This window comes from Hyperolius riggenbachi, chromosome 3, assembly GCF_040937935.1.
Source record: "Hyperolius riggenbachi isolate aHypRig1 chromosome 3, aHypRig1.pri, whole genome shotgun sequence".
NCBI lineage: Eukaryota > Metazoa > Chordata > Amphibia > Anura > Hyperoliidae > Hyperolius > Hyperolius riggenbachi.
In genome coordinates this window covers 135,353,745-135,642,102 of record NC_090648.1, presented here as the reverse complement: position 1 = coordinate 135,642,102, position 288,358 = coordinate 135,353,745, and the positions used below count along the sequence as shown (strand labels likewise).

Sequence of the window (288,358 nt, the reverse complement as noted above, 5' to 3'; positions counted from 1 at the left end):
GGTGCATCAATATCATCTCAGCACAAATCTACAGACAAAACAAGCTGATATGTAAGCAAAACTGACATTTCATCTTCTGAATGATAACGTAGCCTGCAACAATGCATAACAACCATTCAGTAATGGGCTGTGGCAATATGATGGCAGGCTATTTCCTATTTAATAAAACATGGGACTAAACTGATTATTAAACCATCATTTTGTTAAGCTGGGGTGTATAATGGTGATGCAGGCTCCTTTTAGGTTGTGCCCTAACATTTCTTCTCCTGGAGTCCAACAATCAACCAGAGATTATACCTAAAATAAAATAAAAAAAAATCTTAAGCTAAACCCAAGATGGCTGCGTGTATTACTTTATTTCATTTTTTTTTATTGGGGGGGGGGAGATTTATGCTCCTTGTGGCCATAAAAACCTCTTTAGCTACCAGTTCATAGGCTGCTTCTGTTTACACAGTGATCACATAATCAAGTATTTAAAAAAAATCATTAGACATGATTTTGTTTCAATTTTTAAGTCAGAACTTTTTGGTACGACTATGCTCGAGGTTTGTTTTTGTTTCAACATACATTTAAAGATACTAATATTCGTAACCGTCTTGTGCGATAATTTCACTCACAATTTAAATATTTATTATATTTTTACTAACAGAGGTGGACAAAATTAATATAGAATTTAGTTGCCGATTTAGTACAACCCAGGAGCCATTCAGATTTTTTTTCTTAGGTGCCAGGTCCATTGACAACAGTCAACCTTATGTGCCAGCTGTGATTTTTATGAAAAGCTGGCTACACGGTTTTCCTTTTCTCTTGGTCTAAATCTACAAATGGATATTGACAGCTTTACGTTAAACCAGGACCATCCATTTCTAGCTAACTCCGTACTAAACCTTAAGTCCTGATTTAAATGGTTTACACCATCTAAATATATTACTGCACCCATTAGGATCCACTGTACTCTCTCTCTATTTAACAGAAATTAACCGTAAACGACCATAAACAAAAATATACTTTCAACTACAAATATTTTTTAACTACATTTAAAAAAACATACTTTTTTTTTCAATCAGCTCTTCAGTTGCCTTTACCCACAGTCCAAAATTCTAAATATAAATTTTGTTCTTCAGCCTGTAACTGACCCCATGTGAACAGACGACCCAGTCTTCGCTGCCAAGAACTTTGATTGGTAGTTGTGACGTATTAATCCTCGAGGAGTGGCTCTGAGTGACTGCGACAGTTTGTGCAATAATAAATGATGGATCTTCCTTTTCACCCATGTGCTGCAGCAACTAGCCCAAATGTTATTTTCATGACACCTAAATAACTGTTAACGCCTGTTCTCTATCACTGCCTGCTAAGCACATCCTGGACTAGATGTTCCCAGTTTTACAAATTAGCACGTTCATATGGGCAATGTCTAATAAAGATAAATTAACATGGAAAAGTGATAACTGTAAAGATAATACCTATATTCTGCAGTAGAAAACATCTATATTAACCTTGTTATGGCAAAAAAAAAAAAATCTGCCCAAGGCCGATATTTAAAAAGGCATAATTTACAAAAGCTGTTCCGTTACTATAGTTCTAAAAATAAGTTCATTATATCATAAAATATTATTTATCTTGTTGCCTTAAATTTTAGCTGTCAAAATACGTAATGGTTCATTGACTCTGCACTCAAAAACAGTCAATTAATGAACAAAAATGTGCTTAATAATTAAAGCCCGCTCAGCATGAAAGACATACTGTTTTTTTTATTTTTTCCTATTTCATCAAAAACTAAAAATAACAATTGAAGGTACACAAAGAGCATACATTGCTGCAAGTATAGAGTAAATGTGTGACTTTGCAACGGATGACTGTTCAATATAAAATGTATAGTCGATGTTGAGAAGACAAGAGCAAAATCAGTGGTGCATTGCCAACAATTGTAAATAAATATTATAAAATGGATGAAGAGGGAAACTAAGGGGAGAATTATAAAAGGAATCAGAAATGTAAGCAAAATAGTTAAGCTAATGTAGATAATGGGTGGAAATATCTATCTGTATTTTGATAAAAGCCTCCAATTATTTTGTACCTTGCCACTTAATATGTTGGCGCTTTATGAATGTAATAATAGCAGATATAGACAATAATAAAAAAACAATCCATGGAAGTCACCAATTCACTAGTTTAATTTTGCCCCTTTATTTTAAAACAGCCACTCAAATTCAGGGGAATTTTCAAAATGGAAATTTACATTTATTCAGCTGGCAAACGCGGAAAATTAAAAAAAAAAATAGATTTAAGATTTGTATCGTAAAATGTATAGAGTGATATTCATTTAAATTGAATTGACTTTAAAACTTAGCCTTGGAGTTGGCAGGTGTCCTTCATTTGTCATCAGAAAGTTTTGACCTCCAACACCGATTACCTTGACAATAAATGTATTAAATGAAATTAGATAAATTAATCTGCTAACTTTAGTTGTTTTTTTTTTGTTCTACTTACAGAACAAGAAGTTATACTTAAAATGTTTCCAATAAATACGCCATGATGACACTGCAGGAAAATGCAGACCTGTGTAAGGAAGCATTCATGGGTGTTGCTTTGGTGGACTCATCAGCCTTACAGATTGTCCAATCAGAATGATCTTTGAGCAACCATGCAGCTTAGTAACAAGGGGTTATGTACCTACATGTGGTTTATAATGAATAAAAATAAACGTAGTTTCTATTACAGTCTAGAAACGATGACCACTGAAGTATTTTCAGATCGTTTTCTGTATAGGTCACACATAATATTTAAGGTTATGGGTAGTATAGGTTATGGATCCTATGAGAGGTTCACCTTCTAGTCCTGAGATGTTAACACTTACAAAACGTAAACAAAAATGTTTCATGTCTTTTTTTTTCACTGTAAAAACTTTGGTTTAGGGCAGCATGATGGGTAGCGCTCTACTCCTGCAGCACTAGACTCACGGGTTCAGATCTCAGCTAGGACACTATTTGCAAGGAGACTGCATACTCTCCCCATGTTTGCAAGGGTTTCCTCCAGGCACTCTTGTTACCCTTCACAGCCCAAACATGTGAGGTTCACTGACTCTCCCTAGACTGCGGTAGGGACATTAGATTCCAAGATACTCTAAGGGACAGTCAGTGACGTTAACTATTACTTAGTGTTCTCTGTAAAGCTCTGCAGAAAATGTCAACGCTATATAAATGCATAATATTCATTTAGTACTTTTGGCATTTTTCTCTTAGCTTCATAGAAGAAAGTGTACCTCAAATGCAGGCAGTTTTATAGTGATTCTAACTTTCAGCATTGCACTCTCACAACATAAAGTATTTATAGATATTCAATTTGCACACAACTCCAAAACACAGGGGATTTATTTCTCATTCAAAGATAATGAGTTGAGCCCTGCTATCACCTCGTTGTGCCTTTATCAGACAACGGTGCATGTAGGACGTATTGCTGTATAACCACATGTACAGCCTTGAATTTTACAGAGCCATTTACTTCAACTCACATACAACAGTATCAAGCTATAGTCACCATTATCAAAATAATAGCATAAAGTGGTTTATGTAATGGGTGTATATAAATCTGGGTTTTAAACAGCTATGGAAACATCTAGTTAATCCTTGTCACATTAACAGCAACTGAAAGATGAGAGTCTTAAGTCATGTGTGTACTAGTTCTGTCCTGCTCAGTGCAGGTGAAGGATGCAATACCACTGAAATACCAGCAGATGGTGCCAGTTCTCCAATTTGCAACAGTCGTGCATAGTTCGAATATTAAAATCATAAACAATCTTTAAATGTTTTAATAACAAAAACAGTTTATTGTAATCAATACATTCCAGATATTGTAGTAGTGAATGCTTTGGCATTGAGTTCTCTTGAAGTGTAATCAGGTTGAATGAACCCAAGAGAGGATCCTTCAGAAGAGGGAAATAAAAAGCCAGATGGAATTTAAAAGAACACAAAGTGAATATTTAAGTTGTAATTTATTAAACAAAAATAAGATTTGCCAATTTTGGATAGCCACCAACGCGTATGTCTTCTCTCTCCTCCCACCCACTCCCTCCATGCCAAGAACACATTACAAAAAATACACTTCTTTAGAACTGTACAAAATAAAAAGGGGGGAAGGGGGCATTTTTTTTGTTAACCCCCTAAAAGGGAAATCAAAGAAAAGGGTTTGAATAAGCGATGAATATCATGCAAAACTGCACAAAGAAAAATAATAAAATAAAAACAAACATAGAAAAAAAAAAAAAGAACAGACTAAATGGAAGACAAACTGATAATGCAAAAGAATTGTTTTGGGGCACAGAATGTTTGCATACCATTGGATTGTTGTTGTAAATAATGCACTTAATATTCCCAGCTTGAAGCTAACATACAGTAAATAAATATACAGTCTATGAGTGGGGAAATTCTATTTACTGGTATCCTAGCGCTGAAGCTGATGTTAACCTCTGTCCATATAGAGCATACGGAGAGTAGTAAGATCCTGCTGGTAATGAGGGTACTGGGAGACCAGTGGGCGTTGTTAGGGGACTCTTTCCATAAGGATGGTACCTGCTTAGTCCAAAAGTATGTGGATTCCTTAAAGACAGAGATCCTGGCAATGTGTTAGGACTTCCAGGCCCTGTTGGAGGAAGATGGAGATGGCAGGAAGCAGCAGACCCCAAACCAGATGTAGGGTAACCAGCCAAAAGTTTGTCAGCCCCAGGCAAGGCTGTGTGAGTCCGTAAGTGGGCAAGGAGTTCTTCTGACGTGGCAAATCTTTTGTCACAAGGTCCACTGGCAGACACCCAGTTGCATATGTGGGGGACTGGGTCATTTAGCATAAAGCCATAGGTATAGAGAGGATGGCCAGACAAGGAAGGGGTGACACTGGAAGACAACGTGGTGTGCACTGAATGGAGAGGGTGGCTGGGGTAGACTAGCGGATATCCAGACTTCAGGGCAGAGGGATCATGCACACAGGTGGAGCAGCTGCTGGAGCCAAGGTGTGAGGGGTTGTGGTAGCTCAGGCAATAGGGGTCCCTGCATAATCCTTGCATGAATGATGGGGGAGAGGCACCAGTTAGAGGACTGGAGCTTGGTGGTTTCCCCGGCAAACCTAAAGTCCCAGGAAGCTGATTTCCAACCAAGCCTGTTTTGGTGTGATCCAATCCAGGAACAAACTGTGAGGGGTACCCAGCATAGGCACCCACTATGGATCCATGATATCCAATGCCAGATGGGGGAAGTGGGAAGACTGAGTGTCCGGGTTTGTACGGAGATACTGGGGCCACATGGCCAGATCCAAGGGACGGTGGCTCAGATTTGCTGCAGGGAGTAACATCCCCGCTTTGGCTGGACTCTGCACTGGAGTTGCTAGTACTGGCTCTGGTATGGGTGGGGTTGCCTTGGGACACCTCTGAACTCATTTTGATGGCTTCTGGCTCTTTTTTGTCTTGTCCATCCACACTTTTAGATTCACAGTGCTGTCCAGGGGAGCTCACTCTTGAGGACGGAGATGCCGCATGAGGTGGAAAAGATTGACAAGAACCACTAGGCACTCTAAATCCTGCCTTGTCTGCAGTACCACCATTTGAAGATCCACTTTCCTTCCTGCTCTCTCCACCCTTAGAGTAGGGCTTAAAGCTTGACTTGTCCTCCAGTGGAGACTCTCCCAGCTTCAGTGAAGAGCTGCGACTACTCTCCTTTTCACTGTGGCTGCTGGAAGTCACAGAATTCAGCTTAGATGATGGAGGTGGGTCAGGCTTTCCGATCTGAGAGCAAGTCTGAGCCAGCAGGGCCAGTGGACTCTTTTTAGCATCCAACTAAAAGAGAATAAAAAGACAAGAGATGTAAAACAGTGCATATCTTAGACACACATCTAAATAGCACTTTATTCTCACAAAGTAGGTAAAACACTTAGAACAAAAGAAATTGTAATCCTAGAGCAGATACCTATCCTTTCAGTTCCCTAGCCAATACACAGATGCTTTCGAAGTGCAAGCTCTTTAGTTTTATATATCGTCATCTTCCATTGCGCCGTACAAAATAGGGGACAAACACGGGTTCATAATACAGACACTGTAACATAATACAAACATGCTAATAGGTTTCCTTACTGAACGATACAACACCAACTGCAGCAATAATCATCATCATTATCTGACATAAAATAAACTATACTCCTGACTTTTCAGCAAACACAGAAGTGCGTAGGAAGCTCACAACGGCCGCCTCTGCCGCCCTTTCACAAAATGCCCGAGGCGGTGAAAGGGTTAATCGTATACCGAACATCTCAGTTTTTTCTCCAGCACTCCACGGAATTTAATTGAGATTTGGGGTGACAAAAATCAAAGTCTGGCGCCTGATAAAATGAAAAGCCCACTGATTAAACCAGTCCTCTATTTTTTCCCTTCGCTGCTATTCAAGAGCCTCGGCTATTATTTCCAGGCTATAAATCTCGTGAAACTTTATCATTAGGGACTGCCATGGGATGATTAATGACAGGGGCTCTGAACTGACTAGGAGGGAGGAGGAGGGGGGCTAGTGCTGGGATGAGGGACAGGAGGGGGGAGGGGGGGAGAGAGAGGGAGAAGGAACCCAGATCAAGATGAAAAAAATAAAATTATATATATATATATATATATATATATATATATATATATATATATATATATATATATATACACACACACACACATTTTATTAGAAAGTGGGTGGAAATCAAATATCACAGACTCAACTCGGGGGACCATTACTATTAAAAATAATAATTGGCAAACACTCTCATAAATTAAATCAAAATCAATGTAGCCAACTAAGGTAGCCAAAATTAAATAGGAATGATTAAAAACTGCATGGAAAAAATTAAAAATAAACTTTTCCCTTTTTTATCCTCTATGAACCCAGATGCCCCATAAAGAGCAGATTGTTAACGATCCTGCCGGAACAAGGGACGTATTGATCGCCAGCCTATAACGTGACATGCCATAGAGCGTAGCGCACCGACAGCAGATCGCGGAGGATGAGCTAGGGACAGGATCGCAACACGATGTGTCGATGTCTTATGCCTGGTACACACCATGCAATTTCCCATCAGATCGACGATTCAAATCAATCATTTCCGATGTTCAGGTTTCCGATCGCTTCTGTACAAAATCGATCAGACCCGTCAGAAATGATCTATTCAACCCAAGAATCATAGGAGTGTAGAGGCAGAAAAGGGGTACATTACAAAGTCACACACACACACAAAGACGGAGAGAGAAAAAGCAAACAGAGCACTCCTTGTAATGAAAGGCTGTCTACAGCATTAACCAAACATCGCTGGGTGGGGAGGCTGGAGACTTCTTATCTGATTACAACACACAGCAAACCGCCACTGAACCTCCTAACCCCATCACTGATGATAGCGGGGTGCCCCCTTATCCCGCACCCTATAGGAGCATCCCTACTACAACTTGCTGAGCTACAATGGAAGAAGATGCGAGTAGCCAGCTCTTCCGATCAGTGCCATCCGCAGCAGCAGCAGCACACACTCTCATTATAGATCCATCAGTCCTAGGACGATCCATGCCATAGACAGAGCTCTCCTTACCTCTATAGGGCTGACAGGGGTGGAGGAGAGAGGCTGCAAGTACTCCGGGTGCAGCAAGTGTCCTGTATGTGCAGTCAGCATTCTGAGCACCCTGATGGGCAGTCTGTTGGCCTGGCGCAGAGGGTGGCTGGGCGCAAGAGAGGGCAGTGGTGAGGGGCAGCTCTGCTGGTCTGTCTCGGTGCTATATCCAAGGGGAGAACAGTTCATTTGGAGGAGGGATGTCCAGGGTGTAGAGGTTCCCCTTGTGCTCCCTTCCCTCCAGCTGGCTGCAAGGCTCTGCCTGCTAAACCCAGCCCAGCTCTCTCAACACCACTTCAAAGGCTTGCACGGGACGGCCAATGGGAGGCCAGGGCGGGGATCCGGGCGTGGCCTGCACTTCAAGGAAGACAGGATGGATGTTAACCATGTGCATGCTGCTGAGTGGGGTGAATTTCCTGTGAACTTTCACAGTAGATGTGTATCCAGGGCAAAAGCCTTTCTGAAAAACTGTACTGTACTTATGTTTCTTCATATAAAGCTAATATTTTCCACAGCTCTTCTTCACATGCCACTAAATGAGATCTTCTGCAGGGCTTTACAGGGAATGTAGACAAGTCACTGAATGTCTTTCAGAGGAGCTCACAATATAATGTACCTTCTCCACTCATTGCTTATATTATTATTATTATTTATTAATTTATATACTGCTGACTTCTTCTGCAACACTTTACAGAGTACATAGTCCTGACACTGTCTGACATAGGAGCTTTACAGGAGTAGAGCCTGAAGAAGTCTCATTAGCCGAGAGCTTACTCCTGGGATCATCCTAAAATCAAAACGTCCTGCTTATACTGATAGGTAACATGCTACAATACTGCTACTACTGACATAGGAGCTTACAGTGTAATCCCTACAGTTATAGCTTATTGTCCTAAGAGGAGCCTAAAGCTTTTTTATCAGTATACTTTTGTGATGTAGGAGGAAACTGGAGTACACAGAGAACACATGCAAATATTAAGAGAACATACAACTTGAGGCATATGGTGTCTTGGCCTGAATTCAAACCTGTGACTTTAGTGTAGCTATCCACTATGCCATTGTGTTGTTGTGTTCCAATGTTCCTATTAAAGTGTGAGGTATGTATACGCTATGCGGTGTACTGCAGATCAGACAAATGATTAATACCTCCCAAGTATGGATTTTTCTCTGGTCTATCACCTTTCTCCAATTAATATCAAATCCGATCTCAACTTGCTTGCTGCCCTTTTAGTTTTACTGTATTCCTCTACCATGTGACTACCTGCCACTTGTGTACAAGTCAAGTTGTGAAACTCAGGATGGGTTGTGTTGGGTGTATGCAGAGTGGGGACTGGGGTAACCATTGGGTACTCACAAATGCAGACCCTGTGGAGGGACGAGATAGGGGGCATGTAGGACACACAATATACAGTATCTCAGAGTCCATGCCCTGTGCATACTCTATCTTCTAGGTGAGTGTATGATGACATGTCCACTCATATCTACTCATATCCGAGTTGGAGGGGATTTCAGAGAGTGTCATTACTCAGCTGTGACAATTTTGCTGTGGGGTCACATGATTTCCAGCTATGCCACTGATCCAGATAATAATAATAATATGAAATGATAAACTATCATATACAATGGAAGGATACTGGTAGTGTTAGCAGTACACAACAATTGTCTTCTGCGAAACAACAGTATTTGCACGACGATCTGCAGGGACGTAACTAGACTTAATAGGGCCCCGCTGCAAAAATGATAGCATGGGGCCCCTCGGTCGCCGAACCCTGGGATTGGGAGCTGGGCGAATGGCAGCGATAGTGTTCTGATAGGAAGAAGCGTCTGGAAGCAGGAAACATTACACACGCTCCTGCACATGGTTTTCGTGAGTAAATCAGGATGTTTCTTTGCTAACTGGCTGCACTTGTTTTTGGGGAGAGGGAGGTAGAGGGACCCCCAAAGCCTTGGTCCCCCTGCGATGGCAGGGGTCACAGGGGTGATTGCGACACCCATGACGATCTGCATACACATGATAAGCCAGGGATCATTAGGTAGCTGCAGACACCAGAGGGCATGGGAGAGGCATTTAGCACATCTCAGTTGTTCCACCTTCTTGGTCACTCACAGTTCCTGCTAGAGATGGTGTCCCTTCTGGCATGTAGTCACCGTTGTTTTTCAAGACTATAGTGACCACACGCTATTCTAACCTGTCCTAATTTCATAAAAACACACAGAATGGATACTCATGTTTGTAGGTTCATTTTTGGATAAGTTTTAAATCAGGAAATACAGAGAGAGAATATGTAAATATGCTGATTCCATAAATACACCTGATTTCAGCCCAGTCATTGGCTGTTGGGCCACATGAACCTTAGTTATGCTTCTGGTGGCTGCAGGGAATGAAAACTACATGCTGCTTGTAATTAGGCCAATGAAATTCACTTCCTGCTGAATCTGATAGGCCCAGTCTAAAGCTCAGAGCCGGATCATCCACAAGGCAGTTGCCTAGGGCCTGGAGAGAGTCTAGGGGCTTGGTGGATGCTAGCCCCTAGTGATGGGAATTCCGGCTCTTCTCAGAGAATCGGCTCTTCTGAATCGACTCCCATTAAAGAGCCGGCTCTTACGGCTCTGAATCGGCTCTTCATTAAATATCACTAGACACCACTCAGAATCGGAGTAAAAGCCCCACCCCATCTCCATGACAACTCCAGACTGCTTCTCTGACTGGGGCAATCCCTCCTGCTACTGCTCTGCTCCGCCCCATACACTCCTACAAGCTGCAAGAGGAGGGCTACATCTCCCAGCATGCCTCAGCGCCCTTTATTACAGAGCAAAGCAGAGCTGTGTGGGGTGACTGAGGCACCGGCTCTCCTCAAAGTGGGCGCCGGATCTTGTCGTTCGCAGCAAAGAGCCGGCTCTTAGAGCCGGCTCGTTCGCAAACGGCCCATCACTACTAGCCCCACCAAATTTTACTAAAAAAGCCAGGGGTACGATTTCTAAGAAATTTGCTTGCAGGCCAATTTCTTTGCATCTCATTGACCTTCTCTACTTCCTGTTAGCAGATCCTATGGACTATTCCCCACCTGAATGGCACCTGAGACTATGGCTTCAGAGACATGGAAAGGCATATGATCATTATATCACGGTGGTGTGTGATGATTCCTTCTGGTGTATGATAAGGGCCTGGCAGTCCACCTACAGTAAATGTATGTTGGCTTAGTTCCCACACTTCTGCACTGTCATGCCTGGATGCACTGCATACGTGTAGGAAAGCATCTGCGCTGCTCTGGATTATGCAATTCCGCAGAATCTGCTGGCTTGCACATAAATCTTAATCATTATTCTGTGACCGGGAGGTATGCACTATAACAATGTGATTTAATGCACTTCTCACATTCTTGAACAAACTGATCCGGACATTATATCATCTTATTCTCCTTGTCTCTTGTCTGTCTGTTTCTTGTTACATATTCACACAGGCTTGAGCAGGCCACGGCTCTTTACCCCGCTGCTGTACAACTACAAGTCAACAAACTACAAGTCAACAAAGAAACAAGTTAGTTTCTTATTTGCAACTTTCTGAATGTTTATTAAGTGATAAATGACCTTGGTGCACAAATTCCACAGTGTCAAATGATTCATAGAAATGTATGTACATCTATCAATGACACTTGCTGGAAAATTAATTTTAGTGATAGTTTCTGGCGACAGTTTTGGAAGGATTGCAGTACAGACATACTGCTTGGCAAATTACTGAGCAGCCTCTTTTGTTGTATGGGGAGAGGAGTAGGAAGGATGAGTGGTAGATGCCCTGCTGTAGGGTGTACAAGCAAATAATATCATCTTTATTCATCTATCGCAACAAATCCCACAATTAAATTGGGGCATACCTGTTCACACACTAGATTTTTTCCTTAAAGAGAATCTGTACTCTAAAATTCTTACAATAAAAATCATACCATTCTATTCATTATGTTCTCCTGGCCCCCTCTGTGCTGTTTCTGCCACTCCCTGCTGCAATCGTGGCTTGTAATTGCCAGTTTTAGGCAGTGTTTACAAACAAAAGACATGGCTGCTAACCAGAGTGTGATAGGCTGAGAGGAGAGCTTGGGGAGGGTGTGTAAAGCTTCTGCCTATCACAAGCAGTGCTGCACATTCCACACATTCCAGCCTGAGCCCGACAGAGCTGACAGGAAAGAAGATAAGATTTATTACAGAGACAGTGCAACTAGAAAAGGCTGCAGTATGCCAGAGCACATTAGAACAGGTATAGGAACTTATAGGATAGAAGAAATAAGGCTCAACATTTTGTTACAGAGTCTCTTTAAGCCTGGTAAACACCTTAAATTTTGATTTGCCAATATTACCACCTCCGTGTAGTATGAGGGTCATCAGAGTTTGGTTACTATGAACAGATTGTGTAGGTAAACTCTCATACTACATGGAGGTGGTAACATTGGTCAGTGATTGGCCAATTAAAATTGAAGGTGTGTACTAGGCTTTAGACAACTGCAAATTATATATTTTTCTCTCCTGAAAATCCAGTGTGTGTACATAGCTGCAACTGATTTGCAGAAAGTTTTCAGGACGCTACCTGTTATTGTCTAAAGGCGGCCATACACCGATTGATTTTGATGTTGTAATGACTAATACGGTATATTTCATTCTTTTATTGAATAGATTATAAATTGATTATTATTATTATTGATTTATAAAGCACCAACATATTCCGTGGCGTTATACAAAGTAAGAAACAACATGGGAAATGTCCTTTATACCATTATACTTAGTTATATTGTATTTAAATCAGTGTTTCTGAACATGTGTATCATCAGCTGGGTGGAGGGGAAAAAAAGGGTTGGCATAGTGTAATTTTTTGTTTGATTGACAGCGCAAATCTATCCAATATCAATTCCAAGTAAACAAGTGATCAAGTAATGCTGGGTACACACTATGGGCCTGATTCACAAAGCGGTGCAAAGTGTTTGCACGCCTGTGAAAAGCCCTTTATCACGCCTAAACTCAGTTTAGGCGTGATAAAATGAAACTCGCGCGAAATTCCCGCGCGCAAAGTTTTGCGCGGCTCACGGTGCAGTGCGCGCGATGCGCCCATTAAACCCTATGGGCGCTGCGTGCGGAGTGGCGCGATTGCGCGCTCAAAACTTTGCGCGTGGGACTTTGCGCGCGATAAATAGCACAAAACGGTGCTAACTTAGCAGTGCAAAGGTTATCACGCCTAAAGTCTTTTAGGCGTGATAACTGAGTTATCACCGCTTTGTGAATCAGGCCCTATGAGATTTTCTGGCTGATTTACTGTCAGATCGATTATTTCCAACATGTTCGATTTGCAAAAAGAGAGAGTAGCTGACACTAGATCTGAGTAGGCGGTGGACTGGCCCTGCACCGGATTCTGACCCAGCAGTTACGTGCACTTCATATTAAACATCTTGCATGAACAAACAAAAGAGAACGGAAGACACTGTATACTGCAGAAAAGGGTACCTTTAATCAACGGTGCACAGTCATCGGGTATGCAGTGGGGGTGACAAAGGCCTGACAGCCGTTTTGCTTAAAAATAAGCTTCCTCAGAGGCCACCACTTCCTCAGAGGCCACCACACTTAAAAATAAGCTTCCTCAGAGGCCACCACTTAGGTGGCCTCTGAGGAAGCTTATTTTTAAGCGAAATGGCTGTCAGACCTTTGTCACCCCCACTGCATACCCGATGTCTGTGCACCATTGATTAAAGGTACACTTTTCTGCAGTATACAGTGCCTTCTGTCCTCTTTTGTCTGTTCATGTTTGATTTGCTTTCCGATCGATTTCCGAGCATTTTCCAATCGATTTCCGTTAACTTTAATAGGAAATCGATCGGAAAATGCCCGGGAATCGATCGGAAAGCAAATCGAACATGTTTCGAAATAATCGATCTGACAGTAAATCGGCCAAAAAATCTCATAGTGTGTAGCCAGCATTACTCTCCATCAACAAACCATTTTCTGATTGAAAACAAATGATCGGAATGTTGGTCAGACATGGTTCAATTATTGCATGGCCAGCGCATACACAAGACAGCACACAACGGGCGCGAACGAGAGTTCAAGCGATTACGGCACTTTGTTCAGGAGTCGTTCGGGATCTTAAAGATCCGATCCGTTGTGATGGTTGTTGTCGCCTCGTGTCGCCAAATGTCGTTCGTGTAATCACGCACCTGTACCCACTTCATGAGATTGCGGAAACGATTGATAAACGCTCAAATAAAAAAAATCACCATTCATTGGAAAAATCGTCTGAAAAATTGCGTAGTTCATAAAGTGGTATACCTAGTATAGGATCCTCTACTGCTTCTAAAACGTATCAGTTAGTTGAAGGTGTATTGAATAATATATAATAAAAAGTTGCACATCCATGTTTTTGTTTGCTTTTAGAGGAACTGTTAACCATACACAAGAAGCCACACAGTTTGTTTTGCTGCATAACGTAAAAGAAGCCAATGTCAGCTGAGAGCACTAGAGGGCGCTGCTAATGTTTATCTAACCCTGAGGTGCAGTGCTGCTGAGAAGCTGAGCAAGACAGGTTTGCCAGGTCACATCTTGATGAGCTCACTGGAAGATAAAAAGTAATAAAGTACCATTGTTTGAATTATTTAAAGGTCTTTTGGCAGTACAGAGGTCAGATTCTTTATCAGTAATTACATGTGATAAATGGCTGTAGGCCCCTGTTATCAGGAGAGGTGGATGTTGTTTTGTTGTCTCATTCATCTTGAAAATATTGCTGGGGTTAGGTACCACACTGTCTTTTGTAAAGAGCTGTACCAGAATCCTTTGCTGCCCCAGATACCACAGTGGTGTTGCCAGATGTGACGGTGCTGCTTGCTATTTGAGAATTTAAAGGTGCTATAATATGACATGAAGAAATATACATCTTGATTTATGGGGTCATCCTAGTAGATGCAAATAACCTGCTGATCTATCATAACAGTTTAGACAGAATATTGAACCATTCACATAAGTCTTTAATGTAACTGGAATATATTTATAAATGGGCGGCAAAATTTATGTGTGCAAACAGCGGGTACGTTACATAGTTTTCGCAACGCATGTTACGCACACAGTGGATACGCTGCTTGCGAACCGCTTTCTACATAAATTGTGTGGCTCTTAACGCAGCACACGTTTTGTGTATAGATCACAGAGTTTGTGCATGCGTAAAATCTACCGGTCATTAGTGAATACTAGCAAATTACCCAGAATACTTTGCTGGTTCCTTTTTCCTACTTCGTATAAAGCATGGCAAAGATGTCTGCAGATTGGCTTCAGACAGAGGCCCATTTGCAATTCACTTTTTCTCCTGAGTTTTATCCTGGGAGATAATGTTTCATCTTCTTTTTAAAATAACTCTCAGCATGTTGCAATTGAAAAAGTACCAAAAATAGTTGAAAAAGTACTGTCTGAGCATTTTCTTGCTTGCTGGTAGCTTAAAAAGTATTTTTAGAAAATATCACCTAGGAGAAAACTCAGGAGAAAAAGTGAATTGCATATGGGCCCGAGGATCTTAATAAACAAGTGGAAAAACACCCTGGCCCATATGCAATTAACTTTTTCACCTGAGTTATCTCCTAGGAGATCATTTTCATCTTCTCTATAAAATAACTTGTAAGCATTTTACAATTGAAAAAGTACCCAAAAGTTGGTGAAAAAGTACTATCAAATTTCTGTTGAGTATTTTCTTACTTGGTAGCTTAAAAGGTATTTTATGCCACGTTATGAAATTATGACACGTTATGAAAATATCACCTAGGAGAAAACTCTGGAGAAAAAGAAAATTGCATATGGGCCCTTGAGTTTAACAAAGACCACCCTGTATGACCGGGTCGGGGAGAAATCGGCTCCCCGACCGGACTGAGGAAGTAAAGGAGTGATCACAGAGACAAGGTAATGTATGCCTATGCACGTATCCTCCCTCCACCTAATCCTACTCCCTCCACCTCGCTGCCTAACACTCTCCAACTCCGACCCCCGCTGCCTAACACTCTCCCCCTTCGTCCCCTGCTGTCTAACACTCTCCCCCTTCGACCCCTGCTGCCTATCACTCTCCCCCTCCGACCCCTGCTGCCTAACACTCTCCCCCTCCGACCCCCGCTGCCTAACACTCTCCCTCTGACCCCGCTGCCTAACACTCTTCCCCTCCGACCCCCGCTGCCTAACACTCTCCCCCTCCGACCTCCGCTGCCTACCGCTCTCCCCCTCTGACCCCCGCTGCCTAACACTCTCCCCCTCTGACCCCCGCTGCCTAACACTCTCCCCCTCCGACCCCCGCTGCCTAACACTCTCCCCCTCCGACCCCTGCTGCCTAACACTCTCCCCCTCCGACCCCCGCTGCCTAATACTCTCCCCCTCCGTCCCCTGCTACCTAACACTCTCCCCCTCCGACCCCCGCTGCCTAACACTCTGCCCCTCCGACCCCTGCTGCCTAACACTCTCCCCCTCCAACCTCCGCTGCATATCACTCTCCCCCTCCGACCCCTGCTGCCTAACACTCTCCCCCTCCGACCCCCGCTGCCTAATACTCTCCCCCTCCGTCCCCTGCTACCTAACACTCTCCCCCTCCGACCCCCGCTGCCTAACACTCTGCCCCTCCGACCCCCGCTGCCTAACACTCTCCCCCTCCAACCTCCGCTGCATATCACTCTCCCCCCCCGACCCCTGCTGCCTAACACTCTCCCCCTCCGACCCCTGCTGCCTAACACTCTCCCCCTCCGACCCCCGCTGCCTAACACTCTCCCCCTCCGACCCCCGCTGCCTAACACTCTCCCCCTCCGACCCCCGCTGCCTAACACTCTCCCCCTCCGACCCCCGCTGCCTAACACTCTCCCCCTCCGACCCCCGCTGCCTAACACTCTCCCCCTCCGACCCCCGCTGCCTAACACTCTGCCCCTCCGACCCCCGCTGCCTAACACTCTCCCCCTCCAACCTCCGCTGCCTAACACTCTCCCCCTCCGACCCCCGCTGCCTAACACTCTCCCCCTCCGACCCCCGCTGCCTAACACTCTCCCCCTCCGACCCCTGCTACCTAACACTCTCCCCCTCCGACCACCGCTGCCTAACACTCTCCCCCTCCGACCCCCGCTGCCTAACACTCTCCCCCTCCGACCCCTGCTGCCTAACACTCTCCCCTTCCGACCCCCGCTGCCTAACACTCTCCCCCTCCGACCCCCGCTGCCTAACACTCTCCCCCTCCGACCTCCGCTGCCTATCACTCTCCCCCTCCGACCCCTGCTGCCTAATACTCTCCCCCTCCGACCCCTGCTACCTAACACTCTCCCCCTCCGACCGCCGCTGCCTAACACTCTCCCCCTCCAACCCCCGCTGCCTAACACTCTCCTCCTCCGACCTCCGCTGCCTATCACTCTCCCCCTCCGACCCCTGCTCCCTAACACTCTCCCCTTCCGACCCCCGCTGCCTAATACTCTCTCCCTCCGCCCCCCACTGCTTAACACTCTCCCCCTCTGACCCCCGCTGCCTAACACTCTTCCCCTCTGACCCCTGCTGCCTATCATAACCCCCCCCCCCCTACATTTTTTAACACTTATAACAGTATTTAGCGTGATAAGTGTAAGTCACCCTGCATGCTCCATTTTTAACACTTATAACGCTAAATAGCGTTATATAATGTAAGTCAATGTGGCGCCATTTTTATACCCTCGGCGCTGTTTTATCTGTCCCGCCAGAAAGCCCCGCCGCCGAAATGACATGTACGCACTTTCGCTCTCCATAGGTACTGCAATATACAATGGTAAACCACTGAGAAAACGTCACATTTTTTTTCATTTTGCACATGTATAGGTATATGTGCAGGTTTTGTATACTTGCTATGGGAAGTTTGTTGCCTTTCTACTGTGACTGCAGCATATTTGTGCCGTGAGCAGTCTCACAGCTGGTGATATTTGGAGTTGAAAATTGTAAAATCTGCTGGGCCAGAAAAGTGTAATTGACTCTCACTGCTCCTTGTTGTGACTGGTGACACAAACACAGGTAAATCTGACTCTGCATTCACAATATTGCCATAACTAGAGTGCGAGCATGACTAGGCCTAAGCTGGCCATGATCCAAGGAGTGCTCTTTCAAGTAATGTTTTCTAATCACTGGATGAGTTCTAGGCCAAGTTCACACCATGTAGTTTGCGTAACACCTGTGCTATTAGCCTGTGCGTAACGCAATGCTTACTCATTTGCATGTTATCTCTGGTAAGGGTAGTGGGCTGGTTAGGCTCTACTTGGATATTCTGATTTTCCTTGCCTCATAGATGGATCATGTTGATTGTCACTGGATCAGAAACAAATGGTGATCCAAGGAAACAGCCAAACACTTATAAAAGCTGCAATCCTTTTACTTTAATAACTATGGCAAATTGGCAATCAGCAGATGGCTGCTGTTACATATATACTCCATTCTCTTTTACTAGATTCTGTATGAGATCAGTATAAATATAACTATCTTCTTAAAAACATGTCAAGTTATATTTATCATGGAAGAAAGATCTCCCATGATTCATCACTGCTAAGTGTACAAACCATCCCTTTATATTCCTTAGTGGGCTTTTTGGTCTCTTTAAGCCCCTTAAAGAGACTCTGTATTAAAAAAAAAAGTCCCCTGGGGGTTATTTACCTCGGGAGGGGGAAGCTTCAGGGTCCCAATCAGGCTTCCCCCATCGCTGTAGCTGCAGGCAATACAGCGCTGGCTCCCCCAAAGCCTCCCCAGATCTCCCCCGACAGGCCTGATAAGGCTTGATATATTTACCTCTCCGGGATCCAGCGCAGGGGCAATAGCGGCTCTTTGGGCTAGCCGGAAATAGCCGGGCCTGATCGTCTCCGCTCTACTGCACAGGCGCAAAAGGACTCGCACCTGCGCAGTAGAGTGGATCGATCGGGTTTTGGACATTCCGCCTTAACCTGAACAGAGATCTGCTACTGCGCCTGCGCTGGATCCTGGAAGGTAAATATTTACATCGCCGCACTTCGGGGGGCTGCAGCTGGACAACGGAGGGACGGAGAAGAACGGGGGAAGCCTCATTAGGATCCACAGGCTTCCCCCTCCCGAGGTAAGTACCCCCAAGGGGACTTTTTTTTAATTACAGGATTTCTTTGAAATATCCTAGGGCCTTTGGATCACTATGAGTTATCTGAGTACTGCAAATGAGATCAGATGATCATTGCTTTATAAATCAATAATAATAATAATTGAAGTAAACTCAAGGTGAAAAAAGTTTTCAATAAATACTTACCTCGGTGTTTGAGAGAATCTTCAGACCCCTCAAGACTACTTCTTTCATCCAGCCATGCCTCCAACTTGCTACTGAATGCTCTTTTTTGGAACTCCGGCCGCACACCCTCTTTGTAATTGAAACATGGCTGAGCTTTGCGGCCGTAACAGTGATTCTTTTAGAACGGTACGTGCCCAGGACGCTCTCGGTCACGGTGCTGTGCACAGCCATGAGGAAGCACGATACACGGGGCACACAGAGTGCATACAGCGGCTAGACAGGCAGATGGCTGGATGAATGAAGTAGCCTGGAGGTGTCTGAAGAATCTCTAGGACACTGAGGTAAGTATATATTATAAAATTTCTCGGGTACACTTTAAATTCCAACCATACTGTTGTTTTGGGGAGAAAATGTTTTTTATTGCTCTGTTTTCTTTTTCATCTGAATTTCCCTCTGTTCCCTTCCATCCTGATGGAATATATTACATCTATGGTGGCCCAAGGACAGGAAATAAAGAAAAAAATGATCAAACTGGGCACAAAGAAATCAATAAAACCTAAAAGAGATTCTAAACTTTTCCACACTATCCAAAACTAAATATATTTGTCCTTTCTTGGGGCTGACCTGTAAGATAAGACAAAATAAGCATCAGGACTCAATTGGGAAACAGGCCCTCTCATGCAGGCAGTGCGATCGGCCAGCCGTACACTCCGTGTCCTATTGATCAATATGTAGCAGTATGCCTTTAGGTCACATTGGCGGTCCGACCTGAAGAGCACAACTCGACTACTCTTTCTTTTCTCAGCCACACAATGGATAATAGCCACAATTTGCAAACACTGCAGAACATGGACAGAGTAAATAAGGCTTGAATACCCTTGTGCTACTTAATTTCCTGACTGATGTGGTACAACAGCTTTTAACTCTTTCCCTGAGGTCTGTAGCAGATTGTAAACTTATAAATTTTCCTGTCACCTCAGATTAGTGAATGGGATTGGACTTTTGGTTTATTGCACCTCAATTATAAACAATTCCTTTTATTGTTACATGTCAAGACAGAGCAGCTCCGTGTGGTAAAACCCCAGCGCATTTTGTTAGCAAAGGACATAATTCACCGGAATTTTAGCCAGAAGCTTCTGTAACAGCGCAGCGTTAATAATATACAGGTTGTAAATTCTCAGTGAGTGCTGGCTCAGTCCTGTGACATGTATATATTAATTGTATACAGCGTGTCCTCTCCTGCGTAAACACTGCAGGCATGCTGATTTAAGGCCCAGATCTGGACACACTTAGGAAAGGGAGAGACAGCTGCACAGTCCTGGTCACTGCAAGCTGACAGAAGGCTTTTTACTCCTTGTTAAAGTCACTTACAGAAAAAAAGGAAACGTGGCTATATTCTGTAACTGGAAAAAGCGGCCTATGTCTTCCTGTTACTGGATATATTGGACTCCTACTGAGCTGGTAGACTGTTAGTAGGGTCTGCTTATATATATCTTGCAACTTCCCTTCCATGTGTAGCAACCCCCCTCCAATTCCATGTGCGGCCTCCTCTTCCATGTCTAACATTCATGTACAGCAGCCTCCTTCAGTTCTGTACAGGGCCCTTGGGCAGCAGCTCCCTATCTCCATCTGTTGCTCCTTATTTGCAACCTCTGTATGCCATTTGCAGCCTCTTCGTATATATGCAGTTATATCTCCCCCTCCTCCTGCCCAGACTGAGCTCCTATGAGCCCTTGCTACTGTCTTAAAATGCCAAGGCTCTCTGAAAAGCTGTGGGCGGGGTTTGTTTAGTTTATAGGGAATTAGAGTATTAAAACAATAACAAAAAAGTATTTGGCTTGAGGAATGCCCTATAAACAATAGGAAAGGAACACAATTATGCAATGAGTAAAAGTTCATCTTGGGTCCACTTTGAGGAATTCCCCTAATTATACGGTACCTGTATGTGCATGGATGGGGTAATAATACAAATAACTATGCTGTGTTCTTTTTCTTCTTTTTCTACCTGAAAGAGTTAATATTCAGTTATTTGAGTGACAGTTTCTCTCCAGTAGGACTATAGCATCCCTCACTGATAAGGAATTACAGCCGTAAAACCCAATAAAGTTTCCTGGCAGAGAACAGAGTTCCTGGGAGCAGTGGATAGATAAATAGGTAAATAATTCATATTGTTTAGCTCTCTGAGACACAGAAACACTGTGTCATTGAACAAAACAATACATTTATTTTTTAATTTTTTTAAACATAACATAAAACTGGGATATCTAAACAAAAGTAGTTTTAAGGAGTAGGAGCATATATACCATTGTTTATCTCATTAGTTTCTTTTCACTTAAGGTTCACTTTAAAAATGTCACCATTCACATCAGATTGTCCTGCTGAGTTTTTTTTGGCCTAGCTAGCATTATTAAAGCATTTAGATAACATTTATTGGGCCAAAATACTGCCAACAAACACCCATGTGAACTAACTACAATGTTACCATGGATTTCTAATCAACTGGAAAGTTGATATTCAGGCGCTGCTTCCAGAATCTTATCCAATGGGTACATAAACAGAAATGCTTGGTTCAGCCAATTGTTACTGTTTAGGACAAATAAAGGGGGCAAGTGGAACCCCCTAGACACCATTATTGATTGCTTGACAAGTGGCTAGCGATCAAACATTTCTTGTAATCCATCTGTTCCTTCTGCAAGTGGTAGTGTCTGTGAGGTATGTTAACTAGTGGTAACATTTCGGTGTGAACACATCCCACATACATTTTACTGGGAGTTAGGAAAGCTATGTACACTTGCATAAAGGTGCCCATACACTCGTCAGATTGGCAGCAGATAGATAAGAAATGCATCTGATGGTCTATCTGATGCGTTTTTAGAACATTTTTTACCAGGATAGAATTCCAACAGATTTCAGTTTGAAATCTATTGAAATTCGATCTGATGGCATTTTTTTGCCATCAGATTTCCATTAAGGCCAATGCAAACTGATAAGCAATCTCTTCAGATCGACCTAAATTTTCCACCCTGCAAGTTCGATGGAAATCCATCGAAATCGATCGAAATCGGCCATCGATCGGTCGATTGGCCAACCGATTTGCAATCGATCAATCGATCGATCGATCGGGATCGATCGGTCGGCCAGAAAATCGGCTGAGTGTATGGGCTGCTTAAGGAGCATTGCTCTATATGCTTGTTACACAAACAACATACTATATGTATTTAGCGCATGATGCAAATTAAGCAAACTATATAATTTGCCTGGCAAAATGTTATATGCACTCGGTGCGCAAGTACATTTTACCTCTATTTAGTGAATGTATACCATAGACTACATATATATATATATATATATATATATATATATGTACCGTATATATATAGAGAGAGAAAGAGAGAGAGAGAGAGCGCACACAAGGGAAAGAGTCAGGTCTACAATTGTTTGGTGCCAATACTCAGCATGCCATCTGCTCAGGATCTACTGGCACTAAGCTATTGCTCCAGGCTTGTTTATTTTTGGCTGGAACACCCATAAATGTTTATATTTGGCCTGGTTTATGCCTATGGAGAATGAGGGGAAGGGCAAATCTCTTGGCTTGGCATGTTCTGGGGAATTAAAAAGCAACTGGACAAGCATGTCAGTTTCGCCCAGTAAAAAAGGCCATACATGCATCGATTTTCCATAATCCATAGCATACCTTGTCACATAGATCCTAACTGATCAACTTTTGCTGAAAAATGTATTGATCTGACCTGGTGGAAATTCTTGATCTATAGAGGGCAGGGGGGGAGCAGCGGTAGGTTGACGGCCACTAACATTCCAATCCTGATCGTACCAGAGATCTGATCTAATGTCAATGGGGCAATTTGCCAAGTTGTTACATGATCATTATTAGTTTACAGCATCTAGTTAGTGTATACTTAGCTTTACTATTGGTGATTAATGATTTGGGTAGAGTCGAGAAAGTAATAGATTTTGGAGAGTGATGATCAGACTTGACACGTAGATGACAGATCATAAGTTATGTTGATAATCCTGTTACACACAATGAAAGGCACTAGTGAGTTTATGGCTTCTGGGAAGCAGGGAGAGGCAGAAGCAGCAGCCAAACCAGTAGGAAGACCCACAGCAGTGCTGATGTACAATGGTGTGGATGTGTAGGTTACCCTTAATGGGATAGTGATTGTAAATAGTAGGCAGCCAGAGTGTTTAGGCACCTGAGGCACCCATTATTATTTTTTTATTATTTGAAGTATTTTATATAGCGCCAACATATTACGCAGTGCTGTACAGAGTATATTGTCTTGTCACTAACTGTCCCTCAGGGGCTCACAATCTAGTCCCTACGATAGTCATAAGCCAATCAACTTATCTGTATGTTTTTGGGATGTGGGAGGAAACTGGAGTGCCCAGAGGAAACCCACTCAGACACGGGGAGAACATACAAACTTCTTGCAGATGTTGACCATGCTGCCCATGTTAAATGGGTGCCACCATAGGCGCTTATGTGAATAGCCAAGATGAGCTGCTACTATGGGTAATTTGGGCACCAGAGGTGCTGCTGATAAAGTAGTGTCAGACCACCTGCTATTTTATCAGTCGCCTCTGCTGTCCAAAGTACTTGTATTGGCCACTATTAATGTCTATTAACATATGAATTGTGAAGGGGGTCTTAGGGCTAGGCAGCGGTAGGCGGTTTTAGGTTTAGGCATCGCCGGCAGGGAGAATCTTAGGGTAAGGCAGGCCAGGGGGTGTTCTTAGGGTTAGGCGTGGGGGGATCGGTTAGGGTTAGGCATCAAGAGAAGGGCTGAAATGAGATTAAGGTTAGACTGGGCCATACTAAAATATTGGTAAAGTAAATATCGGTAATCTTACTGATATTACGCTAGCAACTTTTTCTGATGCCCGAATTACCCCAGTGCCCTTTTTGAATGTACAGGATGTGTTCTCAGACCTCTTAAACAGGGGAAATCAGTAATGGGTGTTATTAAAAAGGGGCAGGGTTGGGGCTGACTTACAAAAAAAACAAACAAGAAAACATTTTTAAAGCGCTTTTCGCACTAAGGACCCAAAGCAGATAAGCTTGTCCAAAGTCAGTGCATAGTGGTGTGTATACCAATAGCAAATAGATATACTGCGCTCCAATGGATAAATACTCCTTCCAATACTCAGGGGTTCGCAGAAAAAACAGCAGGTCACTTTACCACACTTTAGCAACAATCCAATCGATTAACTGCGCTTCTCAAACCCTGTAAAATCAATTAAAAAGCGCACATAGTGCAAAGTATTGTCTAAAAAAGGCTACAACTTGCACCCCGTACTCGCACTCCTGGGGGTAGTGCCTCCACCAAATAAGGGAAAAGACTGCGTCACTCTCCCCCTCGTGAGTGCACTTACCAGAAGCGCGTCTTGAATGTCAGCATATCACAATCATCCAGTAGTCAGCCAAGAAGGACCAGATTGTAAAGAAACATCCAGCTTTAATAACGTACTTAGGCGGAATAACAGCGGGTACATACGCTCCTTACCATGGATACAATGGAGCCGCACGCCACCACACTGCCTTTCCTGCTCGTATCCTCGTGACGTCAGCGCGCACACCTCCGACTCCGCCCTACGCGTTTCGTCACAATACGTGACTCATTCAGGGGCCCCTGAATGAGTCACGTATTGTGACGAAACGCGTAGGGCGGAGTCGGAGGTGTGCGCGCTGACGTCACGAGGATACGAGCAGGAAAGGCAGTGTGGTGGCGTGCGGCTCCATTGTATCCATGGTAAGGAGCGTATGTACCCGCTGTTATTCCGCCTAAGTACGTTATTAAAGCTGGATGTTTCTTTACAATCTGGTCCTTCTTGGCTGACTACTGGATGATTGTGATATGCTGACATTCAAGACGCGCTTCTGGTAAGTGCACTCACGAGGGGGAGAGTGACGCAGTCTTTTCCCTTATTTGGTGGAGGCACTACCCCCAGGAGTGCGAGCACGGGGTGCAAGTTGTAGCCTTTTTTAGACAATACTTTGCACTATGTGCGCTTTTTAATTGATTTTACAGGGTTTGAGAAGCGCAGTTAATCGATTGGATTGTTGCTATAGTGGTGTGTATAGGGAAAAAGTAATGTGATCATAAATGAACTTTTAGTGGCTTTTCAGTTCTGATTTAAATGTGTCTAAGGTTGGAGCCGTCTTGATTAAGTTTGTCAAGGCATTCCAAAAGATAGGGGCAGCATGACAGAAGGCTCTAACTCCAAAGGTTTTTAGTTGGACTCTGGGGACATAGGGCCTGATTCACAAAGTGGTTCTAACAGTTAGCACGCTAGTGAAAAGCCCTTTATCACGCCTAAACTCTGTTTAGGCATGATAAGTTTAGGTGTGATAAGTTTAGGTGTGATAAGTTTAGGCATGATAAGTTTAGGTGTGATAAGTTTTTAGGCGTGATAAGTTTAAGCACCAACTGGGTTAGCACCGCAGTGCACAGCTGATCAAAAGTTTTGCACTACCAAAGTCTGGTGCACTTCGCATAGAGTTTAATGGCGCTGCTTTGCGTGCGGGACTTTGCGCGCGATCTAAACGTATCTAAACTTATCATGCCTAAACTTATCACACCTAAACTTATCATGCCTAAACTTATCATGCCTAAGCTGAGTTTAGGCATGATAAAAATGGTTATCACGCCTAAAGTCTTTAACTGGGTTATCACCGCTTTGTGAATCGAGCCCATAGTATATTTAGGCTCAATTGACACCGTGAATACTGCGCTACCTTACAAAAGTGCATTAATGCATTCCATGTTGTTCATAGGCTAGTTCATGTGTGTCAATGAGGATTGTGTCTTTCACTATAATGGATGTGTATATATAACACATTATAAATCACATTAAATAACGATCACGGTGTGAACATAGCCTTATAAGTACAGCACTTTTAAAGTGTTCCTTGTAGTTGCCTAGCACATGAGCACACTAAATGAGCGCAGACATAAATCATTTTACTCACAGTACAACAAAAGAAGAGGCCCTGAGTTTTACTACTGTCCTGAAGCTCCCCATTAATCTAGCAGTCGGTCTGCTGAGTGACTTGTTATTGGCTGTCAGTGACGTGAGAGCAGCTGTGACAGGCCTGACCTTGTAAAGTATAAACTGTAAAATACTGATTGCTTCTTTTCACAGAAATGTGTTTGTTAGTTGGGGCCCCAGTGCTAAAGTTTACATGAGCTTCTTTTTAGTTGTACCCCCCTCCTGCTTTCAGGAGCACTGCCCAGCACTAGGCAGATCACGAGGAGCTGTTTCAGACCAGATGCAGTCTCTGAAGGTGTATTAGTTGCTTAGGTCTCTTTGAATATTCCCGACACGTGGTATTTTGCACAGAGTTGTCGGGGATCTTAAAGATTCGATCCGCTGTGACGGTCGCTATCACCACACGTTGCTAAACGTCATTTATGTTTTCGCGTACCTTTACCCACGTTGTGGAAATGATCCCTCATCGCTCAAAAAAATAGCCGCCCATCAGAAAAATTATCGAAAAATCACATAGTGGGTACGGGCTTTTAGACTTAAAGGGATACTTAAGTCTGGCCAAAAAAAATGAGTTTAACTCACCTGGGGCTTCCCTCAGCCCCCTGCAGCTGATCGGTGCCCTCGCAGCTCCGTTCCAATGCTCCTGGACCCGCCGGCGACGACTTCCGGTTTCGCCATCACCGGCCGACAGGCATGGGAACGCGAGTGATTGTTCGCATTCCCAGCCACAATAGCACCCCCTATACTACTATTGCGGCCTTCTTGCCGAAATAGTAGCCTAGGGGGTGCTATTGTGGCTGGGAACGCAAACCATCACTCGCGTTCCCAGCCTGTCGGCCGGTGACGGCGAAACCGGAAGTCGTCGCCGGCGGGTCCAGGAGCATCGGAGCGGAGCTGCGAGGGCACCGATCAGCTGCAGGGGGCTGAGGGAAGCCCCAGGTGAGTTAAACTCATTTTTTTGGCCAGACTTAAGTATCCCTTTAAGGTCACCAATATTTTACATAGCTAAACCTAACCCTATTCTTACACAGAGCCCTCCCTCTACGAATGCCTAACCCTACCCTACCCCCCTGCCAATGCCTAACCCTAACAACCCCCTGTGCTGTTACGAAACCCTAACCGCCACCACTGCTGATGTCAAACCCTAACAAACCCCCTACCGATGCTTAACCCTGACAAGCCCCCTCCCCTGCCCCTCCACTGATGCCTAACTCTAGCCAACCCTCTACTGATGCTTAACCCTAAAAACCCCCTCTCCGATACCTAACTCTAACTGACCCCCAGCAATGCCTAACCTGAAAAGACCCCTCACTGATGCCTAACCTTAACTGCCCCCAGCCCTCCGCAAACCCATCAATATACATGCCGTATTCACTGCACAAATAAAAAATATATATATTGGGCACCATAGAATTTTGGGTGCAGCCATAGGTGCCCATAAAGATTGTGGATGCGGTTACAAATTGCAGGCTCAGTGCCTGATTCCTTAGTGACCACATAGCTGGACTGTGACAACTATGTCAGCATTATCATATCATATAAAATTCTCGATATCCAGCCCGCACCCCCCACCCCTAAAGTGTCACGTACCTGCGGTATGGGGTACTGCTGCCATTTCTCTTTAATTTGTTGTAATTTTGTATGTGCAATATTAATGCCATATTTTAGAAATTTATTTTACATGAATTAGTTGCTTGAATGAGCTTATACCTGTTTTAACAGTTTAGTGCTAACAATGAAACGACTGAATTTTCATGTTAAAAATCAGAATTATGAATTTGCTTTGACAGGGGTTTTTTTTGTCTATATTTAACAGATGAATGAGGACAATCTGTTCATCATAACAAGAGTCATTCAGTGCGGTGGAAAAAATGCTCCGTTGAAACCTAGAGGCAAATGTTTGCGTAAAGTTCAGTTATTGGATTGTGCAAACTGGTGTTAAAAATATCCATTAAAAAAAACTTGAGAAAAAAATGTTTTTGGTTTGTAGGGAGTAGGGAGAGAATGAGGAATGAAGTGATTATATGCTGTATTTTTGGGATAGCTTGAGACATAGGCATATTTACCATTAGGCATGGGCCTAAAGGCAGCTACTTCTGCTGGAGCAGCAACATTTGGACGTGTCGCCCATATCTGATGCTGTCTACTTTGGCCTTGACAATGCAAAATTTGAAGTAACTTTCGTAGTCATCTTAAAGAGACTCAAAATGTTGAGCCTTATTTCTTCTATCCTATAAGTTCCTATGCCTGTTCTAATGTGGTCTGTCTTACTGCAGCCTTTTCTAGTTGCACTGTCTCTGTAATAAATCTTATCTTCTTTCCTCTGCCGGCTCTGTCGGGCTCAGGCTGGAATGTGTGGAATGTGCAGCACTGCTTGTCATTGGCAGAAGCTTTACACACCCTCTCCAAGCCCTGCATGAGTCACACAGTAAGCTGTTCTCAGCCTATCATACTCTGGTTAGAAGCCATGTCTTTTGTTTGTAAACACTGCCTAAAACTGTTCATTACAAGCCAGGATTGCAGCAGGGAGTGGCAGAAACAGCACAGAGGGGCCAAGGACAACATAATGAAGAGAATGGTATGCTTTTTATTGTAAGAATATTAGAGTACAGATTCTCTTTAATGTTAGTGCCTACCTCAAATTTTGAGAACCCCTCCATGGCCCAGTCCTTAATTTGTACAACTCGTGAAAGCAAGGATATCTGAACAATACCTCCAAAACACTCCTCCCTAACTAAGGAGAATTAAAAGGCTTGTTGCACACCCAGTGGACCCTCAGTTCTCTTGAATGGATGAACAAGAGATCTATTATTCCTACCAAACTGTATCAGCTGCCTCTCTGCCTTTTTGTCTCATGACTCCTGTCTTGTCAGTATCTCCGCACTCATCTCATGCAAAAATACCCATCAGACTATCCTATATTCCCCCTATCTACCCCCAAAACATGCAAATATGTTAATTGGCTTCCCCCTAAAAAATGGCCATAGACTGTTATGGGAATTCGACTATATTGTAGGGATTAGATTGTGAGCCCCCTCTAATGCTGGGAATACACGGTACGTTTCTGAGCCATTAAAATGGCTTGATTGATAATTTCCGACATGTCTGATCTCCCGCCCGATCGATTCCGCGCTCGATTTCGCATAGGGAACAATGGGAAAAGATAAGGAAAACGAATGGGAGATGAGAGAATCAGGCGCGAATCAAGCGCGGAAAGCGATCGGGCGTGAAATCGAGCGGCAAAAACGTACTGTGTATTCCCAGCATTAGGGACAGTTAGAGCCAAAGACAATATACTCTGTACAGCACTGCGGAAGATGTCAGTGCTATATAAATACTGAATAATATATGCTGCTAGTGATTTACATCATCCTCTGTCATAACTATGTCCCACTTGAGGTTACAGAATTTCTATTGGATTGCTTCCATTCAGCTGAACTCACGTCTTTCTCTTTTAAAACTTTTCCCACCTATCCTCAAAATCTCCTACCTGTCCTGTCTGCTCTATCCATTCACTAACACTGTACAGTGCTGCGGAAGATGTTGGCGCCATATAATTACTAAATAATAACAATAACATCTAAAACGGATTTTCTCCTGACACTTGTAGTAGTACCAGTCATACATGCTGTATGCTGTAACACACACACATCTCCAATTTGAAGCCTGATAGTGTATGGTCCTATTTCTGTCCTGTGTCACGTTCTTTGTATTTGCCTTATATTTGTAATCTATACTCCTTACCAATTTATTGTACAATGTGGCATAATGTGCTTGTGCTTTATAAATAGTAATAATAACAACAATAATTTAGAGATATCTATAGGGTCAATGTATTGCTACAGCAAGTGACTGATGGTGGCCAGTGACCTGTAAAATGACTTGTACAGTATGAAAGGACAGGGCCTGGGCTGGTGTCAGTAACCTTTGCACTGATAATCCTGTTCAGTTTGTTTCTGGTTGTCTGGTATGAGGGGTTAAATCTAGGCCAGAGCCTTCTGGAGTTTAGGAGGTAGGGGTGGGAAGTGGGGGGGAGATGGCACATTACTGCAGGCTGTTAAACCTGCAGCTTTGAAGAGGAGACATCACTCAGAACAAATTGCTGCTCTGTTTGAATACCTTTGCTCCTTTGCATGGACATCAGCTTCACGGCCCCATTTATCACCTCCTGGCCTGACAGTTTTATGCTTCCTTTCATTAACTGCTTTGTGAGGGCCTGTAATAATCTCCACAGAACCTTCCAGAAGGAGCAGTTTTGCTCTCTTTTCCCTTTTCTGTAGCTGTGGGAGAGAAGGCAAAATGTACCTAGTAATCAAAAGCCTTGCTTATCATCAAGGCCTCAGAGCAGAGAAATCATTCAGATATGTATCACCTGTCAAGCAATGTGCTCTTCAAAGACATATCATACAAGTATACGGCGCTGTCTGATCTTTACATAATGAAATTGTAAAATCACGCAAAAGATCTGAAATGCAAAAAGGTTAGAAAATAAAGCTTAAATAGAGTTTGATTTTTCTTTTTTGTGTGTATTTTTTTCAAGGTGTTTTAAATGTAGGCCTTTTCTGTAAATGTTAAAGTGGAAAAATTATTTCAGTCACATTACACTTCAGTAGGACACTGGATGGGAAAAATCATGTTTGGCAAAGTATGTGAGGGCTTGTGTTGTGGTTTAGGTGGCCACAAACAGGTTGATTTTGCTGATAGTTTTTTTTAGTCAGATTGGACTAAACTGCAATGGATCTACTAACCTTAACCTTTTCAAATTATGAACTTCAGTTTGGTTTCAGACAGTTTCTCAATCCAAAGGGTGATTGGGTGTGGCAGTAAATTTTTGTTGAGTGTGCGGAAGCGGAAGTGTGGAAGATTAATAGCTGCATATCAATTCACAAGTGTGACAGTATGACTGATTCTCCTAGAATCTGGCCAAGATCAGGTTGGGCAAAGTGGTACATGTATTACTGCTACCCATTCCATCTCCAACTGGGGAGTGATTGATCGCTCGGCAAATCACAGGTTCAGACTGGAACAGATGGATAACTGATCCGTGTAAAAACTGATCCGTGGAATGGATCAGTTTTTAAAGGCATCAGTTTTCTATCCGTTCTGTTCGATGCGACGCATCCGTCGATCTGGAAAAAACGATGCAAACCCAAACTTGCGGTCCATTCAGCCGAGTGGATCGAATTGATCCATTGGAATGGAGCCTATTGATTAACATAGGCTTCACCTCCCTTAGGGTCTGCTCTGTTAAGGTCCACTAATGGACTGTTTTTTTGTCCATTGTGAACTGGGCTTTAGCCTATGTATGAGGTGGTGCTGATAAATTCCTGGCTTTTCCCCCTTCAAGATGAAATACAAAAAACAAACAAATATGGGGGCATATGACTGCCTAATATCTTAGCATGTAACTGTGCAAATATTAGGTGTTTGCAATTCTTAACTGTTTTTTTTAGTGAGAAGCTGTGATGGCAGAGGCACAAACAAGTTTCCAATCCTTGGAGTTATGGGCCATCATTAAGTTTTTCTTTCTCCAGGGAAAGTCAGCAAAGGACATTCACACTGAGATGTCACAAACACTGGGGAAGAAGTGTCCTTCCTAAAGCACAGTCAAAATCTGAATATCTCATTTCAAGCCTGGACATTTCACCCTTGAAGGTGAGCCCCGCAGTGGGTGCCCCCCCCCCCTCCCAACCTCAACTGACCTTGCAATCTTTCCATCCCTTGTTTCCTGCTACTGCTGGGACTACCAGTTTTTATATTAAAGCAACTAAACTCTATTGAGGTCCTGGGGTCAGCAAATTAGGAAAATTATCTCCAATGTGGACACAAACAATACGAAAAAGATTTTTTTTTAAAGTTTCCCAGTGCTTCCCTTTTGAACTACATTTTTTTTTAAAAATCCTTGTATTGGACTTTAAGGGACCATCAAATAGTTGAGGAGGGAAGGCTGCCAGCTTTTCATCCGGTTCATTTGTTACCCAAAAGCAGACAAACAATATAAATGCATTCCTGTTCATTTTTCTTTTTCTTCACTCATGCTCTAAGGAAGTGCTCTTTAGGTTTGTTAAGATGCTTTTAGCATAAAGTCACCTTAGAGATGTATGTTGTCTTTTCAGTAACCACATCACAATATTACAACAATGCCTCTGTTGAGTATAATAGTTACAGCCAGCATTAAGGACAGAACCGAATTCTCCAGGGCCCTAGCCATATTTGTTTTATGTGATGGACTCTTTTTCTTACTCCTGCAGTTTGATATAAGGTTCGTTTTAAGTGGGTGTCCTTTTTTGCCTTCTTGCCTTCTAAGTGTAATGAACGTGGCTTCGTTTTTGAGTTCTGTAGGAGGTGAGAACTATCACCCGGTTTCAGCTACTCCCAGACCTCAGTCTGAGCCAAGCCAGCAAGTCTGCACTGAACAATAAATGCATATATTGTGTAATAATAAGGACGGCTGTATTTTTCTTTCTAGAGAAGTTGAGGCCCTCCCTATAATCAATCTTCCTAGCTTGTCATGGAGCTGTCACTGCGGACACACTCACAGAACCCACTAAATAACAGAGCTGGAACAAGATTGATTTAATTGCCTCTAAATGAACAGAAGCAGGTCAGCAAGGCCTACAAAAGGCCAAGGAACAGTTCAGAGGGCCCCAGGATGGAAATCCCACTCCCAGCAAGCTTTGGGTGACAAACTAGGACACCTCTGTTTCAGAAAAAAATTGGGAATTTAATTAATTTGACATATGTTTTATATATATCATCTACTCAATAAACCAATGCCGTTTCATCTTAAATATAGCTTACTGACTCCAATACCTCTTGTGTCCAGCCCTCTTCCCCTTGGACTGTAAGTTTCAGATGTGCTATGTGCTGTAACTGTATTCTCTATATTGCCGTTTCGATTTTCTTCCTAAAATATTTATGTGCTTTTTGGCAGCTATAACATTTAGCATACATTGCATTTCATCTGTGCATTTAAATCCTGAAGTTCCGTCTTCTTGATGCATCTGTTGTTTTGATGTGATGTGGGCTGTGGGCTGCTGGGGGGGTGAGGACAGACCACGGGAGGGGTGGGTTGGGGGGATTGGGGTAGGGGAGGGGTAGATGGCACTGTATGTTCTGCATATCTGTGTTGTCTATATGAAAAATTAGCAAACAGAATCTGTAAAGAAAAAAAAAAATCTGAAGTTGAAACCCCAAAATGTATTTTTTTTTTTTACTGTTAATTAAGGTTACTACAGACACATCTAGTGTCTTAGAAGTTTGGTTTAAAATAGCAGAGCTTAGGGGTGTATAGGTGGCATCAAAAAGTCTATAGGTGTGTACACATATCTTCAAATTCTGTCACCCACCAGGATTCAGACTGAATCCCTTGGGTGAGTTCGGGGCTCAATGCTGTACAGAAGATCTGCTAGCCTGTGAGCTAGCAAAGTGTTCTGTTGCTATGGAGGGGGTGGAGGGTAGTGCATGATAGAGCAGGCAGGGTGAATAGAGAACGATCAATAGTATATTAGAGGCGCCTCATGTAATATCAGCTGGTATTCGTTACTTAACAGAGTCCCACACTGCAGCGACTGTAGAGGCGAATCCTTATCCTCAGATGTAACGGATATAAAACAGAAAGCAGCAGCGCTGTGTGGTCAGCCTTAAAGCAATACAGTTCCACCTCCAGAGATCCCAATGATCTGTTCTTCCACTCCTAAAACATGCCACTCAGTGCACCATGAAAAAAGGAGATAGGGATTCTCTCAGTGGAATAATATAAAGCAAGTTTATTTGAATATACAATCTTTCATAAAAATAGGCAAGGTAAACTCACATGCATTGCAGAGGGTCCTACTCCAGTAGGAACACTCCTGGCAACAACCGCTTCCCACTCCGTGTGGTACTACAAATAGTAATAGCGATCAGTGTAACATTGCCCGCTCTCGTCCCGACTAGTTTCGGCCTTCCGCCGTCATCAGGGGACACTGATCGCTGTTACTATTTGTAGTACCACACGGAGTGGGAAGTTGTTGTTGCCAGGAGGGTTCCTACTGGAGTAGGACCCTCTGCAATGCATGTGAGTTTACCTTGCCTATTTTTATGAAAGATTGTATATTCAAATAAACTTGCTTTATATTATTCCACTGAGAGAATCCATATCTCCTTTTTTCATGGTGCACTGAGTGGCACGTTTTAGGAGTGGAAGAACAGATCATTGGAACAGAGAACGATGCCCTCGGCTTGTGCTCACCTGAGTTGATCCATAAAGTGTATAACTTGTTGATTCATCAAGGGGATCGTAGGCCGCTATACGGACTCAGCATATCAGCCCTGACAAGCCAAATGTACAAGGCTTATATCACTCTTATTTCTCTGGGAATACTGATATAGTAAACTTCTGATATAGTAAACTACTTGGCAAGGGCCCTTGGAGTTTACTATAAAGGGATTCTACTCTATACTTTACCCTGCAGTTATGTATAAATAGAAGATATTTAGTAACTGAAGACCATAGTGCCATCTGGATTATGTTGGAACACACACGCCATCAAAGGACTGCTAAAAAAATAAACGTTTAAATAAATAACAAGAAGCTGGGCGTCCCAACCCAACAACTGCAGAGAAACTACATGAACCAGCATACGTCCACTTAGAGAGGTCTCTGGTGACCTGCAAGTCCTCAAAGATTGAATAGCCACAGGTTGCCAGTAGCACGTCCGATTAAAGTAAGCAAAACAGCGCAATTTATTTTTCTTCAACAATTTATTTTTCTTTTCCAATTCCAGGATGAATGTTTTTTTCCTACCATAATGATGTTGATACTGCTGATCGGCCACATGCAGATGAGTCACTGCACACATACCAAACATGAAATGCTACATGGCCAAATCATCATTATTTACACTTTATCACATGTCACAAGCTGTCTCTCTTCTGTCTGGGCGAGTTGTCATTTCATTTTCTACTTGTCATCTGATTTCACAGCTTGTTGGCTTCCACTTTCAAACCCAAATTACTAAACGATCATATTACACCTGAGACTCCAATCATTTTTCTGTGACGTGACATTGACACTTTCCAGGTTATCTTAGATATGATCAGTTTATGTACTAATAAGTCACAGCAGGCAATCTCTGGCTGGTCACCTATTTCAGATATCTATTTCGAGGAGAAAATTGCCCTGTTCCTAAGGCGGCCAACAAACACTCACAACTAGCAATGAAACCAATTCAAGATCCACTTTATGAGCGTCAGGTCACGGCCATGGTGAACCGCTGAGTAAAAATGAGGCCCTCGTCTCTGTTGTGAGAAACAAACATTTTCCAGAGAAAATCTCTGTGAACCACCATTATTCACAGAAAACAGTAATGTTTCTTCAGTGCATGGGATTCAATAGATTTTGATCCAGGACCAAAAGCAGGGATTTCCATGCTCTGTGGGTGTGGCTGCTGCAGCTGTTTTAACTGCAGAGGTAGAAGGCACAGTCTGAATCTGTCTGAAAAGATTGCAGCCTGTACAGACAATTAGCAGTGCAGAAGGTAGGTGGCTAGTGTCTAAGCTCCTAACAAGGTATTTCACAGTAAATTTGTTTAACATTAGCTAAGCTAAGTGGCTATAGATAGATAAGCTCTATACGTACACAAATGTAGGAAAACATTTGTGTTTGGAATGGAGTATTATAAAAAATGTAGAGATCCATTCACTGACCATGGGAAAGGTGAGGAGCTCACATGCGACTCTTTGCACACATAGCAGTGCACGTTACCTGAGGAAGTGAAAAACACATTTTTATATTGTTATCCTGCTCACCCCACCCATCTGAAGTTTCTTCGGTGTAAGCTAGTACAGAACTCTAGCCTAAGCTGTCACCCAAGCTATCGAGTCCCAATCCCTGTGGACAATCATGTGTGTGAGCTTAAGGTGCCCATACGCTTACTCGATTTCCTGCCGATAGACAGCAGATTCGATCACTGTGATCGAATCTGCTTTCAAATCGATGCGCAAATGCTGACCGATCTACAGATTTCCAATTGAAATCGATCGATCTCGTTGATCTGTCCAAGTGGAAAATTTTGCTTGATCGCCGGCGGGTCGGGAGTGTGTCGATAGTGGCATAAGAATGTCTGACAACCGACGCTAGCGGCAATACATTACCTGTTCCACCGGCGCGTATCCCCGCTGTCCCATCACCGCGCTGGGCTCCGGCTGGCTTCACTTACTTCCTGTCGGGGGAAGTTTAAACAGTAGAGGGCCCTCTACTGTTTAAATTTCCCCGACAGGAAGTAAAGTGAAGCTGAAGCCCAGAGCAGAGAAGAGACAGTGGAAACGGGGGGACTCGCACTGGCTGGATAGGTAATGTATGCAGGGGGCGGCAGCAGTGGCAGCTCCACAGATTGTGAATCGATTTCATAGTGAAATCGAATCAAAATCTGTTTGCAGGGTAGGCAGCCAATAAATCCCTCTTTGATCAGATTAGATCACAGAGGGATCTATCTGCTGGTCGATCTGGTGGCAATCGCCCAGTGTATGGTTGCCTTTAAGTGGCTCCTGGTCTTATCTTCTTTGAGGCCTCATCATCCCTACTATCACAAGAGCTTTACTGACCAGACATACTGTCTACTGCTGTTCTGCTAGACACATTTTATTGACCTAAAGAAGTGATAAAGCACCTATGCTGTTTACTGCTCTAATGTGAGCACATTCTATTGATCTGAAGAAGAGGAAAAGGTGCTCATGCTCTCTGCAGTTCTTCTGGTAGGCACATTCTCTTGACCTGAAGAAGGTACCACGAAATGCACTGTATGTCTTTTTGTGCTTATATCCATTACAATTGTTGAAATTCTACAAGCAGTCGTCTAGAAGGCAGGGCCGGATTTGTACTCTTTACCACCCAAGGCCACTGTCAGCAGCTGCCCCACTCTAGTATAGGTAGCCAGATGACCCTTCCCCCCACCTCCAGTTTAGATGGCCTGATAATCCCCCCTTCCTTCCCCCAGTATAAGTAGTCTGATGACCCCGCTCCCTTCCCTCTAGTATAAGAAGCCAGATGACCTCCCCCCCTTCTGTATAGATAGCCTGATGACCTGCCTCCCTCCAGTATAGGTGGCTAGGTGACCATTCCCACCCCCCACCCCACTATAGCCTGCTGCCCACCCACCCTTGATCTTGTGGTGCCCTAGGCCATGGCCTATGTGGACTTGCCTTAAATCCGGTCCTGCTAGAAGGTAAGACCAACGCTTACTTTTTTTAAACAGGTTTTACATGTTATCAATTTTTGGGTTACTGTTCTACAGATTATCCCAGTTGGAGGGTTGGTTTTTCATGTTCTTACATAAATCATGTTTTTTGGAGAGTGACCATCGCCTGTATTCAAGGCCGAGTGGGAACAATCCTTCCCCACATGCTCATATAGTGGATGCTAGTAGGGTTACCCATTACGAGTAGCTACGTCCTCATAGACACTCGTAATCGAAATTGAAATAAGATTGGGCTGCCTGCGGCCGAGGGGGGTTAACTTACCTATGCGCCGATGCGCTCTATTTCCATCCTGCGTCGTGGTCCATGTGCCTCCAATGCTTCCTTCTTACGAGTTTAAAAAGGTAGCATTGGAGTGACATGGAAGGGACACATCGGCGCATGGGTAAGTTAACCCCCCTCCCCCTGGTCTAATTTAAATTTCGATTGTGAGTGGCTATGAGGACATAGCTACTCGTAATGATCAACCTTAGTTGCTAGTTCATGCAACCCTGGTTTGTGAGTATTCATCCGGCAGTCTTTATATTGTTCATTTAATTGACACAAACATACCAAACCAGACGGGGTTCCCATTTGTCTCTGTGTTCTTATACAGTTATTACAGTAATCCTATTTCGATTTCTAGTGAATTGTTTCTGTATCTTTAGATGACAGTCATCCTGTTTGGAGGTTTTTTTTTATTATTATTATTATTATTATTATTATTATTATTATTATTATTATTATTGTTGTTGTATTTTGCTGCTGAATGTCTCAGTTTGCTAGAGCCACAGACAGCAACTACCAGGTAAAATCTAAACTTTAGATAAGATATATAGACAAGTTACTAGTTATAGTTAGTTTTTCATCTCGGATCCACTTTAAGAACATATAATAATTTGGTCAAGTTAGGAAATCTGTCTGGATCAATGTTGTTTCTCCCAAAGAAAGCAGTGTCACCAGCTTACCCCTGCCCTCCTCGTTCCACAGATATTGCTATTATTATTATTTTGCAAATAAGTGAACTCCCTCTGACCCTGTCCACTTATCTGGGTGCTGAAGTGTGGTGATGGGTGACTTCGAGTTTTCAAATTTAAATAACCTGAATTTGAACACTACAAGTGAGTCTGCTGCCATTTTGCCCTGCTTGCAAAGAGAGAAGTATTATCTTCAGAATGAGGTTTATTTCTCCAAGTACAGAGGTTAGTACATTGAATTATTTTTGGCACAGACAAGCAAAGCAGTGCAGTACAGTACAGTACAGTACAGTACAGTACAAGATACAGACAAAAACATACATTTGTAATGCAAAAGCAGGCAGTTGTAGTCCAAGGCGCAAGACAGAGTATACAAAGAAAGTGGCGTACCAGATGCCAATGTGGATGGGGGCGCTAGATCAAGGGAGGTATTGATTAAGGATGTGAACAGCTTATGTCTAGTGGTCTTGGTGGGTAAGCACCTTTATAGGCGGCCCGACGGCAGAGGTTTAAGTAGCAGTTGCTGGGGTGAGAGGGGTCTTTTGCTATTCTGGCAGCCTTGTAACGCAGTCTAGTGGACTAAAGAAGATAGAGTGGTGGGAGGGGCGGAGTTATTACATTGCATGGATTCATTGATTCATTGATTCTTTTTTTGGTGAAAGCTCAGCTTCATGATTGATCGACAGTAGACACCTGTGCTTCTTCATCTTCACCAAGGTGAGTCTTTCAAAAGCAAAGCAACGGGCACTACAATAAATGCAAGGATGGTTGTCCAGCTTCCCTCCTGTCCTCACAGACTTAGGATCTCCCCCTGCATCCATGCTTGTCATATTATAGGGGTATGGGATGCACAAATATTTCATGCACATTAAAATTGATGGCGGGTCTCGTGGATGTCAGGCCTTACCATTTGAAAAATGCTTTTCCCTGGACAGGTGAGTACTGATATCTGGAACATGCAGGAAACATCAGACCTTTGCTAGATAAACAGTTCTCTGGGAATATCAAAGTCAGGTCCCCTAGACATTATACACCAAGGTTATAGAGATAATGAAACGTCACAGAGATTCTGGGAAGAATGATAGGACAGTTTGCAGCCGGGGACACGGATCCATTCCCAATGTGCTGAGCTTGGAAGATCACAGGGTTATAACTCTTCCGAAATTAACCTGTCCCCTGAAAGAGAGAGAACGCAGGCCCCGGCACAGCATTAACACAAATAGATATCGCCGCCACCGCCAAGAGAGACTTATCAGTAAATTGGAAATCAAATTGCCAGATAACTTTTTATACAACAACCTTCTGGGATGCGAGGGGGCAAATATTTCACTCCCTTAATGGGATGCTAATTAAAGAGTTCTAAAGGGATCATCACAATTATAATTAATTACAGGTTGTATCGCGAGTAAACAGAAATTAAGGTTATAACTCCATTATTTATGGTAATCTATTAACACTGCTATTATCTTCCCCTGCACAGTATCCAGACAATTCGAATTGAGTTGGTTACCTAAATGTGCCCTAAACTATAACCTAAATACTGCAGCTGATTAGGAATGTTGGGAGCTTATGTGTGAAAATCATCTTGGTGAATGGAGAAAGAATCTGCGTATCCAGCTTGTTGGTTGGGCACGACCTTTTGTTCTTTTGTATTTCGGTACTGCTGCTGTACCTGCCAAGCCGTTTCTGCTATTTACCTTCTATTGGATTAAGGGCCCTTTTCCACTAGCGCGTTTGCGCTAGCTGAATCGCAAAACCGCAAACCGCTAGCGATTTTACAATCGCTACGGTTTGCTTTTTAACATAGGAATCGCGGTAGGTCATTTCCACTACCGCGATTCGTTTTTTACTTAATCGCGATCGCGCCGCGGAGCGACTTTTGCCGCGATTTTGCTATGCAGTGCATAGCATAGCAAAATCGCGGCCGCAAACGTCGGGAAAACGGCGGAATTGCGATTCAGCAATCGCTAGCGTTCAGCGCGAACGCTAGCGACTGCTAGTGGAAAAGGGCCCTTAGGGTCTTTTTACACTGAATCTGTTGCTTTCAGTCGCAATGGACAATATCGTTTCAAACCAACACAATGCAATGATACATTCTGATACTGTAAAACTTCATGTATAGTAAACTAAATGTCCAGGTCCCGGTCAAGCCCCATTATAAGTATATGGGAGTATCACCTGGTATAGTTAAACAAAATATAGCAGAACCTCTGTTATAGTGCATTTTTTTTGCCCCTGGCGGTATTCTGTATCCAGCTATAGTGGAAAGTGGGCAGGCGCATGTCACGTCAGTTGGAGATCTAATGCTGGATACACACCATGCATTTCCACGTTCGATGCGTCCGTCGATACGCATCGATTCGATTATTTCCGACATGTCAGATTCAAGCTTCGATGGATGGTTAGGTCGATTTGCCATACTTTACATGGCAATCGACCTAAAAATCATCGAAATGCGCTCGGAAATGCTCGGAAATAATCGAATCGACGCATGTCGACGGACACATTCGACGCGTAAACGCATGGTGTGTATCCAGCATGAGAGCCGTGTGCTGGGCTGGCAGCCTGCTTGCTATCTTCCAACTACTCTGGGCCTGCACGGATTATCTCAAAAGCACCAGTTGGTGAGGTCTATGCTTTCCGTTTAAGCTGCTGCCTGATTGCTGAGAAGTGCCTATCATCTGTGACTTGCTTGTGCATGGCTGCAACGCTACAGTATCATCCAGGCTGCACAGAAATGTGGATAGAAGAGCACACTTATTACTACCAATGCTTCCTATGCAAGCTGTTGCGTGATTATTGCATACAGATCCCTGTACATCAAGCACTGTGAATTTTAAACATTGCCTGTGCTCACTTACTGAAGCATTGTAAAGGAAACATGACTCCCAATTGTTGACTGCAGTAAGATACAATACTATAATATACTGTATGTGACTATTTCTGATATAGTAAACTTCTGATATAGTAAACTACTTTGCCTGGTCCCTTGGGAGTTTACTATAAAGGGGTTCTACTGTATGAATATTTGTGCTGATATCAGCACGCATTTGGGCTTAATTTTTCTGCTAGTTAATGTACAGTCTGCCAGACTCACAAACTGATTCATGAGATTCTTACAGACTGACCCGGAAGTTTGGCGAATTTGCCAGCAATGATTTCCCTAGCAGCCAGACTTGCGAGCCACATGTACATGCTATGCTTCCTGCACAGTGATAAAACACAGTAACTTGCTTTGCTATTTCTCTTTAAGTGGAACTTTTTCAGGCTTATCATGTTGACTGGAAAGAATAAAATCTTAGTGGCTTATCCTGTAATTGGTTTTATGTCAGCTGCTCAAATGGCATTCGTATGACAACAGGATTAGTGGGGTGTGTAATGGAATTGTGTAAACAAAATGTGAATGCCACCAAAAAATATATTTTTCAATAGTCAAAGATGTATCTACTGAGAAAATATAACATCCTATTTATAAACGGGAGGATTAGCGGATCGCTCCAGAAGTGCTAGTATTTCTGCAGGAATAATGACACATTTCTGCATGTTAGGCAATCGTCGCATTTATAAAAGAGCTTGCTGGAGTACGTATTATGCTAGGTACATAAGATAGTCATGTCATTTTCTTTTCAATCGTTTTTATGATCGATTTCTCATAGAAGTGAATGGAAATTGATAAGAAAATTGATAGGAAAATCGATCAGAAAATCCAGATTGGCTGAAAAAATCTCATCTAGCATTGCAGTGCCACCATATGAGTTGGGTGCTAGGCTAGTAGTAAAATATCGGTAATTTCGATTACTGATATTTTACTGTGTAGTACCCAGCACCCATTCTCACTTAAAGTGGATCCGAGGTGAACTTTTACACATTGCATAATTGTGTTCCTTTCCTATTGTTTATAGGGCATTACTCAAGCCAAATACTTTTTTGTTTTTGTTTTAATACTCTAATTCCCTATAAACTAAAAAAGCCACACCCACAGATTTTCAGAGAGCCTTGGCAGTAGCAAGGGCTCATAGGAGCTCAGTCTGGGCAGGAGGAGGGGAAGGTGTTACTAGCCATTGATTTCAGAGGCAGAGGGGAGAAGGGAAGAGGAGAGAGGATTTGGCTGATGGCTCAAGATAGAGATAAGCCTGCCTCTGTGTAATGCTGGATACACACGCACTCGATTTTCCCGTCGATTGCCGTCGATTCGTTTATTTCCAACATGTCCGATTTGGATTTCGATGGATCGTTAGGTCGATTCGGCATACTTTGCATGCGAATCGACCTAACGATCCATCGAAATCCAAATTGGACATGTTGGAAATAAACGAATTGACGGGAATCGACGGGAATCGATGGGAAAATCGAGTGCGCGAACGCACCGTGTGTATCCAGCATAATGTTTACAAACAACATGGCTGCTGTCATTGTATCACAGGAATAAATAATTATATTCTATTAAAACTGTTTGCAGCTATATTTTCTGTGTAAACCATCTAAACTTTAGATAAGATATATAGACAAGTTACTTGTTATAGTTAGTTTTTCATCTCGGATCCGCTTTAAAGTAAACCTGAAAGTTAAAAACAAAACAAAAACAGATACTAACCTCAGGAAGAGGAAGCCTCTGGATCCAAATGAGGCTTCCCAGTCCTCAACAACATTCGCTGCTGTACGAAGATAGCCAAGCCCAGTCAGGTCCGCTCTACTGCACCGTTGTGCAGACCCGATTGGGCTTAGCTATTTCTGCATTTACGCAGCGGTGACAAAGGCGCCCATTGAAATACCGTGAGGAAGGGTAATTTTCAGGATATAGCTAAATCAATACATGAGATTTCAAGCATATTAAAAAATTGTAGTGTATTCCAGAATGTAGAGTTCATGTAGGTTTATACAGTTAAAATGAAGGGAGTCAGATATTGCGAAACTAATATTTTTATCGTACATTTCTACAAAAACGATACATGTTATCGGGGGCCCACATTTTCATTTTGGCCCCCACTTGCCGTTACTTTATATTGGTGCCGACTTGCCGCTACTATACATTGTCAATGGCGGCGCCCATTTTGTCCACTAGCGGCTTGCACCCAAATTGTCTGCTTCCAGATAAGACCCTAGAGAAACATGATCTCTGGTAAAAGGACCACCACTGAACACCTTTGAACAGGAGGTAATGAGTAACAGTAGGTGAAGACAGAGAATCTGGCCTACTTGACAACTACTGTCACTTGTTTACAGACTCAGCAGGCCATAATTACACCTGGCTAAATTATCTTGTTAAACACAGGGATTAAGATGTGTGTCACTCCTCAAGACATCTGATAATTTCAGGCCTTCCTTTAGCAGCTTGTACAGATCAGGGAGACTTGAGTGAACGTGTGCTGTGTATATAGAAGGAGGGGAGAGATGAAAGGACAGGCTGAAGAAATGTATGCCATAAACATGAGGGATTTATTGAACAGAAGAGTGAGACAGGAGCGCAGACATTTATGACAGTTACGGATTCAGCCTTTTAATCTGTGATGAGAACTACAACAAAGCTGGTATTGTGTTATGTGTCTGTTTTTTCCTACATTTATGATGCAAAGGAAGTCAGAAGATTTAGGTGCTAGGCTATGAAGTGGTTAGGAGATTCTTGGGACTTCACGGAATTTCACACTCAGCAAGCCTGGTATAAAAGAGCTTGTGTGGGAAGAGAACACAATGCTGCAAATGAAGCATTTACACCTCAGACTTTTATGATCATTACCATTGTTTACGAGCGGATTAAAAGCTGTCACTGGCCTTGGGCAGTACTCAAGCCCTGGGCTTCTACCACTCTGCTGTCTGCTATTTGCAGTGCAGTACTTTTAATACTAATAATAGGACTGCCTAGCTTCTTTCAGAAGTCCTGGAGTGGTGATGCTCATGTCTAGGAGAACTCATGGAAAAGCATGTGATTTGTTTGATCAGCTGATAGATGTGCAAAGCTCTGAGTTATAGTGATGGGTCGTTCGCGAACGAGCCGGCTCTTAGAGCCAGCTCTTTGCTGCGAACGACGAGAGCCGATGCCCACTTTAAGGAGAGCCGGTGCCTCAGCCGCCCCACACAGCTCTGCTTTGCTCTGTAATAAAGGGGCGCTGAGGCATGCTGGGAGATGTAGTCCACCTCTTGCAGCTTGTAGGAGTGTATGGGGCGGAGCAGAGCAGTAGCAGGATGGATTGCCCCAGTCAGAGAAGCAGTCTGGAGTTGTCATGGAGACTGGGGGCTTTCACTCCGATTCTGAGTGGTGTCTAGTGATTCAGAGCCGTAAGAGCCGGCTCTTTAATGGGAGCCGATTCAGAAGAGCCGATTTTCTGAGAAGAGCCGGAATTCCCATCACTACTGAGTTACTGTGATCACATCTTGTTTCAGCACATGATCATGACTAACAAATCAGAGACTTACATACCTATCACCTGACCAAACTGATCACATGCTTCTCCATGAGTTCTCCTAGACATGGCCATCACTAACCTGGAGTGTCAGGTGAGTTTGGTTGGCAGCCTTGTTAGAAGATAACTGCCTCTTCTTTGGCTGCTAGAAGTTGCCCTTGGTAGAGAGGTTATTTGTTATTCTGATTAAAGCGGAAACTCAAAACTTCCACTCTGCTCTAAAAGATATACAACAGCATAATAACCTTTCAAGAAAAACATTTCTTTGTTACAGCTGATACAAATCCTGTATACAATAAATCTGCAGTGTTTCTACTTCCTGACTTCATGGAAGCAGACGTATTGTTAAAGGGAACCAGAGAGGAACGAGGGGTGAAAAAAGGCAAAGATTTTATACATACCTGGGGCTTCTTCCAGCCCCATAAGCCTGAATCGCTCCCACGCCGCCGTCCTCAGCTTCCTGGATCCGCCGGTACTGGGCCCGTCACTTCCAACGGACGTGGCCAATTGTCTGCATCACAGGGGCTCCCTCCACACATGTACGCATGCGGCTGCACAGTAAGCAGCCACATGCGTATCTGTATGGGGAGAGCACCCTGTGATGCGGAGAATTGGCCGCGTCCGCCGGCCGACTTGCCGACTCGCGGCAATGACGGGACCCGGTGGCGGCGGATCCAGGCAGCGGAGGATGGCGGCGTGGGAGCGATCCGTGCGTATGGGGCTGGAGGAAGCCCCAGGTATGTATAGTTCATCCTCTCTGGTTCCCTTTAACATGCTGTGTTTACTAATTAGCTGCACAGTCATGGCAGGGAGCTGACACAGCTGAGGTATCAAATTACAACGTGTGCTAATTCACAGACAAATGGGAATAATGCTGGGTACACACGATGCGTTTTTTCGGACGATTTTCCGTCCGATCAATTTCAGATCCAATTCCGTTACCTTTTCTTATGGATTTCTATTCACTTCTATGATAAATCAATCAGAAAAAAGATCGGACATGTCGGAAATTATCTATTGAACCATCTATCTAACACAAAATTGTATGATGTGAACCTAGCATTAGACAGGCTAAACTCTCTAAATACATACAGGGTGCATTTCTATAGGGTTTCCTTCTGTCCTGTGCAAGAGTTCTGGTCCACTTTAAGCATTAAAGCTGCCAATACATTGGTCGGTGAATCAAAATTAAAACTTTGATCAGTATTTAGATTGATGTAGAGATTGAAGAACCAACTGTGGAAATGATTGTGTGAAGACCACACCAAGTATTGATGTGTGATTGATATTTCAGTGGATTAGTTATCAACTCACGGATTCGATATAAATATTGATATTTCCAATGTTTGATCTACTGTTGACTGTATTTTATTGATCAAATTAGCTAAAAACTAAATTAAAAACAAACACATTTATTCAATTTTCAGTCACCTAGAAATTTCGTCTAGGTGACTGTCTTGTCAATCAAAAAAAAAAGAGCAGCTTTTGGGCAAGTTAAAACGTCGTACACGTATAATTTAAGTTGCTTGGCAGAGATTGGGACTCGATCCCTTTGGGAACAGTGCAGTGCCCACACTGTGCGGAGGTGTCACTAAAAGAACAATACTCCTGCCTAGCACTCGCCCTCAAGACGATCCACCAGGCTGATCACTTAAGGAGGCGTCGGGAGCCTCCTTACTCATGCTAGATTCAAAGCAGAGGCGGTCGTGTATAAATAATAATAATATATACAGGGGCAAACCCAGGATTTTCAAGGAGCGGATTCCTGAAAGGTCTCCCTCAGCCACGCACAATACAGTATAATAATATGGTAGGACAGCATGCTGGGTACACATATAGCCAATGATGTAGTCATTTGGCCACCCCACTCCATTACTTTGACTCAGTCCTCTTGCTTACTCCTTGCATCTAGAACAGGGTTTCTCAACTCAGTCTGCAAGTACCACCAACAGTGCATGTTTTGCAGAAAACCACAAACATTCACAGGTGAGCTAGTTAGTGTCTCAGCAGGGATCATTAACTACCGCTTTGGATTTTTTTCACAAAACATTCGCTGTTGGGGGTACTTGCGGACTAAGGGCCTTTTTCCACTAGCCTGCGATTTGCGATTTGCTTCTGATCGCAAATCGCAAGGTACATTAAACTAATGGAAACTGCAGCAGCAATTTCCATTAGTGCGATCCGATTGCGATGCGATTTTGGTCAAATCGCAATCGTCGTTCTGCCGCGTTTTGTATGCGATTGAGCTGGACTAGAATGAGTATAGTAGCTCAATCGCAATCGCAATCGCATGGTGGAAATTGAAACGCGATTGCGATCGCGATCGGAATCGCGATCGCAATCGCGATCGCATTTCATAGTGGAAAAGAGCCCTAAGTTGAGAAATCCTGACCTAGAATACTGCTGTGTCCTGTCATTTGCACCATTAAAAATTCAGTCTTTCCTGTCTCAAGAGACCACCACAGTTGCAGTTCACTCTCTCCATATTGCCTCTTGACTACAACAATATCCTCTTATCTGGTATTCTGTTAACACACTCACTTAAAAAGAATCTATCAAGGATGACACAGCTGGATTCATATATATTGCTATCGCCTCTCCTCAGCTGTCGCTTTACTGGCTCGTAGTACACCTCCAAATCAATTTCAAATTATGCTTTACTTTTAAATCACTTCACAACTCCTATTACATCTATATTGTGGATCTTATACAAAAAAAAATCATCCCTATGTGCACTCTAATTCTTCAATAACCTACTAATGTTCACCTCACTCCTACACTCTCCCTACATATCCAAGACTTTTGTAGATTGCTCCCATTTTCTGGAATTCTTTCTAATATACTCACCTCTAAGTTTAACACACTCAGATGGAACCAAGCACCATTTTTTTTTCTGCAATTCATCCTGGTTTCTAATAGACAAGACAAGACAAATAACAGTTATATCACACTTTTCTCCTGGCAGACTCAAAGCGCCACCGTGGCGTTTTTGCTGGCTGAGATTCTATTAATAGTTACTCCTGTTATAGCCTGATGAAGCGGACATGGGCCCTTGAAACGTGTTGCAAATTTTGGAGTTATTGCTAATAATTTACTGTATTTAGTCTTTTTGGGGAGGTAAGTACACCACTACCTCCCTTCTTAAACTGATTTTAAATATTTTACTATAATTCTGGCACCTCTGTTCAAATACCAATTCAACATTTTAAATCCACTCTTGGTGAAGGAGTGTTACCCTGATCCTTTTCCTTCTACAGAGAGTAATGTTTAAAGGGAACCTGAGGTGAGAGAGATATGGAGGCTGCCATATTTATTTACTTTTAAAGAGAACCCGAGGTGTGTTTAAAGAATGTTATCTGCATACAGAGGCTGGATCTGCCTATACAGCCCAGCCTCTGTTGCTATCCCAAACCCTGCTAAGGTCCCCCTGCACTCTGCAATCCCTCATAAATCACAGCCATGTTGTGAGGCTGTGTTTACATCTGTAGTGTCAGTCTCAGCTGCTCCCCCGCCTCCTGCATAGCTCCGGTCCCTGCCCCTGTCCCTTCCCTCCAATCAGCAGGGAGGGAAGGGATGCAGGCGGGGACTGGAGTTCTGCAGGAGGCGGGGAGAGCAGCAGACTGACACTATAGAGATAAACACAGCCAGCTCTGACAAGCTGTTTGTCAGCAGCATGGCTGTGATTCATGAGGGATTGCAGAGTGCAGGGGGACCTTAGGGGGGTTTGGGATAGCAACAGAGGCTGGGCTGTATAGGCAGATCCAGCCTCTGTATGCAGATAATATTCTTCAAACCCACCTCGGGTTCTCTTTAAATAATACCAGTTGCCTGGCAGTCCTCCTGATCCTTTGTCTCTAATACTTATAGCCATAGACCCTGAACAAGCATGCAGCAGATCAGGTACTCTGATTCAGGTTATATTGGATTAGCCATTTGCATGTTCCAGGGTATTGACTCAGAGACTACTTATGCCAGAAGATCAACAGGACTGCCAGACAACTTGCATTGTTTACAAGGAAATAAATATGGCAGCCTCCATACCCCTCTCACCTTGGGTTCATCTTGATTCAAAAACGTATTGCAGTTCCACTTTAAGAGCCTTTTTTCCCCATGTAGCTGGGAGTGAGACCGTGTCTATATCAAAGCCAGAATAGCATAGAGAACATGCTGCTCCCTCTTCTGTATAGTACAGCAGGCTGTCTAGTAATGGGCCCAGATAACACATGAAGGTGGATGAAAAGGCTAAATTGGAGCTGAAGGGTCATAAACATGTTATCCAGTTTCTGCTTGTGTTATGCAATTCTACCCTGAACATGTTTGAGCTATGAATCAAGTGCAAGTGGCAGACTTCAAACGTTGTTGCATCTCTTTGCAGACATATTAAAAGTAGAAAATCAGTCCATAAAACCATGAAATATTGAAGCATCTACAAGTTAGTACAAAGCTGTTTATCAGTCATGCAATTTATGTAATTGAGCGGTGCGCAATAAAGCCTTCAAATGACAGCGATGAAAAGGAAAACAGCACAAAGTGAATTTTTATGCACTTGAAAAATAATTTATGTTTATGTTGTGATATTAAATCACCAATGATGGTTCTGTAGACTCTGGTCACATTTTATCTTTAGAGTGGGTTTTACGGAGATTAGCAGATGTAGGCACTTTTCAGCTGGCAGGAAAAATCACCCATGTGACAAGTGACTTATTGAAAGGGAATTTAAGAGTTTTTAGGTACATACGTGAATCTGACAGACTTGATGTAAATCATCTGCTAGATATAAATGCATATGTCAAAATGTAAATTTTTAGACAATTTACAATACAGACCATTGTAGGGAATAGCGTATGAGCTCTTTTCTGGGACAGTTAATGACATGACCATATACTCTGAAAAGCGCTGTGGAGTATGTCAGTGTTATATAAATAAATTATGATAACAGTAATAGCAATAAGCACAAATTTCGCATAATCGCAATTTAGCCTTGTGATTCGCAATTATCAGTCATTATTCTGAGTTTTAAAACCATTTTTCCTTAACATTTTTAAAATGGATTTTCTCAAAAACTACAAGGTCTTTTTGAAAAATTATTATTTTTTGCTTTGTTCCCTCTCTTCTTCTTAAAGGAATCATCAGGCATTTAAAAAAAAACTTACTCACCTGGGGCTTTCTCCAGCCCCTTGCAGTTGACTGTCCCATGCCGACCACTCCGCTCTCCAGGGGAGGACTGGGACCTTTTGGCCTGGGGGGACAACACAAACTAGAGGCCCGTTTCACGCCATCCCCAGCCCAAAGCCATATCTTTCTTGTGTGCAAATCTTCAAATTGTGATGACTAACAGCCCCAGACACACACACGCACGCACCGCACGCACACACACACACACACACACACACACACACACACTCTGATGCCTAACCCCATTTCTCCGCACAATCTAACTGTCTGTGTCTGATGCCTAACCTTAAAGGAGTTATCAGGCTTTTTTTTTTTAATGAAAATAAGTGCTACTTACTCAGGGCTCGTCCAGCCCCAAGCTCCCAGCATGTCCCTCGCCGCAGCTCTGCAGTCAGCTGTTCACTGCCGCTGCCTCCCAGCCCCCGGCAATGACGTCAGGCTGACTGCGCCTGTGCGAGCGGCGCTGTCAATCACCACCACATGGACCAGAGCGTACTGTGCAGATGCAGAACTACTGCGCCTGCGCAGTACACTCCGGTCCACGTGGCGGTGATTGACAGTGCTGCTCGCACAGGCGCAGTACAGGCCGACATCCAGGTCGGACTGGTGCCATCGCCGGGGACTGGGAGGCAACGGCAGCGAATGGCTGACTGCAGAGCTGTGGCGAGGGACATGCTGGGAGCGTGGGGCTGGAGGAAGCCCCGAGTAAGTAGCACTTATTTCATTAAAAATGCCTGATAACTCCTTTAAACAACCCCCCCCCCCCCCCACACACACACACACACACACACAAACCTACCTACCTGGTGATGCCTAACCCCACTCCTGCCCACCCACCATACAAACTACTTGTCTGACACCTACCCCCCCCCCCCCCTCTAACTACCTGTTTGACAGTGCCTAATTGCCTGCCTCCCCTCTCCCCTGCCGCCAATCACACCACAAGAAGAAAAAACGTTTCCCCTTAGGCCAGGGTCAGAATGGGGATGATTATCACACACAAAAAAACTCAGAGGGCACTGGCCGGGCAGAGAATTGAATTTGACAGCAGTAGCAGGCAGGCAGCAAAGTGTGAGTAACTCAGTGACAAGAAGGGAGAAGAAGTACAGAAACAAAATTTATAAAAACCACCTTCTCCTCTGGCGACCTAGACCCGACCTTCTCTATCCTCCTGTCTCCTCAGTCCTACACCTCCTCCTCCTCCACAGCAGCAAGCAGCTATAGGTGGCATCTCCGACTCCCAGCCCCCCCGAGTGTCCGACTCCTCCAGCCAGGACAGCCAGCCACTCGTAGCCGCAGCTCCAGGCCCCCAGCCCCCCCAGCACAGAAAGCTGAAGAGTAAGACAGCTCACTCTGACGACACCACAGGCACAGCAGCACAGGGGAGGACTGTGTCCGACTCCTCCAAGCAGGCCAGCCTGCCACTCGTAGCCACAGCTCCAGGCCCCCAGCCCCCCCAGCACAGAAAGCTGAAGAGTGAGACAGCTCACTCCGATGACACCGCAGGCACAGCAGCACGTTGCGGGTGGCAATGGCTCCAGGCGGGGGGTGGAGTCAAGCAAGGTCAACCCACCGGGCCGGAGAGGACCTACGCTATTTGTGTCCTTGTGTCGCTCACATCCACCGCAGGCGCAGCCACGCACAAGGGCACACCACGGCCGGCCGCCTCAGCCCCTTCTCTGATTGGATACTTCAACTTGCCGGGAAATATCGCGCGAGGTTGCGATCCCCACTTCGAACCTGTCACCTGTGGTATGTCTGCGGCCGCTGCGTATAGCAGCGGCTGGCCCTAATTACTTAAGATTCGGGCGGCCCGGGGGGCAATTGCCCCCCGTCCCCCTGGGCCAGTCCTCCCCTGCCGCTCTCCGCCACCGTCCGTGTCTCCATGCACCGTGCAGAGGCCGACCCCGAGGTCATCCTTACTGCGCCTGCGCGAACCGCCGCTGTCAATCAAGCCTACGTTGTACGTGGCTTACTGCGCAGGCGCAGTACAACGTGGGCTTGATTGACAGCGGCGGTTCGCGCAGGCGCAGTAAGGACGACCTCGGGGTCGGCCTCTGCACCGTGCGTGGAGACTATGACGACGACGGAGAGCGGAGTGGTCAGCGTGGGACAGTCGGCTGCAAGGGGCTGGAGAAAGCCCCAGGTGAGTAAACTTTTTTTTTTTTTAAATGCCTGATGATTCCTTTAAGAAGAAGAGAGGAAACAAAGCAAAAAATAATAATTTTTCAAAAAGACCTTGTAGTTTTTGAGAAAATCCATTTTAAAAATGTTAAGGAAAAATGACTGATAATTGCGAATTACAAGGCTAAATTGCGATTAATAATAACAGCTATATTTTTTGTGTAAAAAAGCCACGGTTTTAAAGTAGTCCAGCACCAAAATTCACATCTGTTTTGGAAAAAATTTTGTCTTGTTCATCTGTTCTTCTATTATATTGTAATTTGACAGGAAAAAAAAACCTTGTAGGTACTTATGGCAATAAAAAACAACGGGGACAAAAATCAATCATTTATCAGGTGATCATGACACCTCAATAAAGAGGAACAGTAGTGAAAATAACATAATAAATAAAATGTTTTATTGTTTACAATATTAATTTATAGATTACTAGCTGGTCACCCGGGGTTGCCCTGGGTATGTAATTGGCTAGTGTTAGCTCTGTCCACTTTTTCTAATCCTAACACACAATTACTCAATGATGACCTAGTTTGTGAGCTTTGCGGTCTTTGGCATCAATAATTGGCATTGAAATGAAATAAATCTAATTGGCTGTGGCTCCACTCCTTTGAAAATCAATAGGTGAATTTTGATTAGCTTTTGTAGGCTCCACCCACTTTTCTGAATATTAATCCCAGTCACCCAGTGACCAACTGTGCAAAGTTTAAGAACCCTGCCATTGACAGACAGGTAAGAATGGCTGCAGTTTACATTCTGGCAGTTAAATTTGTATTTCTCTCCACCCACTGATGTCCTAATGTTTCCCAGGTATGTATTTGGCTGCTGTTGGCTGTGGCCACTTCTTCTAACCCTAATGGCCCGTACTCACGGGCAGCAAATGTTGCCTGTCGCCAGCACACGTGAGCGTGTGGGCGACAGGCCGGCGACAGCTCCTCGCCAGGTCCCTCCGCGTACACACGCGGAAGAGGGACCAGCGGCGAGGCGGAAGCTGTCGCCGACGTTCCTCCTCCCTCTGCCGGAAGCTCCATATACTTTAATGGAGGTTGCTGTCGCTAGTCCGCGTACTCACGCGGACTAGCGACAGGTGCGGCGGCGACTGTCGCCATGCGATTGAAACTTTCAATCGCATGGCGACATGAGCGACGGGCGACAGTTCGGGGTGCGCGCGCGTGCAACGGCCCATACTCACGGGTGACCTGTCGACGCAACACGCGCGCGCCGCGTGTTGAGGCGACAAAAGTCCCTCGTGAATATGGGCCATAACACAAAATTACTTAATGACCAAGTTTGTGAGCTTTGCGGTCTTTGGCATCAATAATTTGCATTGAAATAAAATAAATCTTATTGGCTGTGGCTCCACCCCTTTTCTGAATTTGAACCCCAATCACCCAATGGCCAACTGTACCAGGTACAGGTGATTAACAGTGCAAGAATGGCATCAATTAAATATTCCCCTTAAAGATTAATAGGTGGATTTTGATTGGCTTTTGTAGGCTCCACCCACTTTTCTGAATATTAATCTCAGTCACCCAGTGACCAACTGTGCAAAGTTTGAGAACCCTACCATTAATAGTGTAAGAATTGCTGCAGTTTACATTTTCTCAGTGAAATTTGTATTTGTCTCCGCCTACTGATGACCCAGCATTGCCCAATTATGTATTTGGCTGGTGTTGGCTGCACACACTTTTCCTAACCCTAACACACAATTACTCAATTACTCAATGACCAAGTTTGTGAGCTTTGCGGTCTTTGTCATCAATAACCTGCATTAAAATGAAACAAATCAGATTGGCTGTTTGGGGCTCCACCCCCTTATATAAATTTAAACCCCAGTCACGCAATGATCAACTGTACCAGGTTTGAGGCTTGTGCCATTAACAGTGCAAGAATGGCAGCAATTAAATATTCCCCTGAAAAATCAATAGGTAATTTTTGATTGTTTTTTGTAGGCTCCACCCACTTTTCTGAATATTAACCCCAGTCACCCAGTAACCAACTGTGCAAAGTTTGAGAACCCTACCATTAACAGTATAAGAATGGCTGCTGTTTACATTTTCCCAGTAAAATTTGTATTTGTCTCCGCCCACTTATGACCCAGCGTTGCGCGCTTATGTATTTGGCTGGTGTTGGCTGTGCCCACTTTCCTAACCCTAACACACAATTAATCAATTACTCAATTACCAAGTTTGTGAGCTTTGCGGTGTTTGGCAACAATAATTTTCATTGGAATGAAACAAATCTGATTGGCTATTTGTGGCTCCACCCCCTTTCTGAAATTGAACCCCAGTCATCCAATGATCAACTATACCAGGTTTGAGGCTTGTGCCATTAACAGTGCAAGAATGGCAGAAATGTAAATATTCCCTTGAAAATCAATATGAATAGGCTCCAACCACTTTTCTGAATAATAATCCTAGTCACCCAACGACCAACTGTGCAAAGTTTGAGAACCCTACCATTAACAGTGTAATAAAAACAAAAGTTTGCTTTCTTAAAACAGAAAGAATTTGTGATAATTCAGGTTGGAGTGAGCTTGAGATGTCTCCCAGTGCATCACTGCTGAATATATGCAAATTAACCATTGTACCCTTAAAAGCTAAACACACCTCAAGAACCGCTGGAATGCAATGATGTGTCATCTTGTTAATTTGTACAGAGCCATAATAATCCAACATGCATACAGACTGTTTTGGATTGTTTGATCCTCATCAGTGCATGGCATAGATTAATTTGACTCTATGCAGTAGGGCTTGTAACACCGAGAGGTACAGACTAACCAGCAAGCTCATGGTGACCCAGAACTCACTGGAGTGTGTAACGGACTACAATGGTCCTAAAGGCCCCCTTACTAAGATGTTAAGAAAAACAAAAGTTTGCTTTCTTAAAACAGAAGGAATTTGCGATAATTCAGGCTGGAGCGAGCTTGAGATGTCTCCCAGTGCTTTCTTAAAACAGAACGAATTTGCAGTGCATCACTGCTGAATATATGCAAATTAACCATTCTACCCTTAGAAGCTAAACACATCTCCAGTGTAACAGTGTAAGAATGGCTGCAGTTTACATTTTCCAGTGAAATTTGTATGTGTCTCTTTTTGGTTATGGGAATAAAAAGTATCCTATACTTTATTCCAGGTAGTGTACTATGTGTGTACTATGTGTGTGCCAAATTTCATTCAAATCCGTTCAGCCGTTTTTGCGTGATCGAGTAACAAACATCCAAACATCCAAACTTTCCCATTTATTATATTAGTAGGATTTAGTCAGTAGTGTTTGCCCATTGTAAAATCTTTCTTCTCCCTGATTTACTTTATATAATTTATTCCTGGTGGTGATATCTTTAGTTCTGCCAGGTAATCTGTGGAATGTCCTGTACCGAGAGTTCTATGCACAGAGGGAGATACTGCTTGGTTGGCAGTTCGAAAAAAACATGATTTCCCACAATGCAATGAGGTTCACAGACAGCAAACTGTCAGTACCACGGTTGTGACATCACACTGTGGGAGGGGTTTCACCACAATATCAGATCCCCCTGATGATCTACTCAAGAAAAGATAAAGATTTCGCATGGGAAAGTGAGAATCAGCTACCGATTGGAATAAAGTTCAATCCTTGGCTAAAGTTCCTCTTTAAAGGGAATCTGAGCAGTGCACTAACTATAGAAAGCTGCATATCGTTTCGAAGCTCTCGTTCTCCTCTTTCCATTGATATATAAATCACCACCCTAGGCCTTTCAGTTTCCGAAAATCGCGGCCGCCATCTTTGATTTTTAAACAGCAGTGTATTACTTCCGGGTCACTGCTGGCAGCTCTCTCTCTCCCTGTGAGGAAGGAAAGTGCAAAGAACAGGATATATATATATAAATAAATAAATATATATATATATATATATATATATATATATATATATATATGTGTGTGTATATAAATACATATATATATATATATACACACATACACACACATATTCATATATATATATATATATACACACACACACACACACACACACATATATATGTATATATATATATATATATATATGGGTCTGAATGCAGGGCCAATTCATTTAAAAACGTGTCAATTACCTAATGTGGGTAATGATTTGTTTTGGTCACTGTGTGACAGAGAGACAGCGGCTGCTTCTCCTGCTATCAGCCCCTCGGTCTGCTCTGTCTGATTCAGCTGCTGCCGGGAGCGATAGAGCGATAGTGCGCACCTGCGTCCCTCGCACTGTTTGGTGACGACCAGCTGCTAAGAATCATGGGAGTGGCGGTGCGCCGTGCAACACGTGCGTCCCTCGCAGTGCCTGGTGACATGTCTGCAAAGGATTGTGGGAGCCGCGGAGGATGCTGGATCTAAAGCAGACACGTGATCCGGCATCCATATCCGTGTCACAAGGCGACTTTCTGAAGAGTGTCGGCTGCTCAATGCAGCTCAATGGAATCGTGTACTGGGAACCCAGGGGGAAATATTGACACACAACATGCCGGTAGGTGAGAGGACATCATTTATTACTTGTGGGTATGCTTAAAAGCATACATATGGGCACTGCTCGGAGTCCCTTTAAGTCTCAAATTATTTTTATACTCTGATAAACTCAGTATGCAAAAAATATATATATTTTTTCTTAAATTAAAACAAACACAAAATGCCAGCAGTGCATGCTGCAACGGTACCAGTCTGTTTTGTGCTTCGCCAAGTCCTTTATCAAGCAGTCAAAGTGCCGTATAGAGAATGGAATTAAACCAAAAACGTATTTGCCCAGCTAAAGGGGTGACTATGGCAAAAAGCGCTGGAAATTCAAACACACGGGAACTTCTGGGAAACTGCGATGATTATGGACAACTGGTGACCCATCAAACAAGGAGAAGAAGTAAAAGAACAGAAAAGAAGGGAATATATTGAAATTAAACACAAATTACTGCACTATTTTTTACTGACATTTTATTTACTAGGCGTGCCATATTTTATACAATTCTTTTTTTTGTCATGGTGTGGCTGTTTTTTTTTTTTTTACTTTTTTAGGGCTGGTGCACACCGAGCGGCTTTTTGGGCGTTTTCAGATCCGCTTGCGGCTGCGGATCTGCTTGGTCAATGTATCTCAATGGGGTGGTGCACACCAGAGCGGCAGGCGTTTTGCAGAAACGAAAAATGCCTGGGTGAGGCATTTTTTGGATTGCGGATGCGTTTCTGCCTCAATGTTAAGTATAGGAAAAACGCAAACCGCTCTGAAAAACGCCTGTTCAGAGCGGTTTTGCAGGCGTTTTTGTTACAGAAGCTGTTCAGTAACAGCTTTACTGTAACAATATATGAAATCTACTATACTGAAAACCGCAGCAGCAATCCGCAAAACGCTAGCAAAACGCCTCATAAAAATAAAAAAAAGCGTTTAAAAATCTGCTAGCATTTTGCGGATCTGCTAGCGGGTTTTGGTGTGCACCAGCCCTCAATCTGTGTGATAAATAAGTAAATGGTCAGTTTTCCTATTGCTTAAGTGGAGCAAGCTATTTGTTTGCTACCTTTAGAGAGTTAACCAAATAGCACCATAATAAACAACACCAAATGAGTATTTTAGCTCTCTGAGGCCTGGTGCACACCACAGGAGTTTTTCTGAGCGTTTTGAGTTTTTAAATCTGCTGCTAATGTTATCCTATGTGTCTGTGCACACTGGAGCAATGAGGTTTTGTAAAAAACCCCATAGCATTACATTGGTAAGAGCTTTTAGAGGTTTCAAAAGCTCTTCCCAATGTAATGCTATGGTTTTTTTTTACAAAACCTCATTGCTCCAGTGTGCACAGACACATAGGATAACCTTAGCAGAAGATTTAAAAACTCAAAACGCTCAGAAAAACTCCTCTGGTGTGCACCAGGCCTGAAAGCAATGCTCAGAAGCTGTTTAGAAAAAATAACTGTGTACTACTATTAAAAAGAACCTGAACTGAAAACAAAAAGTCAAAAAAAAAAAAAAAAACATACACAGTTCATGCTTACCTCCTGTGTACCACCTACTCCTCAATCTCTTTCCCCTCTCCTGCGTCCCATTTGTTCACTGTGATCAATGGAATTCTCCATCCTCCATTTTAAAAATGGCCATTACCCCATAACAGCTTCCTGGTCAGCACACTGTTAAACTGTAATATCACCCACTTGAGCCATAGGGAAACATGGACATTACCTTGCACATTCAGTTGTAACTGACAGCTGCTGATTTATAACTGACAGCAACTGGAATATTTCAGTTCTGATAAAATATTGTCAGAACCGGAAGGGATCACTGTAAGAAGAAAATGGTGAGCTGGTGAGAGGAACTGACGGTGAGATTAGTATGTAATATTCATTTGCAGCTACGTCATGTGTTTATTTTCAATAATTTTACTTGCTTCAGGTTCCCTTTAAATAAATCTGTGTGCTTGCTTAGATAATCTTTGCCAGTCCAAGGGAGGACTTTGCGAGCATTCAAAAGTGGTACATACTGAAATAATGTAGACAAACACTGTTCTAGGAGACTTTTTATAGCTGTTTGTAGATCAGTCAAAAGCATGGAGCTCTCAGTGCCCTCACGATTGTGTCAGGTGGGCCTGTTTTGCAATGTACCGGGTGTGTCTCGATATTGGTAGTTTTCCAAGTGTCTGGCTAACATCACCTCTGAGACAATGCCAGGAACTTACTTTACCAAAAAGGACAGGCACCAGTCAAGGAGAGCCAAAGCTACTGTCTTGCCTATAGCCTCATTTTGCCTAAATCTTTATTTGCACATCCCTAACCTCTGACACTTATGAGCCTTGTGTAACCTTTGTGTGACATTTCAGCATTGTTCTGAGACCATCAAGCCCCACCCAATACCAGTGTTTGTAATGTAATTGTACTGTATCTCTTGTGACAATGTTTTACTCAGGGACACTAGAGATGGAGATCAGTGAATTCAGGCAAACCAGGAACTAAGCTTTTCTCCCATCTCTCCCATGTTGTATTTACCTGAATAACATGGTGTGCTGGTGCAGAGTTCCATCTCACCTTGCTCTCTAGAGCTGCAGAACCTACTGCTGCGGTGTCATTAGGTGTCTGCCATCTTGCTTTTTCCCAACACAGACAGGAATTATGTGGGGAGAGTATTGCTGTGGACATTTGAGAGTAATATTTCTCTGCACAACTCTCTGGACAAAGAAGGATTAAACTCAGCAGTAATGTGGACACTTAAAGTGGATCCGAGATGAACTTTTATACATTGCATAATTGTGTTCCTTACATATAGGTTATAGGGCATTCCTCAAGCCAAATACTTTTTTTATTTTGTTTTAATTCTCTATAAACTACACAAGCCTCGCCCACAGCCTTTCAGAGAGCATTGGCACTGTAGCAAGGGCTCATGGGAGCTCAGTCTGGGCAGGAGGAGGAGGAGGTTACTAGCCAGAGATTTCAGAGGCAGAGGGGAGGAGAGAGGAGGGAGGAGGAGAGGGGAGTGAGCTGATGGGTGGAGATGCATTTGCAGATTACCTGTGTAATGATGACAAACAGAACACGGCCGCTCTCATTGTATCACAGGAATGAATCATCTTAAACTGTTGAAGCTGTATGCAGCTAGATTTGCTGTGTAAACTATCTAAACTTTAGATAAGATATATAGACAACTTACTTGTTATAGTTAGTTTTTCATCTCAGATCCGCTTAAAGGGACTCTCATCCCTATGAAGTGCCCCATGTTCACATGGAGAGCCTGTACAGTGCTGCACCAGTGCATTTTCATTTTTCCAGCGCTGTTGTTCATGTGCACACACCGCATTTAATGCATAGCAGCATTTTGCCAGGAGTCCAATGTAAAAATCGGTATCTGACCAGACTGCAGAGCAGCTGGTGTAGTGGATGATAGGACCTAAAGTAAACCTGAGATTGAGGCAAAGCAAAAATGTATACATTCCAAAGGCTTTCTCCAGCCCCCTTCGACCTAATTTGTCCCTCGCTGCCGTCCTCCGCCTCCTGCATCTTCCGGAGTCAGGGCTTAGTGCGCATGCGTGGCCCGAGCGCAAGTGCTCCCCATTGCGCTCCTGTCGCTGGGGGCATTCTTCCGGCTGAAGGAGCACAACGGAGGAGCGCGAGTGGCCGCACTGCGTCTGTGCCAACTGGCCAAAGCTACCGGGAGGATTGCGGATGAGGCAGCAGAGGATAGCGAGGGAGCAATCAGGCTGAAGGGGGCTGGAGGAAGTCCCAGGTATGTATACATTTTTGCTTTACATTCATCTCAGGTACACTTTAAGGTCAAAGGTAACTTAGAGATTAACAATTTATTCTACATAAATTCTATTTTAGGAGAATTAATGGACAATTATGTGGTTCATTTGATGAGGTGACCGATTTGTAAGTCTCTGATTGCTTGGTTGATATCATGTGATCATGTTTTATTTCTGATTCCTGTATAAGTAAAAAAAAAAAGGAACTTGACCTGAAATAGAATCACTTGATTGTGATCAAACAATCAGATTACATATCAGTCACCTGATCATATCAATCCCAGGCTTCTCTATGACATTTCCCCATAAAAATGAATTAGAATAACTGATTGTCTATATTGTCACACACAAAAGGACTACATTTAAAGCCCAATTCCAGGAAAATGTAAATTGTTCTATAGAAAGACGCTTTTGCAGGGTTTTTTCTTGGCATTCGGTTTTAAGGTTTTTTTTTATTTGCCCGGAGTGGTTCTTTAGGCATGTTAATATGAAGAAGACATTTTTATATGTTAGACAATAAGAATTAGTTACCTTCTGAAGACAGTTTTATTGACTTGAACTCAGACATGAGAAGGTCTCAGACATAAAATCATAGTTGTTTGAAAGCACGTAAAGACCATTTGGCCCTTCTTGTCTAACCATAACAAGAGCAGGCCTGAAGCTGTATTTTATAAGCAAACAGAAAGTGAATTTGTTTTCCAGCTGTTTGTACAGCGATCTTACTAATCTGAACAGGCCAGCACTCGGCAATCAGTCATTATTTTGCAACAGGGAAAATCAGGTTCTAACTAGACAGAACATTTATAGGTTTACTGCTTAGCTATTTTCTGTGAATCACGCTCATGACCTGGGTTCTGCCACTCGGTTAACATATGTTTATGGATGGATGTGTGCATGTTTGTAAATCTGTTGTTTGGAATGCTGAAAATTTGGGTTTTTCCAGATACGGTTTAACTTTAGGAGAGTTGCTTAGCTGTCCTTGTGATGTAAAGCCAGAAGGAGAGGTGGAGCAGGGCTGAGATATGTGATCTGGAGCTTGGAGCTGAAAGGAGGCTCAGGTCAGGTTGGCAAGGCACCCCCTGAAGTCTTCTAAAAGGGCTCTTCAGGTATGGCAGGGGGATATGTCCATGAAGATGAAAGGGAACCTTTAGGAGTACTTTGGTCTCTAAAGCCTCATACACACCAGGCACAAAAGGAGGCAAGCGACACAAAAAAAAAAAAGCAGCGACAGCTAATCGCCAGGCCCCTCTGTGCTGCAGCCGTACACACGCCGCACAGAGGGACAGAGATGCAGCGGAAGTTGTCGCCGAAGGTCCCTCCCCCCCCGCCGGAAGCTCCGCTCACTGTGTGTGGGTTGCTGTCGCTAGTCCACATACACGCGGCGGACTAGCGACAGTTGCGGCGACAGCTGTTGCAAGCGATTGGCTGTGCCAATCGCCTGGCGACAGGTCTGACGGGCGACGGTTTGGGGCGCGCGCGTCATACACACAGGCGACCTGTCGCCGCAACACACGCGTGCCACGTGGTTGCGGCGACAGCCGTAGCCCCTGTGTATGAGCCATAACTCCCTAATGCTAGGAATACATGGTGCATTTTTGCGGCTCGATTCTGTCACCCAATCGATTCCCCGCTCGATTTCACGCCCGATTCTCTTATCTTAAATTTGTTTTCCTTATCTTTTCCCATTGTTCCCTATGCAAAATCGAGCGCGGAACCGATCGGGCGAGAGATCAGACGTGTAGGAAATTATCAATTGAGCCATCTTAATGGCTCGAAAAATTACCATGTATTCCCAGCATAAGGGCAAGCAGCCACGAGAAATACTGGAGCTTTTTATGCTCTTGTGCTGCAGGCCAAATGACACTTCCCGACACTTAGCACGGGTTCCATATGCCTTCAACTTCTTACAAAATTGTCACTCCTAACACTAACCTACCTTCTCTGCACTCCAAACAATTACCTTCCCCCTTGCTTCTGTCCATCTCAGCCCTGCAATGTCACTTGAGGAAGGGAGTCCAGATCCCTGCCGAGCCACTTATCGTTATACTTGTGCACGAGGCTTTATGGAGTCTTGCCCAAGGTCTCCTTACTTCTTAAATACTTAGATACTTGCTCTAGCAAGGATTTAAATCCTGGTCTCCTATCAAATGTGATACTATTTGCCAGAACACTGTCCAGCTGGTTCTAGTATCAGCCAGAAATTTCCACCTAGGTAGATCACAGGAAGGTAGACCACTTATCTTGTGATACACCTGTACAAACGCTACATTTTCACTCAAAATGATTAAGAATACTCATTTTGGGCAGGTATGTGTGCAGCTCTATACTGAATGTCAATGGCTTAATGGAAACCATTGTGAGATCCCTCATAAGATTTCAACCAGCTGCATTCATGACAAGACTGACCTCCTGAGCAAACGTGCTAGGCCTTATACCTGAGTGATGTAATGTGCCTGTGCATGCTGTAGCCCAGTACACAATATAATCCATGATGATGGAATTATAGATTGTTAGATGTAGTGACTGGAAGAGGGATTACTGCCATTCCCAGCTGTGCAGACGATACACTTCACCTGACATTCCTCAGATTTACGTATGACCAGGACATCTATTTCCAGCTGATGGGATTCACAGTAGGGTACCATTTTCTTCCACATTATGGCAGTCTGGTCATGAATAAATTGCAGTGAAAGCCATTTTATTCTTCCACAGAATTGGAAAGGCTGGATTAAAGCTCCACTCCAGAAAATATATTTTATTATAGATTTTGTAGCGTGGAAATAGGTTTATATTGAGAGAACATCTCTTACCTTCTGTTCTGACAGGAAATGGGTAAATATATCCAACTAATGCTGGGTATACACGTTGCGATTTCCCGCTCGATCCGCGGGATCGATCCCGGTCAATCGATTATTTCCGACATGTTCGATCGGGTTTCAATGGATACAGCCGTCGATTTTGCGTACTTAACATGAGTAAATCGATGGCTGTATCGATCAAGACCCGATCAAACATGTCGGAAATAATCGATCGACCGGGATCGAGCAGGAAATCACAACGTGTGTACCCAGAATAAGACCTCATCCTCTTAGATTTCTCTTCCGATTTTCAAAACCGTGGACCATGCTCTCCTTCTCCACACTATATCCTCTTATCCATGGGCATCCCGGTTTTCCTCTTATCTTAGGACCTTCAAAATCGCTCACTCTGGCACCACCTCCTCTCCCCTAACTGTTGGAGTTCCCAAAGGCTCAGTCCTCGGACGTCTCCTCCTCTCTATCCACACATATGGTCTTGGTGAGCTCATCAGTTCCTTTCGCTTCCAATATTACATATATGCTGACGACACTCAAATCTACCTTTCAGCTCTTGACTTGGCTACTCTAGCATCTGATGTTCCTGACTGTCTCTGGGCCAGTGCACACCAAAAATCTCTAGCAGATACGCAAAACGCTAGAGGGTTTTGAAGCAGATTTTCAGAGCAATTTTAGGCATGTTTACAGAGGTTTTCTAAACATGCCTAGCATTTTTTGGAGCGTTTTTGTGTAGCAGATTCCATATATTGTTACAGTAAAGCAGTTACTGAACAGCTACTGCAACAAAAACGCCTGGAAAACCGCTCTGATCTAGCGCTTTTCAGAGCGGTTTTCCACTTTCCTATACTTTAACATTAAGGCAAAAATGCCTCAGAAATCCCCAAAAATGCTGCAGCCCCCGAGTTTGCATTTGTGAAAAAAACGAACCGCTCTGGTTTGCACCAGCCCATTGAAATACAATACCCAACCCATTTTCAAACAGCTAGCATTTTTAAAAACGCTCCAGAACCACTCTGGTGTGCACCAGCCCTCAATGCTATCTCCAATTTTCTAAAACTCAACATGGACTAAACCAAAATAGTTATTTTCCACCCCGCAATCCTATGCCCCTGCCTGACATCACAGTCTCTGTTGATGGCACGTCGATCACCTCTGTCCGCCAGGGGCACTGCCAAGGTGTAATACTGGACTCTACTCTCTCATTCAATCCACACATTGACACACTATCCTCCTCTTGTCACCCCCACCTAAAAAACATCTCCCGCATCTGCCCTTTTCTCACACAGGACACTACCAAACCTCTTGTGCATATCCTGATTATTTCATGACTACTGCAACTCTCTGCTCTGTGGCCTACCAGCTAACCGTTTGTCTCTGCTACAGTCCATCATGATCTCTGCTGCACAACTCATTCACCTCTCCTTCTGCTTCTCTAGCTCTATCCCCCTTTGTCAGTCTCTTCATTGGCTGCCAGTTACACAAAGGTTACAATTCAAAATCCTGACACTCGCCTACAAGGGTTCTACTGTAAAAGGAATACAAAAAGGAAAAAATGTAAACATGCATATGTCACTGGTGGTTTGTGTTTATACTGTACTTATTTTACTGCAATTTAAGGTCTAGTAGTCAAGACTATTGCATTCATATTTTTTACTCATGTATCCTGAATGTTGAAGGTGCATCCCCAGTCACTGTTACTAGGGGCTGTACAGCTTTCAGTATAGTCAAGCTAGAAATCTGTTAACCTATTATTTAATGTAGTGGGCAGCATGGAGGTGTAGTGGTTAGCGCTCTTGCCTTGCAGCAGTGGGTCCCTGATTGGAATCCCAGCCAAGAGTTTTTATGTTCTCCCATTGCCTGTGTTGGTTTCCTCCGGGCACTCCAGTTTCTTCCCACATCCCAAAAACATGCAGATAAGTTAATTGGCTTCCCCCTAAAACTGGCCCTAGATACATACACTACACAATGCATGCATGATAGAGGACACATGACTATGGTAGGGATTAGATTGCCCCTCTGAGGGACAGCTACGTGACAAGACATTATACTCTGTACAGCACTGCGGAAGATGTCGGCGCTATATAAATACTAAATAATAATAATGTCGTTGTCTTAATTAGATCTTGCGTTTACCCACGTTGTGAGATTGCAGAAACGTTCACTCGTCGCTCAAAAAAATTGCCAGTCGTCGGAGACAGCATCATGAAAATCACATAGTGGGTACAGGCATTTAGGGATCATTCACATGGAGGTTGCGGTTCAGCTTCCATGTGCACATTTGACCAGTCTGACAGTGGCCACATTTTCTGGTGAGTCTGTATGCTATCGGGTGTCTATGGTGGAGGATCACAGTATATGAAATTGGAGAGAAGGAAGTTTATGCATGGACCTTGCAAAAGATCTAATATGGATGTGCGCTAAAACATTACTTATGGACTGTAATGGGTGTACCAAACCTGGTGGCAGCGCACTCCTGGAACTGCTAGTTTATAGCGCTTTGATACATTTTAACATTTAGACATCATTCACATGGAGGTTGCAGTTCAGCTTCCAATCTCCTGGCCACTGAGCGACTTACGGCTGCGATTTCTTACAACTGAACGGCAGCATTTGTAACCTCACGTGTGTCAGCGTTTGACACGCAGTGCGGTTACCCGGCAGCAGGAAACTGGTTATGTGACCGTAAGCCGCCAATATCAAATCCTAATTATGAAGAACATAGATAAACAATGAAAAAATGTAAAAAGGGAGTTTCCTTATTAATGTTGGCAACTGTCCATATCACTTTGTCATTAACTTACACATGGTGCTTTGTAAAGTACTGTACAAACTGTAATACTGTGTACAAACTGTAATAGAAATGAAAATTACAGATCATTTAAGTCTTGTTATTACTTTCAGGACACACATTCCCCATTTCAATCAAGCTGGTTCGAATAAGTTGCTTGAAAAGACATTATCACTATAGACTGCCTCACAGTCGCACAATATCAATCTGTTACTTACAGTCAAATATGGCTACACTGTCTCATCACCCTCTCACTATATATCACTGGCTTGCTGATGATGTAGTGGCTTCTTTTACAACATAGCATCGGACAGAACAGTCAGTCCTCCTCCTCTCTCTCTGGCAGCTTGATAAGGTACTGAGCCGCAGTAACAATGGGTCAGGCAGGGTGCCAGGAACCCATCACCGAACACACCAGGCTGACTGTTAAAATGAATTCTACGACAGTACCTCTAAAAGTACAGCACGTGTGGGCAGCACGGTGGCGTAGTGGTTAGCTCTCTCGCCTTGCAGCGCTGGGTCCCTGGTTTGAATCCCAGCCAGGGCACTATCTGCAAAGAGTTTGTATGTTCTCTCCGTGTCTGTGTGGGTTTCCTCCGGGCACTCCGGTTTCCTCCCACATTCCAAAAACATACAGATAAGTTAATTGGCTCCCCCTAAAATTGGCCCTAGACTACAGTCCTTACACTACATAATATAGATATATGGCAATGGTAGGGATTAGATTGTGAGCTCCTTTGAGGGACAGTTAGTGACAAGATATATATATACACTGTACAGCGCTGCGTAATATGTCGGCGCTATATAAATACTAAATAATAATAATAATAATAATAATAAAGTATAAGAAAACAAAGCTTAATTTAGACATATTTTGTAATAATTAACAGTTTTTATATAAAGCTGTCTATGTGAGTCTGTATCTACAGTTTCTTTTATTTTGTTCTTATACAAGTGGGGTCACACAAAAATAAGTAAGTACAAGAGAGGCTGCCCATTCACAGTTCAACAAAAACACTTATAAAGCAGCCAAAGTTATCAATATCAATCCACTGACACCTTTTTTGTATTCTAGAAGCTATTTCATTACTCTTAAGGTGGCTATACGCTAATAGATGGATTGACCATCAGAGGGGGAATGCTATTCTAGTTTTTTTTTTTTTCCCCCAGTGTTGTGTTTCTTATTTTCTTTCACCACACTGGTATCCATCTGGTGTTTATCCACTCTGGTTGATCCAACCCTGGACCTCACCTTCTGAATCATTGCGGAGAAAGGCTATAGATAACTACGGCCTATTTTGCTGGTACCCCCCTACTTAAAGTTAGGGGTCAATCGAAACCCCATCACGGGGCGAAGGAATAACTAGAGGGAAGAGGGATGTCAGGAACAGTGGAGGAGGGCTAGACTAGGGGAGCGGAGGGTGGACTGGTAGGGTGGTGGGAAATGTAAGGTGATTAAGGGATCAAAAGCCCTGATTTGACTCCCAAGTAAGCTTTTTACATTTTTGCGTGGATACCAAGTATGCCTGGTTTTTACGCTTTTGCTGTAAGTCCCATGTATGTCTAAATATGGATATTTGTTCTCTTTTCTTCTTTTTTTGTACATCAAGAAAAATGTAAATAAATAAAGAATATTTAAAAGAATTGACTATCAGATAGATCCCTCTCAAATCCTTTCAAACACAAGGCACAGATTTTCAATAGATTTCAACATGAAACTATTGAATATCTGTGGAGCACACAGTGTGCCATCTATGTGTATTCCTCCTCCTCCACCCCAGCCTAAGCAGGCTGTAGAACTTTTTTTTTTCTTCTCACTTTTGAGTACTGTTTGTATGATGTTACTGTGCGTTACTGTATGTTTCTTGGAGTGCACCTATTTTTCTATACTATCATCTACTTTGAGCTTTGTATTTTGCCAAACCCAATTATGGGCAGGACCCAGTCATGCTTGGTGAAATAAATGATTCTGATTCTGATTCTGATTACACTGAAGGCAAGTTTACTTCACATAATCTACACTTACCTTTCAACTTCTTTTTTTTTTCATCTTTTAGGCTCCATCTCCTCAGTTGCCTCTGCCATAGAAATACTTAATGCCTCCCCTCCAACAGCCCTGTTCCTGTCACTCTTCATTCCTGACTGATGTGCACCCCATACATGATTACCTCCCTGCTGTGCACTGGTGCTAAATGTGGGGTGGAAGTAACAGAACAGCCTGGAAGTTCCAGCTGTTTCCCAGCAGGATTTATGTGAAGTCCTCATTGCATTGGAAGGAAGACACCCTGGGAATGGAGGTGGCCAAGAAATGACCCCATAACAAGTAAGAAGGCCCTTTCACTCTGGCCTAGCCCCCCTTCCCCGCCCCTTACTGGTGCTCTAAATCTGCAGCTGAACTCTGGTCCCCTACCTTTCATGTCCCTACCTGTCCCTCTAGATTGTAAGCCTTCGGCAGGGTCCTCCTCCTTTTGGCTCCTACCTGTTCACACACCTCCATTACTGTAGATCTGAGTGAACTCTTGAGTGAACTTGACTTGCCTAATCTCCATGTTCCCATGCGGTGACTCACTAAGCATAACCTTGTACTCATACTTTGCTGCCTTATCTGGTTTGCATGTATTCCTGTGTTATCTTATTGCTGTATGTCACCCCTAAATATTGTCTGTAACCCTAACTAATGTCCAGCACTGCGTAACATGTTTATGCTTTATAAATACAATAAATTATCCGATGCAGTCTTATTATTGACGTGTGTGTGTTGGGTGGAATTTATTATTTTAGCAAAAACATCTGAAATACCTGTTCCCTTAAAGTGAACCGAGCACCTTTTTAGCACTCAGGACATTTCTATAGCACATGAAAAATGCATGCCAACAATCTGTTTCATTATTAAAATAAACTTTCATTTACCTTTGTATTTTACAATCAAAGTAGTATTTTTAGCCTGTTTCAGCAGACCTGACCATCCGCAGAGCTCTCAGGACACTAATTCTTTTATTGAGCTAATAACCCAGAAGGACTGTTTCTTCAAAGACCTAGTGTGTGTCAAACAGTCCTAATTACCCACCCCTTTGTTGAGAGAAAAGCTATTGTTTACTTATGGGTAATTAGCTCAATAAAAGAATTAGCGTCCTGAGAGCTCTGCGGACGGTCAGGTTAATACTGCTACTTTGATTGTAAAATACAAAGGTAAATGAAAGTTTATTTTAATATTGAAACAGATTGTTGGCATGCATTTTTCATGTGCTATAGAAATGTCCTGAGTGCTAAAAAGGTGCTCGGTTCACTTTAAATTCCAGGAATGTGTCTACCTTCTGACACTAGTGACAAGTGCCATGGCAGATCGATGACAAAAATAACAGAGGTGCAATGGATGTAGACTTTTCCAAACAAAAGTATCCACCAAAAGTAATACTCATAGTAAGCATCACAAGGCCTTTATACCTGTTCAACTGAATTCAAACAGATTAAAGTTAGTGCTCTGTATAATTGGCACGCCTTTGAATTTGTAACATTTTTGTACTGGAAGTTAAAATTCAATTTACAGCGGCTAAAGAAGAATGGCTTCCTGTCACCCAGAAACAAAAAAGCATAATGGTCCACATTTTTAGAAAGAGAGCCAATGATGTAGGCATGTCACTCATTAGGTCCTCTATATCAGTGTTTCTCAGCATTTTAGTGGTATGTACCGCTTTTGAAAGCCTGTGCTCACCAAGTACCACCTGATATGGTAAAGATTATCTCCTTAATAGTAGTACATGGTACTTGTTCCTAAACAATTTACAAGTGTCCACTAATGCTTTTAATTAACTAAAATGCTTATTTGGCCCAGTTGTTTATAAAGTATAGGATTTATCATTTTCGAAAACTCTAAATTTGTTATAATTGATAAACTATATCAAGCCCAAGTACCCCCTGGATCAATCAGAAGTAGACCCTGGTGTATGTGAACCACATGCTGAAAACCTAGGGTGTATATAGCTCAGTTGCAGTTTTCGGTAAAGCATCTGTTCTATATTCTCGTCCTGACCTAGATTTTAGCTTTTATAACCACACACACTATCCACTGTGCATTATGTGTGTTGTTACTGAAATATAACAGCAAGAACATTTCCTTCAGGTGTCAAATAATGGCAGATGTATTGGGTGGACTACACCACAGTCTCTAGGCAGACAGGAGATTGATTTACAACCTTTATTCTGGGCATACACGGATATATTCTTCTTATCAATCGAGCCGCTGATGGCTCGATTGATAATTTCCGACAGGTCCGATTGCCCACCAGATCGATTCCCCGCTCGATACCCGCGGGCGGACAATAGCGGAAAACGAGCGGAAGATAAGGAAGCACCTGCAGGGACGAGCGGGAATCGATCCAGGCGCGCGCGGGGACACGGCAGGAGTCAAGCCGCAGAATCTATCCGTGTATGCCCAGTATTAGTGCTTGCTCGGAAGGAGCTTCGGTGTCTTTATCACATACAGTGTATTTCCATACACCGGGAGGCTCTTGGTGATCACTGCTAGTCTAGATTATGCTCTGTAATGATACAGGGAGTTAGGATAACTGTATTTACACATTTAAGTATAGTTATTTGTTTGTCTTCCAAAGTGCTTTAAAAATGTAAATTGAACCTCCTTTCCAGAAGCCTCTGCAACGTTGTACCCCCACTCTGTGGTCATTTGTAGACCATAAGTGATGTCATCTAATGTGTAAAGAAAGAAGCTGGTAGGTAGACTGGAAGTGTAGCTTCAGCAGCCTGGGCAGCATTTCCAGTTTCATAGTTGACTACAGCACTGCTCTTTGAAGCCCCAGCTCTGGCCAGCTGAAGCCACCCCTAATGCAAAAAATTCCATCACCTGGTTGATAGGAGTCTCTCTCCTATCTGTCAGAAGATCCACTTCCTGTCTACTTAGCATCTCATCCATAATCAGTGGATAACATCACTTATCATTTACCAGCATCCAAGGTAGGAGGTCCAAAGTATTTTTTTGACGGAAACAGATCACTGTACTTACATTTGCATCTACTGGTGGTTATGCTTTTATGTGGTTTAAAACACTTCTGATATATATGAGCAAGGCTGTAGCCCCTTCAAAACAACGCACAGTTTGCTAGGCTTATTTTGTCACATAGTATTACTTCATATATTTTTTTTTTGTACATCTTCGCCTGAAATATTTTCTGCTGGACATAACACAGTCATGCTGGTAACTTGCTAAACTTCACTTTTATCCTTAACAGGAAACTGATGACCCTGTAATTGTCATTCCTTCAAGTTCTTCATAAAACTAGAAAATGAGCCGAGAAATGCTTAAGGCAAAAGTAGACCTTTAAACCATCACTAAAATAGCCCGTCAATAATCCGGTCATAATTGTTTTCCTTTCAAGTACAACTTTGTAAGCATTTTTGTCTCCATGCGGTGTCCGCAGGATGTGGGTGTCATGTGATTACCGAGACAAAGAACGTGCGAAAACAAAAAGGCGCATTGATCAGAGAAATAGCTTCTTTATACTCCCATCCTGTTTATTGATAGGTAACACGGTTAGGGCTGTTTCACACTGGCAATCACTAAACGCAATCGCTTAGCAATTTTGTGATTTTTTTTCTAGCATATTTGGGGAGATTTTGTTTCCAGTAAAAAAGCGATCTTTGAGTGATTTCAGAGTGAAGTGATCAGCCAGTGATTGGTGGGTGGTAGTTTTTATTTGAAAAATGATGGGAAAAGCACTAAAAAATCTCTGCACTAAAAAAATAAAAAGCTATTATATACTTATAATGGAAGCACTATCACTTAAAAAACGCTGCATGCACCGTGTTTGCGATTTCTAAAATCGCTTAAATGAGAACAGCTCCATTGAAATACATTGCTGTAGCGCTTTTCCTGCGATTTGCCTGATCGTCTGTGATCCAAAACGCTGCCAAAATCGCTAGAAAAGCGCCCAGTGTGAACTAGCCCTAAAGTACTCTTCTATTGATTGTATATTGGAGAAGGTTATTTATTTATTTATTCAAGTATTTATATAGCACCGACCTATTACGCAGCGCAGGTTATCCTACCACAGCACAGCATTTTAATTTGACAATTATATATTGTTAAATATTTTTAGGTTCTTAAATTGAGTTAATAATGAGCTTGTTTCCAGCGTGACCAGATTCAAAAACATAATTTTATTGTACCATAAAAAACCCACTTTCCTTAGGATAAGGGTGTACCTTTATGGGGATAATTAACCGTAATGTACGAATTCAGTTCTGTACCTGTATATAGCTAGTAGCTGTCCCAGCTGGAGGAAAACAGTTGTTAGATGTAGTCGGTGCCTCTGCCCTTCTCTGCCTACATTGTGACAACACTCTTCACCCACCTTACATCAGGGACGGATCTAGGGAGGGGCAAGTGGGTATCTTGCCCCAGGCGCAGTTTGTTGAATTCTTAAAAAGGCGACAAAATGAATGGCAGTTTAGGCACCAAAACCTGACCTTTAGGCGCCAATACCTGACCTTGCCCCAGGCGCAACTTGGTCTTGATCCGTCCCTGCCTTACATTCCAATCACAATGGCAAGTGGCTGTTGCGTGGGCTGCAGTGAGACAGCGTAGGTGGACAGTGGCATAGGCAACCACTTCAGCCAGGTCAATCTCAATTATCTGTACTGATAACCACCTTTCAAAGAGCTTGACACCAGGGAATATGCCACCATGTTAACGAGGATCAGAACAAAGAGCACGTATAGTAAGAAAGTAATAGTGCTGAATGGAGCTGTGCTAAGTTAGTACCTTTTATTAGATGATTGATTTAAGCACATCTATATACATTTACCAAATAAATAATATAGGTGTGTACACGTGTACATCAAAAAAGGGCGTCGGGGAAAAAAGGGCGCGGGGTGTAAACGATAAGCACTAACACCATTTATAAAAATATTGTGTTGTATTTCGTTTACAGATAATGTTTTACACATTTATAAATCATTAAATAATGTGTATGAAATCAGCAATTGTGAAAATGTTAATCTTCCCTGTTTCAAAAGTGAAACTTATAATTATGTTTGTTAAAAAAACGATATGTTTAATTGTTATAATTGCATATTATTGTGAATAACCTTCATTTATCATTTCTTCTTATAATAAAATCCAAAAATATTGTTTATAACGATGATATAAATATAACTACGTTCGTAATAAGTGTTGTAAAACATTAGTAAGTATTACTAAAATTTTACTAAAACTATACCTAACCCTACTCTCACACAGAACCCTCCCTGTACCTATCCCTAACCCCTAGACCCCCCTGGTGTTGCCTAACCCTAAGACCCCCCCTGTTGGTGCCTAACCCTAAGACCCCCCTGGTGGTGCCTAACCCTAAGACCCCCCTGGTGGTGCCTAACCCTAACCACCCATTGGTGGTGCCTAACCATAACCACCCCTGGTGGTGTATATTGTACTGTAACTATACCTAACCCTACTCTCACACAGAACCCTCCCTGTACCTATCCCTAACCCCTAGATCCCCCTGGTGGTGCCTAACCCTAAGACCCCCCTGGTGGTGCCTAACCCTAACCACCCCCCTTACTGATTGCTTTATTATGTGGATAATAATGTTTTACAAATAGTGACTGTAAAAAATATATTGCAATTTACGTTACATACTAATCACTTTATTTTGTGAATAATAATGTTTTACAAACATTAAGGAATACAAATTTTAAATAATTTTATTGTGTGGATAATAATGTTTTACAAATAGTGACTGTAAAAAATATATTGTAATTTATGTTACGTACTGATCGCTTTATTTAGTGAATAATAATGTTTTATAAACAGTAAGGGATAACATTTTAAATAATGTTCTAGTTAAATACAATAAATATGTTTAGTATGTTTATAAACGTTATTCGTCACTGGCGCATTTTCTAAACTTAAATCATCACAAGCACAGTTATAAAACATTAAAAATCTTCGGGCGCCGTTTGTAAAAGGTTAATAATCTCCGACGCCCTTTTTTCCTGTTCGGTGACCATTAAACGATATTTATTATGGGAGTGAATGGCGGCGCCCTTTTTGTCCACTAGCTGACGGCGCCCTTTTTTCCTGTTACTGTGTACACATCTTCAATGTCTGTCACCTGCACCGGTCCAGACTCAATCCCTCAGGGCAGGACAGCTCAGGAACTAAAGCTGTACTGTGGTATTGCTAGTCTCCAGGATAGCAACATGGTCTTGGCCTGTGCTCGGTCAAGACTATCTGGCAGGCTGATCGCTCACTACGCATTAAGCGGGATTGGGCATCTGTGTACACAGGATAGAACCGAGAACCATCTAGCTTGTGTACAAGACTCAAGTCCTTATCCCTTGTCCAGTAAACTATTGCATTGAGTTTTATTGCACAAGACGTCGTCTCCTTTTATCAAAGGTAAGACATTAGTTATGGTGAGGACATTATATTATATATTGCATCCGTCATCTGAGGGATAGATGGTAACATAAAGTTTCACGTATTCTATTAAGCCTTGTACAGACCAAAAATGGACATAAGCGCAAAGAAAAAATGCATATATTTTGTATTCTTTTTTTCAGTGCATTTCTGAGTTTTTACAGTTTCCTTTGCAGTCACACAGTTATTTGTATTAAACCTCATGTGTTTGTTCACTAAAATGCAAGCAGCAGTGCATTTGATAAACACAAAGCATCCAAATGCATTGGTGGGTAAGCTATAGTGAAAAAGAAAGCACTTTCCTATTGCAAAACACATGCGTTTGCAAAAATGTATGCAAACCTATTCAGTGTGTACAAGGCCCAAAGTTCTGTAAAACATGTCAACGCTTCACAAATACATAATGATAAATAGTTATGCAAACCAAGGCAGATGGCGAATGCTCCAATCCTTCAGTTTAAGTGCCCTCCCTCTTTCCAGCTGTTGCTGAACTTCGACCCCCCGGAATTTTGCAGCATTCAGTTGAACTGTGGCATGCTGGGAGTTCTATTTTGGTCACAGCTAGTGAGCACATGTTGCCTTTTTTTCCTTGAAAAAGAAAAAAAAATGCTAATCACAGAATGTTCTGTGGTATTAGTAGTTTAATTGAGGTTTTTGGGTCAGGATTTCTGAAGCAGCAGCGAATTCTGTACGTACTGTACAGCACAGTGAGGAAAATTTATGACAGGCAAACATACAGTAGGACAGGTTCTACACCTCCTGGAGAGGATATAAAAAAGTATAAGCAGTACATCTGTCAGTCAGAGCTTTAGATGTTTCAGAGCTGTGTAAAGAGGAGGGGGTGTGGGGGCAAGAGCAGCTTTCTTTGAACCGGTGCCATGAGGTGCACAATTAAATACCTATCTGCTTGTGACATAAATCAGCCGCTATCCGACTTGTCACATCAAACAAACCATTATGAGTCCCCTACACGCCCACATCATTAATCTTATTGTAGGCCTGCTAACACTGACAGCCCCAAACTAAAGGCCTGCTCCTGTAACAACAAACCCTATAAGCAGAATTACAGGCGCCAGGGAGCTGGGCATGCCTTACTGTGGTTTGAGGAGATTCTGGCGCTAAGTGGGTTAAACGTCGGTTTAAAAATACCTTTCAGCAGCAGGTGAGGCAGGGTTAATTGATAGCGCACACCTATTATGCACATAACACGCACTGAGAGGGTAATGGAAGTCCTTAACAATGTAACCTGTTCTACTATTCATAACCGCTGATTTATAGCTTGGAGTGTCTATTCACTTATGAATGTAGCCTGCCATTTAGCTGAATATATTATGGCTTGACAAGTTAGGCAGATTTATGAAGAGGCCCTAGGCTAAGTGCATTGTGATGTCAGGGTCGGTACTTCATGCTGTCCCTGAGAATGGGTCCATAGGTTTCTGTACTGTTGTCACAGCTCTTTAATTACACAGCATCTAAAAGAAATGCAAACATGAGCTTTATTACTAAAATGAGCATGATTACCTTAGTAAGGAAACATTGAAGAAAGCAACACATTCTATTTTTTGCAAATCCCTTTGTAATTAAAATCTGTACGTATTTGTATGCTTACAATAAAGAAAGTAATGGGATAATCATACAAACTGTATCTGAGGCCCTTTTTACACTTACCGCGTTGCATCACCTCCTCCTACTGCATTTCCTGCAATGGCCATTGAAGTCAATGGGACAAGTTACACTTCCTGTGATGCGGCAGAAGTGATCTAGCTGGCGCAGAAGCAGCAGTGCGTTGTCGTGCACTGCGTGCATTACCCGGAGGGACTGCAAGTCAATGGTAATGTGAACATTGTGAATTTTCCGCTGCAGCTTACATGCACAGTTGGTAATTTTCAGGTGGCGTATTTCCGGTCCGGCAGTGTGCATGTGATGGAGGGGTGCGGTACTTTGGGGGTGGGATGCCTCCTGTTTCCCTGTTGGCGCAGTCTGCTGCATGTAACAAAGTGAGTCTAATGATACGGTGCATTGAGTTGCGGTAGCCATTTTGCCATGTGCAAATTGCACCGCACCAAGTGTAAAAGGATACTTAAGGTGCATACACAAGCACAATTTACCCTAAAATTGTGTTTCCCACCATGGTGTCAAACTCGATGACACGGATGGGTCCAGTGCTGTAAAGATGCATTGCAAGGCAGCAGTCCAGTGACATGTTCTGTATCTATGAAGAAGGGAGAATTGACGATAACCCCAGGAACCATGGAATGGCTTCCACAGGCAGGGTATGGAGGTGGGGCTATAGACTCAGGCACGGAGTGTTTCTTAAAGTGGACCTAAACTTGTACAGGACAGAAGGAAAACAGAGAGACATGCACCCTGTATGTATTTAGAGAGTTTAGCCTGTCTAATTCCCCCTCATCTGTGACTGACCACAAGTGCAATTTGATCTCTCAGTCATGTTAGTTGGCTGCCTTGGCAGAGCAACTAATTTGTAAACACATGATGTTAACCATATGTCTTCTTCCATGAAAGCAGGAAGTAGACACTCTGCAGATTCATTGCATAATTTTTTCAGCTGTAGCAAAGAAATGCTTTTCTTTAAAGGTTATTATGCTGTTGCTTACCTTTTAGAGCAGAGAGGAAGTTCTGCGTTCAGGTCAGCTTTAAGCATGCGGCACATATGCAACCTCAGCATAAGTTGGTTTCTTGACCTAGACGGCCCCGCCCACCCGCCACAGCCGAGAACAGTTTAGCGTGTGTACAAAGCTTCAGTTTGTATATTAATCTGTCATCTATCATTAATTTAAGAGCAAATCTCACTTAAGGGCTGCTGTAAAAAAGTCAGAATATGACAGCCCTGATATTTACTTATTTAGATAAGATTGGAGGTAATTGCACCAAGAGAAACAGCAGCTGTGAATGAAAACTGTACAGATCAGGCTGTCTGGACATAGGAGGACCAGGCCCATATGCAATTCACTTTTTACTCCTGAGTTTTCTCCTACCTGTGTTTCCCCGAAAGTAAAACACTGTCTTATATTCTTTTTTCCTTCAAAAGATGTGCTAGGGAAGGTCTTACATATTTCACTCTTGCGCATAGCCAGATTCCCCCTGATTCCCCCACCTCAACTTTACCTCCTGCCGACCCCCTCCTCCAGAAAGTCGCATCCCCTTTCTCCACTGCCCACCGACAAACCAGTTATTCAAACTGCAGATCAGCGGCAAACTGGTGATTCCCCCACCGCCGCTTCTGGCCCCGTTCTCCACTGTCCCCCGGCATAATTCAAACCGCAGATCAGCGGTAAAGGCAGCTAGAATTTCACTGTAACAGCGCTTCCGTATACAGGAAGTAAACAGAAATGTCACTTCCTGTGCACGGAAGCACTGTTACAATGTAACTAGCTGCCTTCACCACAGTTTACCTCTGATCTGCGGTTCGAATTCTGCTGGCAGGCAGTGGAAAACAGGGCCAGAAGTGGCAGTGGGGGAATCAGCAGTTTACCACGCTGATCTGCGGTTGAGGTATGTCGGCGGGCAGTGGAGGAAGGGGAGGTGACTTTCTGGAGGAGAAGGAAAAAGTTGGCAGGAGGTAGAGTGGTAGCGGGGAAAAGGGGAGGGGCAGACGGATGGTACTTCCACAGCCACTAGGGCTTATTTTAAGGGTAGGGCTTATATTTCTAGCATGCTCTAAATAAATACTAGGTATTACTTTAAGGGGATGTCCTACTTTCGGGGAAACACGGTGGGTGATATTAAAAAAAAAAAATACTCCTTTCGCTACAGGATTGACCTTTTATCATTATAACTCTGTTCTCTCGGCACATAAGATGCACCTAAAAGTATCCCTCCCCTGTCTTCACTGGAATTCAGGTCTCATTAGTGTTGCTGTTGTACAGTATGGAGTGCGCCCTTGCCCAGCCAATTTTGGTCTAATGAATGAGCAGTGATACTTCTGGTCTTTTGCACCTTCATTTGTCTTTCAAGATAATACAATATCATAAATGATACAAAACTTATGCTCTACTTAACAGAAATAGCTGCTATGTTATGAAATTTGGTTCTTCCTATTGAGTTTCTTTTTTTGTGAATCCTGTTCATTAGTGATTCATTGTAACCTTTGTTTCTGGTTCGTTATGATTGTATAACTCTTTCCTTATACAAAATTCAATACAAATTTTTATTGAAATAAAAAAAAAAATACTCAATACAATTTTGATAGTACCTTTTCACCCACGTTTTGGTACTTTTGAAAAGTGCTAAAAAATTATTTATAAGAAAAAATTAAAAATTATCTCCTAAGGAAAAACTCAGGAGAAAAAAGTGAATTGAATAAGGGCCATGACTTCAGATATGGTCATACACACCTAAAGCCAAATATGAACAGTTATGTTGCTCAGTACCCAAGTCAGACTTCCCTAGTGATGATCGAGTGATGTATGCTGCCATGTAGGGGCAGAGGGACGACGAGCATGTGCGATAGAGTGGTTTCCGGCAGGCACGGGAGCGGTGAGAATAATGGGTGTGGTGCTCAGGCATTGGACATTACTAAAGATCCAACATGATGGTCATACCCACCTAATGATATCAGTCGTGTATCGTTAGTTACCGGAGATTTCCTCATTCCATGCATATGGGCCGTAATAAATATCTACTTCACAGTTTACCAACCAGTGCTACATAGACCTGCTCGATTATTTTTGATAGGTTGAAGGTTATATCTATGTGTTATTGTCAATGCATGGCCTCTAACCCAAGTGCATCTTCTTCACAGCCGCCATTTGCTTGCTGTAAATGCTGGCAAATGACCTGAGAGAAATCTTCCACCAATCAGGAGTATTCCTTGACCTGTGATTCATGGGGAGCCACGAGATGTAAGGATGTGACGATGTACCCTCCATTTTGTTAGCTTTTTCCCCCTCTTGCATCCAAGACTTCTCTCAAGTTTCATATCTCTGTTGGAACGCTCTTCCATATCTATATTCCACCTAAATTTTGCCTGTGAAAGAGTGGATTGAACTAAATACATAATAGTAGTTCAGCAGAATGGCTTAGTATCTGGGGGTTGCAGAGGTTGACACCGCATCGGGGGCCTTGGGCCAGAGGGGCCCCGAAGGGCCCTCCCTCAACTGCAGTATTAGCTCTATATTGGTCCTGTGCTTATAATCAATTCTATGTATACTTTGAATAGTGGTAATCATTAACAAACTGTTCCCCATCCCCTTCTTGCACCTCTGACACTAGTTGCCATTGGCAGGTTTTGGTGCGGCGTATCAATTGTTATGTATAGAGTGCCTGGGGGGCCCCATTGTAAAACCTGCATCGGGGCCCACAGCTCCTTAGCTACGCTACGCCACTGCTTAGTATATACTTACATGTTCTGCAGACATGAGCCTGGCTTTGTTAGTCAGTGCTTGTAGTATGCAGCGCACGGACTTGATCTTTCCAGCAGTGGAACATAGAGCAGTAAAACATGAGCTCAATGCTACAAGTGTAGTACAGCCTTTGGAGTCTTTCCCACATTCAACACTTGTGTGAACATAGCCTTGGGGTGGACTGGTATTGAATGAAAGATGGTACTTGAGAAGAGCTGAAATCTACTTTACTTAATAAAGGGGCACTTTGCTTTATAAAGTTGAAAAACTTGTTTGAAGGGAGCCAGTGAGACAACAGCTAGACTGGTATGTGGTGTGTAGACTGAGTAGATGTTTTATCAGGGAGAGTAGAGCAATTGTGTTTTAGGCCCTGGAACTTGGCATGTCACCACAGCCTCATTGAGTCTTGTTTAACTAGCCTGCTGCAGATTGTTTCACAATGGTCTTTCCTACTAAAGGCTGCCATAATCACCACAATCATGTGTGTTCTCACTGAAAATTGTAGAGTAGCGAGAAGCACCAGACTTGGGAGGCACCTGAGTCTTAACAGATCTCGTGCTACTGATTGTGTTCTTTTATTATATGGGGAAAATGACTGAGCTTGCTTCCCAGGTAGCACTGACTTGTATTAGCAAAAAGAAGTGTTAAGGATGCCATACATCTCTTGACTTGGCGGCCAATTGATCATCCGATTCGATACTTATTATCAAATCAGATGAAAATCGGTGCTACCAAGAGCATGCCCGATCAATGATGTGACCAAATTTGGGCTAAAATTGGTTGCATGTATGGATCAGACATGCTGCAATATGTCACGCCGCCGTGGTCATGGCAAGTGATATCGGGACGAGCGATGAAACCCAAGGAACTGTACCCTGAGTGTATAAATGTGCCCCCCCCCCGTGTGTCCTATATTGCTCAACGCATGGTGTAATTTGTCTTCGGAATCCTGCTCCTCCTTTAGTGCGATAGACACCACCAGTGTAGAGCACAATGGGGTTGTTGTCAATAAGGCTGGCAGTGGTGCGGTGTGGTGAACACAGCTTGGCACCACTGATAGCTGCAGTAAAATATGGAATGGCATGACCCCATTAATGTAAGAGAATGGGACTGCCTGACCAAGCCGAGTCAAAATGAACGTAGACTAATTTTTTTCCTGTGCTGCACCATATGTGGTGGGAATGGCTCCATACAACATGAAGGGAGACTGGGCAGTAAGGGGAGGGAGAGGCAGTGTGCATCAGGGTCAGCGAGAACAGACCTTTACTGTTGGTTCAGTCTTTGTACCTGCTTTCAGGTACGCGTTGAAGTACTTTCAGATGAAAGAGGCAAAATTCTAATATCTACAGATCATGAAGCAGATAACCACTTAGGTGGAACAATTTTCTGATAAGTTTAAAAACCTGTCCTGTTTGTTGTATGAAATTACAATTAGTGGCCCTTATTCACTTTTTCTCCCAAATTTTCACCTTGTTCATTTTACTTCTTCTGCTTAATATAACTTTTTAGCTCTCTGCAATTAAAAAAGTACCAAAAAGTAGGTGAAAAAATACTGTCAAAATTATTCTGAGTATATTCTTGCTTGCCGATGGCTTAAAGGGCATTTTATAGATAAGGGCCCATATGGAAATTACCTTTACTCCTAAAATGTAATATTTCATCTTCTGTTTAAAATAACTTTTCAGCACTTTGCAATTGAAAAAGTACCAAAATGTAGGTGAAAAAGTACGGTTAAAATTATTATTTGCATTGCTTGCTAGTGGATTAAAATGCATTTTATAGAAAAGAGTCTATGGCCCATATGCAATTCACTTTTTTCACCTGAGTTTTCTCGTATGAGATCATTTTTCAACTTCTTTTTTAAAATAACATTTCAGCATTTTATAATCAAGAAAGTACCAAAAAGTAAGCAAAAAAGTACTATTCTGAGTATTTTCTTTCTTGCTGGTAAGAAAAAGTGAATTGCATATGCGCCCATGGGCCATATACAATTCACTTTTCACCTGAGTTTTCTTCTAGGTGATATTTTTACAACTTGTAAATAAAATGTCCTTTAAACCACCGGCAAGCAAACAAATACTCAAAATAATTTTGACAGTACTTTTTCACCAACCTTTTGGTACTTTCTCTATTGCAAAGTGCTAAAAAGTTCTTTTAAATTGAAGATTAAAAAATAACTCTTAGGAGAAAACTCAGGAGAAAAAGTGAATTGCATATGGGCCATGGCCTCATATGCAAGTCACTTTTTCTCCTGACTTATCTCCAGGAGATAATTTTTCATCTCCACTTTAAAATACATTTTCAGCACTTTGTAATTGACCAGTAAGTACCAAAAAGTAGGCGAAAACGTGCTGCCAAAATTATTCTAAGGCCCATATGTAATTCACTTTTTCTCCTGAGTTTTCTCCTAGGAGATAATATTTCATCTTCTATTTAAAATAACTTTCTAGCACTTTACAATGGAGAAAGTACCAAAAGTAGGTGGAAAAGTACTGTCAAAACTATTTTGAGCATTTGTTTGTTTGCTGGTGGTTTAACCACTTCACCACTGAGGGGTTTTACCCCCTGACCACCAGAGCAATTTTCACTTTTCAGCGCTCCTTCTATTCATTCGTCTATAACTTTATCATTACTTATCGCAATGACATTAACTATATCTTGTTTTTTCCTCTACCAATTAGGCTTTCTTTAGGTGGGACATTATGCCAAGAATTATTTTATTCTAAATGTGTTTTAATGGGAAAATAGGAAAAAATGTGGGAACAAATTATTATTTTTCAGTTTTCAGCCATTATAGTTTTTAAATAATGCATGCTACTGTAATTAAAACCCATGAAATGTATTTGCCCTTTTGTCCCGGTTATAAAACCGTTTAAATTATGTCCCTATCACAATGTTTGGCACCAATATTTTATTTGGAAATAAAGGTGCATTTTTTTCAGTTTTGCGTCCATCCCTAATTACAAGCCCATAGTTTATAAAGTAACAGTGTTGTACCCTCCTGACATAAATATTTAAAAAGTTCAGTCCCTAAGGTAACTATTTATGTATATTTTTTTTATTGTACATTTTTTATTTTTTTTTATTTACAAAAAAAAAAAAATTGGGAGTGTGGGAGGTAATGAGTTAATTTTTTGGTGTAAAAGTAATTTATTTGTATGTGAAAAATGTTTAGGGTGTAGTTTTACTATTTGGCCACAAGATGGCCACAGTAACTTTTTGTTTTAATGCGACCTCCAAGCGTCCTTCCGGACTCTTGGAGGAAGTACTAGGAGGCTGGGTAAGTGTGTTTTTTTTCACAATGATCGCGCTGCTCATCGGAGAGCAGCGGATCATTGCGGGGCTTAGATCAACGAACGGGAATGGATTTTCCCATTCATTGATCTCCGGGCGAGCGGCGGGCGGCGTGTTTACGAGCGGCCAGCGGCGTGTTTACGAGCGGGAGCGCGGGCAGCGGCGGGAGTGCGCAAAGTACGGATTTCTCCATCCCTGGGGGTTAAAGGATGGAAAAAGGGACGGAGAAATCCGTACGGGCGGGGGTAAAGTGGTTAAAAGGCATTTTATTCACAACTTGTCAAAATATAATCTAGGAGAAAACTCAGGTGAAAAAGTAAATTGCATATGGGCCAAGGTCCCATATGCCATTCACTTTTTCTCCTGACTTATCTCCTAGGAAATACAATTTTATCTTCTCTCTAAAATAACTTTCCAGCACTTTACATTTGAAAAAGTACCAAAAAGTTGGTGAAAAAGTACTATCAACATTATTCAGAGTATTTTCTTGCTTGCTGGTGGCTTAAATGGCATTTTATTGGCAAGTTGTGAAAATATCACCTAGGAGAAAACATAGGATAAAAATTTAATTGAATAGTACCTCTAAGTACCTCCCTTATACAGTGTTGGGTCGCTAAGCGAAAGCCACAGCAGCTAAACTTGTTGCAATGAGTAGCTGCTAGTATTATTGACTATTTGTTGCGACCCGTTCACCCATGTGACGTGGCTTAAGACATAATAATCGGCAGTAACACAATTAAGAAACTTCATGCAGAGCTGCTGGACATTTTCCTTTTCAGTGTTTTTACTCTCTTTGTGCCTTGCAATGTGTGTGTATGTGTTGCTTTTACAGTGTGTAAACGCTAGCGTGTGTGCTGGTGTCCTTTTATTGTCTTGGTGATGAACACACACGCACAGCAATGCAGAGTATCCATCATCCGCACATTTAATGGGCAGCCTTTCTAAAGCCATAACTCACAACTTTAAAATAGAAAATGGTGAAATATGGGGCCGTATATATTCCAGGCTGACATATTTATGGGCCCGTCCCTTCTTATAAATACACTGATTGCTATTTCCAAAGCACCCTGTCAGGTAGGAGCTGAGCGAAAACAGCTGGTGTGGTTGAGAAATGATAGCTGTGTTGGACATGTTTTCTGAACCAGTTTCTAGCGGCAGTAAATTTACATTGTTTGAACTAACTGTTATTAAAACCAAATCCCATACCCTTAGCAACAGCAGCGGGTGGAGGGAGCCCGGGGGGAGGGGGCACACAAGATGTGCACTGTGTGCGCCTGTATATGTGCAGCACAAGTCATTTCATTTATTTTAATTATTTCATGGCCAAGCGATGGAGTCATAGCGCTAATGTAAGCATGCTGCTTAGTTAACAAACTAGATTTTATGATATCCTTTTAAAATTTTTACAAGTCTGCTTTATTAGATTAGTTACCAATAATATACTTTAGAATGTTACTCTAGTCAGAATTTCTCTTTTAGTATTTAAAGGAAAACAGAGGGGTTAGGGCAGTGGTTATTAACATTTTTGGGGTGAGAGCACCCTTGTTGGCTTTCAAATTTTTTTCAAGGCATCCCTCAGAAAAAACAACAACCGAAATGCTGTTGTTAGGCAGCACCCCTCGGCAGCAACCCCACCCCCCCTCAATTGATCAGTGACCCCCATCTTAGGCAGCATGACCCCCTTAAAATAGACTCCCCATCAGGCAGCACCCCCCCCCCCTGCAAATTATCAGTGACCCCTTATTAGGCAGCATCCCCCCTGAATGACTATTACAAGGCTAAAGAGTCAATCTTGTAGAGCACATAGACATTTCCCCACATGGGTACTGCAGTTAGTAACACTCCCTTTAATTATGCAGCATCACCCAAGCACCCATTCCAGATTGTAAGGGCCGGTTCACACGGACGCCTGCCGTCTGTATTTTTGGTTGTTTAAACGTCGCGTTTTAACCGCTCGTAATAGGTTTCTATGAGAGCGTTTATGTTAGTATCATCTGTCAGCGGTCGTGCAAGTTTTTTTCAGCCTCAAGGTAGATGGCGTTCTTTCGGACGCCTCATGCGACTTCTATTGACGGCTGCGTTTGACAAACCTCAGCGGTAAAATCTTACAATCGCAGTCGTAAGCACGCGAAAGACGTCCTGGAGGTATGTGGTTGACAGGAAATGGACCAGAATTCATAGGGAAGCTATCAAACGCTTTTGAACGCGAACTCTCTCTCGAACGCTGACAACCGCAGGCAAACACTTTGATCAGCCGCTGTTCAGACAACATGACGATTTATGTCATTCGGCGTTCAGCGGTTGAACGCTTATAAACGCGGACACAGCACAGACGTCCATGAGAAACCGGCCCTAAGTGGCGCCCTTTAGATATAAAGCTGTAAACGATCATGGTACTTTGTGTAGGAGTCATCAGGGATCTTAAAGATCCAATCCGTTGTAGTGGTCGTAATCACCCCGCAACACTAAACGCTGCGAGATTGCTGAAACAATCACTTGTTGCTCAAAAAATCAACAGTCATCGGAAGACTCATGCAAGAAATCGCAAAGTGGGTACGAGCCTTTAGATACCGCCATTCTGTTTTGGGGCAATATATGAGTACTTGTATTTGGGACAGTCGTCCCAGTCCTATTGCAAGATGGAGAAAGTCTGAAATTACATGTCTATGTGTATCAAATGACATTATCAGTCTACTCTTTGCTCCAACTGAGAAAGAGAGAGGATGGAGTTTCATGCAATAAAAAGCAATGACCCAAATCTCCACCAAAATAAAGACATTAGTGTACAAAAGGCTTGTAGCACATCCTTATTCGGGGAAACATTTTATTGAAACAAAATGCATCTTGTACTAAAGTGATTTCAGTACAGTGAAGGCTAGTTTGTAGCTGTGTTTGCCACAGTTTTCACTTTATGTCTGTACAATAAGGATGCAATGCTAGGTACACACGATACAATTTTCTGGCAGATTTACCTGCCAGATTGATTTTTTCCAACATATCCGATCTGAATTTTGATCGATTTTCCAATAGATTTTCCGATCAATTTCAATAGAAGTGAGTTAAAATCGATTGGAAAATTGATCGGAAAATCAACTGAAATTTCAGATCGGACATGTTGGAAAAAATCGACCTGGCAGGTGAATCTGTCAGAAAATTGTATCGTGTGTACCTAGCATAGAGAGGCGCCTTATTTGTGGCTACAAGCACTATTAGGCACTGCTATTTGGCCTGAGGAAGTTAGTATGCACCCACGAAACGCGTTGCCAGTGCAACAAAATTCTATTAATTCGTGAATTTGTCTTCATTGAGGTAAGCCACCTCACTTTTTTTCATTTTATTTGTTTTTAACGTATTTTATCTGCTCTGGGCGCCTCTTCCCCCTTTACCTTGTACCTAGCATAAAGCCTTGTGCACATGCTAGATTGTAGAGGCAATCATTCAACACTCTCTCGGAGTGCACACCTTATGTGTGCACACCTTCCCCTGTCGTTTTGTGATCTACCTCCTAGGCAATACAATACAATACAATTTGTAAGGTGCTTTTCTTCCAATAGGACTAAAAGCGCTTAGATATGTCTCAGGTCAACAGAGGGTTGCAGGCTGGACTGTATTACAGAGAAAATAGTCAGGTGTTCATAAATGCCAGACTAAACAGGTGGCTTTTCAGTTTGGACATAAATGCTTCCAGGGATGGCGATGTCCTGATTGGGTATGGCAGGGAGTTCCATATTGTAGGGGCAGTGAGCAAACCCACTGTGCCTCACTGGGTGCCAGTCACTTGTGCTCCGCCCAATTGCTCCTCCTCCCATCTCTGTTTCATGTACACAGTTAAAGGGACTCTTCTGGGCAATCTTTTTATACCCATGCTTTAGCTGCCTACAGGTGAAATTAGAATATTGTGCAAATGTCCAAGTATTTCAGTAATTCAACTTAAAAGGTGAAACTAATATATGAAATACACTTACTACATGCAAAGCGAGATATTTCAAGCCTTTATTTATTGTAGTTTTGATAATTATGGTTTACAGCTAATGAGAGCCCCAAAATAAAAAAATCTCAGACCTGTAGAATATTGTGAAAATGTTCCATATTCTAGGCTTAAAGGATACCACAACTGAAATGTGACATAATGAGATAGACATGTGTATGTACAGTGCCTAGCACACAGATAACTATGCTGTGTTCCTTTTTTTCTTTCTCTGCCTGAAAGAGTTAAATATCAGGTATGTAAGTGGCTGACTCAGTCCTGACTCAGACAGGAAGTGACTACAGTGTGACCCTCACTGATAAGAAATTCCCCTTTTTTACCTCTTTCTTGCTCTCAGAAGCCATTTTCTGCTAGGAAAGTGTTTTATATTTGGAATTTCTTATCAGTGAGGGTCACACTGTAGTCACTTCCTGTCTGAGTCAGGACTGAGTCAGCCACTTACATACCTGATATTTAACTCTTTCAGGCAGAGAAAGAAAAAAAGGAACACAGCATAGTTATCTGTGTGCTAGGCACTGTACATACACATGTCTATCTCATTATGTCACATTTTTCATGTGGTATCCTTTAAAGTGTCAAACTCTCATCAGCTGATTTATCCAAAACACCTGCAAAGAGTTCCAGTTTCATAAATTCATTTCACCTTTTAAGTTGAATTACTGAAACAAATGGACTTTTGCACAATATTCTAATTTTTCGAGTTCCACGTGTATGTGCCCCAAATATGGTGAAAATGGTGCAGGCTTACTTTGCCTTAACTTCACTGAGCACTTTATGCCTTTCACACTTCTTTGTGATGGACTTGAGTTATTGCTCTAAAGACACCTCCATTCTATGTGCTTTATTTATTGCCTCTGACAAAACTAGCCAGAAAGAGACTAGGGCTGGAGAAGACACGGCTGTTGTCATCATTCTCGTCATAAAAACTTCAAAGCAATGTGGCACTATGTAAAAAATGCATGATAAACAGCCCTAAGACAAAAGTACTTAACACAGCACAGTAGGTTATGCTCTGAGTGCCACAAATGCCATTCCTTTTGGGAACAATGATTGACAGCATATTCAACATGCATTCAGTAAGACAGCCACATGCAGTCAAACTAAATTTTCAGCATTTTACAACTGAACAAGTACCAAAAAGTTGGTGAAGAGGTACTATAAAAAATATTTTAAGCATTTTATTGCTTGCCGGTGGTTTAAATAGCATTTTATGACAGTATATGAAAATATCACCAGGGAGAAAACTCTGGAGAAAAAGTTAATTGCATATGGGCCATTGGCCCCTATTCAATTCACTTGTTCTCCCAAGTTTTCTCCTGGGAGAAATTCTTACACCTTGGGCCTTATGCAATTCACTTTTTCTTCTAAGGTTTTCCTAGGTGATATTTTCACACTTAAGTAATAAAATGCCTTTTGCAAGCAAGAAAATACTCAGAATTTTAACAGTACTTTTTCACCTGCTTTTGGTAGTTTTCAATTGCTGAGTGCTAAAATGTTGCTTTAAACAGAAGATGAAAAATGATCTCCTAGGAGAAAAATGTAATTGCTTATGGTCCTTATGAATAATACGCCTTTTAAGCCACCAGCAAGCAAGAAAATACTCAAAATAATTTTAAAAGTACTTTTCCAGCTAGTGAATTGCCTATGGACCATTTTATTGATAAGGACCCATATGCAATTAACTTTTTCTCCTTAGTTTTTTTCCTGGGTAATATTTTCACAACTTGTCAATAAAATGCCTTTTAAACCACCAGCAAACATGAAAATACTCAAAATAATTTTGACAGTGGCCTCAATTCACTAAGATCATGCTGGAGATAATAAGGCAAGAGAAAACTTACCTCCACATAAGAGAGAGTTATCTTATCTCTTCATTCCTTAAGTTACCTCCTCTGTAGTTAAGTTACCTCCTCTGTAGTTATTTTACCTCCTCTGTAGTTAATTTACCTCCTCTGTAGTTATTTTCACATGCAGTTAATAAACAGCCTGGCCCATATGCAATTCACTTTTTCACCTGAGTTTTCTCCTAGGAGATAATTTTTCATCTTCAAATTAAAATAACTTTCCAGCACTTTTCAACTAAAAAAGTACCAAAAAGTAAATGAAAAAAGATTATTAAAATTATTTGGAGCATTTTCTTGCTTTCTGATGGCTTAAAATTCATTTTATTGACAAATTTAAAAATACCACCCAAGAGAAAACTCACGTGAAAAAGAGAATTGCATATGGGCCCCTGTCCCATATGCAATTCACTTTCTCCCCTGTGTTTTCTCCTAGGTGATATGTTCACAATTTGTCATAAAACGCTTTTTAAGCCACCAGCAAACAAGAAAATACTCAAAATAAATTTGATAGTACTTATTGACCATCTTTTGTTTACATTTTCAATTGTAAAATGCTGAAAATGTAGTTTACAGAGAAGACGAAAATTATCTCCTAGGAGATAACTCTGGTGAAAAAATGAATTGCATATGGGCCCCTGTCTTTAACTCTGGAGTTATTTTAAGGATTGAAGAGTTAACTTAAAGACAGAAGAGTTAACTTTAGGTTTGCCTGAGGTAAAATGTTTCCTGAATACTACATGCCTTATCACCATGGTAACAACTCTAGAAGAGTTATTAAAGACAGGAGATAAGCTTAGTGAATTGAGGTCATAGTATTGACAAGTTTAGAAATATCACCTAGGGGAAAATTCAGGAGAAACAATTTATTGCATATAGGCCTTTTTCTCATAAATTTTCTCTGGTGATTGCCTTTTAAGCAACCAGCAAGCCAGAAAACACGCTGAATAATTTTCACAGTACTTTTTCATCTACATTTTGGTACTTTTTCAGTTGCAGAGTGCTGAAATGTTATTTTAAACAGGAGATGAAAAATGATCTCCTAGGAGAAAACTTTAGTAGAAAAGGTGAATTGAATTAGGGCTTTTGTATTTCTGCTGTTGGTGTCTGCTAAGGTCCACAGTGCAGCCCCCGTATCTCATTAGATGCTGGCATCCTATAGTGCAATGAGTGGGAAGACATGCAGTAAGACAGAGAGACAGTAAAGTGTTTAATATAAAATAGCACTGAGCATGTCATATAATGTAAAGAAGCTTTATAGGCTTTCAGTGTAATATTTGGGAATATTGTTTCGGGGGTCCCTGTACTTTTTCTATTGTGAACAAGGTAATTCGGAAGTCTTCTCTATCCCTTGTACTGCATGTCAGGCAGAAGAAACTCTGAAAGGAACAAGTTATCCATCACATCACCTCTCCCTTCACTGGAAAAAGCACAGAGAGAAAATCCCTTGAGTTATTTTAATTACATGGATGACTGGTGAGAAGTTTAGCAGCCAAGCAGAGAGCCAGCAGCACTTGATTGAAGTTTGTCTCACCCAGCACTATTTAAACTGCCACTATTGACCTTCAAAAGAGGAGACACTAATGCAGGTGTTAACCTTAATGCCACTCACTCAAGCCTGTCATTAGCACTTCACTTTCTGACAGGTGTTTTGTTCACCTAAAACAAGCAGCCACTGTTTGCTCATACTCCTCAACCAAGTTTTCCATGTCCCAGACTTAACCCTGGAGTCCTCCGAACTCTCATCCTGTCTTCTACAAACCAGGGTGGACATACAGTGGGTGCTGTTTTGAAGTGTGCATACATTCTCTTATATAAGATTTTCTTATATGGCCCATGTCTTGGTCCTGAGCTGTGTATAGTCATGGGGACTGGTTTAGTGTTTTATTAAATACTTCTGAGGGTCATCTGCAGTGCCCCTTTTAGTAAAGAAACTTCATCATTGGGGTACACAGGAGATAGTGTCTTCTTTTTAAATGGTAGTGGAATGGAAGAACAGTTTTAGGGTAAAAAGGGAGAAGGAAGGGTTGGGAAGAGGAGTAGAGCTGGACTGGTTAATGATTAAATAGGTAGAAGGTATCATGTTATGTGTAAATGTTGAAAATTAAATGTTAACAGTTGCATAGCACAAACAGTTGTATAGCTCTGACAGTTATAAAATCACTATTCTATGCAACAGTTGTAACAGTTGCATAGCACTAACAGTTGTACAGCACTTTTCCTGTAAGACTCAACGCACTTTAGAGCTGCAGCCTCGATGTGCACACTCATTGGGGACACTCTGAAGTGTTAGGGAGTCCTGTCCAAGGACTTCTTACCAAATAGGTACTGGCCCCTGCAAGGATTCAATTCCTGACCTCCTATTTTAAAGGTGGTTTCTTCTACCCAGCTACCACAGTGTAGATGTTCTGTGTATTGTAATAGTATTCCATACAGGTTATCATCAGAAACCATAAAAATTGTGGACTCCATATAAGTTACATTTCAGGGCCCCTCTTTGGATTCCTGTAAGATAAAATTGTGGGCCATCCTTTCTTAGGACTAGTTTTAGACTACTGTATGTCTGGCCTATTGAAACATGGGCAATAAAAAAACTTCAGTAGATGTTCTGTGGTATCTTGCACCAATAAATCCGATACTTTGTGAGGTGGGACTTCAACAGATTAGTCTTCTTTTTCTGGTACATTCCACATATATGTGATTGAAGTGAGATCTGGCGGTTTGGAAGCCAAAGAAACATAATTCATCAGACCAGGCCATCTTATTCCATTTTTTCCATTATCCAGTGCTTATATGTCCACTGTAGCTGCTTTCAGAGGATCAGAATGGGCCTTCTGTCTTTTGCTACACAGTACCTTTTTAAGTACCCTTTAAGTACCTTTTTAAAAAAACATTGTTATGAAGATATTATACTTAATATACTTGGTAAACATACTGCATTCACTGCGTCATGCGCATGGACCTCTCTCTGCCTCTCTGTGCTGGACAGGCTTAGTGGCAATTTACTTGAAGCACAAGACTGCAGTCATTGAATCTCTGTTCTGCTGTTGTTCCCAATTAATCTTTGTGGGCCATTGTTATTTACACCTTGCTGTTTGCACTCCTTTTTTTAAAGTTATAATCACACCTATAATAGTTGGTGGGCAAAATATTTTTTCCTGATTGACCTAGTGGATTTTTTGGCACAAGTGTTGAGCAGACAGCTGCCTGGTCATCTCGTGACTGTAACCAAGGATTGAACTTCATCCCAATCGGTAGCTGATTCCAGCTTCCCATGAGAAATCTTCACCTTTTCTCGATTAGATCATCAGGAGGGTCTGTATGGCTGATATTGTGGTGAAACTCCTCCCAAAATGTGATGTCATGACCATGGTCCTGACAGTTTCCTGTGTGTGAACCTTGTTGCATTGTAGGAAATAACAGCTTTTTCCTACTGCCAAGTAACCAGTATCTCCCACTGTGCATATGTATAACTATAAAGAAACAACCTTTTAGCCTACGGCATTGTTAGTGGTTATAGATAATGGCAGTTGGTGCTGTCTGATTTTTTTAATGTCTGCCAGTAGTAAAGATGATTACATGCAGGCTGATTGTGAATCAAATAATATAAACAAATTACATGGCAAATATCAATCATTTTTGGATCTTTCTTTTAGTTTGTAACTTCACACTTTGATTTCTTTTTTCCTTACCTTTGCATTAACGTTCCTCTTTAAGTAATTCCATTTCAATTCTAGAGGATGTCAGAATGCTGAAAACCTAGGAATATGTTTTTTTGTTCTTTTTTAGTGAACGGTCAACTGTAAACAGGATTTGTCCATGTCAAGGACAATTTGCTTTTTAAAGTATCGTTCCACATTAACTTCATAGGTATTCTGCTTATTTTGTTGTGGTATTCATGAAGTGTTCACTGTAGACATTAGCCAGATGTTGTCTTTCTGCTAATGGGGTTTACATGACCTTTGCAGTATGGCACACAGGGGGTTAATTTGATGGCTGCCATGAGTCTGTATGAGTTACACAGGTATGACTGCCTCTGTGGTGTGTGTCATTGTTTGTGTCTGGTGCCGTGTGCAGCGTGCCAGTGCATGCCAGACCAGAGTATCCTCTTCAAAGAGATCATTCTTCTCTCACCTAGAGTAAATAAGTACATGTGTATAGATATGCATACTTGTCTCGGGATAGGATAGCGTATCGCTTGGAGTCCTTATCTGAGCAAGCTGGCTTTTCTGGCTCGACTTCATTTATTATTAGTTTTTATTTTCCGTGCCCTTGCAGGACGGGTGTAGCTAGAGTTTCCCCATTCCGCCCAGTGGAGGAATCCTTCTTTTGTAATATAGCTCGGTGGCTGGAGCGCTTGGTACATGATTTCCAAATAACAGTGACATTGAAAAGTATCTGAAGTGTTGTTTTTCTGACAAAATCTAATTGTAGAGTGGTTGGGTGCAGTTTGTAGAAAAATAATATTACAGTATATATTAGAGAAGTGTATTTTATAAGCTAATCCTGTAAAGGCCCATCAAAAAGTGATTTTCCCGACGATTTTTCTGGCGACTGATGATTTTTTTGAGTAACGAGCGATCGTTTCTGCGATCTTGTGATTTCCGTGGCAAAAAAGACTGTCACGGCAGATTGGATCTTTAAGATCCCCGATAACTCCGCACAAACTACTGCGATTGCTTGACTTCCTGTTCGCGTCCATCATTTAACATTGCGTGACATCACACATACCTGCTGACAGGAAGATGGATCGTCGTTGAGGGACGTCGCTGGATTTATCTTCCTGCGTTGCTACAGTGAGTATTCAGCTTAAGTTTCAAGAACTGAAAAGTTCTATCTCGTGAGATGGAAGCCTCTGGATCCTCCGTTCCAGGGATGAAACCCTCGAAGCTCGCGGCCGTGTGGTCACACTTTGTCTGTGCAGTAGCACGGATCTGCTCGGGTTTTGCCGAAAAAAGCAGAGTGTGATCGGGTCTGTGCTACTACTGGTGCAGATGGATTGTACATAGTTTTGAATGTCTCATGTATCTATGCTCCCCACTATTTGTCTTGTAAGTAAACAAAGATGAATCCGCACTCCCAATACAGAAAGGTGTGCAAGCTCCAGGATCAAAGTAGAGATCCAATGAAAGGTCAAGAAACAGAAATCCTGGATAGGAATAGGCTGCACCACCAAGATATGTACTCAAATAATCGTTATGCAAAAACACTAAGGCAATAGAAAAACATTTAAAATGAGGTGCACAGCACCACACAAGCAACCCCTCACAACACAGTATGATGTGAGGAGGTATCAAACAATGAAAGTGCCTCACCTCTCATGTACAGGGCCGGCGCTACCATAGAGGCAAAGGAGGCAGCTGCCCCAGGGCCCCAGAGCTTGTAGGGGCCCCCAGTGGCTACAAGAGGAAAAAAAATTCAAATCGACCTTATAGTTTTTGAGAAAATCGATTTTAAAGTTTCAAAGGAAAAAAAATACACATTTAAAAACCAGCCGACTTTAATGGTTAATAGCAAATCCACCTTAAATTCTAGAAACCCTAAATGTGCCGGATATGTTAAGGAGATCATTAGGAATAAGAGGAAAAATCAATTTTTCAAAAAGACCTTATAGTTTTTGAGGAAATCGATTTTAAAGTTTCGAAGGAAAAAAGTATACTTTTAAATGCGGTAAATGTCACTTTTAGTACCTAACGGTAGTGTAATTTTACATGTATCAAAAGAGAGAACTACATTTCCTGACGGGATTTCCAGGGGGTCCATACGCAGCCGCAGCGCTTTGGCCAGGGATCGCTATACAGCCGCAATATAGCTGTATGAAGATCCCTGGCATTTTTTTCCTATTTTCCCAATTTTTTTTTTTATGTTTAGAGTGTGGGAATTTTTTTTTTTTTAATTATGTGGGGTCCCCCCTCCTGAAACTTTTTAAACCCTTGTCCCCCATGCAGGATGGGGTAGCCAGAATGTGGAGCTCCGACCGATTGTTGCTTCAAACCCTGACTATACCAGCTGCAAAAAAGGTCCCTTAATGCCGATTTTTGCTCCGGGGTATCTGTTGGGGGGCCCCCCAGGTTTATTTTGCCCTGGGGCCCCATTGTTGCTTAAACCGGCCCTGCTCATGTATAATAGTAAACCCTTCTATTCTGCGCGTTAACCATCTGGGGTCTAGAATAGATCCCAGTATGGAAAAATAGGACCCAGGTCCAAGGAAACTAGACTGAAGGTTAGATCAATAGTGAATGCAATATCAATGCAAGTGTATAAGCAACCACCCAACAAGTGCACACATAGACCAAAGGCAGTGAATAATGTGGGTTTTGAATATACTCACAAACAGACATGAGACAAAGATGATGGGCAGTACACATATTAGTGGATGATGATTACAGTGGTATACATACATAATTCCAGGACTGGGTCCAATATGAAGTCATGTGCAGCATAGAGATGAGGGCAGAGGGAGGCACACCGAGCGCTCCACGCGTGGCGTGGTCCACGTGACCACCTCGTCAGGAGCTCCTCCGCTATTTGTCTTGTACTATGTATAGTGCTACAGAAGATGGCGTTATATATAAATAAAAAATAATAGTAACAACGTAACAACCTTTATAACCTGTCCTATACATTAAAACAAAAATCTAACAAGTTTAATTTTTCCCCAATTTGAATTCTGGCCCTTCAAACTTGTGTGTTTTCATTGTGTTGCATTACCCCTTTTCACTGCAGGGTAATGCTAAAGCAATGAAAGTCTGTGGGACATTTCATACCTGATGCGGAGCAATGCTATGCGCAGAAAGCATTGCATCTGACGTGAAAGCAACAGCGCGTTACCGGCAAACATTCGCAACGACGTGTGTTGACCGGAAGTCAAGTAAATCAATGGCAACACCCGTATTTTTTATTGTTCACGTTGCGGTGCGCATGCACAGAAGCATAATTTTTCAATACCCTCTGTGCAATTCTGCATCGAAGTGTGCTGGCTGTCCCAGCTGTCACTTCTCCCTTTCTTCCTTTGCCCATCATAGGTATCTACAAGTGCCCCTTTTAGTGTTAGGTCAGCAGAGGTACCCTCAATATTAACCACTTCACCCCCTCAGTGCTAAATTTATCCGTCCCTCTGCGCACCGCTTCACCCCCAGGGACGGAGAAAGGCGCACTTGTTTGTTTACTGGCTGGGAGTGGGCGGGGAACTCTCGCGCACACTCCAGCCAGTCCGCACAGCAGGTGACTAATTGGACGTTAGGAACAAGCGTTCCTAAATCCAATTAGCCTCGCTGATTGCGAGTAGAATGAAGATGGCTTCAAACAGAAGCCGTCTTCATTCAAAACAATGTAAGATAAACAAACGCGCAGCGCGCGCCCCCGCAACCCGCGCACACACCCCGGCTCTGCAGTACAATGATTGGTTATGGGGACTCCAGTCCCCAATAACCAATCATAGTACATAAATACTGGAATGGAAGCAGCGCTGAAAGGTAAAAATCGCGCTGGTGTTTCAGGGGTAAAACCCCTCAGTTGTGAAATGGTTAAGTAGTGGTGCCCTCAACTGAAGGCAGATCTTGTCAGTGGAATGCAGAGAGCAGGGTGAGTAACCTCTCATTTACACTCTGCTCAGGACTCTGCATGGGGAAGGTGGGAGGGAGGTACTAGGGGAGGGGAGTGAGCCGCCTTTCCATCAGGCGCCTGTAGACACATGCCTACAGTATCTTATGTTAAATCCAGCCCTGCCTATAACGCTAGTTGCTGGTGTGAAACCAGCCTCTACAACAAAGGATCTAGAAAGAGGCCAGTACAAAACCTCGGTGTGCGGCCATTGCTAATTTATCCTAACAGTAAGTAAAAAGTTCCTACTTGCCACCGTCCCTGTCTGTTAGATTAATTTCCAGGATCCGAGTTAGAATAAATAGGATGTAATCCTTTTAAATACCTTTAACTAGTCTACGGCTGTGTTACTGTGATCCGTTTATAAAGTCCAGGGAGATGTGTGATATAAATCATATATATCACACGAGCAAGATGTGTTATTGCTGTGCGCATCTCTGCGCTGGATGAATGTCTGCAGGCCTGCTTTTATATATGTGTTATGTGCATTGTGCCTGACTGGGTATAAATCCCCTCTGATAAAACATTTATCTGAACTTCACAATGTATACATTTAATATATACATACAGTGAGTATGTTCTGAAATGTTTATGTATTCTATAAACATGTCATCAGTCCTTCATCTGCTCTTGTAAGCTGAAGGTTTTTGAACATCGGCCAATAGGAGCAGAAGACAGCGGGGCTCTTAACTCAGTACATATTATGCTGACAGCTGGGAACATGCCAAGCGTTATCAGGAAGCAGATCCAAACAAATGGAGAACGGCCTGTATGTAGAGGGGTATTAGTGTGAACCTGATCTGTGCAAGCTGTGTATCCAATGCTTTGACATTCTATTATTTATTGCTCGGGTGAGGAGAGGGATATTTGCGCTGAACCTGTAACTTATACAAAACAGCACATCGAGACACAGGATATGACATGTTAAACTGGCACTGTTGACATGTTAAACAGGCACTGTCTCAATTAGAAATCTCTATCTACACTTGTGAAGCTTCAAGCATGTATGCAAAAAATAATGCTATGTGTATACTGCCTCAGATAAATGTTCTGATCCTTTCAGGAGACAGTTTAGGAGTGAACATTGTATAGACACGCTGCTGAGAACAGAACTCTGTTCTATGGTATGAAGTGAGGTAGGGAAAAATAAGCAGGAGGCTTAATAGCACCGGCCAAGTATTTTCCAGGGTGACCAATCACTGAAGAGGAGCTAAGCCCCAGTTCGGGAAACATGTTAATACTTTATATTTTCATTTTAAAATGATAAGGAAAATGATTGAGGCTAGGTTCACAGTGGTCAGTTGCATAATATTAATGCACATCTTAATAATGAGATTGATCTCCAACAGAGACTAGACATAGATTTTAATACAAAGCCTGTATGCAGCGAGTAAGAATAATGTGATCAAATGTGATCAGTTACAACCCGGCAATCTGAACAGGCCCATAAAATTGTATGGGGAGTGAGTTGACATGCAGAATTATTCTGCAGCACAACTGATCACTGTGAACTAGGCCATAAAGGATCTAATAACTTGGTCACCCCCAGAGTCCATGTCAAAACCTTTAGAGGTAGAGCCTTCTGTCATGCTGCCCCATACACTTTGGAACTCCTTGCCACACCCAATCAGAAAATCTCCATCCCTGGAAGATGAAACAACACCTGTTTAATCTGGCCTTTATGAACACCTAACTATTTCCTCTATAGCAGGGGTCCCCAACCTTTTCCGGCCCGGGGACCACTTTCTGACCAACTTTTTCTCCGGGGCCCGGGGGGGGGGGGGGGGGGGGGGGGCAATAGGGGGGGGGGTGTTTCGGGGGTGTTTCGGGGGTGGACAGTGTCGTGCGCGGCGGGTTATTGGGGGGGGGGCTGGGGTTCGAGGGCATAGCTAGCATAGTTGCCCCAGTATAGGGAGTTTAGTTGCCCCAGTATGGCTAGTATAGTGCCCCAGTATAGCTAGTATAGTGACCAGTATAGCTAATATATTGTCCAGTATGGGTAGGTAGTGCCCCAGTATAGCTAGTATAGTGCCCAGTATAGCTAGTATAGTGCCCAGCATGGCTAGTATAGTGACCAGTATAGCTAGTATAGTGCCCCAGCATGGCTAGTATAGTGCCCAGCATGGCTAGTATAGTGCCCCAGTATGGCTAGTATAGTGCCCAGCATGGCTAGTATAGTGCCCAGCATGGCTAGTATAGTGCCCCAGTATGGCTAGTATAGTGCCCAGCATGGCTAGTATAGTGCCCCAGTATGGCTAGTATAGTGCCCCAGTATGACTAGTACAGTGCCCCAGCATGGCTAGTATAGTGCCCAGCATGGCTAGTATAGTGTCCAGCATGGCTAGTATAGGGCCCAGCATGGCTAGTATAGTGCCCCAGTATGGCTAGTATAGTGCCCAGCATGGCTAGTATAGTGCCCAGCATGGCTAGTATAGTGCCCAGCATGGCTAGTATAGTGCCCCAGTATGACTAGTACAGTGCCCCAGCATGGCTAGTATAGTGCCCAGCATGGCTAGTATAGTGCCCAGCATGGCTAGTATAGTGCCCCAGTATGACTAGTATAGTGCCCAGTCTGTCATCTCCACCCCCCCACCCCCCGCGGCCGCCACTCCTGTCCTGTTACCTTATGAGCGGCGGCCGCTTCCGGATTCCCCCCCAGGCGCTGCTCCTCCTTCATCCAGCATCTCCGATAACATGAGCAAAGACGTGCTGCTGTGAGGAAGGAAGGAGGCGGGGCAGCGGCTTCCTGTACCGGCGATATGCATCGCCGCTACCATGGAAACTGCTTCCCCGCCTCCTTCCCTCCTACAGCAGCGCGTCTTTGCTCATGTTATCGGAGATGCTGGAGGAAGGAGAGCGGCGCCTGGGGGGTAATCCGGAAGCGGCCGCCGCTCATAAGGTAAGGCCCCGTTCACACTTGCGTTTTGGCAAGTAAACGGACCGGATCCTGATCGGATCCTGACCTGATCCTGATCAGAACCGTATGGTTCCGATCCGGATCCGGTCCGTTTGTATCAGGCATGCATCATGCTGCCATCCGGATCCGTGGGCAAAAAATAGCGAAATTTAAAAGAAAAAATGTTGGGGTCAGCAGAAGGTGCACCTGGTGCACCTGTAGAATCAGGTTCCTCCGCTGTAGGCCTCACCTCCACCTCCGACATTCTGCCAAACAGCTCCAGCACGTCTGTCACTGCTGCTCCACTCCAGACATGCTTGGCCCATGTGTCCCCATCCGAAATGGCCGCTTGGATACGCATAGGAAGTGGGGTAGAACGTCAGGTTTTTGTAGGCAGTGTGTTCTGTGCCTTCCGTTCCCCATTGGTTTCTGTGTGCCTGATGGTGCTGTCAGGCTCAAGTCCGGCTCCGGTCCGGGTGCGTGGGCTGGAGAGCCGGACCCAAAAAATAGCGCATGTTGGAAAAGAGTCCGGAGTCCGGATCCGATCCGGCTCCGTACTGTACGGAACGGACACGTGTGAACGTCCGCATAGCCTTTACATTGCTATGCGGAACGTACATTCCGTTAGTACAGTATGCGGTCCGGATCAGATCCGGAAAATCCGGATAGCGAACGCTAATGTGAACCGGGCCTAACAGGACAGGAGCGGCGGCCACGGGGGGAGATGACAGACCCGCCGCGGCCCAGCTGGAAACTGCTAACGGACCGGCAGTGGGCCGCGGCCCGGTGGTTGGGGACCCCTGCTCTATAGCACAGTCCACCCTGCAACTATGTATTGATCTGAGACATATCTATATACTTTGAGTCCTATGGGAGAAAAGCGCTTTACAAATGTTATTGTATTGTATTATTGTATTGTATGAAGTGTTATTTTGGTTGACAAAAATGTAGCTTCATGCTGCGTTCTCACCAACAGTGAAATTGGTCATTTTATCATATAGGGAGCCAATGGATCAACGGACATGTCAGATGTTGATTGCCAGTGGATCCATTGTTTCCGTTCCGATGAGCTTATAACCCTGTGCTGTAAACGATAAATGCCAGTGGATCCATTGCTTCTGTTCCGATGAACCTGTAGGCCTGTGCGGTTCACGATAATTCCGGATGCTGCAGATGCCAACGGAATCAATAAAAGTCCTATGTAAATAGACCCTGTTCCTGCACTTCTGTACTTTTCTACCTTCTGTGATCTTCTTCTGCCTTGTCACCCTCTGTTTTCCTCTGATACCCTCACCTTTGCCTTCTCTCCTGCCTTCATCTGTCATCTTCTCTTACCACTCGGGTCACCACCTCTGCAGCTGCCGGGCAGAGGCATATTTCAGGAAAGGCCACAAAGGCCAGAGACTTGGATGGCTGTTGCCCAAGGGGCAGCTGGACGTAGAAAAGGGGTTGCTGCCCTACCTCTCAAGCCCGCTGTCTGGGTGTCACCCTGGACTCCGCACTCTCTTTCACCCCCCAAGTCCTGCAACTTCCACCTTCATAACATCTGCAAGATCCACCCTTTCCTGACCTCTGTCACCACCAAACTCCTCATCCATGCCCTCATAATTTCCCACCTTGACTACTGCAATACCCTTCTGTCTAGTCTCCCTAAGACCGGAATTCACCCTCTGCAGTCCATCATGAATGCGGCAGCCAGAATTATCCACTTCTCCCATCGCTCCACCACAGCGGCTCCACTCTGTGAATTCCTGTCCAGTCCAGAATCAGATTCAAGATACTGTGTCTGACCTACAAATATGTCCACAAAACCTGTCCAACCTACATTTCTGATCTTACTCAGAGATACACACCTAGCCGCTCACTCCGTTCCTCCAATGAACTTCGCCTGACCGCCCCCCCCACATTACACAGTCCCATGCACGCCTCCAGGACTTCTCAAGAGCTGCTCCAAAACTTTGGAACTCTCTACCTCCACCCATAAGGGCAGCCCCCTCCTTCAACATCTTCAAGAAGGACCTCAAAACTCACCTTTTCACTCTGGCCTACCCCCCTCACTAGTGCTCTAAACCCACAGCTGAACTCTGGTCCCCAACCTTTCGTATCCCCACCACTCCCTTTTGTCTCCTACCTGATCATGCACCTCCATTACCGTACACCCATCCTATGGATCTGAGTGAACTCTTGAGTGAACTCTACTTGCCTAATCTCCATGCTCCCATCCAGTGACTGACTAAGCATTACCTTGTACTCATACTGTGCTGTGTGATCTGGTTTTTCTTGTATTCCTGTATTGTCTTATCGCTGTATGTCACCCCTAAATATTGTCTGTAACCTTAACTAATGTACAGTGCTGCGTAATATGTTGGCGCTTTATAAATACAATAAATAAATAAAATAAATACATGGAATAGTGAAGTTACAAATGGGGAGCAACACATAGAGGAGGGGAACTGCTGCCTAAGGAAGTCCTACATGAAAAAGAGGGATTGTGGTAGATGAATGTTACTAATGGAAGAAGGAGAGAGGAGGTCTGCTGCTACATAAGGAAGGGGAGCCACAAGACAGTTGGCATAGGGATGGAGAATTTTTCCTTGCTGCCACAATATTAATAGGTGCCCTGGCATAAGCATACTGCTGAGCTCCTCATTGGTTTGAAACAGACCAATAGGAATCCTCCCTCCCAAGTAGGAATCTCTTTGCTCCACCACCCAATGTATGTTTTGGAATGTGAGAGGAAACCTGAGCGCATGGATGAAACCCATGCAAACATGAGGAGACCATACAAACCTCCTACCGATGCTGTCCTGGTCAGAAATCGAAGACTCCCATGCTGCAGATTGAGAGTGCAAGCCACTGCACCTCTGTACTTAGCTTGCCATGGATTCCCATAATGTAACTTTGGCGGCATGTTCCGAACTTCCTATAATAAGAAACCTGTGAAAGCAAAGCTGCTGTTTCTGTTTTAAACTTGTGAGGAGTTTAAAGAACTCATTTTAGGTCATCCTGCCTTGAACATTCTTCATATAGGACACCGCAGCCGCATGTGACTGCTGTCTGTATCTCTGTACTGGCTGCATTTGATCCTCTACTATTACAACCTGCTTTTGTTCTTGTTCTCCTATTAGCAGAAAGGTGTGTCAGCACTGGGGCTAAGATACCCAATTGCTGTCAGTTCTAGTCACTGACACATGGGAAAGCTGAGTATCTTTATGGCTTGGAAATTACAGCCCCTTCTCACTTCAAAGGCTCAAGAACAAGGGCTCTTCCCTTTGATAAATGACAGAATTGTTTTACTGATTTATGACACCGACATTTAATCAACAGAAACAGGCTGTTTTTCTGTGATTCCTCTCAGTTTTATCCCCCTCAGGCTATTTAACAGCACAGAGTGAGTGGTGACATCTGTTTAACTTAGTGAGACATCTAACTTATTAAACTGTCAAGTCAGTGTTTTGAGGTTTAGCCAACCTGTCATAGAAGAAGCCAGAGGGAGTGAGTGAGGAGGGAGTGCCTTTTTTGGGGCTTAACCCCTTATCATCCATTCACAGAGGAAACACTGGTAAGTCTTGTTCTGGAATGATCCGAGATTCCAGCTCACAGATAGAAGATGGGAAGCTGGAGTTAATTACTGCAAACATTGGCAAAAGCAAGAGGTTTAAGGGGTCCACTGAAGATGGTGTTTCACCTGTAGTTGAAGACTTGTGGACAGAGACCACAATGTCGCTAAGCATCTTGGGAAATTCAGTGGACAGATCTCCCTGCTGTAGTACTAAGCTGTCTTCTTCTTGCCCACCAGCCCCTTCAGAAGCTGTGGCCCAACTGCAGGGGTTTCCACATCTACCATTATATCATATGAAATGGTAATACAAACATACACAAGGACATGTAGGAGTCAGACCTCATCAGAGAACTCATGATAAAATATGAGCACTGCTGTTGCCGAGTCTTTCTTCTATTTGGCAGTTTCCAGGCTGTCATGGTTAGCCTATGGCTTCACTTTATGACCCAAAGAAAGCCCCAAGCTAGAGAATTCCAGGCCACTGGCTCATGGTAGTAAATACATCAGGGCTGATTTATCAGGACAGGTGCAAAGAAGATTAGAGCAAATGTTAAGCAGCAGCCCAGAGCTGCCAATCATCTTACACTCCCACCACATCCCATATACTGCTACTTCTAGTCAGCCCTTCACTGCCTTCCAGTCCATCTGAGGATAAAGTTCATGGCCTACAGATCACTTCACGCATGTTCCAGTTATATTTTATGCCAAGAATAAATAATCATGCCACAAACTATCCTCTCTTCTCCTCTGGCTAATTAATTACCTCCTCACTCATAACATCATGCCTACAGGCAGGAGTGATGCAACACACTCAGCTGTCATGGAGGCTGTTATGGGGCCCAACAGTAACTGGGGGGCCAGTATTCCCTAGCCTGTTTATTTGCCTTTTTTGTTGTCCCCCTCCCCATGTTGTGGCCAGTCCTCTAAGAGAGATAGTTGTGTGTGTTGCATGTAGTGTGAGGATTGGGAAATCATTAGGCCTTCAAGTCTCCCTATTTCAGTGGCTACAGGATGCGGAGGGTATGGCCTGCACTGGGTGTAACCATCAGAGGGTTGACACTCAGGGATCAGTGCAGAGTATAGCAGTGAAGCATTTTATCTCACCTGTCTGGCCGGCATGCTTCTCCTCCTTCCTTCCTCAGCATGTCCTCTGGTCTCCATGGCTGCTCATAACCGTGTCTCTGCCCCCCTTGACCCACTGGTATTGGTGCATACAGCGGAGAGATACAGGAGGCTGGAGCACACTGAGAAAGAAAGAGGGAGAGAGCAGGAAAGGTGGGATATTAAACTCCACTGTGGTTGCTTTGCATTGTTTGGAGGAGGGATAAGTAAATGAGCAAAGGCAGTGGTATAGCAATAGGGGATGTAGAGGTTTGCGACCAGACTGGGGTCCTTGGACTACAGGGGCCCACTAGGGGCTCTCCCTCATCTGTAGTAGTATCTCTTTAATGGTGCTATGCTGGTAGTGATCTTCTGTCTGGGGGATAGGGGCCCCCATGATCCTTTTTACCCAGAGCCTTGCCTACAAGACTTCTCTAGAGCATTTGCCATATTTTGGAGTATTATTAGACTTACCTACCACCTTTAATATGTTCAAAAAGGCCCCCCAGAACCTACATCCTAAGAATTTTTTCTTGGATCTCAAAATCCATAGTTAGCTAGTAGTTATTAAATTTCTTCATTTCCAAGTGCTGCCATCTTTGTTGCTATTGTATTAAATGTTGCGACCATCTTTTAGAGTAAAGGCCTTTTGGTACTCCTCCCACACCAAGTGTTTGGGATTTTGTTCTGTCTAAAGTTTGTACTTTGGGCTGTTTACTATTTAATGTACAGTGCTGCATAACATGTTGGTGCTTTATAAATAAAATATAATAATACTTTGGCAGCAGCTGAAATATTTAACATCGGTTTGGCATTTACTTTATAGTCGAGCTCAAACTATTGTTTTACGGTATCAGCTATTTCTGGCTGTGAACAAGCTGAGGAGAAGCTGTCTTCAAGGAAGCCATGTGTAGAAAAATATTGGCCTTCCATAATAACAATGTCACATTGCTTAAACTTCGACTTTGGCCTGTGCGTGAATGTTAAGGAAATTTTTTGTATACTTCTTGCATTTTCAGGTTTATTGGTCCCTTAGCAGTAAGACAAAGGCATATTGTGCTAAACCATGTGCAGATAAATATCAGATTAGATCTGAGGGACATCTGTGTGCTATAGTTGCATAAGCATGGAATGCTGGGTAGAAACACAGATGTGACAAGAGATACCACATAAACTCAGCTTAAACTGCAGCCCACCCAGACAGCCCCTGTGATACCTGCTGACACAGGGACATGAGAAATCCTAAATCATAAGTTTTCCTGGCAGGTTTCTAAAGTAGAAATATCTTCATGATTTAAAAAAAATATATTTATTTTAATTTTGGTTACTCAACTCATTTATAGTATATAACTCCAGGGGCTCGATTCACAAAGCGGTGCTAACCCAGTTAGAGACTTTAGGCGTGATAACCATTGCACCACGCTGGTGAAAAGCCAGTTTAGGCGTGATAAGTTTAGGTGTGATAAGTTTAGGTGTGATAAGTTTAGGCATGCTAAGTTTAGATAAGTGTAGATAGCGTGCAAAGTCCCGCACGCAAAGCAGCGCCATTAAACTCTATGCGAAGTGCACCAGACTTTGCTAGCGCAAAACTTTTGATCAGCTGTGCACTGCGGTGCTAACGCAGTTGGTGCTTAAACTTATCATGCCTAAACTTATCACACCTAAACTTATCATGCCTAAACTTATCACACCTAAACTTATCACACCTAAACTTATCATGCCTAAACTGAATTTAGGCGTGATAAAGGGCTTTTCACCAGTGTGCTAACTGTTAGCACCGCTTTGTAAATCAGGCCCTAGGTATTGTTATTAATAGGCTTTATTTATAAAGCATTAACATGTAATGCAGCGCTGTACAATAGGTAAGGGAGATATCTGTTTTCCAGTTATACAGTGTAAAGAGAGCTTATGATGAGAAAAGTATGAGCATTTCCATTAGTAACTTATAAGAAGCTGTTAGTTCCCTTTTTCCCATGGTTATCCCATGGCTTTATGGTGGAACTCTGGCCTCAGAGTCCACAGCCCACCTCACACACAGCTTTCAAAAGCATTGATAACAATTGAGGACAGGTGTGCAGATGAGATAGTAACAGTGGATAGGACGGGTGGTTAGTGGAGAGATTAACAGTGGGTAGGACAGGTGGGCAGAGGAGAGAGTAACAGTGGGTAGGACAGGTGGGCAGAGGAGAGAGTAACAGTGGGTAGGACAAGTGAGCAAAGAAAAGAGCAACAGTGGGTAGGACAGGTGGGCAGAGGAGAGAGTAACAGTGGGTAGGACAGGTGGGTAGAGGAGAGAGCAACAGTGAGTAGGACAGGTGGGCAGAGGAGAGAGTAACAGTGGGTAGGACAGGTGGGCAGAGGAGAGAGTAACAGTGGGTAGGACAAGTGAGCAAAGAAAAGAGCAACAGTGGGTAGGACAGGTGGGCAGAGGAAATAGTAACAGTGGGTAGGAGAGGTGGGTAGAGGAGAGAGCAACAGTGGGTAGGACAGGTGGGCAGAGGAGAGAGCAACAGTGGGTAGGACAGGTGGGCAGAGGAGAGAGTAGCAGTGGGTAGGACAGGTGGGCAGAGGAGAGAGTAACAGTGGGTAGGACAGGTGGGCAGAGGAGAGAGTAACAGTGGGTAGGACATGTGGGCAGAGGAGAGAGTAACAGTGGGTAGGACAGGTGGGCAGAGGAGAGAGTAACAGTGGGTAGGACAGGTGGGCAGAGGAGAGAGCAACAGTGGGTAGGACATGTGGGCAGAGGAGAGAGTAACAGTGGGTAGGACAGGTGGGCAGAGGAGAGAGTAACAGTGGGTAGGACAGGTGGGCAGAGGAGAGAGTAACAGTGGGTAGGACATGTGGGCAGAGGAGAGAGTAACAGTGGGTAGGACAGGTGGGCAGAGGAGAGAGTAACAGTGGGTAGGACAGGTGGGCAGAGGAGAGAGTAATAGTGGGTAGGACAGGTGGGCAGAGGAGAGAGTAACAGTGGGTAGGACAGGTGGGCAGAGGAGAGAGTAATAGTGGGTAGGACAGGCGATCAGCAAAGCACGAATCACAGGCAGAAATCACCAAAGTGTGAATGGGGCCTTAGGGCCTCTTAATATGTGACAGCAGATTTAAGTCCCTTTTTTATCATCTCTTTGAAATAACTTTTCAGCGCTTTGCAATTGAAAAAGTACCAAAAAGTGTATGAAAAAAAAATACTGTCAAAATTATGCGGATTTTCTTGCTTGCTGGTGGCTTAAAATGTATTTTATTAATAAGGTGTGAAAATATCACCCAGGAGAAAACTTAGAAGAAAAAGGAAAATTGAATTAGGGCCCTTGAGAGAGATCTCCCCTGCTAGATTACTGAAAAAGAGGCCAGTGACAAATGGGGACACCTACATACATAGTTTATAGTTTTTCTGCAAAAAATGGTCAGGATCGATTGCTGTACAGGTGTGCACAGGTTAATTCTGAGTTATGTTATGCAATATAAAGGATATCAATGTAATAACAACTGCAACTTTCATCAACATAAATTCTTTTTGTGTATCATTATTCTGCATTTTTCCTATATTACTGAGTCCCAGACTATTGTTAGGATGTTATTTAATTGGTAATATCACCAGTGCAGAGGGCATTGCTCTGATCTTTAGGAGTGGATATTTCCTTCAGCTCTGTCCATGACACTAGCAGCAAGCAGGTGACACTACAGGTGATGCTTGGTACATAGCCTCAGGTGTACGGACTCTGGAAGAATAGGTTCTTGTTCAGACACAACAAAATCAAGTGTGCAGAGCCCTGATGAACATGACCGGGGGAATCCCTGCAGCACTGCGGCTGTCAGCAGCCTCTTCAGGGCCCTGTCCTGATGACAGTGAGGTGTGAGAGACTCTGATCTGGTTCCTGCTCATAGCCTGATCCGGTGACAGGAATGTGCGGGAGGAGGCTTTTTCTTTGGGACCTGACACTTTGCGGGTTTGTCATGTTCCTATCCAATTCCTTCAGGGGAGGCCAAGTGGTTTCACCTCTGAATACCTTGTCACTCAGCTAAGCTCTCTGAGTGTAATTCAAACCTTGTCCCCCCCTTCTTGTACCCTCTAACCTTCTGTGTACAAATCCTCAGCTAACCCTTCAGTGCCTGCCTCTACACAGCCACTTACCCGCTTCCTGTACACTGGACTGTCACATCTCTGTCACATCAGCATGCTTCAAGTTTGTGCTTTACTAACTATTATAAAACCACTGGCAGGAAATTCAGCACAAACCCATTTTCTCTTGGTTTCCCTGTATAAACTAACAAAACGGCACAGTAACAGATTTCACTGATCAGGAATAGCTTTTTGCATTATAGTGCTCCTAACAATTACATAAAGCAGATAGCCGTTCTATAACATATCCTTAGGCCCCTTTCACACTGGGACGTTTTCATTGTGTTGCATTACCCCCTTTTTTTAACTGCAGGGTAACGCTAAAGCAATTAAAATCTATGGGGCATTTTATACCTCTGGCGGTGCAATGAGCCGGCAGTACCTGATTCGACGCGACGGCGGCAGCGCACTGTTAGCGACAACCCGTGACGACGTGCGGCAACCAGAAGTCATATAAGTCTATAAAGCAGAGGGACACCAAGAGCCCCAATAGTGTAATTCGTCTTGGGGACAACAAAATAAATGAGAAGTTAAAATTATATTTACAAACCAGGGTTACCAATAGGCAACCACTGTATAGGCAGGTGGAGAGAACAATCCTGACCCCACTCAGGAATAAAAAGTCGCTCTCTGTAGACAGGAAAATAGGGTAACAACCCTCCACCCAGGGTGGACTCAATGTAGTGTACAAGATACAGAGGCACCAAAAGAATAAAAGGTAATTAAATGAACTTAAAAAACCAACTGGTTAAACAGAGGAGGCAGCGGTGGTCTTACCCCCTCCAAACAGACACAGGCAAGGACTGCGATTCAGACAGTCAACAATTTATTCGGAACTCCAAAAAACAATGCAACGCGTTTCACGGGCCATACATCCCGCTTCCTCAGGCAAAATACAGTAGGAGCCACAGCATCTGTATTATATCAGCGAGCTCCCGTGTTGTCTACTCCTCAATCTCTTTCTCCTTTCCCACGTCCTGTTTGTCCACTGGGATCAAGGGAATTCTCTGTCCTCCATTTTGAAAATGGTCATTACAGCATAACAGCTTTCTGGTCAGCACACTGTTAAACTGTCATATCGCCCACTTGAGCCATAGGAAAACATAGACATTACTTGGCACATCAGTTGTCTTCTCAGCTATAACTGACAGCAACTGATAAATAACTGACAGCAACTGATATATTTCAATTCTGACAAAATGTTGTCAGAACTCGAAGCGATCACTGTCAGAAGAAAATGGTGCGCTTCTGAAAGGAACTAATAGCAAGGTAACTATGTAATGTTCATTTGAAGTTACCTCATGTGCTTATTTTAAATAATTTTACTCAGTACAGGTTCTCTTTAAGGTCGCATCATGTACAGTATAGTGGGTGCGATGTTATTGTGCAGTGCGTGATGTAGCTTTGTGCATCTTTTAGTGTGCACAAAGCTACTTAAGTGGCACTAAGTTCAGATAAGGCACACTAACCTCAGATAAGGCACACTAACTCAGATAAGGCACACTAAGGCTACTTTCCCACTAAGACGTTGCGTTAGGTGCTACGTTAAGGTCGCATAACGTGCACCTAACGCAACGCATAGTGGGGTTGTAGCTGGATGTTACATTGAGCCACGTTAAGTGGCTCTTCACTTATCCTGTGATGCCGTGATGCGTACTCTTGGACGCATGCGGCATCACGTGGCCAATCCAGGAAGTAAACACTGCACGTCACACCGTGCAGTGAATATTAATTAGCCATGTGGCTGGCCGAGGAGGAGGAGGGAAAACCTCCTCCTCCAACACTACTGAGCATGTGCGCACAGTTTAACTTTAACGCGGCTTAGCTGCGCATAACGCACAGCATGCAGCACATTCAATGTAACGCAACGTGGGCACTGTGAACAGCCCATTGATTTTTCATTACTGTGCGGTGGACTGCGTTACAGGCTGCACTAACATGCGCCTGTAACGTCTCACTGTGAAAGCAGCCTTACTCAGATAAGACCACTAACTCAAATAAGCCACACTAACTCAGATAAGGCACAGTAACCTCAGATAAGGCACAGTAACCTCAGATAAGGCATACTAACTCAGATAAGGCACACTAACCTCAGATAAGGCACACTAACCGGCTTAACGCCGGTTAGTGAATCAAGCCCATTGTGTCTTGTCATCATGTCATAGCTATTCGTACATAGCGTTATATGGAAGCAGGAAGTCTGGGCTTGCACCCGCTATGTGTAGCTGTGATTTCCATAGCAAGCGGCCCTGGTATCTGATATTAAGTTAACACCATAGCCACTACTACTATGGGCACCTATGGTGGTGCTCAAACTTCCGTGGTGCCCTATATTTTTTGTTTTGTGTGCCTCAGTTCAGGTTAGGCGCCGCTGGGGGTCTACATGACCATCTAACCAATGCATAACCCTAAATGACCCTCTAACCTATGCCTAACCCTAAATGATACTCTAAACCTATGCCTAACTCTAACTGACCCCCAATACCGATATTTAATCTTAACTAAACAGTGGCTACAAATAGATAGTTTGGGCACCGTCATAGGCGTCAATGTCCATATTGGCCATATGGGGAAATTTGCTTTGCGCCTGCTATATGTACCCGTAGTTTGTATGGCAGGCCGCACCAGTGCCCAAATTACCACTTATAGGGCTTGATTCACTAAGCTGCGTTGCTACAGTGCAGTGAGTGTTATAATCCCTTGTGCATGCTATGCAGCCATAACGTGCGCAGTAAAATTACACTGTGCTTACATATTGTAAAGGGCGCTTCGTTACTCTTAATGAGCACTACACTGAACCCGCTCGGAGCCTGGCGGATCCAGTAGTTTCAAAGTACGAAATTCCTGCACTTTGATTGGCTCTGTAGGCTGACAGGTATAGATTTATCCTGGGAAAGGGGATATCAGCTACTGATTGAAATGAACTTCAATCCTTAAGCCTCATACACACGCTCAACAGCGGTCTTTTATGTTGCACAATTATCAAACAACTTTTGTTGTAAAACAAGTTGAACAACCCCAAAAAAAAGTTGCTTGCTATTGTACACACAACTGATAAGACTGATAAGACGTCAATCTAACTGTTGGGTTGACATCTTATCAGTCTTATTAGTTGTGTGAACAATAGCAAGCAACTTTTTTTGGTTGTTCAACTTGTTTCACAACAAAAGTTGTTGGACAATTGTGCTGCATAAAAGACCACTGTTGAGCGTGTGTATGAAGCTTTAGTCAAAGTTCCTCTTTAAGCTCTCTATTAGCTGTCAAACACCAGGCTAATGTCTACCTTAAAGAGACTCTGTAACCAAATATTCAGCCTTATTTCTTCTATCCTATAAGTTCCTATACCTGTTCTAATGTGGTCTGTCGTACTGCAGCCTTTCCTAGTTGCATAGTCGCTGTAATATCTCTGTTATCTAATCTAATCTTCTTTCCTTTGTCAGCTTTGTTGGCTCAGGCAAGAATGTGCTGCTCTGCTTGTGATAGGGAGAAGCTATACACACCCTCTCCACACCCCCTGCAGGCTCTATATGAGTCACTGAGCTTCTCTGAGCCTATCACAAGCTGGTTAGCAGCCATGTCTTTTGTTTGTAAACACTGCCTAAAACTGGCAATTACAAGCCAGGATTGCAGCAGGGAGTGGCAGAAAAAGCACAGAGGGGCCCAGGAGAACATAATGAATAGAATGGTATGCTTTTTATCGTAAGAATTTTAGAGTACAGATTCTCTTTAAAGAACAAGCGACACCCATGCTAACCTAGAAATAAAAAACACATATATAAGTAGATAAATACTACTATTACTTACTATTACTTAAAATCCTATTCTAGGCAGTGGCCATTTTGCCAAGCTAATACTGACATCATATCCTCCCTGACTCTTGTTTTCCCCCTCCCTTCTCTAGCTCATTGTGTATTCATTAGCTGCCCTCCTCCCAGAGTCTTTAGACACTCCCACTGAGGTGTATACTAGGAACTGCACTGTATATTTTTTATTTACTCCTCCAATCGCTGAGTCACCTAAGTCTTGCTTGTAAACACAAGTGAGCAGAGGTGTTTCAGATAAGAAGCTTGGCAGAGAAATAAATGGAAGAGGAGCAATATATTATAGATAAAAAGAACTCCCAGCATTCAACTGTTTGGCACTGACTACTAAAGGGCCAGTGCTCCTAAAGTCTTTGATAACTCCAAACCATAACAGCAGAAAAAGTTTTGGAAGTTTGGAAGTTGAATGCAGGATTAGCATCTTTATCACTTAATACACTCATACTCAGTTGCTGTTGAAATTTGATTTTTATGGTGACAATACCGCTTTAAATTCCATGGCTAGATTACCTCCCATATGGGCACCATTGGAAATATATATCCATACCCATGTAATATTTCTAGTAGTTGTATTAGTAGGGAGTTTGGGGACACCTACCAAGGCTCACAGAAACCAGTGTTCATTAAACAGTGCTGCAGGGCTGTAATGGCCCATACTCACGAGGGACAAATGTCGCCGCAACACGCGGGGCGCGCGTGTTGCGGCGACAGGTCGCCCGTGAGTATGGGCCGCGCGCACACCGAACTGTCGCCCGGAACGGGCGCGCACCCCGAACTGTCGCCCGTCGCTGATGTCGCCAGGCGATTGAAATGTTCAATCGCCTGGCGACAGTCGCCGCCGCAACTCCGCCGCAGCTGTCGCTAGTCCGCGTGAGTACGCGGACTAGTGACAGCAACCTCCATTGAGCTACGCATAGCTTCCGGCGTGGGGAGGAGGAACGTCGGCGACAGCTTCCGTCGCGCCGCTGGTCGACAGGCCACTTTTGCCGCCCATGAGTATGGGCCATAAGGCTACCCAGAAGGCACACAGGGGGCTATGGCACACCAGAGACTTTGTAGTAGAGACTTTGCTACTGGTTGCAACACACGACTATGAAGGAAACAGTAGCTCTAGTGTGCCATATCTAGCAGAAACCACTTAGGGCTCATTCACATTGATTTATTGCCAGTGCTTGCTTACTTACTGCTCCCAGCCAGCACTGCTGAAGAATGCACTGAACCACTTGCTTCAGCCAATGCTTTGACACTTGTGTGGCTCTGTGTGGTTGCCAAACTGCCACATATAACATACAGACTGTAGGCCCTTACTGAAATGCCACTAGGCCACCATAAATGCTACACTCTCCCCCTCCAGCGTGAATTAGACCTTAAGGTGCCCACTAGTGATACAATCTTGATTGTACAATTTGACTACATTAGTGTAATATGAGGGCTACCTAATGGATCCATTCAAAGTATATTATTCACTCATTTTACCCTTTTACTACATGGCTTTGGTAAGATTGTACAATCAGTATTGTATCATGAGTGGGCACTTTTTTTGTGATTTGCTACAAGGAAGGTTGTTATAATTGGTTGGTTGCTTCAGCCCTAAAGCCTCGTTCACACGTACCAGGCATGTCGCCTGTTGGGGGTTGGTACCTAAACCCTTGGGTTACATGGTTGGGCAAAGGCTGATGGATGTGCTATTAGCCTGCTGGCTAGCAATGTGTTTTGTTCCTAATTGATGGGTGGAGCGCGCGGGATTGTGATTTGAAAAGCTCTTGCTAATTTAATTCTATATGTGTTCTCACTTGGGCAATGTAATTTTACAAAAAATCCCCCATAGCATTACATTAGCAAGAGCTTTTAAGATCACTAGAGCTTAAAAAGCTCTTGCAGTGTGAACCAGGCCTTATTCATAGCTGCTTAGCTTGAAAAAGTGATTTTCAGTTTTCAGAAAAACACATCCTTGCAGAAATTGCTGGATTTCACAAAAATGTATGTGTATGTCTGTGGGAAGTAGTAAATAAGAGCAAATAGACAAATTGGGCGCCACCGTTAGCGCCAACTCAAAAAATCTGTATTTGGGTGGAGGGGAAATTTGGGCACCCGGTAAATGCCAATAATTTTAGACATCTATGGCAGCACCTGAGCATTTGCGTTTTTTTTTACCTCAGAAGTGAGGGGGGGGGGGGGGGGGGGGGTTAGGTTTAGGCAGCTAGTGTACTGGGGAAGGTGGGGATAGGGATTAGGCAGGTAGTGTGTGTAGGGGGGGGGGGGGGGGGAGGGGGTTTAAGGGTTAGGCGTTAGGTAGGTAGCTTGTGTGGGGGGAGTGTTTAAGAGTTAGGCATTAGGTAGGTATTTCATGTGTGTGTGGGGTTTTAAGGGTTGAGTGTTAGGTAGGTGGTTTTTGCAACGGGGGGGTTAAGGAGTTAGGCGTTAGGTAGGTAGTTTGTGCGGGGGGGGGGGGGGGTGTGGAGTTAGTTAAGTTAGGCGTCAGGGGGGAGGGTTCTGTGTGAGTGTAAGGTTGGGTTTGGCCAAAGTAAAATATTGTAGATATTTTACTATCGGCCTTACTGGGCGCACAAATTTCCAGGTGCCTTTATTTGATACACTTGCGTCTGTGTGTGTATGTGATGATTTTCTAGCTGTATTTCTATAGCAGTCAGAAGAGGCAGTGAAGCAGGGAACTGAATGAATCCATAGTTCTCGTATAACATATGTTACAAGGGGTCACCGTGACTAGGTTTTATCTGCCATAAACCCGAATGCCCAGAATGCTCAGTTGTTCATGTTTATGCCTATTAAGGAAATTCAGGACAAGTCTACCAGATGGTGGTTAGGTTAACCATTAAGTCCTAGTCATTTCACCCCATTGTGTTTGTGTGTGGCCACCTTTCTGTGACTCACCAGTTGTGATTTATATCAAAGGCTGTGAAACACCATTTACAAAAATAAACTTTATTTTAAGCTACTGTTGGAATAACCATTTAAGTTTTGTTTGTACTTTAACTTTGCTTGTTGAATAAAAAGTGGGGCATGGACACATTGACATCTGCTCACTCCATATTGCTTCATCACCTGTAAGAGGACATACTTATAATTACACATGCGTTGTATTACCCTGACTATTCTGGAGATGTTTTTCATTTACTTGATTTTCTTTTCCAAGCCTGTGCTGCAGAAAGAGAAGGCCATAAGCTCCTAGAACATATAGACCTGAGGTCTTGTGGTGTGATATTAAACACATTCTGCCAGCTCCACCCCCTCTTCCTCCTGATGGAGATGAAAACCAGGCAGCTCTGGACTGCAGAACCCACTGCTAGGCCAGCTTGGGGTCTGTGTTTCAGATGTTAAACATTCCCAGGGCTCAGTCAGATCCCTCAATAGGCTACCATTGTTTGAAGTTTCCATTAAAGGCAAGTGCTTCCCACAAGGGCGTATCCAGAGCTGGACTTGAAAGGGAGCTGCCTCCCCCTGCTATATTATACTAATTGCCTAGTTTCACCTTTATTTGTTGTCGTTAGCTTTTTATGAGGGTCCCAGCAGGATGTCGTGCTTACTGTACTGTATAGGCCTCCTTTCATTCTATTCAGCAAGGAACTGCATTGAAATGCTCTCAGACTTGCTCTGGGCAAGTGGCAATAACAAGGTGATTCTTAATTGTGACATTTTGTGGATAAGGAGAAATGTCCAGCCCTGTGGTGGGTTTTTATATACATAGGAAATAGGAATTCTGTGAACCACTCGATTAACCCCTGAGGCTCCGGTTGTCAGGAACATTGTTCAAGGCTCTTAGCTGTTCGCATTCAGCAAATGGTGGTTGTAAGTGCAAGTATGACCTCATCAACTTCACTGCCTTTCATTGGGTATGTTTGCTTTTGGTGGGGTTGGTTTTGACTGTCCTCATACTAATATCCCTACTCTCTATGCCTTAAGGGGCCCATACACTCAGCCGATTTTCTGGCCTCCCGATCGATCGATTACAAATCGGCTGGCCAATCGACCAATCGATGGCCGATTTAGATCGATTTCTATGGATTTCCATCGAACTGGCAGGGTGGAAAATTTAGGTCGATCTGATGAGATTGCTTATCAGTTTGCATTGGCCTTAATGGAAGTCTGATGGCAAAAAAATGCCATCAGATCGAATTTCAATAGATTTCAAACTGAAATCTATTGGAATTCTATCCTGGTAAAAAATGTTCTAAAAACGCATCAGATAGTTCATCAGATGCATTTCTTATCTATCTGCTGCCAATCTGACGAGTGTATGGGCACCTTAAGGGTAACTTCACAAATGGATGAGCGGAAATCACCCACGTATGTTTGGACACATTTCTTTGGACACCATGTACGTTCGTAGGCCAAAACATCTGTGCTGTTCACAGCAGCATACTGTAATATACAGAAAAGCACACCTTTTTGTCTCAAAAACAGCAGCCAGCTGTCTGAATTTTAATTGCACATGCAACGTGAATATGAAATTGCACATAATGTGAACTACCATGAACCTTGACTTACATTGGGTGTGTGTTGGTTCGCATTTTGAAGTGCAGGAAAACAGACGTGAATTGGACAAATGAGAACCCTACCTAACCATAATATCTTCCATTAATGTTAACCCCTTCTCCCAGCCCCTAGACGCTTGCTAGGTCTCACTGCGCAGTCCCGCTCCAAGCCAGGCTTCCGGTCTCCCCTCCAGAAGATCACAACCTGACACTGTGAGACCTAACAGACATCTAGGGGGTGGAAGAAACCGAGTACTATTTTTTTTAATTCCCAGATGTATCCTTTAAGCCTATTCCCAACCTCTCCCCATTATTATTATTTGCATATCACCAAAGTCTTCCTTGTAGCTGCATAGAGTTCATTACAGACAACATTAGAGACTATAATTGCATACATAGTACAAGCACAGTACATGGAACATGCAACTAGGGATAGGACTGATTTCAGGAAATTATAAAGGAAATGTACAGAGTGGACAACTTGTGGAGAACTTTATAAGAGAGGATTAGGAGCTTGAAGTGGATCCTTGGAGTAATTGTCAACCAATAGTCAACCTTGGAGTAATTGTCAATCAGTAGAGGGTATGGCAAAGAGGGGCAGTTTCAGTGGGACAAGAGAAGGATGAGATGTGGCAAAGTTCAGTTGGGATTACAGGCAACCAGTCTTTTGCTTTTTGGTAGACCACACAGTAGTTGCAGTAGCTGAGACGGGATATTATTATTATTACTAGAATTCAGGTCAACTCTTTACAAACGGGCGCTAGGGCTCAGCTGTGTTGCCCCACCCTCTGGCTCCTCCCTATGTTGTTAATTTGTAAGCTTGCAAGGTCATAGTTAGCACAATTTTGTTTCCTGTAAGTACTGTACATTTTGTTAGTCACAACATATTGGTCACTGTAACATTTATCTTGTTGACCAAATCTGTATTACCAGTGTCTATAGTTTATATACGCATGTTTCTTTGTATACCGCCACAAAAGACAATGGCTCTACAGGATTTCTGAAAAGGCCACTAATGCCCGGGCCTTGGGTGGAAGCTGGCCAAGGGGCAGACAGACATGGAAGAGGGATTGCTGCATATGGGAGAAGAGTTTGCAAATAAGGAGCAACAGGTGGAGATAGGGAGCTGCTGCCCAAGGGATAAATATATTACTGTAGGAGACTTTTGTACATGAAGGATAGGGGGCTGCACAAGGAATAGAAAGGGGGTACCGCCTATAAAAGGGAAGCTGCAAGAAGGTTGGCCTAGGGTCGGAAACAGTAAAAATCCAGCCTTGTGGCTTTGTATAGATTATTTTTTATTATTATAATCATAATTACAAGCCTTTTGCCCATTAGTTCAAAAAACATCTGCCTGGCACCTATAACAATCTAGGATTTTTTTCAATGCAAACTTTTCCTTGACGAGCCCAGAGGAGACACCTGTTCTCAGTGCTGCAGGATGACAACAAGGCAGCCCAGAATTGCTAGCCTCGTGAAGTCAGCGCCCTACCATCTCCAAGGCTTCCTCCCTTTGAAGATATTGTGACTGCATATCGACATGGGTACTTTTCACCGTAAAATATAATCTTTCAGAAAATGAGATGTTTGACGAGTGGAGAATAAGAATCGTGATCTCTTCATCTTAGATTATTTTACAGCCAGTAGTCTGTGATAAACTTCTTCACACGCGTGTTGTGTAATTCACAGAAGGCACGTATAAATTGAAATAGGGATTAGAAGAAGAAAGAAAAGACATAAAAGAACATTAAAGGATTTATGAGACTCTTAAGCAAGGCGCTATGGCTGATTTATAACAGCTCACTGGAAGAATGGCCCACCCAGGGTATGTGCCAAGCAGAACACTTCTGGAGCCTACAAATGAGCATTTATAGCAGACCTATGTGTACTGGTGTGCCTGCAAGGGCTGGGAAAATGAAAGGGTGGCAAGTTTTTATAACACAAAGCCTTGGGGTCATATATCCTTTTGCCCTCTCCAGGGCAAGCCAGGTTTAAGCCATATAGCAGGCAGGGATTGTATAAAAAAATCATACTGCTACCGTTTACTTGCCATTGCTTCTTTAAAGAGGAACTGTAGGGAACAAAACATAATGAATAAAATTGCTCATTTTTTCAACATTCCCTTATAAAGTGTTTAATCAGTGTTGCCCATTGTTAAATAATTTCCTCACCCTGATTTACATTCTGAAATGTATCACTGGTGGTACGGAATGTTCATTACTGAGAGTCTTATGCACAGAGGGAGATATTGCTTGCTTGGCAGTTGGAAAAAAAAAGCTGTTATTTCCCACAATGCAACGGGGTTCACATAAAGCAGACTGTCAGGACCGTGGTCATGACATCACACTGTTTCACCACAATATCAGCCACACAGATGTCCCTGATGCACTCAGGGCCGGTCCGCCCATGAGGCGGGGTGAAACAAATGCCTCAGGCGGGACTTCTGGGGTGGCGGCACCTGCCTGTCTGTGGGTGTGGGGGGCCGCCGAGCTGAAAGGGGTAGCAGGCAGGAAGGGGGTATTGGGCACAGCGGTGGGGAGGGGGGTCGGACCCCCCCTCCCTCGCCTGGGTCCCCCTATCTGCGCTCCCCCTCCAGCTTTTAGTTGCTACTGGTAAGAGGCAGTGGGCCGGGACGACTCACCTCTTCCGCGTGCGTTTTACTGTCGTCACTTCCTGCAATGCCGCCCACTGTATTGTAAGTGGCCGACATTGCAAGAAGTGACGACAGTGGAACTCAGGCCGGCCCTGGATGCACTATTTGAGAAAAGGTAAAGATTTCTTGTAGGAAAGGGAGTATCAGCTACTGATTGCGATGAAGCTACATCCTAGGTTAAAGTTTCTCCTTAAAAGGGCAGTGTGGCAAAATAATTGTAAAGATTACAATAAACATACATGAACGATGTACATTTGTCCCAGAGTAAATGCATTGTAATTGTTTTACTTCATGTGTAGCTGTCACTTACTGTAGGTGTTATAATCTACCAACTTTGAACCTCTTAAACCTACAGGTTTTGAATTAGTCCATCTACTCATGGGGGAATCTCAGCATTTTTTGTTTTAGTTATTTCAGAAATACTTCCTACAAAGGGCCTATACGAAGATGCTAGCCTGCCTGCCAACTTGCTGTACACTATTCTGGCAGTAGGACTTAGCAACTTAGCAACAATTCAAGGAGTGCCTTTTAAAATAAAATAAATCCAAAGAATCCCCCATGAGTAGATAGATGAGTCTAAATATGTTGGTAAGAGGCTCAGAAATAATGGATTAGAATGCCTACTGTAAGTAACTACATAGGAAGTATACATGTACAAATGCATTTACTCTGGGACAGACATACTTCTTGTATCTATGTCTAGTAAAGTACTATATTTAAAGTTTACTTTTCTTTTTCTTTTTTTTCCATAATGCCCATTTAATAGCAGCTGATAACTATTTCTGACCTTCTAAAATATTACTGTATTTTTTTGGACTATAAGACTCACTTTTTCTCCCCCAAAAGTGGGGTAAAAGTCACTGCGTCTTATAGTCCAAATGCAGGAAGTTCCTGACTTGTGAACGCTGCCAATACCAACCTCCAACCAGCTGCAATGTCGGGCACTCCCTGTACTGTGTCCATGCAGAGGAGGACAAGGAGGCAAATGGAGGACATGGGGATACAAAGGAGCATAGAGGACATCACAAGAAGGACAGAGGCAGAAACAGGAGGACACAAGTGGGACCGAGGAGGACACAGGGAGACACAAGAGGTACAAGGGGGCCCTTTACCATGGATGCACCAGATTTAGTATATGCCTATTTCCCCTGGTTTTTGTCCTCCAAACCTAGGTGCATCATGTGGTCAGGAGAGTCTCATAGTCCAAAAAATACGGTAATTTGCGGAAAGAAAACTGGTGAAAGAAAACTGATGAGATAAACAATTGTATCTGCCCTCCTTTTCCTCAAAATGTGTTTGTTTTTGTTTTTTTTGTTTTCTTTATATCCCACAGTTTTATTTTATTTTTAAATCTACTTTTTAAGCTTTTACTGTTTAATTGTCCCTGCTCAATGAAACATTCATTGAAGTATGCCATGACTAAAATATTTGAACCATTGACCCTTTATTATTATTATTGATTTATAAAGCGCAAACATATTCTGTGGCGCTGTACAAAGTAAGAAACAAACATGGGGTACATAATACAGACAAACAATGGTGTACACCAAAATACAAGATACATAATTAGTGACAAAATACAAAAAAATGATACAAAATACAGAATTCAAAATATAGAATTGGTAATGACAGTGATAAAAGTAACATGATGAGTAAAATGTATAATTATTTCCAAGACACAAAAGGGGAGAGAGCCCTGCCCTTGCGAGCTTACAATCTAAAGGGAATGGGGGGGAAACAAGAGGAGGGGTAGTATACGATAACATATATAGAGGCAGTGTGTTTTGAGATACCTCGTAGGAGTGCAATTTATCTCTTTCCTGCTCTCAGAAGCCATTTTATTCCCCCAAACACAAACTGTACTGTTACTTGTATACCTAATTTTTAACTCTTTCAGGCAAGGAAATAAAAAAAAAAGGAACACAGCCTAGTTATTTGTAAGCTTGGCACTGTACATACAGATGTCTATCTCATCATGATACAGATGTCACCTCATGTATCCTGACAACTGAAGCGAGAGGGATATGGAGGCTGCCATATTTATTTCCTTTTAAGCAATACCAGTTGCCTGGCAGCCCTGCTGATCCTCTGCCTCTAATACTTTTAGCAACAGACCCTGAACAAGCATGCAGCAGATCAGGTGTTTCTGACATTATTATCAGATCTGACAAGATTAGTGCATCCCATCGGCTCCGTGAGTGAATTCTTTATGTCCCTAAAAGCCAAATACATATCCAGAGATGCCGGGATTCATTTTACTGAGCCAGCTTGCAGGCAGCAGCTGTTTCAGGCTAAATTGTCCTTCATGAGTGCAAGACATACATTAATAGGGCTCTATGGGAAAAACGTGGGACGTAGGAGGAGCTTTACAGAGTACCAAGTCATATCACACTAGTAAAAAGGCCCACTCGGCCATGGCCACTAGCCCCCCCCCCCTTTCCCCCGCAATGGCCTCAATTCACTAAGCTTTATCAAACACTTTATCAAACGTTTGACAATTTACCTCATGGGTAAAATATCATTTTGAATTCACTAAGGTGTTATATATTTATCACATGTTTTATCGATAAAACGCTCAACGCTCAATAGATGTATAACACCTTAGTGAATTCAAAAAGATATTTTACCCATGAGGTAAATTATCAAACGGTTGATAAAGTGTTTGATAAAGCTTAGTGAATTGAGGCCAATGCGTGCACAGACACGTCCCGATTGCCCATCCACAATCGCTGTCCAAAGTATATGCACACAGGGAGATGTTGCTTGCTTGGCAGTTGGAAAAAGCTGTTATTTCCCACAATGCAATGAGGTTCACAGACAGCAAACTGTCAGGTCTGGAAGCAGGGACACACACACACAGGGACAGGACGCAGAGACACTTGCAAATTAGTATATGGGATTGAACCAGAACCATTAGGATTTTGGTAAGGAACTAAAAGGAACCTGATAGCCCCTTACTAAAAAAAGTAGTGCTTAATATGAATTTGCCTTAAAGGGATACTGTAGGGGGTCAGGGGAAAATGAGCTGAACTTACCCGGGGCTTCTAATAGTCCCTCGCAGACATCCTCTGTTGGCGCAGCCACTCACCGATGCTCCGGCCCCGCCTCCAGTTCACTTCTGGAATTTCTGACTTTAAAGTCAGAAAACCACTGCGCCTGCACGCCCGTGTCCTCGCTCCCGCTGATGTCACTAGGAGTGTACTGCGCAGACACAGACCATACTGGGCCTGCGCTGTGCGCTCTTGATGACATCAGCGGGATAGAGGACACGGCAACGCAGGCGCAGTGGTTTTCAGACTTTAAAGTCTAAAATTCCAGAAGTGAACAGGAGGCGGGGCCGGAGCATCGGTGAGTGGCTGCGCCAACACAGGATGTCTGCGGGGGACCGTTAGAAGCCCCGGGTAAGTTCAACTCATTTTCCCCTGACCCCCCTACAGTATCCCTTTAAATAGAAGGTATGTGCAATGATTCATCTCCATGTAAGCAAGAAGAAACTCCCATGATGCATTACTTCTGCTCTGTCAGCAGATATGAAAATCACTCTTTTATGTCTCTGAAGAGACACATGAGGTGAATACCTGGGGCAGGCCCGGATTTACCTCACAGGAGCCTATAGGCACAGATGTACTGGCCCCCTTGACTTTGCCCTCCATGAACCTGCAAATCCCAACAACCCACATTATAAGGTTGTGAAATGGCTTAGGTCACAGATAACGTCCAGGAAACATCAGACGTCGTGAAGATCCAGTGGACATCCGTATGGAGGTAAAGTTTCAGGAATTCATATAGGAAAACAAAAACGGCAATATCTAAGCGTAACCCGTTTATTTAGATAAAATTTCTTTAAAAGGCAGTAGATATAAAAACGATAACTCACATACGGGGCCCATAAACAGGGAACCCCAGAAGACTAGCGTGCATGTAATAGTCAATCGTAGATCAATAGACAATGGTGCTGCCTGTTAGCTTCCTGACCGGTTTCGCAGTCTTGCGTCATCAGGGTAGAAAAAGAGCCTATAGCTTACTCGTTTTTACACAGTTTTTGATAATCCCACTTGCAGACAGCTTTTTCAGGATTGACCTTCATCAGTGGAAAGCATGGACTAATACGTTTTCAAGAGTACACTGTTAAGTCATGGTGAACCAGAACATAAGAATTTTATAAGGGACTGAAGGAACCTAAAAGATCCTTTACTAAAAAAGCTATGCTAAATATGAAAGTGCCTTAAAGGGAAGGTTCAGGGAGGGGATTAAAAAAATAAAAATAAATTTCCACTTACCTGGGGCTTCCTCCAGCCCGTGGCAGGCAGGAGGTGCCCTCGCCGCCGCTCCGCAGGCTCCCGGTGGTCTCCGGTGCCCGACCCGACCTGGCCAGGCCGGCTGCCAGGTCGGGCTCTTCTGCGCTTCATTTCCTGGCACTTCTGCGTCCCACGCCGGCGCGCTGACGTCATCGGACGTCCGCCGGGCTGTACTGCGCAGGCGCAGTAGTTCTGCGCATGCGCAGTACAGCCCGGCGGACGTCTGATAACGTCAGCGCGCCAGCGTGGGACGCAGAAGTGCCAGGAAATGGAGCGCAGAAGAGCCCAACCTGGCAGCCGGCCTGGCCAGGTCGGGTCGGGCACCGGAGACCACCGGGAGCCTGCGGAGCGGCGGCGAGGGCACCTCCTGCCTGCCACGGGCTGGAGGAAGCCCCAGGTAAGTGGAAATTTATTTTTATTTTTTTAATCCCCTCCCTGAACCTTCCCTTTAAAACAGAAGATATTTGCATTGTAATGTCATTGTTATATAAATACCATATTAATATAGCATAATAATAATAACAACACAGTGCAACACAATACAACACCATGACCACAGTCAAACATTGTGTTGATTGTTTTCAGGGTGTGGTTACATACCACAATGGGATATCTTAAAGGACAACTGTAATGTGAGGGATATGGAGGCTGCCATATTTATTTCCTTTTACACAATACCAGTTGCCTGGCTTCTTCTCACTTCAGTTGTCCTTTAGGGCTTGTTCACATTATAAGCATTTTCGCTTATTTTTAAGCGGGGGCGATTTAAAAAATTGCCTTAAAATCGCTTGTGCAATGTTAGCTTATATTCTCACATAAGCGATGAGCTTTCTATCCAATCGCAGACACGGCTCTTGCACCATTTTCAGAGCATTTGCGATTCAATAGAAAGAATAGAGAAATAGCTAAGCCAGGGCTGCCCAATAGGTCGATCGCGATCTACCGGTAGATCGCGACCGCCTGTTTGGTAGATCGCGTGGCCGCGTCCCATTGAATTTAGCAGCCAGCAGCTTAAGAACGCGGCCAGTCATCCGCGTCCTGTCAGATTCTGCTGCTGGCCGCGGGGAGGAGAGAGGCGCGAGGCGCGGCTGAGAGCCCAGGGGCGGTGACGCAGTGTCATGGCTGGGGGGCGGCGCTGGAGACAACACTTCCGCCTCCACTCACGCTGCCCACCGGAGCCTACCTCAGCCGCCGAACTGCATATCTGCCCTCCAGGCAGCCGCGGCTGAGGGGGTGAAGCCAGGACGCCATCGCTGGAGCTGGAGGGAGGAAAGTTGCGTGCACCCGGGCTCCTATACCCAGCTAACCTACACTAAGGGCACCCAGATAACCTACACTAAGGCACCCAGCTAACCTACACTAAGGGCACCCAGCTAACCTACACTAAGGGCACCCAACTAACCTACACTAAGGGCACCCAGCTAACCTACACTAAGGGCACCCAGCTAACCTACACTAAGGGACCCAGCTAACCTACACTAAGGAATCCAGCTAACCTAACACTAAAGCTAACCCATACTGAAGGCACCCAGCTAACCCATACTGAAGGCACCCAGCTAACCCATACTGAAGGCACCCAGCTAACCTATACTGAAGGCACCTATACCTAACTACCTTTGCAGGGCGGTTCCATGGGAGCTAACCCATACTGAAGGCACCCAGCTAACCCATACTGAAGGCACATATACCTAGCTAACCTATACTGAAGGCACCTATACCTAACTACCTTTGCAGGGGGGCTCGGGGGGGGGGGGGGTAGATCTCCTGGCCTCAGGTCCTGGAAACTAGGCCATTTATATGAATGCAATTTTATTGGATTCACTTTAAGCACTGGTGAAGTACTGTATTGGATATATATGCGGTTTTAAATTAATTTAGTCCTGTTGAGAGCTAATATCATTTGAATATAAATATTTTAATTGATTCTTAGCCTTTCTGTATCCTGGGTGGAGCATATGAGATAGTTAGGAGAATTACGGTATGTACTCAGCGCGGTTTACAATAAATAATAAATGCAAACTTCAGTTCGAGGATATGAATCCACTTTAAGGGCCCTTTTCCACTTCCACGCTAGCGATTGCGATTCAGCAAAAGTCCAACATTTTCCAGCGATTTCCTGATGTTTGCACTGCATAGCAAAATCGCGGCAAAAATCATTCTGCAGCGCGTTCGCAATTTAGTAAAAACTAATTGCGGTAGTGGAAATGACCTACCGCGATTCCTATGTTAAAAAGCAAACCGTAGCGATTTGAAAATCACTAGCAGTTTGCGATTTTGTGATTCAGCAATTGCAAACGCTCTAGTGGAAAAGGGCCCTAAGAAGTCCATGTTAGGGCAGGTGCACACCAAGGGTTTGATTCACTAAAGCGTGATAACTGCTATCAGAGCAATTATCACGCAATCTGCCACGCACAAAGGTTTGCGCGCGTAAAGCATTACGTCAGGTGATAAATGAACGTTTGCGCGCGGTCATGCACAAACGTTCGTTTATCACGCTATGTAATGCTTTGCGCGAGCAAACCTTCGCACGTGGCAAAGGTGTTTTAGTAAATCAAGCCCCAAGAGCGCTTCTGAGCGCTTTGAAAAGCATTTGGCTAATGTATATGAATGGGATGGATCACGCCAGAGCGATGATCTTTTTTCCCAAACGCAAACGCGGGTCCTGCAGGATTTTTACTGATTTCTGAGGCGATTCAGCCTCAATGTTAAGTATAGGAAAGTGGAAAATCGCTTTGAAAAGTGCTAGATCAGAACGATTTTCCAAGCGTTTTTGTTACAGAAGCTGTTCAGTTACAATTCTACTGTAGCAAAAAAAAAAAAAAAGCTACACTAAAACCCTCCAAAAATTGCTAGGCATGATCACAAAATTGCTAAGCACCTCCCTAGAATCGCTCTGAAAAATCACTTCAAAAAGCGCTGAGCATTAGCGACTATGCTAGCGCTTTTTGGTGTGCATTGGCCCTAAATTGTATTTATTCCCACTAGAAACACTTTTACCAGATACATTCTTTTTTTGTACATTTTAACCTCTTCTGGACCTCTGTAATTTAAATCGCCCTATTTGGGTGCTGCCATCCCTTCCAGGGCGTAGACTTCAGCCACACCATGCGGTCTTGTCAGTCTTGCCATTTGCACCACTGTTCTGCATCCTGTTCGCTCTGCTGTCACAGTGACAGCAGAGCTTCTGTATCATGGTCAGCCTGGCCTTGTGATTACTGTGAGCCAATCACAGTAATCACAAGTTTAAATAGGGAAAGGACAGCTCTGGTCCTCAAAGGATACCTTAGTCCTTAATCGATTCGGAAACTGACACCCTGTGTATGTGTAGGGAGGGGTGCATAGGTTTGCTACACCTTCCTTGACCCGGCGTCTGCCTCCACTCATCTGCAACCAGCTCTGTTCCAAAGCCCTGGTCGGCAGGGTCGGCGCAGGCGCAGTATGTCCATTGGAATACGCGCGCACTCCTGTGGGATGATGTAGCTGGAGCGCGTGGTTACCAGGTGCCCAAGCAGGCATACTGCACATGTGCATGTAGTGTGTCCAGGTCAGAAGGCACACGTGGCATTTACATCTTCCAGCGGGAGTGCACGCCTACTCCCACGGACATACTACACCTGCACCGACCCCGCCATCCGGGGCTTTGGAACCGGGCCAGAAACAGATGAATGGATGCAGACGCCGGGCCACGGGAGGTGCAAAAGCCAATGCGCACCTCCCCCCACAAACACACACGGCGTCCATTTCTGAACTTATTTAGGACTAAGGTATCCTTTAAAGAGAACCAGAGACGTTGGAAAAAAGATTTTATACATACCTGGGGCTTCCTCCAGCCCCATAAGCCTGGATCGCTTCCACGCCGCCGTCCTCCGCTGCCTCTGTCCGCCGGTACTGGGTCTCGTACTTTCGGCCAGTCGAGCCATTTGACGCAAGCGCAGTGCGTCACATGCGTAAGGATAAGGGAGTCCCTGCTCTTGCGTACAATTGGCCGCGTCCACCGGAAGTAACGGGACCCGTTAGCTGCGATAGAGGCAGCGGAGGACAGCGGCATGGGAGCGATCCAGGCTTATGGGGCTGGAGGAAGCCCCAGGTATGTATAAAAGCTTTTTCATTTTTTTTAATACTGTTCGTCTCTGGTTCCCTTTAAGGGTCCAGAACTGGTCCTGAAGTGGTTAAATACAGATGTTACATAAGAGTTGATATATAACATATTTCAATACTGATATTGATATTGACATTGATATTTTGCGAGGTAGGTATTGCTCAAGTGTGCTGCATGTCTCAATGGGCCCTTCTGAAGAAAGTATTACAAACAACTGAACATGTGCATCATTGATGAAGCCCTATAACCTTCCCAGTGCAGGCATCTGTGTAAAATCACGTGTGGCCTTAGGGCGCATTAGGGTCATTGCACCTCTTGCCAGCCGGCACCTGCCTAAGTGCAGACTATAGGCACATATTCTAACACACTCCTAAAATTGCCCTTTGTAATTATGCTGTTAATACAGTAGAGTATGCATACCTTATTAAAAATAATAATAGTAATAAGCTTGCTTGATCTGACTGATCTGACGCCAGCCGTGGAGTGGGTGTGGTATTGTCTTGTGTACTTTTCACCCAGACGATGAATAAACCTGGCTTTCTCAATTGTAGTTCTTAATTATGAACATTATATGGAAAATGAACCACTCTGGGAACAGACTGAAGTTTTACTGATCCAGTTAAATAGATTATTTATCCCACAAGACCTGATGGTAGAAGGGAAGTAGAGTTACATATTAAAATTAGCCTCCAGGAAAATAAGTTGTTGTAGGTGCAGCATGGAGGATTGTAAAAAAATATATATTTTGTTTTCCTGTGCAATGTTCTGATACTCTGTTAGGAACATTAACCACTTGAGGACCCACCCTTTACCCCCCCTTAAGGACCAGCATTGAATTATGTGATCTGTGCTGGGTGGGCTCTACAGCCCCCAGCACAGATCAAACACCAGGCAGAGAGATCAGATCACCCCCCTTTTTCCCCCACTAGGGGGATGATGTGCTGGGGGGGTCCGATCTCTCCTGCCTGCGTGTGGCTGGCGCGGGGGGGGGGCACCTCAAAGCCCCCCTCCGTGGCGAAATTCCGCTTCCCCCCTCTCCTACCTGGCCCCCTGGTGATCGGGGCTGCACAGGACGCTATCCGTCCTGTGCAGCCTGTGACAGGACGTCCCCTGTCACATGGCGGCGATCCCCGGCCGCTGATTGGCCGGGGATCGCCGATCTGCCTTACGGCGCTGCTGCGCAGCAGCGCCGTACAATGTAAACAAAGCGGATTATTTCCGCTTGTGTTTACATTTAGCCTGCGAGCCGCCATCGGCGGCCCGCAGGCTATTCACGGAGCCCCCCGCCGTGATTTGACAGGAAGCAGCCGCTCGCGCGAGCGGCTGCTTCCTGATTAATCAGCCTGCAGCTGGCGACGCAGTACTGCGTCGCTGGTCCTGCAGCTGCCACTTTGCCGACGCACGGTATAAGCGTGCGGTCGGCAAGTGGTTAAAAGACAAGTGAGAGGTACAGTATATGGAGGCTGCCATATTTGTTTCCTTTTAAACAATACCAGTTGCCTGGCAGCCCTGCTGGTCTATTTGGCTGAAGTGTCTGAATAACTCCACAAACAATCATGCAGATAATCTTGTCAGATCTGACAATAATGGCAGAAACACCTGATCTGCTGCATGATTGGTCAGGGTCTATGGCTAAAAGTCTTATGCTGTGAATACACGGTTCGTTTGAAATTATCAATCGAGCCGCTGATGGCTCGATTGATAATTTCTGACCTGTCCGATACCCTGCCGGATCTATTCCGCGCTCGATACCGGCGGGGAGAACAAAAGAAGAAACGCACGGAAGATGGGCATCTGTGGGGGTTTAAGGTTAGGCATGCTGGGGGTGTTAAGGTTAGGTGTGGGGGAGCAGGGTTAGGCATCAACAGGAGGGTTGGTTAGGGTTAGGTATCGGGGAGGGGGGGGGGGGTGATTAGAGTTAGACATTAGAAGGGTGGTGAGGGTTAGGCACTTGCGGGGGGGAGGTTGGGGCACTGGAAGGGGAATGGTTAGGGTTAGGCATCGGTATTGGGAAGGTTCTGTGTGAGAACAGGGTTAGGTAAAGCTGTGGTAAAATATTGGTCTCATTTACCGATATTTTACTATCATAATATTCACTGCATAATACTGTAGTAGAATATCTGTAAATTTACAGAAATTCTACTTGCCAATATTTCAGGGGCCCAAATTTCCAGGTGCCCTTTTTGCTTGTACCTGCCTATATACCTACTTTTATAATCTACAGTTTAGACTCTGTTCTAGGAATTCTGTTCTAACCATGCTACTGAAACTATTATTACAGTACTAAAGTAATCAATGCCTTATTTATTAAAGGCTACTATTCCATTCTTGTTCTTCTTGATTTTTCTTCAGCTCTTGACACTATTACTTCAGGTTCTTTCCTCTCTTGACATACAGGGCCCTGTTTTCTAGTAGATTTACTCTTATTTTTTATATGGTATTTTAGTGTTTGCCACTCCAACACCATTCCCCTTAGACCCAGCGTTTCTCAACTTTTTATCCTAGAGGAACCCTTCTGAAATTGCGCAAATCTTAGAGAATCCCTGCATAAACATTACAGGTAAAACTAAAAAAATAAGAATATTGTGCCAAAGATTCACAAGAGCTGCTTCAACACTATGGAACTCCTTCTCTCCCCCCATAAGGACTGTGCCCTCCTTCAACATCTTCAAAAAGGTACTCAAAACACACCTTTTCGCTCTGGCCTACCCCCCCCCCCCCACTGGTGCTCCAAACCCGCCGCTAAACTCTGGTTCCCTTCCTTTTTGTGTCTCTACCGCTCCTTCTAGATTAACAAAAGTTTGCTTTCCTAAAACAGAAAGAATTTGCGATAATTCAGGTTGAAGTGAGCTCGAGATGTCTCCCAGGCACCACTGCTGAATATATGCAAATTAACCATCCTTCTAGATTGTAAGCCTTCAGCAGGGTCCTCCTCCTTGTGTCTCCTATCTGGTCATGCGCCTCCATTACTGTACACCCATCCTATGGATCTGAGTGAACTCTTGCGTGAACTCGACTAGCCTAAACTTCATGCACCACATCCAGTGACTGACTAAGCATTACCTTACTCATACTGTGCTGCATGATTTGGATTGCATGTATTCCTGTATTGTCTTATTGCTGTATGTCAACCCTAAATATTGTCTGTAACTTTAACTAATGTCTAGCGCTGCATATTATGTTGGCGCTTCATAAATACAATATATAAATAAAAGGTTATTTACCATATTTTGGGAATTCAAAGTTGAAACTAATATTTGAAATAGGAACCCTTTACAGGTGTTTTGGATTAATTAGCTGATTAGAGTCTGACACTTTGACCCTTTATATCTACAATGCAGTCACTGGGACAACAGGACAGGTAGATTTATTACTTCTCCACTGGATTTGCCTTTCACGTCATCACAACTGTTTGACACCTTCCAATCAGTTTGAAGTGGCTGTTTGCTGAAAACCATGATGTGGCATTGTGTGCTATGATAATGAATCATAACTAATCTCGTTACTTGTCGTTTCATTATGTTGTTATTACAAAATCGATCTGTAGATATTGACTAAGGTTGATCATGTTAGTGCTGCACTCCTGTATTCCATTCTCTAAAAATGAAAAGACTAGATAGATATGTGTTCTTTAAATATCCCACTTCTTTGTCTAAAAACAAACTTTTATCTCTTAGAGGACAACTACTGCAATTTTTTAAAAAAAAAATTTTAATACATGAAAACACATAAATAAGAAGTACCGTACATTTCTCCCGGAGTAAAATGTGCTATAAATTACCTTTCTCCTATGCTGCTGTCCCTTACAGTAGTTAGTACAATTCTGACAGAACTGACAGGTTTTGGACTAGCCATTTCCTCATGGGGATTCTCAGAGTTTTCTTTATTTTCAAAAGTACTGAACTGCAGTTTCTCGGTCCAACTGCTAGAATAGCGTGGAAACAGATAGAGGTGTGGCCTGAGTCTTTGTACACCTCCTTTCCAGGGAATGCTTTTGTAAAGAATAAATTCACTTCTGAGAATCCCCTGTCAGGAGATGAACTAGTCAAAAACCTGTCATTTCAGTCAGATTTCTACTAACTACTGTAAGTGGCAGAAACATAGGAGAAAAGTAATTTATAGCTCATTTTACCCAGGAAGAAACATACTTATTTGTACGTGTTTACATGTATTTTACATTTTACAATTTTTCACGATAGGGGTCCTTAATTGTATATTCTTGACTTATCCCCTTCCTTGTCTTGACAGCGTCAGACCTGTAGTTATTTGTGGTTCTGCTTAGCAGGCAGTAGACTTTCTGTGTACTGCTGCTCTCTTTAACCTCCTTTCATTCTTGCTCGCTCCTCTGAGACTGCATCAGCAAAGGTCACAATAATACACAGCCCAAAGGACTCAAGAAATTATTCAATTCTCTTACTGCTGGACCTTCCTGCAACCTCCTGCACCAGCGACCATGTTTACAGACCTGTCACTCACTTCCCATTAAACTCTCTTCATAAAGGGAAGAGGTAGTATGGTAGTATTATCATGATTAATGTTATTTTTATCCAAATTATCTTGATATATACAGTTTTGTGAAAATATGTAAAAAATAGCGTAAAAACCTGTAAAGTACATACCATATATCATCATGGATAAGCCAACCTTTATATACCAAAATGTTGGGCCAAAAATGGGGGATCAGGTTATCCTTGCAGGGCTCCCTATGCAGAGTACGCATTGGAAGCATGCCCATCACCATAGTTACCAGGCTCACTGTGGTCACATGATACTGACCCTGATGCTTTAGCGACAAGCTTCAGGCTCACTGCGGTCAAATGACAGTGAGCATGTAGCTCTAACGGCAAGTTATGAAGCTACTGGGGAGACATAAGCTGGAGCAAAGAGCAGGGCCAGTTTGAGCGACATGGGGGCCCCAGGGAAAAGGTACCTTTGGGCCCCCTTTACTGCCACTGGCAAAGTCAGCCCCCAGGCCCCTGCCTCCCCCCCACCCCAATAACTACCTGGAGCTTAATGGCCAAGTCCGCCCACAGCAATATTCCCAGTAGTGGGTGGCCCAGCAGTTTTAGATGTACGGTTTTTAACTTTGCAAGTTGTTCTTTATATTACTTTATCTGAAAAATACTTGCAAGACCTGATACAGCATTTGCACAACAGCCTAAAACCACAGACTTTTCCTTGTCTGTATTTTGCTTCTATAGTCATTTTATAAATGTGGATGGGTGTCTCAAAGGAACGTGTATGCTTGATAACCATATGCTAGGCTGCCTGTGCTGCACCTGTTTCTCTGGTATCACTTTGCTCTCACCGAGAATATTTTGAAGTCTGAAAAGAGAGAAAACTTGATAGTAAGTTATGTTATTACTATGATAAATAGATATTTATGTATGAATATAGTTCACATGAATCATGAATGCACATCCATACTCTCCAGTCCCTCACCATGGCTGTAGCTCTGCATTTATCACTCCTAACATATATTTAACCATATGCCTTATCAAAAATGATACAAATGGCAAAATAATGCAGATGAATCACAATACACTTTTTGTAAAATAGTAACACCTCTGATAGAAGGTCAGATCTTCCTACCTCATATCCAGAACATCACTAGACCCTGTTGTAAGTCATCCCACCCCTTCCTATCCCAGGAGGAGAACACTTACCTAGATCCTAGAGACGTACAACATCCTAGAATAACTTCTCAACCCCAGTAGCGTTCAGTGCTGATGTGCCTGTAAGCCTGTGTGGGTGTTACTAGGCAGGTAAAATTGCCTCATCATATGGCATATCACATATCTTGTTGGATCTTGTTGGATTTTTGGATCACATATCTTCTGCTCTGCTCCCAAACCTTGCTAAATCGACCCCTATGGGTTAGTCAGCTCAAATTCCTGCATCCCCATCCTCAAGAAGCTAGAGCTTCAATAGTTCTCCACAAATCAAGAAATTGATTTGACTGGATGGCGTCTTGATTTCTTTTAATCCATCTCACCATAGTTTGGTGGTCTCCATGTCTGTCACTTGACAGACTGTGCTGCTTAGACCAAAGACATTCCAGAGCATTAGTGCAGCATGATGGTGTCACCTTGTTTAATCATCACGAAACTACCGTAGCTCATACTGGTATACAATGGGCCTAATCCAATACACTTTTTCTTAGACATTTTCTCCTAGGAGACAACTTTCCTCTTCTATTTAAAATACCTTTTCTGTACTTTGCAATTAAAAAAGTACCTAATGGCAGGTAAAAAGTACTATCAGAAAGTACTAGCCAAAAACTTGGAGAAAATGTGAATTGAATGAGGGCCTACAGTGGTCACGAGATCTTCTCTGGCTACAGTTGCTACACTTGCTACTTCTGTGTCTGTCACCCCTCGATTACATTGTATGTATCCCTTTTATTGTCCGGCGCTGCGTAATATGTTGGTGCTTTGTAATTACAATAAATAACCTCATACAATATGTTATTAAAATACAATACTGAGGGCGGCATGGTGGCTAGGTCTCTTGGCTTGCAGTGATAGACCCTGCGTAGGTCTCAGGTTTAAATCTTGGTGAGGAGGCAAACTGTATGAAGTTTGTTCTCCTGTTTGTGTGGGCTTCTTTTGAGCACTCTAGTTTCTTTCCACATCTCAAAAACATACTAATAAGTTAATTGGTTCCTTAAAGGGAGGGTTCCGAGGAGAAAAACAAAAAATCTACTCACCCAGGGCTTCCTTCAGCCTCTAGCAGCCGTCCTGTGCCGCAGCTCCAGTGGCTTCCGATTCCCTAGCCAGATCAGCATCTACTGTGCCTCAGTGAGTGGCTCTCGGAGTTGTGTTGACATCAGAACTACTGCGCCTGCGCAGTAAAGTCCGGATGACGCGCGACTCCAAGAGCTGCTTGTGTAGGCATCTCGCACCAGTGGGGACCCGGGCCAACGGCGAGGAGATTTTTGTTTTTTTTAACCTGCTCAGATGTGTTCTTTAACCCCAAAAAAGAGAGAAATGGCCATAGATTGTGGTAGGGAATATGATTATGGTAGGGATTAGATTGTGAGCTTCTCTCAGACACAGAACTTTGAGGTGACATAACTATGTGCTCTGTAATGTGCTACAGAAGATGTCAGGGCTGTATAAATACATAATAATAATAAGGTGTAGCATATGCCATATGCCTCTTCAGACAAACATTAAAACAAACTTGTGAGGTCCCGAGGACAAAAAGCTAGATGTTTACCTAGGTAGAGGGAAACATCTGGATCCTCCAGAGATTTCCCATGTCCTCCTCCTGACCACTGGTCCAGCACTGGAACCCTCAAAAGTTTGCAGGCATGCTCCCATATGTGACCCAGTGTGACCCCACTGTGCAGGTGTGGGATGGTTTGTCCCTCCAGTAGCAAGAAGCTGCTGCTCGTTTTTGGTGGAAAAAAACGAGCCCATGCTGATCCAAAGTTGTTTGAGCCTGCGCAGTGTGGCCAAGTTCCGTCAACAAGCTCTTGTCGATGAGCTTCAGGTGGTCCCAGCACTAGAATGGCGAGGTTGAGGGGGATGGGGAAGCTTCTGGTTTATTCAGAGGCTTCCCTTTACTTAGGTAAGTACCCATTTGGGGGCACTTTTTCCCTTCAGGTACACTTTAAAAGAAACCTGAGATAGATTAAAAGAAAAATGTAAACATAACTGAGGCTTCTTCCAGCCCCTTTCAGGCTTTTTGGTCCCTTGCCGTCTTCCTAGACTGCCTGGATCCTCCGCTAGGCAGCCCGGTAATTCCGCCAGTCAGGGCGTACTGCGCATGCACAGCCTGGCTGCACATGCGCGCCATCAAGCTCCCGTCGCCACAGGCGCAGAACGTTCTCGCCCACGGGAGCCCGGTGGGGGAGCACACACGATTGGACTAGGCCTGCGCCAACTGGCGGAATTACCGAGCCGCCTAGCGTGGATCCAGGCAGCCTGGGAAGATGGTGAGGGACCGATCAGCCTGAAGTGTCCAGGAGGAAGCCTCAGGTGTGTATATACTGTATTTTTATATACTGGTCTCAGGTACACTTTAAATAGCTGTTATGTATATGTGACCGGTCCTCATAATTTTTTCCCCTGTTTTGTTAATATGTGTATGAAATATTTGGAAAGAGATTTTGTATATTTTATTGGCTTATTAATATCTTCAGTTTTATACACAGCGCAATTGTTTTGTTTAGCTCAGCTTCCCAGCCAATCAATGTAAACTGCAGCTGGGGTCAGGAATGGAAAGGGTGCTGACAGGGTCAAAAATCCCTTTCAACAACGTGTGTTATATCATCTGACATATTAATCCGAGCTGCCAGAAGCAATAGCCATGAGTCACGTGCATGGCGTGTCCTTAAATAGAGTCTAATGTTTCATGAACTCTGAAGAAAAAGACGCTTAAGGCTGTCTTGCAGTGAAAAAAAAATGTACATTTTATTAGTAAATCTCATGAAAGAGCTTTTAGGATCAGATGCTCCACCCTGTGACAAGGCCTTGTGGAATACTTGTATAAAGCTGAGACATTAACAGACTATTGCTGGGCTGTCAACAACTTTACAGTGTCCACATCTGGAGGCAGTACTAAGATGATCGCATTGCTTAACATTCCCGAGAACATGGAGAAAAACATAATGAGGCAATGCAGCCAAGGGCGAACCGGTGGCCATCTTGTTTGGGCAGCTACATACACACCCAGTGACCAGCAGATCTCTGGGGAAGCAGCCAACAATCAGAGATGTTGGAACACCACGTGCCACCAGAGCCAGATTTGTACTTATTACCGCCCACTAAGACCCACTATCACCAGCTGCCCCTCACCCTCTCCCCTCAGTAGTTTGGAGCAGATCGGGACAAGCAGAAAAGTTGAGCCTAATCGGTTCTTTGCTACTACGCAGGTGCAAGGTGTCCTGCAAGCCCCCCCCCCCCCCCACACACACACACACACACACTTTCTGTACATATAGCCAGATGCCATCCTTCAGTACAGGTAACCATCTATTTTCCCCCTCAGTATAAATAGCCTTGAATCCCCCCCCTCCTTCAGTATAGGTGGCCTTCAATTCCCCCTCCCCCCCCCCCCCTTTCAGTATAGTAAAGGAATGTCATGTCCATGATTCCACCATTATTGCTTCCGCTTTCCCTCAACCATACTGTAGTCATACAAATAAATAGCTTGTTAAACTAAATTATAGTTTATCCAAAAGCTAGTGGACGTTTTATTATCATTTTAGAATTATATTGCCCCAGTATATTCCATATCGCTGTACAATAAACCATACATAATACATACAGTTGCATGAGCAAGGGTGGGATACCGATAATACACAACTGAACAGTTCAGTAAATGAGTGGTCTACAGAGGTGAAAAATATGTGCCTACATTACACTGCATAAATAGAGCAGACTACGAGAGAACAGCCATGAGGACAGCAGTTCAATCAACCCTAGACCGGATTACAGCACAAATTGAGTTGTTCAAGGTGGTGAATCTATCACTACTCTCTGATTGATTTCCTAAATTGAGGGGTTATTGATCTGTCTATGGCTATTGGCTAGCATAATATTTTGATCCTAATAAGGCAACCACAAATGATACAATCTTGATTGTACAACTTACTACTTCAATGTAATATGAGGGACTACCTAAAGTATCCATTCTGAGTATATTCACTCAGTTTATCCATCTACTACAGCAAAGTTCTCGTTATCCAAAACTCAGGCAACCGAAAGTTTAAACTAACTGGCACTCATGATGGATAACGGGGATTTGCTTTCTGGGGTGTTTGCGGGGTGGTAGGCTAGAGCCCCGCCCCCCCCCTTCCCACCCCCATACACAGTATAGTCAGTCAGAGCCCCCCTCCCTTCCTATCCCCCCAACACACTATAGTCAGAGAGGTTTTCCCAACACCCCTAAGCAACAGGGGTAGCACGGGCACATGCAGGGAGCAGTTAAAAACTCACCTTCTGGGATCCACACGCTGCATCTATGTTCTTAGGAGAAAGAAGATAGAAGCAGCATGTGGATCACGGAAGGTGAGTATTTAACTGCTCCCTGCATGTGCCCGTGCTACCCCCGTTGCTGTAAACCCCCCCCCCCCCCCCACACACACACACACTATGCTCCAGGCAGTCACCTGCTCCGCCCGCCCTTAAAGATGGATCTGCCAGAGGCTTCCCTGTACCAAGGTGATTATCTCATTTTTTTCCTCAAACACTCACAGCTTTGCTTTAAAGAGACTGAGAGAAAAAAATATTATTTTTATTTAATAAAAGTGTTTAAACTAATAGCCCTAACTAAACTGCCGCATTCCCGTCGCTCTAATCTAACTAAATCCCCCCAAACTGCCCGGAGGGCAATCCGGGCAGCGCTTCTGTGTGAGGCAGAGCTATGAGCTGCAGCTCTGCCTCACACGCGTCTGTCAGCAGCGGATCGCCGCCTCTCCCCCGCCCCTCACAGTCTTCCTTCGCTGAGAGGGGCGGAGGAGAGGCAGAGATCCGCCGCTGACAGACGCATGTGAGGCAGGGCTGCAGCTCATAGCTCTGCCTCGCACGGAAGCGCTTAGGGCAGCAAAATCCACAACCAAGAAAGTCGTGGATTTTGCAGGGGAGAGGGAGGGAGGAGTTAGGGGGGATTTAGATAGTTTACAGCGGCGGGGATGCAGTGGTTTAGTTAGGACTATTAGGTTAAACACATTTATTAAATAAAAAGATGTTTTTTAGACACTTCAGTGTCTCTTTAACCACTTGAGGATCACAGTGGTAAACCCACCTAAAGACCAGGCTGTTTGTTTCATAATTGGCCATTGCAGTTTTAAAGCCAAGCTGCAGGGCTGCACAACACAGCACACGAGTAATCCCCCCCCTTTTCTCCCCACCAACAGAGCTCTCTGTTGGTGGGGTCTGATCACCCCCCTTGTGTTTATTTATTTTTTTTAATAAATATTTATGTTCATTTTTTTTTTTACAATTTTTTTTACAATTTTTGTCTTTTTTTTCCCTCCAATCCGCTCCCTCCCCCCTGCTGGCCAATCACGCGATCGGCTGTCATAGGCTTCTGCCTATGAGAGCTGATCACTCTCTTGTCCCCCAGGGGGACAGCCGTGTCACACGGCTGTCCCCAGTACAGCGCTGCTGCTGATTGCAGTGCTGCACTGTGTAAATAGACAGCGATCACGCCGTCTAACAGTCTCCAATCGGCGTTAGGCGGTCGTAGAGTAGTTAAAGTGGTCTGAAACTCCGACATACCATTCAATAAAATCGTGTTTTCCTACTTTTTATTACTCATACAGTTATCATATTTGATTTTGTGCATAAGTAATATTGTATGTTTACAAATTACAAGTTTCCAAAGTGTAGTTTATCTTGCCCTAAAAGCCGTCATTGCATTTTATTCAAACTGCTTTTTATTATATATTAACATCTTCTAATGAGCTTTTCTGAACTGTGTGTGTGTGTCTGAAGCACAGAGTTCCTTTTCACCTGTTAGACTGTGTTTACACACATTGTAACAACATTGGAATGTAAACAAATATACTGTTATCTACAGTTTGGATGCGGATTGAAGGTGAATAGTAGGACAAAGTGCTTTTGTTTAACCATTTCAGTGATGTTCTGCTAGAAAAAAATTCTGGGATAGTAGCTTTCAAGCTGTGAGGAATCTTTTAGTAGAAATTCTGGCTTTCAGACCACATTAATATATAGCAAATTATTTTCAAAACGCAACAGGCATTCACAATATGAAACTCATTTCAAATCTCAGAATAAACCTGTGAGCTCCCAGTTTGCTTTTGGTGGAGCAAGTTGTTTCAGTATGAGGAAGCTATATAAGCACACAGGAAAGATTGAGCACTCCCAGAAGGCCGCTGCCTGTGATGGATGATTTGTAGCTAGGCCACTCCATCCATTCATATCTCCATGGAAAGCTCTGCCTGTTCTCTCTCTTTTCCAAGTCCTTGACTGTTCCAAAAAAGCAGATGACAGGCTGACAGGATGTACTTTTGTTTGTAGCAGCACTCTTTAAAGGAAGAATGTGAAAAATTCCACATGACGAGGAAACAGAGCGCTAAGCCAGGAAATTTCCATGTGTCCTGCTTCTCTTACATACATCACAGATCAGGGATGTCATTGTTCATTGTGGAACTTCAACGAGACACTGAAGACTTTGAATTGTGCCACATAAGGATGGATTGTCACGCTGGCAGCTATGAGGAAGAGTCATGTGAGGAATGGGCAGGAAACATTAGCACAGTCTGCTTATAAAATTGTTTTTCTTCCATTTGGTCATTATACAGCATCACCGCACCACAAAGGGAATCACAGATGACTCCTTGTTTGGTTTCCAAAACTGTGTTGTATTAATGGAGACAAATGACCGAGATCTGAGCCGCTCAAATGATCAGTAATGCGCTGTTCTTTGATCTGACGGGCTGCCATAATGTGAGTAACGCTTAAAAGGCAAAAATAATTTAATGTTGCATCAGTCTTGCAACATAAATCTGGCAACCAATGGCAAATACAAATTGTGTAACTCTCCTGCAATGCATGGCATATGAACTATAAATACCCCCAAAACACATTAAGACAAGACGAGACACAGAACATTTTATTGTGTTTTTTTCCTGGCAGACTCAAAGCACCAGAGCTGTAGCCACTAGGTGTGCTCTATAGGCAGTAGCAGTGTTAGGGAGTCTTGCCCAAGTTCTCCTCACTGAATAAGTGCTGGCTTACTAAACAGGAACAACCGAGATTTGAACACTGGTCTCCTGTGTCAGAAGCAGAGCGCTTAAAGCTAATGGGAATTATAAACAAAACCCCCCAAAAATAGATACTTACCAAAGGCCTTCCCTCTTCTCGCATGGTTATTACGTTCCAGTGATATCACCCCATTCGGAAGTCTTCGGTAGTGTTGCTGTATTGCGCGTAAGAGAGAGGGTGCTTGCTCAGGCACAGTACTGAACTGTGAGAGACACCAGAGGAAGCGTCAGGTGACCCGTAAGTTTGATGCCAGTGGAGTGCCTTTTTTCTGTTCTTTTGGAATGTCCACGATTGCAGTAGTGGTGTAACTGCAGGAAGAGGGCACCGGCCACTGCTACCTATATCAGGTATAGCAGTATTACTGAGTTCCAAGGAGGCCTTTTACAGTACTTAACTGCCCGTCTTCAGGAGCTCTCAGGCTCCGGAAGACCCCCAAAGCCTCCTATGGCGGCAGAGAGCAGTAATCGTCCGAACGGTTGAATACTGCTACCGAGGGTGACATCGCTGGAACTCGGAAACCATGGGAGGACCCAGAACCTTCCATCTCATTAGGTAAGTATCTGTTTGTTTGTTTTTCCAATACTTGAAACAGCCAATGCTGGGCTATAAAAACATTCTACCATCCAGTAAAATTTGCAGTTGGGGTCCAACTACATGATTGCCAGATGCCCTGTAAAACTCATACTGGAATACTGTTACTATAATAGCCAGTGCATAGCTACATAATAACCAAGTGTGTGGGTGCCCGGCACCAAATTTATAACACTAACTCAGTGTAACGATTGGTGTCAGCAAGGACAGATTTTCTGATTATTGTATGATCTGCAGTATCACCAATAATACAGATACTATACCTGATTATGTGGTGATCTGCAAAATCACCAATAATGCGAGTATAGCAAGACACAGGACAACCTGGTGTAAGATAAGTGTTTGGTACAACAGTAAATATAGATAGATACCCACTATCCCAGAGGAGCTGGTAGAGGGAGGTATCTCTATAGAACACTGGAATCAGTACTCCAGCAGGCTGGAGACGAAGATGAATTAGTGATCGGTTCACCCGAGGAGCGGGTGATGCACAGTAAAACAGAAGGTACTTATCACCCGAGGAGCGGGTGATTCAGACTGTACTGTAGCTATCAACCTGAGGAGCAGGTGATTAAGACTGTACTGCAACTATCAACCTGAGGAGCAGGTGATTAAGACTGTACTGCAGCTATCAACCTGAGGAGCAGGTGATTAAGACTGTACTGCAGCTATCAACCTGAGGAGCAGGTGATTACTATACTACGAATCCCTCACCAGAACTAGCTCACTGATGAGGGTAGGAGAGTCAGACAAGCAGATTCGGCAACACACGGACAGATACGGTACAAAGACAGAAGACTGAATCAGAGTAAGGTTCAAGCTGAGTCGGCGACTAGATCAGATAGGCATAGGCACAGAATCAGTAGGCAGAAGAGTAGTCGAGGCTAGCAGAGGATCATAACAAATAATACAATTCAATTAGTACTTTAAGCTACCAACAGAATCTGGCTAAGTGTGGATCCCCAGCTCCTGCTGGTTCTAGCACACTTTGGGATCTGACTAAGGTCTGAGTGCTAACACGTAGCATTTGCAACAGCAGACGAAGAGCAACTGACAGGCAGGTCCTATATATACTAAGAGCGCTCCACAGCGCCGCCCCAGTCACTCAGCCAATCCGGAGCACTGCTGGAGTCAGCTGACCGGCTGATCAGCTGACTCCCCTTCTGCTTGCATAAAGGCCCTAGTGCGTGCGCACGTAGCCCTCAGTCTATGTGCAACTGAGGGACCAGGCAAAACTCCAACATGTAACTGCGCGGCGGAGGCCGCCGGCTGAGACGCGGAGACAGCCGCCATGACGCTCACCGCCGCGGCGGCATCTCCGCTATCTATTACACTCAGGCACCAAAATTATCTGTTTTGTGTGTGCATTCTTTATGTGTGGCTGGATAGCATACTGTTTAAAGCTAATGATACTTGTTATGAGTGATGGGATCATGAGGGTCAGTTTGCCACATTTGTTAAACCTGGATGATGGTGTTTCCAACGTTTGAAGCGATCTTTCAACTTCATCCCACAAATGCTCAATGAGGTCAGGTGACTGAGCTGGCAATTGAAGCAGGTTAAATTCTCATTGACATTCCTCAAACCAATTTGAGACCGATGGAGCACTGTGGCAAGGGCCCACAACAGGCGTCTTTTCCTATTTTTCTGTGATACCGAAGGAGCTCTTGATGCTTTCCTGCTGCTAAAGCCCATACTTTGCAAAGTCCGTCTTGTTGTCCATTGGGATATGCTTTGTGATGCACCTGCATTGAATTCAGTTGTAAATTGGCGTGCTTCTGTTGCTGCTGACTGTGTGTGCTAATCGCCTTTCACTTCTCTCGTTTACCAGCCTTTTTCGATCAGAATAGTTCTTGTTTGAAGTTTTTTCTCAACTCCCACTTTCTAAACATCTAAGATACTGTTGGACAATAAAACCCTAAAAGAGTGGTTGTTTCAGGATGCTAGAACCAGCTCTTCTTGCCAGAGCCGGGACAAGGTCCTCCAGCGCCCAAGGCTGAGACACCAAAGTGCGCCCCTCCATCCCTGCCTCCCCAGCCTTCACACACTGATTGCTATTAGACTAAGAGGTGCCACAGGGCCCACAACCTCCCCAACACCTTAATATCTAGTTATCTGGCTTGCAGTCACTGCCATGTATCCCCTTTTCTTATTTATTTCTGCTTCAAACATAATTAGGAATGACAACTGAATGAATTCTGCGCCCCCTCCTACACTGCGCCCTGAGGCTGGAGCCTCTCCAGCCTATGCCTCGGCCCGGCCCTGCTTCTTGCACAGACTTAATTCATAGTTATGCCCTGTCTAGTTGGTTCCAGTATAAGGTGGTAAGGCGTGAGGGAGATATTATTTGCCTGTTTCTACCCAAACATCTAATGCTGGGAATACACGGTTCGTTTATGGCGTTCAATTCTCCTCTCAATCATTTTTGCCGCTCGATTCTGCAGTCGATTCTCTTATTTTCCGCTCGTTTTTCTTATCTTTTTCCATTCACTTCTATCAGAAATCGAGCGGCGAAAGGATCGAAAGGGAGATTGGACATGTCGGAAATGATCTATCGAACCGCCTCAAAAACGAACCGTGTATTCCCAGCATAACATGTGGGGCCAGCATCAAGTCTTATCAAGTCTTCTTGCAAGCAATTTCTATAATCTAAAGTGGAATGACAAAGTCCTGGTGGCTCTAAAATATTGGCTTCTTTCAGTGTTATGGATTAAACGACATCACCATCTGCGTGTGGAATGTTGGCTTTTGCTATTCTTATTTTCTAGTTACTATTCTGATTTCATCATAGCGTCTATCTTTTTTTTTACAACAAGAACAGTTCAGTGAAGGTATTAATTTATTATTTTTGCAATTTATTTAGCTGGCAAGTTTATTGAGTGTGTTTAATTGCAATGAAATATCTTCCTGGGTTTATAATTGTTGATACAATACTTCCAGTCATCGCAGCTTTAAATGTGTCACTCAGTGATGACTTTCTGTTTGTTTCTTGTATCCTGCCGGACACTCAAGTCACAAAATGGTTTATGTTCTTAATTAAGTCTTTGTGTCAATCCTTTTGCGTTTCCTCACACATCATAAACACACTCTTGGCTAGCACTGCAGTGCTTGGGATAGGCGGTAACCCATTGTCTGAATTGTTGTTTGTGAAGAGTAAACACAGATGTCTCCTCATGGATCTCTAAAGCAGTTGGCTGGATATTCATCTGACCCTCTTACCCATAGATCAACTTGGCTCGCCAAGGAGCGCAGATCTGTAGGTGTGTATTTTCTGTTTTACACATTAATGTTTATGTTTGAAAAATGTAAACATTTATTTTCCGTGGTGAAATTGAAAGTGCTTGCAGAAATGGTTTAAGATGAAATGGGGCTCTAGGCAAGGTAGTAGATTTGGGGTCCCCTTGTGGTCAGCTTGATGCCTACAGGGCCCCAAGCACCAGCCTAGTTGCGTCCGAGAGAATTCGCCACCGGAAGACTTGGGCACACGATACAGCCTGTAAGGCTTATTCTGCTGCTGCACAAGTTCCCGGCAGCGTTAAATACTATTCCCCCTCTAGGTCCACGTGGATAGTGGGGAATTATGTCATTCGGCTTCCAGCTATTGCTGGAAGCAAATTACAGTATTTTAAAAGTAACTTCAGCTCCGTCTTCTGACGGCTCTGAAGTTACTGACTGTGCGCCGCTATAATTCCCATTCTATGGTGGCGCGGGCTGCGCCCAAGTCTCCTGCGCTGCATTTGCAGTGTTCGTGCCTAGGTTTCCTAGCAGATGATCCTGCACTGAGTGCTTGAGATAGATCCAAGATGCTTAGATCTATGTCTAGAGGGTCCAGGGGCAATGTAGGTGAACACCGTGCTCAAACACTTGATAGAGGGTCTTCATTATCTGGACTGTTCATTCTGATAGGTAAGTAACTTTATCCTAAGGCCAGTTTCACACTGCAAGCTGACCGCACCACCAAAAACAGGCCTTAGGGGAATACCGCGGTATTTTCTACCAAGCAGGAAGTGACGCGTGCTGGTGGCCACTTCCTGCTTCGGGGTATGCGGAAGTGCATGGAAGCGAACATTTTGCACATGTGTGCTGCGACGTCGACATTTTAAAATCTCGGGTCTCCATAGACTAACATGAATTCCTTCCTGACGCCGAACAACGCAAGTACGTGCGTTAACGTAGTTTTGTCCTAGCGTTGGGGATGTGGCGAAAACGTAATTTCCATCGTGTCGCGCCGTATCGTTGCAGTTTGAAAGTCTCCATAGACTTTCATTGCCCGGCGGTGGGGGGCGGTAAAAATACTGCACTGCACTGCCCCGGTGGGAAAGGGCCCTAAGGCCCTGTACATACAATAAATTAAAGTTGGTTGATGGAGGGGATAACAACCAGCTCTGATAATATTCTGGCGTGTGGATAGCATCCTCTAACCGGCACCCGGTCATTATTGGGACAGGTGGATCAATCCGGCCGAGCGACGGCCGATAGCATTATTCTCCCCATTCTCCCCAGCCGCCACGTAACATCACATCGGCGCCTCTCAGTTGGCCCTCCACCTTCTCGTATTGCAACAGAATGCGTCATTAGTCCTGCAGGCTAACTACATGTCTATACAGCCCTGGCCCAGTGATGTTGGCTGAGAGATCGGGTCCTGATCCCCGGCAAGCGACATCCATCTAGTGTATGTAAGGGCCTTAAGTATGTGGGTGAAGATCAGAGTAGCTAGGATCAGGTCAGAATAGTGTTAGGCTTGAAGTTAAGCGACATACACACATTAAATAAAAATCATTTAAAACAAACGATGACTGACAAATAATAAATTGTTCAAATATTGTTGCAAAATTTGCACTGAACAACCTCAGAAGGCACCGATAGATCATAATTATCGCCGACGTAGACTTGTCCATCTTGGCGGATCCGTTTGGATGATAAGCCAGTAGTAAACACAGGTATTGGATGATGATAAATGATTGTTACATTCAAAAACTTTTTGCGTGGCTAGCTAAAAACTTCCAGATCCTCGGTTTTAAGCTTCCGCTAATGGTCACTTCCATAGATCATCGTTGTTGAATTCAAATGGGTCATATTGTTGTCAGACATCATTCATTTTTTGAATTAGGGGTGGTGGTCGTTCATTTGGGAACAACGGTGGTTAAGCTGTGTACTTAGCATGCACTTAAGTTATTTCCCATTGGACGTGAAACACTGTTCAGTCATCTACGCTGCTGTAAACAAACACCTTCTAGTAGCTCTGTGATGCAAGTGAATGGCAGCATTCGTAACCACATGCTTGTCAGTGGTTGACTCATGGAAAAGTTACGGCTCAGAACAAAACCACTGCATGTAACATCTAGTGGGTGTTCAGATGTACGAATATGGAACGGGCACTAACTCCCTGCCTGTGCAAGATGTTTTCAGCCATCTGCGAACCCTAATATTTAAATGGAGGCATCTGACAGGTGGTGAAGATACATTATACACACATGAATGACATAAAAAAATGGCATATGCAACATTTTAAGTATAATTACAGTCTCCCATTACATACAGTACAAACTTGTTTCCCTACTCTTTAATACTCATACAGTTATCCTACTATCCCAAAGTAATGTAATCACTGTAAAAATAACAAGCCTACCAGCTCAGAAGAGTACCACAGTCATATATCCACCATAGTCTAAAGACTCGTACACACGTCTGATCAAAGGCAGCTACGGGTCCGTCGTCACCTCCCGCTGGGCGGGTTTTCAGCAGACAGTACAGCATGTGTACAGTCTGACGGTGGACTGATAAGGCTGTTTTTGAGCGATCCGCCTGGTGACAGACTGTACACGCGCTGTACTGTCTGCTGAAAACCCGCCCAGCGGGAGGTGACGACGGACCCGTAGTTGCCTTTGATCAGACGTGTGTACGAGCTCATAAAAAAAATGAAAGTTGTACTCACATGGGGCTTTCTCCAGCCCAGTGCTGGTCGGGAGGTCCCACGACGGCGTCCTGGCTCTTCTCCTTCTCCCCGCTCCAGAATGGCTGACAGGCCGCAGCCCGGGCGACACTCGGCTGAGTGTCGGGCTGCTCCTTCCGCGTATGACGCGGATTACGTCACACGCCGGCCACTTCGCGTCATCACGGCGGCCGGCGTGGCAGTACGGCGCATGCGCGCTTTAATTATTTAGATAATTTCCGACATGTCTGATCTCCCGCCCGATCGTTTCCGCACTCGATTCTGCATGGAGGACAATGGGTAAAGATAGGAGAATCGAGTGGAAGATAAGGTAACCGCTTGCAGAAACGATCGGGCGCAGAATCAAGTGGCAAAATCGAGCTGTGTATGCCCAGCATAAGGCCAATATTGGGGGAAACCAATGAACTTATAGCCGATGAAAAATAGTGGTACATAAATGCAAAATAACAATAATAATCAACATATGAATACATTGACCTTATCATGTCCCTGTTCCTTTAAAAGGGCTAATGTTCCTACAGAAGTTTAGAGCCAAATCATGGGGGAAACCTGTACATCTGCCAGTATGTTTTTTGGATGATGAAGGAAACCGGAGTTCCTGGAACAACGCCATGCAAACACAGGGAGAACATTCAAACTTCATGCAGACTGTGTCCTCGTATGTGTGCTAACCACTTAAAGCACACCTTACCCTGGGCAAAGCTACCTAAGGTAAGCACAGAGCTATGTTCATACTGGATCCACATTCCTCTTTGTGTTGTCCATTCCTCTCCTCATTGCCCACAGGTTTCTGTAATCACTCCTTGAAGAATTTGACTTTGGCATAGACCAGCGGTTCTCAAAGTGTGTGAGCTTTTCCCAGGGGCGCCACAGCTCTGTCTCTTCACTGGTAACATTTTCTGTCAGCGTGTGTGTTGTCAGCGCATGGGTAGGATTTTTTGACACTGCACCACACACTTATGGCCCATACTCACGGGCAACTTTTCTTCTCTGTCGCTAGCACACGGGAGCGTGTGCACGACAGTTCGGCGACAGCTCGTCGCCACGTCCCTCCGCCTACACATCAGCGGTGCGACGGAAGCTGTCGCCGACGTTCCTCCTCCCCCCGCCAGAAGCTCCGTGTTCTTTATGGAGGTTGCTGTCGCTAGTCCGCATACTCACACGGACTAGCGACAGTTGCGGCGGAGTTGCGGCGGCAACTGTTGCTAGGCGATTGACCGCGCCAATCGCCTGGTGACAGCAGCGACGAGCGACGGTTCGGGGTGCGCGCCCGTGAGACGCCTCATACTCACAGGCGACCTGTCGCCGCAACAGGCGCGCGTCACGTGTTGCGGCGACAATTGTAGGCCGTGAGTATGGGCCATAACAGAGGAAGAGCAGTTCCACCCCTCGCATACAGAGAGAAAGTGGATATGCAGCTCTGATTGGCCCACTGCACTCTGGTGGGCGTATGCAGCGTCAGAGCAGCACCTCCTCATGGAATCCTCACGCGCCAAGCCTGGATCTCCCTGCTGCCATAGAACAAGCACATGTGAGCTGCACCACCCGCCTCCTGTTCCCTGTTGGTAGGATTGAGTAGCGGTGTGAGGGTCTTGTGTTTAGAGTGGGGGCGAGTCAGCGATTATTTTCTGTCAGACCCACGCTGTGGCGAGGGTGGGTGGGTCTTCAGGAAGGGGCCTACACTCTATTTTCCTGGGGGAAGGGAAATCTATTATGGGCCCACACAGTATGTTTCTGGGGAGGCGGGGGGGGGGTCGTTGTAGCAGGGACCCATACTGTATGGTTCTGGGGGAATCTTCTGATCTTCTGGCGGGGCCCGCACTGTATGTTTCCTTGGGGAGAGAAGTCTTCTATCAGGGGCCCACACTTTGTTTCTGGGAGGGGGATTGTTGCCTTCAGGCCCCCATGTGATACCTTGGGGTGGGGGGGGGATTTCTGTGTTATCAGACCCACATGTGATACCTGGGGGGGGGCTTTGCTGTTAGGCCCACAGCATTAACAGTAGCTGTTAGGGGTAAAAGCAGCATTTTTTTTTGTTTTTATCAAGGGGTGTCTTGAAAAGTCATCAAAGGTGCCTTGACTCAGAGAAGTTGGAGAACCACTGGCATAGACAGGGGCAAGCTTGCTACGATGTTCCCTCCTATCACCCTCCCACTCCTTTCGCTTCCCCTCCCATTCACTCCTAGGGTGAACATCTCAGCAAGCCTGCCTCTGGAACATTTCTAGGTAGACATCTTCTGCACGTTAAGCCAACTTAAAGCGGACCTAAACCCAGTACTGCCTCTCTGCTCTGAAAGATAAACAACAGCATAATAATCTTTAAAGAAAAACATTTATTTGTTGCAGCCCACAGAAATTCTACTGAGATGCTGCAAAGTGCTTACTTCCTGGTTTCATGGGAGCACAGAAACAGTTAACTTCCTGTGTTTCCATATAGCCTGCCTAACCAGTGTTATGTCTGATCCTGCTGCCCGGAAGCTGCCTTCCTCACTGAATATCATGCATGCTCAGTGGGAACTTAAATATTATTCCCCCAAAATATCTCCCCTTCCACATCTCCTACACTTCCCAAATCTTCAGGTTAGAGAGGGGATCCCCCAAACTACCTCTTTGTCAAATGGCAGTTCCTGAGCTCTGCTGGTTCCCAAGATGGATTACATAAAGCTATCTTTACTTGGGGAGTGTAGGAGGTGTGGAAGCTGAGATATGTGGGGTGTTTAGCATGGCAGCACAATTGAAGAGGACATGTGACAGCACAGGCTCCTACAGCGCATGCGGGGTAGCGTAAATTTACAGCACAATCAGACACAACACCTGCACACCTGCAGCACAGATCAGACAGAGATGACAGCTCAAATTACAGTGGCTCATTACTAGCAGATAAGGAAGAATTAAACAAGCTGTTATCTCTAAATACATGCAGGGTGGGTTTCTCTGTGTTTTCCTTCTCTCCTGCGGAAGAGTTAGGGCTAATTCACACTACGGCAATTAGCGGGTGATTCCCGCTAATCGCCCGAAGCGCTAGTGCAATTATAGCCCTAAGGCAGTGATCTCACTGCCACGACTGCTGTCGATCGTGGGTGTTTCGTGATTAACAGAAATTGCAAAACGTGTTACCTGTAGCATTTTGCCGCGATTCTTGAGCGATCGCGGTACAGTGCTTAAACAAGCGCTGATTGCAATCGCCGAGAATTGTGAGAGTGTCTAGTGATTTTACTGCGCTAACTGCGGTAAAATCACCCGCACAAAACGGTAGAGTGGTTGCTTCCCTTGCAACCCTTCTTTCCGAGTATAATTTTATACCGTTTTTTCTAACTTTCCAAATACCTTACGATATTGAGCAAGAGCCGGCTCCCAGTGACCCTGTGTGGGTTTTTTTCTCTACAAGTCCCAACTTGGTAGGGATTACAATATGAGCTCATCTGAGGAGCCGTTAGTAACATAACTATATACTGTGTAAAGAGCTGCAGAAGTTATCAGGGCTATAGAAATACAAAATAGAATAAAATAAATTCAAGCGATGCTAAGATTAGCTGAATTATTTGCAAAGGTTTGGATGTTTATGAGCGCTCTTATTTTAAAGCTGAATTCCTTACAAGTAGATTCATAACCTTTCCTTGGTAACCGTACACATGTATGCTGTATCTGGTCATTAAAGGCCAGAGGGTTCACCGTATATCAGTCACTTTATATATACAATAATGTACACATACTGAGCAAGTAAACAGGAAGGGCTGCTATGGGCAGCTGAGCAGGGGTTAAACATTTCCTGTGTCCCTCTCCTGTCTTGCAGAATCCTGGGCTCTATTTCAACCTTGATTCAGTGGAGTCTGGTGAAAGATTATATCATTTTTACTGCAAGGCTTTGCTGTCTAGCGGGAGGAATATTTCTAAGTATCATATTTATCAAACAGAGCCGTTCACAGGAGACAGAGTATGTGTAAGAGAGAAGGTAAAGGAGAGAGAGTGTGAGAGACAGCTCAGGAGAGAAATATAGAAGACCGAGAGGCCACAGAGCCCCTCCAAGCTTCATTTTTCACTTTCTTGCGCTTTACACTATTACATTTGAAAAGTTTATATCAAGGTACTTTTTTTTTTCTTTTTCTAGCAGGTTTTCTCTTAAAGCAAACCTTAACTGAAAATTAAAAGTCAAAATAAACATACACACCTCATACTTACCTCCCTTGTAGTCTACCCATCACTCTCTTTTTCCTCTCCTGTTTCCTTTTTATCCTCTGTGATTGATGAAATTCTCAGTTTTCTATTTTAACTGCTCTGCGACCGCCTAACATGGATGGGCAGTCGCAGAGTGGCTCCCCGAGGACCGCCTAATGCTGATTGACGTCAAGTCCTGGTGGCGGAGATTAGCAGGGAACGCGCATGTGCAATTGTTCCCTGCTGAGATACGGAGCCGAGCTTTGTGATCAGCCTGCCAGCCGGGATCGAGGCTGGCAGGCTGTTAAAAATATGCCATTTAGCATTTGTACAGCGCTGCGATCTAGTGCAGCGATGTACTGCGGACAGCCCTGTCACCTGACTGTCCCTCTGATTGGCTCTCAATCTAATCCCTCTCATAGGCTGATGCCTATGAGAGGATATTGTACTTATTGGATCTCGGGGGAGGGAGAAAAAAATACTGTTTTTATTAAGATAAATATAAAAATAATATTAATTTAAGAAAAAATTGACATGGCAGCAGCAATCAGATCCCGCCAACAGAAAGCTCTGCTGGTGGGCAAAAAAGGAGGCAATATTCATTTGGCTGCTAAGTTGCATGGCCGAGTAATAAACTGTTAAAGCTGCAGAAGGCTGTAAAAAAATGGCCTGGTCACTGGGGGGGGGGGGGGGGGGGGGGTGTAACCCTGTGTTCTTCAAGTGGTTAAAAATGGTGATGACCCTGTAACAGCTTCCTGGTCAGCACACTGTTAAACTTGTCAAAGTTCTTGGATTTTTATTTCGGATCATTACATAGTTTTGAGGGGAAATGTGCTGCAAACGAAAAAGCTATGTTTTCATAATTGCCAGACTTTGGCATTTCAGGTTTGGATTTGTATACCCCACAAGCTGACTTGATTGGGTGTGGTAAGGAGTTTTAAAGGGTTGGGGCAGCATGACAGAAGCCTCTGTCTCTAGAGGTGTTGAGGTGGACTATGGGGATGAAAGTTATTAGATTTTGTTGATCTGAAGTTGTGGGAGGTGTGAAGGAGCCAAGACCCTCCGGCGTCAGCAGTCATTTATTCGGATGTAGTTGTTTTCATTGTATAAGTTGAGTTTTATTCCTGGTTTGCTTTCACAACTAGTAATATGACACCAATACAATTCAGAAGACTGAGACTAACTGCTATAATAACCCTCTTCATGGGCATGATGGTGTCATTTCACACACTCTATACTGCCAAGCCAGGCTGCCATATTGTCATCACTTCATTTCCATTTGTTATAGTGAAAGTTATCTCTGGTTAAATGATAACCATCTGCACTCTGGCATTGTACATTACATTACATGGGATATTCTGTAGTAAAGAGAAGGGAAACATGAACAAACATATGTGACTGGATCAGTGGCGTAGCTAAGGAGCTGTGGGCCCCGATGCAAGTTTTACATGGGGCCCCCCAAGCACTCTATACATAACAATTGATACGGCATGCCAAAACCTGCCAATGGCAACTACAGTGTCAGAGGTGCAAGAAGAGGCTGGGAAACAGTTTGTTAGTGATTACTACTATTCACAGCATCTATAGAAATGAATATTATGAGCACAGGACCAATAGAGAGGTAATAATGTAGATGAGGGAGAGCCCTTTGGGGCCCCTCTGGCCCAAGGGCCCCGATGCGGTCGCTACCTCTGCACCCCCTATTGCTACGCCCCTGGACTGGATGCAGCACTGGTGGACATCACATTATTATTATTATTATTTAGTATTTATATAGCGCCGACATATTACGCAGCGCTGTACAGTGTATATATATATATATATATATATATATATATATATATATATATATATATATATATATATATATATATATATATATATATATCTTGTCACTAACTGTCCCTCAAAGGAGCTCACAATCTAATCCCTACCATTGCCATATGTCTATATTATGTAGTGTAAGTACTGTAGTCTAGGGCCAATTTTAGGGGGAGCCAATTAACTTATCCGTATGTTTTTGGAATGTGGGAGGAAACCGGAGTGCCCGGAGGAAACCCACGCAGACACGGAGAGAACATACAAACTCTTTGCAGATAGTGCCCTGGCTGGGATTTGAACCAGGGACCCAGTGCTGCAAGGCGAGAGAGCTAACCACTACGCCCCCATGCTGCCTACGCCACATCCATATAAGCCAAGCAACGTGAAAGTGTTTTAGAACTTTTTCTACCATTAAGAATAAAGATGCCTCGATCTGTTGCATGACCATACACCGCAGAGTGATTCCTGATAGATTCAGGACTTGGCCTTGAGATGCCGCTTCTGCCACCTGCCTGCCCAAGTGTGAAATATCCCCCCAGTGCCACTGCTTTCAAAAGTCTGACCTGTCCCACTGAGGTGACTTCGGGTGTCCTCCACTGTAACCTCCGTTACCATGAGTGCTATACCACATGCCATACACAGGCCTGGGACACCGTGGTAGCAGGGGGTATAAATGGAGTATGCCAGTAGTTGTGCCAGAAGGACAGGGGAGGACTTTCAGAGCACTGGCACCAGGAGGACATATTACACTTGGGGGGACATCGACCGGGGTCCGTTGCGTATGTCAGTGATTGCAATATCAAATGCCGTTACCACCGTGCACCCGATCAACCACTTTCAACTGAGATTTTCCAGCATGTCCGATCGATTGATGCTTTCGACCGTTTTTGACCCAAATTCGTTTGCATCATCCATCAGGTGGGCATGTTGCGGCACCCATTTTTATTTATTTATATAGCACTGACATATTACGCAGCGCTGTACAGAGTATATTGTCTTGTCACTGACTGTCCCTACCACTGTCACATGTCTATGTATGTAGTATGTAGTATATGTATCGTAGTCTAGGGCCAATTTAGAAGGAAGCCAATTAACTTATCTGTATGTTTTTGGGATGTGGGAGGAAACCAGAGTACCCGGAGGAAACCCACTCAGACACAGGGAGAACATACAAACTCCTTGCAGATGTTGACCTGGCTGGGATTCAAACTGGGGTCCCAGCGCTGCAAGGTGGGAGCCCTAACTACAACGCCACCTGCCCATTTTCATCTGATTCGATTCAATGATTCAATTGGATGGTCGATCGGGCCGCAAAATCGCTAAATTCTCAGGCAAACAGATATCAGGTCTGATATCTTACAGAGTTATTTTCCGACTGCTTCCAATGCCTTATGCACTATGTATGTATTTGGCATAGGCAATACATGCACATATTTAACAGACATGACATTACGGTGTGTGTAAAGCGATATCTGCTGCAGATAGGGTGATAGAAGACTCAGGTAGCTTGATCGAGTGGTGTGTGTGCATGTGTGTGTGTGTACGTGTGTGTGCGTGTGTGTGTGTGCACTGAATGCAAGCTGTCCCACGTGCTGTTCACTGTTTTCATAATCTTGGTAACAGCTGGTTAGCCAGCTGGGCAAGAAAGGGCCTTAAATATATAGTATGACTATCACTTCACAGTTCTAACTTTTGCCTTTTTTTTCATCTTGTCCTCTTTCTACCTTTTTTCCTTCTTTTTTGTTTTCCTATTTTACTCATCTTTCTTTTCTGCGTTGATCACTCTCTTTAAACGTCTTTCACTTTCCCCTTTTTTTTTTCCACCAGCAGGAAAAAACCATCTGGTCTCACTTACAAGTCAGATCTCAGAACTCCCAAAGGCAGAATATATTCCCCTCCTGCCTCTAAATCAGACCCAAGCAGTCGTAAATCACACAGCAGGCTTATTTATTAGACATAGTTTTGGGCCACTTCAAGCATGGAAAATAAATTTAACCAAAGAGTTCTGAAGCAATTTTCTTTCACATCTCTGTGGGATTATACTGGGAAAGGCGGAGGATTGAGGGGGGGCTCTGGAGGTCCCAGCCAAAGAGCCAAACTCAGAGACTGATGGCAGGTCGAGGGGGCAAAGAAATTATGGGAGACAGTCTTCAAAAGACCCCCAGTGCACCTTAAATCAAAACACTAAATCGCTGTCACTTCAAGAGATCTGCTCAAGTAGGATTTAGTTTGGCAGGAGAAGGGAAGGTTTAATAATACTGGCTCTTCAGTGGGAAGTAGTTTTCATTCTTTTCACATTATTCGGAAAAACCTTCAAAGCTGAAGGACCTGCAAAGCATTATGGGAGGACATCCAATGTCAGTATCCTTACTTGTGTTGACACAGTAAATATCTGTATTTCACAATAGATATTTCAACTTTCCTTGAATGTTTTCACTCCCATTAGGAGTGTGAGGATCTTTATCATTACTAGAACCCGTATGCAGTATTTTTGATTGAATGAAAAGAAGAAACTGTTTGCTTTAGACGCCACAAACATTCCTTCCTTCAGACTGAAAATTAGTGCTTCATACAATTTTGGCATCTTTGTACAAGAAGTCATTACTTCCATAATGCCAGTGGCATAGCTAAGCGGCAATGGCGTAGCTAGAGGGGAGCAGCACTTGTGATCGCAGGGTTCCCAAAGCCATGGGGAGCCCCCAACTACTAACCGTCCCTTCCTCAGGGGATACAGGGATTCCTCGCGGATACTTCAGATCAGGTGGTTTTGTGGCTTCGCTTGTTATGGGTGTGAAGAGCATGATGGCCACATTTGTTTTATGGCCCTTGTAAGAAGCGCCCCAAGGCTGTGAAGGGCAACAAGGGGAGGTAAGGGAAATGGTGTGAACATGGCCGGGGCATCAAAGTTTTGCTGGGGGTCTTGAATTGTGTTTGGTAATAGTAGCAATACCATCCTTCACAATATGGGCCCACCCCATACCTATAAATAGCTGCACACAGTGGGCTTGAATCACAAAAGAGTGCTTACTTATAGCACGGCCGTTTTCAGGTGAATTATATAGTTTCGATAACAATATCGTTTCTGCGCGGAAATTCACGTTTGCATGCGAAAATGATATCGTTTCGTGCGTAAATTTGAGATCGCTAATATTAATAATTTAGTGGCTACAATAATTTTAATGACACAGACCCTGCCATATACATTTCGGGGTGAGGACGCCCATCCCCTCAGTTTATGTTCCAAGCGTCCCACGATTGGCTGAAGGTTGGCCTCAGTAAAATTCTTAAGCGAGCATTGAATCCACACCCCCAAATATTTAAACTTATCTACCACCTGCAGGTTTGATTTTTCCGAGATAAGAAGATGGTCAAAATTGTCCACCGGGAAAAGAAATAACTTGGACCAATTGATTGAAAGGCCAGAGAGCTTGTGAAAAACAGAGTAGATATTGAGAACAGTTTCTAGGGAGGGGCCTGGGTTGAACAGTTATACCAGCATATCGTCCACATACAGGGAAATGCGCTCTTCAATTCTATTAATTTTTAATCCTTGGATGCAAACTGCTTGTGCTAGTGGGGGGGGGGGGGGGGGGGGGAGTAGACATCCTTGTCGCGTCCCCCATGTGATACTACAAAATGGTGACACAATTGAGTTGATTCGGAGTCTTTCCCTGGGTCACTTGTATAGAATGCTAATCCATTTCATGAAGCCGGGTCCCAAACCAAATTTGTCTAATACAGCAGGGACAGATGAGCACACTCTATTGGAGAGTAACTTCTTGCTAACATGAATCTGAATATTTGCCTTCTGAAGGCAAAATTGTATTTAGTGATGCTGTTTTTTAATGTATGTATGTATGGGCATGCTACAAAAATCCTAATAGTTCTGCGTTTTCCCCAATTTTACTGTACTCAATAGCACTACATATCAGTGAGAGGCCAGAGAAATTTCCACAATAAATCAATTTTGCAATGAAAAGTACACGTTCCATTTACAAACTTTTTTTCAAAAACTTTGTGCCAAGCAAAGTATAGATGAGGACTGACGCCATAATGTATACAAAGGGGCGCCTGTGCTCAGAACTAGTTTCAAAGTCACTTTCTTGAGGCTACCTTTCAACGCTGCAAGCGGAGTCATCACTGCCTTATTATACTTAGCAGTATTCCATCAGAGGTGAACAGTGCCTTTGTTTAGACGGATTCACTTTTTGTCCTATGTTTTCTGCTTGGTGATATTTTCACAACTTTTTAATAAAATGTCTAAAAAAAGGCACCAGCAAGCAAAAAAATACTCAGAATAGTTTTGACAGCACTGTTCCCCTACTTTTTGGTACTTTTTCAATTGCAGAGTGCTAAAATGTTATTTTAAGGAGCAGGGCCGGTTCTAGCTACATAGGGGCCCGGGGGCACAAGTAACTTAGGGCTCCCTCGCATAGCCCCACCCCCATAGCACACACACACCCACACTCCCCCCTCAATCACACAATATCCTTAGGTGTCCATTATACATTCCCAAAATCAATGGTGGGGCCCCCATATTCCCCTTTTCTTTTACCCTACAAATGCAAAATGTACACATAACAGAGTCTTATCTAATCCAGGCAGGACATAGGAAGCAGGACTGTACTCTGTGCTCTGGACTTCTTTGCTTCCTCATTCCTTGCAAGAATGAATAGGGTCACATAGCTGGAGAGGAGGGAAGGAGACAGCTTGGGGGGCCCCTACAAGCTGTGAGAATTGTCCACTTTGCCGCTATGGAAGCTCTGGCCCTGCCTAGGAGAAAACTTAGGAAAAACGTAAATTGAATGTGGGCCATTTTGTTTAATCAAAGATCTGCCTACTCTTGGTCACTTTTAGGAACTGCGCAGGAGAGCAACCTTCAGACGAGATGGCTGCTGTATCTGTTCTGAGTACTGGAACACTGATCTGCTAATCAACACAAATGGTGCCATTTTCTGTGTCCAAAACTAATAATGAATCATTGACATGTTACAGCATGCTGTAGAGGAAATTAGTGAGCTTGTACGTTACATATGGGACACAGACACATGAAACTAAAGAGGAAGAGGACTGGGCTCCATCAGTCTTATTATTATTCACTGTATGAGTATTGCTGGTCCAGTTCATGCATATTATTGTTGACCCAGATTACTCCAGCAATGGGATTTTTGCAGCTGTTGGGTAACATTGTTTTGTGTATATGTTACGGCCAGAACCCAAAACGCGAAGTGGCCGTGTACCTGCGGCCAATGTTAGAAATAAAAAGATTCCCGGCCGCCTAAATGCATTTGGTGGCAGTCTCGCTGCGGCCAAATGTATCCGATGTGGTAATTGAATTAATGCCTCTGGCGGCAATGTGATCAGAGGAAGCCGCCCCTTCAGCTCTGCCTCCACTCCTATGCAGCTATGGCAGCCGGGGGATACGCGTGTCCCCAGAGTCGTTTGTAGCAGCAGGGAAGCAGAGCGGAACTCCGGGGAGGCTGCAGACATTGCTTCTGCCGGCACCCGCTCTGCAGGAAGGAACGGCAGGATTCCCTGCCGCTACGAACAACTCTGCAAAAGTTGCATAGGAGAGGGGCAGGGAGAGGAGGCAGAGCTGAAGAGGCGGCTTCATCTCACATTGCCGCCAGAGGAATTAATTCAATTACCCCGTTAGATACATTTGGCCAAATCGAGACGGCCACCAATTGCGTTTAGGAGGCCGGGGATCTTTTTATTTCTAACATTGGCCGCAGGTACATGGCCACTTCGCGTTTTGACTGGCCAGAACCCGAAGTGGCCAGACTTCGTGGTCTGGCCGTAACATGTACAAGACTTTCTTGCACTTCGACTGCAGTTAGTCCAAATAACTGGTAAGTTAAAAGTAAAAAATCTTTACTTTCTGTACTCTGGTCTTTTACAGGTATGGGTACTAGGAAAGGCCAATTTCTGATTCCAATGAAATTCAGATTTCCACAAATACAGATTACTGATACCGCAACAATCTGACAGATTTCTAATTTCTACATAAAGTGTTGTTTTTTTGCCATTTTTGTAAAATAAATTTAGGTAATTAAAAAAAAAAGTTTGTTTTTTTATGGAACCCGTAATATTTTGCAGAATTCCGTAAATATAGCAGACATCCGCAAAATATTACGGATTCCGTGAAACAACCTTTTTACATTTTACGTCCAAATACACTGATTGACCAAATACTTTGGTAGTATTGGACCAGTACAGAATGCAGAATTTTTCAGCGGAAATTGGATTTTCTGTGGTAATTTTTTCAGAATCTTGTGCTTGGTTTAAAATTTCCATAGTTTTCCAATTTCTGCGGTAAAGTGTTGCATTTTCTGATTGGTCCAATACTACGGTGTATTTCAGAATTCCAAGTCTGACTCAGAATTACTCAGTAGGATTGGACCAATCAGAGAATGAAAAACTTTACCTCAGAAATCGGAAAAGCACAGAAATCTTAAACCAATCACAAGACCTAGAAAAACTTTGGTAGCATCAGAGTCTTGCGATTGGTCTAAAACTCTGATTTCCACAGAAATTTTTTTAATTTTCTGATTGGTCCAATACTTCCGAGTACTGTGATTGGCCTAAAATTTCAGAGTTGCGGTAATGCGGCATTCCAAAGGATTTCTGATTGCCAATGTCCGATTACTTTCTGATCGGAAACTCGGAATATGGCATTCTGATGGTATTTTACGACAATCCCTAATGGGTATTTTAGCTTAATATTTTTATAATCCAGTTGGTGTTGGTGAGTTGCTCAATGCACTCAGTAAAAGGCTGCGGAAAGTGAGTTACTTTTCCATACTGTGTAATAGGAACTTAAGTTTGATTCCTGTCTGCAAAAGTCAGATACTATGTATTTATAATGTGTATCATGTTGACACCTTAAAGTGGATTTTTTTTATTCAAAATAAATTGGTTAAAGTACAATTGAAGTGAGAAGCATATGGAGGCTGCCATATTTATTTATTTTTAAACAATACCAGTTGCCTGGCTGTCCTACTTATCTTTCATGCAGCAGCAGCGTCTGAATACTACACCTGAAAAAAGATTACCTAAGAGTACCACTGCCGTGTAAATAAAAAAGGAGCCAAGGACCCCAGTAGAGTTTTACATAGGGCCCCCTCAAGCACTCTATACAGAACAGTGGATATGAAGCACAAAAACCTGCCAAGGACCACCGCACTGTGAAAGAAGTTTAGGCAGGGGAGGGGAAAGTCATTGTGCCTAAGAGGATTAGGCAGGGGAGGTGACAGTTATTGTGCCTAAGAGGGTTAGGCAGGGGAGGGGAAAGTCATTGTGCCTAAGAGGGTTAGGCAGGGGAGGGGAAAGTCATTGTGCCTAAGAGGGTTAGGCAGGGGAGGGGAAAGTCATTGTGCCTAAGAGGGTTAGGCAGGGAAGGAGACAACCCCTATGCCTAAAGGTGGCCACACACGATACAATAAAATGATCCGATTTTGCAGTAATTCGATAAAAACGATCGGATCTCCCGGAAAAATCGAAAGCTTTTTTTCATTCGACTGAAAAATCCGATCAGATTTCCTGTTTTCTTCGATTTTAATCGATCGGGAATGCCAGATATTTTTCTTCAATCTTACTAAAGATTGTATGGTGTGCGTTGGATTGTCAATATATTAATATACACACCCTAGCAATTTTCTCTGAGTTTCCAATCATTTTTATCATAATTGGGGGAAAAATTTAACACATGTGTGTGGTACATTGGTCATATTTTTGAAATATTACAATCAGTCAGAAAAATTGATTGCAATTCTTAAATTGAACAGATATTTAAAAAATTGTATGGTGTGTGGCCACCTTAAGAAGGATTGGCAGGGAAGGGGACAGTCACTGTGCCTAAGAGGGTAAGCCATGGGAGGGGTACAGTCACTGAGTCTAAAGGTGCGTACACATGCACGACAGCAGCCAACGACAAGTCCATCGGCACCTCCCACTGGACGGGTTTTCAGCAGACTGTAGTGCGTGTGTACGCACTGTCGGCGGACTGATAAGGCTGTTCCTGAACGATCCGCCGGGCGTCGTGCGTGTGTACGCACCTTATGAGGGTCAGGCAGGAAGAGGTACGGTTTGTTAATGATTCTCACTAAACAAAGCACATATAGAAATGATCTTCACCATTACAGCACCAATGAAGAACTAATACAGTGGCGGATGGAGAAATCCCTGGTGAGCCCCTCTAGTCCAAGGGCCCCAGTGCAGTAACATCCTCTGCATCACCTATTCCTGCAGCACTGATGTACCTTTGTATATATTAGTATACAGTAGTACTGTACAGGAAGCATTCCTATTTTAATAAAGATGAATTTCTAATGGAATATACGGCAGTGTGAAGCCTAGATAGACCTCTACAGAGCTGCAGAGCTAATGTGTGCATAGAAGACACTCTTTTTGAGGGTCATGATCCTTAAAATGAAAAGAATCTCTGGTATTTGAAAGAAGTGTAATTTTCTTGCCTCGAAAGGCTCCTGTCCCGGGTTGTCAGACTTGGGTTAATTGGAAGTGATTGGGTCTGACAGAGAGCATTATAACTCAATGCACTGAAATGCTATTTATCAGAGCCTGTAATAAGGGCACATCAGGAGCCAAACCACACGCAAGAACTTTGATAACACTGGTTATTGTATGGCGTGGTGCACAGTGGGAAGGATGGGCTGCTTATAGAACACAGATGAGGATTTAAAGGCGCTATTGTTGGTTTCAGCTCTAAACAGTGCAGCGAGGTGTGAACAGACCCTTTTAGCTCTTCACAGTTCTAACATATGGAAAGGTGGTGATTTCCAATCCAGTGTCTCAGGACACAGATACAGCTGGCAGCTCAGATACCTGTTGATGGCGCCGCGTCTGACAGGCTTCCACATTCCATCAAGTGGCAGTTCATGCTGCACGAACCGGCGTCAGCCAACACGTTTCAGGAGTAGGCTACGCTTGTGTTGTGTGACTTTTCTGCTCCTCAGTGTAATGTTAATGATGGTGCTGTTCAGAGTGTAATATGGTCAAAAGTGGGAAAGATAGATCCATACATAGTTCATAGCGTGTGTGTGGGGGGAGGGGGGTGGGGGGCATCTATGCAAAAAAGGCACAAGGAAAAATGGGCAGTACGGTGGTGTAGTGGTTAATGCTCTCGCCTTGCAGCGCTGGGTCCCAGGTACGAATCCCAGCCAGGTCAACATCTGCAAGGAATTTGTATGTTCTCCCCGTGTCTGTGTGGGGTTCCTCTGGGCACCCGGGTTTCCTCCCACACCCCAAAAACAAACAGATAAGTTAATTGGCCTCCCCCTGAATTGGCCCTAGGCTACAATACATACACTGTACAATACATACATAGACATATGACTATGGTAGGGATTAGATTGTGAGCTCCTCTGAGGGACGTTAGAGACAAGACAATGCACTCTGTACAGCGCTGCGTAATATGTTGGCGCTATATAAATACTTAAAATAAATAAAATGGGCACAAAATAGTGGTAATAGAATATATTGGTAATTTTACAAATATTATACTATCGGCTATAGTAGAATATCACTAATTTTACCTATATTCTACTATAGCATTCATGCAATAACGGGGAATTTGGCCGTACGGTTAAACCGAAAAACGGCTCGCCCTGCTCCTGCAAAAGTCCTAGCGGCGTTAATTACTATTCTGCCTCCAGGCCACCGTAGACTCAGGGGGTAAGATGTATTTTGGCCAAATTACGCTGTTTTCAAAGTAATTTGGGCTCAGTGCTTTGGGGTCAGTGAGGTGGCGGAGGCGGAGTCACAATACTGATTTCCTGAGAGATTTCATGCTGCAGTTGATCAAGAATCAGCCAGCAGTGTATGGGTAGACAACTGATCTCTCCCCAAGCAGATTTGATCAGATGGAGATCTGTCTCTTGGTCGATCTGCCCATACATCGCTAGATTTACCTTTAGATATTTAGACCTAGATTGACCTTTAGATAGGTACTCAGTTTGGATAGCAATGGATTTCATGTACAGTGGAAACGTGGTTTGCAAGCATAATTTGTTTCAGAAACATGCTTGTAAACCAAAGCACTCTTATGTCAAAGCGAATTTCCCTATAAGGATTAATGGAAACTCAGATGATTCGTTCCATAATCCAAAAATATTTATAGAAAATTATTGAATGCAAAGTACTGTACTGTACTGTTTATAGTAATACTTTCGCTATACCAGAATCATTGCCATCTGTTGGCTCTTTTTTTTGTGTGTTTGTAGCTTTACCAAGGAACTTATCCAATGACAGTTGCTTTTGCCTACGTTTGAGGATTTCACAGAGATGTGGCATTGTACAGTCCCTACATTCAGGTTAAGTACAATTAAGTACAATCCTTAAAGTCAAAGGGAGAAGAGCCATCAGCTCAGTTCTGATTATGTGAAATGTGTGAACATTCTTTACTTGTATATCAAGACCTTGCTTACTTATCAAGTTAAATGTCCACAAACAAACTTTTATTGCAAAGCGCTCTTAAACCAAGTTATTCTCAATCTAAGATTTTACTGTAATGCTAATTGGATCTTTATTGGGGTGCAACATTTTAAGCTAAAGATGTAGCAAAGCTATAGGCAGGGCCGGATTTACCATAAGGCACTGTAGGCACGTGCCTACAGGCGTCTGATGATGGAGAGGTGGCTTACTCCCCTCCTCAAGCGCCTCCCACCTGCCTTATCTATGCAGAGTCCCAAGTGGAGTGTAAATGAAAGGTTACTCACCCGGGTCTCCGCATTCCACTGGCCAGATCTCCTTTCAGTCGGGTGCACCTATAGCTACCTAATTCTTGGAGATACCTCTAGCTACTTAAGGGCTGGTTCAGACGGACGTTTGGAGGCGTTGCGTTTGCTGGCGTCGCGTTCAGCAGCGTTCGTGTGCGTTTGGATGCGGTCGCGTTTTTTCTTCCCCTAGGGGGACTTTAGCCGTCGCGGTTAACCTCCCCTGGAAGCTACATGTAGCTTCCAGGGGCTCCTTAAACGCCAGGGAAAATCGGGACCCGAACGCTGCGTTCGTGCAAACGCGCTTGAAAGCTTGGTACAAACGCTCCCATACACTTGAATGGGAGCGTTTAACACCAAGCCCTGAACGCTGGTTGTAAACGCTCTGCAAGCGTCCGTCTGAACCAGCCCTAATACTGAGAGTACCTCTGGCTACCTAATACAAAGTGGTACCTGTAGCTACCTATGATGGGCAATGGAAGTAAAGGAGAAGTGACAGCTGGGTGCAGTTTGGCGGGTGTTTAGGGCGGAGTCTAGGGTGCCTATAGGCTTTAGTGATGTTAATCCGGGTCTGGCTATAGGCTCTCTTCATTCAAATCAAAGAACTCTCTTTCCATTTGTTGAGATGTTTCATTAAAAAATAAAACAAAAACAAAACATAAACCTCGTATCATTATCATAAAGACACATTGTTTGTTTTGCTGAATTTTAGCATTTCAAGCTCTTGCGATCCAAACATTTTACTTTACCAGTGCTTCTCCCATGCTGTATATTCAGAGAAGTACAGCCACTCTCTTCTCTTTGAATTATGTTCATTTATCACTGTATAAAAACTCAAAAGCAAGGACTTCTCATATAAATCTTGTTACACATTTACAGCTTGCTTTAAATCGATGATTCTTATTCCATAGAAATGACTGGGCAAATGTTAGATGGATCAGGTTCAGATAGTTCCAGCCACATAATAAGTATTGGCAAAGTGAATGTATATGATGGATAGCACTCTCACCTTGCAGCACTAGAGTCCCCGGGTCAAATCTCAGCCAGGGTGCCTTTGCATGGAGTTTGCCTGTTAACCCTGTCTTTGCTTCAGTTTCCACCAGGTACTTCAGCTTCCTCCAACATCCCAAAAATACACTGGTAAGGTAATTGTTATCCTCCAAAACTGATCTCAGGTGCAGGTCCTGTGCAATCCAACCAAACCCCTCCTCCCCCCGCCCTCTGCCGGAAGAGGACATTTCGTAGCTGCACACATGCTGGGGAGGTTAGCGCACACACAACACCATGGGGGGGGGGAGCTGTCGGGGTTGGAGTTTTGCAGGGGCTCCAGATTTTGAGTTCCTGAGGTCTAATGGCCTGTACACACTGAAAAACGCAAGCAAAATTGCAAGCGCATGCGTTTTTAATGCGTTTTTCAAGCGCTGCGCTTAAAAAAGCGCAGCAGGCACTGCGATTGCGTTTTTCTAAAAACGCATCGCACCAGTGTGTACAAGTCATCACGATTTTCATTATTTTTCAAAAGACCTTGCGATTTTAAAAACGCATGCGTTTTTAAAAACGCAGCGCAAGCGCAGCAGTGTGCACAGGCCCTAAGTCAGTGACATGACTGTGTGCTTTCTAAGAACCTGGACACACTGTTGCGTTGTTGTGCTGTTTGCAAAAATCATTGTCAGTGTGTGACACGCAGGGACATCAAACATAAGAAACGTACACTCATGCCGATAATGACCGTTTCCGGTGTAGATCGTTCTTTGTATACAGCGTGCGCCAATCAATCCTGTTTGGACGTCAATATTGATCTGACCTGTTGGATCCTTAATGATCACCGATGCCCAAGCATGACTGATCACAATGCTGTTTTCAAACCCTCCCACACCCGACCGATAGAAGCCACTCTGCCATGTACTGATCGCACCCCCATAGCAAATTAACACATCACTAGCCTTAAAGTGACTCCGAGCTCACCCAAAAAAAGAAAGTTGTACTCACCAGGGGCTTTCTCCAGCCCAGTGCTGGTCGGGAGGTCCCACGCCAGCGTCCTGGCTCCTCTCCTTCTCCCCGCTCCGGAATGGCTGACAGCCACGCCCCCTCAGCAGAGAATACAAGCGATGAGCGAGTGAGTACTTGCTCGCTCATCGCTTGTATTCTCTGGATTAGACTTATAAAGCACCTGATAGTGAAAAGGAAGGTGCTGTTCGTCTGCCCTGAGGTCTGCTTTAACAATGAGGTACATAACTTTTTTTAAGCAATTCGCCTCGTAAGTCCTGTAACTTCATCACACAAAATTTCCCCCCTCTCTCTCTCTCTCTCTCTCTCTCTCTCTCTCCTCCCTCTCCATTGCACAGTTTGCAGGCCTGTCAATGCCTTTGTTTATCATTAAATCATTAATAAGCCTACTTATAATGAGGCACACATGTTTGGAATTCCTGTGAAACATATACACTGTAAAACATATTTACTGTATACCATTTTTGTTGGGTTGCCCTAGTTGCATTAATAAAATGATGAGGCAAAACAGTGGACATTTTTGTGCCCCAGAAACAGACCATACAAGTCCCTGTTTTCTAATGTGTAATTAAAAATTGATGTAAATGTTTTGTATATCAGAGTGTCAGTATAGACACCTGGATAGTAGAGGAGCAAGCTGCAGACTCTTTCACAGCTTGTGTATTTCTGTGTGTGCATTACACAATTGTACTGCATACTGATTCTCGTTGGGCCTCTCATTAGGCCCCAGGTACTTGCCTAGTTTGCCTTGTGCAAGATGCTTCTCAGATTCTGGAATAGGAAGAGAGTCCAAGAGAGAAGAAGATCAGTAGTACAGTGCAGAGGCGTAGCTATGGGTGGGCAAGGGAGACATATGTCCCCGGGCACAGCACTGTGAGGGCGCTCAGCATGGCCGTTGCACTCTCACGTACAGTTGGCTCGGTGGCTACCCGAAGTGCCCCTGCTTCTCTCCCTCCCTCTGCAGAAGAGTTAACAGCAGCAGAAAAAGGCTATCTGAAGGGTGGCACATCTGGCTATCTAAACAGGATGAAGGGGGGCACATGTGACTATCTAGACGAGGGAAGGGTCGGGCTCATCTGGCTATATAAAGGGGCACACATTTGGCTATTTAAAGTGGGAAATAGCATTTGAATACACCCATGACCACAACCACATTCTGATATGTGACCACACCCATTTTGTCCAGAGGGGGGCGCAATAACTGTCTTTGTCCCCAGGTGCTGAAAACTTAGCTACGCCTCTGGCATAGTGCATGCATATAGGATAGCATTTAGAAATTAGTATAGTTATATAAGGACAAGTCAGTCTGGAGAGAATTTTGTAAGAAAGGTATGCCCATAATATGGTCACATTGTGTTGTTCTGATTTGTGACAGGTTTGCTTTATATAGCTTTCAGGGCAGCTACAGTTTACTGGAAGATTATACTGCACTGATGAATGAATTGCTACTTCCTCTGGCCCAGGCTACAAGGATAGGCTAGAAGGGCTACAGGGATGGGCCTAGGGACTCACACGTGTGCATCACTAGGCCAAAACGTTGCTAAAAAGCACCGGGTTAAATTAATTCCAGTCCACTAAATTGCCAATTATAGAGCTAATTTTAATGTCGCTCGTCTTCAGAGTACGCGCTCCACTGCAAACATCTAGCCAGTAATAACCTTAGAAACTAAATACAGATGTGTCAGCGGCATATTTCAGCACCATAAGCAACTGTTTGCTACAATCAAGTCTCCTCTTTTTTAATTTTTTGGAAACACTGGTTGACAGGAGCGGTGAGTTCCTGAGCCAGCAGTGAGGAAACCGCAGGCTTTAGGCCTGTTCAGCAGTGACAGACAAAAGTGCATGAAAGCCTCAGCAACTCACGCCAAACTCTGTACTTGTGATTGGGTTTCACTGGCCTAATTTTTCCTGTTCTTTTTTTGCTCTTTTTATTCAGTCAAAAGGGATTTAAGAATCTAAAAAAAAAAGAAAAGAAAAATCTGCCTGAGAGCAGGAAGTGCAATAAAAATTCTTCAAAAGACAGGCCTGACAGTGAGGGATAGCAGCATTATAAGCTAGGCCTCAGCACTGAGAGCAAGGAGAGTCATTATATGTGGCCTAGAGAGAGGCAGGCCAGGCCTGCTTCCAGATGAGCCGTTACAGATTGGAAGTGTTTAGCTTTTTGTTGATTAAATGTAGACCGGGACATGGGTATTGCCAAGCCTGGGGGAAAGGGTTTGTGTTCACTCAGACAAAACGCAGAAGAGGATATAAATAAAACAAAAGAAACGAGTGAATTGTGCCGGGATGCGTATCCAAAATTGCCGCAGGAACCTTATGAGTAATAGGGGTAATAGTGAATAGGGATGAAAGATATGAATCATTTTATTCGGGGGGGGGGGGGCCTTTGCGATCCATCTCAGGATACGTTGAAGGACCTGTAGGACAATGATAGCATCGTGTATAATCTCTATGCTCAGACGAGATACATATCCTAGGATTTCCGTACAAGGGAGTTTTTGTAACGCTGACTTCACACGGGTGAATCTGCCATTCGTTTCAAAATGAGTATGTTCCTTTTTTTTCTGTTAACACTTTTCAACTCAGAATACATTTCTATGTGAAATTTCAAGATAAAATAAACTTTTCTCCTCTCACTGGTAACAGCAAATAGCAAAACAGCATCTGGTAAAAGTTGTCTGTGGAACCAATCAGGGGATATTGTCAGCTGCAAGCAGCTTCATCCTCTGCAGTGATTCTCTGAATGTAACATGACGTTCGCCTCCAAGTGGGATATCCGAATTTCAAACCATGTGATCACATGTGAGCATAGCAATTGGCCAGTCAGGCACCAGGCATCGCAACATGGGGAGGTATAGCAGCATTCACCCAGGAAGTGGCCCTGGTAGTGTATGTTATTGCACAACTGCCAGTGCCAGCAGCAGCATCACATTGGATGAATATGGGGCAGGAGCGGAACTAGAGGAGAACAACCCCTGCAACTGCCGGGGGGCCCAGAGCTGTTTTTGGGCCCCAACTACTAACCTTCCCTTCCTCTGATACAGGTTATTATACTTCAAATCAGACGTTTTTGTGGCTACACCTTTTTATGGTTTTATGGGTGTGATGTCATGATGGACACACTTGTTTCACCCTTGTGAGACCCTTGTGAGATGGGTTCCAAGGCTGTGAAGTGCACCAGGGGGAGGCAAGGGAAGGGGTGTGAACATTGGGGTCCTCATCAAATTTTCGCTGGGGGGCCCTATGAATTGTAGTTACTTATTTAAAGTGCTATTCGGGTGTTTCAGCTCTGACATCACCTCTACCTCTGAGGTGGCTGGATGGTGTAATGGTTAAGGGCTCTGCCTCTGACGCAGGAGACCAGGGTTCGAATCTCGGCTCTGCCTGTTCAGTAAGCCAGCACCTATTCAGTAGGAGACCTTAGGAAAGTTTCCCTAACACTGCTACTGCCTATAGCGCGCGTACTAGTGGCTGCAGCTCTGGCGCTTTGAGTCCGCCAGGAGAAAAGCGCGATATAAATGTTATTTGTCTTGTCTTGTCTACCTCCAAATTATAAAATAGAACTAAATCTGAATAGGGGAAGACAGATAAAATTGCCACTTTCATTTCTTTGCTGTTTTATTGCTGCATCTACCAGTATTTATAAAGCACAGAAAGATCTTTTTGCTGCCTTTATCTGTCAGCACTGACTTCACCACACAGGACAATTTTCACACGGTTACATTTTCAACATTTGCTGCATAGTTATTGCTTTGCCAGCATTAGGCCTTTCTAAAGTTAATTTTATAAATAAGGCAACGCAGACGTGCTGGAGCAAAACAGACATTTTATACTTCGGAGCCCCTTTGGGTGGATGCAAAATGGGTGCGCCTCGGAAATGTTTGCGCCGTAAAGAGCCGCTAGTAGAACTTTGGTAAAATTAAAGATATTCTACTTTTAGGAAATGGTAATTCCAATATTTTACTATCGCTACACGTATCCCTATTTTTACATAAGCCCCCCCCCCCCCCCTCTATTGGTGTCTAACCCTAACTAACCACCTACCACTGCCTAACCCTAACTGACCCCCACCAACGGTAACTATCCCCACACCGATGACTAATCATACCCTTCTCCCCCCCCCCCCCCCCGTAAACACACCAATTACCGGGATGACTTTGCCACCGTACAAAATAAATAATTTAATAATAATAATTTCATTGATAATTTTAATCTGTACTGCAACATGGCCACCCGATCGATCTTTCGATTGGCTTCCAGACGGTATTGAAAGTTGAAAGAAACGATCAGGAGCGCAATCAGGTGCACACTCATAACGGTGCTTGATATTGCGACTATTGACGGAACCCCAGCCGGTGTGCCCCAAGTGTATATGTGTACTCCCCCCTCCCTGGGTCGTGTGCAGGCTTGATGCTTCACCTATCCTGGCCTCCTCTGCTGTACACCATCACCTTGAGTGTCTGTACCATTGTACCATGTGACACTGGCGCATGAAGTGTGCTGGACACCAGGCTATTGATCCCTCTCTGATCAGATTCAATCAGAAAGGGATATATCTAATGCTGGGTACACACCATACATTTTCACACTTGATCCGCGGTCGATCGGGATCGATTCGACTATTTCCGACATGCTCAATTCGGGCTTCGATCGTTCCTGTTGTCGATTTGTATACTTAACATGCAAATCGACGTCAGGAACGATCGAAGCCTGAATCGAGCATGTCGGAAATAGTCAAATCGATCCCAATCGACCCGCGGATCAAGCGGGAAAACGCATGGTGTGTACCCAGCATAAAGGTCAGTCTGGTAGCAGATCAAACAATGTATGGCCACCTTTACAAGACCTGTTTTCTGTACCATGTGAAGAGATTCTGAGATGCCTATCACAGGTTTTGGAGTGATAGGCATACTTCAAACAGCCTGTCCTCTAAAAACAGGATGGGTTCAATCCTCCCAAGGCATTGTTGTTGATAGTGTTACAAAAAGAGGAGGGAGGTGCCAAACTCACATATCAGAGGGTGAAAGGAACTCCCATGGAGATGACTATAGGGTTAGTACAATGGAAGCATGTGTCCACAGCAGGGGAACACACAGACCTCCTGGCATTACAACTGAACCTGAGGAAGCAACCTGCCCATAGTTCTCCATGTGAAAGGTCCTTGGGATTCAGAAGGTGGATCTACTCTGTGAATCATCAAAGATCAGAGTCACTTCCCAAACTTTTATGAGGTCAATCTAGGTTCACACAGAGGTCTTGCTGCAAGTCTCCTCTGTCAATCACTGGAATAATTTAGACTGCCTGTCAACCACCTTGATCAATGAGGCCAAAAAAGGCTGGGAAGCCAGAACTTTATTGCCCCTTCAAAGTTTTTTTTGTCCTGTTACCATATCTTCTTTACACATCTTCAGAGGGCCTGTCCACCTCTCAGATCCATCACTTTTTAAGAAGGGATTCCAATAGGAAACCCCTTACTGTGCACATTCATTAGAGTCATAAAACGCAATAAGATATCAGCGTAAATCTTGTTCTTGGGTCACTCTGCCCTCATGCCTTTGTCACACAGGTTCATTCCATTGTCTGTGGCTGTCACAGATTGCTGACACAGGAGTCTCAGCTACAGTAACCTTTCATTATCTGAATATGCTTTCATTTGTTGAACTTTTCACTTCTTGCTGGGAATATCGGGAATATTTCTTGTGGTTTTATGACAGCTGGATAAGTAGTTTCGACAAGTGATTTGTGCACAATCTGATCCATACTTTCACTTTCATGGTTTTGATCAGATGGACTTGAAACTGACTTTACACACAGTATTAGTAGGCTAATATTGTTAGTGTATATTATAATATTAGCAGTAGCGTATTATACTGTGTTAGCCATTAGTAAAAGCAAGAAGATTTGAATCAAATAATATCATCCTGATTCAAAACTTCCTATATTATAATTTGAAAGCAATGTAAACATTTAGCATCTCCTGGAGGAACTGCGATCACATAATTGGGATTTCACAAGCCTTTCAACAATCCACTAGCCAATCAAAAACCTAACATGGTAAGGGTTACAAACATTTTCCACCTAACAATAAGGTTACTAACCCCAGGCTATGCATTCAAGACAATACAAATAACATTTATATTGCGCTTTTCTCCTGGCAGACTCAAAGCACTTGAGCTGCAGCCACTTGGACGCACTCTGTAGGCAATAGCAGTGTTATGGAGTCTAGCCCAAGGTTTCTTACTGCACAGGAAGAGCCAAGTTTTGAACCCAAGTTCCCTGTGTCAGAGGCAGTGCCCTTAACCTTTAGCTACTGCCATTCAAGATCGCTTATGCTTTTAAATATAAATGTGTAAATGTGCCTTCTTATACCAAAATTTGGAAGTATTTGGAATTACAATATAATGAATGAAAGTGTACCCGAGGGGGAAAAAGATGAGGGATTAAAAAAAAAACGTACTTACCTAAGAAGAGGGAAGCCTCGGGATTCTACAGAGGCCTCCCATGTCCTCCTGGCCAGGGATGTTGCTAATAGTGGCACATATTTTGGGGCCCTTTACCATCTCCCCCCCCCCAAGTCAGAGGCCCCCTTTCCCGTAATAATAGTCAACCAGAGGTGACACCCCCCCCCCCCCCCCAAAAAAAATAGCCCTCCAGTTAAGGTAGGTAGCCAAAGGTGCTCCCTCTGAGTATAGGTAGCCAACCCCTGTATGGGTGGCCAAGGTGTCCCCCCAGTATAGGTAGCCACCCCCAGTATAGGTAGCCAAAGGTGTGCCCTCCCCCACCTTTTGGGACATTCGTGTCAGTGGGGGTATGTAGCTTTCTGTTGCCTCCCCATCCCTATCACTCACAGACCTGCAGATCAACTGCGCCCTGAAGAGAGGAGTGCAGCGCACTGTAACCATGCAGCACACTTCAAATGCAGGAAATGGGCAATTACCTCACATCCACATCTGAAGTGTACTCTATGGTCACTGCGCTGCTCTGCCCTTTGTTCACGTTGCCACTGATCTGAGGTCTGTGTGTGAGTGACGGGGAGGCAGCAGCAGCCATACAAGTCACAGACAGGGTGGCCCTGGCTGCATGAGAGGCCCCTGCTGAGGGTGAGGCACCAAGCATTTTCTTGGTAAGCCTGGGCAAAACAGCACCCCTGCTCCTGGCGAGCATGGCCCTTCAAAATATATTTTCCGAACACACTCAAGGGGCCTGATTCACAAAGCGGTGATAACCAAGTTATCACGCCTAAAAGACTTTAGGTGTGATAACCTTTGCACCGCTGAGTTAGCACCGCTTTGTGCTGGTGATCGCGCGCAAAGTCCCACGCGCAAAGTTTTGCGCGCACAATCGCGCAATTCGGTGCGCAGCGCCCATAGGGTTTAATGGGCGCATTGCGCAGGAATTTCGCGCACGTTTCTTCTTATCACGCCAAAACTGAGTTTAGGCATGATAAAGGGCTTTTCACTGGTGTGCAAACAGTTTGCACCGCTTTGTGAATCAGGCCCATGGAGTGCAATCACGATCTTCTGCAGGATCTCAACTGGTGGAGGTAGGAGTGAGGAGGACACAGGAAGCCTTTAGAGGATCCAGAGGCTTCTCTCTACCTAGGTAAGTATCTTTCTTTTTGTAGCTTTCAGCTCGGGTTTACTTTAGTAAGACAAAGCATCACAAATTGGTAAAATGTCTCCGATAGAGCAATATGAACATGGACATTTAGGTAATTATGCATGTACATTTGCTACTGGTACTTTTTAGTGCCGCAACTACTTTTTAACAGTACGTGAAATCTCAAGAAATAAAGTTGCACTCTGGTCTCCATAGTTCATTAGAAAACAATCGTTATTTGTTAGCACGGGGTCAGTTTATAAGATTCACACTGAATTAATTTTTATTGTATAAAATAAATTTCCTGGTAAGTCAGCACTGTACTGGAAAAATAATGTATTTTTTAGCTTCCAATTGTTGGAATTTACAGGAAGCATCATTATTTTCCCAGGATGTGAAACACCTCCTCTGAACTTGCGGATAATGATATCATTGATGAAACTGGCATGAGGCAGCCCCCTCAAACTAGAAATCACTATTCAAGTACATTAAGCCACACTGTTTGCTTAATAGCTTGCAATAAATCAAATGTTCTGGTAAATGGAAAATACTGTATGGACTGTTTACAAGTAGTGAAACAATAAAACATGGTGTCGTTGGATGATTAGTCTTCCTTACCGAAGTTTATGGGAAAGCTTCTGAGCTACCATAATATGCATTGAGCAGAATTAAATACAAGAATGCATTTGCCGCCAATGTAATGTCTCTCAATGGGCAGCATGGTGGCATGGTGGTTAGCACTCTCACCTTGCAGCGTTTGAAACCCCGCCAGGGCACTATCTGCATAGAGTTTGTATGTTCTCCCCGTGTCTGGGTGGGTTTCCTCCAGGCACTCCTTATACATTCATACACTCCTCATACAGCCCAAAAGCATACAGATAAGTTAACTGGCTTCCACCTAAATTGCCCTTAGACTACGAAACATAAACTATACATACATTGGCCCTAAACTATGATACATTCATAGACATATGACTATGGTAGGGTCTAGATTGTGGCGCGCAACTCGGAGGGATAAGTAATTCAGAGTCTGACAATCGCCTGCACCCGAATCACACTGCTATGCAGCCCTAGCAGGGGTGTATCTGGGTGACATAGCACCTATGGCAAACACTGAAATTGCGCCCCCCTACCCCTTACTCCATCAAACCACCTTGTCCCATAATAACAGCTTATTTTCTTGCAATGATACAAGTCTCCCCAGTATAGGTTGCTAGAGTTAACCCCAAAGTAAAAGTAACCAGAGGTAGCACCCTAGTATAGGTAGCCAGAGGTAGTTCACCCAGTAGACCCATGTTTACATTGCCCTCCCAGTATATGTAGTTAAAGATGTCTCCCCAGTATAAGTAGCCTTCTTTAGCATAAGTGGTTAGAGGTATCCCCCCAGTATAAGTAGTGCCTCAGTATAGGTAACGAGGTTGCCCTCTGTATAAGTAACCCCCTCAGTATAGATTTGGTAGGTGCCCCCCAGTATAAGTAGACTCTCCCAGTATAGGTAGTGAGAGATGTCCTCCAGTATAAGAGCAGGTACAAATGCCTGAGAGGCATCCTTCAGTATGGTGCTGAAGCACGAGGGAGGAGAAGGCAGCCATGGCGCCCATGGTGCAGTGGCGCCCATGGCACAAGCCATGCCTGCACCCCTCTCGATACGCCTCTGAGCCCTAGACATAATAACATTAACATTATGTCTATGGTGGTACCCAGGTAAGGTGCAGTGTGGGGAAAAGCGTGCACTGAAATGACCTGCTTCAGCTGTGTGTCTGTTTTGGGAAGTGACAAGCAAACTCATTGTGGGTGACATCGTATTGCACCTACATGAGATATGGGCAGGGTTTAAAGAAGAACTTTTAATTCAGGATTGAACTTCATCCCAATCAGTAGCTTATACTTCCCCCGATAAGTTTTTACCTTTTCTCTAATAGTGCACGAGGGACATCTGGGTGGCTGATATTGTGGTGAAACCCCTCCCACAGTGTGATGTCAGGGCCGTGGCCCTGACAGGTTCCTGTCTGTGAACCTTCTTGCATTGTGGGAAATAACGGCTGTTGCCAACTGCCAAGCAACTAGTATCTTCCTCTGTGCTTGATTTATTTCTCCCCCTGCTACTGTCTTTCAGTAAAATTCCTTTTTAAAGAGACACTGAAGCGAAAAAAAAAAATATGATATAATGAATTGGTTGTGTACTATGAATAATTTCTAGAAGATTAGCAGCAAAGAAAATATTCTCATACTTTTATTTTCAGGTATATAGTGTTTTTTCTAACATTGCATTATTCTATAATATGTGCAGATTACACAACACTCAGCATTCAAAATGATTCTTTCAGAGCAGTCTGTGCACTAATGACCTCTCCTCTAGCAGAGACAAAGTAAACAGTTATCTTACAGTTGAGATAATAAAAGTCAGATAACAGCCCTCTCCACCACTAACTTAGTTGGGAGAGCTTAATGGCTTGTTTGCATAGAGATAACAACTGGAGTTTCTCAACTCTTCCTGTACTGGAAACAATTAGACTGATGTATCTGATCTTAATGTTTTATTTCTTAGCTGTACTACACATACAAATCATAATATCATAATTTTTTTTTCGCTTCAGTGTCTCTTTAAAGCTCTGCTAAATTATGGACTACAACGTCCAGCCTTAAAGAAAACCTGTACTGAAAATAAAAGTCAAAATAAGCATACACAAGTCATACTTACCTTCCATGTAGTCTACTCCTCAGTGTCTTTCTCCTGTCCCGTGTCCTATTTGTTCACTATGATCAAGGGAATTTTCCGTCCTCCATTTTAAAAATAGCCATTACCCATAACAGCTTTCTGGTCAGCACACAGTTAAACTGTAACATCGCCCACTTGAGCCATAGGGAAACATGGACGTTACCTGGTACATCTGTTTTCCTCTCAGCTATAACTGACAGCAACTGATATTTTACTGACAGAAACTGATATATTTCAGTTCTGACAAAATGTTGTCAGAACTAGATGGGATTATTGTCAGAAGAAAATGGTGAGCTTCTGAGAGGAACTGATGGCAAGGTAACTCTGTAATGTTCATTTGAAGTTACCTCATGTGTTTATTTTAAATATTTTTACTCAGTACAGGTTCTCTTTAAAGGGGCACTACAGCAAAAAACTGTAAAATTTAAAATATGTGCAAACATTATTATATACAAATAAGAAGTACATTTTTACAGAGTAAAATGAGCCATAAATTACTTTTCTCCTATGTTGCTGTCACTTACAGTAGGTAGTAGAAATCTGACAGAGGTGACAGGTTTTGGACCAGTCCATCTCTTCATAGGGGATTCTCAGCAAGACTTGTATTCTTTATAAAGATATTACTGAAAAGGGATTTAAACAATGATGCTGGTCAGCTTCCCTGCTCCCTACACCAGTTTTTTGGCAGTTGGACAGAGCAACTGCCATTTACTAAGTGCTTTTGAAAATAAATATATCCCTGAGAATCCCCTAAGAGATGGACTAGTCCAAAACTTGTCACTTCTGTCAGATTCCTACTACCTGCTGTAAGTGACAGCAACATAGGAGAAAAGTAATTTATGGCTCATTTTACTCTGGAAAAAATGTACTTCTTATTTGTATGTTTGCACATATTTTAAATTTTACAGTTTTTCGCTGTAGTGCCCCTTTAATTGTGTTTTCGTCTGAAGCCGTTGATCAATGATGACGCACACCTGTCTGTATGGTACACTGTAGAAATCATTGAACGAGTATGAAGTATAGATGACCTTTTATCCATGTGGTGGTTAACAACAGGGGGATATGGCATGACTGAAAACACAGGAATATGTTTTGTTTGGTGCAGAGATTGTCCACTGTGTTTGAACATATTTTTTCTAAGAGAATAGGAAATTACTTTATCACTATGACCCTTATCCAAACAACCTTTTTTTCCCTAGATTTTCTCCCTGGAAATAGTTTTTCATCTTATCTATAACTTTTCAGCAACTAGTAATTGAAAAAGTACTGAAAAGTAGATATTAAAGTAATATAAAACTATTATTTTGAGTATTTTTTGCTAACTGGGAGCTTTAAAGGTTTTTATATTGGTAAGGTTTGAAAATATCTGCTTGGAGAAAACGTAGGATAAACGTTACCATAAGAGGATATGGGCCTATGGCCCTTATTCAATTCTCTTTGGGCTCTATTCACAAAACTGTTCATAAATGACTTATGTATCACCTACCGTATTTGAAAGAATAACCTTACAGCACATTTACAGGCAAAATAATCACTCAAAGAAAGTTGTTCCTGATTAACTTCATTTCAAAATTACTTTTCTTACCTTAATTATATGATATATTTGCTCTTTGGGAGCTTAAAAAAGTAACATAGATAAGGTGAAAACTGAGGAAAACAGGTGAAAAAGCTTTGTGAATCATTTGTCTCCAAAGTTTTCTCTTAGGAGACAATTTTTTATTTTCTGTTTAGAATAACTGTTTAGCACTTTGCAATTGAATAAGTACCAAAAAGTAGATGAGAAAGTACTTTAAACATTATCCCAGCCAGGGCACTATCTGCAAAGAGTTTGTATGTTCTCTCCGTGTCTGTGTGGGTTTCCTCCGGGTACTCCGGTTTCCTCCCACATTCCAAAAACATACGGATAAGTTAATTGGCTCCCCCTAAAAAAAAAAATTGGCCCTAGACTACAGTACTTACACTACATAATATAGACATATGGCAATGGTAGGGATTAGATTGTGAGCTCCTTTGAGGGACAGTTAGTGACAAGGTATATATATACACTGTACAGCGCTGCGTAATATGTCGGCACTATATAAATACTAAATAATAATAATAATAATAATTATACTGGTGGCTTAAAGGTGTGAAAATATTACCTAGAAGAAAATTTAGGAAAAAAAGTGAATTGCATATGGGCCTTTATTTTGTAATAAATCTGAATGTGAAGACTGGTAGAAAGGTTACAGTGGGTATATGTGACAGGAAGTTTAATTGTCAAGAATAGGCTAATCTCGTCTTTCTTGTTATTTGATTCCGAGCAGCTACTATCATATTTGTTCAATCTTCCCCCACTGCTTACACTGTCTGTGTATCTCTTACCTTCACCATATTCTCATAAAATGGCATAAATACTATCCACGCATAAGATAATCATTTGTTACCTTTGTGTAGTATAGCTCAACAGATACCCCAGGCATTTTGCTGGAAATATCTGACGAGTCATTTATCAATGGCAATGACAGAACAAAGCGACATATGTCTTCATGTTTTGAATTCCTGGACTCTATACTTATGATTGATGAGTGACAAGCTACATTCACATTTGTCTAACTCATTTGTTATTCACGTTCTACAAGGTGGATGCTAGATAATAGATAACCAACACTTCAAGCCAAAAGAAATGTTTATGTACACAAATGTGGGCATTTCAGGAGTGTACAGAATTTTGCCATTGTGTGATTTTAGTATTCAAAACACAGTAAAATAAAACATCTTTTACCTGTTGATTTGTATGTCTGTCTAGGATTTCTCCTATGCCTGGACTGGTACATACATGGTATTATTCGATTAGTGCACGCAAGTCGACCAAGTTGCTCATACTGCGAATTTGCTGGCCTGGTGGCGTGCCTCCTTCATCGCACTCTACCGTATGTAGATCAAATAGGCATATACATACTGTATGTAATTCAAATTGTGGAGGCATGTGCATGTAGTTCCACCTTTTGCATCATGCCTCTTTCATAAGCTTGTGTATGTGTTCCAGATTTGTATCTTACCTGAAGAAGACACATAGGTTTTGCAAGTTTGAAAGAAATCTGCAGTTCATCATTCAAGGTATTACTTAAAGTAACTTATTTAATTTGACATAAATTTTATGTTCAGAGAAACAGGCTTATCATTAAAGAGAATCTGTACTCTAAAATTCTTACAGTAAAAAGCATACCATTCTATTTATTATGCTCTCCTGGGCCCCTCTGTGCTGTTTCTGCCACTCTCTACTGTAAACCTGGCTTGTAATTGCCCGTTTTAGGCAGTGTTTACAAACAAACTAACCAGCTTGTGATAGGCTCACATAAGCAGAGTGTGTGAGTCATACAGAGCCTGCAGGGGGCCTGGAGGGGGTGTGTATAGCTTCTAGCCAATCACAAGCAGCCCTGCACATTCCAGTCTGAGTGCCTCAGCCCGACAGAGCCGACAGAAGAGAGAAGATTAGATCATATAACAGAGATGATACAGACAATGTGAAAGTAGGAAAGGCTGCAGTAAGCCAGACCACATTAGAACAGGCATAGGAACTTATAGAATAGAAGAAATAAGGATGACAATTTTGTTACAGAGTCTCTTTAATGGTCTTTGTTTTTAGAATTGTGCAATCTTTGATATTCTTATATATGTCCCACACTGGGGACCATTTCAATGTGAAAAATCATTCTGCATCTTATATAGTATAAAATTATAACCAAGAGTTTAAAAAATAATAATAATAATTCCAAAATTTGTATTATTATTATTTATTATTATTATTTAGTATTTATATAGCGCCAACATCTTCCGCAGAGCTGTACATAGTATATATTGTCTTGTCACTAACTGTCCCTCAGAGGAGCTCACAATCTAGTCCCTACCATAGTCATATGTCCTATGTGTATGTAAAGTGTAGTGTATGGGTTGTAGTCTAGGGCCAATTTTAGGGTGAAGTGAATTAGCTAATTTTGACTAAAAGCTCTTGAGCTGCAGACACTAGAGCACACTCAGTAGCAGTGTTAGGGCATCTTGCCCAAGAACTCCTTACTGAATAGGCACTGGCTTGCTGAATAGGGAGAATTGAGATTTGAACCCAGGTCTCCTGTATCAGAGGCAGTGCCCTTAGCTGTTACACTATCCAGCCACTGCTGGATAATAAGAAAGAGTTATAAAAATGCCTAGGTATTCACTATGACATAACATTTTCTATTAAACCCACATAGAGAAATGCCTAAAGGTGGTAATCCTGAGCAGAGACTGCCTTTTTGCATTCTTTTAGTCTGCGCCTGGAGAACACTGGTGGCCAGGGCCACAATACAAACTTCTTTCAAACTCATGAAAAAATAGAAGAGAAAAGGAAAAATCCTCAACATAGGAATATCAAAGGGTGTATTGAAGAGAGATAATTTGAATATGTAAGCAGTAGGGCTATGGTCCACATCAACCCTATGACCATACAAGGCCCAACCTTGACTAGAGAAGAACATTCAACACCCTAAAAAAGTGTAATGATCTGCATGCATGGGTGCAACATCAGACAACCTCAAGACCAGAGATGCCAAGAGGGCAATTTTTAGGCATAGGCAAACCAGGCAGATGCCAGGAGTGAAAACTTTGGGAGGGGGCTATGTAGAGCTAGTCTTAGCACACTGTACTTTATAGAATTCTTATGGCCAACTGCTACTTCCATTAAGAAAGGGATGGATGGTAATTTCAACACCTACATGGGTACTGCACCCCTGTGTTATTGGAAGGTTATATGGCTTTGATATATGGCTTTGGTGGGTCAGTAAGATGTATAGTATATGGCCTGGTAATCATTTGTATTATCCTTTCAAACTTATTTTTGAGAAACAACAACATTATTTCTATGTAAACTAACACTTTTTTATTGGTGTCCAGAAAACAAATTGATGTATGTTGTGAACTTGTGATGTTCCTGTTCACTAGATAGGGTTAGGGAGACACAAGTTGCCTTGCCTGTGGCGCCAAAATGTCCAAAAAAGCCCTGAATGCCAAGTGGATCAAGTTCATTGTAACCAAGATAGGAATGTAACAATTGAATATGGGGAATTAGAGATAGATTGTGGTTAGATGCTAGGAGGCAATACTAAAAAATCTTCATTCAGACACTTGTCTGAATCTGGCCACAGGTTCCTAATACATTACCATATTAATATAAACAGTGAATACATTGATTTTATTGCTCGTGAAAAAAAAATACATAGTTTACCTCACAAATCATATTTAGAAAATCCTTTTTGTTTTTGAACGTCTCTAAAAATGTAATCAGTCACGATTCCCAAAGAAATGTCACATTCTGTCAAAACTCCATATTTATCGCTAATGTTTCCAAGGAAAGGCAATGGCACTGGCGGTTATCTGTATGACAGTACGGTGTAGCGCCGCTATCGGCTTCCTGCCTCCATAGCAAACAGAGAGCTCCCTCAGTCTGTTCTCCTCACAGCTCCGTGTGTGCACTGAAAGAATTTGCTTAATCATAAACAGCTTGCCTCTGAAGGCAGCCAAGAGAAATATCATTTCGATTAGATGTTTATAAAAATGCTATTGTACGCCGCGTATATTAATCATGTTGTTAGGTAAGCACAGTGACAGTTTTATGGCAGGTTTGAAGCGAGTCTGTCACTAACGCTTTCTGGATTATAATGCTTTCTTGCAGTTTTGATTCATTAGCTCAGATCCCTAATAGAATTAGTGCTTTCATTTCCTTTGCTTATTTGACATCTTCAATAGAATTCTTTTTTCTTTTTATCCTTTTTGTTGCCTCAACATGTTACCGTCTCAGTAAAAGCACTTTCAATATTTCATGGGGAGGTTTAAAGAACTGAGCGGGTTCTTTGTGTGGTCTAAGAAAAAAAAAGGCTTAAAGAAAAAAGCCGCCATTTGACTAACCGCGGGTGCCGACTACTGTCGCGTACATTAACCTCTTGTTCCATCTCTGTTGTACCGTACAAGCTCGTAGCTGTTAATTAAAGAACCCAAATCGGTGGCAAAGAGTGACTCGCGCTAAAAGCGTTGAGGCTTTTCAGTGAACTGAAATATAAGACTGTAGTGAAAATATGGGTACCAGATGAGCCTTCTGGCAAGTAAATTGCCTTAACTGAAGTTGCCTCATGCATATCTCAGAATGCTGTTCCATTTTAAAGTCATGTTGTTTGCTCTTATTGCCAGTGAGAAACTTTATTATTCTTCTTAAACAACAGGCCCCAAGCGCTTCCAGCCACACTATGTGGTAGGTTTCTCTTTCAGAGGATCTTCCAACCCTAGTTCACACCTTCATCACGTCACAACTGCACTATTGCAATGGCTTCTATGCAGGCCTTCCAAATAAAGACCTACACTGCCTGCAGCTACTAGCACAGAATGCTGCCACAAGACTGTTAACAAGCCAACCCCGCCATTGCCACAAAACACCAATCATTTGCTCACTACACTGGCTACCCGTAAAATGGAGAACCCTTTTCAAAATTGTCATGCTAACATTAAAATCCCAACACGACCCAGGCCCTGGATACCTGAAGGATTTGTTGCAACTGCGTCATACCACCCACAACATCAAATCAAAAGGATCCAATAATTTGACCACCCGCAGAGTTTAACTAAAAACCCTTGGAGCCACAGCTTTCTGTCATGCTGCCTCTACCCTGTAAAATGCCTTACCAAATTTAAGACAGCTCCAACCCTGGATATGTTTAAGGGTACGTTTCCACTGTAGCGTTACGTTTTCGCCTGCAAAAAATCATATAAGATTTTTCTGATTGGTGAAAATTCGCATGTAAATTTGTACGCGTTTTTATGCGAATTTTCGTATGCGAAAATTCGCATTAGTTACATATGCATAATCTGCCTAGTAACAGCTTAGTCATGACTGCTGACAACTTCCTGTAACCATGGATCTAATGCGAATTTTCGGGCAAGTAACGCGAAAATTCCTTTGCCTATACAAAGCATTGTACGCGAATCGTACGCGATGTCCGAAAAAATGATACAGGACCTCAGATTTTTTCACGCGTACGAACGCTAAGGAAAATTCGCATAGAGTGGAAACAGCTGCATTGACTAACATTAGTTTTAAAATCTATGCGAATTTTCTGAGCAGAAAAACTGACACAAAACGCACAAGTGGAAACCTAGCCTAAATCAAAACTGAAAAGCCACCTGTTGAGTCTGGCATTTATGATCACATAACATTTCCCCCGTACGCACCACTGTGTACTGATCTGAGACAAGCTAATGCGCTTTGGGTCCTAAGAGGGAAAAGTGCTTTACAAATGTTTCATTGTTGTTGTTGTTGTCTCTGAGTGACTTTCCCTTGCCACAGTGAACGTTGTGTCTGCTGAAAAGCAGTAAAAAGGCAGAGTGTCCATGATGGAAATAACAAGGAACACCATTCCCAAAGAATTTCTAGTAGTAATTTTTACATTATCAGGTCCTCAGTACTGGAAGGTCTTATGGCAGCTCACGCCATGGGTATGTATTCTTCGATGTTGCTGGCTCAGAAGCTCTGCAATCTGCAGTGGGAAAATCAAGGCAATGTAGAGGCTGGAAGTGGATTCATTTAAGTGGCCACCTCAGACCCTCTTTGCAGTTTCTGGGTGGCAGTGGTTGTCTCAACTACCTCAGTAGTAGAATTCAATTTTCTTTGCCTTTGAAAGCAATTGCTTTGATAGGTATTTGATAACCTTCTCTAGATACATTGAACTGCATTTCTAGGGCGGTTGTTAGAGGCAGTTGAGAAGCTATTAACTACAACTGTTCATGTGAACTATTTCTATTAAAAAGCGAATACAAAGTATTTGGTTTGGCTGAAAGTGATGGAGATAAAGTGAAACAGAAATTTCCCTCCTTAAAGAGAAACTCCAACCAAGAATTGAACTTTATCCCAATCAGTAGCGGATACCCCCTTTTACATGAGAAATCTATTCCTTTTTTTACAAACAGATCATCAGGGGGCGCTGTATGGCTGATAGTGTGGTGAAACCCCCCCCACAAAGAAATTCTGAGTACGTACTCTTGGCAGTTTCCTGTCTGTGAACCCTGTTGCATTGTGGGAACTAGCTGTTTACAGCTGTTTCCAACTGCCAAAACAGCAGTTGCAAAGTCTAACTGACAAAATTGTGTGCAAGTGAGTAGGGAGGCTGGCTGATATCTTACTATTTTGGCAGTTAAACTGCTGTTCAGGAAATGCTGTTGAAAACAAAGAAAGCCCTGTCCCCATGAGGAGATGGAGCCTCCAAGGTTAAACAATACATAAATTATAAAGTGACTAATGCAAAAAAATGATGATGTCCTGACACAACAGGGAATCAGGTGGTCTGTCTTAAACAGGGGCTTCAGTGGGAGGGGCTGTAGCTGCTGAATGGCTTGTTTCCAATGCTGCTCAGACTTGAAAGGGGTGTGGCAGAGACAGAACTCTCTGAGAAGATTGCAGTCTGAAGCTGCAGAAGTCTGTGGTGTAGGAAGTGACTGCTGTTGAAGGTCCCGACCTGCTGCTTTTACAGCTAACCAAGGTGCTCATACACAGAAATAAAACAAGCTTTGCTGCTGAGTGCCTATACAGGACAAGACAAATATTTGTACATGGGCTTTAAAGAATTTCCCTGTAGCTTGGTCTATACAATTAAACCCTGCACATGCCCTTATTGCCAGGTCTGTATTACAAACATAGTCTTAAACTGAGACTAACTAAGCTGTTCCTGGTGAGGTAGGGGCATCTGTTAGGGTTTTACAGCATCTGTAAAAACCGTGAAAGAGTCCTGGGAATACCACTTCTGACTTTGGTGCCCTTCAAGCTAAAGAGGAAATCTAGGCCGAGGAGGGGGGTGATCTGGAATTCGGAGGCGTTTAGGAGAACTGCAAATATTTTACATAAACCTGTTAACTTGTACAAGGCATGGAAGAGACTTCAAAGTGGTAATAGAAAGCAGCTGTGTCAACTGAATGATCTGTTTGGGCCAGTTTGAGATATTAGCTGCAAGTTTGCCTATTTAAACGGAGCAGTAAATTATAACATAATTCACATTTCAGAGTGATGTTTCACGCAGAAAGTCTTAAAGCCACAGCACGCTGCGTGTAAGAGGACTTTCCACGCTGCAACTTTCTTTGTAAATGTTATTTTTCGTTAAATTGTTACAGGTTTGGATGTAAAAAACACAAATGTTGTAAAGTATAAATTACATCCCTTTTCCCCTCTGCAGAATGAGAGTTCGTGATACAGTTTACATACAGCTGCAGAAATTGAAGGCTTTCCAGCATTCGCTTTAACAGTGAGTGAGTTTGCACATTTTGCTTCTACTGCCAATGTCAGCTGTTATAATTACATTTTATTTGTTTGTTTTTAAATAACAGTGCTAAAAGGAGAAAAAAATATATTTTTAACCATGGCAACCAATCAGAATAGAGTTTTCTTTGCAAGTAGCCATCTCATTGGCTTTTTGTTACAACTGGCCACTAACCCTACAATTATTACTGTATTTTTCGGACTATAATACGCTCCTGACCATAAGAGACACCTAGGCTTAGAGGACAAAAACCAGGGGAAAAAATATATACTAAACCTGGTGCAACCATGGTCAAGGGGCATCTTGTGGATTATGCCCCCTTTGTGCCTTATGACCCCTTGTACCTCTTGTGTCTCCCTGTATCCTACTCTGTCCCCCTTGTGTCTGCCTCTGTCCTCCACTGTGCCCCTTTGTGTCCTCCTCCATGCCCCTTTGTGTCCCCATGTGCCCTCCGTTTGTCCCCCTGTGTCCTTCTCTGCATGGGCACAGTACAGGGAGTCCCTGACATTGCGGCGGGTTGGAGGTCGTATTGGCAGGCATTCACAGGTCAGGACCTCCCTGCATTTGGAATATAAGACGCAGTGACTTCCCCCCCCCCACACTTTTGGGGGAGAAAAAGTGAGTCTTATAGTCAAAAAAATACAGTATTTATTAGTATTTATATAGCGCTGACATCTTTCGTAGAGCTGAGCAGAGTATATTGTGTTTTCACTTAAAGCGGAATATAACCCAGCATTTCAACTTTGCTCTAAAACATTATTTACAGCATATTATATGCAATCAGAATTTTTTTTTTACTAGACCAGCATTGGAAGGGTTACACACAGTGCTTTAAAGTTCTGGGGAGAGAAATGCAGACGCATCCGAAGTTTAGATAGATACATTTAAGTAAACACAATGTAACAAGTAAGGAATGTGACACACTCTCTGGCTGTTCGCCAACTCCTGCACAGTCAGAGAGTGTGTCAAATTCACCACTTGTTACATTGTGTTTACTTAAAGAGAAACTCCAACCAAGAATTGAACTTTATACCAATCAGTAGCGGATACCCACTTTTACATGAGAAATATAATGCTTTTCACAAACAGACCATCAGGGGGCGCTGTATAACTGATTTTGTGCTGAAACCCCTCCCACAAGAAGCTCTGGGACCGCGGTACTCTGGGCAAACTGCCACAATGTAACAAGGTTCACAGACAGGAATTAGCTGTTTACAGCTGTCTCTAACAGCCAAAACAGCTAGGAGCAGCTACATAACCTGCCCACAGTAAAAATGTCACCATGTAATAAATGTCAGCATGTAAATCGGGGAGAGGAAAGATTTTACAATGAGCAAACACTGACTAAATCATTTATACATAATTATGGTAAAAAAATGAAGATTTTTTTTACTACATTATTTTCACTGGAGTTCCTCTTTAAATGTATCTATCTAAACTTCAGATGCATCTGCATTTCTCTCCATGGAACTTTAAAGCTCTGTGTGTAACCCTTCCAATGCTGGTCTAGTACAAAAAATGCTGGTTGCATATACTGTAAATAATGTTTTAGAGCAAAGTTGAAATGCTGGGTTATATTCCGCTTTAACTGTCCCTTAGGAGCTCACAATCTAATCCCTACCATAGTCATATGTCCATGTTTGTATCCTGTAGTGAATGTATCGTAGTCCAGGGTCCAATTTAGGGGGAAGGCAATTATCTTATCTGTATGTTTTTGGGTTGTGGAAGAAAACCGTTGTAGACATGGGGAGAACATACAAACTCTGTGCAGATAGTGTATTGGCTGTGATTAAAGAGACTCTGAAGCCATATTAAAAATGGCTTTTTACCTTATATTCATCTGAGGCATGTTTGCCCCTGCTAAAACGCCGGTATCCCACGGCAGAACGAGGGGTCTTTACCACCCAAATCCCCTCCGTGGTGCCCGGGGAGCGCTTCCTGTAGAGGCAGAGCTTTCAGCAGCAGCTCTGCCTCTACACGCGTCTATCAGCACGTATCTCCGCCTCTCCCCTGCCCCTCCCAGTCTTCCTTCACTGAGAGGGGCGGGGGAGAGGTGGAGATCCACTGGCTGATAGACGCCAAAAGCTCTGCCTCCAGGAGCAGCAAAATCCACGACCAAGAAAGTCTTGGATTTTGCAGAGGGGATTTGGGGGGTAAAGACCCCTCGTTCTGCTGCGGGATAGCGGCGTTTTAGCAAGGGCAAACATGCCTAAGGTGAATATAAGGTAAAAAGCCATTTTTAATCTGGCTTCAGAGTCTCTTTAAACCCGGGGACCCAACGCTGCAAGGCAAGAATGCTAACCACTATGCCATGCTGCAATCTTTATGGTGCAATCTTGATAGTGCAATCTTACCACTTTCATGTAGTATGAGAGTTTACCTAATCAACCTGTTGGCCAAAATGTTGGCCATGATATTACATATTCGGTTTTCCCCGAAAATAAGACATGGGCCCAATGCAATTCACCATTTCTCCTAAGTTTTCTCCTAGGTGATATTTTTAAACTTGTCAATACAATGCCTTTAAAGCCTCCAGAAAGCAAGAAGATACTGCAAAAAATGTTAATAGTACTTGTTCACCTACTTTTCAGTACCTTTTCACTTCAAAAGTGCTGGAAAGTTATATTAAAGAGAAGATTAGAATTATCTCCTAGGAGAAAACTCAGGAGTAAAAGTCAATTGCATATGGGCCACGGTCTTATTTTTGCTCCAAAACATAAGTTAGGGCTTATTTTCAGGGGATAACTTATTTTTCTATGGACAACAATGTACATTTTATTCTTGAACAATGAATGTCAATACTTATTCAAATATAGTTATGCCATCACATTGTGTAGCATCACCATAACTCTCCAAACACTGAACTCCTTTACCAAATTATCTTTTTCAAAAATATCTCAGTTTATCCAGATGAAGGCTAAAACACACCATACAATTAAAAGATCAGATTTTACACCAATTCAATAATTATGATCAGTTGCCCCAAAAAATCGAAATCTTTTTTTCATTTATTTGCGAAATCTGATAGAATTTCCCATTTTTATTCGATAAAAGAAGGTCAAGAGTGTTGGATTTTTCTGATCAATTTTTTTTTATCAAAATTGTATAATGTGTGGCAGATTGTCAGTTACTTGATGTACATACCCAAGCATTCTTTTTCCGAGTTTTCAATCATTTTTTTTTCATAATTGGGAAAAAAATTGAAAACGTGTGTGTTGCATTGGTCAGATTTTTTAAATTTTACAATCAGTCAGAAAAATTGATTGCAATTAAATTGAAAAGATATTTTAAAAATTGTATGGTGTGTGGCCACCTTTAGGGTCTTTTTACACATAATCATTTGCTCTCAGTTATAACTAAAGGACAACTGATTTTAAAAGTATGGTAATGTCCATGTTTTCCTATGACTCAGTTCCCACTATACAGTACGTGCTTTAACTGAAAGCTTTTTCACAATGAACGCATACCAACACATAAAGTGTAAAAGTACCCTCACAAGGCATGTGGCCTATGTTTTAGTCAGAGACCAGTCAGTTAAAGAGGAACTCCAGTGAAAATAATGTAATAAAAAAGTGTTTCATTTTTACAATAATTATGTATAAATGATTTAGTCAGTTTGCCCATTGTAAAAGATTTCCTCTCCCCAATTTACATTCTGACATTTATCACATGGTGACATTTTTACTGCTGGCAGGTGATGCCATTGGAAGTAGCTGCTGCTTGCTTTTTTGGCAGTTAGAAACAGCTGTAAACAGCTATTTCCCCCAATGCAACGAGGTTCACAGACAGGAAACTGCCAGGACCATGGTCCTCACAGTTTCCTGTGGGAGGGGTTTCTCCACAATATCAGCCATACAGAACCCCCTGATGATCCGTTTGTAAAAAGGAATAGATTTCTCATGTAAAAGGGGGTATCAGCTACTGATTCCTGTGTGTTTTGGAAGGAAAATGGAGTGCCTGGAAGAAACCCACACAAACATGGGAGAACATACAAGAGAACATACACACTCCATGTGGATAGTGTTCTGACATGATATGAGCCTGAGAGTCCAGTGCTACAATATAAGCCTTCTTTCGAATAAACCAAAAAGTCACTGTGCAGCCCACAACTTTTTTTCTCTGATTGGACCTCTCATTGGAACTGAATGGATGACTTAAAAATATTATATTTTTTATTCAATATTTCACAGATCAATGAATTTCCAAAATTGATTTTTAAAGGATGGAAGCATACCCTGGTGTACTGTTCACTGCTGGATTAATGAGTGACAACCTTTAAGATATTACTCATCGCATAATATGTTGGTGCTTTACTATTATTATTTAATATTCATATAGCGCCGACATCTTCAACAGCGCTGTACAGACTATATTGTCTTGTCACTAACTGTCCCTCAGAGGAGCTCACAATCTAATCCCTACCACAGTCATATGTCTATATCGTATAGCGTATGTATCGTAGTCTAGGGCCAAGTATAGAGGGAACCCAATTAACTTATACGTATGTTTTTGGGATGTGGAAGGAAACTGGAGGGCCCAGAGGAAACTCGCACAGACACGAGGAGAACATACAAACTCTGTGCAGATAGTGCCCTGGCTGGGATTCAAACCGAGGACCCAGTGCTGCAAAGTGAGGGTGCTAACCACTACTCCGCTGGGCTGCTTTATCATTAACAATAATACAAATAATAATAATAATTGCTATGTCTGTCTTGTTTATAGCTATAGACCACAAATTCCGGCCTGGACAGTATCTGCATAAAGTTAGTATGTTCTCCCCATGTTAGCCTGGTTTTCCTTTAGCTAGGCATTATAGCTTTCCTCAAATCCCCCACAAAAACCATACTGGTAGGTTAATTGGCTTCTCAGAGATTGACTCTAGGCTATGGTAGGGACATATGGCTATTTTAGGCACATTTCGATTGTGAGCTCCTCTGAGAGACAGTAAATGACATGAATATGCTCTGCAGAGTGGTGTGGAAAATGTGTCTGAGCTATGGAGTTGAATAATATTAATAATGGTCATCATCAACTCAGTCAGAAGGGAGTCATCAGAGTTATGTGCACCTATGAGATATAGAAGAAAAGGACACATGTAAAGGACAAGCCAGTATGAAATATTGGTTTATTGCACAAAAATGGCTCCCTCCAGTGCGTGTAGCTAACACACTTCAATAAGTGCACAGTTTCTGGATAAGCAGTCACTATTCATAGGAGTTAACCAGCCCCAGACATATGTACACAGAAAGACACAACACTTCCCTCTGGTTCCTGCTGAGGGTTAAAGGTTCGGCTAATGCGTGTGCAATAAAGTGTATTTTCACATTGACAGTATCTTGGCAGTTGTGTGGGGCTGCTTCCCTCCCCTTTCTCACCCCTCCAATAGCCTTTACTGTACTGAGTCCCTGGCCAGAATTAATAACATTCCTTTCAAAGATTTCCAGAAAGAGACTTTTCTTTTCAGTGGAAAAAAATAAAGGGTCGTTTTTCGGGCAGAGTTGTGAAGGACGGGCTGCTTGGAGAGAGGGTAGGAAGGCCTAAACTTTTGGAGAGCTTGGCCAATTTGAACACAAGTCAGCTCAGTGATTGAAGCCTTGTTGATTACAATCAATCAAACCACAGCAGACAGCTGCATAATTTGTAATTTACCTCAAGTGCTTAACCTGACCAAATGCACTCCGGGTGACCCTGTCTCTCCACAGTGACTCCCTGTTCCCCTCCCTCATGGACACTGACTGATGGAGATCTCTCCCACTATTGGGCTTTTGATAGCCCATAACAGGTAAGCAGAGTTCAGAAGCAAAGGGAGGCGGTGAGGTTGATTTATACGCACCCAGGAGAAAGAAGGATGGGGTGAAGAGTGGGAGGAAAAAAAAAAGGGAATATTTCAGTCTGACATCAACCATCTGTACAATCCATCCCTCCTTCCTCTCTCTCCCTTGGGTTTTACTTTATTGAGAACAGCAGAACACAACCTTTTAAAGGGAATCTGTCTACTCCAAGCCGTGTCTTGGAAGAAAATGTTTTATTGCCTTTTAATAGAGTGTGAAAATGTTCAGATCCGATGAGTCAGCCTTGGCGAGTAAAAGTGACAGCAGTGATTTTTATTAAACGGGTGTAGCAAGCCTAAATTTGGTGTGGATTGAAGTTCTTCCCCCCCCCCCCCCGATCCCCCACCCACCCCTTAATAGCCTTTTTCTTCTCCTTTCTTTAAACTTTAAAGAGCTTTTATTTTAATTATTTTTGCTTTGTACCGACTCCAGCATTCATAGATTGTGACCGTGTACATTTTGGATTAAATGTTTCCTGGTCATTCGCATTAAAGTAAGTTCGAACAATGAGCGCCAATAGAGGGGCTTATTTAAAATGGTCAGATGTCATAATCGCTTGCCCAATATTCACCCTTGACCCACTTTAAAGGGACTCCGAGCAGTGCAGAAACTATGAAAAGATGCATATCATTTTAAAGCTCTCTTTCTCCTCTTTCCAGTGATATATAAACCGCCCCCCTACGTTTTTTAGTTTTCGCTATTTTCACGATTGAAATTGCCACGGCCGCGAATTCAAGCGCGAAAATAGAGAAAACTAAAAGGCGTAGGGCGACGATTTAGGTGTCGCCAGAAAGAGGAGAAAGAGAGCTTTAAAATGATATCCATCTTTCCATAGTTATATTGTATTACACAGGGCGACATTTTGTCAAAGTCAGCAGCTGCATTCAGCAGAATGGAACTGCTGACACTGGGGAAAGTGTCGTCCTGTGTAATACAAGTAAGTATAGAAAGATGGATATCATTTTAAAGCTCTCTTTCTCCTCTTTCTGGCGACACCTAAATCGTGGCCCTACGCCTTTTAGTTTTCTCTATTTTCGCGATTGAAATCACGGCCGCGGCAACTTCGATCGCGAAAATAGCGAAAACTAAAAGGCGTAGGGCGGCGGTTTATATATCATTGGAAAGAGGAGAAAGAGAGCTTTAACATGATATGCATCTTTCCATAGTTTCTGCACTGCTCGGAGTCCCTTTAAAGAGACTCTGTAAGATCAAAAAGTTCCCCTGGGGGGTACTCACCTCGGGAGGGGGAAGCCTCAGGATCCTAATGAGGCTTCCCACGCCGTCCTCTGTCCCACGGGGGTCTCGCTGCAGCCCTCCGAACAGCCACCCGACAGACCCGACAGCCTGTGCAATATTTACCTTTGCAGGCTCCAGCGGGGGCACTGTTGCGGCTTTCGGCTCCGAAGTAGGCGGAAATACACGATCTCAGTCGGGTTCGTTCTACTGTGCAGGCGCCGGAGACTTGCGCCTGCGCAGTAGAATGGCGGTCGGGAATTTCTGCCTACTTCGGAGCCGCCAGCCGCCAGAGTACCTGCGCAGGAGCTGGGAAGGTAAATATTTATATCCCCGCTGTACGGAGGGCTGCAGCGAGACCCCTGAGGGTCGGAGGACGGCGTGGGAAACCTCATTGGGATCCTGAGGCTTCCCCCTCCAGAGTTGAGTACCCCCAGGGGACTTTTTGACGTTATAGGTTTTCTTTAATCAAATAAAAACACTATATTTACAAAGAACGTTTGTATTATTACTCACCTACTAAGCAGGGGTGTAACTAGAGGGAAGCATCCTCTGCGACCGCAGGAGGTCCAGAGCTGTAAGGGGACCCCAACTGCAACGTCACTCCCTCTGATAAAGGGGTCCACCCTTCAGATCCCGATACTGCGCACATACAATACAATAAAGGGTCTTATATGGAACAAAAATAGGTTAAAATAAACCAAGCATTAATATACCATAAAAACAGTCTCTAGTTGACATGAATTAATGGGGCGCTCTTCTCAGTTGTGTGCATCAACCATAGTAAAGTCTCTAAGTGGGTAGATAAGCACTCATCAATGCTTGTATATGGCTGCATGTATATTCTTAACCACTTCCCGACCGCCGCATGTACAAATGGCGGCCGGGAAGTGGATCCCGCAAGGACCGCCGCATGTACAATTGGCGGCGGTCCTTGTACGGGCATGGGCGGAGCGATCGCGTCATTCGTGATGCGATCCTCCGCCGGGAACTGGCTCCGCCCCCCTCGTGCTGTATCCCGCCAGCCGTTCGGAAGCGCCGGCGGGTTACTAGCACCCGGATCGCCGCATACAAAGTGTATAATACACTTTGTAATGTACACAAAGTGTATTATATAGGCTGCCTCCTGCCCTGGTGGTCCCAGTGTCCAAGGGACCACCAGGGCAGGCTGCAGCCACCCTAGTCTGCACCCAAGCACACTGATTCCCCCCCCTGCCCCCTGATCGCCCACAGCACCCCTCAGACCCCCCCCTGCCCACCCCCCAGACCACTGTTTGCACCCAATCACCCCCCTAATCACCCATCAATCACTCCCTGTCACTATCTGTAAATGCTATTTTTTTTATTCCCTAAACTGCCCCCTGCTCCCTCCTGATCACCCCACAACCCTCAGATTCTCCCCAGACCCCCCCCCCCCCGTGTACTGTAGGCATCTATCCCCCTGATCACCTGTCAATCACCTGTCAATCACCCGTCAATCACCCATCAATCACCCCCTGTCACTGCCACCCATCAATCAGACCCTAACCTGCCCCTTGCGGGCAATCTGATCACCCACCCACACCAATAGATCGCCCGCAGATCCGACATCAGATCACCTCCCAAGTGCAGTGTTTACATCTGTTCTCTACCCTAAACACCCACTAATTACCCATCAATCACCCATCAATCACCCCCTATCACCACCTGTCACTGTTACCCATCAGATCAGACCCTAATCTGCCCCTTGCGGGCACCCAATCACCCGCCTATACGCTCAGATTGCCCTCAGACCCCCTCTTATCAATTCGCCAGTGCATTATTTACATATGTTCTTCCCTGTAATAACCCACTGATCACCTGTCAATCACCTGTCAATCACCCATCAATCACCCCCTGTCACTGCCACCCATCAATCACCCCCAGTCACTGCCACCCATCAATCAGCCCCTAACCTGCCCCTTGCGGGCAATCTGATCACCCACCCACACCAATAGATCGCCCGCAGATCCGACGTCAGATCACCTCCCAAATGCATTGTTTACATCTGTTCTCTACCCTAAACACCCACTAATTACCTATCAATCACCCCCTGTCACTGCTACCCATCAGATTAGACCCCTATCTGCCCCTAGGGCACTCAATCACCCTCCCACACCCTCAGAACGCCCTCAGACCCCAGCCCTGATCACCTCGCCAGTGCATTGCTTGCATCTATTCCCCCCTCTAATCACACCTTGAGACACCCATCAATCACCTCCTGTCACCCCCTAGCACACCTACCCATCAGATCAGGCCCTAATTTGCCCCGTGTGGGCTCCTGATCACTAGGCCAAACCCTCAGATCCCCCTCAGACCCCCTTCCGATCACCACCCCAGTGCAATGATTGCATCTATTTTCCCCTCTAACCACCCCCTGAGACACCCATCAATCACTTCCTGTCACCCCCCTAGCACTCCTATCCATCAGATCAGGCCCAATACAACCTGTCATCTAAAAGGCCACCCTGCTTATGACCGGTTCCACACAATTCGCCCCCTCATAGACCACCTGTCATAAAAATGTGCAGATGCTTATACCCCTGAACAGTCATTTTGAGACATTTGGTTTCCAGACTACTCATGGTTTTGGGCCCGTAAAATGCCAGGGCGGTATAGGAACCCCACAAGTGACCCCATTTTAGAAAAAAGACACCCAAGGTATTCTGTATTCTGTCATAACTTGCGACAAAAAATAAAATCTTCTATGAACTCGCCATACTCCTAACGGAATACCTTGGGGTGTCTTCTTTCTAAAATGGGGTCATTAGTGGGGTTCCTATACTGCCCTGGCATTTTAGGGGCCCTAAACCGTGAGGAGTAGTCTTGAAACAAAAATGACCTGTGAAATCTTAAAGGTACTCATTGGACTTTGGGCCCCTTAGCGCAGTTAGGGTGCAAAAAAGTGCCACACATGTGGTATCGCCGTACTCAGGAGAAGTAGTATAATGTGTTTTGGGGTGTGTTTTTACACATACCCATGCTAAGTGGGAGAAATATCTCTGTAAATGGACAATTGTGTGTAAAAAAAAATCAAACAATTGTCATTTACAGAGATATTTCTCCCACCCAGCATGGGTATGTGTAAAAATACACCCCAAAACACATTATACTACTTCTCCTGAGTACGGCGATACCAGATGTGTGGCACTTTTTTGCAGCCTAACTGCGCTAAGGGGCCCAAAGTCCAATGAGCACCTTTAGGCTTTACAGGGGTGCTTACAAATTAGCACCCCCCAAAATGCCAGGACAGTAAACACACCCCACAAATGACCCCATTTTGGAAAGTAGACACTTCAAGGTATTCAGAGAGGGGCATGGTGAGTCCGTGGCAGATTTCATTTTTTTTTGTCACAAGTTAGCAGAAATGGAAACTTTTTTTTTTTTCTTGTCATTTTCCGCTAACTTGTGACAAAAAATAATATCTTCTATGAACTCACTATGCCTCTCAGTGAATACTTTGGGATGTCTTCTTTCCAAAATGGGGTCATTTGGGGGGTATTTATACTGTCCTGGAATTCTAGCCCCTCATGAAACATGACAGGTGGTCAGAAAAGTCATAGATGCTACAAAATGGGAAAATTCACTTTTTGCACCATAGTTTGTAAACGCTATAACTTTTACCCAAACCAATAAATATACGCTGAATGGGTTTTTTTTTAATCAAAAACATGTTTGTCCACATTTTTCGTGCTGCATGTATACAGAAATTTTACTTTATTAGTGACAAGAAAAGGAGCCAAAATTCATTTAGGTGGTAGGTTGTATGAGCGAGCAATAAACCGTGAAAACTGCAGTGGTCTGAATGGAAAAAAAGGGTCTGGTCCTTCAGGGGGGTAAAGCCCGCGGTCCTCAATTGGTTAAAGAGGAACTCCAGCCTAAACAAACATATTATCATTAAGTTACATTAGTTATGTTAATTAAAATAGATAGGTAATATAATCTCTTATCCACCCTGTTTTAAAAGAACAGGCAAATGTTTGATTTCATGATGGCAGCCATCTTTTTGGTTGAAAGGAGGTGACAGGGAGCATGAGACACAGTTCCAACTGTCCTGTGTCCTGAGCACATCTCCCAGTTCCTAGGCAACGTGAATAACAACATAGGAAATCCCATCATGCTCTGCACAGCATCAGGGAAAAAAAGCCCAGGCTTCTTTTCTTTGATGGGTGGTGCTTAGATAAAAATGCAGCTAAAAATGATACTTTGGTAAGAAAAACAAAGTTCTGATGCTGTGAAACTGTTAAAGAAACACCAAGCCTTTTCAGCTCTGCTGAGTAGATTTTTAGTCTGGAGGTTCACTTTAAGAACAGGTAGCCCCCTTCAGGTTTAGACTCACCAGATGTTGTGGCCTGTTCAGGCCCAAAATTGCATTTAGGGTATTGGCCACCCCACAGCCTCACTGGCAATTCACCTCCGGCAATGCTCCAACGGATTGAATCGACCGGATATTGTTGGGAAAATTGGATAAGTGTATGGTCACTTGTAGTGGCAGGGCTTGTTTGCCTGTGTGGAAGAACCATGATTAGCTGACATCACATACATTTTTTTTTTTAAATACCAAGGAAGAAGCCCAGACACTGGCCACATTCTGCACCACTGACTGTCTGTGCTTTAGGCTGCAATCTTCACAGCCAGACTCTAGGAGTAGCTACACCCACATCTCATAGCAATGCCTAGTCATGTGACCACAATTTCAAGCATAGCTCCCAACTGTCCCTCTTTTGGAGGGACAGTCCCTCTTCGGGAGCCCTGTCCCTCTTTCCTCCTCATTTGTCCTTCTTTCAGGACTTTGTCCCTCTTTCCATGTAAATATATATATTTCAAAGACTGTATTTCCTACGTCAGCTGAAAAAGTTTGGAATGTCGCAAGATATTATGACCTGCTTCTACTCTGCTGCCATTGAGTCAATACTTTGCTCTTCCATCATCGTATGGTATGCAGGGGCCTCTGCAAATGTCAGGTCCAGATTACAAAGGGTTATTAAGTCCGCGGAGAGGATCATCGGTACTCCCCTTCCACCACTCAACCTCCTCTACTTCTCTAGGCTGCGCTCTAGGGCCGCTAGGATAGCAAGAGACCCCACTCACCCTGGTAACTGCTACTTCAATCTTCTCACCTTAGGCCGCCGCTATAGGTCCTTACTCACCAGGACCACCAGACACAGAAACACCTTCTTCCCTCAGGCCATTGATCTCCTCAACCTTCCCTCCGAATCACACTCCCTCGCTCCAGCGTTCACACCTGGGTAGACGCCCGCCGACGTTACATCTCCCTAAGGGGTCTCGACCTACTAAGTACTCTATTGCCTTCCTGCGCTACTGTTGCATATCTGTTACATTACTATATATCTTGTCTTGTGTACTACTTGAGCTGTCTGTGCTAAAAATAATTCCGTGTACAAACCCTGTACTTGGCCATTAAACTTGATTCTGATTCTGATTCTCTACAAAAAAATGTGTTTGATTGACTCTAAACTTTATTCCCATCCTTTAAATTGATATATTACTAATTTTAAAATGTTAAGATGAAGGAAAATGAATCAGGATAGAAAGACCAGTGTGGTTTGAATTATAAAACAACATATTTTTCTTATGAAATCTTTATGGTATGCCTGACTAGGGGCGTGGCTGGGGTGTGATCAGGGGTGTGGCAGGGGCAGGGCTTAAGTGTCCCTCTTTCTCATCTCAAAAAGTTGGGAGGTATGTTTCAAGTATTTTTAGTGGCACTTTTCATGCTAAAAGTATCATTCCTGTCTTCTGATTACTAACCTGTTATACGAGGCTGGAAATTTTTTTTATTGCAATCATTTTTCAAATAAAGTATCCCTATTTTTAGCATGTAGTAGTTCCTATTGAAGAATTCCTGTTTGTGTACAGAGGAGTTAATGGATTGGGAGTGTACAGAGGGATGGGAAAGTTCAGTGAAAGGTTATTGCTGGTCAAAGACTAAACTAGGTAGCAGTGGAGATATTGGTGAATTTTGTATACATCTGTGCTGCCAAAGCTTTCTAGACCTTCACAGCAGTGCAGAAAATATGCATTCTAGAAGGTAAAAAAGTAAAAATAGCACAGCAAAACTAAATGTGGATAAATGCAACTTTAAACCAGCTCTTAGTTTTTTGTAATTTTTTTAAGAAACCTTCTAAAAGTAAATTTGCAAGATGTGAGATTATGAGCGTTCCATTGCTAGGAGTTGCACTGTAAAGCTAAATACTCACCTCGCAACCTCCCTGACGACGAGCGCTCCCCAATCCATCTTCCTGCCAGCGGGTATTTGCGATATCACGCGACATTACACGATGGGCGTGAACAAAACTTCATGTAATCGCGGTACTTTGCGCGTGAGTCATCGGGATCTTAAAGATCCGCCGTGATGGTCGCTGCGTGACGCTAAACATTTTTCACTTGATCGTGTGCCTGTACCCACATCGCAAGATCGCGGAAACAATCGCTCATTTCTCAAAATATTGCCGGTCATCGTGAAAATTATCGGAAAAATCGAGAGGTGGGTACGGGCATAACATTGCCATGTCTGATCCGGTGTAGGCGGGTATGGGCATAACATTCCCATGTCTGAACTGGTGTAGGTGGGTACGGGCATAACATACCCATGTCTGATCTGGTGTAGGTGGGTACAGGCATAACATTCCCATGTCTGATCTGGTGTAGGTGGGTACAGGCATAACATACCCATGTCTGATCTGGTGTATGTGGGTACAGGCATAACATTCCCATGTCTGATCTGGTGTAGGTGGGCACAGGCATAACATTCCCATGTCTGATCTGGTGTAGACGGGCACGGGCATAACATACCCATGTCTGCTCTGGTGTAGGTGGGTACAGGCATAACATTCCCATGTCTGATCTGGTGTAGACGGGCACGGGCATAACATTCCCATGTCTGATCTGGTGTAGGTGGGTACAGGCATAACATTCCCATGTCTGATCTGGTGTAGGTGGGTACGGGCATAACATTCCCATGTCTGATCTGGTGTAGGTGGGCACAGGCATAACATTCCCATGTCTGATCTGATGTAGGTGGGTACAGGCATAATATTCCCATGTCTGATCTGGTGTAGACGGGCACGGGCATAACATTCCCATGTCTGATTTGGTGTAGGTGGGTACAGGCATAACATTCCCATGTCTGATTTGGTGTAGGTGGGCACAGGCATAACATTCCCATGTCTGTTTTGGTGTAGGTGGGTACAGGCATAATATTCCCATGTCTGATCTGATGTAGGTGGGTACGGGCATAACATTCCCATGTCTGATCTGGTGTAGATGGGTACGGGCATAACATTCCCATGTCTGATCTGGTGTAGGTGGGTACAGGCATAACATTCCCATGTCTGATCTGGTGTAGGTGGGCACGGGCATAACATTCCCATGTCTGATCTGGTGTAGGTGGGTACAGGCATAACATTCCCATGTCTGATCTGGTGTAAGTGGGCACGGGCATAACATTCCCATGTCTGATCTGGTGTAGGTGGGTACGGGCATAACATTCCCATGTCTGATCTGGTGTAGATGGGTACGGGCATAACATTCCCATGTCTGATCTGGTGTAGGTGGGCACGGGCATAACATTCCCATGTCTGATCTGGTGTAGGTGGGCACAGGCATAACATTCCCATGTCTGCTCTGGTGTAGGTTGATACGGGCATAACATTCCCATGTCTGATCTGGTGTAGGTGGGTACAGGCATAACATTCCCATGTCTGAACTGGGGTAGGTGGGTACGGGCATAACATTCCCGTGTCTGATCTGGTGTAGGTGGGTACAGGCATAACATTCCCATGTCTGATCTGGTGTAGGTGGGTACGGGCATAACATTCCCATGTCTGATCTGATCTGGTGTAGATGGGTACGGGCATAACATTCCCATGTCTGATCTGCTGTAGATGGGTACTGGCATAACATTCCCATGTCTGCTCTGGTGTAGGTGGGTACAGGCATAACATTCCCATGTCTGATCTAGTGTAGATGGGTACGGGCATAACATTCCCATGTCTGATCTGGTGTAGGTGGGTACGTGTATAACATTCCCATGTCTGATCTGGTGTAGGTGGGTACGGGCATAACATTCCCATGTCTGATCTGGTGTAGGTGGGTACGTGCATAACATTCCCATGTCTGATCTGGTGTAGGTGGGTACAGGCATAACATTCCCATGTCTGATCTGGTGTAGGTGGGTACGGGCATAACATTCCCATGTCTGAACTGGTGTAGGTGGGTACAGGCATAACATTCCCATATCTGATCTGGTGTAGGTGGGTACGGGCATAACATTCCCATGTCTGATCTTGTGTAGGTGGGTACGGGCATAACATTCCCATGTCTGATCTGGTGTAGGTGGGTACATACACAACATTCCCATGTCTGATCTGGTGTAGGTGGGTACAGGCATAACATTCCCATGTCTGATCTGGTGTAGGTGGGTACATGTATAACATTCCCATTGATGATCTGGTGTAGGTGGGTACAGGCATAACATTCCCACGTCTGATCTGGTGTAGGTGGGCACAGGCATAACATTCCCATGTCTGATCTGGTGTAGATGGGCACGGGCATAACATACCCATGTCTGATCTGGTGTAGGTGGGTACAGGCATAACATTCCCATGTCTGATCTGGTGTAGACGGGCACGGGCATAACATTCCCATGTCTGATCTGGTGTGGGTGGGCACGGGCATAACATTCCCATGTCTGATCTAGTGTAGGCAGGTATGGGCATAACATTCCCATGTCTGATCTGGTGTAGGTGGGTACAGGCATAACATACCCATGTCTGATCTGGTGTAGGTGGGTACAGGCATAACATTCCCATGTCTGATCTGGTGTAGGTGGGCACAGGCATAACATTCCCATGTCTGATCTGGTGTAGACGGGCACGGGCATAACATTCCCATGTCTGATCTGGTGTAGGTGGGCACGGGCATAACATTCCCATGTCTGATCTAGTGTAGGCAGGTATGGGCATAACATTCCCATGTCTGATCTGGTGTAGGTGGGTACGGGCATAACATACCCATGTCTGATCTGGTGTAGGTGGGTACAGGCATAACATTCCCATGTCTGATCTGGTGTAGACGGGCACGGGCATAATATTCCCATGTCTGATCTGGTGTAGGTGGGTACGGGCATAACTTTCCCATGTCTGATCTGGTGTAGCTGGGCACAGGCATAACATTCCCATGTCTGATCTGGTGTAGGTGGGCACGGGCATAACATTCCCATGTCTGATCTGGAGTAGGTGGGTACGGGCATAACATTCCCATGTCTGATCTGGTGGAGATGGGTATGGGCATAACATTCAGCTCAGCTTTTAATACCATCAGCCCCATAATACTTCAGGAGAACCTTGCCTCACTCGGGGTCCACCCCACTCTACGCCTGTGGATCACAGACTTCCTCACCAACAGAACCCAGGTCGTAAAGCTAGGCACCATCTCCTCTCATCCTCGGATTACAAATATAGGAGCACCACAAGGGTGCGTCCTTTCGCCGTTCCTGTTCTCCCTGTACACGAATGCATGCAGATCCACAGCGGACTCCGTCAAAGTGATCAAATTCGCTGACGACACCACCATTGTCGGCCTCATCACTAAAAATGATGAGGAAGCATACCGCTACCAGGTTGAGAGCATATGCCACTGGTGCAGGGAGAACGGGCTGGTCCTAAACACGGCGAAAACTGTTGAGATGGTTGTTGATTTTAGGAAGCACGCCAACGCCCCCCCTCCAATCCGTATCGATGGCAAAGAAGTTGAAAGAGTTCCCTGTGTCCGACTTCTGGGCACAACCATCTCCAACGACCTGAAGTGGAAGGCAAACACCACCTCCATCCAGAGGAAAGCACAGCAGAGGTTATTCTTTCTCCGTCAACTGAAGAAGTTCGGCATGTCCCCGAAACTTCTGACCAGCTTCTACTCTGCCACAATTGCATCTGTCCTCTGCTCTTCCATCCTAGTCTGGTATGCCAGCTCCTCCGCCAGCGACAGACACAAATTACAGAGAGTCATCAGATCAGCAGAGAGAATTATAGGAAAACCGCTACCCGCTCTGGACCTCCTCTACCACTCAAGGCTGAGCTCCAGAGCCTTGAGGATTGTAAATGACCTCTCACACCCAGGCAACCGTTTTTTCAGCCAGCTTCCTTTGGGCCGGAGGTATCGGTCCATCTACACCAGGACCACTAGACACAGAAATAGCTTCTTCCCCTCAGCTGTAAACTCACTAAATTCACTAAACTCTCACCACGCACTCCCCACCACAACGTGATCATGTTTTTGCCGCCACACATATCCTTCATACACCTGAGTGCCTTGTAAATATGCAATATTGGAATTTGTAAATTGGTAGTGAAAATTGAGTGTTGTTTGCTTGAATGTTTTCTCCGTATGAAATGTCTGATATAGTGCTGATCCTTTTTGATGTATTCTATGTACCCTACCCTACCTGTATCCTGTACGTGCCAAGTCCAATTCCGGGCACGACCCAGTCGTGCTTGGCGAAAATAAAAGATTCTGAGATTCTGATTCTGATTCCCATATCTGATCTGGTGTAGGTAGGCACGGGCATAACATTCCCATGTCTGATCTGGTGTAGGTGGGTACAGGCATAACATACCCATGTCTGATCTGGTGTAGGTGGGTACGGGCATAACATTCCCATGTCTGATCTGGTGTAGGTGGGCACGGGCATAACATTCCCATGTCTGATCTGGTGTAGGTGGGTACGGGCATAACATTCCCATGTCTGATCTGGTGTAGGTGGGTACAGGCATAACATACCCATGTCTGATCTGGTGTAGGTGGGTACGGGCATAACATTCCCATGTCTGATCTGGTGTAGGTGGGCACGGGCATAACATTCCCATGTCTGCTCTGGTGTAGGTGGGTACGGGCATAACATTCCCATGTCTGATCTGGTGTAGGTGGGTACAGGCATAACATTCCCATGTCTGAACTGGTGTAGGTGGGTACGGGCATAACATACCCATGTCTGATCCGGTGTAGGTGGGTACAGGCATAACATTCCCATGTCTGATCTAGTGTAGATGGGTACGGGCATAACATTTCCATGTCTGAACTGGTGTAGGTGGGCACGGGCATAACATACCCATGTCTGATCTGGTGTAGGTGGGTACGGGCATAACATTCCCATGTCTGATCTGGTGTAGGTGGGTACGGGCATAACATTCCCATATCTGATCTGGTGTAGGTGGGTACGGACATAACATTCCCATGTCTGATCTGGTGTAGGTGGGTACAGGCATAACATTCCCATGTCTGATCTGGTGTAGGTGGGAACGGGCATAACATTCCCATGTCTGATCTGGTGTAGATGGGTACGGGCATAACATTCCCATGTCTGATCTGGTGTAGGTGGGTACGGGCATAACATTCCCATGTCTGCTCTGGTGTAGGTGGGTACAGGCATAACCAGGGGCGTAGCAATAGGGGGTGCAGGGGTAGCGACCGCATCGGGGCCCTTGGGCCAGAGGGGCCCCGAAGGTCCCTCCCTCTACTACAGTATTAGCTCTCTATTGGTCCTGTGCTCGTAATAATCACTTCTATAGGTACATTGAATAGTGGTAATCACCAACAAACTGTTCCCCATTCCCTTCTTGCATCTCTGACACTGTAGTTGCCATTGGCAGGTTTTGGTGCGCCGTATCAATTGCCATGTATACAGTGCTTGGGGGGCCCCATGTAAAACTTGCATCGGGGCCCACAGCTCCTTAGCTACGCCACTGGGCATAACATTCCCATGTCTGATCTAGTGTAGGTGGGTACGGGCATAACATTCCCATGTCTGATCTGGTGTAGGTGGGTACGGGCATAACATTCCCATGTCTGATCTGGTGTAGGTGGGTACAGGCATAACATTCCCATGTCTGATCTGGTGTAGGTGGGTACGGGCATAACATTCCCATGTCTGATCTGGTGTAGGTGGGTACAGGCATAACATTCCCATGTCTGATCTGGTGTAGGTGGGTACGGGCATAACATAACCATGTCTGATCTAGTGTAGGTGGGTACGAGCATAACATTCCCATGTCTGATCTGGTGTAGGTGGGTACAGGCATAACATTCCCATGTCTGATCTGGTGTAGGTGGGTACGGGCATAACATTCCCATGTCTGATCTGGTGTAGGTGGGTACGTGCATAACATTCCCATGTCTGATCTGGTGTAGGTGGGTAGGGGCATAACATTCCCATGTCTGAACTGGTGTAGGTGGATACAGGTATAACATTCCCATGTCTGATCTGGTGTAGGTGGGTACAGGCATAACATTGCCATGTCTGATCTTGTGTAGGTGGGTACGGGCATAACATTCCCATGTCTGATCTGGTGTAGGTGGGTACATGCACAACATTCCCATGTCTGATCTGTTGTAGGTGGGTACGTGCATAACATTCCCATGTCTGATCTGGTGTAGGTGGGTACAGACATAACATTCCCATGTCTGATCTGGTGTAGGTGGGTACGTGCATAACATTCCCATGTCTGATCTGGTGTAGGTGGGTACAGGCATAACATTTCCATGTCTGATCTGGTGTAGGTGGGTATGGGCATAACATTCCCATGTCTGATCTTGTGTAGGTGGGTACGGGCATAACATTCCCATGTCTGATCTGGTGTAGGTGGGTACATGCACAACATTCCCATGTCTGATCTGGTGTAGGTGGGTACAGGCATAACATTCCCATGTCTGATCTGGTGTAGGTGGGTACGTGCATAACATTCCCATTGATGATCTGGTGTAGGTGGGTACAGGCATAACATTCCCACGTCTGATCTGGTGTAGGTGGGCACAGGCATAACATTCCCATGTCTGATCTGGTGTAGGTGGGCACAGGCATAACATTCCCATGTCTGAACTGGTGTAGGTGGGTACAGGCATAACATTCCCATGTCTGATCTGGTGTAGGTGAGCACGGGCATAACATTCCCATGTCTGATCTGGTGTAGGTGGGTACGGGCATAACATTCCCATGCCTGATCTGGTGTAGGTGGGTACAGGCATAACATTCCCATGTCTGAACTGGTGTAGGTGGGTACAGGCATAACATTCCCATGTCTGATCTGGTGTAGGTGGGCACGGGCATAACATTCCCATGTCTGATCTGGTGTAGGTGGGCACAGGCATAACATTCCCATGCCTGATCTGGTGTAGGTGGGTACAGGCATAACATTCCCATGTCTGAACTGGTGTAGGTGGGTACGGGCATAACATTCCCATATCTGATCTGGTGTAGGTGGGTACAGGCATAACATTCCCATGTCTGATCTGGTGTAGGTGGGTACGGGCATAACATTCCCATGTCTGATCTGGTGTAGGTGGGTACAGGCATAACATTCCCATGTCTGATCTGGTGTAGGTGGGTACGGGCATAACATTCCCATGTCTGATCTAGTGTAGGTGGGTACGAGCATAACATTCCCATGTCTGATCTGGTGTAGGTGGGTACAGGCATAACATTCCCATGTCTGATCTGGTGTAGGTGGGTACGGGCATAACATTCCCATGTCTGATCTGGTGTAGGTGGGTACGTGCATAACATTCCCATGTCTGATCTGGTGTAGGTGGGTACGGGCATAACATTCCCATGTCTGAACTGGTGTAGGTGGGTACAGGTATAACATTCCCATGTCTGATCTGGTGTAGGTGGGTACAGGCATAACATTGCCATGTCTGATCTTGTGTAGGTGGGTACGGGCATAACATTCCCATGTCTGATCTGGTGTAGGTGGGTACATGCACAACATTCCCATGTCTGATCTGGTGTAGGTGGGTACGTGCATAACATTCCCATGTCTGATCTGGTGTAGGTGGGTACAGACATAACATTCCCATGTCTGATCTGGTGTAGGTGGGTACGTGCATAACATTCCCATGTCTGATCTGGTGTAGGTGGGTACAGGCATAACATTTCCATGTCTGATCTGGTGTAGGTGGGTATGGGCATAACATTCCCATGTCTGATCTTGTGTAGGTGGGTACGGGCATAACATTCCCATGTCTGATCTGGTGTAGGTGGGTACATGCACAACATTCCCATGTCTGATCTGGTGTAGGTGGGTACAGGCATAACATTCCCATGTCTGATCTGGTGTAGGTGGGTACGTGCATAACATTCCCATTGATGATCTGATGTAGGTGGGTACAGGCATAACATTCCCACATCTGATCTGGTGTAGGTGGGCACAGGCATAACATTCCCATGTCTGATCTGGTGTAGGTGGGCACAGGCATAACATTCCCATGTCTGAACTGGTGTAGGTGGGTACAGGCATAACATTCCCATGTCTGATCTGGTGTAGGTGGGCACGGGCATAACATTCCCATGTCTGATCTGGTGTAGGTGGGTACGGGCATAACATTCCCATGCCTGATCTGGTGTAGGTGGGTACAGGCATAACATTCCCATGTCTGAACTGGTGTAGGTGGGTACAGGCATAACATTCCCATGTCTGATCTGGTGTAGGTGGGCACGGGCATAACATTCCCATGTCTGATCTGGTGTAGGTGGGCACAGGCATAACATTCCCATGCCTGATCTGGTGTAGGTGGGTACAGGCATAACATTCCCATGTCTGATCTGGTGTAGGTGGGTACAGGCATAACATTCCCATGTCTGATCTGGTGTAGGTGGGTACGGGCATAACATTCCCATGTCTGAACTGGTGTAGGTGGGTACGGGTATAACATTCCCATGTCTGATCTGGTGTAGGTGGGTACAGGCATAACATTCCCATGTCTGATCTGGTGTAGGTGGGCACAGGCATAACATTCCCATGTCTGATCTGGTGTAGGTGGGTACATGCATAACATTCCCATGTCTGATTTGCTGTAGGTGGGTACAGGCATAACATTCCCATGTCTGATCTGGTGTAGGTGGGCACAGGCATAACATTCCCATGTCTGAACTGGTGTAGGTGGGTACAGGCATAACATTCCCATGTCTGATCTGGTGTAGGTGGGCACAGGCATAACATTCCCATGTCTGATCTGGTGTAGGTGGGTACAGGCATAACATTCCCATGCCTGATCTGGTGTAGGTGGGTACGGGCATAACATACCCATGTCTGATCCGGTGTAGGCGGGTATGGGCATAACATTCCCATGTCTGATCTGGTGTAGGTGGGCACAGGCATAACATTCCCATGTCTGATCTGGTGTAGGTGGGTACAGGCATAACATTCCCATGTCTGATCTGGTGTAGGTGGGCACAGGCATAACATTCCCATGTCTGATCTGGTGTAGGTGGGTACAGGCATAACATTCCCATGTCTGATCTGGTGTAGGTGGGTACGGGCATAACATTCCCATGTCTGATCTGGTGTAGGTGGGTACAGGCATAACATTCCCATGTCTGAGCTGATGTAGGTGGGTACGGGCATAACATTCCCATGTCTGATCTGGTGTAGGTGGGTACATGCACAACATTCCCATGTCTGATCTGGTGTAGGTGGGTACAGGCATAACATTCCCATGTCTGATCTGGTGTAGGTGGGCACTGGCATAACATTCCCATGTCTGATCTGGTGTAGGTGGGTACAGGCATAACATTCCCATGTCTGATCTGGTGTAGGTGGGTACGGGCATAACATTCCCATGTCTGATCTGGTGTAGGTGGGTACAGGCATAACATTCCCATGTCTGAGCTGGTGTAGGTGGGTACGGGCATAACATTCCCATGTCTGATCTGGTGTAGGTGGGTACAGGCATAACATTCCCATGTCTGATCTGGTGTAGGTGGGCACAGGCATAACATTCCCATGTCTGATCTGGTGTAGGTGGGTACGTGCATAACATTCCCATGTCTGATGTGGTGTAGGTGGGCACAGGCATAACATTCCCATGTCTGATCTGGTGTAGGTGGGTACGGGCATAACATTCCCATGTCTGATCTGGTGTAGGTGGGCACAGGCATAACATTTCCATGTGTGATCTGGTGTAGGTGGGTACAGGCATAACATTCCCATGTCTGATCTGGTGTAGGTGGGCACAAGCATAACATTCCCATGTCTGATCTGGTGTAGGTGGGTACAGGCATAACATTCCCATGTCTGATCTGGTGTAGGTGGGCACAGGCATAACATTCCCATGTCTGATCTGGTGTAGGTGGGCACAGGCATAACATTCCCATGTCTGATCTGGTGTAGGTGGGTACGGGCATAACATTCCCATGTAGGTGGGTACGGGCATAACATTCCCATGTCTGATCTGGTGTAGGTGGGTACGGGCATAACATTCCCATGTCTGATCTGGTGTAGGTGGGCACAGGCATAACATTCCCATGTCTGATCTGGTGTAGGTGGGTACAGGCATAACATTCCCATGTCTGATCTGGTGTAGGTGGGTACAGGCATAACATTCCCATGTCTGAGCTGGTGTAGGTGGGTACGGGCATAACATTCCCATGTCTGATCTGGTGTAGGTGGGTACAGGCATAACATTCCCATGTCTGATCTGGTGTAGGTGGGCACAGGCATAACATTCCCATGTCTGATCTGGTGTAGGTGGGTACGTGCATAACATTCCCATTGATGATCTGGTGTAGGTGGGTACAGGCATAACATTCCCATGTCTGATCTGGTGTAGGTGGGCACAGGCATAACATTCCCATGTCTGATCTGGTGTAGGTGGGTACAGGCATAACATTCCCATGTCTGATCTGGTGTAGGTGGGCACAGGCATAACATTTCCATGTCTGATCTGGTGTAGGTGGGTACAGGCATAACATTCCCATGTCTGATCTGGTGTAGGTGGGCACAGGCATAACATTCCCATATCTGATCTGGTGTAGGTGGGTACAGGCATAACATTCCCATGTCTGATCTGGTGTAGGTGGGCACAGGCATAACATTCCCATGTCTGATCTGGTGTAGGTGGGCACAGGCATAACATTCCCATGTCTGATCTGGTGTAGGTGGGTACGGGCATAACATTCCCTTGTAGGTGGGTACGGGCATAACATTCCCATGTCTGATCTGGTGTAGGTGGGTACGGGCATAACATTCCCATGTCTGATCTGGTGTAGGTGGGTACGGGCATAACATTCCCATGTAGGTGGGTACAGGCATAACATTCCCATGTCTGATCTGGTGTAGGTGGGTACGGGCATAACATTCCCATGTCTGATCTGGTGTAGGTGGGTACGGGCATAACATTCCCATGTCTGATCTGGTGTAGGTGGGTACAGGCATAACATTCCCATGTCTGATCTTGTGTAGGTGGGTACGGGTATAACATTCCCATGTCTGATCTGGTGTAGGTGGGTACAGGCATAACATTCCCATGTCTGATCTGGTGTAGGTGGGTACAGGCATAACATTCCCATGTCTGATCTGGTGTAGGTGGGTACAGGCATAACATTCCCATGTCTGATCTGGTGTAGGTGGGTACGGGCATAACATTCCCATGTCTGATCTGGTGTAGGTGGGTACAGGCATAACATTCCCATGTCTGATCTGGTGTAGGTGGGTACATGCATAACATTCCCATTGATGATCTGGTGAGGCGGGTACAGGCATAACATTCCCACGTCTGATCTGGTGTAGGTGGGTACATGCATAACATTCCCATTGATGAACTGGTGTAGGTGGGTACAGGCATAACATTCCCACGTCTGATCTGGTGTAGGCGGGTACAGGCATAACATTCCCATGTCTGATCTGGTGTAGGAGGGTACAGGCATAACATTCCCATGTCTGATCTGGTGTAGGTGGGTACATGCATAACATTCCCATGTCTGATCTGGTGTAGGTGGGTACATGCATAACATTCCCATTGATGAACTGGTGTAGGTGGGTACAGGCATAACATTCCCACGTCTGATCTGGTGTAGGTGGGTACATGCATAACATTCCCATTGATGATCTGGTGTAGGCGGGTACAGGCATAACATTCCCATGTCTGACCTGGTGTAGGTGGGTACATGCATAACATTCCCATTGATGAACTGGTGTAGGCGGGTAGAGGCATAACATTCCCACGTCTGAGCTGGTGTAGGTGGGTACATGCATAACATTCCCATTGATGATCTGGTGTAGGTGGGTACATGCATAACATTCCCATGTCTGATCTGGTGTAGGTGGGTACATGCATAACATTCCCATTGATGAACTGGTGTAGGTGGGTACGGGCATAACATTCCCATGTCTGATCTGGTGTAGGTGGGCACAGGCATAACATTCCCATGTCTGATCTGGTGTAGGTGGGCACAGGCATAACATTCCCATGTCTGATCTGGTGTAGGTGGGCACAGGCATAACATTCCCATGTCTGATATGGTGTATGTTTCCAGGTACTTCTTCCAGTGTACTTTTTCTGAAGACTGATGCTGGGAACACATGATGCAATTTCCCGTCCGATAGACATGTGATCGGATGGGGACTTGTACTGTGTGTACATGTCCAAACTGCTCCCGATCAATAAAGGAATTGATTTTCCGATGATAACTTCACAAAATCGATTCCTTTTTGGATCGGATACAGTCTGGAAATGTCGGAAACACTTGCCTGATTCACATCAATTAGACGGGCAATTGCATTGTGTGTTCCCAGCATTATGAATCACACACACACTAAACGAATCTCGGCTGAGGTGACAACTGCCTCTGCTGAGAATCTAGAGTGTGTACAGTGTCCCTGATGCCTCGGCCAGCAACCAGTCGGGTGGGTTGATTTAACCAATCGCTGGCCAAGAGCTTTGTTCTCCCTTCTCACCCCGTCTGGCACATGATGTCACAACTGCACTACTGCAGCAAAACTCGTCACTAGCCTGCAGGCTAACAACAGGTCTGTACAGTGTCAGCCCTTCAATGTTGCCCGATGGGTGACATTCATCATACGTACAAATCCTAGGACACTGCATCAAATAGCCTTTATATCATGTAAATGATCTTTTAGCCATGCATTATGCAATCTGCTGACATCTGATAGTGTCTACTGGAACTCATATAGCTTGTCCCCGCTATATGCAGAACATATAGACAGGACAAGCTATATGCAGTACAAAGCCTATGCAAATATCACTCCTGCCACAGCCTTCCTGTGCCCACCCACATCAATCTGCATGTCAATGGGTAGCTTTCCATTGAAACTAGCTGTAATGGCCCATACTCACGAGGGACTTTTGTCGCCTCAACACGCGGCGCGCGCGTGTTGCGGCGACAGGTCGCCCGTGAGTATGGGCCGTCGCACGCGCGTGCACCCCGAACTGTCGCCTGCCGCTCTTGTCGCCATGCGATTGAAAGTTTCAATCGCATGGCAACAGTCGCCGCCGCACCTCCGCCGCAACTGTCGCTAGTCCGCGTGAGTACGCGGACTAGCGACAGCAACCTCCATAGAGGTGAATGAAGCTTCCGGCGGGGGGAGGAGGAACGTCGGCGACAGCTTCCGTCTCGCCGCTGGTCCCTCTTCCGCGTGTGTACGCGGAGGGACCTGGAGAGAAGCTGTCGCCGGCCTGTCGCTAGCACGCTCACATGTGCTGGCGACAGGCCACTTCTGCAGCCCGTGAGTACGGGCCATAATGGCCCATACTCACGAGGGACTTTTGTCGCCTCAACACGCGGCGCGCGCGTGTTGCGGCGACAGGTCGCCCGTGAGTATGGGCCGTCGCACGCGCGCGCACCCCGAACTGTCGCCCGCCGCTCTTGTCGCCATGCGATTGAAAGTTTCAATCGCATGGCAACAGTCGCCGCCGCACCTCCGCCGCAACTGTCGCTAGTCCGCGTGAGTACGCGGACTAGCGACAGCAACCTCCATAGAGGTGAATGAAGCTTCCGGCGGGGGGAGGAGGAACGTCGGCGACAGCTTCCGTCTCGCCGCTGGTCCCTCTTCCGCGTGTGTACGCGGAGGGACCTGGAGAGAAGCTGTCGCCGGCCTGTCGCTAGCACGCTCACGTGTGCTGGCGACAGGCCACTTCTGCAGCCCGTGAGTACGGGCCATTAGAGCTTCAGAGTGCACAACACTATATGCAGTAGTTGTTTCATGTGTCCAGTCGTAATGCACTCTGTGTGTTGATATTTACAGGGTGTGTTAAATTGGTCTTTGCATGATGTAAGGGGTGGCTGGATAGTGTAATGGTTAAGGGCTCTGCCTCTGACATGGGAGACCAGGGTTCGAATCTTGGCTCTGCCTGTTTAGTAAGCCAGCACCTATTCAGCAGGAGACCTTAGGCAAGTCTTCCTAACACTGCTACTGCCTATAGAGCACGCCTAGTGGCTGCAGCTCTGGCGCTTTGAGTCCGCCAGGAGAAAAGCACTATATAAGTGTTTGTCTTTGTCTTTTAAAGAGACTCTGAAGCGAGAATAAATCTCGCTTCAGAGCTCATAGTTAGCAGGGGCACGTGTGCCCCTGCTAAACCGCCGCAATAGCGCCGCTAAACGGGGGTCCCTTGACCCCCAAACCCCCCACTGCGACACTTGGTCGCAGACTTGGTCGCTCCTGGAGGCAGGGCTAACGGCTGCAACCCTGCCTCCAGTCGCGTCTGTCAGCGGCGCATCGCCGCCTCTCCCCCGCCCCTCTCAGCGAAGGAAGACTGAGAGGGGCGGGGGAGAGGCGGAGATACGCGCTGACAGACGCGCGTGGGGCAGGGCTGCGGTGGTTAGCCCTGCCCCAACCAGGAAGCGCTCCCCCGCATTACGGAGGGGATTTGGGGGATCAGGGACCCCCGTTAAGCCGCGGGATAGCGGCGGTTTAGCAGGGGCACACATGCCCCTGCTAACTCTGAGGTCTGAAGCGAGATTTATTCTCGCTTCAGACTCTCTTTAAGATGAAAGAGGAATCTCAAGGTGGGTACACACATGCAATCTTGACTGGCCAATTTTACTGTTTCCAATGTAGTATGAGGGCCATCAGATTGTGAATAGTAGACACATATTTGTGTAGGTAAGCTCTCACACTACATGCAGGTGGTAGAATTGGCCAATCAATTGGGTGTGTGTACGCAACTTAACCACTTGACCAGGCCTTTTTTTGTAAAATAGGCCACTGCAGCTTTAAGGCCAAGCTGCAGGGCTGCACAACACAGCACACAAGTGATCCCCCCTTTTCTCCCCACCAACAGAGCTCTCTGTTGGTGGGGTCTGATTGCCTCCCAGATGTTTTTTTTTATTAATATTTATGTGGATGTTTTTTTAATAAAAATATGTATTTTTTTTTATTTGTATACTCCCCCCTCCCCCCGCCAGCCAATCCTCTGTGATCAGCTGTCATAGGCTTCAACCTATGACAGCCGATCACCTCTGTGCCTCTGGAGGGGACAGCCGTGTCACATGGCTGTACCCAATACAGCACTGCTGTAGATCGCAGCGCGGTACGGGTAATTAGACGGCTAACAGTCTCCCAGGCGGCGATCGCCTGAGCTCTGCTCCGCCCACTAAGCAGGAGATGCGAGGCAGCCTGCCCGCGATCTCCTGCAAAACAGAGCCCCAGGACTGTACGCCGATTGGCGTGACGCGGTCAGCTAGAGGTTAAGACTCAGTTCACATTTGTTTAAAAAAGTATACCAAAACCTGAGCCACGGATACACATGTTAAAAATAGCTGCCGTCTTCAAAAACAAAAAAAAACTGTCCTCTTCAAAAATGATCTGGGGGATCTGCTTTTAAAAATTTAACGGAGGGTCCGGATTTGCAGGGTTTTCATGGACCCCGAATAGACGCAAGGGTAGTGAAACCCACAGCAAAAACGGACCTCCCTCTACACAGAGAGCTTTGGATACAGAAAAGGATCCTTTTCCAGTGTCCCAGCCCTGTCTGTGGGTGGGGAGGGGACTGCCATGCTGGAGGGGGTAGCAGTCAGAAAGGGGGGCAGCAAGCACGGCGGCGGGGAGGGAGGTCGGACCCCCCCTCAGCTGGGACTTCCCTTCCCCACTCCCCCTCCAACTAGTTACTTTTAAAACCAATCCAGCAGCGAGTGGCAAGCGGGGAACTCACTCACTTCCTTGCATTCCACCGCTCGCCACGTCACCTCTGTACTTCATTGGGCGGCATTGCAGGAAGTGACGTGGCAAGCGATGGAACAAGGAAGTGAGTGAGTTCCCGCTCGCTGCTAGCTGATCAATTGATTTTAAAAGAAACCAGCTAGTGAGGGAGCGTGGAAGGGGGCACCCAGGTGAGGGAGGGGGGTCCAACCCCCCTCCCCACTGTTGTGCATGCTGGCCCCCTTCCTGCCTGCTACACCCTCCAGCATGGCGACCCTCTCAATCACGGCCACGGAACGAGTAAACGGACTGGAAATGTGCTGCAAAAATGCACGGATTCGTTTCCTTCTACCTTCCGTTCCAGTTTTTGAAAAACGGAGCCCGGACCGCAGATTTCGTTCTGCAACCGCATGTAGTGTGGACTGAGCCTTACAATAAACTGATTGTCCAGAAAGAAAGCTCTGAGTGGCTAGCACTCACAAATCGTAGTACAACATTCCCAGGTTTTACTCCTGGCCAGGCTAACTGCATGGAGTTTGTATGTTTTCCTGCATATGTTTAAAATCAACTTTGCCAGGTTTCAGCAAATGTAAAGCTATTTTCAGTCGCATATTCATAGTTTCTCCACTCCTAACCAAACCTTGTATCAATAAACCTTTGCCCAACACCTAACCTCAGCCCATACAGGTCACCTCTTCCTTTTTCCTCACCTTATTGATCAAACCCCCTTCTTGAGGCCTAACCCTATCCTCCTACTTAATGCTTATCCTTTCCTGACATCTTACCCCAAACTAAGGGCTCTTTCACACTAGAGGCTGCGGTAGAAAAGGCTGAAAGTCAGCCTTTTGCTTAACGCCAATACATAGCGTTTTCAAAGCGTTTTCAAAGCGTTTTGAAAGAGTTTTACAGCCCATATGAAAACGTCCTTTTTTTTTTCTTCTATAAAAATAAGTGAACAAGATAGCTGTAAAACGCTTTGAAAAGGCTTTGAAAACGATGAAGTTGGCGTTTTCCATTGACTATCATTGAAACGCCAACAGCCAACTTCGGCTGTAAACAGCCCTGAAAAAGCTCCTGGGAGCGTTGAAACGCAACGCTCCAAAACGCCGAGTTAGATGTGAAAGGTAAAATGAAAGTCTATGGACTTTCTTTTACCTAGCAAAACGCCAACTTCGGCCGTGGCGTTAAAACGCCGAAAAATCCCTCTGGTGTGAAAGGGCCCTTAGCTGATAAATGACCCTCCATTAACACACTGGTATGAGGCCTCACTGGCAGGTAGTGTATGAGCTTTACCTTCTCCCCACTTCTCCACCAACCCAGGGATAAGATGAACTTATACTGACTTTGGCGATATCCAATTCTTACAGCTTGATCTGGTGTCTGGTATAATAATATTTATGCACAGGTATTACAGATTAGGAGCTCATAGTACTCTGTATATACTTACACAGCATGGTTTTTTATATTTTTCCAGGCCAGACACCTTACTGATTTATTATCTTCTATATTGCATTGATGTTATTTATTGGTTTAGCATACATATCCATAATAAAGCCTCGTTACATCATTTGGAAGTTGATAAATTATATACATTTTGTGATTTATGAGAATCATGTAAACTAATGTTGGCAGGTATTTGGAGGGTCCTCCACCTGTTTGTTTTTAAATGTTTTTTTATTATATTTTAATTTGTTATTAGCTTTTTTATTTTAGGGTATACCCTACAGTATATATATATATATATATATATATATATATATATATATATATATATATATATATATATATATATATATATATATATATTGTATTGTACTGGATCTCTGTTTTCTCCTTTTTTTCTTTGTGTGCGTGATTCACAAGATTGTCTATTTTTTATCCATAACCAGCACATGTGGGCTAACCTCCTCTTTGTTATAATACTTGGCTTTTGTCATCTTCATTAATGCTTTGGCTATGTACTAGGCATCAGCTAAAAACTCCTCAGTGCTGGTGATCATAGCCTAATGCCAGCACCCAATTTAACTCATGGTCAATTTTGTGCACAGTACAGGCCACTTAGGCAAAGTATTGGGATGCCCTCTGTAGTAAAGGGCACAATATTGCACTCTCCCGGTACAGCATATTCCATCTTACCCCAGTCTCCATCATGTATTCCAGCATCCCAGTGTCTTCCGTAGTGTAATCCCAGTGTAGTTTGCCTTCTTAAAACAGAAAGTATTTGTGATAATTCTGCTTTAGCTGAGCGACTGTGGTCTCCCACAATGTATCAATACTGAATATGCAAATGATCTCTTTATGCCCATGAAGCCAAGCTTATATCCCGAGCCGCTGGAGCTGAATTACCGCAAATACCTTCTGTTTTAAAAAGGCAAACTACACTGAGCATTGCTTTTTAGTAGGAAGCTTTTCGGTCTCTTTTAGTCCCCTATGATTTCCTAGTAGTTTTGGGTTACCTTAGGTGCTTGGGTATTCTGTAGTGTTATCCTTGGTCGATACTGTTTGTAGGTGCCACAGTGGGGGTGTCCTGCTTGTCCTCTTCCTTCCCCTCTCCATAGAGTGTTTATGTATGTTGAGGGAAGCATAACACAGATTGTCTTGAAAATTCCCAGAGCCCCTGGAATTTGGGTTATGGATAGTTGAGCATTCGTCTCCAAATGAAAGGTTCTGTATTTGTTTTTTCTCTGTTTATGTGGGTTTCCACCTAGCATATTCAGACTATATTCCAAGAACATGCTGTTAAAGCAGATCCGAGATGAAAAACTAACTATAACAAGTAACTTGTCTATATATCTTATCTAAAGTTTAGATAGTTTACACAGCAAATCTAACTGCAAATAGCTTCAATAGAATATGATTATTTCTTCCTGTGATACAATGACAGCAGCCATGTTGTTTGTAAACATTACACACCGGCAAGCTTATCTGCATCTTCAGCACTCAGCCTGTGAAAAAAACCTAATCCCCCCCTCCTCCTCCCTCTTTCCCTCTGCCTCTGAAATCTCTGGCTAGTAATACCTCCCTCTTCTCCTGTCCAGACTGAGCTCCCATGAGCCCTTGCTACTGTCTGAAAATGCCAAGGCTCCCTGAAAAGCTGTGGGCGAGGCTTGTTTAGTTTATAGGGGATTAGAGTATTAAAACAAAAACAAAAAAGTTTTTGGCTCGAGGAATGCCCTCAAAAACAATAGGAAAGGAACACAATTATGCCATGCGTAAACGTTCATCTCGGATCCACTTGGTTTCCTCACAAAATTGTCCTTAGTCTATTATAGGCACATTAGACAAGACACAGAACATGTATATTGTGCTTTTCTCCATGGTAGACTTAAAGCACCAGAGCTGCAGCCACTAGGGTGTGCCCCATAGCAGTGTTAGGGAGTCTTGCCCAAGATATCCTCACTGAATAGGTGCTGGCTTACTGAACAGGGAGAGCTGAGATTTGAAACCTGGTCTCCTGTGTCAAAGGCAGCGCCCTTAACCAGTACACTATCCAGCCACATTAGATGATGATTCCCCTGAAGGACAGTTAGCAGAATAAACTGTATCCTGGTAAGCCCTGTGCAAGATGTGTCACACTATATGAATGCGTAATAATAATAATGAGAGAAAAGTCATCCTGCTCTGTGTTCTATTCACTCCCCTGGCCTCCTCTGCCATGTGTGGAGACAGGACATCATGTGCCCCATGGTTATGTTAATCACACAATGGCTGCGGTGTGCAGACAAGCATCTGGTTTGCATATTCAGCAGCTAAAAACTGAGGGGAAAATAATTTATTAAACATTAGTTCATGAAGAGTTCCATTAAGTCAAATAAATGATTCCAGAACCAACCACACTGCCATACCACATAGTTTTAAACCTCATGGTTTCATTAAGTGGGAGGTAACGCTTTTTAATAAGAAAGGAATCGAGATCTGGGGACATCTGGAACTCCAGCTTTTCAAGCTTTCCTATGAACAAATCTACCATTACTGAGGCTCTTTGAATGAGTAATTCTGTAACAAATTATGTTTTGGGGTCAGACTGACTTACTGAATAGCACCAGGAGATCTTTATTGGGCTGCTTCTTCAGACATATCTCTCTGACCGGTTGTTACCTCTGTGCTGTGGTCCCCGAAACCAAACAGTGAAATACATATTTGTCAAATTTGCTGAATATCCCCTACAGGAAGAGGTTGTGCTCCTCCCCCTTCCTGCACATTACCGCCCTCTCTCTGCCCAGTGTCTGCCCCCTGTGCCCACTCACGTCTTTCTGCCTCGTCCCCCAAAGAGCAAGCTGGGACACATGAAAGCAGCCAGAGCAAGTAGCAGCCCAATAGTCCGGCCTGGAGGCCAAATGTGGCCCGCCAAGCCATTTCTGGTGGCCTCCAAAGCTCTCTACTGTTGTTAACTCCCCCTTAGTTCGCCTGTAGGTTATCAGCCACCACTGTAGCAGTAGCAGCCACTGATTAGCAGCCGCCGCTATGCCAGCAACTATAACAGCCATTGATTAGCAGCTGCCACTGTGCTAACTGCACAGGGTATATATGGGTTATTTCTCGTGGAAATCTTATATTTGACAAAATGTCAAAGGCATAGTGTAGCTAACCACAATCAGCAAATAATGTGTTTAATTGCGCTAGTTCAGCCCCTAGCACTCTCAAGAACGGAGATATGGCCATTGGCCTAAAAAGCTTGGACACCTCTGCGCTAGATGCTCCTTGCCTCTTGTGTTTCTTGTTCCTGATTTTTCCCCTTGGGTTTATCCTGTTACTTTTTGCTCAGAATTGTTAAACATGCCCGCACTTTTATGAACAACACGGCACACTAATAATAATAATAGCCATGAAAATACTGTAGCTATGGCTTTTGTGCTAGCGTGGTTACTTAGTGAGGCCTGATTTACAAAAAAACAGAAAGTGAAATGTCAATGTGGGGCAAACTATTCCTCCTCGAGGAGTACCATCTTGAGATAGAGAGATGAACTATTCACAGGGCTTTACAAATGAGCTGTTGGAGAGGATGGATGATAGATAAGTCAGGGCATGTCAGGTCAGGGCTCTCTCATACTGGTGCTGTATTGTAAGTACTTCTGTCTGCAAGTCCCCCTGAGCTGTGAGGGCTCCATGCAACTATTGTATTTCCACTGTATCCTTGCATGTGATGTGTAAAGCACTGTGCACCAAGTTGCTAATAATAAACAGGATTTCAGACTTGAACCAGCAGCCAGCAGGGGTTTGCTGTGATCCTGTCTGTGTCATTAATCACTGGCTGGCTGTGTAGGATGGACACCTGCCTGTCTAAGCCTCTGTCTCCTGCTGAGAGCTTTGATGTTCTCTGAGGGAGAGTGAGGCCTGCTCTGATGTGTGTCTTGCCTTGTCCTTTGTGGAGGCAGAGAGGGAGGGAAAACAGCCCTCCCTCCCTCACATAAATTGTTTCTCTGAGTTCACACAGGGGCCAGAGGTCAGGCTGCTGCTTTTGGAAGGAGATAGCGGGGATTTATCATGGCTCTTCATGACTGGAAGCAATCCTCCATGAAACCTGGTTAAAGAATTTTTAGGCAAAACTGGGTATTACATACATAGGGATATTTATGAGTCTATAGGAGGGTTGAATGAAAAGTCATGCTTGTTGTTTTTTCCCCCTGTATCACGCATCAGATAGTGTTACTCACGCCGCATGACTGACATCATTTCTGTATTTCTAGGTATGGCAGAAGCCTGCATATGAAGCAGAAAAACAAACAGCGCTCACACAGTTCCCAACCAAAGAATGCTGCCTTTCTGGGGTGTTTGCTGCTGGTGGCTTACCATTATATGGTTTGTCTCTTCAGTTCAACGCTGGCTGCTTTTCACTTGATCAGCTTATTTGGGTACCACAATCAGCAGGAATCTGATATACGCCTGTGCTATTTTTCGGTAATTGGGTGCCCAGCCGGTCCTATGGGGGTCCCATGCAGCTAGTACTTTGAAGAGAGAGAAAAAGTATTAGGGCCAGTTCACACTTGCAATAAAAACATACAGATCGTAATGTTAAAAATATTGTCCTTCTTGACTTGTAAATAAAAATGGATCCGCTGGATGTGCTCCTGAAAACTGAGCGAAGAGTGCGAACTTGGCACTTTTTTTTCTGGAGAGGAAATCCCCACGGAGGCAATGATAGCCGATGCAAAAATGGAACTTCTGTTCACACACAGAACTTTGCACACAAATCACGTGCCAAAGTGGATTGCCTTAACTTCCTGCTCCACCCCTTTACCAACTTCCTGTATATAAGCAGGGATCAAGAAGGGCTTCAAACGTACCAACCAAAACGGTATATTAGCGGTACATTAACCAATTGCATACCAGCAGTCTCACATTAACATTTGGTACATTAACATGTAAAACGGGACATTAACATTAAGGGCTCGTTTCCACATGGAATTCGCCTGCGATCCCGCCAGCATTGAGCGGATGGGCGGGATCGCAGGCGAATTCCATCAGCCTTGCCATGCACGGCTATGGGAATCGCAGCCTCCGCTGCAAATTCTGTGGGGGGTTCCGGCCGAATCGTAACCTATGGCAGAGTTTCCCCGCGAGATTTGTCTGCGGGGAAGCTCTGCGGATTTGCAGCGGAAACCGCGATGTTCGGTGCGAATTAGTTGTGGAAAACGCAAAAACGAATTCGCAGGCGTCTTCGCATATGTTAACGAGTATGCGAATTTAACCATGTCAGTGCCTGTGTGCTTTTAAATTGATTTTATGCAAAAACGCCTGCAAATTCGCTGTAAAATTCACGGTAAAATTCGCATACGAAAACACATGCGAATTTCCTATTAAGTACATTGTATGCGAATCAAACACCGCAAGGCAGTGTGCGAATTCTGAGGGCTCTGCCGTGCAGATTTTTTTCTGCACAGAAAAACGCTCAGAAATCCTGACATGTAGAAACAGTCCCATCCACTTGTATTGTCTATGCGAATCTGCATGCAGGAAACGCATGCAGATTCGCTCTAGTGGAAACGGGCCCTGAACGATACATTAAATGGTACATTAAAAATAAAGCGGTACATTAAACAAGGCCATATGCATAAAAAAATGCTTGCCACAGCATAACCACTCCCCAAAAAAATTACATTACCATATCAAAAACACCCACCACGTTTTTACCATATGTTAAAACGTACTGGAAACGTGTGCTACAAAAAGCACAAATTGTGTAAAATAGATCCGTTTTTTAAAAATCTGATCCGTTTCGAATGTTGATCCACTGCAAGTGTGAACTTGCCCAAAATCCAGTCTTGGTGAATGGCGCCATGTTAGTTGGGGGATGCTCAGGCAGTGGAAAAGCGGTGCATAGTGTTTTGTACTGCTTCTTGCCATGTAGAGTGTTAGGAGGCCTTGATATTTTGTGGGTTTTCTGCTTGCATCCAGTGATTAGAGATGTCGCGAACCTCCGATTTTCGGTTCACAAACCCCGTTCGCGAACCTTCGCGGAAGGTTCGGTTCGCGGAAAAGTTTGCGAACCGCAATAGACTTCAATGGGGATGCGAACTTTGAAAAACAGAAACCATTATGCTGGCCAAAAAAAGTGATGGAAAAGATGTTTCAAGGGGTCTAACACCTGGAGGGGGGCATGGCGGAGTGGGATACATGCCCAAAGTCCCGGGGAAAAATCTGGATGTGACGCAAAGCAGCGTTTTAAGGGCAGAAATGACATTGAATGCTAAATTGCAGGCCTAAAGTGCTTAAAAACATCTTCCATGTGTATACATCAATCAGGGAGTGTAATTAGAGTTCTGCTTCACACTGACGCACCAAACTCACTGTGTAACGCACCGCAAACAGCTGTTTGCGTAGTGACAGCCATGCTGGACTGGTGCGCACCATGGCAAGAGTGTAGGCCGTGGCGGTTTTCAAGCCCATATGGTCGCCGGGCTGTGGTAGCTCAATGATAGAACAACAGTGACTGTCCAGCTGATCAAATTTGGTCTGTCCACAATGAAGCAACGACCTTATTATCTTCTTGTATGTAGGTAGGCATAGGTAGGTGTCCCAGTAGTTAGCTAGGCATAGGTAGGAGACCCAGTAGTTAGCTAGGCATAGGTAGGAGACCCAGTATAGGTAGGTAGGCATAGGTAGGTCCCCTAGTATAGGTAGGTAGGTAGGTGTCCCCATATAGGTAAGTAGGTGCCCCAGTAGTTAGGTAGGCATAGGTAGGTGTCCCAGTATAGATAGTTAGGAAGGGCCTGGCTGGCACAGTAATAACAATTACCAGGGTCCAGCTGCAACAGATAGGGCTGTATAATGTCAGTGAGCAACACACACACACAAAAAAAAAAACACATCAGGAAAACATTATGGCCCATACGTACATAGTATGCGCCGTTGCACGGGCGCGCACCCTGAACTGTCGCTCGTCGCTGATGTCGCCAGGCGATTGAACTGCTCAATCGCCTGGCGACACTTGCCGCCGGAACTCCGCCGCAACTGTCGCTAGTCCGCGTGAGTACGCGGACTAGCGACAGCAACCTCCATTGAGGAATACGGAGCTTCCAGCGGGGGGAGGAGGAACGTCGGCGACAGCTTCCGTCGCGCCGCTGGTGCCTCTTCCGCGTGTGTACGCGGAGGGACCTGGCGAGGAGCTGTCGCTGGCATGTCGCCCACATGCTCACGTGTGCTGGCGACAGGCCCAAAAAGTTGCCCGTGAGTATGGGCCATTAGAGCTCTCAAAAGAGCTGTTGAGGGGTGCTATTTTAGCAATAACAATCAGCCAGGAGCAAGCCAAGAGCCTAACTAATCTTTCCCTAGGAGAACAAGTCTGCAGCAGCTGCCCCTAGTCTGTCTCTAGCAGGCACACGAGTGGGTGTAATGGCCGGCAAACCTGCCGTATATAAGGGGGGGTGGGGCTCCAGGGCTTAGTGTAGCCTGAATGGCTACAATGTGCCTGCTGACTGTGATGCAGAGGGTCAAAGTTGACCCTCATAGTGCATTATGGGGCGAATCGAAATTCCGCAAAAGTTCGCTTGGTCCAGGCGAACGGGAACCCCCAAAGTTCGCCTGGAACCATTCGCCGGCGAACCGTTCGCTATATCTCTACCAGTGATGCCATGTGTCTCAAATATTTGGAGTTTTATTTTATTTGTCACATCCTGAAACTGGCTGGGAACAACTAAGGTATTCGTCTTACTCAGAGGTGCCCACACTTTTTCGGCCTGTGAGCTACTTTTAAAAATTAGTCAAAATGATCTACCTATGTACAATTTTAGGAGCACAATTGCGTATACAGAATGGAAAATATAGTGCGGTCTGGATCTATCATGAAGTCCTTCACGATCTACCCATTGGGCACCCCTGGTCTTACTGATTAAAAGAACTGCCTGCGCATGCGCAGAATGGGACTGCGACCATGGAGGCGCACGGCCACGCATGTGCAGTAGTCCCCGACTCCTGGAGCTGACAGAACGGAGCAGCCTGGGAGTATGGTGAGGAGACCACTGAGGCCTAGGGCTTCCTAGCAGCTCTGCTGATCTATTTGGCTGCAGTAGTGTCTGAATTACACAAGCATGCAGCTAATCTTGTCAGATTTGTCATAGTGATCTGAATGCTTGCTTAGGGTCTGTGGCTTAAAGTATTAAAGCAGCAACACAGCCAGGCAATGTGCATTATTTAAAAGGAAATAAACATGTCAGCCTCCATATCTCTCTCACCTCGGGTTCCCTTTAAGATCCATGTGAACTAAAATGCAAATTATTTTTTTTCCCCCTTTCCAACCTACAAAAAGCCGTCTTTCTTTGAATAATAGTGCCGTTCTGTTTTGTTTTCTCAAATTGGCAAATGTGGGGAAACAGGAGTGTTTTGGTGCTGGTGTGTAGGCGGATGATACAGAAGTGCCATTCATACATTATATACATTGTATAATGTTGTCTGGAAAACACCTGTCAGGAGTTGCTTATTTCACATGAATCTTGCTCTACAGAGAATTCTCTTCTTTGCCAAAGGGAAACAATAAGGAATGTTAAATAGTTTTGCTTGTCAAGAGTATAATGTATTACAGTAATTAATAAAAAAAACACTTCACTCACACATGCAGGTCGGCTTTGATGTCCACATTCTCATTTTTTTTTTTTTTATAGCAGGAATCCCAATTTTCACATGACTGACTCACAAGCAGTGGAAACTGAAGAACAGACTGACAGTCAGGAAGATTTACTGGTGTATTTAGTTCCACTATGTATGTGTTGTACTGCCATATTACTTAGTGCTTTACAGAGTACGCAGAGTCCTTACAATCTTTTGTATCGTCTACAGTCTTAAAGCAGATCTGAGATGAAAAACAAACTATAACAAGTAACTTGTCTATATATCTTATCTAAAGTTTAGATCTAGCTGCAAACAGCTTCAACAGAATATGATTATTTCTTCCTGTGATACAATTACAGCAGCCATGTTGTTTGTAAACATTACACACAGGCAAGCTGATCTGCATCTCCAGCACTCAGCCTGTGAAAACCTAATTCCCCCTCCTCCCCCCTCCTCCCCTCTGCCTCTGAAATCTCTGGCTAGTAACACCTCCCCCTTCTCCTGCCCAGACTGAGCTCCCATGAGCCCTTGCTACTGTCTGAAAATGCCAAGGCACTCTGAAAAGCTGTGGGTGAGGCTTGTTTAGTTTATAGGGAATTAGATTATTAAAACAAAAACAAAAAAGGCTTGAGGAATGCCCTATAAACAATAGGAAAGGAACACAATTATGCAATGAGTAAAAGTTTATCTCGGATCCACTTTAAAGTGAACCTGAAGTGAAAATAAACGTATGAGATAAAGAATTGTATGTATAGTATGGATGATAAATAGAACATTAGTAGTATAGAAAAAAGTCTCATATTTTTATTATCAGCTTTATAGCTTTATTTGTAAGATAGCATCAGACTGTCACAATTGCAGTTTAGAATCCACACTCTGCCTTTTAAGCTGAAAAAGATACAGAAATAATATCCCTTTGAACTTTTCTGCATCGCCCTTTTCCTTATTACCGCCCTTCTCCCTGACAGATATCAGCCTTTTGGCTTCTATTTACTTATCAGGAAACCATACTGAATTGCCGCAAGCTGTTCACAAGCTCTTTTTCAAAAACTAAAACTCAAGTTTTTTTTGTTTTTTTTTACTTTTGCTGTACTGGAAAACAGAAAGGAACTAGAGATGGCCCGAACGGTTCGCCAGCGAACGGGAACCGGCGAACTTCAGTGGTTCGCTATCACAGAGAACCGCAAACGTTACCGGAAGTTCGATTCGCCCCATAGTGCATCATGAGGGTCAACTTTGACCCTCTATATCACAGTCAGCAGGCACATTGTAGCCAATCAGGCTATACTCCCTCCTGGAGCCCCACCCCCCCCCTTATAAAAGGCAGGCAGCGTCAGGCATTGGGCTCACTCGTGTGCCTGCAGTAATTAGAGAAGGGAGAGCTGCTGCAGACTCACATAGGGAAAGCTTAGTTAGGCTCTTGTAGGCTTGTTAGCTTGCTGTTTGCTGATTCTTACTGCTAAAAAAGCACCCCTCAACAGCTCTTTTGAGAGCTAATCTTGTTCTTGTGATCTATTTTTTTTTGTGTGGCCCACTTCCATTATACACAGCCCTGTCAGTCAGTCACAGCTGACCTTTGGCCCTTTGGTGGTAATTACTACTGTGCCAGGTGCAGATTTGTAATACCCATCACTGCATATACCTACCTGTTGTTCAGTACAGTGCACCCACCTACCTACGTGAGCGCACGCAGTGTTACTGTGCCTGTCCGGTACCTGTCTGTGTGTGACAGGTGCACATTTGTAATACCAACCACTGCATATACTTGTGTGTGACAGGTGCACATTTGTAATACCAACCACTGCATATACCTACCTGTTGTTCAGTGCACCCACCTACCTACGTGAGCGCACGCAGTGTCATTGTGCCTGTCCAGTACTTGTCTGTGTGTGACAGGTGCACATTGTAATACCCATCACTGCATATATCTACCTGTTATTCACTTCAGTGCACCCACCTACCTACGTGAGCGCACGCAGTGTCACTGTACCTGTCCGGTACCTGTCTGCGTGTGACAGCTGCACATTGTATTGTAATACCAGTCACTGCATACCTTTCACTTCACCTGTGTCAGTGCACATTGTATTAGTCAAGTCAGTGCATACCTTTCACTTCAAACCCCCCCCCCCCCCCATATGGACAAAACAGGTAGAGGGAGAGGCAGGGGCAGACCCGGAGGCAGGCCACCCGGCAGCTCTGTTCGAGGTCGTGCTGACGTGATTTCGTGCGGCCCTGGCCCAAAGTTCAGTGCTCAGAAGAAGGCACGTCCCATCAACTCCCAAGATTGTCAGGACGTGGTTGACTATTTAACACAGAACACCTCATCTTCAGCAGCCACCAGCGCTACTACTACCACCACATCCACTGCATTTGACACTTCGCAGCAGTTATTTGGTAGGAAAATCACTGATGCACAGCCATTCTTGTTACAAGATGAAGGCGCTAAGCAAGTTACACCACCTCATATGTCTGAGTTAGGCGACACTATGGACGTAACGTGTGAGGAGGAGGATGATGAAGTACCTGCTGTTGGTGCAGTTTATGAGGTGTCTGAGGCAAGCGAAGCTGGGGAGGATGATTATGATGATACGGATACCACGTGGATTCCCAATAGAGGAGATGAACAGGGGGACAGTTCAGAGGGAGAGTCAGAGAGGAGTAGGAGGAGACGAGTTGCTGAAAGAAGCAGGGGGAGCTCGTCATCAGAAACAACTGGTGGCAGTGTCCGGTGCCATGTATTGCCACCTATGGACAGCCAGCCAACATGCCCTTCAACGTCAGCTGCTGATGTCACCATAGTGCCCACACCCCAGGGGGGCTCAGCGGTTTGGAATTTTTTTAGTGTGTCTGCCGTAGATCAGAGCAATGCCATCTGTTCTCTCTGCCTCCAAAAATTGAGCCGTGGAAAGGCCAACACCCACGTAGTGACAACTGCCTTAGGAAGGCACATGCTGAAAAGGCACAAACTGCAATGGGAAGAGCACCTGAGGAAAAGCAGCACACAAAAGAAAAGCCACCCTCCTTCTCCTCTTCCTCCTTCAGGTGCATCATCTTCAGCCGCTTTCTCCCTTGCACCTTCACAATCACAGCCACCCTCCTCCACTCCGCCACTCACCTTGAGCGGTTCCTGCCCCTCTGCCCACAGCAGCAGCCAGGTGTCCATGAGGGAAATCTTTGAGCGGAAGAAGCCAATGTTTGCCAGTCACCCCCTTTGCCCGGCGTTTGACAGCTGGCTTGGCGGAACTGTTAACTCGCCGGCTGTTACCATACCAGCTGGTGGACTCTGAGGCCTTCCGAAAATTTGTGGCCATTGGGACACAACAGTGGAAGATAGGCCGCAATTATTTCTCCAAAAAGGCGATACCCAAACTGTACCATGAAGTTGAGAGGCAAGTGGTGTCATCTCTGGCACACAGCATTGGGTCAAGGGTCCATCTGACCACGGATGCCTGGTCTGCCAAGCACGGTCAAGGCAGGTACATTACTTACACAGCCCATTGGGTCAACCTGGTGACTGCTGGCAAGCAGGGAGTACGTGGCTGTGCAGCGGAACTCTTGACAGTGACACCTCCACCTCTTGCAGGCAGGCCTGCTGCCACCTCCTCTCCTCCTGCTACATCCTCTTTGCTGTTGTCCTCCTCCTTGGCTGAGTGGCAATTCAACTCTACTGGTGCTGCGATCTTCTCTCCAGCTACACAGCCCCAGCTCCCCAGGGCCTATGCTGCATGCCAAGTACGACGGTGTCACGCCATATTAGACATGTCTTGCCTCAAAGCGGAGAGTCACACTGGAGCAGCTCTCCTGGCTGCTCTTAACAAACAGGTGGATCAGTGGCTGATCCCGCACCAACTGGGCATCCGCAACGTGGTGTGTGACAACGGCAGCAATTTAATTTCAGCTTTGAATTTGGGAAAGTTGACACATGTTCCCTGCATGGCACATGTGCTGAATCTCATCATTCAGAGATTTGTGTCTAAGTAGCCAGGCTTACAGGACGTCCTGAAGCAGGCCAGGAAGTTGTGTGGGCATTTCAGGCGGTCTTACATGGCCATGGTGCACTTTGCGGACATTCAGCGGAGAAACAACTTGCCGGTGAGACGTTTGATTTGTGATACCCTGACTCGCTGGAATTCGACCCTGTTCATGTTTGACCGCCTGCTACAACTGGAGAAAGCCATCACCCAGTATCTCTACAACTACATGTAGAAGTACACAGTCTGGGGAGATGGGGATGTTCTGGCCCAAGAACTGGACACTCATGCGAAATGCAGGCTAATGCGGCCGTTTGAGGAGGTGAGTCGCAGTGAAGGCGCCATCAGCGACTTGATCCCCTATGCTTTTTTCCTGGAGCGCGCCGTGCATAGAGTGGTGGATCAAGCTGTGGAGGAGCGTGAACAGGAACAGGAGGAAGAGTTGCGGCATCAATTCTCAGCAGAACCAGATGTTTCCTCAACACCTGCGGCACCACAGAGGGGGGAGGAGGAGGAGGAGGAAGAGTCGTGTGGGGAAGGAGTCAGACTCGGATGATGAGGAAGGTGTATTTTTTTTGGAGGAGGAAGAGGCGGCAGAAGAACAACCGCAGCAGGCACCGCAGGGGGCTTGTGCTGCTCAACTTTCCCGTGGTATTGTTCGTGGCTGGGGGGAGGAGGAGAACTTACCTGGTGTCACTGAGGAAGAGCAAGAGGAGATGGATGGTACATCTGTATCCAAATTTGTGCAGATGGTGTCTTTCATGCTGTCCAGCCTGTTGACGGACCCCCGTATAAAAAACTCAAGGGGAATGAGCTGTACTGGGTGGCCACGCTACTAGACCCTCGGTATAGGAACAAAGTGGCAGAGATGTTACCAACTCACCTGAAGGCAGAAAGGATGCAGCACATGCAGAACAAGCTGGCAACTATGCTTTACAGTTCTTTTAAAGGTGATGTCACAGCACAACGCAATAAAGGTACCACTGCCAGTAATCCTTCTCCCATGTCCACGCAGGCAAGGACAGGACGCTCCAGTGATCTCATGGTGATGTCGGATATGTGGACATTCTTTAGTCCAAAGAGGCCTTAGCCCTTCCGGATCCACCCTCCACCAACGCCTGGACCGGCAGGTAGCCGAGTACCTGGCCTTAAGTGTGGAATTAGACACTGTGAGCAGCGATGAACCCTTGGACTACTTGGTGCGCAGGCTTGACCTGTGGCCAGAGCTGTCACAATTTGCCATCCAACTTCTGTCTTGCCCTGCCTCAAGCGTCCTGTCAGAAAGGACCTTCAGCGCAGCTGGAGGCATTGTCACTGAGAAGAGAAGTCGCCTAAGTCACAAAAATGTTCAGTACCTCACCTTTATCAAAATGAATGAGGCATGGTTCCCAGAAGGCTACTGCCTGCATGAAGACTAAGTCAGTCCCCACACACAGCATCTCTGCCTGCACGCCGTGTGACTGCCTGCCCCATGACTAAGTCGCTCCCCACACAGCATCTCTGCCTGCAGACTGACTGACTTCTCCGCCACCATCAATAGGGTCCAGGGCTCCAGGCAGATTCCCGAATTTTTAAGGCCACTATAATAATTTTTCTCTTGCGTGTACATGCCTGCCTAAATTTTCTGGCTGCACTGCAGCTGCAACAACAACACAAAAGGCATATACATGTGTCAATTCCCCTTCATGATCGTTACCTTGCCGTGGTGAAGGACCTTGCATATCACAATGAAGCAATGACTATATGAGTGTCTCGGGGGGGCACACCCAAGATAATAAGGTCCTTGCTTTATTGTGGACAGACCAAATTCGATCAGCTGGACCTGGACACTCAGTCACTGTTGTTCTGTCATTCAGCTACCTCAGCCCGACCATATGGGCTTGAAAACCGGCATGGCCTGCACTCTGGCCATGGTGTGCACCAGTCCAGCACGGCCGTCACTACACAAACAGCTGTTTGCAGTGCGTTACAAGGTGAGTTTGGTCTGTCAGTGTGGAGCAGTACACTAATTACACTCCTTGATTGATGTATACACATGCAAGATGTTTTAAAGCACTTTAGGCCTCCAATTTAACATGCAATGTGATTTCTGCCCTTAAAACGCTGCTTTGCGTCAAATCCAGATTTTTTTCCCCGGGACTTTTCCTCCTCTGAGAGACTAAACCCACTCATCCATGCAAAAACTCAGATGTTAGACCCCTTGAAACATCTTTTCCATCACTTTTGTGGCCATCATAAAAGTTTCTAGTTTTCAAAGTTCGCCTCCCCATTGAAGTCTATTGCGGTTCGCGGAAGTCCACGCGAATCGAACTTTTGCGGAAGTTTGCGTTCGCGATTTGCGAACCGCAAATCGGAGATTCGGGCCATCTCTACTTATAATATCTTAGTAGGGCTAGTACCATATAGGTATATGTTTATCTCATCATGTCACATGTCACTTCACGTATGCTTTAGGCTACATTCCCCTGCTGCAGCTCATCGCAGGGGTAATGTAAGTCTACACACTACACACTATGAGGCCTACACACTATGGGGACCGATGCAGTGCGACGGAAGTGGCGAAATCGCCTGCCGCAAATTCTGCAGTGCGTTGTCGCATGATCCATGCCTATTGCACTCGAATGCAGATAGATCCAAGGGAAGGAGCCATATAGGTACAGGTAAGTATGAATTTTGGTTCCCCAATGATTTACTTGTAAACATGCCAACAAAGATAAGCAGGCGAGTACAGGTACACTTTAAGAGACAGATGTACTGGAAGGGTTTAGTCTCTCAGAGGAGGAAATGACCCAGAATACTTTTCATCACCAGCAAATTATCACTAGCAATAGAGTGTGCATTGCTCTTATACTGTTGCCTGAATGTCACCATAGTTTTGGTTTAGCAATACAGAAAAGTCTTCCAATATTCCTTTTACGCATTTTTTTGAATATTTTGTATATATATCTTTGTTAGCATCAATCCAAACTTGCTTTATTGTTCCTAAAGAAAGCTATGAATGCCATGCAACGTTCATTTGAGCAATTCTGGTACATTTCACATCTGTGCAATGCCTCTGCTTGTACTATTTTCAGTGTGCAATTAAAGTTCCCAATATGGTAAATGACCAATTGTGTTGTAAACCTGCCTGAAGAATCCCACTATGTGCCACTGGCACTGCAGCCCCTAATCCTGGTAAAACAGCTATCACTTGCACCACCTAGTGGTGATATCTGGTGTCACAACACAGCCATTCAGATTCATTGGAGTCATCTTCGCATTGTCTCTTGAGTAAAGCTTTAAAGCACATTAAATGACATTCATCTAAAAAGATCCTTTATAATCAAACTATCTGTTTGTAATCGTAATGTGTGACACTCTAATGTCTTTATATTGTCACTGTATCTGTGACCGTGCACAGTAAAGGCTGGGTGCACACACAACATAACATGAAAAAGCCGCGTTTTATGCCCTGTTTTATGTTAAAGAGAATCTGTATTGTTAAAATCGCACAAAAGTAAACATACCAGTGCGTTAGGGGACATCTCCTATTGCCCTCTGACACAATTTCACCGCTCCTCGCCGCATTAAAAGTGGTTAAAAACAGTTTTAAAAAGTTTGTTTATAAACAAACAAAATGGCCACCAAAACAGGAAGTAGGTTGATGTACAGTATGTCCACACATAGAAAATACATCCATACACAAGCAGGCTGTATACAGCCTTCCTTTTGAATCTCAAGAGATCATTTGTGTGTTTCTTTCCCCCTGTTCTCATGCACTAAAGTTTCAGGCTGCTCATTTCTTCCTGCAAACAGCTTTGCCCTTGTCTGTAATTCTTCAGTATGTGAAAGCCCAGCCAGCTCAGAGGACGATTTATCCAGCTCGTAAAAGATAAGAGAGAAGAGAGAAGCTGCTCTAATCTAAATAACACACAGGCAGTGTGCATAGAGGGGCCTGGAAGGGGGAGTTCATAGCAGAACCACAACACTGAAGAACTTGGCAGCCTTCCAGACACAGGCCGACAAGTCTGACAGGGGAAAGATACATTGATTTATTACAGAGACTGTGATAGCAGAAAGTGCTGCAGTAAGCCAGAACACATTAGAATAGCTTTTTGAACTTGTAGGATGATAAAAAACAGGATGCAATTTTTGTTACGGAGTCTCTTTAATGTTGTGTGCAGTTTTTGTGCGGTTTTGCTGCGTTTGCGGTTTTTAAACGCACATGTTATTCAAGCATTTTGCGTGCGTTTTAATGCGTTTGCGGTTCGCATATATAAAACGCATATGCGTTTTGTATGCATTTTTATATTTACATTTATGCAAATCAGTAGGAAGACAACAGGAAGCGGAAATACACCAGTAATCTTTATTTTAAAAAAATGCATCAAAAAAGCATCAAAAACGCAATACATTGCGTTTCCATTGACTTTCATTATGTGCATTTCTGATGCATTCATGCAGCAAAAACTAGTGATTTTAAAAACGCCAAAGTACAAACGCATACCCATGCATTTTTTTATACGGCCCAAGGTTGGTGCATAAAAAGCAGCGTTTTATGCAACGCTAGAGTTTCTGCTATGTGTGCACCTAGCCCAATAGTTTTATGTCATGAAGATTTTTTTTGGCCTCTTGCGATTTTATTACCCCACAGCAAGTACTGTATATCTTCCGCCTCTCCATGGAATAGGACCTGCCACGTGACTATGCAGAATGTGCATGTTTATACCAGTGTCATCGCCAAACGCTAAGATAATAGTTTGGTTGTAATTTTGCACAGCTGCCTAATGTCTGTAACCTGTTAGTTTTATCTAACTTGTAGCTAAACCCAGCCAAAGCCTCATATAACTTCTTGCTCTTATCTTTAAAGAGGAACTGTAGTGAAAATATTCCAATGAATAAAATTGCTTATTGTATACATTATTCATTTACAGATTATGTAGTCAGTTTTTGCCCACTATAAAATCTTTCCTCACCCTGCTTTACATTCAGAAATATATCACTGGTGGTGACATTTTTAGTTCTGCCAGGTGATCTGTGTGCATTGTTTGTTACTGAGGGCCCATTCACACTAGAGCATTTTGCCGCGATTTCGGCAAAACTCTCAAACGCTAGCGCTTTTTAAAGCGCTAGTGTATTGAAACCCTATGGACCCATTCTTACTTGGCCAGTTTGCACTAATCGCTGCAAATCTCCAAAAACGTGAAACGCAAATGCGTCGTCTGCACCATTTTCAGGCGATTTCCCGGCGATCGCGTTTCAGTGCTATAGAATCGCTATACGTGATCGCGGCAAAATCGCCGCAGTGTTCAGTGATTTTTCCCACGTGAAATCAAGGAAAAATCACACCTGCAAAACACCGGCAAAAATCACAGGCGTTTTGCGTTTCTAAGTGTGAATGGGGCCTGAGAGTTCTATGAATAGATATAGCTTGCTTGGCAGTCAGAAAAAGCCGTTATTTCCCACAATGCAACAAGGTTCACAGATTGTAAACTGTCAGGACCATGGTCATGACATCACACTGTGGGAGGGGTTTCACTACAATATCAGCCATACAGACTTCCCTGATGAACTATTTGAGAAAAGGTAAAGATTTCTCATGGGAAAGGGGGTATCGGCTACTGATTGGGAGGAAGTTCAATCCTTGGTTACAGTTTCTCTTTAAGTTAAAGTTAACTGACTCTGGCAGTGGCCACTTACCTCATACCTCAATGTTCTGATTTTGCAAGTTTAAATCCCAGTGAAGACACAACCTGCTTGGATCATCGCAGTATGTTTTGGTTCTTAACTGTAATAGAAATATTAGATTATGAGTTTATTTTTCAGATTGTGTGTGATGTTCTCTATAAAGTATTGTGTATACAGTAAATGCATAGTAATAATATGTAAGAAGTGGCACAACTGTAAATCATGGAGCCTCTAGTGAAATCTTGATGATACCCTCAAACCTAGCACCATATGAGCAATGACACCCAGTCTTTCATCCACCATGAATATGAATGTTTATGATAACATTGCATTTGTGATTGCCTACTGATTTCCCTGTTCCTAGATTGTACACATTCCACACCACCCCCTTCCTCAGCTCGATGGTGATGCAAGTGTTCCTAAAGCCTATTATACACAGTAGATAGAAATAAGGCAGAGGCAGCCCTTTGGTACCACCTCAGCCATTATTGTCAGATCTGATAAGATTCACTGCATGCTTGTTTCTGGTGTGATTCAGACACTACTGCAGCCAAACAGATCAGCATGGATGCTGGGCAACTGGTATTGTTTAAAAAGAAATAAATATGACAGCCTCCTTATTCTCCTCACTTCAGGTGCCCCTCCTTCTCCTGGGTTCCGTGGCAGCTGCTAGGGGTTCTGTTTAGGCCCTGTAGATTAGGATGCACATTTTAGTAGGGGACTGCTCATCTGCAGACTGTAGGAAGTGTTTATGCAGAACTGATTCATTCATAAATGTAAGTGGTGCCAGGAGTTTAAAGTATCTGAATTTTAGTAAGATATGTAGCAGGAAGCAATACGCTTGTCCCAGCGCCAGCACAACTTTACAGTCTTTCATCATATCTACAGTCACCATAAAAGCACATATTACTGTACATTTAAAATTCAGCCGAACCTGATTATGCAGCTAATGTGGCCGTCCTGCGCATCCCCTTTCACAAGCCTGAACTCAGTGGCTGTCCCCATGAAGGGGTGTATGACATGGGCATCTGCAAGGTGATCTGGAGGTGGACAGGTGCCTGGACTGAATACCCTGCAGATTAAAGGACAACTGCAGAGAGAAGAATATGGAGGCTGTCATATTTATTTCCTTTTAAACAATACCAGTTGCCTGGCAACCCTGCTGATCTATTTGGCTGCAATAGCGTGTGAATAACACCAGAAACAAGCATGCAGCTAATCTTGTCAGATCTGACAATAATGTCAGAAACACTTGATCTGCTGCATGCTTGTTCAAGGTCTATGGCTGAAAGTAATAGCGGCAGAGAATCAGCAGAATAGCCAGGCAACTGCTATTGTTTAAAATGAAATAAATATGGTAGCTTCCCAGAGATAGATTAAGATGTAATAGGGCCCTAAGCAAGGTATTAGATATGCCCCCCCCCCCCCCCTTGTGGTCATTTTGGTAAGTTTAAGTGGAGAAAGGTTCAAATAAAGTGTCAGGTGGGCCCCTTGATACCCGCTAGGCCCCAAGCACCAGCCTAGGTTGCCTGGAGGATAATCCTCCTCTGCAGCCTCCACATCCCTCTCATTACGGTTGTCCTTTAAATTCTATGAATTGTGAAGATAGAGGTAAGTGTACTTTCACCTCAGTTCCTTCACTTTCCTGCAGGCCGGCAGTTTTGCTGCCCTTGTCCTTCTGAGAAAATCCAGTAATCTTACCAGCATGAAATCTGTTCTCATATTTTCTATGTCAATTCAAATTGGCAGTGTTTGCTGTGTCAGTTTTCTATGTGGAGTTCTCAATTGCAAATCCATTGAAATACTGTTAGCTTATACATGCATTAATGGTGTACTGATTGTAAGGCTGTCTGAGTCATAATCTATAGAGCTTTAATGTATTTCTGTTAAGTTTATTTACTGCATATGCTGAAGGACTGAAAGCAGAAATATGTATATGTGGCATTGCTGACCTCTTGCTTATTCATATCTGCGTTTCATTATATATATATATATATATATATATATATATATATATATATATATATATATATCCTGAATTGGAAATCACACATCAGTGTTTATTTTTTATGTAATAACCTATCGGCTACTTACACACCAAGACGCAACGTTTTAGGGGACGTTATGGTCGCATAACGTGCCCCTAACGCAACGCCTGGTGCTCTTAGATGTGGACATCAGAGCGAGCCGTGTTGTGCAGCTCACTCTGGCGTCCGTGATGCCGCGATGCGTACTCTTGGACGCATGCGGCATCACGTGGTCCCGCCAGCCAATCGCCGCACAGAGCGGCGCTCCAGGAAGTAAACGCTGCACGTCACACCGTGCAGTGAATATTAATTAGCCATGTGCCTGGCCGAGGAGGAGGAGGGAAGACCTCCTCCTCCAACACTACTGAGCATGTGCGCACAGTCTAACGCAGCTTAGCCGCGCATAACGCCGTAGCATGCAGCACATTCAACTGACGTCCTGCGTTACAATGTAACGCAACGTGGGCACTGTGAACAGCCCATTGATTTTTCATTACTGTGCGGTGGGCTGCTTTACAGGCTGCACTAACGTGCACCTCTAACGTCTCACTGTGAAAGCAGCCTTAAAGAAAAAGAAAAACATTTCTTTGTTTCACCTTACTCCTGCAATAAATCTGCACCATGTCTACTTCCTGCTTTCATGGAAGCAGACAAAGAGTTACATGTTAGCTGTGGTTGTCAAGGACTGACACATTTCTGTGCTGACACAGCTGAAGGATCAAATTACAACTTGTGATGAGTCAGAGATAAGGGGAATTAGACAGGCTGTTCTCTCTAAATACACACAGTGTGCATTTCTCTGTTTTCATTGTGTCCTGTGCAAAAGTTCGGGTCTACTTTAAAGGAAGCCAGAGACCAAACTAAAAGTTTTATACATACCTGGGGCTTCCTCCAGCCCCATGCGCACGGATCTTTCCCACGCAGCCATCCTCAGCCTTCTCCAGCTCCGGAACCGGGTCCCGTAACGTCTGCCAGTTGCGACCAGTCTGTCGCAAGAGGAGTGCGCTCTTTTCTTGCGCATGATTGGAAGTGGGCAGATTGCTCCTCAATGGGCACAGAAGTAACAGAATAACTGGCAGAAATTCTCCACCTTCTCCACCCTGCAACAGAAAGTATTCTCTCTCCTTACCTATAAACTAATCTCAGATCAAAACCTTATCACAAATTGATCAAATTATTCCAAATAGATTTTTAACCTCCTTGGTGGTTTGAATCTTTCTGGCTTTTATGGTCTGAAAATGATTTTTGTGCTGTGTTTTTATCAGGGCCGGATTACCGACCAGGCAACAAAAGCAGTCGCTTGGGGCCCCATTCAGAGTCAAAGGGGCCCCATCAGCACATAAACCAGCCCTCGCCATCCTGTCAGCAGTGGCTGGATGGTATAATGGTTAAAGGGACTCTGAGCAGTGCAGTAACTATGGAAAGATGCATATCATTTTAAAGCTCTCTTTCTCCTCTTTCCGATGATATATAAACGGCCGCCCTATGCCTTTTAGTTTTCGCTATCGAAATCGCGGCCACAGGATGACTTTTCTCCAAAGTCGGCAGCTCGATTCAGCACAATGCAATGAAATATAAGGAACCCAGGGGGATATAATTACAAACATCATGCTGGTAGGTGTGAGCATGTAATTAATTAGTTGTGGGTATGCTTAAAGGGATACCCACAGGCACTGCTCGGAGTCCCTAAGGGCTCTGCGTCTGACACAGGAGACCAGGGTTCGAATCTCGGCTCTGCCTGTTCAGTAAGCCAGCACCTATTCAGTAGGAGACCTTAGGCAAGTCTCTCTAACACTGCTACTGCCTATAGAGCGTGCCCTAGTGGCTGCAGCTCTGGCACTTTGAGTCCGCCAGGAGAAAAGCACGATATAAATGTTATTTGTCTTGTCAAATGATGCCGTGCGCTGCTGATTGTCTTCAGAGCCAGGCTCTCCTCCCAGATCCACCTCCTGCTACTGTGCGCTCTGCTGCTGCCCACTCCACCCTCCCTTCCCACAGAGAACCACAGCTGCAGCAAGAATGATAGCAACAGATGGCAAATGCTCACTCACCTATCCATGATCCAAGTGATAGAGATTGCGTCATCTGAAACCCATCTGTCTCTTCTACAGTGCAGCCGCTCGCTCTGAACTTCCTGATTCTCAGATCAGACACGAAGTAGTAATAGTAGTAGTAACAGAGCGGCAGCACTCTAGAGGAGACCGATGGGCTCCGGATGACGAGACCTCTATTGCTTGGATTGCAATAGGTGAATGTGAGTCATCTGGTGCTGTCATTCTCCCCCACTGCGGCTGCCTTCTCTGCTGGACTATCGTATTCACTGGGATGGAGGCTGCATGGTGGCTGTCTAGTTTGGGAGGAAATCGGTTGTTCGGTGGTGGGGGTGGTTATGTAATTCTGTCTGGGGAACGGCTTCCGGTTTGGCGGTGTCCAGAGCTTTCTGCTATTGCCAGGCTGGAGATGCAGGGGGAAAGTGCTGCTGCTGTGATATCTGGCACCCTCTTCACAGGGGTGCCCCAGCCCCTGAGTGCAAATGTCCCAGCCATTTATCTCTCACTCTGCATTTTGCCGCTGCTATTCCCTGCATTGTGCACCCACAGAGGAAAGCGGGCTGTTGCCCATAGCAACCAGTAGCTCACCTGCCTCGGTGTGTGCGGCATGTTGCTGTGCAGCTGCATCTTCTGATTCTATTACGACATGATGGGGGGGGGCCCAAATCAGTTACTTTGCTTAGGGCCCCATTTTGCCTTAATCCGGCTCTGGTTTTTATGCTCTTAGAACCTAAAATCGGGAAAAATGATACCCCGGGGAGGTTTCCTGCAGCCCCTGCACAGGACTAACTTCCTTAGGATCCAGGGCTGCATTTCTTCCTCCTATCCTCTAGGTGGCGCTCTACTCCAGTGGCACTCTACTCAGGTGGCGCTCTACTCAGTCTACTACATGGTGAGGTGATCATGTGAGTGACCCAAATGCTAATTCTCCTGCTACAAGTGGCAGGGAGAAACTGGGCCACTAGGATGTAACAATGGCCACACCTTCAGAAGTTGAGGAAAACCCAGAAATAATCATCCCCATGTGGTCTGTGTGAGCATAACAAGGTTTTCTGGGGCAAGGAAGTCCTCTCTAATGTTAGGGCAGGCAGAAAAGAGGTGTATGAAAAAAGAAACAAAATTGGTGTAGATGGACTTTAACCACCGTGCCGTCATAACTGGCAAATGGAGTGCAGGAAGGAAACCTTTTCTTGAATAATGAAGTAGAGCTTCTTTTTTTACTGATTGAAACCTGGTGAATTGTGGCATAAAGTGGTCTTACCCAGGTGCTAAGTTTTGATTTTTTCCACATGGAAAGGGTGGTTGTTCTGAAATAACTTTCAAGGTTATGCTGTGTAACCATTTAAAATAAGAAGAGCCTGGAGAAGCAGATGCAAGGCACATTACTGACTATTTAGACTCCTATTTCCTAAAGAAACTGATATGCAGGGAGCCCGCAGAAGAAAAAACATCACCTACCAAGACTAATGGCCAGGCTATATAGGGTGGAAAGCAGAAGAGGAATTTCCCAGATGGGACTGTGCTCTCAGCAAATTGCTCTGTCCATACTGCTCTGCTCCCTGTGTGAGGGTGGAAAAGAAAGCTATTGATCCCAGGTGATGGATGGTGTCAGTTACTGCCCATAGAACAATGCTAAGCAATATATTATTTGATGGAGTAGTGTCATTCCAGCATCAACTGTTGGCAGACAGTCATGGAGTAAGAAGGATGGCCAGAAGTAATCAATGCTCGATCATAAAGCTCGTGATAAAGCTCCATTTATTTCCAGCTCAAAATGTTCCTGTGACAGGGGGAGAGTGAAGGATGGTGCCACAGGAGCTCTGCAATTCCCTGCAAGCTCATAAAAGCAGCCAATCCCTCTTGCTGTGTCCAAAAAAGAGATACACACGGCTTTATTTTTTCAAATTAAGCACTCCATTTTCATTGTAATTTATTAATGAGGCCGACATTAACGGCATCAGCGTGGAATGGAGTCATGGGCGGCTGGGACAATTGTCGCTCACGTTGATGCCAAAAAACAAGGAATAGGCTAAATCTCTGTGATGTATGGCTGTGGTGGAATATTGCAATTAGAAGTACATTATAAGAGAGCACATTTTTGTTGTGAGCTTTTTTAAAGGACGTCTTCGTTTTAGTGTGTTATGTAGCAGTACTTGGGATTTACACGTTTGAATTTAGTCTTTTATTACTTTACAACTTTAAAGATGCGGACAAATTTGTTGGTACCCTTACAACTCATTGAAAAAAATTGCTTTATAGCTCCTGAACAGAGATGGATTAAGATGTAATGGGGCCCGAGGCAGGGCAGTAGATTTGGAGCCCCCTTGTTGTCCTTTTGGTAAGCTGAAGTGGAGAGAGGTCAGAGAAGGTGGCTGGCAGGCCCCTTGACACCGACTACGCCCCACACACCTACCTAGGTTGCCTAGTGGAGGATCCTGCTCTGCTCCCAAAAAAATAATTAAAACGGTACTCCCATGTATGCTGGTTAATCAGTATGTTTATGAGAAAAGCAAAGCAACTGTATACACAAGTCAATGTATTGCTTAGTCTACAAAGATATTCAAAACATGGTAGAATAGAGCATTTATCAGATCATAAATAACTAAATTAGAGTGATTAACCTCCAGATACCATCTCTCCTGAAAACTTTAGCTCCTTCCACAAGATCCTCTTGTCATCCAGGTTGGTCACCTTCTCCACTCTGACATGCAGGACTTCTCACAAATGTAAGCTCTCCTTTGGAACTCTCTCCCACAGCCTGCCAAGCCTGGAAATCTTCAAATGCACCCTTAAGACACACCACTTCAGATAAGTTTATACTCTGTTATAGCTAGAATGTGAGGTTCATTGCCTCATCTGCTAAACCATTGTCCTACCCTAGTGTCTCCACCACACTACCCTCTAGATTGTAGGTATGCAAAGGCAGGTCCCCCGTTCTCTCCCAACCCCCCCCCCCCCCCACACACACACACACACACATACACATACACACACACACACTTACTTCTTCCACCGTGTTTCCCATTTGTTTGTGTTTATCCAAATGGACATGTACCAGTATTGGTGATGTTTTGTAAATTATATATCAACTGTATAAAATCTGCAGTGCTGACGCATGGTATGGTGAAAAGCGGGTTACCTTCTCTCTTCTCTCTTTGTTCATCTGTGAGGGCATTGCTATAGCAGAGATCATTTTTGGTAGTAACCCATACTTCTACTGTAAATGCTAATCCTAGTACAATTTTGTTTATTTGCTTAATACAGATTTTACCGACACCTGATCAAGAAGAAAAACCCATAATAAATCACTTCAGGGCTATGGGTACAAAATGGACATGAGTCTAGGCACATGTTACATAGCAATCTTTCATGCTGTGAAAATAACATGCACAATCAACATACAGCCTATGCGTTGGCTTATGCCTGCATCATAGCACTGGCATGATGCAACACACATTTCTGGAAAGGCCAAAAAGGCCCAAGCCTTGGCGGGAGCTGGGCAAGGGGCAGCTGGACATGGAGGAGGGATTGATGCATATGGAAGAAGAGGCTGCAAATGGAATACAGAGGTTGCAAATAAGGAGCAACACATGGAAATAGGGAGATGCTGCTCAAGGGCCCTGTATTGAACTGAAGGAGGCTGCTGTACATGAATGTTTCATATGTTGAATATGGATATTTTATTGGCCCCACCTGCCTAAAGCCTATTGGCCAAACTTTTTGATTGTTTGACTTGTCTTATCTTATAAACTGGATGTCGCCATATTGTTTTTTTTTAATGACTTGAAAAAGCGGAGGGCAGACCTCCGTGAAAGTCGTTGTCTTACATCAATAAATGTCCTTTTTATTATTTTAATTCCCCCCTATAGTCCCTTTCTTTATATTTCAATACCGCCGTTAGGAATGCTCACTGCGTACCGCAGAATTAATCTTTCTGGAATTTGGTGGTTCCGTTCTGTCGCATCGGAATCGGAATTGCCATAGCGCTATAGCGGAAATTCCGGGGAACGATGTGTAATTTCGGCGGAATGCGGATTTTTGTACGTTAATCACAAGGAAGCCCCTAGAAGAAGCTTAAAGTTAGAACAACAGGATTTCTTCATGAAAATAGGCATTTCTGCACCAATCAGAAGCTTACAAAAACCACCCAAATGGATTTCTGCATGAAAATGGGACTTATTTCAGCACCAATTACAGTCTTAACAAAAACCAATCAATCCTATGTTAGCAACCAGCTCCCTAGCTATCTCACCTATCCCACCCATTCTGTACAGGTCCCATAGCCTACGCGACACCTCCTGCGGCGCCAAAACCACTGCCATGGGACCACAGCTAGGTCCCAAAGATTATGCGACACCTCCTGAGGCGCCAAAACCACCACCATGGAACCACCGCCAGGTTCCAAAGCTTACGCGACACCTCCTAAGGCGCCAAAACCACCGCCATGGGACCACCGCCAGGTCCAAAAGCTTACACGACACCTCCTGCGGCGCAAAAACCACCGCCATGGGACCACCGCAAGGTCCCATGGCGTAAGCGACACCTCCTGCGTTGCCAAAACGACCACCATGGGACCACCGCTAGGTCCCATGGCTTAAGCAACACCTCCTGCATTGCCAAAATGACCACCATGGGACCACCGCTAGGTCCCATGGCATAAGCGACACCTTCTGCTGCGCCAAAACGACAGCCATGGGACCACCGCTAGGTCCCATGGCTTGAGCGACACCTCCTGCGTTGCCAAAACGACCTCCATGGGACCACCGCTAGGTCCCATGGCGTACGCGACACCTCCTGCGGTGCCAAAACGACCGCCATGGGACCACCGCTAGGTCCCATGGCATAAGCGATACCTCCTGCGTTGCCAAAACGACCACCATGGGACCACCGCTAGGTCCCATGGCGTAAGCGACACCTCCTGCATTGCCAAAATGACCACCATGGGACCACCGCTAGGTCCCATGGCATAAGCGACACCTTCTGCTGCGCCAAAACGACCGCCATGGGACCACCGCTAGGTCCCATGGCTTGAGCGACACCTCCTGCGTTGCCAAAACGACCTCCATGGGACCACCGCTAGGTCCCATGGCGTACGCAACACCTCCTGCGGTGCCAAAACAACCGCCATGGGACCACCGCTAGGTCCCATGGCGTAAGCGACACCTCCTGCAGTGCCAAAATGACCGCCATGGGACCACCACTAGGTCCCATGGCGTAAGCGACACTTTCTGCTGCACCAAAACGACCGCCATGGGACCACCACTAGGTCCCATGGCTTAAGCGACACCTCCTGCATTGCCAAAATGACCACCATGGGACCACCGCTAGGTCCCATGGCATAAGCGACACCTCCTGCTGCGCCAAAACGACCGCCATGGGACCACCGCTAGGTCCCATGGCTTAAGCGACACCTCCTGCGATGCCAAAATGACCGCCATGGGACCACCGCAAGGTCCCATGGCGTAAGGGACACCTCCTGCGGCGCCAAAATGACCACAATGGGACCACCGCTAGGTCCCATGGCTTAAGCGACACCTCCTGCGTTGCCAAAACGACCGCCATGGGACCACCGCTAGGTCCCATGGCGTAAGCGAAAACCTCCTGCGGTGCCAAAACGACCACCATGGGACCACCGCTAGGTCCCATGGCATAAGCAACACCTCCTGCGGTGCCAAAATGACCACCATGGGACCACCGCTAGGTCCCATGGCGTAAGCGACACTTCCTGCGGCACCAAAATGACCGCCATGGGACCACCGCTAGGTCCCATGGCGTAAGGGACACCTCCTGCGGCACCAAAATGACCACCATGGGACCACCGTTAGGTCCCATGGCTTAAGTGACACCTCCTGCGTTGCCAAAACGACCGCCATGGGACCACTGCTAGGTCCCATGGCGTAAGCGACACCTCCTGCTGCAAAAAAAAAAAAAATTACCAGTGGAACAGCCACTAGGTCCATTGGGGATACCATTTAGCAAAAAACGACCTCGTAAGCGTAAGTGACACCTCCTGCGTTGCCAAAATGACCGCCATGGGACCACCGCAAGGTCCCATGGCGTAAGCGACACCTCCTGCGGCACCAAAATGACCGCCATGGGACCACTGCAAGGTCCCATGGCAGAAGGGACACCTCCTGCGGCGCCAAAATGACCACCATGGGACCACCGCTAGGTCCCATGGCTTAAGTGACACCTCCTGGATTGCCAAAACGACCGCCATGGGACCACTGCTAGGTCCCATGGCGTAAGCGACACCTCCTGCTGCAAAAAAAAAAAAAATTACCGGTGGAACAGCCACTAGGTCCATTGGGGATACCATTTAGCAAAAAACGACCTCGTAAGCGACACCTCCTGCGATGCCAAAACGACCGACTTGGGACCACCGCTAGGTCCCATGGCGTAAGCGACACTTCCTGCTGCAAAAAAAAAAAAATTACCGGTGGAACAGCCACTAGGTCCCATGGGGATACCATTTAGCAAAAACGAGGTTTCATTTGCGATTACTTAATTTTTCCGCCTGAATAATCCGCAAAATTCCGCGGAATTGTAATGGCGACGGAATTTAACACTGGCGGAATTCCGCAATTCCGGCGGAACGGAATTTGCTCTTTCCGATCATCACTAACCGCCGTGCTGTCTTGGCACGAGCGACACAGAAGTACTAGCAGCTCACGTGATACAGAAACGCAGCTCTGCCGCAAGTTGTCCCTCAATGGCGAGCTGTCGGCCTGTCAGGGTATGCTGCCGCTGAAGAACATCCGAGCCTTGACTGACGTCTCCTGGATGTCCGTTGATGTTTCGGCAAGCCTGGTCCCCGGCTAATCTTGAAAGGGGACAGGTGATCATTGGCTGGGCACTCTTGACAGCCACATTGGTTCCGGTGAGACCTGTCATGGATAAGAGTAAACCATCTTGGTCTAAGCGACACTCAGAATGCCCTTTTGTTTTTTTTGTCATATATCCTTTTAGTGGACTTGTGGAACAGCCTGAATTCGGATTCGCACCAAGGATTTATCCTAATCCAATTGTTCTTGCTTGTACATGAATGTTAGATATGGAAGAGGAGGCTGCACATGGAATAGGATGGGGGTGAAATACATGGTAGGGAAGCTGCAAGAAAGTTGTCCTAGGGATGGAAAATTATAATTCTGGCCTTGCACTAAATAAGAATAATGTGCGTAAAGTCTTACTAAGTAGAGCAGAATGCAATATATTACATGTAATGCATTTCGCTCTACTTATTGTGCTTAAAAAGACTTTAGACACCTAATTAACAGTTTAGTGCATACATCCCATAGTGTGTTCTCAGCCTTTATATCTAACAATGATCAACACTGTTATAAAGGTGAAAACAAGTTTTAGTCTGAGCTCCCTATTAACTTAAGATCATTTTCATCAAACCTTTTTTCCAAAATCCTCAGCATATTTCGTCATGGAAAATTACTTGGAGAACCGTGTCTATAATAACTGGGTGTATGAATGCAGTGTTAGATTGCATTGTCTATTCATTTCTTGGACTCAGTTCCACGTATTGCTGCGGCTCTTCCATCAATCACCCTCCAGAAATGTATTAGCTTTGCTTTGTTGTTTTTGGTGTTGGTTGCTCTTTCAGTGTTGTTATGATTGACATTGCGGTTATCATACTGTTTATATTATCTTTAATTATCCTGCTAAGTAGTGTGTCATAATTATACCGCCGGGCTTATCACCTCCCCTCCTCACCCAATACAATAGTTTAATGCTTTCCCTTCTATAATTCAGAGATCTTTCTTATGATGCAGAAGCAATGGCCAAGATACACACGGCCCTTGTTCTAGCATGCTTTTTTTGCAGCGATAGAGTTTCCTGGTGTAAGTCAGCTATTTGTCACGCGGATGTGGTCATATTTTGGCCAGAACATTTAAATTACACTTAATTGTGGCTACTGGCAGCTGCCTGCCTGCCCGGGATGCACGGGGTTAATCATTTCATAATCTCATTCCGCCTGTTATACCGTACGTAAGAGATTTATCTACTGGATAAAAACCAATAATCACCCAAAGTTGAGTTTAGCACGTCTCAAAGCAAGTTAAGTTCTTATGGGATAATCTCCCTGTTACTTTGTGATTTCCAGATGCGTGAAATAAGAAGCAAATCTAATTCTAGGGGATTTTTTTTCACTTTGCTGTCTTGCTTCTTCCAGCGAAAACTGACTCTCTAAAGTGGTAAAAAATGTACTGTGTAGATTTTCACATACGCATTACCCTCAATGCAAACTGTGAAATAATTTACAGAGTATTAAAGGATTAATGTTCTTGTGTGTGGAAGTATAGTTATCTGTCAGCCCTTTGAACTGCATAAGAACGTTACATTGGACCTCTTGCCTAGGATATCGGGAGAGAGAGAGGACTGGCCACTGCTGCCGAGTGTCCCTCCAGTCCACACTGGCAGATGTAACCAAAAGCGGCATTATGTTCTGTCTACAGGAAGGAGGCAGGCAGGAGGCGGGGCTTCTGTTGGCTAGGGTGTGATAGTCTTCTAGACAGGGAAGGACGTCCAACATCACAGCCATTTGGGTAGACAGAAAGGGACATTACTATTATTCATAGCTGAGCTTGCAGGTTCGAGGGGCAGTATGTTGCAGTGGCCAGATGTCTGCATACATAAATCCTAGTGTTTTAAAGCATTTCAGCAGGGAAACAGATAAGAGTGCTCATGAGTGTTAATACAAATCATAACCCCCCCTAGAAAAACTTTTATTGCCCCCAGATTAACACCCTTTCTCTCCTTACCGTTTAGTGGGTGTCGCCCACAGCCAGTGTTCTTATCTGCCCGGGGGTCATATGGCAAATGTTGTGACCAAGACCCTCCCCTACGGTCACCATGACACCCTCTTCTTATAATATGTGTGTATTATCTATATGCCTAGCTAGCACTAACCCCTCTCCAAAATCATCCCCATACCCTAACCCAGGCATGGGCAAACTTGGCCCTCCAGCTGTTAAGGAACTACAAATCCCACAGTGCATTTGCCTTTATGAGTCATGACTGTGGCTGTCAGACTCCTGCAATGCACTGTGGGACTTGTAGTTCCTCAACAGCTGGAGGGCCAAGTTTGCCCATGCCTGCCCTAACCCCTAACGCTGCCCACCTAACTCTCCAATATCATAGCCATTTCCTGGTGCTTATATCCAGAATCCAGGAGCATAACTACAGTGGTGCAGTCCCTGCTATTGCAGGGGGCCCAGAGCTTTAAAGGGCCCCCAAATACAATTTCACACCTCTGATATAGGGCTCCATCCTTCAGATCAGGTGTTTGTGTGGCTCCAATTGTTATGGGTGTGAAGATAATGTTGGGCACACTTGTCTTATGGCACTTGCAAGATAGGTACCCAGGCTGTGAGGGTCACCAAGAGTAGGCAAGAGAAAGGGTGTGAAAATTGGATGGCCCCATCAAAGTTTTGCTGGAGGACCCCATGATTTCAACCCTGCTAGAGTCCCCGCACCGCATGCTACAATAATCCCCAACAATAATATTGGCTCTGAGCTAATGAATGGACCATTCACAAAAAAATGGGTATCAATTGATTTGCTCTAGGGCCATGGATCACCACTTTTTAAAATGGCAATCTGCATTAAAATGGCACATGCTTGAAATATACACCCAGTTCCAATGAACATTCTCCACTTTCAAAGTAGGTAATGCTATTTGTTCTTATATAAAGTGACAGTTGCACTAAAGGTAGCCATACATCTAGCGATTTGGCTGTACGATCGACTATTCGATTCAATCATTTTACAGAAATGAGAGAGAATCGATAATGTTTCAAAAATCCCAATCGATGAAAAGTGGTTGATTTTATGTCGAATCGACCAGCTTAGTCGATTGGTCAGATCGAATGTGAAGGTGAATCGCATAGGATATTGTTTTGTAGTGTGTGGGTCACTAGTCGATCAACTGTTGATCAAACATACTGAAGTCGATTCCTTAAAGAGAACCAGAGATGAAGCACCCACTTGTATTTTACCTTATAAATCAGTGGGAACATGACAGTAAACACCTACTCTGCTCTTTATTTCATTGTTCTCTGTTTAATCTGACTGTTATCACCTCTGATAAGAATCCCCGACTGAGCACTCAGTCTAGCTTTGCTATGGAAAGATTATAGCTGAGTCTGTCTTCTCTGGTGTCTTTTCAAGCCTAATGCTACGTACACACATGCGACAACGATCGTTCGTTAAGAACGACGAACGAACTTTTAATTGATGAAAGAACGACCTAAGTAAAGGTAGTTTTAAAAGGTGTGTAACGATCTGATCGTTAGAACGAACGTTACATCACAGAAAGCAACTATTGCGCCTGCGCATAAAAATGAGAAGTTCCATGGAGAAATAGTGAAATGCGCATGTCAAGCCTAGTACGAACGATCGTTTCCAACGATGTACTACTTTTGCAAACGATCGTCGTTGGTTAAAATCCGCCGAGACAGAACTTTCTTTTGTAGCGATTTGGCTCGTTCGTCGTTTGCCTTAATAGTCGGTGGTTCGTTTTTTGTAACGATCGTCGTTGGTAAAGATCGGGGAACGATCGTTACAAACGACTATAGTCGCATGTGTGTACGCACCTCTAGCCTGCCCCCTTGTGGCTCTGCTATAATGACTCAGCTATAATTATTCCCTGCAAAGCCAGACTGAATGCTCAGTCCGGGATTCTTACCACAGCTGATAACAGACACTTTTAGCAGTGAGGATGAAACAGAGAGCATGGTAAGTGTTTTCTCTAATGTTATTACTGATATATATGGTAAAATACACAAGGGTGCTTCGTCTCTGGTTCCCTTTAAGTCGATCGCTTTTTCTATTGAATCAGAATTGCTAGATGTATGGCTACCTTAGCAGTCTCTTAATAAATATGGTAATCCTCATTTACTGCCACTAATTATCAGCTAAAGTGGTGATCCTGGGAAACAGGTGGACTTTTATAAATGTGGTGATCTGCATATTGGCTGTTTTTACTCCCCTGTAGAAATAGTGGCATAATTCTGGCAGTCGCCTGGTAACCACTATTCTAAATAGCATCCGAGGAATAACAAACTCAGCTTTCTCTCACTGGTCATCAGTTTAATCTCTGCAAGCCATTCAAAATAAATGTAGTCACAGATCTGAAGTCAGAACAGCGAGTTCAGTCTAAAATGTGGTTGGAAGCTGCGGCCATTGTTCTAGCGCCTGATGAATTTTAATATCGAATTGACAGGTTCACTTTAATTAATTGATTTAATTAGTTTTACAACATCTTAATTCAGACGCCTGTCATCTCAGTGGCTCCTAGCAATTACATCTACTCCTCCCAGTGTCCTTGTTTCTCAACATAGTTGATAAATGGAGTCTTGGCATCTGTTGATAACAAGGCCTTGGTGTCAGTGTGCAATTGTCACTTATCATGTAAGAACAAGGTACCGTACAGAGAGTTTGGGGTTTAATATAGCGTTGTACATAACACTTAATTAGATTTAGCTAGTTTGCACATGCTAATGTTTGGTGTTGAAATTCTGCCTGCATTTTATTGGTATTGGATATGTTTATTATATATTGCCTTCATTTAAAGAGGACCTGATCCCAGAACTTCCTCTCTGCTCTAAAAGATAAGCAACATCATAATAACTTTTAAAGCAAAATTTTTCTTTGTTACAGCTTACCGAACTCCTGCAATAAATCTGCAGTGTGACTACTTCCTGCTTTCATGGAAGCATGACATAGACACACTGGTCCTCTGCTGACTTTTTGTGCTAACACAGCTGAGAGATCAAATTACACTTGTGATCACTTACATATGAGGGGGAATTAGACAGGCTCTTCTCTCTAAAAACACACAGGGTGCATTTCTCTCTCTTTCCCTTGTGTCCTGTGCAAGAGTCCAGGTCCACTTTAACTTGGTGGCATAGCAATAAGTCACGCAAGTGGGCACCTGGTTTACAGGGCACACCGGGAGCACTGCTTTAGTCGCTGCATTAGCTCTTCATTGATGCTATACTGGCAATGACCATCTCTGTATCTGCTTTGAATACACTAAGGGTCCTTTCACACTTAATGCGTTGGTATGCGTTGGTGTGCGTTAGTACGCGTTGGTGTACGTTCTTTCCCAAGAGGTCCAATTTACACTTAATCAGTTGCTCTCAGTTATAACTGAAAGATAACTGATTTTCAAAGTAATGTCCATGTTTCCCTATGGCTCAGTTCCTACTATACGTGTTTTAACTGATTTTTCATAATGCATTGCTATGGAGAAGAAAAAAAATACGGACCAACTGATTACGTGTAAATGGGGCCCAAGGGCCTGTACACACTGCTGCACTTTTAACCATTTCTGCCGCCCGGACGTGAAGCTCACGTCCGGGCGGCTGCTCTGCTGCGGTGCCGCGCTTCGGCATTGCTCTCGCGCGCAATCGCGGGCGCGCCCCCGTGGTGTCCCCTGGTAGCCCTGGGACAGTGAACTGGGACATGGTTCCCGATCACCGATCCGTGTCCCCCGCAGAAAAACCGAAGCGCTCTTACAAGAGGCTTCAGTCTTTCTGCGCATAAAAATTTCAGCATTTCCCTTGTGCTTCCGCTTAGCGAGAAGCACAAGGAGGGGAAAAAAAACTGAAGGTGGCCATCTTGTGGCAAAATAGTAAAATTACATCTACATATTTTTTACATTACAATTTACACATATGACAACATTAAAAATTAACTGTGTATTTCCCACACCAAAATATTACCCAAATAAAATTTTTAATGGAAAAAAAAATTACATAAATAATTACCTAAGGGTCTGAACTTTTTAAATATGCATTTGAAGGGGGTATACTATGAACATTTTTTAAATTATACGCTTGTAAATAGTGATGGACGCAAAACGGAAACAATGCCCCTTTATTTCCAAATAAAATATTGGCGCCATACATTGTGATAGGGACAAAATTTAAATGGTGTCATAACCAAAACAAATGGGCAAATAAAATACATAAGTTTTAATTATGGTAGCGTGGATAATTTTAAAGCTATAATGGCCGAAAACTGAGAAATAATGAATTTTTTCCATTTTTTTCTTATTAATCCTGTTAAAATGCATTTATAAAAAAATAATTCTTAGCAAAATGTACCACCCAAAGAAAGCCTAATTAGTGGCGGAAAAAACAAGATATAGATCAATGAATTGTGATAAGTAGTGATAAAATTATTAGCGAATGAATGGGAGGTGAAAATTGCTCTGATGCATAAGGGGAAAGATCCCTGCGGGCTGAAATGGTTAAAATCACATGCGTTTTTTAATCGCAAGGTCTTTTAAAAAATCATGAAAATCATGAAGACCTGTACACACTGGTGCGGTGCGATTTTTCTATTTTCATCAAGGCTTTGCTATTTAAAAATTGCATACGTTTTTAAAACGCAGCGCAAGCGCAGCAGTGTGTACAGGCCCTAACAGTGCATTGTGAAAAAGCTTTCAGTTAAAACGCGTACAGTGGCATAGGCAAATGCAGGGTGGGATTACAGCTGCCCAGAATCCCCCCTCAGACCTGGGCCGGTGCAAGTTGAGACACCAGAATATCTGCAGGCATCCTGCAGCTCACAGCACTGCCCCCTTTCTTTCCCTGCTACAGTTCACTTTGGATGTAGCAGCAGCGTGCGTACAGAGCATGGAGCAGCTCTGGCGAACTGAACAGTCAGGTATGAGCACAGCCCTGTGCCCTGCTCTGTGATTGCTACACTTTCCCCTCCATTATCAATGTCGGCTGTCCTCATTATTATCTGTATCCAAACTGCACCTGATTGTTCCCATTGTGAGTCGGTCGGACAGGAATTATTATTATACTGTATGGCACGTAGCTGAAGGAGACCTTTCAGGAATTTACACCCCCCCCCCCCCCCCCCCTTGAAAATCCTGGGTTTGCCCCGAGTGGGAACTGAGCCATAGGAAAACATGGACATCACTTTGAAAATCAGTTTTCTTTCATTTACATTGTATAACTGAGAGCTACTGATTAAGTGTAAAAGGGGCCTTAGGTTAAAAAGGAAAGGAACCTAGCTTAAAAACAAACAAACAAAAACAAAACAGCTTTAAATATACAGAGTCTCCTACTTACAAATTACTCTAGTTACATTGTTTCAGAGATACAAACAAAGATGTCTTCATGTACAAAATATACATTGCTGTTTCATTAGGACATTTTTTGCTGTTAAATGTATTGTATTTATACAGTATTGTATAAACTGTTAAAAGTAGTTTAAAAGCACACTGAAAACAACCAAGAACATGGCATGTACACCGGGGCGGCGCCAGGTGGGTGCTTTGGGTGCTGAAGCACCCCCTAAAATCCTCCAAACACCCTATTAGTACCCCCTAAAAAACAGGTGCTGATTTGAATGTTTTTTTTTTTTTTTTTTTCGTACAGCCCCGCTCTGTTGCTTTAATTTTTCCCAGGCACTAGCCCAGCCCACTAGCCCAGCCCACTAGCCCAGCCTCAGCCCCGTCTAGCATGCCACTCACGCTGCTGTGCTCTGCTCAGGCTCCCCCTTGCTGTGTGCACCGCGGCGATTGACGTCAGACGTTCCGTGTGCAGCGCAGCGCTGACGTGATGTCGCTCGGCCAGGCAGCATAAAACTGCACACGCCACGTGGTGTCGGCGTGGTGAGGGTGGAGGCGTGAGGAGAGAGGGAGCCAGGAGCGCGGAGACGAGAGACGAGCAGCGAGAGAGAGACCGTCAGTCAGAGCCTGGACTGGAGACAGAGAGTGGGGAGGTCTGGAGTCGGAGAGAGGAGAGCCAGTCCCATTGTGTGAGTGAGAGAGGCCTAGTTCAGCACGGGCATCGGGCGGGGGGGCCTTTTGCTGCGTCATCATCATTGCCTGCCAGCGCTACCTGGGCCAGGGCCAGTCAGGCCCGCTGGGCCTTGCTAGGCTGGATCACGTTCTAATCCTGTCAGTGTAATGTCCATACTATATTTATATAGAAGTAACATCTTATCAAGCACTTTACAGAGTGCATAGTCAGGTTTTCAGAAGAGCTCACAATCTAATCCGACCATACCCTTATATCCTATTATACTCCAGCACCTATTATACTCCAGCACTTTACCACGCCCCTCTTTTGATGACCACGCCCCTCTTTTGTTGGCCATGCCCTATTTTGACCACACCCTCTGTTGTTGACCACGCCCCTCTTTCTGGCCTCACCCCTCTTTTTTGCCCCCCCCCAAAAAAAAATGTGCGCGCCGCAACACCTAGCCCCCCTTCAAAATTATCCAGCGCCTGCATAGCACCCCCTCAAAAAAATTCCTGGAGTAGTCACTGGATGTACAATCCATCCAAGGAACAGGGGAACTTCTTTAAGAGTAGTGCTGGTCATGCCTAGGAGAACTCATGAAGAAGCATGGGATTTGATTGATCAGCTAACAGATTTGCAAAGCTCTGATTTGCTGTGATCACATCCTGCTTTAGCACATGATCATGGCTAGCAAATCAGAGAGTTTCATACCTATCACCTGACCAAATTGATCACATGCTTTTCCTCAAATTCTCCTAGACAGGGCCATCACTGTTCAAGAGAACGCACATTGAAAACAACCAAAACAGAAGTTTTCTCCCAGGTGATATTTTCACACCTTATCAACATCACTGGCAAGCAAGAAAATATATAGAATAATTTTGACAGAACTACACAGTTGTATTGCTCATCGTGTGCTGAGAAATCATGAACCTGTCGGTGAGCAGATAAAGCAATATGTAAATACAATAGGAGAGAGGGCCTTGCTGAGAGGGGCGGGGGAGAGGCGGTGATGCGGCGCTGATAGACGCATGGTGAGGCAGAGCTGCAGCTGAAAGCTCTGCCTCTCACGGAAGCGCTGCCCGGATTGCCCCTCTGGGAGTTTGGGGGGATTTAGTTAGATTTCAGCCGTGGGGATGCAGCGTTTTAGTTAGGGCAATCATGTAAAAGATATTTTTAAAATAAAAAGGTAAATTTTATCAGAGTCTCTTTAAGTCGAAGGGAATGGAATAATCTGCACCACGGCACACTGCATCACACTAGCCCAGGTGTGTGTGGGGGGGAATGGAGCACAGGGAACGCTGTTATATTTATTTAGTCTATGATGGATTGGGTTACCTCCTCCTCCTGGTACTGCATGCTAACATCGTGAGACTACTTTTTAAGTAAACAGAAACCTTTGCACTCCTTCCATACAATAAAAGTCAATATTTGTTAATTATATTATCAGTAGAAAAATTTGCAAAAAGTATGGCAGCATGCAAGCTGATGCATTTCTGACCCCACCGGGTCCTTAGTTGTAGGCTCCTGATGCATGTGATGTCAGCAGGAGCCTCAGGGTGGCAGCATAGAACATGCAGCTCCTGGGAGGAAGAGGGGACCAGATTCAGCATGGTCTAGGTGAATATACTGTAACTGCACCCCTTATGCTTACCTTGCAAAAAAGGGGGGAGGAGGAGTGAAGCAGCTGGTCAATGTGGGGAATAATGGGGAGGGGGGGGGGAGAGACAGAGAGTTCATAGGGCCAAATTTCTGGAAAAGCAACAAAACAAAGGCCTGGGCCTTGGGAAGCCTCAGCCCAAGTGTGCAGGAGAGAAACACACTCTAAAGGGAAACTGATGTTCAAAGGAGCTACAGTATTCATGAAAGCAAGGGACTGCTGTACATGGATGATAGACCTAGAAAAGGGTGCTGCACATGACAAGGGAGGGCACTGCTTCACAAGAAAGGGGAGCCACAACATACTTGGCTTAGGGGCACAAAAAGTATAAATGGGGGGGTGCCAACTGCCAAGAACATTTTGTTGGGGAGCCCAGGCCACTGATGTTACACCCCTGATCTGCACCAATCAAGGGAAACTTTTATGTAGTAGCTGCACATTTCTAGTGGTCCAATTCAGTGCAGACCATCCCTAATTAACTGCACATTATTTACGCTGAGAAACGTTCTGCTTGCTTTTTAACCACTTGAGGACCTAGGGCTTTGGCTTTCTACCCCTTAAGGACCGGCCACTTTTTTTCCATTCAGACCACTGCAGCTTTCACGGTTTATTGCTCGCTCATACAACCTACCACCTAAATGAATTTTGGCTCCTTTTCTTGTCACTAATAAAGCTTTCTTTTGGTGCTATTTGATTGCTCCTGCGATTTTTACTTTTTATTATATTCATCAAAAAAGACATGAATTTTGGCAAAAAAATGATTTTTTTAACTTTCTGTGCTGACATTTTTCAAATAAAGTAAAATTTCTGTATACATGCAGCGCGAAAAATGTGGACAAACATGTTATTGATAAAAAAAAACCCATTCAGTGTATATTTATTGGTTTGGGTAAAAGTTATAGCGTTTACAAACTATGGTGCAAAAAGTGAATTTTCTCATTTTCAAGCATCTATGACTTTTCTGACCCCCTGTCATGTTTTATGAGGGGCTAGAATTCCAGGATAGTATAAATACCCCCCAAATTTCCCCATTTTGGAAAGAAGACATCCCAAAGTATTCACTGAGAGGCATAGTGAGTTCATAGAAGATATTATTTTTTGTCACAAGTAAGCGGAAAATGACACTTTGTGAGAAAAAAAAAAAAAAAAGTTTCCATTTCTTCTAACTTGCGACAAAAAAAAAATGAAATCTGCCACGGACTCACCATGCCCCTCTCTGAATACCTTGAAGGGTCTACTTTCCAAAATGGGGTCATTTGTGGGGTGTGTTTACTGTCCTGACATTTTGGGGGGTGCTAAATTGTAAGCACCCCTGTAAAGCCTAAAGGTGCTCATTGGACTTTGGACCCCTTACCGCAGTTAGGCTGCAAAAAAGTGCCACACATGTGGTATTGCCGTACTCAGGAGAAGTAGTATAATGTGTTTTGGGGTGTATTTTTACACATACCCATGCTGGGTGGGAGAAATATCTCTGTAAATGACAATTTGTTAATTTTTTTTACACACAATTGTCTATTTACAGAGATCTTTCTCCCACTCAGCATGGGTATGTGTAAAAATACACCATAAAACACATTATACTACTTCTCCTGAGTACGGCAATACCACATGTGTGGCACTTTTTTGCACCCTAACTGCGCTAAAGGGCCCAAAGTCCAATGAGTACCTTTAGGATTTCACAGGTCATTTTGAGAAATTTCGTTTCAAGACTACTCCTCACGGTTTAGGGCAGTATAGGAACCCCACAAATGACCCCATTTTAGAAAGAAGACACCCCAAGGTATTCCGTTAGGAGTATGGTGAGTTCATAGAAGATTTTATTTTTTGTCAAAAGTTAGCGGAAAATGACACTTTGTGAAAAAACACAATTAAAATCAATTTCCGCTAACTTGTGACAAAAAATAAAATCTTCTATGAACTCACCATACTACTAACGGAATACCTTGGGGTGTCTTCTTTCTAAAATGGGGTCATTTGTGGGGTTCCTATACTGCCCTGGCATTTTAGGGGCCCTAAACCGTAAGGAGTAGTCTTGAAACGAAATTTCTCAAAATGACCTGTGAAATCCTAAAGGTACTCATTGGACTTTGGGCCCTTTAGCGCAGTTAGGGTGCAAAAAAGTGCCACACATGTGGTATCGCCATACTCGGGAGAAGTAGTACAATGTGTTTTGGGGTGTATTTTTACACATACCCATGCTGGGGGGGAGAAATACCTCTGTAAATGGACAATTGTGTGTAAAAAAATCAAAAGATTGTCATTTACAGAGGTATTTCTCCCACCCAGCATGGGTATGTGTAAAAATACACCCCAAAACACATTATACTACTTCTCCCGAGTACGGCGATACCACATGTGTGGCACTTTTTTGCACCCTAACTGCACTAAGGGGCCCAAAGTCCAATGAGTACCTTTAGGATTTCACAGGTCATTTTTGTTTCAAGACTACTCCTCACGGTTTAGGGCCCCTAAAATGCCAGGGCAGTATAGGAACCCCACTAATGACCCCATTTTAGAAAGAAGACACCCCAAGGTATTCCGTTAGGAGTATGGTGAGTTCATAGAAGTTTTTATTTTTTTGTCACAAGTTAGCGGAAATTGATTTTAATTGTTTTTTTTCACAAAGTGTCATTTTCCGCTAACTTGTGACAAAAAATAAAATCTTCTATGAACTCACCATACTCCGTACGGAATACCTTTGGGTGTCTTCTTTCTAGAATGGGGTCATTTGTGGGGTTCCTATACTGCCCTGGCATTTTAGGGGCCCTAAACCGTGAGGAGTAGTCTTGAAACCAAATGTCGCAAAATGACCTGTGAAATCCTAAAGGTACTCATTGGACTTTGGGCCCCTTAGCGTACTTAGGGTGTAAAAAAGTGCCACACATGTGGTACCGCTGTACTCAGGAGAAGTAGTATAATGCGTTTTGGGGTGTATTTTTACACATACCCATGCTAAGTGGGAGAAATATCTCTGTAAATGACAATTGTTTGATTTTTTTACACACAATTGTCCATTTACATAGAAATTTCTCCCACCCAGCATGGGTATGTGTAAAAATACACCCCACAACACATTATACTACTTTTCCTGAGTACGGCGGTACCACATGTGTGACACTTTTTTGCAGCCTAGGTGCGCTAAGGGGCCCAACGTCCTATTCACAGGTCATTTTGAGGCATTTGTTTTCTAGACTACTCCTCGCGGTTTAGGGCCCCTAAAATGCCAGGGCAGTATAGGAACCCCACAAGTGACCCCATTTTAGAAAGAAGACACCCCAAGGTATTCCGTTAGGTGTATGGCGAGTTCATAGAAGATTTTATTTTTTGTCACAAGTTAGTGAAAAATGACACTTTGTGAAAAAAAACCAATAAAAATCAATTTCCGCTAACTTTTGACAAAAAATTAAATCTTCTATGAACTCATCATACACCTAACAGAATACCTTAGCGTGTCTTTTTTTCTAAAATGGGGTCACTTGTGGGGTTCCTATACCGCCCTGGCATTTTACAGGCCCAAAACCGTGAGTAGTCTGGAAACCAAATGTCTCAAAATGAATGTTCAGGGGTATAAGCATCTGCAAATTTTGATGACAGGTGGTCTATGAGGGGGCGAATTTTGTGGAACCGGTCATAAGCAGGGTGGCCTTTTAGATGACAGGTTGTATTGGGCCTGATCTGATGGATAGGAGTGCTAGGGGGGTGACAGGAGGTGATTGATGGGTGTCTCAGGGGGTGGTTAGAGGGGAAAATAGATGCAATCAATGCACTGGGGAGGTGATCGGAAGGGGGTCTGAGGGGGATCTGAGGGTTTGGCCGAGTGATCAGGAGCCCACACGGGGCAAATTGGGGCCTGATCTGATGGGTAGGTGTGCTAGGGGGTGACAGGAGGTGATTGATGAGTGTCTCAAGGTGTGATTAGAGGGGGGAATAGATGCAAGCAATGCACTGGCGCGGTGATCAGGGCTGGGGTCTGAGGGCATTCTGAGGGTGTGGGCGGGTGATTGAGTGCCCTAGGGGCAGATAGGGGTCTAATCTGATAGGTAGCAGTGACAGGGGGTGATTGATGGGTAATTAGTGGGTGTTTAGAGGAGAGAACAGATGCAATGCACTTGGGAGGTGATTTGACTGCGGGTCTGCAGGCGATCGGATGGTGTGGGTGGGTGATCAGATTGCCCGCAAGGGGCAGGTTAGGGGCTGATTGATGGGTGGCAGTGACAGCGGGTGATTGATGGGTGGCAGTGACAGGGGGTGATTGATGGGTGGCAGTGACAGGGGGTGATTGATGGGTGATTGATAGGTGATTGACAGGTAATCAGTGGGTTATTACAGGGGAGAACAGATGTAAATATTGCACTGGCGAATTGATAAGGGGGGTCTGAGGGCAATCTGAGCGTGTAGGCGGGGCGATTGGGTGCCCGCAAGGGGCAGATTAGGGTCTGATCTGATGGGTAACAGTGACAAGTGGTGATAGGGGGTGATTGATGGGTAATTAGTGGGTGTTTAGAGGAGAGAATAGATGGAAACACTGCGCTTGGGTGGTGATCTGATGTCGGATCTGCGGGCGATCTATTGGTGTGGGTGGGTGATCAGTTTGCCCGCAAGGGGCAGGTTAGGGGCTGATTGTTGGGTGGCAGTGACAGGGGGTGATTGATGGGTGATAGGTGATTGGCAGGTGATTGACAGGTGATCAGTGGGTTATTACAGGGAAGGCCAGATGTAATGAATGCACTGGCGAATTTATAAGGGGGGGGGGGGTCTGAGGGCAATCTGAGCGTGTGGGCGGGTGATTGGGTGCCCGCAAGGGGCAGATTAGGGTCTGATCTGATAGGTAACAGTGACGGTTGGTGATAGGGGGTGATTGATGGGTGATTGATGGGTAATTAGTGGGTGTTTAGAGAAGATAACAGATGTAAACAATACATTTGGGAGGTAATCTGACGGCGGGTTTGCGGGCGATCTAATGGTGTGGGTGGGTGATCAGATTGCCCGCAAGGGGCAGGTTAGGGGCTGATTGATGGGTGGCAATGACAGGGGGTGACAGGGGGTGATTGATGGGTGATAGGTGATTGGCAGGTGATTGACAGGTGATCAGTGGGTTATTACAGGGAAGAACAGATGTAATTAATGCACTGGTGAATTGATAAGGGGGGGTCAGAGGGCAATCTGAGCGTGTGGGCGGGTGATTGGGTGCCCGCAAGGGGCAGATTAGGGTTTGATCTGATAGGTAAAAGTGACAGGTGGTGATAGGGGGTGATTGATGGGTGATTGATGGGTAATTAGTGGGTGTTTAGAGGAGAGAATAGATGTAAACAATGGATTTGGGAGGTGATCTGATGTCGGATCTGCGGGCGATCTATTGGTGTGGGGGGGGTGATCAGATTGCCCGCAAGGGGCAGGTTAGGGGCTGATTGATGGGTGGCAGTGACAGGGGGTGATTGACGGGTGATTGACGGGTGATGGACAGATGATTGACAGGTGATCAGGGGGGATAGATGCATACAGTACATGGGGGGGGTCTGGGGGGGGGGTCTGGGGAGAATCTGAGGGGTGGGGGGGTGATCAGGAGGGAGCGGGGGGCAGGGGGGGGATAAAAAAAAAATAGCGTTGACAGATAGTGACAGGGAGTGATTGATGGGTGATTAGGGGGGGTGATTGGGTGCAAACAGGGGTCTGGGGGGTGGGCAGGGGGGGGTCTGATGGGTGCTGTGGGCGATCTGGGGCAGGGGGGGGGGGAAATCAGTGTGCTTGGTGCAGACTAGGGTGGCTGCAGCCTGCCCTGGTGGTCCCTCGGACATTGGGACCACCAGGGCAGGAGGCAGCCTGTATAATACACTTTGTAAACATTACAAAGTGTATTATACACTTTGTATGCGGTGATCGTCGGGTTAACATCCCGCCGGCGCTTCCGTATGGCCGGCGGGATGTTGCGGCGGGTGAGCGGCGCCAGGCGGAGGCGGAGGATCGCGTCACGGATGACGCGATCGCTCCGCCCATGCCCATACAAGGACCGCCGCCAATTGTCAATACGGCGGTCCTTGCGGCGTCCACTTCCCGGCCGCCAATTGTATATACGGCGGTCGGGAAGTGGTTAACAGGAACAGGATACTGTGTTTAATGCTGTTGTGTACTTCTGCACCTACTATCCCTGGTCATTAATTGCTACACCTATTACACATGACTCTTATTACCCATAAAGTCACCAATGAAAGAAGGTAATTCATCCTGCCAGGGCAAGATGTTTGTGGTTTTGTAAGTGTACTAAGACAACATGCATATAAGCCCCGGTCTTCCTGTATTTATTGGATGTTTCCTTTCCTGTGACATTTACCTTGCTATAAATGGCACTTCAGTAAAGGTAGACACACTCTCTGCAAGGCTTATACTTGATTTGATGAGAATAAGAATAAGAATACTGAATCAAATGAAAATCCATTTATATGTAGGGTGTTTCTTGATCAATTTGGACTGAGAGGTCGATCAGGAGAACATTTCCTTCTTTTAGTTGAGCACTGGAGAGATCACAGGTAAGAGGTCAGGAATGACCACCTTTACCTATATACCTAGTAGGGGGTGGCTGATTGGTCACCCCCTTATTAAGTCCATAAGCCCCCCATTCTGTTACCACTTCCTCCCTCAATATTGAGACAATAGTGCTTTGCAAGGGGAGAGGGGAAGGTTTAACACCTCCTTAGGGCCCATTCACACTAGAAATCGCTAAACGCTAATGCAAAACGCTGAGCGTTTTTCTGGCGTTTTTTCCTAGCGATTTTCCACTGTATAGAGAGCGTTTTTCCAGCGATTAGCGTTTTGCGATTTCTAGTTCAATTCAAATACTTTTATTGAATCGCTAATCGCTCCAGAATCGCTCAGAAAACGCTGCATGCAACAAGTTTGTGTTCCAGCAAATCGCTAAAGGCTTAGATGAGAACACTTCCATACACCTTCATTGTGCACACGTTTTTCAAATCGCTAGCGATTTTCAGGTGAGCTGAAATCGCTCTGAAAACGCACAAGTGTGAATGGGCCCTTATCAAGGTACCCCCGATGTTAAAAGCCAAGTTGGTAATGATCAAGAGGTGGAACCCCATGCTCACTTGCTCCACTCTCCTGGCCACCCATCTACACAGTTGATGATGATTTAAATAAGGCTTGTGGGTGAGGGAGCGAACAGGTTTTTTTTTTTTTTAACTTTTCTTTGTCTTTGTTCTCTTTCTGAGTCTCATTTTTCTTTACACACCTTGCATGGCTGTAGCACATTTTTTTAAAAATAAATATTGAAAACAGCCTCCCCTTAGTGCAGTGCAATGCTTGGCAGCAAAATGAGAATCTTGCATGCGCAATCCCTTAGGCATTTCAATTAAGCAGTTTGTAGCTCTTGTTGTGCATAGAGAAGAACATCCTCCAAGTGGTCACAGATGATTCTGTCTGATTCTGATTCTGATGCAGCAGTGTATATTATCTCAAGGGATTACAATTTACAAACCTTCAGCTTAGTAAATCAACCTTGCAGCGTGTTCACATCTCTTCAATGCATGTCTTCTTAGTGAAGGTGCGTAGATACATAGACTTTCCCCTCAATGTGTGTAGATTAACAGGAATGATCTAAATCCTGCGAGTGACTGATGGAGCAGAGTGTTCTGTACACACAGAGGGGCACCATGTATAACAAGTTAGAACTCTGTACTGAAGAAAAAACATGCAGACATAAATCATACACAACCATCAGGAAATGCAGCTTACTTAAAACAGAGGGGAACAACAGAGAATGAATACACAAAATGACAATCCTATAAACATCATCACCACACTTTACACACAGTGACAACTTGTGGTTGTTTAGTATACTGCAGTTTAAGGTAATAATGTTGTTAAATCTCTAAAACCCACTGCTGTACATTGGCTGCTGCCTGTTAGAGAGAGGAGGCATAAATGTGCTGGAGAAAAGAGAGTGGCTTCCGCGGGCGAGGTAAGGAAAGGAGCAATGCACTTGCCCATCAATTGTTGCTTAACCTCCTTGCCGGTTATCCCGAGCTCAGCTCGGGGTAACCTGCGCAGGAGGATTTGTCAAGCCCCGCTGGCCTGATTTGCATAATTTTTTTTCCTACACGCAGCTAGCACTTTGCTAGCTGCGTGTGGTACGCGATCGCCGCCGCTACTCGCTGATTCGCCGCTGCCCGCCGCGCCGAGCTGCCCCCCCTCAGACAATCAGTGCCAGGCAGCGCTTAGGGGTGGATCGGGATTCCCTCTGACGTCATCCTGCCCCGTCGCCATGGCGACCGGGGAAGCCCTGCAGGAAATCCACTCCTGAACAAGATTTCCTGCTTACTCTGATCGCCGGAGGCGATCAGAGTGGGTGGGGGGGATGCCGCTGCTTAGCGGCTATCATGTAGCGAGCCCTGGGCTCGCTACATGATTTGAAAAAAATAAAAATTAAAAAAAGTGCTGCGCTGCCTCCTTGCCGGCGTGAATTGGACAGGCAAGGAGGTTAAAGATCCGGCATGATTATTAAGGAACCTTGGAGGACAACTGTACACATGCTGGATTCTCAGCTAAGATGGCCCCGAATGGCTGCCTTGGCCAAGAACAGTCTAGCTTATGTATGAGGCTTAAAGTGAACCTGAGGCAATCCCAAGGTCAAGAACAAATTCAGGGTTCTACCTCCTTACCCTACTCCCACTGCCATGTATCTACCTCCTTACCCTGCTCCCACTGCCATGTATCTGCCTCCTTATCCTGCTCCCACTGCCAGGGATCCACCTCCTTGCCCTATCCCCACTGCCAGGGATCTACCTCCTTACCCTACTCCCACTGCCAGGGAACTACCTCCTTACCCTACTCCCACTGCCAGGGATCTAGTCCTTACCCTACTCCCACTGACAGGGATCTACCTCCTTACCCTATCCCCATTGCCAGGGATCTACCTCCTTACCCTACTCACATTGCCAGGGATCTACCTCCTTACCCTATCCCCATTGCCAGGGATCTACCTCTGTACCCTACCCCCACTGCCACGGATTCATCTCCTTACCCTACCCCCACTGCCAGGGATCTACCTCCTTACTCTACCCCCACTGCCAGGGATCTACCTCCTTACCCTTTCCCACCTGCCAGGGATCTTCTTCCTTACCCTACCACCACTGCCAGGGATCTTCCTCCTTACCCTACTACCACTGCCAGGGATCTACCTCTTTACCCTACCACTACGTCCAGGGGTCTAGCACCTTACCCTATCCCCATTGCCAGGGATCTACCTCTGTACCCTACCAACACTGCCAGGGATTCATCTCCTTACCCTACCCCCACTGCCAGGGATCTACCTCCTTACCCTACCCCCACTGCCAGGGATCTACCTCCTTACCCTTTTCCCACTGCCAGGGATCTTCCTCCTTACCCTGCCGCAACTGCCAGGGATCTACCCCTTTATCCTACCACCCCGGCCAGGGATCTACCTCTTTACCCTACCACCATGTCCAGGGATCTACCACCTTTCCCTACCCCCACTGCCAGGCATCTACCTCCTTACCCTACTCCCACTGCCGGTGATCTACTTCCTTACCCTTCCCCCACTACCAGGGATCTACCTCCTTACCCTACTCCCACTGCCAGGGATCTACCTCCTTACCCTATCGCCACTGCTTGGGATCCTCCTGAAGATAACGACCGTGCTCCACTTCACATACGAGTACGGCTGTGCTGCACCCACGCAAGTATGGCCTCACTTGCACGGTAGCATTGAGCCGCTAGTGCACGGCTTACCACGCATGCGCAAGTGCACTTGCACAGGCACAGCATGGCCATGCTTGTGCATGAATATGAGCACGGTCAGATTTCATTCGGGGGTCCGCATGTGGCAACTGTGGGGGCCAGGAGGGTGTGGGAAGCCCCTGCAACCTCCAGAGGCTTCCTTCTTCTTAGGGATCTGTTTTTTAACTCTAGGCCTGCAATTACCAGCAAACCGTGCATCAAGAATTCTAGTGAAACTACATCTCCCAGCAAGCCCTTACAGCATGCTGGAGGCATGTCGCTTTACCCCAGCATGGAGACTTACAACACACTCCTGTAGCATTTAAAGCATGTCCTATAAAACCATATAAAAACAGTAGAATTGTCTATATAAAATGCTCTCCTAGTCTCAGGCTCCCCTAACGCCACAGATTTGTGACAAACAGCCCAGATATTTGTTGTTTCTCCACAATCATTAACAGTCTCTGCTTTGTGGTTTTCTCCTCTTTTCATTCTTTTTTTTTTTTTTTTATGCTAGAGACATTTATGTCTCAGTTGCCAAACATTTCTGTGAAAATAATGTGGGAGGATTGTGACAGACATAATTCTCCATCCTACAGCCTCATCAAGTTGAGTTCTGTTAAGCCTTACCCGCTGGGCCCGGCTTCTTTTAAAGTTTCCGCCCTGACAGCTGGATTTATTAGTTTTGAAATTTGTACAAAAATCACACGTCACGTCGCAGGAAAGCTGTCAAAACGTCAGCCAGAGGAGATCTCGCATTAAAAGCCTTTCCAGGCAGCCCGTCTCTCTTTAAAGCAGCAGAATGCAGCCTGGAGAAATATCATTTTCTTTTTTTTTTCTTCTCTCCTTCTCTTCTCCTCCTGTGCTCAAGTCCTGCAATGTCAACTGCTTCATCCCAGCTTTAATTATAAAGTGTGGGGTAGGCGGTGTGCCATGTGAATACACAGAGGTACTCACACCATTTCCACGTGTTAGCCACACTCTCTGTCTATACAAACACACATTGTATGCGTGTGCTGTGCACAGTAATGCTACTGACAGCCTGTACATATAAATCGGGTGTGCAGACCTCCTCTAAAGGTGCCCATACATCAAGAGAGAGATCTCTTGGCTGCCCATACATCGGTGAGCATGCGCAGAAGAGCCGACTGGCGAGATTGAGCCAGATTACCGGTGCTGATTGCGGCTGAACGGAGGGCAACAGGAGGAAGGCGAGGGATGCATCAGCACTCATAGGGCTGGAGGAAGCCCCGTGTAAATATTAAATCTTTTTTCTTTTGCCGTCTCAAGTTTACTTTAAGTGCTTCAGAAAACAGGACCGTATTCGACCACTGGGTCGAATAGCTCAGAGAAGCTCTTTTGCATAGATTACAACTGAAGTTTTTTTTTTTAACTGTACCTGTACTGGAAAACAATATGAGACTCTTTTATTTGCTTGTTATATTTTATTCTTAGCTGTACTACACATACAATCAGGCCCAGATTTACCTCACCATCCATGAACCTACAAACCCCCACAGAACAGCAAGTGTGCTGGCGGTCCCAGCTGTCACTTCTTCTTTTACTCCCCTTGCCCATCACCGGTAGCTACAGGTGCCCCTTAGTATTAAATAGCCAGAAGCACCCTCAATATTAAATAGCTAGAGGTGCCCCCAAGTATTGAGTAGATAGAGGAACCTCAGTATTAAGTAGCTAGAGGTGCCCCTGACTGAAGGGAGATCTCATCAGTGGAATGCCAAGAGCAGGGTGAGTAACATCTCACTTACATTCTCATCAGGACTCTACATAGGGAAGGGGGGAGGCAATCAGGGAGGGGAGTGAGCCTCCTTTCTATCATCAGGCACCTGTAGGCATGTGCCTACAGTGCCTTATGGTAAATCCAGCCCTGCATACAATTCATTATATCATAAGTTTATTTTTGCTTCAGGTTTGCTTTATCCGATCGCATACACAGCGGTGGAGAAAGTCAGATTGTGTGTTATTCCTGTGGTGTGATGCATACAGTAAAGCAAACAGTACATACAAACGTTGCTTCTCTGCTGCTGTTAACGCGCGTGTTATGTGGTACTGCATTGCATGCACCTCGTTATGCCAATGGATTCCACCACACTGCACCGCTGATGCCACAATGTGAACCTACAAATACAATATACCGGAAGTGCTCAGCCACACTATATCGCTTTTCTGAGTGCTTTGTGATTAATAAGCGCTTTTTGAGCGCTTTTTAAGAATCGCTCCAGTTCACTTTCATTCATCTCTGTAAAAATCGCCGCAAACGTGTACACGAAAAATTGCAGCAATTTTTAAGTGATTTTTATCACAATTTTAATGAAAGTGAATGGGAGCGATTTTTAAAAAGCGCTCAGAAAGCACTGATCAATCACAAGCGCTCAAAAAAGCACTTATAGTGGGGCTGAGCCCTTAGTGCATCATGTTAGCAAAGCAAATAAGCAATTATATTGTTCAACGCACCACACTGCAATGTGTCGCTGTGAATGTGGTCTCAGGTTTAGAAAAGAACGTCTGTCACTAATTGCGTTCGTCAATAATTACAAGCCATTATTTGCAAAAATAACAGTAATATACCCTCATGACCTACGTATTTAAAAAGAAGTTGAGTGCCCAAGGTAACTATTTATGTATTTTTTTATGTTACTTTTTTATACAAGTGTTTTATTTTGGTAACTATGGGAGGGGAGGTAAGGGGTTAATTTATGGGGTATTTTATGTATTTTTATTAAATGTATGTAGGGTGTATTTTTACTATTTGGCCATTAGATCTCTCTCTCTCTCCCCCCCCCCCCCCTTCCTTCCCAAACACACACACTTTATCTTCCTGTGCCTACTGTTAGTATGCTAGCAGGAAGTAATGTGTGTATGTTTTTACTTTCTGTTTTTCAATGACTACGGCATCTTATTAGTGGCTGGAAAGTGTAATGGTTAAGAGCTCTGCCTCTGACACAGGAGACCTGGGTTCAAATCTCGGCTCTGCCTGTTCAGTAAGCCAGCACCTATTTCAGTAAGGAGTTTCTTGGGCAAGTCTCCTTAACACTGCTACTGCCTACTGAGTGCGCTCTAGTGGCTGCCTCGCAAGCGCTTTGAGTCCGACAGGAGAAAGGCGCTATACAAATACTGCCATTATTATTGATGCCGGTGATCGTTGATCGCAGGCATTTAGATCGGTGAATAGGAACTGCTAGAGCGCTAACCGCGACGCCATCATGCTGCTTGCTTTTGAGTAGGGATGCTCACTGCGTACCACGTAATTAATTTTTGCGCGATTCCGGACGGAATTTGGTGGTTCCGTTCCATTGCATCGGAACGGAATTGCCATAGCGCTATAGCGGAAATTTCGCGGAACGATGTGTAATTCCGGCAGAATGCGGATTTTTGTACGCCAATCACAAGGAAGCCCCTAGAAGAAGCTTAAAGTGAGAACAACAGGATTTCTTCATGAAAATAGGAATTTCTGCACCAATCAGAGGCTTACAAAAACCACCCAAACGGATTTCTGCATGAAAATCGTAATTATTTCAGCACCAATTACAGTCTTAACAAAAACCAATCAATCCTATGTTAGCAACCAGCTCCCTAGCTATCTCACCTATCCCAACCATTTTGTATAGGTCCCATAGCCTACGCAACACCTCCTGTGGCGCCAAAACCAGCGCCATGGGACCGCCGCCAGGTCCCAAAGCTTACGCGACACCTCCTGCGGCGCCAAAACCACCGCCATGGGACCACCGCCAGGTCCCAAAGCTTACGCGACATCTCCTGCGGCGCCAAAACCACCGCCAGGTCCCATGGCTTAAGCAACACCTCCTGCGGCGCCAAAACGACCGCCCCCTGGGACCACCGCCAGGTCCCATGGCTTAAGCGACACCTCCTGCGGTGCCAAAATGACCGCCATGGGACCACCGCAAGGTCCCATGGCGTAAGCGACACCTCCTGCTGCTGCTGCAAAAAAAAAAAAACTGGAACAACCACTAGGTCCCATGGGCTACCATTTAGCAAAAAGGAGGTTTCATTTGCAATTACTTTAATTTTTCTGCCGGAACTCGCAACTCCGTGGAAATTTGCAAAATTCCGCAGAAATGTAATGGTGACGGAATTTAGCGCTGGCGCAATGCCGCAATTCCGGCAGAACGGAATTTGCTCTTTCCAATCATCCCTACTTTTGAGTTACAAACTCAGTTTTGAGTGTGTAACTGGCCAACTGGGCATGAAAGAGTGACTGTGATTTTTCATGTCTGTTATCCTGAAATCAGGAGTGAACTCCTTGCTTTTTTGGGTTTCGAGGTGGCAGTGATGACATATTGATACCTTCTGTTTTAAAGAAAGGCAGTGCAGCCTCTGTGACTTGCCAGTTTATAGGATTTGACGTTTGATGGGTCACAGACACACCATCTCCAACAGGCATTCACATTACAGATAAATTAGCAGCACCTGCAGCAGGACTGGGCTTATCTTGACAGGAGCAGAGCCTTTTAATAACTGTCAAGATAAACCTGTAAACCCACAACAGGTGGTGTTAATTACTGTGATGTGAAGTCCTGACTCCATTCAGTAAGTGCAGATCACACCTGTCAGGACTTTTATCCCGGCCTCAGCCAGAGTGGTCCTAAAGCACACACAACAGACCTGGTGCCCTCATGCTACCAGTTTGTTGGGAAGTATGAGTCCATCATTTTTCTTAAAGAGGCATTGCAGTGAATGTTGTAAATTATTCACTACTATTATTCGACTACTGCAATGCCCTTCTGTCTGGTCTCCCTATGACCCGAATAGCCCCACTGCAGTCAATCATGAATGCGGCAGCCAGAATGATCCACTCCTCCCATCGCTCCACCAGGGCGGCTCCCCTCCGTGAATCCCTCCACTGGCTTCCTATCCAGTCCAGAATCAGATTCAAGATATTGTGTCTGACCTACAAATCTGTCCACAAAACCTGTCCAACCTACATTTCCGAGGTACAAACCTAGCTGCTCACTACGCTCCTCCAATGAACTTCGCCTGACCGTCCCCCGCATCACCCAGTCCCATGCACGCCTCCAGGACTTCTCAAGAGCCGCTCCAACACTATGGAACTCCCTACCTCCACCCATTAGGGCAGCCCCCTCCTTCAACACCTTCAAGAAGGCCCTCAAAACTCACCTTTTCACTCTGGCCTACTACCCCTCACAATTGCTCTAAAACCGCAGCTGAACTCTGGTCCCCTACCTCTTGTGTCCCCACCTCTCCCTCTAGATTGTGAGCCTTTGGGCAGGGTCCTCCTCCTTTTGTGTCCTACCTGATCATGCACCTCCATTACTGTGAACCCATGCTATGCATTTGAGTGAACCTAATCTCCATGCTCCCATCCAGTGACTGACTAAGCATTACCTTGTACTCATACTGTGCTGTGTGATCTGTTTTTTCTTGTATTCCTGTATTGTCATATTGCTGTATGTCACCCCTAAATATTGTCTGTAACCTAAATTAATGTCCAGCGCTGCGTAATATGTTGGCGCTTTATAAATTCAATTAATAATTATAATAATTCACTTTTACAGTAATTTTTCTTGGGTTCAGCATTATAAACACTGCCTATATCTATATACAGTATCCCTATTGGTATGTAACCCCCACCCTCCCAGTGATGTTTAGCCTAGACCATGTACAGTAGCTATGCAGAATTCTTCTCCCAGAGCATTCTGGGAGAATAGGTTTATTTTCTCCTGGCTTCAAAACCTTTCAGTAAACAAACATTCTGCAGAGCTGCACCTGACAGTACTAAAGATCGTCTGCACCTATGATAAATTTTAGAATGTAAATAGGAGTGAACAATGGGCAAACAATGAATAAATAATTTATACATGAATATTGCAAAAAAAAAGTAAGTATTCATTACATTATTTTACTACAGTTCCTTAGCCATTAGAAGGACCATACTATACTAACTTATTAGTGCGCAGCACTGTAGAATGCAGGAGAAGTAGATATTAGTCAGCCTCATGGATAACGGCTCTCTTGGCTGTTACATGCCAAGAATAACAAAAAACTTTATTTACAACACACATTACAGAAACAAGATGTATTTAGACATTTTCTACAAAGGGCACGTTTCCACTGGCGCGCCAAATCTTCAGAGTTTCCCAGCAGGCAAATCGCACAGGGAAACTCTGCCATAGGGTACAATGGCGCTGCTGGCCGAATCGCTCGCCCTAGCGAGTCGGCTGACGTTTCCATCTGTTTCGGTGCAGGAGGCTGACATTTCCATCTGTTTCAGTGCGGGAGGCTGCGAATCCCATAGCTGTGCATGGCACGGCTGATGGGATTCGTCTGTGTAGCCGCACACCAGGAAGTGACGCCGTGCGTCTTGCAAACACTGCACGCCCTGTAGCTATAGCTGGTAATGCATCTAACCTTATAGATATACACATACAGTAATAGACTGTTGTTGTTGTTGCTAAATACATGTTCCAACAAAAGTCCTAGTCCAGCCTCATGTTTTTCAATGCATAAGACAGTAAGTTTGCATTAAACTAGAAATGGACAATGTTTTCTGCATTGCATATCTGTAGTTTATGCAAGAAATACATTTGTAATATCTGGCTGGCTGCATCATGTAGACTAATTTCCTGTTGAGATGACAGTGCAAGTTGTCTACGCTCCCCCCCCCCCCCCCCCCATAACCAGTCATCACGCACACATGAAGCAGACAGGAAGGAGTTAGGAGGAGACAGCAGCCAGTCTCTCCCTGTGAGTAGAGCTCCCCCCCATCTGTCCCACACCCTCCCTCTGTTGAGAGATCAACTCTCTATGGTCAGCACACAGAGAGTGTGTCCTCATGGGTAAGTGTGCTGTATTTAAATTTGCAAAATGTGAAAAAGGCCTAAAAGTAATTTCATCCCCAATATAAAGAGAGAAAAAGAGAATGAAAATGAGGCTCTGACCTGGGCTCCAGTACCCCCATGAACAGCCATGCATTGTGCAAGCCATGCAGTGGATGGAATCTGGTGGTTATTACTCTTGTGAGACGGATTGATGTATCATGTGAGAGTGTTCACAAACTTGTGTTTGCCTGATCAGCCTCAGTCACCCTGTTTAGACTCTGTACACACTGTCATGTAGGTTTTTATGTACATCCCTAATTCATGCTAAGTGGCCTTTCAATACCGTGCTTGAAATATGACCACGAGAAGAATAGCTTTATATACATGATATAGTATTTACGACTTCTTTGCAGAAGAGCTGACTTTTGCAAAAACTGATGATATAAGCCATTTTTTCACTGTGCCACTACAGGAGAGCGCACAAACAGGCTCATGCCTTAAGCCCTGGAGAAACATATAAGGCTTGATTCACAAAGCGGTGCTAACCTACTTAGCACGTCTAAAGTCTTTAGACTTGCTAACCAGGGTGCTAAGTAGGTTAATCCATTGAGAAATCCGGTGCTAACCTACTTAGCACCCTGGTTAGCACGTCTAAAGACTTTAGACGTGCTAAGTAGGTTAGCACTGCTTTGTGAATCAAGCCCATAGAGGCATAGCTAGGTTTTTGAACTGCCTGGACTTCTGTGGCAGATGTGTAGCCTATTAAGGGAGGATATATTTTGGTTCAGTATTAGCAGTAAGTGGATGCTGAACTTACTCAATAATCAACCCGTGGGACCAAATGGATCCTAGGCAAAAAAAATAAGTGCACTGAAAGTAGGTACTTTATCAATAACACGGAGAGGAGCGCTAGAGGGAGGAGAGGAGTAGATAGTAGTGGGCAGATAGCAGGATAGAGCAGGGGAGAAGATCTGCCCCTTCCTTATTCTTTCAAAGGTGCTGAAGGGACTGGAAGGCATTGGGTGATGGTACAGTCCGATCCAGCACTCCCCCAGATGCTGCACCCAGGGACAGATGTCCCCCCTTGCCCCCTCTTAGCTACGCTTCTGGTAACATAGCCTAGGTCTTGGATGTGCTTAAGTTTCCTGTACACATGTATACAGGTCATTTGTGAAGTAACAACATTTACTGGAAGTAATACACATTTATCACTGTAGACTTAGTGATAACTCTTTGGCAGGAACGCCTTATCACTCACTGTCTGATTGCCCCCATATAGTGAACTTGGGCTAGTATACTAGTATGTCAGACTCAATCATTTCTGCTGCATGAACAGTTCTAGCCATTGACCATTTAAAATTCTTAATTTGTTTATTTTGGGTCCTCAAGTATCATTGCTTTATGTTCCTGAGAGCCTAATTCGACATGGTTCTCAAGAGAACTCCATAGGATAAGTTATCTAGTGATCTGAGCAGCAGCCCACAGGTTTCATATTCTTACTCTGTTTATATTCCCAACTACTAATATGCTCCTTTCCCCCAGTATTTGTCTGCTGTTCCTCTGATAGCTATCATGTTTATGCTTGTTTACATTTTGTAGGATACCTTAAGGGTTTGAATGAAATGAAGAAGACACTGATATATATTCTACGTGTCCTGAAGCCAATACCACAAAAGAGTCAGGCTGCTGCAATAATCAACTGAAGTACGTGTCAATGTCACATTTTGCCATAAACTGTAAACTCAAATGGATTTTACTAGGACGTTTTCTGAAATTACTCCTGATATTTTCTCTAACCTGATTGGAAACTAGAGTCCTACAACAGGTCTAGTACCTACGGATACCCTCAGCTTTCTTGGATATGGAGGCAAGCACAGACCTATTTGTGCCATTAAAGGCTCCCATACATAAGCTAATGACCAGCAGATCGACCATCAGCCAGATCTCTCTGATTGAATCGGATCAGAGAGGGATCTGTTGCCGGTCCATACACCACAGACTGATTTCTGACAGATTTCAGCATAAAAACTACCCAAAATTGGCCTAGAGCTGCAGCGTTCGCTGCTGCCTGGCTACCCCCAAGCGTTAAAGAGACACTGACGCGAAAAAAAATGATGATATTATGATTTGTATGTGTAGTACAGCTAAGAAAAAAAACATTAAGATCAGATACATCAGTCTAAAGGTGCCCATACACTCGTCAGATTGGCAGCAGATAGATAAGAAATGCATCTAATGATCTATCTGATGCGTTTTTAGAACATTTTTTACCAGGATAGAATTCCAATAGATTTCAGTTTGAAATCTATTGAAATTCGATCTGATGGCATTTTTTTGCCATCAGATTTCCATTAAGGCCAATGCAAACTGATAAGCAATCTCATCAGATCGACCTAAATTTTCCATCCTGCCTGGTCGATGGAAATCCATCGAAATCAATCGAAATCGGCCATCGATCGGTCGATTGGCCAACCGATTTGCAAACGATCAATCGATCGATCGGGATCGATCGGTCGGCCAGAAAATCGGCTGAGTGTATGGGCCCCTTAATTGTTTCCAGTACAGGAAGAGTTGAGAAACTCCAGTTGTTATCTCTATGCAAAAAAGCTATTAAGCTCTCCGACTAACTAAAGGCAGCCATACACTGGTCGATGTGCCACCAGATCGACCAGCTGACAGATCCCTATCTGATCGAATCTGATCAGAATCAGAGAGGGATCGTATGGCTGCCTTACTGCAAACAGATTGTGAATCGATTTCAGCCTGAAACCGATCACAATCTGTTCAGCTGCTCCTGCCGCCTGTCCCCCCCCCCCCCCGCGCATACATTACCTGATGCGGGCTCCGGGGCGCCTTCTCCTCTTCTTCTCAGCGCTGCACCCGCTCCATCCCGGCGCTTCCTGTGTTACTCCGTGACCAGGAAGTTCAAATAGAGCGCCCTCTATTTGAACTTCCTGGGTCACTGCAGTGACCCAGGAAGCGCCGGGATGGAGCGGGTGCAGCGCTGAGAAGATGCGGAGAAGACGCCTGGGAGCCCGCATCAGGTAATGTATTTTTCGTCGGATCGGCCGCCGCTAGCGACGCGCACTTTACCCGCGGGCGATCGAGGGTAATTTCCCGCACGGCGCGATCGATGGACCGATCCGATTTCGGGAGGAAATCGGATCGGCGGCGGCGTTTACCGCGTACGATTGGCAGCAGATTCGATCCCAGGATCGAATCTGCTGTCGAAACGGGCGAGAATCGGGCCAGTGTATGGCCACCTTTAGTCGTGGAGAGGGCTGTTATCTGACTTTTATTATCTCAACTGTAATTGAACTGTTTACTTTTCCTCTGCTAGAGGAGAGTTCATTACTTCACAGACTGCTCTGAAAGACTCATTTTGAATGCTGAGTGTTGTGTAATCTGCACATATTATAGAGAGATGCAATGTTAAAAAAAACACTATATACCTGAAAATAAAAATATGAGAATATTTTCTTTGCTGCTAATCTTCTAGCAATTATTCATAGTACACAACCAATTCATTATATCATATATTTTTTTTCGCTTCAGTGTCTCTTTAAGATGTCCGCCAGATCCCGTGCTCCCTAAAATCTCCCCTGTCCGCCGGCATGGTTCCTGGCCTCCTCTGCCATCACCTCGATAGCCTGTACCACTTGGCACCAAGCTTGTGTGTGTGACAACACACCCGGTGTCAAATAGTACAGGCTATCGCGTTGACTGTGGAAGTGGCATCGACAGAGGCCAGGAATCCTGTTGGCAGACCGGTGAGATTTTAAAACTCTGCTCACTGGCATTGGGGGACACTGTACGCTTGGGGGGACACCAGCTGGGAGTCAGTCAGGTATGTCGGTCTTTACAATATGATCGCCGCTTGCCTGATTGAGCACTTGCGACTGAGATTTTCCAACAAGTCTGATCGATCCTTTCAATCGATTTTAACTCAATTCGAAACATCAATAGGGATCTGCGCTATAGACAGACGAGTGTGGAACCTCAACATTTTTTGTAATGATGGAACCATGCTTTCATAATACATGTAGAATGCGGTTCGGCATTGTGTTTGGTGAGATTAGTAAAATACTTAATTTCTAGGCATGGAAATGACAGCTCCTGTCTTGTTGGTACCTTGTAGGCAATAAAGCGAACATCACTGATAAGCAAATTACAGTCATAAAAGTTTTTCTGGCAAAATACAACTACTGAGCACAGGGGAGGGAGATAAAAAGGTCAATAGTTCATGTATTTAAAGAGTAATGGCCCATACTCACGAGGGACTTTTGTCGCCTCAACACGCGGCGCGCGCGTGTTGCGGCGACAGGTCGCCCGTGAGTATGGGCCGTCGCACGCGCGCGCACCCCGAACTGTCGCCCGCCGCTCTTGTCGCCATGCGATTGAAAGTTTCAATCGCATGGCAACAGTCGCCGCCGCACCTCCGCCGCAACTGTCGCTAGTCCGCGTGAGTACGCGGACTAGCGACAGCAACCTCCATAGAGGTGAATGAAGCTTCCGGCGGGGGGAGGAGGAACGTCGGCGACAGCTTCCGTCTCGCCGCTGGTCCCTCTTCCGCGTGTGTACGCGGAGGGACCTGGAGAGAAGCTGTCGCCGGCCTGTCGCTAGCACGCTCACGTGTGCTGGCGACAGGCCACTTCTGCAGCCCGTGAGTACGGGCCATAACTCTTATGGCCCATACTCATGGGCTACAATTGTCACCGCAACACGCGGCGAGCGCGTGTTGCTGCGACAGGTCGCCCGTGAGTATGCGGCGCAACACGGGCGCGCACCCGAACCGTCGCTCGTCGCTGCTGTCGCCAGGCGATTGGCGCGGTCAATCACCTGGCGACAGTCGCCGCTGCAACTCCGCCGCACCTGTTGCTAGTCCACGTGGGTATGCGGACTAGCGACAGCAACCAGCAGGGAATACCCTGAGCTTCCGGCGGGGGGAGGAACATCAGCGACAGCTTCCTTCGCATCAGACGTGCTGTCGCCGGCCTGTCGCGCACACGCTCCCGTGTGCTAGCGACAGGCCACAAATGTAGCCCGTGAGTATGGGCCATTAGACATGAAAACCAAATAAAATTCTTTATTTCTATCTGTTGAACATATAAAAATGAATGTTGAAAAGGCAATGCCTAATTTCAAAATCAAACTTACTTTTTGATTGCTGCTATTAATCCTCATGTCCCCAGCTCTTCTAGTACGCAGAATTCAGCCGCAAAAGAGAAGTAGCAGTGCAGGCTGGGGCGGGGGTGGGGAGTTCTCCTTTATTTTCCTCCCCTTCTCCACAGACACAGCTAGTTCAGCCTGATTAGCTGACACCTGTGTCACTCTCCCGCCTACTCCTCTCATTGGCTGCCTCTCAGTCTGCCACCGTCCGCCCCCTTCCTGCACTTCAGCCGACAGGCATGATCTCTGCCGCATTATGTGGGCACCTCCGCATACAAGGGGACCCCCCGACCCTGCTACCATTTCCACAGGGATTCCCTGCATTTAAACTCAATCCTATAGCATCTCCGCTCAACGCTGTCCCGCAGCACTGTAGAGCTTAGCGGGGAAGAATATATGCAGTGCACACAGACTCGCCTCAACATGGTTCCAGGCGATGGAGCTACATTTATTCTTCCCCACTAAGCGCTGTAATGCTGTGGGACGAGCGGAGATGCTGCAGGGTTCACATAAAATGCAGGGGGAGTCCCTATGGATACAGTAGCAGGACTGGGGGTTCCTATGGATGCAAATGCTATTGCTGTGGGGAGGAGGGGGGAGTACTACCAATTACTGAATCTGAGAGAGCCTAAGCGCTTTGAGTCCTGTGGGAGAAAAGCGCTATAGAAATGTTATTGTATTGTATTGTATTGAAGTGACTTCAAGTGACTTCAGCATTGGCTTCAGCTGGAGGGACTAAAGATGGCCCCTGCCAGCAAACAGAATTCTCTCAATTTACCTTTTTCTATTTTATAAAATTCACTGAAATTAACATGTGGACAGTGCAATACATCTATTATGTAAGTAGAGCCTGTATTTATCTACTTATATACTGTATGTAGTTTTTTTTATCTGGCATAGTATGGCTGACAGATCCTCTTTAAGTCTGGGACATTTAGTAGGCTGTCACTGATTAGAGACAGTAAAATATTCAACCTACTTTGTAAATGTTTAAATATAAAAGAAAATTGTGGAATACTTAAAAAAGGTCATTTTTAGGAGTGGGAGGATAAATATAATTGTTTATCTCATCAGTTTATTTTCACCTCTGGTTTAGGCCCCGTTCACACTTGCGTTTTGCCATGCAAACGGACCGGATCCTGATCGGTTCCGATCCGGATCCGGTCCGTTTGTATCAGGCATGCATCAGGCTGCCATCTGGATCCGTGGGCAAAAAATAGCGAAATTTAAATAAAAAAATGTTGGGGTCAGCAGAAGGTGCACCTGGTGCACGTGTAGAATCAGGTTCCTCCGCTGTAGGCCTCACCTCCACCTCCGACATTCTGCCAAACAGCTCCAGCACGTCTGTCACTGCTGCTCCACTCCAGACATGCTTGGCCCATGTGTCCCCATCCGAAATGGCCGCTTGGATACGCATAGGAAGTGGGGTAGAACGTCAGGTGTTTGTAGGCAGTGTGTTCTGTGCCTTCCGTTTCCCATTGGTTTCTGTGTTCCGGATGGTGCTGTCAGGCTCAGGTCCGGCTCCGGTCCGGGTGCGTGGGCCGGAGATCCGGACCCAAAAAATAGCGCATGTTGGAAAAGTGTCCGGAGTCCGGATCCGGTCCGGCTCCGTACTGTACGGAACGGACACGTGTGAACGTCCGCATAGCCTTTGCATTGCTATGCGGAACGTACGTTCCGTTTGTACAGTATATGGTCCGGATCCGGCATGGCGAATCCGGACAGGGAACGCTAATGTGAATTGGGCCTAACTTAAAGGGCTTTTAAAGGACCACATCATTGTAAAATGTTAAAGAAAATCTGCATCAAGAAAAAAAACGCCCCTGGGGGGTACTCACCTCGGGAGGGGGAAGCCTCGGGATACTATCAAGGCTTCCCCTGTCCTCCTCTGTCACATGGGGGTCTCTGTCTGTCCCTCGGAAGATGGACTTGCTCAAAATGTGTCTGTAAGAGGTCCAGAGTCATTAGATTAATATAACCAAATGTAAGTGGTAGCTACATAGGAAAAAAGTCATTTGCAGTGAATTTTATGCTGGGATAAATGTACCTTCCATTTGTATGTGGTTTTACATGGTATAGTTTTTCATAATAGTGTTTATTTAAATTGAGAACAGGAGGTGGCAAGCTCTGCTTTCTGGCTGGAAATAAAAGACCTGCAGAACTTGTATCCAAAAGAAAAACAGTATATTGGTTTTTTTTTTTTTTAAAGGAGCTGCTGAAAAATATTGTTTTATAACCAGTCAAAATAGTTACTTTTTGCGGTTGGAGTGCATGTTTTGTGTTATCCTCCTCTCTCCATACAATGATAACAGGCAGCAAAGCTCCAATATAGAGGACTAGGGGAAGTCTCTTGTTGCATTATTGGTGCAGAATGGGGAACCTTATGTAATCCAGTATGTAAGACAGAAAAAGACAACTTTAGCTTAGAGGAGGAGGCACTATTTTTGACTTGAAGTTTTATTGCCTGAAGAAGTAGGTGAATACCTGCAAAACGTGTTGCCTGTTTGGAGCTTTTTTTGAATAAAGTCTGTTTTGTGCTGAATCCCGGCTTTCTGAATCTATGTTTGGGGAGGTAAGTCCACCACTACCTTCAGTTTTAAACTGTTTTTAGCATATTGTATTCTATTTTAGCACCTCCATTTCTACCTTCCCTTAGGTAATCCAGGTAAGAGGGCTGGGCTTTCTCAGCTGTGACATGCTAAAACGGAATTGTGTCTGCATGAGAGAGCAAAGGCGTCTCGGGCGCACAAATGCCATGAAGCGCTGTAAATATAAACTCGCTTCCACATAGGGCCTGCAGTTCTTTTTGACTTATCACAGGATTATGGTTTGAGCTTTGTGGAGTACTTGCTTAATCAGTGTTTTCTTTTTTCGGTCAAGGCGATCTTTTGAGCTGGCATTCTTCAGCGATGGGTTATATCTGGAAATGAAGGTGCTTCATCACTAAGCGCTTTTGTTTAGTTCAAAAAGTACATTGTGACCCGTGGCTCATTTGAGGTTAAATATGTAACATCCTCCAAATAAAGGGATTTGTGAAACAATAAACAGAGAAAGAGCAGAGAGAGAGAGAGAGGCAGAGGAAAAAAAATATTGGCCCAATTTCAGACACCCTCCTCAGCTCCCACATCTGGCTGTAATATTTCAAAGTTAATTAGTCATATTGAGGCTGAGTGAAGATCCATTTATCATTCAGAGGGAAAGAAAATGGTTTGAAAAATGAAAGGAAGTCAGTGACGTGGAAATGAGAGGGATTAGAGAAGGGGGTGTTATTGTGAGGGGTTGCATAAATCTGACTTGCATTACAGTACCAGGAAAGAATTGCTGAAGCACATGAGGCGCTGGGCGTGTCCTGGTAATAAAAGGCTAGACGTGGTCTAGGCCTCATTCATGTAGCAGCAGAACATGTACACTCTCAGCTCAATAGAAATTACATTTAAAATGCGATAGCGATTTTAGTGTGACGTTTATGTCACATTTGTCATTTTTATTGCTAATCAGTCATTTCCGATGTCACAGCGCTGGAGCAGAGCACATCTCCCAGTGATATAAATGATGCAGCGTCTATAGGTGCCCATACAGACACGGATGTATAAGAGGCGAGCTGTCAGTAGTCAGGATTACAGGCTGGCATTGCACGTATGACAGATTCATCTAAGCAAGGTCCCTTGCCTTCTGCATACAGTACCTCCTATTTGTCAAAAAAATAGATTTTTACAAAGGACCAATATACCACAGCATTATGTCAGTATGGCGAGATGGGAGAAGCAACGCTGCCTGTGGGACAGGAGGAGGGCTTCTGCTGATGTGGGGGAAGAAGATGTCTACTGTACATGGAAGAAGGGTGGCCTGCTGTCCCTGAAGGAATGTATATAGAAGAGAGAGTCAGAATAAGGCCTGAGACACAATGCAGAGTACAGTATGTTATACTTCATACTGCATTCTGTTTACTTTGTGAGCTTGCAAGAACAGAGCTCTCTCACCTTTTGTGTCTTGGAATATGTTATATAATTGTATTCATCATGTTACATTTGTCACTGTAATTACTATGGCTACCAGTTCTGTATTTTGTACCAGTGTCTATATTTGATGTATATTATAGTTTGTATTATTATATACCCCATGTTAGTTTCTTGCTTTGTACACAGAGGCGTATCTAGAGGGGGGCAGGCATGGTTTGTGCCATGGGCGCCACGGTATCATGGGCGCCATGCCTGCCCCTGTGCTGCATGGAAATGCCTGCCCGTATGCCTTCCCATGACTTAGACCTCAGATCAATTGATTTTGTTATCTGGGGAACACGGCTACTTAACCATTTCAGCCGCCCAGATGTGAAGCTCACGTCCGGGCGGCTGCTCTCCTGCGCACGATCGCGGGCGCGCCCCCGTGCCCCCGTTGTGTCCCCCGGTAGCCCTGGAATCAGTGAAAGGAAACAGGGTTCCCAATCACCGATCCCTGTCCCCTGCAGAAAAAACGAAGCGCTCACCCGTGAGGCTTCAGTTCTTCTGCCCGGAACAATTCCGCTTAGCGAGAAGTACAAGGAGGGAAACCAAAAATGAAGGTGGCCATCTTGTGGCCAAATAGTAAAACTACATCTGCACATTTTTTACATTACAATTTACACACATTACAACATTAAAAATTAATTGTTTATGTCGCACACCAAAATATTACCCAAATAAATTTTTTAATGGTAAAAAAATAAAAATTACAATAAAAAAAAACATAAATAGTTACCTAAGGGTATGGACTTTTTAAATATGCATTTGAAGGGGGTATACTACAAACATTTTTTAAATTATAAGCTTGTAAATAGTGATGGACGCAAAACGGAAACAATGCACCTTCATTTCCAAATAAAATATTGGTGCCATACATCGTGATAGGGACAAAATTTAAATGGTATAATAACCGAGATATATGGACAAATAAAATACATAGGTTTTAATTATCGTAGCGTGGATTATTTTAAAGCTATAATGGCCTAAAACTGAGAAATAATGAATTTTTTCCATTTTTTTCTTATTAATCCTGTTAAAATGCATTTACAGTAAAGTGGCTCTTAGAAAAATGTACCACCCAAAGAAAGCCTAATTAGTGGCGGAAAAAACAAGATATAGATCAATAAATTGTGGTAAGTAGTGATAAAGTCATTAGCGAATGAATGGGAAGTGAAAATTCCTCTGATGCAGAAGGTGAAAAATCCCTGCGGGCTGAAATGGTTAATTTATGTATGTAGGGCGCACTTGGTCTAGGGTTAGAAACAAGGACAGAGGGATTAATGAGAAGAGATATTTCTCAAAAAGTAACTTCAGCAATGTCCTGAGCCAAAAAAACACAGGCAACCATGACACTTGTACGTGAGAGAGGAGGCTGTTTTTAGAGGGGAACTGGGCTCTGACCAAGAAGGAGGGCACAATATCAGTGTTTGCCATAGGCTCTATATAACTCAGATACGCCCCTGTTTGTACAGCACCACGGAATATGTTGGCATTTTATAAATCAATAATAATAATTATTATAATAATAATAATAATTCTGTTGTACAGAGCCACGAGAGATGATAGCACTATATAAATCAATAATTATAGTTATGGCCAGGACTATGAGCAGAGATGCAGACTACAGAGTCTTCTTACATTGAATCCTGACTGGCTGAATACATTGTATTGTTACTGTGTACAGAAGAAGTATATTGCTGCAATATAAATCAGCTGATCTTTCAGAGTAATACACTGTGCTAGTTACAGACTATAAAGACCCCACTGAATGCCCTGGTCACTTGACAGGCAGCCTACTGGGCCAGTCAAAGTGCAGGAATATTGTTCTTTGAAGCTACAGGACCCGCCGGCCTCCGGCAAGTTCAGTGGAGTGCTCGTTAAGTTTAACGAGCCGCTCATTAAAGTAGCAATGAAGAGCGTAACTTTGCAGCGCACGCTATGACTGCATAGCATGCGCTGAGAATTATTAACAAGTGTTGTAGTCATTAAGCTTTGTGAATCAACCTCAAAGGGTGTTAAATGATAGTTGTTCTGTAAAATAACTGGCCCAAATAAATTTGCACAAATAAATGACGAAAGTAAAGTTACACTTTAAGAGCAGTGTCAGTGAGTGGGCAGGGGGCAAGGCTGCTAATATGCATAGAGCTTTTTTAATTACTATATTTTGAATTACTTTTTAGTTTGATCATTATTTATCTTGCATTCTGGAAAATATTTAATAAAATATATTCTAAGAAAGGAATTTATTGGACATCACACAATCAAGGATCCTATACACGCGTACATCAAAAAAGGGCGTCGGGAAAAAAGGGCGCGTGGTGTAAACGATAAACAGTATTATCGTTTATAGAAATATTGTGTAGAATTTCGTTTAGAAATAGTGTTTTTAAGAATTTATAAATCACTAAATAATGTGTATGAGATCGGCAATTCTTAAAACGTTAATCTTCCCTGTTTGTAAACTGAAACTTATGTTTACGTTTGTTAAAAACCCTCCCTGTACCTATCCCTAACCCCTAGACCCCCTGTTGGTGCCTAAACCTAAGACCCCCCTATTGGTGCCTAAACCTAAGATCCCCCTATTGGTGCCTAAACCTAAGACCCTCCTATTGGTGCCTAAACCTAATACCCCCCTATTGGTGCCTAAACCTAAGACCCCCAGTTGGTGCCTAAACCTAAGACCCCCCTATTGGTGCCTAAACCTAAGACCCTCCTATTGGTGCCTAAACCTAATACCCCCCTATTGGTGCCTAAACCTAAGACCCCCAGTTGGTGCCTAAACCTAAGACCCCCCTATTGGTGCCTAAACCTAAGACCCCCCAGTTGGTGCCTAAACCTAAGACCCCCCTGTTGGTGCCTAAACCTAAGACCCCCCTATTGGTGCCTAAACCTAAGACCCCCCTATTGGTGCCTAAACCTAAGACCCCCCAGTTGGTGCCTAAACCTAAGACCCCCAGTTGGTGCCTAAACCTAAGACCCCCCTATTGGTGCCTAAACCTAAGACGCCCCAGTTGGTGCCTAAACCTAAGACCCCCCTGTTGGTGCCTAAACCTAAGACCCCCCAGTTGGTGCCTAAACCTAAGACCCTCCTGTTGGTGCCTAAACCTAAGACCCCCCTGGTGGTGCCTAAACCTAAGACCCCCTATGTATAATAATGTTTTACAGACATTAATAAATAAAAAATGTAAATAAAAAAATGTAAATAATTTTTTTGGGTGGATAATAATGTTTTAGAAATGTTTTAGAAATAGTGATTTATTATCTTTATAAACGCTATTCGTCACGGGCTCATTTTGTAAAGTTAAATCATCACAAACATAGTTATAAATCCTTAAAAATCTCCGGGCGCCGTTTGTTAAAACGTTAATAATCTCCAGCGCCTTTGTTAAAATGTTAATAATCTCCAGCGCCTTTTTTTCCCTGTTCGGCGCCCATTAAACGATATTTATAATGGGAGTGAATGGGGCGCCCTTTTTGTCCACTTGTCTCATGCGCCCAAATCTGCTGCTTCCCCTATACACAGTTAAAAGCAAGCTCTGCAGCTGTGTGCCTGCACTGGTATAGGATGTGCCTGTGCTTGGAGTTTGTCACCAAATATACTGAAAAGTTAGCGTTTACCTACAAAGTCCCAGTTCTGACCCCATTTTTTACTTCTGTAGCAGCAGTTGTAAAGCTTGTAAAGCCCCTGCTGCTTTGAAAGCATCATTCTCCTGTTCAGCCTTCAAGAGGGTGGGCACAGACAGGATTTTCTCAGAAGGCTGCAGCCTGTGGCAGTGAAGGTCTGTGGCACAGGAAATAGCCCGTATCAGGCAAGGCCGGATTATACTTTTTTCTGGCCCTAGGCCAACTCTGTTGTGAGTCCCATTCCTTGTACATCATCACCCCTCCCATTCCATGTGCAACCCTCTCTTTCATGTGTATCCATGTTCTTAAAGGACCTCTGTCTGAAAAATCTTAAAATGTAAAATACATATAAACATATACAGATAAGAAGTACATTTCTTCCAGAGTAAAATGAGCCATAAATTACTTTTCTCCTATGTTGCTGTCACTTACAGTAAGTAGTAGAAATCTGACATTACCGACAGATTTTGGACTAGCCCATCTTCTTATTGGGGGTTCTCAGGGTTTTCTTTATTTTTAAAAGCACTTAGTGAATGGCAGTTGCTCCGTCCAACTGCCAAAAAAAAAGGGTACGGAGAGCAGGGAGGCTGGCCAGCATCTTTGTATAAATCTTTGTCAGGGAGTGTCTTTATAAAGAATAAAGGCCATGCTGAGAATCCGCATGAAGAGATGGACTAACCCAAAACCTGTCGGTTCTGTCAGATTTCTACTACCTACTGTAAGTGACAGCAACATAGGAGAAAAGTAATTTATGGCTCATTTTACTTTGGAAGAAATGTACTTCTTATTTAAATTTTAAGATTTTCACGACAGTTCCTCTTTAAGCCCCTCCCTTCCTTGAACAGCTCGCATGGGCATTAATTTCACTTTTTGATGTATTTCACCCCTATTTGCAGCCTCCTCTTTCATATGTATCAACCTCTTTTTCATGACCAGGTACGTCATTGTGCTGCAGCCACCCAAGGCCTGAACCTTTGTGGCCTATCCAGAAATCAGGCCCTGGTATCTGGGTACATGCTTTAAAAGCAATTGATGTGACACTGGCTAATCAAGGAGTCTTTACACAGATGAAAACAAGCTATAATACTATCAATACACAGTCCAATGTAGCAAGTGATTGATGAAGTAGTATTAGTCAATTTTATACCACCTTACCCACTTAATCTGGAGTAAATTTCAGTAGAAGTCTTACCAAGAGTAATCCATTCAGAAAGCACTGTAGTGCTTGAGGAAGGACTACGTTATACAACCGTTGTTTCCTTACTGCTTCTCACTCCTCCCGCTTGACGGATATTTTCCAACTCTCTTTCAAGTGATAAACTGCCAGGTAACTATCAAAAGTTGATTGAACAGGCCGGAAAAAGAAATGACACGTGTATTACCATCCTAAGTGACTGCACAGAACTAGAAAAACATTTATTCCTGGAACGGGGCTTCAAGCAGGCTTTGTTCATTTACCTGTCTTCCTTGTTTTACTCTTTCACCTGTACAAACATCTACGTAATAGCCTGTTTAATTCTTTGCTGCTAGCTAGGCCCAGAACACATGTCTCGGCCTCTGGCTGCCTATGAGGCTGGGAACAGTGCAATCCCGCCCCCATGACACCATCTTCACCACAGATAACATCTCTAAACTCCCATCATCTATGTATGTACTTGCTGTTGAAACCCAGGTGACAGTTTTGTTCATCGCGGTGGGAAGAAAGCTTTTTGAAGTTGTAAAAACCGTCTTTCATGTTAAACTATCCGTCAAAAAGTTCTCTACAGCTGCAGACAACGTGTCACCTTAATTATGAAAACTTTGACGGGGAAACCATGCGAACGAGTGTGTTACATTCGCTGTGTGAAGAGCCCCCACGCTTAGCGGGAGAAAGCTAATATTTCACTGCTCTTTCCTAATTAAATCAATTAAATCATTCTGGGTATTTATAAATGAGTACAGTAATCACAATGAGGCCTCTTTGTACTTCTGATCCGCTTCTTAACGCTGACCCTTTCTTTCCTTCCCTTTTAATGGATAAATCTGGATTTGTCTTAACCCATTCCATCCCGTCGGCGTTCAAATCCTAATAGGAGCCTGCTGCGACGACGGCAAAATAAAACCGGATCTGTTGGTTAAAAAATAAATAGTTTTATTTTGAGAATTCCACGTCTGTTTTCATCTTGTGGAATTACGTTTAATCATTTCTGACAAGAACACACTTTTGCATTACATCTGGAATATCTAAAGTCAGCCAAGCATTATATTCCTCGTCACGAGGATTCGTAATCGTGTCCATGCTCTCTCGTAAGAAGGGATTTTTTTTCTTGAAGACTTAGTTGCCAACAATATGTAAGTTCTATAAAAAGATATATTTTTTTCCTTAATTATTGTGTTAGTCCAGTGGTACTGTGGGCCTGTTTTAGGCCTAGGGGACAGTTTATAAAACAAGACAGGTAAAAAACAAAAACAGGTCCCATTTTTTAAATCCCGCTTTTTGTTTCATAAGTCCAAATTTTTCATTTTTACCTGTGCAACAGCGTTATAAATTATCAACAGTAGTAAACATCCATCTAATTAATCTCCAGGGCATGTTCTAGACTTTTTGAGGCTGTATATTTAATTAAGGGGCTTGCCCGCTCACACACCCACTACAGTCTGCTGCCCTGAATCATTCAGTCTGCTTCATGGTAGGACTGGCCTTATAAGTGTCCATCGGAAGAAATGAAAGTGAAAATAAATAGTGTTTGCAAATTGCAACATAAAACTTAAAAAAATCCCTCCTTTTTGAACAAAGTGCTCCTGCAGTGGTTCGCTATTGAACAGAGACGTGCTCTCTATTATGATCTTCAATTGATGTTCATTCAACTGCGCACATCACCATCATCGTTTAATAAAATAGATAAAGAAAAGTGCTTGGTCCACACTGCTGCACCAAGAGATCCCCAAGGGAAAGCAGTGTAGACCAATCACTTTTGTTTACCTCTTTTATTACACAAATGATGGTGATGTGCGCTGTTGAGTGAACATTGATTGACATTTTAAATGTCCAGATTTATACAAGTGAGAACATGTTTTGTTTCCTTGTGATCAGGATTTCATCACTGTTGATTTCTTTTTATTATTATTATTTACTATTTTTATAGCGCAGGCATCTTCCACAGCGCTGTACAGAGTATACTGTCTTGTCAATGAATTATGCCTCAGAGTATCTCAAAATCTAATCCTACCATAGTCATATGTCTATGTTTGTATTGTGTAGTGTATGTATCGTAGTCTAGGACCAATTTAGAGGGGATGCCAATTAACTTATCTGTATGTTTTTAGGATGAGGGAGGAAACCGGAGTGCCCGGAGGAAACCATGCAGACACAGGGAGAACAAACAAACTCTGTGCAGATAGTGCCCTGGCAAGGCAAGATTGCTAACCACTACGCCATCATGCTGCCCATTGCACTACCCTGCAATGGTAATCAGAAGTTCTCCCTGCAACCAAAATAGCAGTAAGTGGCCCACAGACTTATATCGTAGCTGCTTGCCTGTACCTTCTACAGTGATGATCTACAGCAAATGTAGCGAAGAGGGTGTTTGATCCCTTTTAAATGTACTCGCCTTAGACACCTGTACACTCTCTAGATGAGCAAAAATGATCATTTTGGACAAGGAAAGACTTGTGCATAGCTTTAGAGTTCTGTGCCTTTGTTATTATTTTTCACTCAGCGTTGGCTTAGCATGTAGCCATGAAAACTCATGATAAGACCAGCAGTAAGACTTGTTCCTGGAGATGGAGACTTCCCAGATCTGAACCAGCATCTGTCAGTCTGTGAGGGCCCAGCCATGCTCTGTACACTCTGTCATCATACCTTATGCAGTACAAATAACATTCCTGAATTAGCATATGCATTACAAATGCCTGAGATCCTCAAACTGCAAACAGCAAAACACATCCTGATTATTATCTTCCTCGGCTTTCATTAGGAATGTGATTTTCAATAGCAGATTAAAGAGATCTTGATCTGTGCATTCTAGCAGAACTCTACACAAGGGGTTTGTTGTCATCTTACGCGAAACGCTTGGGTGTCCTTTCATAAAGGTGAGAAACCCGCTTTTATCAGATTCTGCTCTTTTCAGAAGTGTGGGGCCTATTTGCATTTCAAACATGTCAGACTCTTGTAAGCATCATCCCCTTTAAAAGGAAACAGGAGTGGCAGGAGAAGCCAGCCTATTTAAGATACAGATTTATTTTTTTTTTTTGCCTAGATAAACATCAAACTGCCTACTTGCACAGTGTAATACTGTAATACTAAGATGGCCAGATAAGGACTGGTGACACAAGTGTGACATCAGTGCTAAAGCCAGCGCCTGTGTTTATTCATGTTGCATTCATTGCTATATTGGGAAAAATTCAGAATATCAGCATTCTGTTTGAAGTTTTACATAGCCGCCTTGTGTTCTGGTTAAGGGCAACACTGCAGTGTGGGCCTATTGCACACGCCCTTAGTGGCTGCAGCTCTCATACTCTTTCAGTCCGACACTGGAAAAGCGCTATACACATTTTTGCATTAGTATTATTATTATTATCATTATTGTAAGTGAAATATTTGATAAAGTCAGTGTTTTTAACATACAGTACATGTTTGCATTATGAACGTTATTATTGTTGTTAAGGATTTCATTCATTGACTTAAGAGTGTAAAGAGTGTTGTCTGGCTTGGATTGATCACAAGGCTATATAATACCCAACAGGCGCTTATGAGCAGTGTGGGAGTGGTCCAACAGACTCCATTAATCAGTATAACCATTGGGTGTTGGTGGTGGAAAAAGCATTGTTGTGCGCACTAAGGAGGTGCAGATCAAGAATACAAAGGGCTGGATTCACAAAATAACTTAGTTAGCACGCCTAAAAGCATTGGGCGTGCTACCTACAGTGCTATGTAGTTAGCAGGCTCACAGCTTTTACTCATCGCACG

General features: G+C 44.3%; 1 protein-coding gene and 1 long non-coding RNA gene across 7 annotated transcripts; one reads left to right on the top strand and one right to left on the bottom strand.

Moving 5' to 3' along the window:
- Positions 1-3,972: 3,972 nt before the first annotated feature.
- ZNF703 (zinc finger protein 703) lies at positions 3,973-7,883 on the bottom strand. The gene is made up of 2 exons (XM_068274956.1): positions 7,594-7,883; positions 3,973-5,821 (listed from the first exon to the last, which is right to left on the bottom strand). The coding sequence occupies exons 1-2, from the start codon at positions 7,798-7,800 to the stop codon at positions 4,430-4,432; spliced, it is 1,599 nt and encodes a 532-aa protein (XP_068131057.1). The 5' UTR covers positions 7,801-7,883; the 3' UTR covers positions 3,973-4,429.
- A 113,752-nt stretch (positions 7,884-121,635) lies between these two features.
- LOC137561160 (uncharacterized) lies at positions 121,636-272,318 on the top strand. Of its 6 annotated transcripts, none has more exons than XR_011029899.1 (7): positions 121,636-121,726; positions 146,988-147,194; positions 162,701-162,790; positions 178,306-178,429; positions 178,546-178,616; positions 184,745-184,813; positions 272,219-272,318. It is a non-coding gene; the product is annotated as an uncharacterized lncRNA (long non-coding RNA). The 6 variants fall into 6 exon arrangements; XR_011029900.1 differs by having other exon boundaries at positions 184,745-184,817; XR_011029896.1 differs by lacking the exon at positions 272,219-272,318 and adding an exon at positions 219,548-219,860.
- Positions 272,319-288,358: the final 16,040 nt, after the last annotated feature.

Excerpts from the sequence above, each read along its gene's own strand:
- ZNF703 (XM_068274956.1), bottom strand. The coding sequence starts at position 7,800 with ATGAACTGTTCTCCCCTTGGATATAGCACCGAGACAGACCAGCAGAGC. Across the intron at positions 5,822-7,593 it reads CCCCTGTCAGCCCTATAGAG|TTGGATGCTAAAAAGAGTCC; the intron begins GTAAGGAGAGCT and ends ATTCTCTTTTAG.